General features: G+C 42.5%; 3 protein-coding genes and 1 long non-coding RNA gene across 4 annotated transcripts; 1 reads left to right on the top strand and 3 right to left on the bottom strand.

Moving 5' to 3' along the window:
- Window positions 1–22676: 22676 nt before the first annotated feature.
- LOC306711782 lies at window positions 22677–34589 on the bottom strand. The gene is made up of 3 exons (XR_013767528.1): window positions 34453–34589; window positions 33303–33424; window positions 22677–32477 (listed from the first exon to the last, which is right to left on the bottom strand). It is a non-coding gene; the product is annotated as an uncharacterized lncRNA (long non-coding RNA).
- A 40350-nt stretch (window positions 34590–74939) lies between these two features.
- ddx1 (DEAD (Asp-Glu-Ala-Asp) box helicase 1) lies at window positions 74940–81028 on the bottom strand. The gene is made up of 26 exons (XM_079180805.1): window positions 80990–81028; window positions 80818–80869; window positions 80645–80708; window positions 80528–80557; window positions 80316–80412; window positions 80117–80164; window positions 79936–80019; window positions 79699–79782; window positions 79515–79591; window positions 79318–79390; window positions 79132–79208; window positions 78937–79051; window positions 78573–78711; window positions 78277–78337; window positions 78062–78160; window positions 77821–77910; window positions 77453–77641; window positions 77267–77318; window positions 76948–77094; window positions 76759–76850; window positions 76602–76674; window positions 76412–76484; window positions 76167–76209; window positions 75984–76079; window positions 75761–75881; window positions 74940–75604 (listed from the first exon to the last, which is right to left on the bottom strand). Exons 1-26 carry the CDS (start codon window positions 81003–81005, stop codon window positions 75474–75476), a joined length of 2223 nt encoding a protein of 740 aa, XP_079036931.1. The 5' UTR covers window positions 81006–81028; the 3' UTR covers window positions 74940–75473.
- Window positions 81029–81347: 319 nt separating this feature from the next.
- On the top strand, window positions 81348–213447 carry nbas (NBAS subunit of NRZ tethering complex; the record flags this gene model as incomplete). The annotated part of the gene is made up of 53 exons (XM_079180714.1): window positions 81348–81440; window positions 81823–81874; window positions 82529–82565; window positions 84558–84635; window positions 85244–85291; window positions 86375–86418; window positions 89687–89820; window positions 91143–91276; window positions 92783–92881; window positions 94638–94776; window positions 94870–94935; window positions 95057–95185; window positions 95655–95718; window positions 96220–96413; window positions 98061–98336; window positions 102567–102692; window positions 102995–103146; window positions 103317–103460; window positions 108928–109006; window positions 110888–110992; window positions 111380–111516; window positions 114512–114598; window positions 115759–115912; window positions 119612–119797; window positions 121164–121337; window positions 121694–121827; window positions 124197–124259; window positions 126136–126258; window positions 126356–126458; window positions 126668–126745; window positions 126892–127046; window positions 130639–130751; window positions 132949–133062; window positions 135779–135892; window positions 137723–137880; window positions 138315–138398; window positions 140064–140240; window positions 140873–140986; window positions 142108–142231; window positions 146586–146662; window positions 147404–147541; window positions 157145–157368; window positions 157553–157663; window positions 163969–164219; window positions 167882–168222; window positions 170349–170576; window positions 173338–173528; window positions 176327–176416; window positions 177839–178022; window positions 196858–196997; window positions 201834–201981; window positions 203815–203949; window positions 213172–213447. 53 exons carry the CDS (start codon window positions 81348–81350, stop codon window positions 213445–213447), a joined length of 7119 nt encoding a protein of 2372 aa, XP_079036840.1.
- A 34816-nt stretch (window positions 213448–248263) lies between these two features.
- On the bottom strand, window positions 248264–250504 carry lratd1 (LRAT domain containing 1). Its single transcript, XM_079179908.1, has 2 exons — window positions 250365–250504; window positions 248264–249886 (listed from the first exon to the last, which is right to left on the bottom strand). Exon 2 carries the CDS (start codon window positions 249847–249849, stop codon window positions 249061–249063), a length of 789 nt encoding a protein of 262 aa, XP_079036034.1. The 5' UTR covers window positions 249850–249886; window positions 250365–250504; the 3' UTR covers window positions 248264–249060.
- Window positions 250505–266960: the final 16456 nt, after the last annotated feature.

The following is a 266960-nucleotide window of genomic DNA, read 5'->3' as shown; positions in this document are numbered from 1 at the left end:
CCCCTTTCACTTACACGGTTAGGCACTTTAAGACTTTTACTATGAAGAGACAACCACTTGCCGTCAGTGCTCTGGCTGTTAATTGATGATTTGACTGGCCAGTCAGACTGGTCAAAGCCATATTACTGTTAAACCTGTGTGTTTCATTCACACTCATTACTGGGACAAACACGTGTACTCAAAGGTCTAAAGTCAAAGTTGTACGATATTTTTAGATTGAAGCCTATTTAGAGTACCATGTAATTCTATTGAACCTACTTTCCATCGTTTCCTTTTTTCCATATCTGGCCCATGTGATGAGTGAATCCCTCTGAGATGTAGTTATCTGTAGTGAATTTCATCTCCCTGGTTCATAAGCTTAGCAGTGGAAAGTGTTTGCTGCCCCCAAAGGAAGAAAGCTGCTGGTGTGGAGCACCGCCAACAGCCCACTTTGAGTATTACATCTACAAGTTAACTGTCATAACCTCACTGACCCTGATACTTTTATTGGTTGAGTTGGGAATATATGACAATCAGAAAGTTGGTGTTCAATACTCTTGAAGCAATTGTGAGCAAATACAAAAACAACTAGAAAATGCATTGTTTGCAGAAAATGTGTTGGAATGCTGAAAGCTTAAATAATTTGCAGAGCACTGGTGAAAACAGAAATGTGAAACTACCTGTCTGAAAAATGTTTAAGGCCAAAAGCACTGCACTGCTGAAAAACTGTCTAGTACAAATGTATAACTGGTAGAGTTGGAAGTTAAACCGCATTATCTAAAAGGAGCTAAAAGCTGAATTACAATGCAGGAAAAATCTGGAAACGATTTTACTGTCAAAGTAATAGTAGTAAAGGTAGTAGTAGTAGTGCTAGTAGTAGTAGTTGGAAAGTTGGACCTTCAGGCTGCTGTTGCCAAATGTGTAAATCTGTTGGATTCCATAGTAATGTGTCTGCAACCAGGACAAGATTAGCTACATTTTGTCCAAAAATGATGGATGAAGAGTGAAAATTGTGGGATTGGTGGCAAATTAAAAAGGTTTTTTCAACAAGATTCTGGAGCTCCTCTACACTAGTGATAACCTCACGTGCTCAGAGCTGTGAAGTCAGCAAAGGTCTAAAAAGACGATCAAAAGTTGAATAAAGATTCGAAGAAAAAAAATAGTTAAATACCAAACCAAGCAAATAATCTATCTATATGGTACACGTTCATAGTGGTTGAAAAGACCGCACAGAGGTAGAGGATGCTTTCAAAATTGTTTATAAAATGTACTTGAACAGAAATCCTTCTGCAGAGTATATCACATTATGACCAAATCAATGACAGATTTACATCACAGCTTCAAGAAAATGACGGCTTTAGTATTTTACATAAATCTACAGAGGCTTTTTCCATTTGAAAAAACAAAACAAAAACATAATAGAAATAAATGACGATGCAGGTATGGGGTCAGAAAAGTCACTACTACCATATAACGTGGTAGAACAAGTAAAGAAAAATAATCTGTTATCCATTGAGTAAAGTTCAGTGTCAAAATACCCTCATACAAATTCCAAATGACCAGGGCTCACCACAGAGGAAAAGGAAAGACCAAAAAAGCTTAAATGTCCAAGTGTGGAACAAAACCAACATTTTAAAGCAAAGCTTCAAGTCATGAATACTGAAACATTTTAGTCAGATCCATCTTTTTGAGGAAGTTTTACCAGTGAACATTTGAAAAGTATGCATTCCTGCAGAAATGAAAAAAGTCATCTACATTCTCCCCCAACAAAATATACATTTTCATAGCAATGAAGGCAGCAAACAGCATCTGTTTAGTGTAAAACAATCTTCTCTCATGTCAACTCTAATATAGAACATTAAGGAACTCGTTCCTGTTAGATGCCCACTTCACTTTTGTGAACTCCATAACTGTGTTAGTCAACTGGCACATTTTCTTGCTCTTCTTTGATCAACGGGCTCTCATTGTCCTGACCTGTGGTTCCCATCGAGTATCCCAGAAACCCTCCTGCTTCAAGTGGGACTAAATACGTAACCTCAGTGTCCCATTCGGTTTTTATGGTACTCGCAGTATTTGGACAAACAGCAGATCCGTGCGGTTCAGCCAACAAACACGGATATTCTTTTCTCGAATTAGACAATGAGACTCTTCCAAGGGGTCCTGTCGGTTCACCTGGGACTATGTACTCAACTTCGGCAATGTGTGACTCTGTTTTGACATCATCATAAAGTGGATAACATTGTTTCTTCGTGTCTGGTTCTGGATTCATGTTGCCATAACGTGGATCATATTTCTCCTCTTCCATCTGTAGGTTTCCCTGAAAAGGACTGCCACAACCTTTATCCACTAGATCCTTCCCCGGATCTGTTGGAAACTCAGGGTCCTTATGGAACAGAGTTTTCTCGTTCATTTTGGCACCATCATGAAAATGCACATGACGTTCATTTGGATGGTATCTCGCTTGTGGCACAAGATTACTCTGGTTTGTTTTCTTGCCAGGCGCTTCGCTGGAATACCAGTTAAGTTTCTTTTCAGCAAACACAAACGGCAGTTTGAAGACCGTGTCTGGTTCTGGATTCATGTTGCCATAACGTGGATCATATTTATCCTCTTCGATCTGTAGGTTTCCCTGAAGAGGACTGCCACAACCTACATCCACTAGATCGTTCCCTGGATCTGTTGGAAACACAGGGTCCTTATGGAACAGAGTTTTCTCGTTCATTTTGGCACCATCGCGAAAATGCACATGATGTTCATCTGGATGGTATCTCGCTTGTTGCACAAAATGACCCTGGTTCGTTTTCTTGCCAGAAGCTTCGCTGGAATACCAGTCACGTTTCTTTTTAGAAAACACAAACGGCAGTTTGAAGACCTTGTCTGGCTCGTTTCGATATTTACGATACTCCTTGACCATGGAGTTGATTTCAGATGCTGTAGTTATTGAAAATTCCCAGCTCCTGTGATGTTGTGAGCTAATATCAAAGTTATAGTCAAGGATGTCATAAACAATGTGTGGCACATAGCATCCTATTTTGGAGGTTGCAAATTTATGTATCTCAAACACTACAGCTCTCGTCAATTGCTCCAAGTCCAGCTTTTCTTTCTCTCTTGATTTAGATGTCACGTCTAGATCCAAACCCATCTCTATGCAAATAGGAAAACAGCCTACCGACACTTCACTCCGATACATTTTCTTTGGTTTTTTTACGACACTTGCCAGTGTGTCTATTTCCACTTTTGTTTGCAGTGCCAGCTTTCTTCTTTTGATACTTTCCATCACTTGACTGCTAGGTAATGTTTGAATGACAAATACTTTATTGTGCCAGGTGAGAAAGCCATCTTCTTGTTTCATCCAATTGTTGTACGGCAATACGGTACTTACTTCTTGCCCCTGCATGCCAGTGTTGAAGTTGTGTTGAAGGATATCATTAATGGTGTTGTGTTTTGTTCCACACAATCTTCCGGCAAAACAAGCCAGTTCCCCCATAACCCCATTTGTCAATACATGCGGGTCAAGCTTGTCTTTTGGTTGGTCTTTGTCCACACACAGGTTCAAACCTATTTCCTTGCAGAGAGGGTAGCTGTCCATTATCATCTCCTCTATTGCTGAAAGGGTAGAGGACGGATCCTTTTCTGGTTCTTGTGCAGTGCCGTTTCCATCAGCAGAGCCTGCATCAGTCATGGTACGTGGACGAGGATGATGCATGTGACCAGAGTGAGAGTCATCATGACGACGCTCACGATTTCTGACTTGATCGCATTTGGGGCAATATATTCCTCTCAAATGGCTTGGTTCTAGTCTGCAATTTTGGTCAGGGAGTTCAAACTGCCTTTTCATTTGACAAACACCCCTTTCTTGTAATAATGTCTTACTTTTAATTTTCGTCATTGTTGTGTTTGTAAAGGCACTGCGACACAGCTCATTGTTGAAATCAAGATGGAAATTATACTCCAGTATCTCTGTGATGAAATGCCTTTGGGCTGATAGTAGGGCTGTGGCAAATGTGTGAAGTTCAACCATGATGCCATTGGTTAGCAATTTGGGATCAAGATTCTGTTTTACTCTAGATCCTACATCAAAATCAATGCCTAATTTCTTGCATCTGGAGAAGGGATAAAGTGGACAATGTTCTTCATGTGGTCTTGAGAGGATTTTCGGAATATGATAGGCCCGCATTTGCCACAGCTGTAATTTCAGCTTGTTTTGGTGTTCTATGTCAAGGGTACTGCCTACGTCTTGATTTATGATGACAGCCTGGGAAGAACCAGCACTAGCTGCATCAAAATTTGGGTTGTTCTGGGAATCCAGTTTCATGTTTGTTGAGCTTTGCTTCTTGTAGCATAAAAAGCCTGAAAATATTATAGGCTGTGTAGCATTCCTTTTCTCCGATATAGTAGGAATTCGTGCAACAATACTTCTGGCATGGTCAGAATCTCCACGTTGCAAATCGAGATCAAAATTGTGTTTTAGGACGTCAACACAAATCTGCTCAAATGTTCCACACAACTTTTCTGCTAAGTTTGTTACTTCAGTCATTGCTCCATAGGTCAGTTTGTTGATATCCAGTTTCTTATTTGGTCGAGTATTGTTCACATGTAGTTTGAGACCAATTTCCTTGCAGAAGGGATAAAGATCCACACTCTCCTGTGAAATATGTCCTTTAGTGTCAGCCTGTGAATGAGGAGGAAACCCACAGGCGACATCACACTCCTCCATCTTCGATATGCTGATGAGTTCAGCGTTGGCACTGCCCACACTCTGAGTTGCCACACTTAGTGATGGTATGGGACCATGAAGTTCAAAGACCTCTTTTGAGAACTTGACTGCATCTTCACAATCTTTCAGTTGTCTTACTCTATTCATAATTTCACTTGTGAAAATATTTCTCTGGTGTTCACTCTTTAGGCTGATGTCAAAGTTGTACTCAAGAATCTCCATGATGAAATTCTGTTGGGATGAATTCATTGCTAGTGCAAATTTAGCAATTTCAAGCAGAATAGAATCAGGAAGAGAGTCAACACTGAAGTTTTGCTTTGGACCAAATCCAATGTTGAATTGAAGGCCAAACTTCTTGGACATAGTGAATGGACCGAACTCTGTTGCAGAGAGGATTTGTTTTACACGGTTAGCACGCATCTTCCACATATTGTTCTCTGTTCCTATTTCCTCTTCTTCCATGTCATATTCAGTTGGTACATCATTTGGAAACTGTGTTTGCTCTTCATCTTCACAAAGCCCTCTCTCATCAGGCTGGCTTGCAAACTGTGGGTTCAGATTTGAGTTTACAGTTGGTAAACTAGATGAGATGTCTGAGCTCAGAGAACGTTTTGGGATTTGTAAGTTATCTTCATTGCCAGAGTGTTCTGAGTCTGTGAGTTCTTCTGAGTCTAGATTAGACTCTCCTAGAGAACAAGTGTAGTAGCCCTCTGCTGCAATTTCTTCTCGTTCCATGTCACACACAGATGTGTTCATTAGCTTCAAGTCCAATTTTTCGTTCTCTCCTGGTTTCAAACTATTTTTCGTGAAAATGGGAAAGCAGTTTCCTTTACTTGGAGGATTTGTCGTAGGAGTTTTCTCCTTTGATTGCAGTGCCAGCTTTCTTTTTTTTACAGTTTCCTTCAATTCACTTCCATGCATAGCAACTTCCCGTTTCAGTTTACTTACATGTCCAGGAGGTCTGTGAGACAAACGTTGAATAACGAATACTTCATTGAGCCAGGAGAGCAAGCAATCACAGTTTTTCGACACTAAGCAGAAAAGCAATGCAGGATTTACATCTCGAACTTGCATGCCAATGTTGAAGTTGTGTTGAAGGATATCATTAATGATCTTATATTTCATTCCACACAATTTTTTGGCAAAACTAGCCAATTCCCCCATAACCCCGTGTGTCAATGCATGCGTGTCAAGCTTTTCTTTTGGTTGGTCTTTGTCCACACACAGGTTCAAACCTATTTCCTTGCAGAGAGGGTAGCTGTCCATTATCATCTCCTCTATTGCTGAGAAGGTAGAGGACGGATCCTTTAGTGGTTCTTGTGCAGTGTAGTTTCCATCAGCAGAGCCTGCATCAGTCATGGTACGTGGACGAGGATGATGCATGTGATCAGAGTCAGAGTTATCCTGACGATGCTTATGATTTCTGACTTGATAGCATTTGGGGCAATATATCCCTCTCAGATGGGCTGGTTCTGGTCTGCAATTTTGGTCAGGGAGTTCAAACTGCTTTTTCCTTTTCGTTGAACGAACACTTTTTTGTACCAACTTCATACTTTTCATTTTCATCATTGTTGTGTTTGTAAAGGCACTGCGACACAGCTCAGTGTTGAAATTCAGATGGAAATTATACTCTAGTATCTCTGTGATGAAATGCTTTTGGGCTGATATTAGGGCTGTGGCAAATGTACCAATTTCAACCATGATGCCATTGGTTAGCAATTTGAGATCAAGATTCTGTTTTACTCCAGATCCTACATCAAAATCAATGCCTAATTTCTTGCATCTGGAGTAAGAATAAAGTGGACAGTGTTCTTCATGTGGTATTGAGAGAATTTGCTGAACACTGTTGGCCCGCAATTGCCACAGCTTTGATTCAAACTCATTTTGGTCTTCTATGTCAGGGGAACTGTTAACATCTTGGACTATGATTGCAGCCTGAGGTGAATCAGCACTAGTTGCATCAGAGTTTGGGTTGTCCTGGGAATCCAGTTTCACGTTTGTTGAGGAGTCATTTATTGAGCAACTGATGTTCTTGAACTTTTTAAAATACGTTGTTAGTTTCCTTTGTTCCAACATAGCAGGAATTCGTGCAACAATACTTCTGGCATGGTCAGAATCTCCACGTTGCAAATCGAGATCAAAATTGTGTTTTAGAACGTCAACACAAATCTGCTCAAATGTTCCACACAACTTTTCTGCAAAGTTTGTCACTTCAGTCATTGCTCCATAGGTCAGTTTGTTGATATCCAGTTTCTTATTTGGTCGAGTATTGTTCACATGTAGTTTCAGACTAATGTCCTTGCAGAAGGGATAAAGATCCACACTCTCCTGTGAAACATGTTCTTTAGTGTCAGCCTGTGAATGAGGAGGAAACCCGCAAGCGACATCAAACTCCTCCATCTTCGATATGCTGCTGAGTTCAGCGTTGGCACTGCCCACACTCTGAGTTGCCACACTTAGTGATGGTATGGGACCATGAAGTTCAAAGACCTCTTTTGAGAACTTGACTGCATCTTCACAATCTTTCAGTTGTCTTACTCCATTCATAATTTCACTTGTGAAAATATTTCTCTGGTGTTCACTCTCCAGGCTGATGTCAAAGTTGTACTCAAGAATCTCCATGATGAAATTCTGTTGGGATGAATTCATTGCTAGGGCAAATTTAGCAATTTCAAGCAGAATATAATCAGGAAGAGAGTCAACACTGAAGTTTTGCTTTGGACCAAATCCAACGTTGAATTCAAGGCCAAACTTCTTGGACATAGTGAATGGACCGAACTCTGTTGCAGAGAGGATTTGTTTTACACGGTTAGCACGCTTCTTCCACATGTTGTTCTCTGTTCCCATTTCCTCTCCTTCCATGTCATATTCATTTGGTTCATCTTTTGGAAACTGTGTTTGCTCTTCACCTCCACCAAGCCCTCTCGCATCAGGCTGGCTTGCAAGCCGTGGGTACAGATTTGAGTTTACAGTTGGTAAACTAGATGAGGTGTCTGAGCTCAAAGAACATTTTGGGATTCGTAAGTTATCTTCATTGCCAGAGTTTTCCGAGTCTGTGAGATCATCGGAGTCTAGATCAGACTCTCCTAGAGGACAAGTGTAGTAGTTCTTTGGATTTGTCTTAGGCGTTTTCTCCTGTGTTTGCAGTGCCAGCTTTCTTTTTTTGATAGTTTCCTTCAATTCACTTCTATGCATGGCAGCCCGTTTCAGTTTACTTACATTTCTATATCGTTTCTTAGACAAATGTTGAATAACAAATACTTCATTGAGCCAGGAGAGCAAGCAATCACCGTTTCTCGTCACTCTGCTGAACTGCAATGCAGGATTTACATCTCGACCTTGCATGCCAATGTTGAAGTTGTGTTGAAGGATATCATTAATGATCTTATATTTCATTCCACACAATCTCTTGGCAAAACTACCCACTTCCCCCACAACCCCGTGTGTCAATACATGTGCGTCAAGCTTTTCTTTTGGTTGGTCTTTGTCCACACACAGGTCCAAACCTATTTCCTTGCAGAGAGGGTAGCGGTCCATTATCATCTTCTCTATTGCTGAGAAGGTAGAGGACGGATCCTTTAGTGGTTCTTGTGCAGTGTAGTTTCCATCAGCAGAGCCTGCATCAGTCATGGTACGTGGACCAGGATGATGCATGTGATCAGAGTCAGAGTCATCCTGACGATGCTCATGATTTCTGACTTGATAGCATTTGGGGCAATATATCACTCTCACATGGCTTGGTTCTGGTCTGCAATTTTGGTCAGGGAGTTCAAACTGCTTTTTCTTTTGAGAAACAGTTTTTTTTAGCAATTTCTTACTTCTCATGTACGCCATTATTGAGTTTGTAAAGGCACTGCGACACAGCTCATTGTTGAAATTCAGATGGAAATTATACTCAAGTATCTCTGTGATGAAATGACTTTGGGCTGATAGTAGGTCTGTGGCAAATGTGAGAAGTTCAACCATGATGCCATTGGTTAGCAATTTAGGATCAAGATTCTGTTTTACTCCAGATCCTACATCGAAATTGATGCCTAATTTCTTGCATCTGGAGTAAGAATAAAGTGGACAGTGTTCTTCATGTGGTATTGAGAGAATTTGCTGAACACTGTTGGCCCGCAATTGCCACAGCTTTGATTCAAACTCATTTTGGTGTTCTATGTCAGGGGAACTGTTAACATCTTGGTCTATGATTGCAGCCTGAGGTGAATCAGCACTAGTTGCATCAGAGTTTGGGTTGTCCTGGGAATCCAGTTTCACGTTTGTTGAGGAGTCATTTATTGAGCAACTGATGTTCTTGAACTTTTTAAAATACGTTGTTAGTTTCCTTTCTTCCAACATAGCAGGAATCCGTGCAACAATACTTCTGGCATGGTCAGAATCTCCACGTTGCAAATCAAGATCCAAATTGTGTTTTAGGACGTCAACACACATCTGCTCAAATGTTCCACACAACTTTTCTGCAAAGTTTGTCACTTCAGTCATTGCTCCATAGGTCAGTTTGTTGATATCCAGTTTCTTATTTGGTCGAGTATTGTTCACATGTAGTTTCAGACTAATTTCCTTGCAGAAGGGATAAAGATCCACACTCTCCTGTGAAATATGTTCTTTAGTGTCAGCCTGTGAATGAGGAGGAAACCCGCAGGCGACATCACACTCCTCCGTCCTTGATATGCTGCCGAGTTCAGCGTTGGCACTGCCCACACTCTGAGTTGCCACACTTAGTGATGGTATGGGACCATGAAGTTCAAAGACCTCTTTTGAGAACTTGACTGCATCTTCACAATCTTTCAGTTGTCTTACTCTATTCATAATTTCACTTGTGAAAATATATCTCTGGTATTCACTCTCCAGGCTGATGTCAAAGTTGTACTCAAGAATCTCCATGATGAAATTCTGTTGGGATGAATTCATTGCTAGGGCAAATTTAGCAATTTCAAGCAGAATATAATCTGGAAGAGAGTCAACACTGAAGTTTCGCTTTGGACCAAATCCAACGTTGAATTGAAGGCCAAACTTCTTGGACATAGTGAATGGACCGAACTCTAATGCAGAGAGGATTTGTTTTACACGGTTAGCACGCATCTTCCACATGTTGTTGTCTGTTCCTATTTCCTCTTCTTCCATGTCACTTTCGTTTGGTGCATCTTTTGGAAACTGTGTTTGCTCCTCACCTCCACCAAGCCCTCTCTCATCAGGCTGGCTTACAAACCGTGGGTACAGATTTGAGTTTGCAGTTGGTAAACTAGATGAGGTGTCTGAGCTCAGAGGAATTCTCTGGAATCGTAAGTTATCTTCATAGCCAGAGTTTTCTGAGTCTGTGAGTTCTTCTGAGGCTACATAAGACTCTCGTAGAGGACAAGTGTAGTAGCTCTCTGGATTTGGTTTAGGCGTTTTCCCCTGTGTTTGCAGTGCCAGATTTCCTTTTTTGATACTTTCCTTCAATTCAGTTCTATGCATGGCAGCACCTTTCATATAACTTACATTAGACAAACGTTGAATAACAAATACTTCATTGAGCCAGGAGAGCAAGCAATCACTGTGTCTCGTCACTCCGCGGAACTGCAGTGCAGGATTTACATCTCGACCTTGCATGCCAATGTTGAAGTTGTGTTGAAGGATATCATTAATGATCTTGTATTTCATTCCACACAATCTTCTGGCAAAACAACCCACTACCTTCATAATCCCATTTGTCAATACATGCGGTTCCAGCTTTTCTTTTGGTTGGTCTTTGTCCACACACAGGTTCAAACCTATTTCCTTGCAGAGAGGGTAGCTGTCCATTATCATCTCCTCTATTGCTGAGAAGGTAGAGGACGGATCCTTTGCTGGTTCTTGTGCAGTGCCGTTTCCATCAGCAGAGCCTGCATCAGTCATGGTACGTGGACGAGGATGATGCATGTGACCAGAGTCAGAATCATCCTGACGATGCTTATGATTTCTAACTTGATCACATTTGGGGCAATATATTGCTCTCAAATATCTTGGTTCTGGTGTGCAATTTGGGTCAGGGAGTTTAAACTGCTTTTTCATTTGACGAACACCACTTTCTTTTCCCAATTTCTTATTTTTCATCATTATTGAGTTTGTAAAGGCATTGCGACACAGCTCATTGTCGAAATTCAGATGGAAATTAAACTCCAGTATCTCTGTGATGAAATTACTTTGGGCTGATAGTAGGGCTGTGGCAAATGTGAGAAGTTCAATCATGATGCCATTGGTTAGCAATTTGGGATCAAGATTCTGTTTTACTCCAGATCCTACATCGAAATCAATGCCTAATTTCTTGCATCTGGAGTAAGAATAAAGTGGACAGTGTTCTTCATGTGGTCTTGAGAGGATTTGCTGAACACTGTTGGCCCGCAATTGCCACAGCTTTGATTCAAACTCATTTTGGTCTTCTATGTCAGGGGAAGAGTTAACATCTTGGACTATGATTGCAGCCTGAGGTGAATCAGCACTAGTTGCATCTGAGTTTGGGTTGTTCTGGGAATCCAGTTTCACGTTTGTTGAGGAGTCATTTATTGAGCAGCTGATGTTCTTGAACTTTTTAAAATACGTTGTTAGTTTCCTTTCTTCCAACATAGCAGGAATCCGTGCAACAATACTTCTGGCATGGTCAGAAGCTCCACGTTGCAAATCAAGATCCAAATTGTGTTTTAGGACGTCAACACAAATCTGCTCAAATGTTCCACACAACCTTTCTGCTAAGTTTGTCACTTCAGTCATTGCTCCATAGGTCAGTTTGTTGATATCCAGTTTCTCATTTGGTCGAGTATTGTTCACATGTAGTTTGAGACCAATTTCCTTGCAGAAGGGATAAAGATCCACACTCTCCTGTGAAATATGTTCTTTAGTGTCAGCCTGTGAATGAGGAGGAAACCCGCAAGCGACATCACACTCCTCCATCCTCGATATGCTGCCGAGTTCAGCGTTGGCACTGCCCACACTCTGAGTTGCCACACTTATTGATGATATTGGACCATGAAGTTCAAAGACCTCTTTTGAGAACTTGACTGCATCTTCACAATCTTTCAGTTGTCTTACTCTATTCATAATTTCACTTGTGAAAATATTTCTCTGGTGTTCACTCTCCAGGCTGATGTCAAAGTTGTACTCAAGAATCTCCATGATGAAATTCTGTTGGGATGAATTCATTGCTAGTCCAAATTTAGCAATTTCAAGCAGAATAGAATCAGTAAGAGAGTCAACACTGAAGTTTCGCTTTGGACCAAATCCAACATTGAATTCAAGGCCAAACTTCTTGGACATAGTGAATGGACCGAACTCTGTTGCAGAGAGGATTTGTTTTACACGGTTAGCACGCTTCTTCCACATGTTGTTCTCTGTTCCCATTTCCTCTTCTTCCATGTCACTTTCGTTTGGTGCATCTTTTGGAGACTGTGTTTGCCCTTCATCTTCACAAAGCCTTCTCTCATCAGGTTGACATGTCATTGACTTGGAATTTGCGTCTACAGTTGGTAAACTAGCTGAGAAGTCTGAGGTTGTGAGGAAAGGTGCACGAACACCCAGACAACTTGCTTCTGATTCTCTAGAGATGTCTGAGCTCAGAAAACAACTTTTGGGGTTTTGTAAGTGATCTTGATTGCCACAGTTTTCCGAGTCTGTGAGTTCGTCTGAGTCTAGATCAGACTCTTCTAGAGGACAAGTGTAGCAGTCCTCTTCTGCCATGTGCTCTTGTTCCATGTCACACGCAGATTTGTTCATCAGCTTCAAGTCCAGTTTTTCTTTCTGTCCTTGTGTCAAACTAATTTCAGTGAAAGTGGGAAAGCGGTGTCCTTTACTTTGAGAATTTGTCTTTGCCGTTTTCTTCTGTGTTTGCAGTGCCAGCTTTCCTTTTTTGAAAGTTTCCTTTAATTTACTCCCATGTCCAGGTTGTTTGCGAAGATATGGTTGAATAACGAATACTTCATTGAGCCAGGCGAGCAAGACATCATTTTGTCTCATCACTCTGTGGATAGGCAATGTATGATTTATTTCTTGACACTGCATGTCAATGTTAAAGTTGTGTTGAAGGATATCACTAATGATCTTGTATTTCATTCCACACAATTTTCTGGCATAACGAGCCACTTCCTCCACAACGCCGTTTGTCAATACATGCGCGTCAAGCTTTTCTTTTGGTTGGTCTTTGTCCACACACAGGTTCAAACCTATTTCCTTGCAGAGAGGGTAGCTATCCATTATCATCTCCTCCAATGCTGAGAAGGTAGAGGACGGATCCTTTGCTGGTTCTTGTGCAGTGCCGTTTCCATCAGCATAGCTTGCATCAGCCATGGTACGTGGACGAGGACGATGCACGTGACCAGAGTCAGAGTCATCCTGACAAAGCTTATGATTTCTGACTTGATAACATTTGGGGCAATATTTCATTCTCAAATGGCTTGGTTTTGGTATGCACCGTGTGTTAGGGAGTTCAAACCGCTTTTTCCTTCGAGGAATTCTGTTTTTTGTTGACATATTCATTGTTTTAATTTGGTCCATTGTTGTGTTTGTAAAGGCACTGCGATTCAGCTCATTGTTGAAATCCAGATGAAAATTATACTCCAGTATCTCTGTGATGAAATAGTTTCGGGCTGATAGTAGAGCTGTTGCAAAAGTGTGAAGTTCAACCATGATGCCATTGGTTAGCAATTTGGGATCAAGATTCTGTTTTACTCCAGATCCTACATCGAAATCAATGCCTAATTTCTTGCATCTGGAGTAAGAATAAAGTGGACAGTGTTCTTCATGTGGATTTGAGAGGATTTCCTGAATATTATTCTTCCTCAATTGCCACAGCTTTAACGTCAGCTTGTTTTGGTGTTCTATGTCAGGGGAACTGTTAACTTCTTGATTTATGACGGCAGCCTGGGAAGAACCAGCACCACATGCATCTGAATGTGTGTTGTCCTGGGAATCCTGTTTCATCTTTAACGCTGAGAAATTTGTCATGCCCATTATTTTCGTGTTACCCATTGCATTGGTTGATAGATTCTTTCTCTCCAATATAACAGGAATTCGTGCAACAATACTTCTGGCATGGTCAGAATCTCCTCGTTGCAAATCAAGATCCAAATTGTGTTTTAAGACGTCAACACAAATCTGCTCAAATGTTCCACACAACGTTTCTGCAAAGTTTGTCACTTCAGTCATTGCTCCATAGGTCAGTTTGTTGATGTCCAGTTTCTTATTTGGTCGAGTATTGTTCACATGTAGTTTCAGACTAATGTCCTTGCAGAAGGGATAAAGATCCACACTCTCCTGTGAAATATGTTCTTTAGTGTCAGCCTGTGAATGAGGAGGAAACCCGCAGGCGACCTCACACTCCTCCATCTTCGATATGCTGATGAGTTCAGCGTTGGCATTGCCCACACTCCGAGTTGCCACACTTAGTGATGGTATGGGACCATGAAGTTCAAAGACCTCTTTTGAGAACTTGACTGCATCTTCACAATCTTTCAGTTGTCTTACTCTATTCATAATTTCACATGTGAAAATATGTCTCTGGTATTCACTCTCCAGGCTGATGTCAAAGTTGTACTCAAGAATGTCCATGATGAAATTCTGTTGGGATGAATTCATTGCTAGGGCAAATTTAGCAATTTCAAGCAGAATAGAATCAAGAAGAGAGTCAACACTGAAATTTCGCTTTGGACCAAATCCAACATTGAATTCAAGGCCAAACTTCTTGGACTTAGTGAATGGACCGAACTCTAATGCAGAGAGGATTTGTTTTACACGGTTAGCACGCATCTTCCACATGTTGTTCTCTGTTCCCATTTCCTCTTCTTCCATGTCACATTCGCTTGGTGCATTTTGTGGAGACTGTGTTTGCTCTTCACGTCCACCAAGCCGTCTTTCATCAGATAGACAAGCCATTGATTTGACATTTGCATTTACGGTTGGTAAACTAGCTGAGATGTCAGCGGTGGTGAGGAAAGGCGCACAAACACCCAGACAACTTGCTTCTGATTCTCTAGAGATGTCTGAGCTCAGAGAACAACTTTTGGGGTTTTGTAAGTGATCTTGACTGCCAGTATTTGTGACTTTGCCTGAGTCTAGATCACACTCTCCTAGAGAACAAGTGTGGTAGTTCTCCGTTTCCATTTCTTCCTGTTCTCTGTCACATTCATTGCCAATGTAGGAGTCCAGATCAAACTCTGATAGAGGACAAGTTTGACAATGATCTCCCTCTGCCGTTCGAGTGGTACACAATTCAGTGTGATGAGAGATTATGTTTGTCTCCATGTCTTTAGACTGTCCTCTTGTGTGTGTCCTTTCACCTGTTGTTAACAGAGCACTCTTTTCCTGTTTACTTTTGAAACCAGACTGCCTTCTTTTTGTCACTTCCTCAAACAGAGTCTGCTGGACTTCCATACTGGACAGTGCGGAGCCTCTGGATCCTTTGAAGGGGTTTGTCTGGAAGGAAAACGGTTCACTTTTAAACTCCATGCTGATCCCACTACCAGTGGTGAGAAGTCCATCTCTTCTCTTTAGTAGGTGTAATATCCTGAACCAAATTTGATTTTTTTCCTGTTGACTCTTGAGATCAAGTTCAAAATTGTGCTCCAGCACACCCAGAACAATAAGCTTGTAGGATGCAGTCAGTATTTTGGTGAAGTGTACCAATTCTAACATCACGTCCTTTGTCAACAAACCTGGATCTAGACTTTGTTTTGACCCAACATCAAGGTTCAGACCAATTTCTTCACAATGAGGAAACTTAGGGAGAGGAGCATCCTCTTTCAGTTCTTCTGCTGACATTTCTCCTGAACACTGAAATTCATCCTTATCATCACTGTCTTCACCGTGTGCTCCTTCCATCTCTTCCAAGAGACTCTCCGTCTTCATGTATTCTTTGGATGCTGCTTGTGAACATCTGTATTCATCTCCATGTTCACTACCAGCAGTATCATCCATCTTGACAACAGAACTTTCTGTCTTACCCTCTGCCGATGCCATGTTCAGTCCATTGCTGCTTTTGTGTTCTGGCTTTGATGATGTGTCAAAGAGAGTAAAAACTTCTTTTGTATCTGTAGGAGGTTTCCTGATCAGGTCTTTGACTTTGTGCAGAATTTGAGCAGTAAAATCAGTCAGTTGTTGCTCATTTTTCAACCCAAGATCAAAATTTTTCTCCAGAATGTTAGTGATAAAATGCCCTTTACTCTTGTTCACCGTTTTAGCAAAGTCACAGACCTCAAGTATGACACCATTTGTCACTAATTGTAAGTCCATTTTTCTCTGTGTGTTGGATGTTACATTAAAATCTAATCCTATTCTATTGCTGTGATGGAATGGTTCTAGACGCCTTGAACGTTCCTTTCCACGCATAATGCGCCACTGCCATACTTTGTTGGAATCCATCTTTTTGTGGTCTTCCAGACTGCAGGTGTCCACGTTGTCCATTACAATGATCTATTCTTCTTTGTCGTCCATGTCATTATTTCCTGTATTTAGTTCATGAGGAAAAAAAGGATACATGATCAACAGTATATCTTAGCCTGGAGTCATACACAATATAAATATATTCATAAATATCAGACATTTTACACTTACAGGTTCTCAAATGTGAGGATTTGCACTTTTTTCACCATCTTGTTGTGAACTTAATACATTTCGATTTTGGAAAAAACACAAGTCATCACGTTGAGCCTCTGGTTACTTGTGATAGGCATCAGGCAATAACATTGCCATTTTATTGGCTAAACGGTTGATCATTCTATCTAAACACTAAAACACTAAAGACCGAAAAAAGTTGCAATAAAGTGACAAGTAGCCTATATCTTTAGAGATGAGGTGAAGGGATTTATCAAGCAGCAATATGCAGGGACTACAGCTAAAGTTAACAGAGGTTGCATTGAGTTTAAATATGATGCAGGGGCCAGGGCCTGTCTAAAAGTGCCCCCGCCTCAGAAGCCCCTCGTCCCCCACCACAATGATGACTTGCTCCATCCTGAATAGAGGAAGATTAACAGGCTTTTCAAGAGACAAAAGCTCTGCAAAGCAGCCGCACCAGACTCTGTCTAATCACCTGTTTCTGATTTTGACATCTTTAAAAACATCTTTGTGTTTTCGTGCGATTGTGGCCGACCTCTCCCATCCTGGACACAAACTTTCGTTATTTGCTGGAGTTATTTGGTTCAGTGTAATAAAGAAAAAGCGGCGATTTTGTAAAAGGGAATTCTGACTCTCGCCTGGACACTACATGTTAATATTAGAGTAAAGTCTCCCTATCCTTCAAAGTGAGTTACATTAACCACATCTTTTGTATTATAATCTTTGTACAATGCAATTACGATCTGTTCTCTAGTGATGTCAGCTTGCTACATACCTTGTAAGACAAGATTTAGCTTAGCAAGGAGTTCCTCCAATATGTCTTGCCCACACTGCATATCTGCATCTTAGTTGGACATCCCCCAATCAGCGTTGGGACGGCAGTGGTACCCTGAATGAAAAAATGTTGAAAAGTTTGCATTAAAAATCTCACTCTGTAAAAGTACACAATTATTAGCATGAACATATCCTTTAAGTTTCTAAAATAAAAGTACTGCACTGCTGAAAACCCTTCTAGTAGAAATGTCTAACTGGCAGACTTGGAAGCTAAACTGTCTTATCTAAAGAAGCTAAGAGCTGAAGTGAGTGAGAGAGAGAGAAAAAAACGTTCAAATATCAAAATGTTCAGCTCTTTCTATGCCATGTCTCTTCATATTTCTAATCTTTAAACTTTTTGAATTATTAAGCTTTTTGCTATTCTTTTTTTAATGAAATCTTCAAATCCTCTTAAACTTCCAAATCCTTCTTATTCTTCATACTTTCAGCTACAGACACCATTTCAACTTTAAAATACTGAGAAAATCCTAAGCTATTATTGTATGTTATAATCTTTTATACTTTTTGAACTGTCCCATTTTAACTTTTATGATTTTTTCAGTCCTTTTGTGACTTTATAATGGTTGTGTATTGCGCAGCTTAGAGTGCGTGACGTCACCGCTAGAGTGAAAAGCAGCTTGAGATTCTTGTGAAAAAAAGATTTGTCTTTTGCCACTGACTCCACAATTTTCACTCGTCATGTATATTTTTTTTATTTTAAAATAGCTAATCTTGTCCTTGTCGTAGACAAGTGACTGTGGAATCCCACAGATTTACACATTTGGCAAAAAATCACTTAATTGAGAGGAAAACCAACTTTCTGCTCCATAGAGACCAATGTTAAATTTTGCTAGTATTACTACTACTACAACTTTTGCTGTTGCTACTACTACTGCTATTACTGCTACCATTAATAGTATTACTACCACTACTGCTATTACTACCACTACTACTATTACTTATACTACAACTGCTACTACTACTCATGCTGCTACCAGTACTAATACAGCTATTAGTACGACTGCTACTAGTACTACTACTACTGCTATTACTGCTACTTCAAATACTGCCATTACTATTACTACTACTGTTATATTAAATACTACGACCACTACTACAGCTATTACTACAACTACTGATACTACTACTTCTAATTACTAATACTTCTACTACTACAACTACTGCTACAACTAGTACTTATTCCAATGCTACTAATACTTCTACAAGTAGTACTTATTCTAATGCTACTAATACTGCTACTAAAACTTCTACTACAACTACAAATATCACTACTGCTGACATTTTTTTAAGCTACAGAAACCGTTCAAATATCAAAATGTTCAGCTTTCAGGAGAGGTGTGATATGACTTTTGCATGCTCCCCCGGGAGAATTGCATTAAATATGAGCTTTAAAATGTAGCATTCTGGTGTACTCTGAGGAGAAAAGTAAGTGGTAAGACAATATTTAATTTAAGCAAAAAACTAATTTATTATTCAGTGATTAGTATTTCAGCTGTAGTTGAACAGCTGGTTAGTTAGCTTTCTTTTTTTCAATCAATATTATTATTCAGTGTGGCTTTGTAGCACAAAGGCAGTAAACTGCCTGTGCCAAAGCACACTGTATATAATCCTTCGGCCTTAGTCTTTATTTATTCGCCAGCAGTCAGCAGACACTCAGATCTCCGTAGTCAACTCAGCAGACACTTACAGTTTAGTGCACCTATATGCTGATGTAACCAGAATAATAATTTAATCTGGATCTTAATTATTATGTTTTGGAACTATGTTACTGTCCCTTTAAATGAGGTCGACAGGTGGTCAGATAGCCGTTTTTTCCTCTGTACACAGAAGAGTGCTAGGAGAGTCAATCCTATCCTTAATAAACGATCTTTGTTTCTCCATACACAGAGATCGATAGAAGTGATAATCCGTTTATTAGAGGATCTTTGTTTTTTCCGTCTGTGCTTTAGTATAGTAGAAGTTGTGAGGAGGGAAAAGATTAGTTAGATTCTTATAAAACGTTGCTTCGTGTAATTCGGGGTGGATATTTCTTATCTGTGTAGCAGTCAAACAAGTGACATATTAACCAATCTCCTCATTGAACCTAGATTAGATTTGATAATTCCCCTAATTTCTGTGTATTCTGCACTGTCTCTAAAGCGACAGCTGCAGGGGGGTTACACTGAAATTCACGGTAAACTCATTAAAACGACACAGATCGGGAGCGAGCGAAGGACTTTGAAAGTTAGCGGAAAGATTAACGTGAGACAACATCCGGTTTCTTCAGACTAACATCCTGTTTTCAGAATAAGATGCCAACAAAGTATGAATTATATTCACATTAAGTATAAAACATGCTATCTGCATCTCGTGAGTTAAAGGGAAAATACACCTACATTGTGCGTAAAGTGTCTTTATTCTTTGATCGCTGGGTAACCATCATCACCTCAGAGTTACAGCATTATATTGATGAACAGTATAGCTGCATTCACATGCTCTGACTGTCATGAAGACAGACATTTTTGCTGAAATGTGCTGAAACATGTTATTCCTGTTGCACAGCAGTGGAACACGTTTCACATACAGTCAGCACACTGAGCACAGATAGTGCAAGAAATATAACTGCTACTGTGTAAAGGGAATACTGCTGTTAAAAAGCACCTTATTTGTTTAAAGTGTGCAAACCAAATGTGCAATACACTACTTTTGAATTCATTATTGAACTTTGCCATAACAATGCGATTAATCACAAAAAATCCATGCGATTAATCGAGGTTAAAATGTTAATTGTTGCCCAGCACTACTAATAATTGCATAAAGGAGGAAAGCACTTTATTTATAGCCTATTAAGTGCTGCAGAATAGATTTTTTTTGTCTTTTTTATGTTGATTAAATTACTCCGAAAATATAATTATAAAGGCCATAACTGATCCAACACAAAGTGACACAGTATTCTTCTTATTTCTGGAAACATTGGAACAAATGTCTGTATGTTTTTAACAACGAGTAACTTTTTTTAACTGCAATGATTACACCGGTATCTTGGTGTCCTCGTATTGTATATATTGTTGTTGTATTTGTGTTTTTTTTGCTGTATGGACTCATGGGTCTGAAATAAATAAAAGTTGAATATACATCATATTTTTTGTCGTTTTCATGGTAACGTGATATGTTGCAGCAAAGTGCTGTCCCATTTCTATCTACACCATCTCAAGCCCTCACAGTCACTCACACTCAACCACTTACCGGGTGACGTCAGTAAGTCCTTGGGGGTTCAGGGTTTGGGTGGGACATTGGCCAAATCCCAATGTCCCCCCTAAACCCTTGAACCCTGAACCCGAATGGGACAGGACTTTGCTGCAACATATCATTTTACCATGAAAACGACAACAAATATGATGTATAATTGTGTGTATTTATTTTATACTTTGTACTCCCTGATTTGAACATCTTCCAGGATCTTTACTCACAAGATGAGAAGTAATTTCATTTAATCTATTTACTCGTTTTTGTCAGCTTCAATGACAAAATCTAATATTTGATGAATAAATAAATACATATTCTCTGATTTCATGTTTATTTTTTGTTCCATCTTTAACCCTTAAAATTTCTGTGTAAATGTAATACTCCAGACTGAACACACGTGAGCCGTCCTCTTTGTTTACTCTTTTTTTTTTTGCGTCTCCATGCGTCCACTGGTTACCCCGTGTTTAACGTCACATTGCAATGATTTGTGGGTAATTCCCTTGGGCTAAGTCAGCATACCATGCTTGACTTACGGAAAGGGTTCATAAAGGGCTCAAAATGTCTGCCAGAGAGCCCTCAAACAGTCGATGATCACGGACTTCGCGGGAGCGCGCCTCAAAGTCCGTGAGTCCGTAATGGGGGGCCATTGGGACTGGGCCACTGATAGCAGACCACCTCAGAGAACATCAGGAAATTCTTATGTAGAATTTCAGAATAAAAGCCCAATCAAATCTCATTCTTGAGCCAACTTCCGTTGAATTTCTCACGTTAAACGGAACTCACCGGAAATTCTGTTGTTTTGAAGTCAGTTCTTACACGCTACTACCGTAATGCCTCGTACACCCGCGTACCGCAAAACAACGTGCGTGATGGCTTGACTGTTTTTCGAGGTGGAGGCCGGATTGACCGCAGTGAAAAAACGTAATGAGGTGAAACATGCAACCCCCCCGTATTCCGGTTCAGTCCACGCGGTCACTCTTTAACGTTAAACCGGAACATCGGATCTGGTTGCAGGTTGTTGTCCTCCTAAATCGCAATAATGACTAACGTTAAAAGTCGACAAAGTTCCGCATGCAGTGGCCGTTAGCCTTAACCCAGCAAGTCTGAACTGTAACATTACGGAACATAAACTTTAACGGAGGGAAATACGGTGTAGACATCTTAACGCTGATTGACCAAGACTCGACACGTTATTGCGAAGATCACCACATCACCATTTCTCCTCGTCTCACTCCAATCTGAGAAACGCTGGCTGGCCAGTTGACACCCCCTCCCCTCCAAAACATGGGTTTCAACATGTGATTTATTCAACGTAACAAAACACCGACATTCTGTACAGCGACAACGCGGGAAATACACAAGGAGGCTCCACTATGATTTCACTACTCAACGGTGTTACTCTTTCGATCGTATATATTTCAAATACGAAAATAATCATTGCTTGGTACACACAAAATTGAGGGGGAAAGAAACAACTCCAGCAGCCATGATACAGTTTTGAGAAAAGCGCAACCATGATCGAAATAAACGAGTGAAACGTACCAAATGTAGGCTGAACAATCGCCGGATCTTCTTCTTCTTCCTTGTTAAGTACTCGCACTACTCCCATGTGATATCTTCATGTATAAAGTAAGGCTTCACATCTCTCAACTGAAGAAGAAACATTGGGAAGAATGGGTACAGATCCTTCACAGGAAGTGACGAAAGACGATCTGCGCAGGGATTTCAAAATAAAAGCGTCTAAAAACTGAGCGTCAGTGATTAAAACGGGATTTTTACAGAAATACAACAGAAATATAGAAATACTTTAGCAGTGTCTTTTTCCCACCAAAACAGTTTTATATAGCACTTTATATATCGATTAAAACAAATCATCAAAAAAACGTCTGTCTTATATTAAATAACCATTTCACAAACTTAAATTCTTAAAACACAAAATCAGGGGTATTCAATTAAAACTCAGAGGTTCATTTACTAAAATGTCCTCCCAGAAAGGGTCCAAACCTATATCTAAATTGTGTCTTCCTATAGCACTCTATTAAATAAAACAAAAAACGACAATAGCCCTGCATGGGAGCTCCTCTACACTCTAGTGATTACATTACATTATAGTCATTTAGCAGACGCTTTTATCCAAAGTAACTTACAATAAGTGTTAATAGTGGTAACCTCACGTGCTCTGAGCTGCGCAATACACACCCATTATAAAGTCAGAAAAGGTCTAAACAGATGATCAAAAGTTGAATAAAGATTCAAAGAAGAAAATAGTTGCACCAAGCAAACAATATTGAGCCACAAATCTATCTATATGGTACACGTTCATAGTTGAAAAGACCGCACAGAGGTAGACAGGTAGACAAAATTGTTTTTATAAAAAATGTACTTGAACAGAACTCCTTCTGTATCCTTTCTGTAGACAGATTTACATCACAGCTTCAAGAAATTTACAGTTTTAGTAATTTACATAAATCTACAGAGGCTTTTTGCATTTGAAAAAACAAAACAAAAACATAATAGAAATAAATGACGATGCAGTTATGGGGTCAGAAAAGGCACTAGTACCATATAACGTGGTAGAACAAGTAAAGAAAAATATCCATTGAGTAAAGTTCAGTGTCAAAATACCCTCATACAAATTCCAAATGCCCAAGGCTCACCACAGAGGAAAAGGAAAGACCAAAAAAGCTTAAACGTCCAAGTGTGGCAAAAAACCAACAATTTAAAACAAAGCTTCAAGCCATGAATACTGAAACATTTTAGTCAGATCCATCTTTTTGAGGAATGTTTACCAGTGAACATTTCAAAAGTATGCATTCCTCCAGAAATGAAATAAGTCATCATCGACATTCTCCCCAAACAAAATATACATTTTCATAGCAATGAAGGCAGCAAACAGCATCTGTTTAGTGTAAACAAACCTCTCTCATGTCAACTCTAATATTAAAACATTAAGGAGCTCGTTCCTGTTAGATGCCCACTTCATTTTTGTGAACTCCATAACTGTGTTAGTCAACTGGCACATTTTCTTGCTCTTCTTTGATCAATGGGCTCTCATTGTCCTGACCTGTGGTTCCCATTGTGTATCCAAGGCACCCTGCTGCTTCAACTGGGACTAAATACACAGCCTCAGTGTCCCATTCAGTTTTTATGGTACTCACAGTGTTTGGAGATACAGCAGATCCGTGTGGTTCAGCCAGCAAACACTGAAGATTCTCATTTTATGATTTGAGAAAAGTATATTCAAGGGCTCCTGTCGGTTCACCTGGAACTATGTACTTGTCTTCGGCAGTTTGTGACTCTGTTTTAACATCAACATAAAGTGGATAACGTTGTTTCTCCGTGTCTGGTTCTGGATTCATGTTGCCATAATGTGGATCATATTTCTCCTCTTTTATCTGTAAGTTTCCCTGAAGAGGACTGCCACAACCTACATCCACTAGATTGTTCCCCGGATCTGTTGGGAGCTCAGGGTCCTCATGGAACAGAGCTTTCTCTGTAATTTTGGCACCATCGAGAAAATGCACACAACGTTCATCTGAATGGTATCTCGCTTGTAGCACAACATTACCCTGGTTTGTTTTCTTGCCAGGTGCTTCGCTGGAATACAATTCACGTTTCTTGTCAGCAAAGACAAACGGCAGTTTGAAGACCTTGTCTGGGTCTTTTCGATATTTACGATACTCCTTGACCATGGAGTTGACTTTGGATACAGTAGCTATTGTAAATTCCCAGCTCCTGTGATGTTGTGAGCTAATATCAAAGTTATAGTCAAGGATGTCATACACAATGTGTGGCAAATAGCATCCTGTTTTCGTGACTGCAAATTGATATATCTCAAACACTACAGCTCTCGTCAATTGCTCCAAGTCCAGTTTTTCTTTCTCTCTTGATTTAGATGTCACGTCTAGATCCAAACCCATCTCTATGCAAATGGGATAACGGCCTACCGATACTTCACTACGATCAATGTTCTCTGTTTTTTTTAAGACACTTGCCAGCGTGTCTATTTTCACTTTTGTTTGCAGTGCCAGCTTTCTTTTTTTGATACTTTCCATCACTTCACTTCCATGCAAAGCCGCTGTGGGTTTCTCTTTACTTACAATTTTAGATTGACTGCTAGGTAATGGTTGAATGATGAATACTTTATTGAGCCAGGTGAGAAAGCCATCTTCTTGTTTCATCCGTCTGTTGAACGGCCATACGTTACTTACTTCTTGCCCCTGCATGCCAGTGTTGAAGTTGTGTTGAAGGATATCATTAAGGATCTTGTGTTTTGTTCCACACAATTGTTTGGCAAAACAAGCCACTTCCCCCATAACCCCGTGTGTCAATACATGTGCGTCAAGCTTTTCTTTTGGTTGGTCTTCGTCCACACACAGGTTCAAACCTAATTCTTTGCAGAGAGGGTAGCTGTCCATTATCATCTCCTCTATTGCTGAGAAGGTAGAGGACGAATCCTTTGCTGGTTCTTGTGCAGTGCAGTTCCCATCAGCAGAGCCTGCATCAGTCATGGTACGTGGACGAGGATGATGCATGTGACCAGAGTCAGAGTCATCATGACGATGCTTATGATTTCTGACTTGATCGCATTTAGGGCAATATATCGCTCTCACATGGCATGGTTCTGGTCTGCAATTTGGGTCAGGGAGTTCAAACTGCCTTTTCATTTGACGAACACCACCTTTTTTAGCCATTTTCCCCATTGTTGTGTTTGTAAAGGCACTACGACACAGCTCATTGTTGAAATTCAGATGGAAATTATACTCCAGTATCTCTGTGACGAAATGCCTTTGGGCTGATAGTAGGTCTGTGGCAAATGTACCAATTTCAACCATGATGCCATTGGTTAGCAATTTGGGATCAAGATTCTGTTTTACTCCAGATCCTACATCGAAATCGATGCCTAATTTTTTGCATCTGGAGTAAGAATAAAGTGGACAGTGTTCTTCATGAGGTATTGAGAGGATTTGCTGAACACGATTGGCCCGCAATTGCCACAGCTTTAATTCAAACTCATTTTGGTGTTCTATGTCAGGGGAAGAGTTAACATCTTGATGTATGATTGCAGCCTGAGGTGAATCAGCACTAGCTGCATCTGAATTTGGGTTGTTAAGGGAATCCAGTTTCACATTTGTTGAGGAGTTCCTTATTGAGCAATTGATATTCTTGAACTTTTTCAAATATGTTGTTAATTTCCTTTCTTCCAACATAGCAGGAATTCGTGCAACAATACTTCTGGCATGGTCAGAATCTCCTCGTTGCAAATCAAGATCCAAATTGTGTTTTAGGACGTCAACACAAATCTGCTCAAATGTTCCACACAACTTTTCTGCAAAGTTTGTCACTTCAGTCATTGCTCCATAGGTCAGTTTGTTGATATCCAGTTTCTTATTTGGTCGAGTATTGTTCACATGTAGTTTCAGACTAATTTCCTTGCAGAAGGGATAAAGATCCACAATCTCCTGTGAAACATGTTCTTTAGTGTCAGCCTGTGAATGAGGAGGAAACCCGCAGGCGACATCACACTCCTCCATCCTCGATATGCTGAGTTCAGCGTTGGCACTGCCCACACTCTGAGTTGCCACACTTAGTGATGGTATGGGACCATGAAGTTCAAAGACCTCTTTTGAGAACTTGACTGCATCTTCACAATCTTTCAGTTGTCTTACTCTATTCATAATTTCACTTGTGAAAATATGTCTCTGGTATTCACTCTCCAGGCTGATGTCAAAGTTGTACTCAAGAATCTCCATGATGAAATTCTGTTGGGATGAATTCATTGCTAGTGCAAATTTAGCAATTTCAAGCAGAACAGAATAAAGAAGAGAGTCAACACTGAAGTGTTGCTTTGGACCAAATCCAATGTTGAATTCAAGGCCAAACGTCTTGGACCTATTGAATGGACCAAACTCTAATGCAGAGAGGATTTGTTTTACACGGTTAGCACGCATCTTCCACATGTTGTTCTCTGTTCCCATTTCCTCTTCTTCCATGTCACTTTCGTTTGGTGCAATTTTTGGAGTCTGTGTTTGCTTTTCACCTCCACCAAGCCCTCTCTCATCAGACTGGCTTGCAAACCGTGGGTTCAGATTTGAGTTTACAGTTGGTAAACTAGATGAGGTTTCTGAGCTAAGAGGACGTTTTGGGATTCGTAAGTTATCTTCATTGCCAGAGTGTTCTGAGTCTGTGAGTTCTTCTGAGTCTAGATCAGACTCTCCTAGAGGACACGTGTAGTTGTTCTTTGGATTTGTCTGAGGCGTTTTCTCCTGTGTTTGCAGTGCCAGCTTCCTTTTTTTGATAGTTTCCTTCGATTCACTTCTATGCATGGCAGCCCGTTTCATTTGACTTACATTTGACAAACGTTGAATAACGAATACTTCATTGAGCCAGGAGAGCGAAATATCACTGTGTCTCGTCACTCCGTGGAACTGTAATGCAGGATTTACATCTTGACCTTGCATGCCAATGTTGAAGTTGTGTTGAAGGATATCATTAATGAGCTGATATTTTATTCCACACAGTCTTTTGGCAAAACTACCCACTTCCCCCATAGTCCAGTGTGTCAATACATGCGGGTCAAGCTTATCTTTTGGTTGGTCTTTGTCCACAAACAGGTTTAAACCTATTTCCTTACAGCGAGGGTAGCTGTCCATTATCATCTCCCCTATTGCTGAGAAGGTAAAGGACGGATCCTTTGCTGGTTCTTGTGCAGTGCAGTTTCCATCAGCAGAGCCTGCATCAGTCATGGTACGTGGATGAGGATGATGCATGTGATCAGAGTCAGAGTCATCCTGACGATGCTCATGATTTCTGACTTGATTGCATTTGGGGCAATATATCATTCTCACATGGCTTGGGTCTGGTCTGCAATTTGGGTCAGGGAGTTCAAACTGCCTTTTCATTTGAGGAACACCATATTTTTTTCGCAATTTCTTACTATTTATTTTCCCCATTGTTGTGTTTGTAAAGGCACTGCGACACAGCTCATTGTTGAAATTCAGATGGAAATTATACTCCAGTATCTCTGTGACGAAATGCTTTTGGGCTGATAGTAGGTCTGTGGCAAATGTACCAATTTCAACCATGATGCCATTGGTTAGCAATTTGGGATCAAGATTCTGTTTTACTCCAGATCCTACATCGAAATCGATGCCTAATTTCTTGCATCTGGAGTAAGAATAAAGTGGACAATGTTCTTCATGAGGTATTGAGAGGATTTGCTGAACACGATATGCCCGCAATTGCCACAGCTTTAATTCAAACTCATTTTGGTGTTCTATGTCAGGGGAAGAGTTAACATCTTGGTCTATGATTGCAGCCTGAGGTGAATCAGCACTAGCTGCATCTGAATTTGGGTTGTTCTGGGAATCCAGTTCAATTTTTGTTGAGGAGTCATTTATTGAGCAATTGATTTTCTTGAACTCTTTTAAATATATTGTTAGTTTCCTTTGTTCCAATATAGTAGGAATTCGTGCAACAATACTTCTGGCATGGTCAGAATCTCCTCGTTGCAAATCAAGATCCAAATTGTGTTTTAGGATGTCAACACAAATCTGCTCAAATGTTCCACACAACCTCTCTGCAAAGTTTGTCACTTCAGTCATTGCTCCATAGGTCAGTTTGTTTATATCCAGTTTCTTATTTGGTCGAGTATTGTTCACATGTAGTTTCAGACTAATTTCCTTGCAGGAGGGATAAAGATCCACACTCTCCTGTGAAATATGTTCTTTAGTGTCAGCCTGTGAATGAGGAGGAAACCCACAGGCGACATCACACTCCTCCATCCTCGATATGCTGATGAGTTCAGCGTTGGCACTGCCCACACTCTGAGTTGCCATAATTAGTGATGGTATGGGACCATGAAGTTCAAAGACCTCTTTTGAGAACTTGACTGCATCTTCACAATCTTTCAGTTGTCTTACTATATTCATAATTTCACATGTGAAAATATTTCTCTGGTGTTCACTCTCCAGGCTGATGTCAAAGTTGTACTCAAGAATCTCCATGATGAAATTCTGTTGGGATGAATTCATTGCTAGGGCAAATTTAGCAATTTCAAGCAGAATAGAATCAAGAAGAGAGTCAACACTGAAGTGTTGCTTTGGACCAAATCCAATGTTGAATTCAAGGCCAAATGTCTTGGACCTATTGAATGGACCAAACTCTAATGCAGAGAGGATTTGTTTTACACAGTTAGCACGCATCTTCCACATGTTGTTCTCTGTTCCCATTTCCTCTTCTTCCATGTCACTTTCGTTTGGTGCAATTTTTGGAGTCTGTGTTTGCTCTTCACCTCCACCAAGCCCTCTCTCATCAGGCTGGCTTGCAAACCGTGGGTTCAGATTTGAGTTTACAGTTGGTAAACTAGATGAGGTGTCTGAGCTAAGAGGACGTTTTGGGATTCGTAAGTTATCTTCATTGCCAGAGTGTTCTGAGTCTGTGAGTTCTTCTGAGTCTAGATCAGACTCTCCTAGAGGACACGTGTAGTTGTTCTTTGGATTTGTCTGAGGCGTTTTCTCCTGTGTTTGCAGTGCCAGCTTCCTTTTTTTGATAGTTTCCTTCGATTCACTTCTATGCATGGCAGCCCGTTTCATTTGACTTACATTTGACAAACGTTGAATAACGAATACTTCATTGAGCCAGGAGAGCGAGATATCACTGTGTCTCGTCACTCCGTGGAACTGTAATGCAGGATTTACATCTTGACCTTGCATGCCAATGTTGAAGTTGTGTTGAAGGATATCATTAATGAGCTGATATTTTATTCCACACAGTCTTTTGGCAAAACTACCCACTTCCCCCATAGTCCAGTGCCTCAATACATGCGGGTCAAGCTTGTCTTTTGGTTGGTCTTTGTCCACAAACAGGTTTAAACCTATTTCCTTACAGCGAGGGTAGCTGTCCATTATCATCTCCCCTATTGCTGAGAAGGTAAAGGACGGATCCTTTGCTGGTTCTTGTGCAGTGCCGTTTCCATCAGCAGAGCCTGCATCAGTCATGGTACGTGGATGAGGATGATGCATGTGATCAGAGTCAGAGTCATCCTGACGATGCTCATGATTTCTGACTTGATCGCATTTGGGGCAATATATCATTCTCACATGGCTTGGGTCTGGTCTGCAATTTGGGTCAGGGAGTTCAAACTGCCTTTTCATTTGACGAACACCATATTTTTTTCCCAATTTCTTACTATTTATTTTCCCCATTGTTGTGTTTGTAAAGGCACTGCGACACAGCTCATTGTTGAAATTCAGATGGAAATTATACTCCAGTATCTCTGTGACGAAATGCTTTTGGGCTGATAGTAGGTCTGTGGCAAATGTACCAATTTCAACCATGATGCCATTGGTTAGCAATTTGGGATCAAGATTCTGTTTTACTCCAGATCCTACATCGAAATTGATGCCTAATTTCTTGCATCTGGAGTAAGAATAAAGTGGACAGTGTTCTTCATGTGGTCTTGAGAGGATTTGCTGAACACGATATGCCCGCAATTGCCACAGCTGTAATTCAAACTCATTTTGGTCTTCTATGTCAGGGGAAGAGTTAACATCTTGGACTATGATTGCAGCCTGAGGTGAATCAGCACTAGCTGCATCTGAATTTGGGTTGTTCTGGGAATCCAGTTTCACGTTTGTTGAGGAGTCATTTATTGAGCAATTGATTTTCTTGAACTCTTTTGAATATATTGTTAGTTTCTTTTGTTCCAATATAGCAGGAATTCGTGCAACAATACTTCTGGCATGGTCAGAATCTCCTCGTTGCAAATCAAGATCCAAATTGTGTTTGAGGATGTCAACACAAATCTGCTCAAATGTTCCACACAACCTTTCTGCAAAGTTTGTCACTTCAGTCATTGCTCCATAGGTCAGTTTGTTGATATCCAGTTTCTTATTTGGTCGAGTATTGTTCACATGTAGTTTCAGACTAATTGCCTTGCAGAAGGGATAAAGATCCACACTCTCCTGTGAAATATGTTCTTTAGTGTCAGCCTGTGAATGAGGAGGAAACCCGCAGGCGACATCACACTCCTCCATCCTCGATATGCTGCTGAGTTCAGCGTTGGCACTGCCCACACTCTGAGTTGCCATACTTATTGATGGTATGGGACCATGAAGTTCAAAGACCTCTTTTGAGAACTTGACTGCATCTTCACAATCTTTCAGTTGTCTTACTCTATTCATAATTTCACTTGTGAAAATATGTCTCTGGTGTTCACTCTCCAGGCTGATGTCAAAGTTGTACTCAAGAATCTCCATGATGAAATTCTGTTGGGATGAATTCATTGCTAGGGCAAATTTAGCAATTTCAAGCAGAATAGAATCAAGAAGAGAGTCAACACTGAAGTGTTGCTTTGGACCAAATCCAACGTTGAATTCAAGGCCAAACGTCTTGGACCTATTGAATGGACCAAACTCTAATGCAGAGAGGATTTGTTTTACACGGTTAGCGCGCATCTTCCACATGTTGTTCTCTGTTCCCATTTCCTCTTCTTCCATGTCACATTCGTTTGGTGCATTTTGTGGAGACTGTGTTTGCTCTTCACCTCCACCAAGCCCTCTTTCATCAGATAGACAAGCCATTGATTTGACATTTGCATTTACGGTTGGTAAACTAGCTGAGATGTCAGCGGTGGTGAGGAAAGGCGCACAAACACCCAGACAACTAGCTTCTGATTTTCTGGAGATGTCTGAGCTCAGAGAACAACTTTTGGGGTTTTGTAAGTGATCTTGATTGCCAGTGTTTGTGACTTTGTCTGAGTCTAGATCAGACTCTCCTAGAGAACAAGTGTGGTAGTTCTCCGTTCCCATTTCCTCCTTTTCTCGGTCACATTCATAGCCAGTGTAGGAGTCTAGATCAAACTCTGATAGAGGACAAGTTTGACAATGATCTCCTTCTGACGTTTGATTTGTACACAATTCAGTGTGATGAGAGATTATGTTTGTCTCCATGTCTTTAGACTGTCCTCTTTTGTTCCTCTTGTTTGACCTTTCACTTGTTGTTAACAGAGCCCTCTTTTCCTGTTTACTTTTGAAACCAGGCTGCCTTCTTTTTGTCACTTCCTTAAACAGAGTCTGCTGGACTTCCATACTGGACAGTGTTGAGCCTCTGGATCCTTTGAAGGGGTTTGTCTGGAAGGAAAACGGCTCACTTTTAAACTCCATGCTGATCCCACTACCAGTGGTGAGAAGTCCATCTCTTCTCTTTAGTAGGTGTAATATCCTGAACCAAATTTGATTTTTTTCCTGTTGACTCTTGAGATCAAGTTCAAAATTGTGCTCCAGCACACCCAGAACAATAAGCTTGTAGGATGCAGTCAGTATTTTGGTGAAGTGTACCAATTCTAACATCACGTCCTTTGTCAACAAACCTGGATCTAGACTTTGTTTTGACCCAACATCAAGGTTCAGACCAATTGCTTCACAATGAGGAAACTTAGGGAGAGGAACATCCTCCTTCAGTTCTTCTGCTGACATTTCTCCTGAACACTGAAATTCATCCTTATCATCACTGTCTTCACCGTGTGCTCCTTCCATCTCTTCCAAGAGACTCTCCGTCTTCATGTATTCTTTGGATGCTGCTTGTGAACATCTGTATTCATCTCCATGTTCACCATCAGCAGTATCATCCATCTCGACAACAGAACTTTCAGTCTTACCCTCTGCAGTTGCCATGTTCAGTCCATTGCTGCTTTTGTGTTCTGGCTGCGATGACGTGTCAAAGAGAGTAAAAACTTCTTTTGTATCTGTAGGAGGTTTCCTGATCAGGTCTTTGACTTTGTGCAGAATTTGAGCAGTAAAATCAGTCAGTTGTTGCTCATCTTTCAATCCAAGATCAAAATTTTTCTCCAGAATGTTAGTGATAAAATGCCCTTTACTCTTGTTCACCGTTTTAGCAAAGTCACAGACCTCAAGTATGACACCATTTGTCACTAAATGTAAGTCCATTTTTCTCTGTGTGTTGGATGTTACATTAAAATCCAATCCTATTCTATTGCTGTGATGGAATGATTCTAGACGCCTTGAATGTTCCTTTCCACACATAATGCGCCACTGCCATACTTTGTTGGAATCCATCTTTTTGTGGTCTTCCAGACTGCAGGTGTCCCCGTTGTCCATTACAATGATCTATTCTTTTTTGTCGTCCATGTCATTATTTCCTGTATTTAGTTCATGAAGAAAAAAAGGATACATGATCAACAGTATATCTTAGCCTGGAGTCATACACAATTTAAATGTATTCATAAATATCAGACATTTTACACTTACAGGTTCTCAAATGTGAGGATTTGCACTTTTGTCACCATCTTGTTGTGAACTTAATACATTTGGGTTTTGGACTGCTGATCAAAAAACATAAATCATCACGTTGAGTCTCTGGTTACTTGTGATAGGCATCAGGCAATATCATTGACATTTTCCAGGCTAAACGGTTGATCATTCTATCTAAACACTAAAATACTCAAGGCCGAAAAAAGTTGCAATAAAGTGACGAGCATTTCTTTAAAGATGAGGTGAAGGGATAAAGTTAATAGAGGTTGCATTGAGTTTCAATATGATGCAAGGGCCGGAGCCTTGGCCTGTCCAAAACCGGAAGATTAACAGGCTTTTATGTGACAGAAGCTCTGCAAAGTAGCCGGACCAGACTGTCTAATCAGCTGTCTCTTGTGTTGACATTTCAAAACCTCTTTGTGTTTTTGTGCGACTGTGGCCAGCATCCTGGACACAAACTTGTGTTATTTGCTGGAGTTATTTGGTTCAGTGTAAAAAAGAAAAACTGGCGACCTTCTCTATGATAGTGTGGTGGAATCTCTGTGTAAAAAGGAATTCTGACTCTCGCCTCACCCCATTGACACTACATGTTAATATTAGAGTAAAGTCTCCCTATCCTTTAAAGTGAGTTACATTAACCACATCTTTTGAATTATAATCTTTGTACAATGCAATTACGATCTGTTCTATAGTGATTTCAGCTTGCTACATACCTCGTAAGACGGGATTTAGCTTAGCAAGGAGTTCCTCCAACATGTCTTGCCCACACTGCATATCTGCATCTTAGTTGGACATCCCCCAATCAGTGATGGGACGGCGGTGGTACAGTGGTACCCTGAATGAAACAATTTGGAAAAGTTTGTTAACTCATGCCCTCCAAAAATAGACACAACAGCAGAGTATAACAGCGGTGCAAGAAGTATTCAGATATAGTAATACTACAGTGTAGAAATACTCCATTACAAGTTATTAAGGTCCTGCATTAAAAATCTTATGAGGTAAAAGTATAAGCATGAACATATTCTTTAAGTTTCTAAAATAAAAAGTACTCAATCTGCAGAAAGGCCCATTTCAGAATATCATATAACTGAATTATAATTATAATTATTATTATGACTAATTAAGAAACGTTACAGTAAACAGTGATTAAGAACAACACTCCTGCCTCCTTTTCCAGGAGTCTGATTGCTAAAATATGGATATCATGAGAGAGATAAGACTCTGCCGAACGCGGTGATTTTGTTTTTAGGTTTGTTGTGTCAAAAATGTGAGCTACAGAGCAAAATAGAAAACTGGTACCGTCTGCTTTCTTTGACACATTTATCGTCAGAATTAACATGAAGCTCAGACTGAGGCTTTTTAGTTTAGATACGTAATGCTCTTACTAATACTGAGAAGACTACTACTACTAATACTACTCCTATTTAGCTTCTTTAGATAATGCAGTTTAGCTTCCAACTCTGCATTTCAAATAGGTTTTTTATCAGTGTAGTTCAATATTTTTGGGTTTTAACATTTTTAAGACAGTTTCAAATTGTTTCACATGACACCTCTTCATAATAAACGCCATTACCTGCTCCAAAATATGTGTTTCAACTTTCCTCTCCAGACCCTGAGAGTAGAGTTTTTTAACGTTACTAAACACCGACATTCTGTACAGCGACAACGCGGGAAAAACACAAGGAGGCTCCACTATGATTTCACGACTCAAAGGTGTTGCTCTTTCGATCGTATATATTTCAAAGACGAAAATAATCATTGTTTGGTACACACAACATTAGGGCGGAAATAAACAGCCCCAGCAGCCATGATGCAATTTTGAGAAAAGCCCAACCATGATCGAAATAGACGAGTGAAACGTACCAAATGTAGGCTGAACAATCACCGGATCTTCTTCTTCCTTGTTAAGTACTCGCACTACTCCCATATGATGTCTTCATGTATAAAGTAAGGCTTCACATCTCTCAACTAAAGACGAAACATTGGGAAGAATCGGTTCCGGAACCTTAACAGGAAGTGAAGAAGGACCATCTGCGCAGGGATTTCAAAATAAAAGTGTCTAAAAACTGAGCGTCAGTGATTAAAACGGGATTTTTACAGAAATACAACAGAAATATAGAAATACTTTAGTGTGTCTAGAGTGAGGGAGGGAGAGACAGACAGACGTTTCCCTCACTTGGCTCCTTTCCTTGCGTCTTAGTCCCTCCCACCAGGGATGCATGGAGAGACGCAAGGAAACCATGCGATGAGAGAGGAAACGAGGAAATATGCTTTCAGAGACATGAGACATCCTTTCCTCAGTTGCGTCACGTGAAGCGACGTCTGTTTCTGATGACGGAGGATCAGCTGATCACATCTGGATCAGCTGTCAGTCGGCTTTAACAGCTGGAGAGACTTTTGAGAAGTTTGTGTCTGTTCACATGATCACTGTACTTAATAATAGTAACTAATAAAGACACACTGTAATGATGACTGTAGAGGTGTGGACTGGAAATGGACGTCTCCATAGAGTTTACTGGACTTTACTGGACTTAATGCTTCTCCCCTTTTCAATGTGTTTCAGTGAGTCAAAGTCATTATCTTGTTGGATGTTTACTCCTGAAAGACATTTAAAAACAAAACATTGGCGATTTCCCATTTAATATTTATTTTGGATAGCTGGAGAGATGGTAAATCCTTCTTTTCTATGTCTGTGGAGTACCATTCTGTCATGTTTATCTTGCCTAGAACATTTGAGAGGTTTCTGTACATCCTACCTCCCCTGCACACGCTTTAAAAAATAGTAGGCGGCCACTGAGTGTATATCTGATTTTGTATGCATGTGATGGACTCAGTTTATATATTTAACCTTGCTTTATTTTAAGTGTGGAATCAAATAAACTAAATTAAAAAATACTTGCTGTATAGACTTTTACTATGAAGGGACAACCACTTGCTGTCAGTGCTCTGGCTGTTAATTGATGATTTGACTGGCCAGTCAGACTGGTCAAAGCCATATTACTGTTAAACCTGTGTGTTTCATTCGCACTCATTACTGAGACAAACACGTGTACTTAAAGGCCTAAAGTCAAAGTTGTACAATATTTTTAGATTGAAGCCTATTTAGAGTACCATGTAATTCTATTCAACCTACTTTCCATCGTTTCCTTTTTTCCATATCTGGCCCATGTGATGAGTGAATCCCTCTGAGATGTAGTTATCTGTAGTGAATTTCATCTCCCCGGTTCATAAGCTTAGCAGTGGAAAGTGTTTGCTGCCCCCAAAGGAAGAAAGCTGCTGGTGTGGAGCACCGCCAACAGCCCACTTTCAGTATTACATCTACAAGCTAACTGTCATAACTTTACTGACCCTGATACTTTTATTGGTTGAGTTGGGGATATATGACAATCAGAAAGTTGGTGTTCAATACTCTTGAAGCAATTGTGAGCAAATACAAACACAACTAGAAAATGCATTGCCTGCAGAAAATGTGTTGGAATGCTGAAAGCTTAAATAATTTGCAGAGCACTGGTGAAAACACAGAAATGTGAAACTACCTGTCTGAAAAATGTTGAAGGCCAAAAGCACTGCACTGCTGAAAAACTGTCTAGTACAAATGTATAACTGGTAGAGTTGGAAGTTAAACCACATTATCTAAAAGGAGCTAAAAGCTGAATTACAATGCAGGAAAAATCTGGAAACGATTTTACTGTCAACGTAATAGTAGTAAAGGTAGTAGTAGTATTGCTAGTATTAGCAGTAGTAGTTGGATAGTTGGACTTTCAGGCTGCTGTTGCCAAATGTGTAAATCTGTTGGATTCCATAGTAATATGTCTGCGACCAGGACAAGATTAGCTACATTTTGTCCAAAAATGGTGGCTGAAGAGTGAAAATTGTGGGATTGGTGGCAAATTTGAAATGTTTTTTTTTTTCACAAGATTCCAGAGCTCCTCTATACTCTAGTGATAACCTCACGTGCTCTGAGCTGTGAAGTCAGAAAAGGTCTAAAAAGACGATCAAAAGTTGAATAGAGATTCGAAGAAAAAAATAATCATGAGCCACAAATCTATCTATATGGTCCACGTTCATAGTGGTTGAAAAGACCGCACAGAGGTAGACAGGATGCTTTCAAAATTGTTTATAAAATGTACTTGAACAGAAATTCTTCTGTATCCTTTCTGTAGAGTATATCACATTATGACCAAATCAATGACATATTTACATTACAACTTCAAGAAAATGACATTTGATGATGTTGATGTTTTAGCATTTTACATAAATCTACAGAGGCTTTTTCCATTTGAAAAAACAAAACAAAAACATAATAGAAATAAATGACGATGCAGGTATGGGGTCAGAAAAGGCACTAGTACCATATAACGTGGTAGAACGAGTAAAGAAAAATAATCTGTTATCCATTGAGGAAATTGATCCATCTTTTTGAGGAATGTTTACCAGTGAACATTTCAAAAGTATGCATTCCTCCAGAAATGAAATAAGTCATCATCTACATTCTCCCCAAACAAAATATACATTTTCATAGCAATGAAGGCAGCAAACAGCATCTGTTTAGTGTAAAACAAACCTCTCACTTGTGTCAACTCTAATATAGAACATTAAGGAACATGTTCCTGTTAGATGCCCACTTCACTTTTGTGAACTCCATAACTGTGTTAGTCAACTGGGACATTTTCTTGCTCTTCTTTGATCAACGGGCTCTCATTGTCCTGACCTGTGGTTCCCATCGAGTATCCCAGGCACCCTGCTGCTTCAACTGGGACTAAATACACAACCTCGGTGTCCCATTCAGTTTTTATGGTACTCGCAGTGTTTGGAGATACAGCAGATCTGTGTGGTTCAGCCAGCAAACACTGAAGATTCTCATTGTCTGATTTGAGAAAAGTATTTTCAAGGGCTCCTGTCGGTTCACCTGGGACTAAGTACTCAACTTCGGCAATGTGTGACTCTGTTTTGACATCATCATAAAGTGGACAACATTGTTTCTCCGTGTCTGGTTCTGGATTCATGTTGCCATACCGTGGATCATATTTCTCCTCTTCTATCTGTAGGTTTCCCTGGAGAGGACTGCCACAAACTACATCCACTAGATCCTTCCCCGGATCTGTTGGAAACACAGGGTCCTTATGGAACAGAGTTTTCTCGTTCATTTTGGCACCATCGCGAAAATGCACATGACGTTCATCTGAAGGGTATCTCGCTTGTCGCACAAAATTACCCTGGTTCGTTTTTTTGCCAGGCACTTTCCTGGAATACAAGTTATGTTTCTTTTTAGCAAACACAAACGGCAGTTTGAAGACCTTGTCTGGGTCTTTTCGATATTTACGATACTCCTTGTACATGGAATTGATTTCGGATGCAGTAGCTATTGTAAATTCCCAGCTCCTGTGATGTTGTGAGCTAATATCAAAGTTATAGTCAAGGATGTCATACACAATGCGTGGCACATAGCATCCTATTTTGGAGGTTGCAAATTTATAAATCTCAAACACTACAGCTCTCGTCAATTGCTCCAAGTCCAGTTTTTCTTTCTCTTTTGATTTAGATGTCACGTCTAGATCCAAACCCATCTCTATGCAAATGGGATAACTGCGTACCGATACTTGACTCTGATCAATTTTCTCTGTTTTTTTTACGACACTTGCCAGTGTGTCTATTCTCACTTTTGTTTGCAGTGCCAGCTTTCTTTTTTTGATACTTTCCATAAATTCACCTTCATGCAAAGCCGCTGTCTGTTTCTCTTTACTTACAATTTTAGATTGAGTGCTAGGTAATGGTTGAATGACAAATACTTCATTGAGCCAGGAGAGCAAGCAATCACTGTGTCTCGTCACTCCGCGGAACTGCAGTGCAGGATTTACATCTCGACCTTGCATGCCAATGTTGAAGTTGTGTTGAAGGATATCATTAATGATCTTGTGTTTTCTTCCACACAATCTTTTGGCAAAACTACCCACTTCCCCCATAACACCGTTTGTCACATGCGGGTCAAGCTTTTCTTTTGGTTGGTCTTCGTCCACACACAGGTTCAAACCTATTTCCTTGCAGAGAGGGTAGCTGTCCATTATCATCTCCTCTATTGCTGAGAAGGTAGAGGACGGATCATTTGCTGGTTCTTGTGCAGTGCAGTTTCCATCAGCAGAGCCTGCATCAGTCATGGTATGAGGACGAGAATAATGCATGTGACCAGAGTCAGAGTAATCCTGACGATGCTTATGATTTCTGACTTGATAGCAGTTGGGGCAATATATTGCTCTCAAATGTCTTGGTTCTGGTGTGCAATTTGGGTCAGGGAGTTTAAACTGCCTTTTCATTCGACGATCACTTTTGATTAGCAATTGCTTACTGTTCGGCAATATTGTGTTTGTAAAGGCACTGCGACACAGCTCATTGTTGAAATTCAGATGGAAATTATACTCCAGTATCTCTGTGACGAAATGCTTTTGGGCTGATAATAGGGTTGTGGCAAATGTGAGAAGTTCAACCATGATGCCATTGGTTAGCAAATTGGGATCAAGGTTCTGTTTTACTCCAGATCCTACATCGAAATCGATGCCTAATTTCTTGCATCTGGAGAAAGAATAAAGTGGACAGTGTTCTTCATGAGGTATTGAGAGGATTTGCTGAACACGATTGGCCCGCAATTGCCACAGCTTTAATTCAAACTCATTTTGGTGTTCTATGTCAGGGGAAGAGTTAACATCTTGGACTATGATTGCAGCCTGAGGTGAATCAGCACTAGCTGCATTTGAATTTGGGTTGTTCTGGGAATCCAGTTTCACGTTTGTTGAGGAGTCATTTATTGAGCAACTGATGTTCTTGAACTTTTTAAAATATGTTGTTAGTTTCCTTTCTTCCAACATAGCAGGAATTCGTGCAACAATACTTCTGGCATGGTCAGAATCTCCACGTTGCAAATCAAGATCCAAATTGTGTTTTAGGACGTCAACACACATCTGCTCAAATGTTCCACACAACCTCTCTGCAAAGTTTGTCACTTCAGTCATTGCTCCATAGGTCAGTTTGTTGATATCCAGTTTCTTATTTGGTCGAGTATTGTTCACATGTAGTTTCAGACCAATTTCCTTGCAGAAGGGATAAAGATCCACAATCTCCTGTGAAATATGTTCTTTAGTGTCAGCCTGTGAATGAGGAGGAAACCCGCAGGCGACATCACACTCCTCCATCCTCGATATGCTGCTGAGTTCAGCGTTGGCACTGCCCACACTCTGAGTTGCCATACTTATTGATGGTATGGGACCATGAAGTTCAAAGACCTCTTTTGAGAACTTGACTGCATCTTCACAATCTTTCAGTTGTCTTACTCTATTCATAATTTCACTTGTGAAAATATTTCTCTGGTGTTCACTCTTTAGGCTGATGTCAAAGTTGTACTCAAGAATCTCCATGATGAAATTATGTTGGGATGAATTCATTGCTAGGGCAAATTTAGCAATTTCAAGCAGAATATTATATGTCAAAGCCTCAACACTGAAGTGTTGCTTTGGACCAAATCCAATGTTGAATTGAAGGCCAATCTTCTTGGACCAATTGAATGGACCAAACTCTAATGCAGAGAGGATTTGTTTTACACGGTTAGCACGCATCTTCCACATGTTGTTCTCTGTTCCCATTTCTTCTTCTTCCATGTCACTTTCGTTTGGTGCATCTTTTGGAAACTGTGTTTGCTCTTCACCTCCACCAAGCCCTCTCTCATCAGGCTGGCTTGCAAACTGTGGGTTCAGATTTGAGTTTACAGTTGGTAAACTAGATGAGGTGTCTGAGCTCAGAGAACGTTTTGGGATTCGTAAGTTATCTTCACTGTCAGAGTTTTCTGAGTCTGTGAGTTCGTCTGAGTCTAGATCAGACTCTCGTAGAGGACACGTGTAGTAGTTCTTTGGATTTGTCTTAGGCGTTTTCTTCTGTGTTTGCAGTGCCAGCTGTCTTTTTTTGATAGTTTCCTTCAATTCACTTCTATGCATGGCAGCCCGTTTCATTTTATTTACATTTCTATATCGTTTCGTATACAAACGTCGAATAACAAATACTTCATTGAGCCAGGAGAGCAAGCAATCACTGCGTCTCGTCGCTCCGTGGAATTGACATGCAGGATTTACATCTCGCTCTTGCATGACAATGTTGAAGTTGTGTTGAAGGATATCATTAATGATCTTGTGTTTTGTTCCACACAATCTCTTGGCAAAACTACCCACTTCCCCCACAACCCTGTGTGTCAATACATGCGGGTCAAGCTTTTCTTTTGGTTGGTTTTTGTCCACACACAGGTTCAAACCTTTTTCCTTACAGAGAGGGTAGCTGTCCATTATCATCTCCTCTATTGCTGAGAAGGTAGAGGACGGATCCTTTGCTGGTTCTTGTGCAGTGCCGTTTCCATCAGCAGAGCCTGCATCAGTCATGGTACGTGGACGAGGATGATGCATGTGAACAGAGTCAGAGTCATCCTGACGATGCTTATGATTTGTGACTGGATCGCATTTGGGGCAATATATCGTTCGCAAATGGTTTGGTTCTGGTCTGCAATTTTGGTCAGGGAGTTCAAACTGCTTTTTCCATTTTATTTGAGGAACACCACTTACTTTTAACAATTTCTTTTTTTTCATTTTCATCATTGTTGTGTTTGTAAAGGCACTGCGACACAGCTCATTGTTGAAATTCAGATGGAAATTATACTCCAGTATCTCTGTGACGAAATGCTTTTGGGCTGATAGTAGGGCTGTGGCAAATGTAGCCAGTTCAACCATGATGCCATTGGTTAGCAATTTGGGATCAAGGTTCTGTTTTACTCCAGATTCTACATCAAAATCGATGCCTAATTTCTTGCATCTGGAGTAAGAATAAAGTGGACAATGTTCTTCATGTGGTCTTGAGAGGATTTTCTGAATATGATTGGCCCGCAATTGCCACAGCTTTAGTTCGAGCTCATTTTGGTGTTCTATGTCAGGGGAACTGTTAACATCTTGGTCTATGATTGCAGCCTGAGGTGAATCAGCACTAGCTGCATCTGAATTTGGGTTGTTCTGGGAATCCAGTTTCACGTTTGTTGAGGAGTCATTTATTGAGCTATTGATTTTCTTGAACCCTTTTAAATATGTTGTTAGTTTCCTTTCTTCCAACATAGCAGGAATTCGTGCAACAATACTTCTGGCATGGTCAGAATCTCCACGTTGCAAATCGAGATCCAAATTGTGTTTTAGGACGTCAACACAAATCTGCTCAAATGTTCCACACAACCTTTCTGCAAAGTTTGTCACTTCAGTCATTGCTCCATAGGTCAGTTTGTTGATATCCAGTTTCTTATTTGGTCGGGTATTGTTCACATGTAGTTTCAGACTAATTTCCTTGCAGAAGGGATAAAGATCCACACTCTCCTGTGAAATATGTTCTTTAGTGTCAGCCTGTGAATGAGGAGGAAACCCACAGGCGACATCACACTCCTCCATCCTCGATATGCTGCTGAGTTCAGCGTTTGCACTGCCCACACTCTGAGTTGCCGTACTTAGTGATGGTATGGGACCATGAAGTTCAAAGACCTCTTTTGAGAACTTGACTGCATCTTCACAATCTTTCAGTTGTCTTACTCTATTCATAATTTCACTTGTGAAAATATTTCTCTGGTGTTCACTCTCCAGGCTGATGTCAAAGTTGTACTCAAGAATCTCCATGATGAAATTCTGTTGGGATGAATTCATTGCTAGGGCAAATTTAGCAATTTCAAGCAGAATAGTATTTGTCAAAGCATCAACACTGAAGTTTTGCTTTGGACCAAATCCAATGTTGAATTGAAGGCCAAACTTCTTGGAACTAGCGAATAGACAGAACTCTGTTGCAGAGAGGATTTGTTTTACACGGTTAGCACGCATCTTCCACATGTTGTTCTCTGTTCCCATTTCCTCTCCTTCCATGTCATATTCAGTTGGTGCATCTTTTGGAAACTGTGTTTGCTCCTCAACTTCACCAAGCCCTCTCTCATCAGGCTGGCTTGCAAAGTGTGGATTGAGATTAGAGTTTACAGTTGGTAAACTAGATGAGGTTTCTGAGCTCAGAGGACAACGTTTTGGGATTCGTAAGTTATCTACATTGCCACAGTTTTCTGAGTCTGTGAGTTCGTCTGAGTCTAGATCAGACTCCCCTAGAGGACAAGTGTAGTAGTTTTTTGGATTCGTCTTAGGCGTTTTCTCCTGTGTTTGCAGTGCCAGCTTTCTTTTTTTTATAGTTTCCTTCAAATCACTTCCATGCATGGCAGCTGCCCGTTTCAGTTTACTTACACGTCCAGGTAGTCTGTGAGACAAACGTTGAATAACGAATACTTCATTGAGCCAGGAGAGCAAGCAATCACTTTGTTTCATCACTCTGTGGAACTGCAATGCAGGATTTACATCTCTCCCCTGCATGTCAATGTTGAAGTTGTGTTGAAGGATGTCATTAATGATCTTGTGTTTTGTTGCACACAATCTTTTGGCAAAACTAGCCACTTCCCCCATAACCCCGTGTGTCAATACATGTGCGTCAAGCTTTTCTTTTGGTTGGTCTTCGTCCACACACAGGTCCAAACCTATTTCCTTGCAGAGAGGGTAGCTGTCCATTATCATCTCCTCTATTGCTGAGATGGTAGAGGACGGATCCTTTGCTGGTTCTTGTGCAGTGCCGTTTCCATCAGCAGAGCCTGCGTCAGTCATGGTACGTGGACGAGGATGATGCATGTGATCAGAGTCAGAGTCATCCTGACGATGCTTATGATTTCTGACTTGATCACATTTAGGACAAAATGTCACTCTCACATGGCTTGGTTCTGGTCTACAATTTGGGCGAGGGAGTTCAAACTGCCTTGTCATTTGAGGAACACCACTTTTTTTTAACAATTTCTTACTTTTCATTTTCGCCATAGTTGTCTTTGTAAAGGCACTGCGACACAGCTCATTGTTGAAATTCAGATGAAAATTATACTCCAGTATCTCTGTGATGAAATGCTTTTGGGCTGATAGTAGGGCTGTGGCAAATGTACCCAGTTCAATCATGATGCCATTGGTTAGCAATTTGGGATCAAGATTCTGTTTTACTCCAGATCCTACATCGAAATCGATGCCTAATTTCTTGCACCTGGAGTAAGAATAAAGTGGACAGTGTTCTTCATGTGGTCTTGAGAGGATTTGCTGAACACTATTGGCCCGCAATTGCCACAGCTTTAAGTCAAACTCGTTTTGGTGTTCTATGTCAGGGGAAGAGTTAACATCTTGGTCTATGATTGCAGCCTGAGGTGAATCAGCACTAGCTGCATCTGAATTTGGGTTGTTCTGGGAATCCAGTTTCACATTTGTTGAGCAGTAATTTATTGAGTAATTGATTTTCTTGTGGCCTTTTATATATGTTGTTAGTTTCCTTTGTTCCAATATAGCAGGAATTCGTGCAACAATACTTCTGGCATGGTCAGAATCTCCACGTTGCAAATCAAGATCCAAATTGTGTTTTAGGATGTCAACACAAATCTGCTCAAATGTTCCACACAACTTTTCTGCAAAGTTTGTCACTTCAGTCATTGCTCCATAGGTCAGTTTGTTGATATCCATTTTCTTATTTGGTCGAGTATTGTTCACATGTAGTTTGAGACTAATTTCCTTGCAGAAGGGATAAAGATCCACACTCTCCTGTGAAATATGTTCTTTAGTGTCAGCCTGTGAATGAGGAGGAAACCCACAGCCAACATCACACTCCTCCATCCTCGATATGCTGCTGAGTTCAGCGTTGGCACTGCCCACACTCTGAGTTGCCACACTTATGGATGGTATGGGACCATGAAGTTCAAAGACCTCTTTTGAGAACTTGACTGCATCTTCACAATCTTTCAGTTGTCTTACTCTATTCATAATTTCACTTGTGAAAATATGTCTCTGGTATTCACTCTCCAGGCTGATGTCAAAGTTGTACTCAAGAATCTCCATGATGAAATTCTGTTGGGATGAATTCATTGCTAGGGCAAATTTAGCAATTTCAAGCAGAATAGTATATGTCAAAGCGTCAACACTGAAGTTTTGCTTTGGACCAAATCCAATGTTGAATTCAAGGCCAAACGTCTTGGACATAGTGAATGGACCGAACTCTAATGCAGAGAGGATTTGTTTTACACGGTTGGCACGCATCTTCCACATGTTGTTCTCTGTTCCCATTTCCTCTTCTTCCATGTCATATTCAGTTGGTCCATCTTTTGGAAACTGTGTTTGCTCTTCATCTTCACCAAACCCTCTCTCATCAGGCTGGCTTGCAAACTGTGGGTTCATATTTGAGTTTACAGTTGGTAAACTAGATGAGGTGTCTGAGCTCAGAGAACGCTTTGGGATTCGTAAGTTATCTTCATTACCACAGTTTTCAGAGTCTGTGAGTTCGTCCGAGTCTAGATTTGACTCTCCAAGAGGACAAGTGGCGTAGTTCTCTCCTGCCATGTCCTCTTGTTCCATGTCACACACAGATTTGGTCATTAGCTTCAAGTCCAGTTTTTCTTTCTCTCCTGGTGTCAAACTATTTTCTGTGAAAATGGGAAAGCGGTGTCCTTTACTTGGAGGATTTGTCTTTGCCGTTTTCTCCTGTGTTTGCAGTGCCAGCTTTCTTTTTTTGATAGTTTCCTTCAATTCACTCCCATGTTCAGGTTGTTTGCGAGGATATGGTTGAATATCAAATACTTCATTGAGCCAGGTGAGCAAGACATGATTTTGTCTCATCACTCTGTAGAAAGGCAATGTAGGATTTATTTCTTGACACTGCAAATCAATGTTAAAGTTGTGTTGAAGGATATCACTAATGATCTTATATTTCATTCCACACAATTTTTTGCCATAATGAGCCACTTCCTCCATAACTCCTTTTGTCAATACATGCGGGTCAAGCTTTTCTTTTGGTTGGTGTTTGTCCACACACAGGTCCAAACCTATTTCCTTACAGAGAGGGTAGCTATCCATTATCATCTCCTCCAATGCTGAGAAGGTAGAGGACGGATCCTTTGCTGGTTCTTGTGCAGTGCAGTTTCCATCAGCAGAGCCTGCATCAGTCATGGTACGTGGACGAGGATGATGCATGTGACCAACGCCAGAGTCATCCTGACGATGCTTATGATTTCTGACTTGATAACATTTGGGGCAATATATCACTCTCAAATGGCTTGGTTCTGGTATGCACCTTGTGTCAGGGAGTTCAAACTGCTTTTTCCTTCGAGGAATTCTGCTTTTTGTTCTCATTTTCATTTTTCTAATTCGGTCCATAGTTGTCTCTGTAAAGGCACTGCGATTCAGCTCATTGTTGAAATCCAAATGAAAATTATACTCTAGTATTTCTGTGATGAAATGCTTTTGGGCTGATAGTAGGGCTGTTGCAAAAGTGTGAAGTTCAACCATGATGCCATTGGTTAGCAATTTGGGATCAAGATTCTGTTTTACTCCAGATCCTACATCAAAATCAATGCCTAATTTCTTGCATCTGGAGTAAGAATAAAGTGGGCAATGTTCTTCATGAGGTATTGAGAGGATTTGCTGAATATGATTCTCCCTCAATTGCCACAGCTTTAATGTCAGCTCGTATTGGTGTTCTATGTCAGGGGAACTGTTAACTTCTTGATTTATGACGGCAGCCTGGGAAGAACCAGCACCACATGCATCTGAATTTGAGTTGTCCTGGGAATCCTGTTTCATCTTTAATGCTGAGGAATTTGTCATGCTCATTATTTTCTTGTGACCCATTGCATTGGTTGATAGATTCTTTCTCTCCAATATAGCAGGAATTCGTGCAACAATACTTCTGGCATGGTCAGATTCTCCACGTTGCAAATCAAGATCCAAATTGTGTTTTAGGACGTCAACACAAATCTGCTCAAATGTTCCACACAACTTTTCTGCAAAGTTTGTCACTTCAGTCATTGCTCCATAGGTTAGTTTGTTGATATCCATTTTCTTATTTGGTCGAGTATTGTTCACATGTAGTTTGAGACTAATTTCCTTGCAGAAGGGATAAAGATCCACACTCTCCTGTGAAATATGTTCTTTAGTGTCAGCCTGTGAATGAGGAGGAAACCCACAGGCGACATCACACTCCTCCATCCTCGATATGCTGCTGAGTTCAGCGTTTGCACTGCCCACACTCTGAGTTGCCGTACTTAGTGATGGTATGGGACCATGAAGTTCAAAGACCTCTTTTGAGAACTTGACTGCATCTTCACAATCTTTCAGTTGTCTTACTCTATTCATAATTTCACTTGTGAAAATATGTCTCTGGTGTTCACTCTCCAGGCTGATGTCAAAGTTGTACTCAAGAATCTCCATGATGAAATTCTGTTGGGATGAATTCATTGCTAGGGCAAATTTAGCAATTTCAAGCAGAACAGAATCAGTCAAAGCGTCAACACTGAAGTTTTGCTTTGGACCAAATCCAACGTTGAATTCAAGGCCAAACTTCTTGGAAATAGTGAACAGACTGAACTCTGTTGCAGAGAGGATTTGTTTTACACGGTTAGCACGCATCTTCCACATGTTGTTCTCTGTTCCCATTTCCTCTTCTTCCATGTCATATTCAGTTGGTCCATCTTTTGGAAACTGTGTTTGCTCTTCACCTCCACAGAGCCCTCTTTCATCAGGCTGGCTTGCAAACTGTGGGTTCAGATTTGAGTTTACAGTTGGTAAACTAGATGAGGTGTCTGAGCTCAAAGAACATTTTGGGATTCGTAAGTTATCTTCATTGCCAGAGTTTTCCGAGTCTGTGAGTTCAGCTGAGTCTAGATCAGACTCTCCTAAAGGACAAGTGTAGTAGCTCACCCTTCCCATTTCTTCCTGTTCTCTGTCACATTCATTGCCAGTGTAGGAGTCTAGATCAAACTCTGATAGAGGACAAGTTTGACAAAGTTCTCCCTCTGCCGTTCGAGTGGTACACAATTCAGTGTGATGAGAGATTTTGTTTGACTCCATGTCTTTAGACTGTCCTCTTTTGTTCCTCTTGTTTGCCCTTTCACCTGTTGTTAACAGAGCACTCTTTTCCCGTTTACTTTTCAAACCAGACTGCCTTCTTTTTGTCACTTCCTTAAACAGAGTCTGCTGGACGTCCATACTGGACAGTGCGGAGCCTCTGGATCCTTTGAAGGGGTTTGTCTGGAAGGAAAACGGCTCACTTTTAAACTCCATGCTGATCCCACTACCAGTGGTGAGAAGTCCATCTCTTCTCTTTAGTAGGTGTAATATCCTGAACCAAATTTGATTTTTTTCCTGTTGACTCTTGAGATCAAGTTCAAAATTGTGCTCCAGCACACCCAGAACAATAAGCTTGTAGGATGAAGTCAGTATTTTGGTGAAGTGTACCAATTCTAACATCGCACCCTTTGTCAACAAACCTGGATCTAGACTTTGTTTTGACCCAACATCAAGGTTCAGACCAATTTCTTCAAAATGAGGAAACTTAGGGAGAGGAACATCCTCCTTCAGTTCTTCTGCTGACATTTCTCCTGAACACTTAAATTCATCCTTATCATCACTGTCTTCACCGTGTGCTCCTTCCATCTCTTCCAAGAGACTCTCCGTCTTCATGTATTCTTTGGATGCTGCTTGTGAACATGTGTATTCATCTCCATGTTCACCATCAGCAGTATCATCCATCCCGACCACAGAACTTTCAGTCTTACCCTCTGCAGTTGCCATGTCCAGTCCATTGCTGCTTTTGTGTTCTGGCTTTGATGATGTGTCAAAGAGAGTAAAAACTTCTTTTGTATCTGTAGGAGGATTCCTGATCAGGTCTTTGACTTTGTGCAGAATTTGAGCAGTAAAATCAGTCAGTTGTTGCTCATCTTTCAATCCAAGATCAAAATTTTTCTCCAGAATGTTAGTGATAAAATGCCCTTTACTCTTGTTCACCGTTTTAGCAAAGTCACAGACCTCAAGTATGACACCATTTGTCACTAAATGTAAGTCCATTTTTCTCTGTGTGTTGGATGTTACATTAAAATCTAATCCTATTCTATTGCTGTGATGGAATGATTCTAGACGCCTTGAATGTTCGTTTCCACGCATAATGCGCCACTGCCATACTTTGTTGGAATCCATCTTTTTGTGGTCTTCCAGACTGCAGGTGTCCCCGTTGTCCATTACAATGATCTATTCTTCTTTGTCGTCCATGTCTTTCTTTCCTGTATTTAGTTCATGAGGAAAAAAAGGATACATGATTAACAGTATATCTTAGCCTGGAGATATACTCAATTTAAATGTATTCATAAATATCAGACATTTTACACTTACAGGTTCTCAAACGTGAGGATTTGCTCTTTTGTTACCATCTTGTTGTGAACTTAATATATTTGGGTTTTGGACTGCTGATCAAAAAACACAAGTTATAACTTTGAGTCTGCAATAAAGTGATGAGCATTTCTTTAGAGATGAGGTGAAGGGATATATCAAGCAGAAACATGCAGGGGCTACAGCTAAAGTTAACAGAGGTTGCATTTAAATATGATGCAGGGGCCGGAGCCTGGGCCTGTCCAAAACCGGGAGATTAACAGGATTTTAAGTGACAGAAGCTCTGCAAAGCAGCCGGACCAGACTGTCTAATCAGCTGTCTCTGGTGTTGACATCTTTAAAAACATATTTGTGTTTTCGTGCGATTGTGGCCGACCTCTCCCATCCTGGACACAAACTTGCGTTATTTGCTGGAGTTATTTGGTTTTGTGTAAAAAAGAAAAAGCGGCGACTGTGTAAAAGGGAATTCTGACTCTCGCCTCACCCCATGGACACTACATGTAAATATTAGAGTAAAGTCTCCCTATCCTTCAAAGTGAGTTACATTAACTACATCTATTGGATTATAATCTTTGTACAATGCAATTACGATCTGTTCTATAGTGATTTCAGCTTGCTACATACCTCGTAAGACGGGATTAACTTAGCAAGGAGTTCCTCCAACATGTCTTGCCCACACGGCATATCTGCATCTTAGTTGGACATCCCCCAATCAGCGATGGGACGGCGGTGGTACAGTGGTACCCTGAATGAAACAATTTGGAAAAGTTTGTTAACTCATGCCCTCCAAAAATAGACACAACAGCAGAGTATAACAGCGGTGCAAGAAGTATTCAGATATAGTAATACTACAGTGTAGAAATACTCTGTTACAAGTTAAGGTCCTACATTAAAAATCTCATGACGTTACGTTTTTTCCTCCTAAATCATGGTATTAGGTTCTTAGATTGAGAACAAACAACACCTTAAGTAGAAAATCCAAATTTTCTGTGTAATTGTAGTGATTAACACTAGATTGTTGGATTTTTGTGCAATGATGTGGCCGACCGTGGCTCACTGGGTAGAGAGGATCTTCCAGTTACCGCAAGGTCGGCGGTTCGATCCTTGGTTTCTACGTGTCCTGTGTCGAAGTGTCCCTGAGCAAGACACTGAACCCCTAACTGCTCCCCGGACGCTTGTCATGGGCAGCCCACTGCTCCCTATTTTCAGGGATGGGTCAAATGCAGAGAACAAATTTCCCCACTGGGGGACAAATAAGAGATCTTTTAATAATAATAATATATAAGGTTATTTATTTAGCATCTGTAAATAAATATATTTATTGAGAAAGCCTAATCTACTTGAGGTCAACATTTTTTCAGTAAGAGCACTGAATGTGTCCATCGATTAACGATTGTGAAGCATCAGAAAACGTATTAAAAGAAAAGCACAATTGTCACCGATGGAAACTTGCAGTGTTGCTTTTCCTCCGTGTGTAGCCTGTTTATGTAGCTGTGATGTTTGGACTGTTGGTTCAGTTTTAAAATTTCTTAAAGTCACGGTTGTATGATTTAGAAATGACGCCATCTTCACATATATTTATTTATATAAATGTTTAAATAAATATGACATCCAAGAACTAAAATATGCCCAATCTTATATCCTCAATTATAATAATAACATAGTTAAATATATAAAAAGACATCCAAACTTAAAGACCAGCAATTTTTGGGTGAAGTGTCTTGCTCAAGGACACATCGACATGCGCCTGGCGGAGCCGGGGATCGAACTGCCGATCCCTCTGATTGAAGGACGGCCCTGCGCTCCACTTAGCCACAGTCGCCCAAGATCAGTTCTAGACTATGGCTGTGTGGCATATAGGTCGGCGTCTAAAACCTTGTTGGGAAAACTGGATGTAATACAAGCATCAAGAATATGTAGTGGGGTCTTTAAACCAACATCTGTGCCGGCATTGCAGCTAGAAATGGGGGGAAATGCCATTGGAGTTGAGAAGAATCCAGATCATGACGACACATTGGGTCAGTTTACAAGGACATAACAACCATCCAACAATAAGTGCAATTGAGCCATGCTGGGAACATGAAAAAGGCCAACAAAGAGCTTTGGTTGGGTTGGGAAGAAGAAGGCTAGTGAATTAAGTTTACTGGATAGGAGTTATTCTCCAGCTGTTCTGCCAGCTATTCCTCTTTGGTTACTGCCACAGCCTGAAATTGATCTTGGCCTCCTTGAACCGATGAGAGATGAACGTGGGGGAAACTGTAAGATCTTCAAGTCATACATCAGTTACCACAATCAAGTACAGATGTATGGTCTTATCAGTTCCCTTTATGTTATTGGAAAGCATAATAATGGCAAAATGTGAATTTTGTGAAGAAGAAGAAACTGGGGACCATGTTTTACTGTCCTGTCAGAGGTACAAGTCAGCGAGAGAAGTTTTGAAAAAAGGTCTAAGAGAGATTGGAGAGGAGAATATCATTATTGTACTAAAGAAAAGCTTTAGTGACAAATGTTGGAAACTTTTTCTGGAATATTTAGAGTGAACCAGATTAATGAATAGAGTTTGAGAAAAGAAAAATATTATTTTTTATTTTTTCTATATATATATATTATAGACATATCGTTAATTATTTACATACATACATATATGTATATACAACGTTTGGTTGTCGTATTAGAGTCCTTAGTCCACCCTCCAGATTAGTGGGTGGCGGTAATGCACCCGAAAGCTGTTTGCAAACCGCCATAAAAAGCAAAAGAAGAAGAAGAAGCATCAGCAGCAGCAGCAGCAGCAGCAGGCGGCTGAAAACGGTCCGATTTGAACGCAGTTTTTTGTCAACGCCCCTTTCTACGTCGCCTGCTCTCGTCTTCCTCCCTCAAAATGTGATTTTTTCAACGTAACAAAACACCGACATTCTGTACTGGGGGGGGAGAAACAGCTCCAGCAGCCATGATACAGTTTTAGGAAAAGCACAACCATGATCGAAATAAACGAGTGAAACGTACCAAATGTAGGCTGAACAACCGCCAGATCTTCTTCTTCCTTGTTAAGTACTCGCACTACTCCCATGTGATGTCTTCATGTATAAAGTAAGGCTTCACATCTCTCAACTAAAGACGACACATTAGGAAGAATCGGTCCGGGGAACCTTCACAGGAAGTGACGAAAGACGATCTGCGCAGGGATTTCAAAATAAAAGTGTCTAAAACCTGCTCGTCAGTGATTAAAACGGGATTATTACAGAAATACAACAGAAATATAGAAATACTTTAGCGGTGTCTTTTTCCCACCAAAACAGTTTTATACAGCATTTTATATATCCATTAAAACAAATCATCAAAAGCATGGCTGTTTTATATTAAATAACTATTTTACAAACTTAAATTCTTAAAACACAAAATCAGGGGTATTCAATTGGAACTCAAAGTTTTTACTAAAATGTCCTCCCAAACCTATATCTAAATTGTGTCTTCCTTATAGCGCTCTATTAAATAAAACAAAAAAACGACGTACATTTTCACATCATTTCAATAATATGTGTAAGTGTTCTAGGAGAAGCCTGGAGAGTTTCAGTTAAAGGGACTTAGGTTGATGAATCCCCGATTTTTAGGCTTTTGTCGTAGTTCCTTTGGTGTCTTAGCCTTGACCTCCTTATATTTTCATCCACAGCTACTTTGAATTGTTTTAAGTGCTGAACAACATCATAAGTAGGCGCATCAGGGGAAAAAATCTTCCATTTCAGAATCTTGTCCATCAGACTTATCAGTTTCCTTCCAATTTGCAGCTCTGCTGGAGTTACCCCTGTAGTCTCTTGAACAGCAGAGTTTATGGCAAATCTGAACTCAGGAAGGTATTGATCCCATTTACCATGATTGTTATCCACACCCTGAAATGAACTGAACTGAACGGAACTGAAATGAACTGCCATATATTCCCTTAGCTTTGGAACGGAACTACAACCCCCCAACCCAACACACACACACACACACACACACTCATGCCACTCACACCTTATCACTTGCACATAAACTATTGACATTCACCTGGAGTCCTCATTTAATTTTGATTACTCAATGAACATTTGATTTCTATATTTGAACCCGGACACGTGGTTTATTTGATTTAATTAACTTTTTTTGTGTTTAATTCTGTATTTGAAAAGAAACTATCCGTTTTGATTTGATTTATGATGTGTGCGTAAAATACACTTGACTACAATGAAACGCATTAATTGGTTGAGTTTTGCTTACGCTGCATTTTGTAGCCGGGTTAGTTCTCTCTCTAACTGTTCGCAGTGATATTATTTTATTAAATTGACGGGGTAGAATTTCTATTACTCTCCCGCCTGGAGCCCAATGTGTACTTTGAATAGTTGTGAGAAAAACCTACGCTACAGTGTGTTTGTCAGGTCTCTGTGTGCGTGTCAGTGTGTGTCAAACTGCACTAATTAGCTCATCATCACCCGTGTGCCTGCCAGCATCAAAGTTTGCCACAGCGATGTAACTTCAAAGAGACTACACAGTTGCACCAGATTTACACAGAGTTAAAACTGAGGAGCACCCGTCAAGATACTTTTTAAAACTCAAAAAACATAGCTCCTATTGCTTCGATATCAGACCTTGAGAGGAAGGACGACTTGATGAACAGATAATGTGACAATTGTGTCTGTAGTGTGCAAGATCTACAGACAAAATTTTCTGTGCAAGATCTTTTTAGAGTCAGAATTAACATGGGTCTCTATGGAGCAGATAGTTGGACTTTCAGGCTGCTGTTGTCAAATGTGTAAGTCTGTTGGATTCCAGAGCAATGTGTCTGCGACCAGGACAAGATTAGCTACATTTGGTCCAAAAATGATGGATGAAGAGTGAAAATTGTGGGATTGGTGGCAAATTTAAAATGTCTTTTTCACAAGATTCTGGAGGTCCTCTACACTCTAGTGATAACCTTAAGTGCTCTGAGCTGCGCAATACACACCCATTATGAAGTCAGAAAAGGTCTAAACAAATGATCAAAAGTTGAATAAAGATTCAAAGAAAAAAATTGTTTGAATGCAGCTGAAACTGCATTCCAACAAAATGTTAAATACCAAACCAAGCAAATAATCATGAGCCACAAATCTATCTATATGGTACACGTTCATAGTAGATGAAAAGACAGAGGTAGACAGGATGCTTTCAAAATTGTTTTTTTAAAATGTTCTTGAACAGAAATCCTTCTGTATCCTTTCTGTAGACAGATTTACATCACAGCTTCAAGAAAATTACAGTTTTAGTATTTTACATATATCTACAGAGGTTTTTTCCATTTGAAAAAACAAACCAAAAACATAATAGAATTAAATGACGATGCAGGTATGGGGTCAGAAAAGGCACTACTACCATATGACGTGGTAGAACAAGTAAAGAAAAATGATCTGTTATCCATTGAGTAAAGTTCAGTGTCAAAATACTCTCATACAAATTCCAAATGACCAGGGCTCACCACAGAGGAAAAGGAAAGACCAAAAAAGCTTAAATGTCCAAGTTTGGCACAAATCAAACATTTTAAAACAAAGCTGCAAGCCATGAATACTGAAACATTTTAGTCAGATCCATCTTTTTGAGGAATGTTTACCAGTGAACATTTCAAAAGTATGCATTCCTGCAGAACTGAAATAAGTCATCATCTACATTCTCCCCAAACAAAATATACATTTTCATAGCAATGAAGGCAGCAAACAGCATCTGTTTAGTGTAAACAAACCTCTCTTGTGTCAACTCTAATATAGAACATTAAGGAACTCGTTCCTGTTAGATGCCCACCATTTTTGTGAACTCCATAACTGTGTTAGTCAACTGGCACATTTTCTTGCTCTTCTTTGATCAATGGGCTCTCATTGTCCTGACCTGTGGTTCCCATTGTGTATCCAAGGCACCCTGCTGCTTCAACTGGGACTAAATACACAGCCTCAGTGTCCCATTCAGTTTTTATGGTACTCGCAGTGTTTGGACATACAGCAGATCCGTGTGGTTCAGCCAGCAAACACTGAAGATTCTCATTTTCTGATTTGAGAAAAGTATATTCAAGGAGTCCTGTCGGTTCACCTGGGACTAAGTACTCAACTTCGGCAATGTGTGACTCTGTTTTGACATCATCATAAAGTGGACAACATTGTTTCTCCGTGTCTGGTTCTGGATTCATGTTGCCATACCGTGGATCATATTTCTCCTCTTTTATCTGAAAGTTTCCCTGAAGAGGACTGCCACAACCTACATCCACTAGATCGTTCCCCGGATCTGTTGGGAACTCAGGGTCCTCATGGAACAGAGCTTTCTCTGTAATTTTGGCACCATCAAGAAAATGCACACGACCTTCATCTGAATGGTATCTCGCTTGTCGTACAAAATTACCCTGGTTCGTTTTCTTGCCAGGCGCTTCGCTGGAATACCATTCACGTTTCTTTTCAGCAAACACAAATGGCAGTTGGAAGACCTTGTCTGGGTCATTTCGATATTTACGATACTCCTTGTACATGGAATTGATTTCGGATGCAGTAGCTATTGTAAATTCCCAGCTCCTCTGATGTTGTGAGCTAATATCAAAGTTATAGTCAAGGATGTCATACACAATGTGTGGTAAATAGTATCTACTTTTCATGACTGCAAATTGATATATCTCAAACACTACAGCTCTCGTCAATTGCTCCAAGTCCAGCTTTTCTTTCTCTCTTGATTTAGATGTCACGTCTAGATCCAAACCCATCTCTATGCAAATGGTATAACGGCCTACCGATACTTCACTCCGATCAATTTTCTTTGTTTTTTTTACAACACTTGCCAGCGTGTCTATTTTCACTTTTGTTTGTCGTGCCAGCTTTCTTTTTTTGATACTTTCCATCACTTCACTTCCATGCAAAGAAGCTGTCGGTTTCTCTTCACTTACAATTTTAGATTGACTGCTAGGTAATGGTTGAATGACAAATACTTTATTGTGCCAGGTGAGAAAGCCATCTTCTTGTTTAATCTGTCTGTTGTACGGCCATACGTTACTTACTTCTTGCCCCTGCATGCCAGTGTTGAAGTTGTGTTGAAGGATATCATTAATGATCTTGTGTTTTGTTCCACACAATCTTCTGGCAAAACTTGCCAGTTCACCCATAATCCAGTATGTCAATACATGGAGGTCAAGATTTTCTTTTGGTCGGTCTTTGTCCACACACAGGTTGAAACCTATTTCCTTACAGAGAGGGTAGCTGTCCATTATCATCTCCTCTGTTGCTGAGAAGGTAGAGGACGGATCCGTTGCTGGTTCTTGTGCAGTGTAGTTTCCATCAGCAGAGCCTGCATCAGTCATGGTACGTGGACGAGGATGATGCATGTGACCAGAGTCAGAGTCATCCTGACGATGCTTATGATTTCTAACTTGATCGCATTTGGGGCAATATATCACTCTCAAATGGCTTGGTTCTGGTTTGTCTTAGGCGTTATCTTCATTGTCAGAGTTTTCTGAGTCTGTGAATTTGTCTGAATCTAGATCAGACTCTCGTAGAGGACAAGTGTAGTCGTCCTCTGGTGCCATTTCTTCTTGTTCCATGTCACACACAGATTTGGTCATTAGCTTCAAGTCCAGTTTTTCTTTCTGTCTTGGTGTCAAACCATTTTCCGTGAAAATGCGAAGGAGTTTTCTTTTTCTTGGAGGATTTGTCTTAGGTCTTTTCTCCTGTGTTTGCAGTGCCAGCTTTCTTTTTTTGATAGTTTCCTTCAATTCACTTCTCGGCATGGCAGCCCATTTCAGTTTACTTACATTTCTATATCGTTTCTTAGACAAAGGTTGAATAACGAATACTTCATTGAGCCAGGAGAGCAAGACATCATTTTGTCTCATCACTCTGTGGAAAGGCAATGCAGGATTTATTTCTTGACACTGCATGTCAATGGTGAAGTTGTGTTGAAGGATATCATGAAAGATCTTGTGTTTTATTCCACACAATTTTTGGGCAAAATTACCCACTTCCCCCATAACCCCATTTGTCAATACATGGGGCTCAAGCTTTTCTTTTGGTTGGTCTTTGTCCACACACAGGTCCAAACCTATTTCCTTGCAGAGAGGGTAGCTGTCCATTATCATCTCCTCTGTTGCTGAGAAGGTAGAGGACGGATCCGTTGCTGGTTCTTGTGCAGTGTAGTTTCCATCAGCAGAGCCTGCATCAGTCATGGTACGTGGACGAGGATGATGCATGTGATCAGAGTCAGAGTCATCATGACGATGCTCATGATTTCTAACTTGATCACATTTGGGGCAATATATCACTCTCACATGGCTTGGTCCTGGTCTGCATTTTGGGTCAGGGAGTTTAAACTGCCTTTTCATTTGACGAACACCACATTTTGGCATCAATTTCTTACCTCTCATGTTCGTCATAGTTGTATTTGTAAAGGCACTGCGACACAGCTCATTGTTGAAATCCAGATGAAAATTATACTCCAGTATCTCTGTGACGAAATGCCTTTGGGCTGATAGTAGGTCTGTGGCAAATGTACCAATTTCAACCATGATGCCATTGGTTAGCAATTTGGGATCAAGATTCTGTTTTACTCCAGATCCTACATCGAAATCAATGCCTAATTTCTTGCATCTGGAGTAAGAATAAAGTGGACAGTGTTCTTCATGTGGTATTGAGAGGATTTGCTGAATATGATTGGCCCGCAATTGCCACAGCTTTAATTCAAACTCATTTTGGTGTTCTATGTCAGGGGAAGAGTTAACATCTTGGACTATGATTGCAGCCTGAGGTGAATCAGCACTAGCTGCATCTGAATTTGGGTTGTTCTGGGAATCCAGTTTCACGTTCGTTGAGGAGTCATTTATTGAGCAACTGATGTTCTTGTGGGCTTTTAAATATGCTGTTAGTTTCTTTTGTTCCAATATAGCAGGAATTCGTGCAACAATACTTCTGGCATGGTCAGAATCTCCAAGTTGCAAATCGAGATCCAAATTGTGTTTTAGGATGTCAACACAAATCTGCTCAAATGTTCCACACAACATTTCTGCAAAGTTTGTCACTTCAGTCATCGCTGCATAGGTCAGTTTGTTGATATCCAGTTTTTTATTTGGTCGGGTATTGTTCACATGTAGTTTGAGACTAATTTCCTTGCAGAAGGGATAAAGATCCACACTCTCCTGTGAAATATGTTCTTTAGTGTCAGCCTGTGAATGAGGAGGAAACCCACAGGCGACATCACACTCCTCCATCCTCGATATGCTGCTGAGTTCAGCGTTGACACTGCCCACACTCTGAGTTGCCATACTTATTGATGGTATGGGACCATGAAGTTCAAAGACCTCTTTTGAGAACATGACTGCATCTTCACGATCTTTCAGTTGTCTTACTCTATTCATAATTTCACTTGTGAAAATATTTCTATGGTGTTCACTCTCCAGGCTGATGTCAAAGTTGTACTCAAGAATCTCCATGATGAAATTATGTTGGGATGAATTCATTGCTAGGGCAAATTTAGCAATTTCAAGCAGAATAGAATCAGGAAGAGAGTCAACACTGAAGTTTTGCTTTGGACCAAATCCAACGTTGAATTCAAGGCCAAACTTCTTGGACCTATTGAATGGACCAAACTCTGTTGCAGAGAGGATTTGTTTTACACGGTTAGCACGCATCTTCCACATGTTGTTCTCTGTTCCCATTTCCTCTTCTTCCATGTCATATTCAGTTGGTGCATCTAAAAAACTAGATGAGGAGTCTGAGCTCAGAGGACATTTTGGGATTTGTAAGTTATCTTCATTGTCAGAGTTTTCTGAGTCTGTGAATTTCTCTGAGTCTAGATCAGACTCTCGTAGAGGACAAGTGTAGTCGTCCTCTGGTCCCATCTCCTCTTCTTCCATGTCGTATTCGTTTGGTGTATTTTTTGGAGTCTGTGTTTGCTCTTCACCTCCACCAAGCCCTCTCTCATCAGGCTGGCTTGCAAACCGTGGGTTCAGATTTGAGTTTACAGTTGGTAAACTAGATGAGGTGTCTGAGCTCAAAGGACAACGTTTTGGGATTCGTAAGTTATCTTCATTGCCAGAGTTTTCCGAGTCTGTGAGTTTGTCTGAGTCTAGATCAGACTCTCTTAGAGGACAAGTGTAGTAGTCCTCTGTTCTCATTTCCTCCTGTTCTCTGTCACATTCATTGCCAGTGTAGGACTCCAGATCAAACTCTGATAGAGGACAAGTTTGACAATGATCTCCCTCTGCCGTTTGAGTGGTACACAATTCAGTGTGATGAGAGATTATGTTTGTCTCCATGTCTATAGACTGTCCTCTTTTGTTTGCCCTTTCACCTGTTAACAGAGCACTCTTTTCCCGTTTACTTTTGAAACCAGACTGCCTTCTTTTTGTCACTTCCTTAAACAGAGTCTGCTGGACGTCCATACTGGACAGTGCTGAGCAGGTGTCCCCGTTGTCCATTACAATGATCTATTCTTCTTTGTTGTCCATGTCTTTCTTTCCTGTATTTAGTTCGTGAGGAAAAAAAGGATACATGATTAACAGTATAACTTAGCCTGGAGTCATACACATTTTACACTTACAGGTTCTCAAATGTGAGGATTTGCTCTTTTGTTACCATCTTGTTGTGAACTTAATACATTTGGGTTTTGGACTGCTGATCAAAAAACACAAGTCATAACTTTGAGTCTGCAATAAAGTGATGAGCATTTCTTTAGAGATGAGGTGAAGGGATATATCAAGCAGAAACATGCAGGGGCTACAGCTAAAGTTAACAGAGGTTGCATTGAGTTTAAATATGATGCAGGGGCCGAAGCCTGGGCCTGTCCAAACCAATGCTGGGAACATGAAAAAGGCCAACAAAGAGCTTTGGTTGGGTTGGGAAGAAGAAGGCTAGTGAATTAAGTTTACTGGATAGGAGTTATTCTCCAGCTGTTCTGCCAGCTATTCCTCTTTGGTTACTGCCACAGCCTGAAATTGATCTTGGCCTCCTTGAACCGATGAGAGATGAACGTGGGGGAAACTGTAAGATCTTCAAGTCATACATCAGTTACCACAATCAAGTACAGATGTATGGTCTTATCAGTTCCCTTTATGTTATTGGAAAGCATAATAATGGCAAAATGTGAATTTTGTGAAGAAGAAGAAACTGGGGACCATGTTTTACTGTCCTGTCAGAGGTACAAGTCAGCGAGAGAAGTTTTGAAAAAAGGTCTAAGAGAGATTGGAGAGGAGAATATCATTATTGTACTAAAGAAAAGCTTTAGTGACAAATGTTGGAAACTTTTTCTGGAATATTTAGAGTGAACCAGATTAATGAATAGAGTTTGAGAAAAGAAAAATATTATTTTTTCTATATATATATATTATATACATATCGTTAATTATTTACATACATACATATATGTATATACAACGTTTGGTTGTCGTATTAGAGTCCTTAGTCCACCCTCCAGATTAGTGGGTGGCGGTAATGCACCCGAAAGCTGTTTGCAAACCGCCATAAAAAGCAAAAGAAGAAGAAGAAGCATCATCAGCAGCAGCAGCAGCAGCAGCAGGCGGCTGAAAACGGTCCGATTTGAACGCAGTTTTTTGTCAACGCCCCTTTCTACGTCGCCTGCTCTCGTCTTCCTCCCTCAAAATGTGATTTTTTCAACGTAACAAAACACCGACATTCTGTACTGGGGGGGGAGAAACAGCTCCAGCAGCCATGATACAGTTTTAGGAAAAGCACAACCATGATCGAAATAAACGAGTGAAACGTACCAAATGTAGGCTGAACAACCGCCAGATCTTCTTCTTCCTTGTTAAGTACTCGCACTACTCCCATGTGATGTCTTCATGTATAAAGTAAGGCTTCACATCTCTCAACTAAAGACGACACATTAGGAAGAATCGGTCCGGGGAACCTTCACAGGAAGTGACGAAAGACGATCTGCGCAGGGATTTCAAAATAAAAGTGTCTAAAACCTGCTCGTCAGTGATTAAAACGGGATTATTACAGAAATACAACAGAAATATAGAAATAGTTTAGCGGTCTTTTTTCCACCAAAACAGTTTTATACAGCATTTTATATATCAGTTAAAACAAATCATCAAAAGCATGGCTGTTTTATATTAAATAACTATTTTACAAACTTAAATTCTTAAAACACAAAATCAGGGGTATTCAATTAGAACTCAAAGTTTTTACTAAAATGTCCTCCCAAACCTATATCTAAATTGTGTCTTCCTTATAGCTCTCTATTAAATAAAAGAAAAAAACGACGTACATTTTCACATCATTTCAATAATATGTGTAAGTGTTCTAGGAGAAGCCTGGAGAGTTTCAGTTAAAGGGACTTAGGTTGATGAATCCCCGATGTTTAGGTTTTTGTCGTAGTTCCTTTGGTGTCTTAGCCTTGACCTCCTTATATTTTCATCCACAGCTACTTTGAATTGTTTTAAGTGCTGAACAACATCATAAGTAGGCGCATCAGGGGAAAAAATCATCCATTTCAGAATCTTGTCCATCAGACTTATCAGTTTCCTGCCAATTTGCAGCTCTGCTGGAGTTACCCCTGTAGTCTCTTGAACAGCAGAGTTTATGGCAAATCTGAACTCAGGAAGGTATTGATCCCATTTACCATGATTGTTATCCACACCCTGAAATGAACTGAACTGAACGGAACTGAAATGAACTGCCATATATTCCCTTAGCTTTGGAACGGAACTACAACCCCCCAACCCAACACACACACACACACACTCATGCCACTCACACCTTATCACTTGCACATAAACTATTGACATTCACCTGGAGTCCTCATTTAATTTTGATTACTCAATGAACATTTGATTTCTATATTTGAACTCGGACACGTGGTTTATTTGATTTAATTAACTTTTTTTGTGTTTAATTCTGTATTTGAAAAGAAACTATCTGTTTTGATTTGATTTATGATGTGTGCGTAAAATACACTTGACTACAATGAAACGCATTAATTGGTTGAGTTTTGCTTACGTTGCATTTTGTAGCCGGGTAAGCAGGCTAGTCGGGTTAGTTCTCTCTCTAACTGTTCGCAGTGATATTATTTTATTAAATTGACGGAGTAGAATTTCTATTATTCTCCCGCCTGGAGCCCAATGTGTACTTTGAATAGTTGTGAGAAAAACCTACGCTACAGTGTGTTTGTCAGGTGTTTGTCAGTGTGTGTCACAAGATTCTGGAGCTCCTCTACACTCTAGCAATAACCTCACATGCTCTGAGCTGCGCAATATACACCCATTATAAAGTCAGAAAAGGTCTAAACAGATGATCAAAAGTTGAATAATGATTCTAAGAAAAAATTGTTTGAATGCAGCTGAATCTGCATTCCAACAAAATGTTAAATACCAAACCAAGCAAATAATCATGAGCCACAAATCTATCTATATGGTACACGTTCATAGTAGATGAAAAGACAGAGGTAGACAGGATGCTTTCAAAATAGTTTTTTTTAAATACTCTTGAACAGAAATCCTTCTGTATCCTTTCTGTAGACAGATTTACATCACAGCTTCAAGAAAATGACAGTTTTAGTATTTTACATATATCTACAGAGGTTTTTTCCATTTGAAAAAACAAACCAAAAACATAATAGAATTAAATGACGATGCAGGTATGGGGTCAGAAAAGGCACTAGTACCATATGACGTGGTAGAACAGGTAAAGAAAAATAATCTGTTATCCATTAAGTAAAGTTCAGTGTCAAAATACTCTCATACAAATTCCAAATGACCAAGGCTCACCACAGAGGAAAAGGAAAGACCAAAAAAGCTTAAACGTCCAAGTTTGGTACAAAAACATTTTAAAACAAAGCTTCAAGCCATGAATACTGAAACATTTTAGTCAGATCCATCTTTTTGAGGAATGTTTAACAGTGAACATTTCAAAAGTATGCATTCCTGCAGAACTGAAATAAGTCATCTACATTCTCCCCCAACAAGATATACATTTTCATAGCAATGAAGGCAGCAAACAGCATCTGTTTAGTGTAAACAAACCTCTCTCATGTCAACTCTAATATAGAACATTAAGGAACTCGTTCCTGTTAGATGCCCACTTCATTTTTGTGAACTCCATAACTGTGTTAGTCAACTGGCACATCTTCTTGCTCTTCTTTGATCAATGGGGGCAGATTTTCTTGCTCTTCTTTGATCAATGGGGGCAGATTTTCTTGCTCTTCTTTGATCAATGGGGGCAGATTTTCTTGCTCTTCTTTGATCAATGGGGGCAGATTTTCTTGCTCTTCTTTGATCAATGGGTTCTCATTACCCTGACCTGTGGTTCTCATTGAGTATCCCAGGAACCCTGCTGCTTCAACTGGGACTAAATACACAACCTCAGTGTCCGATTCAGTTTTTATGGTACTCACAGTGTTTGGAGATACAGCAGATCTGTGTGGTTCAGCCAGCAAATACTGAAGAGTCTCATTTTCTGATTTGAGAAAAGTATATCCAAGGGGTCCTGTCAGATCACCTGGGACTATGTACTCAACTTCGGCAATGTGTGACTCTGTTTTGACATCATCATGAAGTGGATAACATTGTTTCTCCGTGTCTGGTTCTGGACTCATATTGCCATAACATGATTCATATTTCTCCTCTTTTATCTGTAGGTTTCCCTGAAGAGGACTGCCACAACCTTTATCCACTAGATCGTTCCCAGGATCTGTTGGGAACTCAGGGTCCTCATGGAACAGAGTTCTCTCGGTAATTTTGGCACCATCAAGAAAATGCACACGACCTTCAACTGAATGGTATCTCGCTTGTCGCACATAATGACCCTGGTTCATTTTCTTGCCAAGCACTTCGCTGGAATACCCGTCACGTTTCTTTTCAGCAAACACAAATGGCAGTTGGAAGACCTTGTCTGGGTCATTTCGATATTTACGATACTCCTTGTACATGGAATTGATTTCGGATGCAGTAGTTATTGAAAATTCCCAGCTCCTGTGATGTTGTGAGCTAATATCAAAGTTATAGTCAAGGATGTCATACACAATGTGTGGCAAATAGGATCCTGTTTTCGTGATTGCAAATTTATAAATCTCAAACACTACAGCTCTCGTCAATTGCTCCAAGTCCAGTTTTTCTTTCTCTCTTGATTTAGATGTGACGTCTAGATCCAAACCCATCTCTATGCAAATGGGATAACTGCGTACCGATACTTGACTCCGAACAATTTTCTTTGTTTTTTTTACGACACTTGCCAGTTTCTTTATTTTCACTTTTGTTTGCAGTGCCAGCTTTCTTTTTTTGATACTTTCCATCACTTGACTGCTAGGTAATGTTTGAATGACAAATACTTTATTGTGCCAGGTGAGAAAGCCATCTTCTTGTTTCATCCAATTGTTGTACGGCAATACGGTACTTACTTCTTGCCCCTGCATGCCAGTGTTGAAGTTGTGTTGAAGGATATCATTAATGGTGTTGTGTTTTGTTCCACACAATCTTCCAGCAAAACAAGCCAGTTCCCCCATAACCCCATTTGTCAATACATGCGGGTCAAGCTTTTCTTTTGGTTGGTCTTTGTCCACACACAGGTTCAAACCTATTTCCTTGCAGAGAGGGTAGCTGTCCATTATCATCTCCACTATTGCTGAGAGGGTAGAGGACGGATCCTTTGCTGGTTCTTGTGCAGTGCAGTTTCCATCAGCAGAACCTGCATCAGTCATGGTACGTGGACGAGGATGATGCATGTGACCAGAGTCAGAGTCATCATGACGATGCTCACGATTTCTAACTTGTTCGCATTTGGGGCAATATATCCCTCTCACATGGCATGGTTCTGGTCTGCAATTTTGGTCAGGGAGTTCAAACTGCCTTTTCATTTGAGGAACACCACTTTTTTGTAAAAATGTCTTACTTTTCAGTTTCGATATTGTTGTGTATGTAAAGGCACTGCGACACAGCTCATTGTTGAACTCAAGATGGAAATTATACTCCAGTATCTCTGTGATGAAATGCCTTTGGGCTGATAGTAGGTCTGTGGCAAATGTGTGAAGTTCAACCATGATGCCAATGGTTAGCAATTTTGGATCAAGATTCTGTTTTACTCCAGATCCTACATCAAAATCAATGCCTAATTTCTTGCATCTGGAGAAGGAAAAAAGTGGACAGTGTTCTTCATGTGGTCTTGAGAGGATTTTCTGAACATGATTGGCCCGCAATTGCCACAACTGTAATTTGAGCTTGTTTCGGTGTTCTATGTCAAGGGTACTGCCTACGTCTTGATTTATGATGGCAGCCTGGGAAGAACCAGCACTAGCTACATCAGAATTTGGGTTGTTCTGGGAATCCGGTTTCACGTTTGTTGAGCTTTGCTTCTTGTAGCATAAAAAGCCTGAAAAAGTTATAGGCTGTGTAGCATTCCTTTTCTCCGGTATGGAAGGAATTTGTGCAACAATACTTCTGGCATGGTCAGAATCTCCACGTTGCAAATCAAGATCCAAATTGTGTTTTAGGATGTCAACACAAATCTGCTCAAATGTTCCACACAACTTTTCTGCTAAGTTTGTCACTTCAGTCATCGCTCCATAGGTTAGTTTGTTCATATCCATTTTCTTATTTGGGCGAGTATTGTTCACATGTAGTTTGAGACTAATTTCCTTGCAGAAGGGATAAAGATCCACACACTCTTGTGAAATATGTTCTTTAGTGTCAGCCTGTGAATGAGGAGGAAACCCACAGGCGACATCACACTCCTCCATCCTCGATATGCTGCTGAGTTCAGCGTTGGCACTGCTCACACTCTGAGTTGCCATACTTATTGATGGTATGGGACCATGAAGTTCAAAGACCTCTTTTGAGAACTTGACTGCATCTTCACAATCTTTCAGTTGTCTTACTCTATTCATAATTTCACTTGTGAAAATATTTCTCTGGTGTTCACTCTTTAGGCTGATGTCAAAGTTGTACTCAAGAATCTCCATGATGAAATTCTGTTGGGATGAATTCATTGCTAGGGCAAATTTAGCAATTTCAAGCAGAATAGAATCAGGAAGAGAGTCAACACTGAAGTTTTGCTTTGGACCAAATCCAACGTTGAATTGAAGGCCAAACGTCTTGGACCTATTGAATGGACCGAACTCTGTTGCAGAGAGGATTTGTTTTACACGGTTAGCACGCATCTTCCACATATTGTTCTCTGTTCCCATTTCCTCTTCTTCCATGTCATGTTCAGTTGGTGCATTCAAAAAACTAGATGAGGAGTCTGAGCTCAGAGGACGTTTTGAGATTCGTAAGTTATCTTCATTGTCAGAGTTTTCTGAGTCTGTGAATTTGTCTGAGTCTAGATCAGACTCTCTTAGAGGACAAGTGTAGTCGTCCTCTGGTGCCATTTCTTCTTGTTCCATGTCACACACAGATTTGGTCATTAGCTTCAAGTCCAGTTTTTCTTTCTGTCCTTGTGTCAAACTGTTTTCCGTGAAAATGCGTAAGCGTTTTCTTGGAGGATTTGTCTTAGGTCTTTTGTCCTGTGTTGGCAGTGCCAGCTTTCTTTTTTTGATAGTTTTCTTCAAATCACTTCCATGCATGGTAGCTGCCCGTTTCAGTTTACTTACATGTCCAGGTTGTCTGTGAGACAAACGTTGAATAACGAATACTTCATTGAGCCAGGAGAGCAAGACATGATTTTGTCTCATCACTCTGTAGAAAGGCAATGCAGGATTTATTTCTTGACACTGCATGTCAATGTTGAAGTTGTGTTGAAGAATATCATGAAGGATCTTGTGTTTTATTCCACACAATGTTTTGGCAAAATTACCCACTTCCCCCATAACCCCGTTTGTCAATACATGCGGGTCAAGCTTTTCTTTTGGTTGGTCTTTGTCCACACACAGGTTCAAACCTATTTCCTTGCAGAGAGGGTAGCTGTCCATTATCATCTCCTCTATTGCTGAGAAGGTAGAGGACGGATCCGTTGCTGGTTCTTGTGCAGTGCCGTTTCCATCAGCAGAGCCTGCATCAGTCATGGTACGTGGACGAGGATGATGCATGTGACCAGAGTCAGAGTCATACTGACGATGCTTTTGATTTCTGACTTGATCGCATTTGGGGCAATATATCACTCTCACATGGCTTGGTTCTGGTCTGCAATTTGGGTCAGGGAGTTTAAACTGCCTTTCCATTTGACGAACACCACATTTTGGTATCAATTTCTTACATCTCATGTTCGTTATTATTGTCTTTGTAAAGGCACTGCGACACAGCTCATTGTTGAAATTCAGGTGAAAGTTATACTCCAGTATCTCTGTGATGAAATGCCTTTGGGCTGATAGTAGGGCTGTGGCAAATGTACCCAGTTCAACCATGATGCCATTGGTTAGCAATTTGGGATCAAGATTCTGTTTTACTCCAGATCCTACATCGAAATCGATGCCAAATTTCTTGCACCTGGAGTAAGAATAAAGTGGACAATGTTCTTCATGTGGTCTTGAGAGGATTTGCTGAACACGATTGGCCCGCAATTGCCGCAGCTTTAATTCAAACTCATTTTGGTGTTCTATGTCAGGGGAAGAGTTAACATCTTGGACCATGATTGCAGCCTGAGGTGAATCAGCACTAGCTGCATCTGAATTTGGGTTGTTCTGGGAATCCAGTTTCACGTTTGTTGAGGAGTCATTTATTGAGCAACTGATGTTCTTGTGGCCTTTTAAATATGCTTTTAGTTTCTTTTGTTCCAATATAGCAGGAATTCGTGCAACAATACTTCTGGCATGGTCAGAATCTCCACGTTGCAAATCGAGATCGAAATTGTGTTTTAGGATGTCAACACAAATCTGCTCAAATGTTCCACACAACTTTTCTGCAAAGTTTGTCACTTCAGTCATTGCTCCATAGGTCAGTTTGTTGATATCCATTTTCTTATTTGTTCGAGTATCATTCACATCTAGTTTGAGACTAATTTCCTTGCAGAAGGGATAAAGATCCACACTCTCCTGTGAAATATGTTCTTTAGTGTCAGCCTGTGAATGAGGAGGAAACCCACAGGCGACATCACACTCCTCCATCCTCGATATGTTGCTGAGTTCAGCGTTGGCACTGCCCACACTCTGAGTTGCCGTACTTAGTGATGGTATGGGACCATGAAGTTCAAAGACCTCTTTTGAGAACTTGACTGCATCTTCACAATCTTTCAGTTGTCTTACTCTATTCATAATTTCACTTGTGAAAATATTTCTCTGGTGTTCACTCTCCAGGCTTATGTCAAAGTTGTACTCAAGAATCTCCATGATGAAATTCTGTTGGGATGAATTCATTGCTAGGGCAAATTTAGCAATTTCAAGCAGAATATAATCAGTCAAAGCGTCAACACTGAAGTTTTGCTTTGGACCAAATCCAACGTTGAATTCAAGGCCAAACTTCTTGGACATAGTGAATGGACCGAACTCTGTTGCAGAGAGGATTTGTTTAACACGGTTAGCACGCATCTTCCACATGTTCTCTGTTCCCAATTCCTCTTCTTCCATGTCACATTTGTTTGGTGTATTTTTTGGAGTCTGAGTTTGCTTTTCACCTCCACCAAGCCCCCTTTTATAAGGCTGGCTTGCAAACCCTGGTTTCATTTTTGAGTTTACAGTTGGTAAACTAGATGAGGTGTTTGAGCTCAGAGAACGTTTTCGGATTCGTAAGTTATCTTCATTGCCAGAGTTTTCCGAGTCTGTGAGTTCAGCTGAGTCTAGATCAGACTCTCCGAGAGGACAAGTGTAGTAGTTCTTTGGATTTGTCTTAGACGTTTTCTTCCTTGTTTGCAGTGCCAGCTTTCTTTTTTTGATAGTTTCCTTCAATTCACTTCTATGCATGACAGCCTGTTTACCTACATTAGACAAACGTTGAATAACGAATACTTCATTGAGCCAGGAGAGCAAGATATCACTGTGTCTCGCCACTCCGCAGAACTGCAATGCAGGATTTACATCTCGACCTTCAATGCCAATGTTGAAGTTGTGTTGAAGGATATCATTAATGAGCTGATATTTTATTCCACACAATCTTTTGGCAAAACTAGCCACTTCCCCCATAGTCCAGTGTGTCAATACATGCGGGTCAAGCTTTTCTTTTGGTTGGTCTTTGTCCACACACAGGTTCAAACCTATTTCCTTGCAGAGAGGGTAGCTGTCCATTATCATCTCCTCTATTGCTGAGAAGGTAGAGGACGGATCCTTTGCTGGTTCTTGTGCAATGTAGTTTCCATCAGCAGAGCCTGCATCAGTCATGGTACGTGGACGAGGATGATGCATGTGATCAGAGTCAGAGTAATCCTGACAATGCTTATGATTTGTGACTTGATAGCATTTAGGGCAATATATCCCTCTCAAATGGCTTGGTTCTGGTCTGCAATTTGGGTCAGGGAGTTTAAACTGCTTTTTCTTTTGACGAACACTTCTTTTTACAAATGTCTTACTTTTCATTTTCACCATAGTTGTCTTTGTAAAGGTACTGCGACACAGCTCATTGTTGAAATTCAGATGAAAATTATACTCCAGTATCTCTGTGACGAAATGCTTTTGGGCTGATAGTAGGGCTGTGGCAAATGTAACAAGTTCAACCATGATGCCATTGGTTAGCAATTTGGGATCAAGATTCTGTTTTACTCCAGATCCTACATCGAAATCGATGCCTAATTTCTTGCATCTGGAGTAAGAATAAAGTGGACAGTGTTCTTCATGTGGTCTTGAGAGCATTTTCTGAATACGATTGGCCCGCAATTGCCACAGCTTTAATTCAAACTCATTTTGGTGTTCTATGTCAGGGGAAGAGTTAACATCTTGGACTATGATTGCAGCCTGAGGTGAATCAGCACTAGCTGCATCTGAATTTGGGTTGTTCAGGGAATCCAGTTTCATGTTTGTTGAAGAGTCATTTATTGAGCAACTGATGTTCTTGTGGCCTTTTAAATATGTTGTCAGTTTCCTTTGTTCCAATATAGCAGGAATTCGTGCAACAATACTTCTGGCATGGTCAGAATCTCCACGTTGCAAATCGAGATCCAGATTGTGTTTTAGGATGTCAACACAAATCTGCTCAAATGTTCCACACAACTTTTCTGCAAAGTTTGTCACTTCAGTCATTGCTCCATAGGTCAGTTTGTTGATATCCATTTTCTTATTTGGTCGAGTGTTGTTCACATGTAGTTTCAGACTAATGTCCTTGCAGAAGGGATAAAGATCCACACTCTCCTGTGAAATATGTTCTTTAGTGTCAGCCTGTGAATGAGGAGGAAACCCGCAGGTGACCTCACACTCCTCCATCTTCGATATGCTGCTGAGTTCAGCGTTGGCACTGCCCACACTCTGAGTTGCCATACTTAGTGATGGTATGGGACCATGAAGTTCAAAGACCTCTTTTGAGAACTTGACTGCATCTTCACAATCTTTCAGTTGTCTTACTCTATTCATAATTTCACTTGTGAAAATATTTCTCTGGTGTTCACTCTCCAGGCTGATGTCAAAGTTGTACTCAAGAATCTCCATGATGAAATTCTGTTGGGATGAATTCATTGCTAGGGCAAATTTAGCAATTTCAAGCAGAATATAATCAGTCAAAGCGTCAACACTGAAGTTTTGCTTTGGACCAAATCCAATGTTGAATTCAAGGCCAAACTTCTTCGACTTATTGAATGGACCAAACTCTGTTGCAGAGAGGATTTGTTTTACACGGTTAGCACGCATCTTCCACATGTTGTTCTCTGTTCCCATTTCCTCTTCTTCCATGTCACTTTCGTTTGGTGCATCTTTTGGAGTCTGTGTTTGCTCTTCACCTCCACCAAGCCCTCTCTCATCAGGCTGGCTTGCAAACTGTGGGTTCAGATTTGAGTTTACAGTTGGTAAACTAGATGAGGTGTCTAAGCTCAAAGAACATTTTGAGATTCGTAAGTTATCTTCATTGCCAGAGTTTTCCGAGTCTGTGAGTTCAGCTGAGTCTAGATCAGACTCTCCTAAAGGACAAGTGTAGTAGCTCACCGTTCCCATTTCCTCCTGTTCTCTGTCACATTCATTGCCAGTGTAGGAGTCTAGATCAAACTCTGATAGAGGACACGTTTGACAATGATCTCCCTCTGCCGTTCGAGTGGTACACAATTCAGTGTGATGAGAGATTATGTTTGACTCCATGTCTTTAGACTGTCCTCTTTTGTTTGCCCTTTCACCTGTTGTTAACAGAGCCCTCTTTTCCCGTTTACTTTTGAAACCAGACTGCCTTCTTTTTGTCACTTCCTCAAACAGAGTCTGCTGGACGTCCATACTGGACAGTGCGGAGCCTCTGGATCCTTTGAAGGGGTTTGTCTGGAAGGAAAACGGCTCACTTTTAAACTCCATGCTGATCCCACTACCAGTGGTGAGAAGTCCATCTCTTCTCTTTAGTAGGTGTAATATCCTGAACCAAATTAGATTTTTTTCCTGTTGACTCTTGAGATCAAGTTCAAAATTGTGCTCCAGCACACCCAGAACAATAAGCTTGTAGGATGCAGTCAGTATTTTGGTGAAGTGTACCAATTCTAACATCACACCCGTTGTCAACAAACCTGGATCTAGACTTTGTTTTGACCCAACATCAAGGTTCAGACCAATTGCTTCACAATGAGGAAACTTAGGGAGAGGAGCATCCTCTTTCAGTTCTTCTGCTGACACTTCTCCTGAACACCTAAATTCATCCTTATCATCACTGTCTTCACCGTGTGCTCCTTCCATCTCTTCCAAGAGACTCTCCGTCTTCATGTATTCTTTGGATGCTGCTTGTGAACATCTGTATTCATCTCCATGTTCACCATCAGCAGTATCATCCATCTCGATCACAGAACTTTCAGTCTTACCCTCTGCCGATGACATGTTCAGTCCATTGCTGCTTTTGTGTTCTGGCTTTGATGATGTGTCAAAGAGAGTAAAAACTTCTTTTGTATCTGTAGGAGGTTTCCTGATCAGGTCTTTGACTTTGTGCAGAATTTGAGCAGTAAAATCAGTCAGTTGTTGCTCATCTTTCAATCCAAGATCAAATTTTTTCTCCAGAATGTTAGTAATAAAATGCCCTTTACTCTTGTTTACCATTTTAGCAAAGTCACAGACCTCAAGTATGACACCATTTGTCACTAAATGTAAGTCCATTGTTTTCTGTGTGTTGGATGTTACATTAAAATCCAATCCTATTCTATTGCTGTGATTGAATGGTTCTAGACGCCTTGAATGTTCCTTTCCACACATAATGCGCCACTGCCATACTTTGTTGGAATCCATCTTTTTTTGGTCTTCCAGACTGCAGGTGTCCCCGTTGTCCATGTCTTTCTTTCCTGTATTTAGTTCATGAGGGAAAAAAAGGATACATGATCAACAGTATATCTTAGCCTGGAGTCATACACAATTTAAATGTATTCATAAATATCAGACATTTTACACTTACAGGTTCTCAAATGTGAGGATTTGCACTTTTTTCACCATCTTGTTGTGAACTTAATACATTTGGGTTTTGGACTGCTGATCAAAAAACATAAATCATCACGTTGAGTCTCTGGTTACTTGTGATAGGCATTCGGTAATATCATTGACATTTTCCTGGCTAAACGGTTGATCATTCTATCCAAACACCAAAATACTAAAGACCGAAAAAAGTTGCATTAAAGTGATGAGCATTTCTTTAGAGATGAGGTGAAGGGATTTCTCAAGCAGAAACATGCAGGGGCTACAGCTAAAGTTAACAGAGGTTGCATTGAGTTTCAATATGATGCAGGGGCCGGAGCCTGGGCCTGTCCAAAACCGGGAGATTAACAGGCTTTTAAGTGACAGAAGCTCTGCAAAGCAGCCGGACCAGACTGTCTAATCAGCTGTCTCTGGTGTTGACATCTTTAAAAACATCTTTGTGTTTTTGTGCGACTGTGGCCGACCTCTCCCATTCTGGACACAAGTTATTCGTTATTTGGTTCAGTGTAAAAAATAAAAAATGGCGACCTTCTTTACGATAGTGTTGTGGAATCTCTGTGAAAAAGGGAATTCTGGCTCATCTCACGCCATGGACTCTGTATGTTAATAATATTCTCCCTATCCTTCAAATTGAGTTACATTAACCACATCAATTGGATTATAATCTTTGTACAATGCAATTACGATCTGTTCTATAGTGATTTCAGCTTGCTACATACCTCGTAAGACAGGATTTAGCTTAGCAAGGAGTTCCTCCAACAGGTCTAGCCCACACTGCATATCTGCATCTTAGTTGGACATCCCCCAATCAGCGATGGGACGGCAGTGGTACCCTGAATGAAACAATTTTGAAAAAGTTTGTTAGCTCAGCCGCGCAACACTCGCATACCTCCAGAAATAGAACAGAGTTGTGTCTATTATATATATTTTGTGTGTTTAAAGTCATCATTTATAAAATGTATACTTATTCATTCACTCATTTAGTTACATTGATGTATGTATCTATTTGATTATGTTTTTTATATATTAATACATTTATCTATGATTTACAGACTTATTGAATGAATGTGACATGTCCTCTCATTGTTAACCGGAACGCACCGGAACTTCTCTTATTTTGAAGTCAATTCTTGCACGCTACTACCGTAATGCCTAGTACATACGCGTACCGCAAAACAACGTGCGGGCTGGCTTGACCATGTTTTCTCCTCCTAAATCGCGATAATGACGAACGTTAAAAGTCGACAAAGTTCCGCGTGCAGTGGACGTTAGCCTTAACCCAGCAAGTCTGAACTTTAACGGAGGGAAATACGGTGTAGACATCTTAACACTCACATAAAAGATGTTTTATTGTGAAGATCACCACGTCACCTTTTCGTCTCAGTCCAATCTGAGAAACGCTGGCTGGCCAATTGATCCCCACCACCACCACCACCACCACTACCACTACCACTACCACTACGACTACGACTACGACTACGACTACTACTACTACGACTACTACTACTACTACTACTACTACTACTGCTTAAGCTTATAGCTTCTTAAGATAATGCAGTTTAGCTTCCAACTCTGCCAATTATACATTTTAAATAGTTTTTTCATCAGCGTAGTTCAATATCTTTGGGCTTTAACATTGTTAAGACAGTTTCACAGTCCTAATAAACGCCATTTCTGCTCCATAACATGGGTTTTAACTGTCCTCTCCAGACCCTGAGGGTAGTCTTCCTCCCTCAAAATGTGATTTATTTAAGGTAACAAAACACCGACATTCTGTACAGCGACAACGCGGGAAAAACACAAGGAGGCTCCACTATGATTTCATGACTCAGCGGTGTTGCTCTTTCGATCGTGTATATTTCAAATACGAAAATAATCATTGTTTAGGACACACAACATTATTGGACACATAAACAGCCATTATACAGTTTTGAGAAAAGCCCAACCATTATCGAAACAAACGAGTGAAACGTACCACATGTAGGCTGAACAATCGCCGGATCTTCTTCTTCCTTCTTAAGTACTCGCACTACTCCCATGTGATGTCTTCATGTATAAATAAGGCTTCACATCTCTCAACTGAAGAAACAACATTGGGAAGAATCGATCCCGGAACCTCCACAGGAAGTGACGAAAGACCATCTGTGCCAGGATTTCAAAATAAAAGTGTCTAAAAACTGCGCGTCAGCGATTAAAACGGGACTTTTACAGAGATGCAACAGAAATATAGAAATACTTTTTTCCCACCAAAAACTGTTTCATATAGCACTTTATACATCCATTAAAACAAATCATCAAAAGCACAGCTGTTTTATATTAAACAACCATTTTAGAAACACAAAATCAGGGGTATTCAATTTAGAGGTTCATTTTCTACAATTTCCTCCCAGAACGGGTCCAAACCTATATCTAAATTGTGTCTTCCTAGAGCACTCTATTAAATAAAACAAAAAACGACAAACATTTTCACATCATTTCAACAATATTTGTCAATTTGGAAACTACGATACTGTTAAAATAAAGACGCAATTCACTTGTATGGCACTTATGGAAAACAAATAGCTATATCTTTACTAATTAGTTTGCGCAAAATGAAATAAAGGTTCACAATTCAATGAAATGTGGTCAGAAAAAACAATAAACAATGCATTGTTAATATTATTTGCGGGTTTATTCTCATTATTTATCAGACATGATACACAGGTCCAGATCTACTGGAATATAACCGTCACTCACAGTCCTCCATTTGGTGAAGCCCACACTAAATTAATGAATTCAACAGAAGAGGCATTCCTAATTATTGTAGATATTTCCTTCCTTCGTAGAAAATGAACTCAAACTGAGCAGGCTATTTATTTCAGAAAGCACCCAGACACACACTTTTTAGCCAATTACTCCATAAGGAAACTTAAATATGTCATTCAACCATACCAAATCAGAAAACAAAACAACAAATTAGGTCTGAATTAGCGTTATCATTAGACACCAAGGACAAGTTGGCATTTTGACACCTTACAATATACATTTTATGTACAGTAAATCATTTATGAGTTATGTTTATATGTTTGTCTGGGTGGAAAAAAAGACCCTTGAGAGAAAACTGCACACTGCTGCTTGGTTGCATAAAGACTTAAAGCAACGTGAAAATCGATGAATTTGTCTTTATTCTCTACGTATCAGTGCTGTGCTAGTTGGAGCTTCTGTTCAGAAGGCTCTGAAAAGCTGGTTCGGCATGTAACCCAGGTGGAGGAAGGAAGACTGGGCTTCTCTCTCGAGGGTCGCCAGCTCCTGGACCGTCGGGGCCAGAGCATCCACGTGGCCCTTGTAGTTACCACCTTGGCAAGAGCAACAGGTTTGGTGGTCAAGCAGTGAGTACAACACACGATAACTATAGATATTTTGAATAGTGTACTGGAAGATTGTTTACTATTCACAAAGCCAGTGTGGCCACAACATGCTCGTACACAGGGGTCCTTGTAGAGCACACATACCTCCCAAAGCCTTGCGCTGACCATAGGTGACCTTTCCATCGAAATCATCAAGGGGTACTTTGATGTCTGGCTCACACTGGGTGATGGTGCACTTTAGATGCTCCTCAACATCTGACAGGAGCTGTAGTGAGAGGCAAGGGAATAAATAAAGGACACAAGAAGAACTGAAAGTTCCATGATTGGTATTATGTTGATTTAAGTTCGTGTCCGCGTCTTTGTTCACCTCTTTCTCGTTGTACCAGATGGTGCAACCTCCGTCCTCCTTCAGCCGGGTGTTGTAGCAGCCTCTGCCTCGGTTCGCGCAAACGTGGTACCACACCTGCACAAATAGAAACATTTTATTTGACCTATTTTTGTAAAAATAATCCAAATGAATTAGCAGCATATTTTCTATAATCCAGCCAACCTTCTCCTTCTCCATTGCAACCAAGGAGATGGCCAGTCCCATTCTGCGAGTTAAAAGGAAATTAGATTTTTTTAAGTCAATCATATAATCCTGTCTTTTCCGTTGAATCATAATGCGATGAGACATTTTAAGATATATTCTGTAACAGTTGCAATCTAGATGAATTAGATTTTACAAACATATTCATGTGGTGAAATTTCCCACAGCACACAAACTCTGTCATTTTCATGAACGTTCATGTTTACCTCTCGGCTCTTCCAACTCTTCCAATACGATGGACGTAGTTCTGCTTCTCGTCCGGCAGGGTGACGTTAATCACTGCAGAGAAAAAGATGGAGAGAGTGGACTTGTATATACAACATACAGCAAAGCAATCTTTTGTAAAGAACACTGTATTTAATGTAGGAATGTAAGTTGTAAATTTAATATATTCACCATAAGGAACTCCGTGGACGTCGATTCCTCTGGCAGCTACGTCTGTGCAGACCAAGAGCCTCACTTCTTTTTTCTGAGAACACAAGAAGATCTTTAAAACATTGCTAGACTGGTTGTAATCCGAGAAGGGGTAGTTAAACAGCTGATGTACTTTTACCTTGAAGCGCTCCAAGTTAGTTTTCCTCTCGTTCGGCTTACGATCCCCATGCAGACAGACACAGGAGAGCTGGTGGTTTTTACTGTCTGGACCTAAAAAAAAGAAAAGACACCAATTATACTTTGTCATGGAGTCAAACATGGATTACGTCACCATTATTTAGAACGCGTGTCCGGTGATGCCTCCTACCTCCTCCTTGCTGAATGAAGTACTGCTCCATGTTGTCACAGTCGATCTTGGTGCGGCAGAAGATGATGGCCTGGTCCATCTTGTGCTCTTTGATGGCCCTCACCGTGTACTCGCCCTTCAGCATCTTGATGGCTTCCGACCACATTTCTAAAAAACGCACACGTACACTTTTTTTTTTTGTTTCTCAATCACGACTCCTGAAAGGAAAGGACTAAAACGATATCCGTGTGATGTCATTCATGTGATGAACGTTGACGCACGGGACCGTGTTAAACACATCACACTAGAGGGACGGCCTGTGCTTCCTTTCTGCTCTCACCTGCGGAATTGGCTCCTGGTCTGGTGTTATCTTTGGCATGGACTTCATCGGTCTATCCAACACAAATCGAAAGGAGAAAAGCTTTGTCAGCACATTATTCTAAACGGTGAGAAACAACAACGTACGAGCTTAAAAAAAAAAAAGTGTTGAATCTTGAATGTCTCTGGGCCAACACGAGGGACTCACCCGGACGTGGTTCTTGCCGAGCTGCTCCCAGAGGCGATCCTTCTTCGGATTTACAGGCACCACCACGTGGTGGACACTCTCGGGGACAGAGTCCTCCCCCTTCAGGTCCACCCAGGTGGGAAAGTGCATGATACGCTCAGACAGCTTCTTCACGTCAAACGAGTGCAGCGTGGCTGAACACACGATCACCTGGAAGAGAAGACCTCAACTGAGGCACAAGGACAGAACTGCCATAGTTCAAATGGACTTCCCCCCCCAGAATTACAGCAATAAAACACATTTTATCTTTGCACCACGACTGCTTTGACTTTCATCTGAGGGTGTTGTTTAGCGCCTACATTTTATTCATCATCACACACGCATTTTACCTGCAGTCTTTTGCCGTCAGAAGTGACCTGAGGGATTTGGTTATGGATCCTGTTGATAAAGTCTGTGTAGCCTGCGGACAGTAGGCCGTCCTGAGTGACACAGAGAACAGAGACCGATGGTGAGGGACTTCAGGGACTGTTATAGAAAGCAACCATTCACGACAGTATTCGTACTTTGTAGGACCGGGAAAATTCAATACTTTTGATGTAACAGGAAATACTCTTGATGTGTTGTACGTACACACTCATCCAGGACCAGGAAGCGGACTTGGGCCAGACTGAGCTTCCCAGTAGATATGAGGTCGTCCAGTCTTCCTGGTGTTCCCACCACAATGTCAATCTAATTGTAAGATCACACACAAAACATGGAAAAGTAAAGAGGTCAGTTAGTTAAAACTGTTTCAACTCCGTTTTTAAATATCAAATGTTTGTTTGGAGGCAGTACACGTCACCTACCCCCTGTTCCAGAGCAGCCAGCTGGTCTTTGGCAGCCACGCCACCAATCACCAGCAGGTTCCTGTAGGGACAAATATACCCACGTCAACGATGAAGCCCTGGCTCCATCTTCTGGTATAAAACAAGAATTACAAAAGGCAAACGCAGCATGCAATGACTTCACTAAATGCTTCAGGATGGATTTTGATGTGGCTCTGTGTTTTTAAAAAGTACCTACACGTGCATTTTCTGCACAATTCACAGTTTCCCTGATATTCGTGCCGACCAACGTGGACACCAGCTGTGTGGAGTCGTACCTGAGTTTGGGGTTGTCCACGTGTTTCCCACACTGCTTGACATTGTTGAGGGTTTGTTCGGCCAATTCTTTCGACGGCTCCAGGATCAGTGCTTTGGGGGCGTTGGAGGATGCCTTCGCCTGACTCACTTTAGCACTGCCTGCACCAACACAGAGCGAAGACAGTTATTACACATCGGAATACACCAGTGAGACCGTCGTAGTGGTGATCGATGAATAGGTGTGTCAGCAACGGTAACAATGTAACTTTAGTAGCTTGGAAAATATTGTGAAAAGAACTAAAGCATTACCTGGACTAACATCAAATTATCTATATATATGGTTTGTTTTCTTGCTGCACTTGAAATGAGGTTGCATCCACACACCTGCTTGAGAAGATTTGACTGTGTGGCCCTCTGAGGCCTGGTCCAAGGCAACGAAGCCACTCCTCGGGGCATTTTTAAAGTCTTCTCCCCCAAAGTTGAACTTCAGCTCTGCATTCTGGCCAACAGATCAGGAAAAGAGCCATTTGTACGGTGCAAATCTGACACCCGTTTGTTTGTTTTGTACCATTATTTTACCTTGAGCACACAGGAGGCAAAGAAGGGCTGAGTCTGCACATTTTGTGGGATCTCAAAAGCCACACCCAGGTCATTGCCTGAAAGAAGAACACAGAGAGATGGGGGACAAGAAACATGAGTAATGTTGCCATTTAACACCGAGCCCAGATGTTTTACAAAATCGTGACAGTGAGAGTGAGACAGCACCATTTTTAGAGAAGGAAATCTGGCCCTTGTCTAGGTCCAAGTAGCATCCAATAGTGTCATGCATGGTAAACTCCTGCAAAGAAAAAACATGTTTGAAAATGAGCCTCACATTTGTTTACATATATATATATATATATATATATATATATATATATATATATATATATATATATAAATATTGCCTGATTAAGTGTCACCTCTCCATAGCTGTCAAACTGCTTGTTGTTGGATTTCTTCCCAGTCCCACCAAAACCAAAACCGTACTTATCAGTTCCTGGAAAGAAAAGAAAAGAGTTTGTGAGATTTGGGTCATTTTTCTCTTCGTTCGACCATTTATGTTCTATCTACAGCATGGAGATTGTGAAGTGGAGAGGAGCGTACCCAAGTCCAGGGCGGCCTGACTGGTGGACCAGCCAATGCGACACAAACCCTGGTCATGGCAGGTCACCTCATAGTAGTACTTCCCTGGACACAGAAAGACAAATAAACAATTGCAAAGACATAAAATGATCCTGCCTTTGCAAATTCTATCCAAAGAAATATCTGGCTCCCTGTGAGAAGCACGTATGTTGTCTTGAAATCCTTATTTGTGTTGAGGTACTTGTGTGCATTACACACCTTTGGTGACCCCTTTAGTAGAGCGACAGCCGTGCCACTCTTTAAACTCCCTGCTCTGGCAGCACATACCATCTGAACCAATCGCTGTAGAGGCAACAAAACACCAAAAAGTGATAATGAGAAGAGGTGACAAAGAACAAAGCTGGAATGTGGCATTACATGCTTATCTTTATCCTCTTACCAAAAGCGGCACTGCGGTCGTAAGGATTCATCTGCCAATTGTTGAAAACTGAACAAAACAATACAGAGTAGGTTAACAATCTGCAGAGCACAAACCACTGCTTTTATAATAGTTTGTGTTATTAGACCAGAGCTCTGTACAATGTTATGAACACGTTTTAGCCGGACTATCAAACACACAGATATTAAAGTGGGCTCACTAGCTCCTCCAGTCTTGATGGAGGCTCTGCCCTTCTTGCCCTCCTGCTGATCCTTCAGGGTCTCATACACGACCTGGATCACTGGGATACTGAAGGCCTGTGGACGACAAGGATTACTCTTATTCTTTTAATATGTCACTTGGCCTGATGCGGTTGATGCAAACTGCAGAGGTACAGCAGCATTTCAAACTGAGTGGCTGTCAAGTACTTACCCCTGTTTTACCGCTACCAGTCTCTGCTGCCTAAAAAAATAAAACAGAAATAGCTTTAAAACATGTTGTGCACAAACTTGCTGTCTGCGACAACCAGGAAGAAAAAGGTAAACCTACCATGAGTACATCTCCTCCACCAAGAATCAGGGGAATAGACTCTGCCTGGATGTCAGTAGGTAGCCTGAAATCCAAAGGTTGGAATACATCAGTTCAGTGTCAACTGTAACAGCAATATGGACATACTTGACAATATGGACATGGCTTCGTCTGAGGTTTGTAGAGAGACTTACAGCCAGCCCAGCTCCTCCACAGCCTGCGCGATTTCAGGCATAACGCCCAATTCTGTTGGACAAAATACATATTTCATGAAGTTCGTACGTCCACGTAGCTTTTTAAAAGCTGTTTGGAGTTGAAGTGAAATACGAATGCGACGTCAACATGATGAAGTTGATATATTCTTACCAGAAAACGCTGCCATTGTTGCTGCTGCGAGTGCAATTTCACCGGATGTACCGTGTTCAGAATCGTCGGCTCGGTGCAACTCGTTTAGTGGACTAACCCGACAGCCGAGCAGCCAAATGTCATTGGTTCCGGTTAGTGAACTAGTTCGTAAAATAGGTTAAATATGTTACTACACGCATTGCTTTTTTGGGCAAAAATATATTTCTGTTAATATCATGTACAGGGTCGCTACAATACAATAGTAGGCAAAGTCAAGCTCTTGAGTGGGTAAGGCACATTTTCCAAACGCGGTTTCCTTGATGTATTTTGTCCAGTGCTACTCGCCGTAGATTTTTTTTGACAGCCTGTTCAAGTAAACATGGCTGAAGAAAGTCTGATTGAAGGCGAAGATGAAAACATTTTATACGACTTACTTGTCATTACTGAATGGCCGCCAGAAACGGACACTCAGGTCAGTCAGACTTCCATTCCTGCACGTTTTCCGTTCAGTGTGTAGGTCTTTGGTTGAACATTTATTTGTAGAAATGCCCAACTCTATCTCCAATCAGCTGCAAGGGGTCAGCCGCTCAAAAGCCACGTAGCACACACACACTGCTACATCTCTAGCTAAGTCCTCATCTCACATTGACATTCAGTGTAGTAGCATGTTTCGTCGCGAATTATTGTGCTATTAGGACGTTAGGAAGTTTCGTCTGCAAGGCAACATTCATATTTTGCTCCATTTAGCTAGCTATATCCCCAAAGTACGAGGCTGTCGTGCATTCATTAACGTCAACAGATACTTCATGATAACCACGACTAGAAGCTCACATGTCACTTTCTAACCTCTGCAGCTGCGAGGCAGCAAGGAGCACAACACCTCACTTATTGCAAAAGCAGTGACGGGTAAGTTCGGTTGTTTTTTTTGTTGCCTAACGTTAGTTGTGATGCCCTGCATGTCGGAAGGAGGGGGGGGCTTTACTTGATCACAGAGTATATATATTCAGCACGTGGACGTGAGTTGACGTAGCACTCCAACCTTTACGTACAGTGTAGGATTGGTACCCAGCAGGGGTGCCAGTTGCTGGAAAGTAGAGCAGCATTTCTGTAGGAGTAACTGTGTTTTTGACCTGTTTTGTGAGTTTTGGAGGATAAACAACATCTACATGTCTACCCAAATCTGTAATAAAGATCTCATCAAAGACTGCTCAGTCTGCAACATATCGAATGATGTAATGCATGATATATCAGATACGTACGTTCGCTTGGTTAAGGTTATATTTGCACAATTGTTATGATACCAGAGTGTCTTTATAGCAAAGAAAACAACACATCCTACGGTAGGAGGTGCCACAATCATTGATGAACATCATCATCGGTCCTGGAAGGTTCTATAGTTGTGTATGGTTAGACGCTCTTTGCCTGGTTCGGGATTAGAGAGACTGATTTCCAGGTCCTATGTGTTCTGATCATAATTTAGGATTTGACAAGATACGAGGATTAATAAAATACGTGATAGTATCGTTATTATTTTTACTAACTGTGATGTATTTCTTACAGGGCCATTCCGCTTGATCTTGCACTACTTGTGGTACAGGTAAGTTCATCACTATTGTGCCGGCAGGTATCTCTGTCGGTGTTTTTGTAATAGGTTGACATGCCGCATGAAGCTGTGATTTATGATCGATCTGCTGGATAATGGATACAGTGCACACTATGACAGCAGTACTAACGCTGAGCAACTTAGGAAATACAAGAGATCCAACTCTTTTAAATTGTGACATTCTAAATAATCACATTTAACCTTGTTCAATTCAATTGGAGTCATATTTGCGAGTTCAATACATTGATAAAAAGGAGCCTAAGCTGTAATCAAGAAAACACAATAAACAATAAAAACAAAATTAAATAGATTTTGTCCTGAAATGTACACCGTTTGTACAGTATGTGTGACCGTATCAAGAAAAATGAAGGGAAACCACTTTTAAAAGCATATTAGTTGAGGTTTTTTGGCCATACAGAGTTCACAACTTTAATATTATTTATTATTCATGAAGTGGTATTTGATGTATGAAGTATTCGTATATGATGTATGACATGTTACATCATATGAGGGCACTGATTATTCACATTTTATCTTTTATTTGGATGTCTTGAATTCTTCACTAACTCAGATTCAAAGTTTATTTGTAACCATTTGCTACGGACGTGAGTAGGACGACCCTGCCAGGCATACTTGATCTGTACTTCCTGAAATCTACTGCACACACGTCTGAGACACACAAACCTGTACTCAAGATGTATATTAGCTTCACCCTGCTCTTACTGCCCATCCTGTTGAGAGATGGCTGGATGTGGCCTGCAGTAGGTTCTGTAATGCTGCAGCACCGAGGTCTGCTTATCTTCTCAGCAGGTGGAGCCATCAATAACCTCGTTAAATATTTAGGAACTCCTCCAGCCGCGCACGTCTCTTAGCTCTCCTTTGCTTCTTGTGGAGTAGAAAGGAACAGGGATTTTATTAGAAACGGACCAAGCAGACTGCCCTCACATTCTGTGACATTTTCACGTTCAACAGAAGCTTCTGGCAATTCTGCAGAAGTTCAAAATCTGAATAGCGAAAAAATACAAAAATTCAATGATAATGAACTTTAAAAAAAGTAAGATAGTTAGTTAATTTACCAAATGGACAATTGAACAACACATTCAAACAATCCAATAACACGATGGCAGTTGGTAAACTCTCTCAAGACCCCATTTGTTTGACAGATCATTAAGTGTACATTCAATTATCACCAAATTAAATAAATAAATTAAATTGATTTCATGGCCATTACATTTTTAATTGAATACAATTCTAATGCAATGTTGTTTAATTTGAAATAGGTATAATTGTGTTTGATTGAAGCTAGTTTTTAATTTATTTAAAATGTAATTTAATTATAATTTAATACAATTTAAATTGGATTTTAATGAAATATAATTTAGTTTCAATGTAATGTATTTTTTATTAATTGTTTTACGCAACCTAAACTTTAAAAAATTTGATTTGATGCAACAATAATTTAAATCTCCCTCCCTCCCTCTTTAAGTGTAACTGAATTGAATTTAGTTTAATTTAATTATGTCTTTGATTTAGCTTAATTGTTTTATGTAATTTAATTGATGTAGTTTAATTTAAATTATTTTATTTTTAATTTGAACTGAATTGTATTTAATTATTATTTTCTTTAAATTTAATTTAAATGTAATTTAATTACATTTTTCTAAACTAATCTAGCTCCTGTTCATACTTGTGTCGATGAATACCGATATTGTATCTTACATTCGCTGACACAGACTGGTCACAGTGACTGTAGGTTCTGAAAAGACGCTGACGTGTCCTCAACATTCTGCGTTCCCTCTGCTTCTCCCATCTCTGGAGATCTCTGTCACTCAGTTCAAGTTGCTCTGTGAAACGTTGTTGATAGGAAAGTAAACTTTCCTTCAGCCTCATTTAGATGGACTGCTAGTCAGTCACGACACACAGTTGATACCGTGAAGCAGTTTATAATGTGTTCATCTTCTGTTTGTCTGATTCTGTAAACCTCAGCCCCTCCAGCTCCTCTCTACCTCCTGGTCTGGTCCGCCTGGCCAACAAGCAGATCAACTGGCAGCTGGTGCTCGCAAGGTGCTGCATCCCCCCCCCCCCACACACACACACACTCAAATACCTGCTACTTTGTTGCTGACGTGCACTAAGCCTTCCTCTCCTCTGGTTTCCTCTCCCCTGTGCGTAGCCCCTCGACCAGTCATTTAATTGTTCTCATTACAGCAGACAAACCAAATAGAAAGGCTGCTTTTTAATTGGCTATCGATCCCACGATGTAAGACGGCGTTAAGCGCGGTCAAACGATGCTGCGAATGTCCATTAATTTGATGTGCTTGATCCTTCCATTTCGTTTCTGTCTCCCCTTGAATTTTTCTACCTCGTTTAATTCCCTTTGAAACTATCTCCGCTCTGTTTAATGCTCACGATTATTATTGTTTCTCTTCACTTTAAGCCATCCAACATGGACCCTTATTCAAGTCTTAATCTCCCATCCAAGCCGGCCCGCTATAGACACACGCTCTAATTTTTCCTAAATCACCCCAGATGATCTTCATTTCATCCGCCACTTTTTAAAATATCAGTCATAATGACATTTTACCCCTCTCCCCCTCTGCTCCCTTTGTCTCCTCTCTCGTTTCTTTCCTCCTCTTGCTCATTCCTCACCCTTCTCTCGTTTCTCTCCACAGTAATGGCAAACTGCTGGCCGTGGTTCAGGACCAGTGTGTGGAGATTAGGTAATTATTGAACTCTCGCTATTTGAGGCACTCTGTCTGTGTTTGCAGAGTGATAGAGAGCCTTTTTAATTAATGTGGTGGTTTATCACGTCTCCCTTTTATAAAAGAGCTGCGGTCTCCGCTTGTATCTAAAGAATGAACATTTTGTTTTCAAGCATCAATACAATCAGTAACAATACAATCAGTCATAGTAAAATTATTTCAATTATGCACATATTTTGTGGCAATACCAGTGCTGCCTCAATGTTTTCATTTGTTCTGTGTGTGTGTGTGTGTGTGTGTGTGTGTGTGTGTGTGTGTGTGGGTGGGATATAGGAAGAGACCAAAGCACACACACACACATGAGTATGTTTGTGCTCATTTTGAGTGGTCGTAATTATTTTCAGACACAAATCCAATTTCCCCCCCTTTGCACAGAGAAAATGTGCTCACTCAGCAGTGCGCTCCATTGACACAAAGCAATGCTTTTAAATGGAGCAAAATTGAAATGAAGATCAATAGCAATGAAGCAAGTATGCAAATACGTCCTCGCTCTCCAGAGGCTGACGAGAGGCAAGTTCAACCGACGTGGAGCTTTGGCCCCCAAAAAAAAGGCCTTGTTGACTCTGTGTAATTGGACGTAATGTTCATGCACGTGCCGCCACCTAAACCCAGAGCGTGTCTTATTCATTGGTCTCTTTCACTACACTACAGAACTGTGTTGCCCCGCTGTAATCGAAGGCAATCTCCTCTCTCCTCTCGCCGCCTCAGCTTGATACCGGGGGTTTCTCCCGTGTCCTTTCTTTGCACCACTGTTGTTTAATCACAGCGTGTTTTATGGCCCTCGTTTTATGGCATTTGTTGGTGCGAGTGGGTGTTAAGTCAGCTCAAGGCCTGATCCATCGAGCTCTGTTAAAGAGTCTGTCTGCTGCCTACTCTCAAGGCCCTTAGCGTGATCCATTGAGCTACTTCAGTTGGCAGGCGATCAGTGGCGATTACAACCTACCTTATAACCCGGTCATATAAGGCAAACGGCGTGTATGGTTGCACCCCCGGGTGCAGTGTACTGCTTTTCCTTTCACCTCTCCTGTGTTTGCTCCTCAGGTCTGTGAGAGATGACTTTGGCTCAGTGATCGGCAAGTGCCAGGGTAAGATCCTCTCCTCACACGCTGTAGTCCATGACATGTTTTTAACCTGTGGTCTTCTTTTACCGCCGCTGCAGTTTTCTGTGTTTGCACATCTACTTTGAGTTTGTTTCAAAGAGAACTAACGACCACGGTGGCTAATGGGAACGTGTGTGAGAGGGACTGTGAGCAGCAACACAGATAATCACCTTCTCGTAGTGGCTGATAAAAAATACATCGCCTCCATTGTTTGATTAGCTGGTAAAATGGCCGGCGACGGTGGTTTTAATTGCTCTAAACTGGAGAGGCCCAAACTTTCTCCCAAGTTTAGACATTTTTAAATGCATAATACAGGAAAATAAGGACACACACCGAGATGTTTGACGCCTTTCTAATTGAAATTAAAGCTGCACTAATCTGCTGAGCATTTAAGAATCTTTCAGCTCATTGTTTTGGTTTTAATCGTTTGGTTCGCTCTCGCCTTTTTCATCAATCCTGTCCAGCCAAAAGCTGAGATACACCAGCACCAAACGCTAGACAGCCAACGTTAGTGAATAGCTGGTCAACACAGTGGCACGTTTAGCAGCTAATGAGCCAGATGTTTCCTGCAGGTGTTGGTGGAGCCCAAAACAGAGCTCAAAGGAGCGTGACAGTAAGACTTACATTCATCGGGTAGACCGAAACATGACTCCAGATGATTGATAATGTTGCTCTGTGACATGAATATGTACATTTTAGGTGACATGCTAACCAAATGTTGTGTTAGCAGCTTGTTGTGCTGCCCCCAGGTTGCCAAACACATTGGTTTGAATATGTCCAACAGATGCACCACTTTGGAGCCACTGTGTGTAGAATTTATACATTTACACATTTCTTTACACCTCATAGTGGCAAGAACAACAAAAAAAACACACTTTGGCAGACAGCAATGCAACAACCAATGTCCCACAGATCCAACCAGGAGGACACAAGATGAATTGGCTGAAAACAACAACTGCAGCAACTTTCACCACCTTGTTTCATATGTCTACTGTAAAAAAACAACAAAAGCCATCAGTCATTTGAAAGAAGCTATTATCTCACAGTCTACATATAGTGGGTCACTTTAAAGACAAACAACCCCAAAAACAATGGTGTTTTCTTTTTCAATTTCAGTTTTTTCATTCACATCTTCTGCACACACACACACACACACACACACACACACACACACACACACACACACACACACACACACACACTGCTCTACTCGCACTACTCATATCTCCTCCACTTCTTGCTTTGTTCCTTTTCCTTTTCTCTCATTTTTCTCATTTTCACCGTCTTGTCTGTCTTTGTCACACTATATCTGTTGTACGTTTTTTTTTCTTTCCCCGGCTCGCCATCATTGCGGTTCGTCGTTCTAATGGCTCATAGTGTGGATAACAGTAGCCCCTGGGCCCGTGTAAACCCAGCCTCCCTCCCTCCTTTTCATTCCATTTCATCTCTCTGTTTCATTTTACTTTTACTTCATTTCATTTCACGGAGATTTGTCCTAATGGATTTCGCTGTGATCCTGCCTTTAATGGCATTTGCTTTTAATGGAGGAGCGTGTGTGTGTGTGTGTGTGTGTGTGTGTGTGTGTGTGTGTGTGTGTGTGTGTGTGTGTGTGTGTGTGTGTGTGTGTGTGTGTGTGTGTGTGTGTGTGTGTGTGTGTGTGTGTGTGTGTGTGTGTGTGTGTGTGTGTTAAATGCGTTTTTGTGCGTATGCATCCCCGTGCGTGAGCGCGTTCGGTTTATCCACACCTGTGTATCACTCTCTGTCTCTGTCTCCCTCCCCCCGCCTCACTGTCTGCTCCTGTTACAGTGCCGTTGTCTCCCACCCCCGTACATAATTCATAAGTGTTGAGCTCTGATGCCTCCGTGAGGCTTTAGATGGAAGGCTTCTGTCCGGACAGTAGCATCCAATTTTCCAGCTCTCCAAAAAAAAGCCATCTATGTGGAAATGGAGCCCTAGAACAACATACTGTATACAATTCATAATGGGAGCGAGATAGGAAGGGAAGGCAGCGTGAGAGTGAAATGAAAAAAAAAAAAGGAGAATGAAAATAGGAAGCAAAAGAACAAGAAGAGAGCAGAGGAGGCGCTTGGTACCTCTGACTCTCATAAGTGCTCCATGTTTTTGTCTGCTCCTCCTCAGCAGAGAGTCTCCAAGGTGTGTTAAATCGCCTCCTTCCTGAGGTGCTCTCTGATACTTAGGCCTTAAAATTTGGGGAGCTATTATTTCTCTCAGTGGGTGCCGGATTCATTGTTTTTCTCTCTCTCTCTCTCTCATTCTCTCCCCTCTCTATGCCTGCCTCCCCTCCCACTCCCCCCCCCCTCCTTTGTTCTTAATTTAAAATTCTAGTCATACAATATCCGACGCCTCCATTCGTTTGCTGTATTGCCCACCAGGGGTTGCGGCAGCGTTCCTCAGCCAAGAAATTCAATACAATAAACGCCGATAGCGCCGTTATGTGATATCAACAAAAACACAACTTCCTTTTCATAACTTTATTGCTTAGCAGACACGGCACCCGTGGTGGCGTATTATGTCTCGCACTGTTCTCCGCTGCAGATGTCTGTGCTGAAGGTTGTGTCAAGTTCTACTTAAATGTTCTAATGGGCTCAGCAGTCTCATACCCAATGCACGGAGACCGTGCACACAAAGTCATACCCTGATTCCCCTCATAGCGCTTAATGTTTCGGGATATTCGCCGGTATTCAAAACAGATTCGGAATCAGAGACCTGCCCGAGCTCTTCCATCAGAGGGAAAGTATGACAGAGAAGCCTTGAGAAAGTGCCAGCAGACAGAGATGTGCTTAATCACAGCGATATGGTTACAGTCACAGCACTGCTGAGTCAGCAGATGGGTAAAACAGTAGCCTATACTTCAATAAAAGCTGGATTTATGATCTCTGTTCTCCTCCCCCATCCTCTCTGCCTCTCCACCTTTCATCCATCCTCTCATCGCAGGCGCGTCTTTGAGAGACAATTATTGAGACGCATTACTCCTGCTATCCCTCATAGATGAATTGGATAGGTCCTTAGACACATTGTGTTGATGCATGGGATCAGCTTTATCCTCCTCCTCCCATCTGTGTTCGTCGCCGGAGCACCGGGGGGGATTATTCGCAGAGAGTTTTCCCTCATCTGGTTTAACAAGAAATCCTCGGCTCCCCTGAATCTCTTGTCACTCTTTCTTTGTTTGTGTGTGTGTGTGTGTGTGTGAGAGAGCTTTCAAGTCTTCTTTCCCTTTTTCATCCGCCCGCAGTGCCAAAGGACCCGAACCCCCAGTGGCGGAGGGTGGCGTGGAGCCACGACTGCACCCTGCTAGCCTACGCCGACAGCACTGGCACCGTGCGCCTGTTCGACCTCATGGGCAGCGAACTCTTCGTCATCCCGCCGGTAACCGTGCCAGTCCCTCCTCTTTGACGTCAGCATCCCCCCCCTCCCCCCCGCCCCTCTTCCCCCCTTCAAGCTGTCTTTCATGTCTGAAACGTTTAGTTTTTTTTCTTGTGCATGCATTGACACTAATAACAAGTGACCAGGCGTAGCATTATGGAAGCTCTGCACAGATGATTAACTCAGCCTCTATATGTTGTGTGTCATATGAATTATTAATGTCTAAACTTTGCAGTACTGTACAGCTTGATTCGGTATGGTTTTTTAAATTAAATCATCGGATTTAATTTAAGCTTCTTAACCTTAACTAAGTGCCAATATGCTCCGGCAGAGATGGCTGTATTTGTATCTTTACAGTGACACAGTTCCGAGGACTCAGACATCCATAAGCTCGGCTTGGAGACTTGTTGGGCCATGTTCTCTTCTTTCAGTGGAGCATACGTTTACCGGGCTCTTTGAGCTGTCAGACTCCCCCCTGTGCTCTCTTTGTCTGTCATGCCTGCTTTCTCCCTTCACCGTCTGAAGCTTTCTCCCGTCTCTCTCTCTCTCTCTCTTTTCTTCTCCTCTCTGTGCTCATAGTGTCCCACTCTTTCCCCCTTCATCTTCATCACCTCCTCTCTTTAATTTTTCACACGCTCCCTCGATCGTTCTCTCCTTCCCTGCCTCGAGCGTCTCTCTCATCCTTCCATGTCTGCCCCCTCAGCAGCTCTCCTCGCTCCACTGTTCCCCCCCCCACCCTCACTTTAATGCCCTCTGTGTGCTACATGCTATCGCTCCTCCATTTCTACCCATCATTCGTCCCGTATCCTCTATCCGCCCCGTCAGAGACGATGAGCGCAGACACTCGTTCCTTCTACCCTGAGACTATCCAAGTCGACGATCTTCATCCCTTTAGTGCAACTCTGCTTTGTCATAATCAGTATGTGTGTCTGCGCACTTACACCCCCACCTCCCTTCCCCCGGCTCGCTGTGCTGTTCCTTTTGTTTGTCACTGTTAAGTGCACACACCGGTGACTCGCTGCTATTTCTGGAGGAGAGAGAAAATTTTCAATCTGACAGAAAGTATGCATGTATAAAAGAAATTTCAATTTGCTTCTCTACCTTCCCTCATCTCTCTTTCACTTTCGGTCTCTTATCTTTTGTTCACCTCCCTCCCTGTCCCAGCACTTTCTTCCTTAATCTTATTTTCTGTCTTATTTTCTGTTCTTTAACTATTGCCGTGTCTGTGTTGTTTGTCATTGTAAAAACTTGGCGGGGGCCACAGACTGATAGATAATTCTACACTTTTCTACTTCTCTTGATTTCATCTCCCCGTCTTGTACCAGGCGGTGAGTTTTCCCGGGGATTTCAGTTGTGCAGTGGCGGGCCTGATCTTCCTGGAGTACACAGCCAGCGCCCAGTGGTCCGCCGAGCTGCTCGTTATCACATGCGGCGGCGGACTCAAGAGTTACCTCGTCAGGTGAGTGAGAAAACTGCTTCAGCAACACACTTAAGTTCTCAAAGCACCTTCTGGTTTCCGGCGCGAACCTCTCGAAATCTGAAACATAATGGTCTGCAGCCACTACAACTTCAACTCTGTCAGTATTTCAGCCATTTTAAACATTTAAAACTGCACTTGAATCTATTATTTTCTAGCTGTCCCATTTCTGGAGATTTGCTAAGCTTCTTTATTATCATTTGATTTAAATGCACTGTACACTCTAACCTTTATAGGACATTGCACCCTATCTGTGGTCAGAGTTAATGCTCTATGCTTGTCTATATGGAAGCTTTGGGGCAGAGTGATACCTCTCTTTGCAAACCATTTCCCCTGCTTGCCAATCCAAATGCACATTTGGGATTATTTGATTAATGACATCTGACTCTCTCCAGCTTTTGTGCGCGCGAACCTGCAAGAGTCCGCGTGTGCGTTTTCCTCATGGCTGCCCCGCAACTTCCCTTCTCAATTTAGCATTATTTAATACGGCATTAATTCCAGAGATTTCCCATTTCACTCAGTATGATTGCTGCTGTCATAGCAAGCCTCGGTGCACTGACACTCCAACACACGGGGACAAGATTGCACATTGAATTTCGGTCAGACGACGTCCTGCGCACACAACTTCCCTTCAGTTCTGTGTGCACAGCGGTGTTTGCAGAGAAGGGGGGGGGGGGGGCGGGGGGGGGGGGCGGCTTTACTTTCCTATTACAGCCAGATAAATGGTGTTAGCTGCCTTTGAATGCATCAGGTGTCACTGTGTGTGCACGTGTGTGTGTGTGTGTGTGTGTGTGTGTGTGTGTGTGTGTGTGTCAGGAGGTAATTAAGATGTGCGAGACATTTGCTCCAGATTCACTCTGGAAGTGCTGGCTTGTTTTTAAACGTTCATTTTCAGAATGGATCTCATTCTCATGCCCTCCTCTTCATACGACTGCATTCCAATATTGTCGCTCAAACACTTTGAATTAGAATTTCAGAATTATAGCTCAGCCTTGACAGTAAGTCATTTCTCTTTTTTACTCTCTCTCTTGCTGTGCGTGCGTGCGTGCGTGTGTGTGTGTGTGTGTGCTCACTCATAAACACAAACACTTTGCTGTGGCATAAACACCTGAACGTCTGGAGGAAGTTGAACTGTTTTGTGCTCTTTCTCTCCCCCTCTTTCCTTTCCTTTACCTCCCTTTCCCCCTTCTCCCTGCACATTCTACATTGCACTGCGTCACACGTTCCCCCAATGAGATGTGCCCGCACAAATTGCACGGCATCTCATCGAGCACCAATCTAATTTAGATTGCCCACTTAAATTAGATTATATATTTTGCCATGTCTCATTTTAATTGCAGCTGGGATTTAAATTGCTCTGTCATCTTCCCCGAAACAGCTTTGTCGCACCATTAACATTTGGCATATGAGTGTTGATGCTTTGATTGTTTATGTGCCGGAGTGTAATTATAGGTGACTCGTCCTGTGACTGTGTTCTCCCTCTCTCAGTGTGGGAACCAATCAGAACTTCCACGAGAACCACAGCTTCAGTTTCTCCGTTTACTACTCCCACGGCATCACCTCGGCTATTTACCACCCTGGCCACCGGTAAGTTAGCTCCAACACCCTATCAACTGTAAGTGCTTGTTGAACATAGTGAGATATTTTTTAAAAATTAGCATTTTTTTACCAGCATTTGACTTTGAATCCATCAGTGGCAGCATAATTACTGCCTGTAGCATTCGCTTGACACCCTCGGTGATTTTATTTTCTCTTGTGGCCTCCACAGTTCGAGCCTGCTTCTATTACAACAGTGTTTCATCAAGTGTTGTTCATGCATTTGTATTCAAACATCTACAGACGCCCTAATAAATGCTTTGAATCCATTTTAAACCCACGGCAGAGGATGCTACATGACGCCTTGTCCATCTTAAATATTTGGATTTAAAAGTAGCCATGTAATTTCAAACGCTTTCATCATTTGACACCTCGGGGGCAATTCGAGTAAACACCAGCAAGTCTTCGATATGCTCGTAAATATGTATGATATTGATCACTCTGCTAGAATTTACTGTGAATCTTACCGTGAAATAAAGTCGCTTTGCAGACAGGTTGTACATTTAAAACACATATTAAGAAGAGCAACGCATAAATATCAGTTGACGACACCAGAAAAAGGACATTCTTGCACAGGCACAAGATGCTATATTATGGAATGGGGCCAATTGGCTTCCTCAGGACTAAATGAACCACTAACTTTAATGCAGAACCTGCAGCAGTTGAATATAGCAGTCTAGGGTGTCCTTGGCCCTCCCCACCATGTGGCATTCAAAGGTTTCGGTTAATTATGTCTGACTCACACCGGCGTGACCTTACTGTTTCTCACCACGCTCCGCGAGTCTGCACAAACCAGATTTAGTTTGGCCCGGTGCAGCTTGGTTTGGCAGCCTGATGGATTTTGGCAGCTACTGTCAAGTGTTTGCCAACTGATAGATGAGATGAAACTTTAATGATCCCGGTGTGAAAACTGGGTCAGCCACAGAAAGAATAGGATAGAGCAAAAAAAGGCAAGGTGAGAAAAATAATTACAACAGCTGAACATGCATGCATGTATAATGATGAAGATGAAACATGTTCAGCTTCAAGGAGACACTATGGAAGTGTTAACTTGTGGCAGTTTAAAATGAAGCGGTGCAAAGATGAGATTACAAATACTATGTTTCCAGATGTGCAGTTAGGCATTGTGATCTCTTCATTATTAGGATTACAGAGGTAATATCATGCATGTGAAGAATATACAGATGTGCATCGGGGATGCAAGAAGTAGTCCAACATCTGTCTTAATGAAACCTTTTACAGCAGTAAACAGAAAAAGTGGCTTGTATCAGATATGAGCTACTATGTTGATGCCTCATTTATCTCACCATTAGTTTATATGCTCACTCTCAGCTCTTGTCCCTTTCTAAATGTCCAACCTGTCTGCACCAGGGGGCAGTGTTGAGCTGGACAGCTCCATCCACACCTCTCCCCTGAGCTCCTGACCATTGTCGCGTCTGTTCTGTTTCACCGCAAAGAGAGACCCACAAATCACTGTTGTCTGTGTCTTCAAACCATTGATTCCAGCCAGACTTTTACCTCTGTTAGATAACTTTTTTTTTTTAAACCTGCTACTTTAAAAAGTGGCTCTTCAGTAGTGGGAAAACTAACGGATACCTTGGCTTAAACCCAGGCTGAAGGATGACCCAGCAGTGACCATCTTAATTCGCTGTCCTTGTAATGCAATGCAAATTGATTTGTCTGGGGCACAATACAGGAGGTGCTTATCATGAGTGTGTGTGTGTGTGTGTGTGTGCTTGTTTGTCAGATTGCTGCTGGTGGGAGGCTGTGAGTCGGGGGATGACTGTACGTCCAAGGCCTCTTGCTATGGGATCACAGCCTGGAGGGCTCTGTCTGGCTCGCCACACTACAAGCAGGTCACCAGCTATGCGGACGACGTCAGCGCGGTGAGGAGACTACACACATGCACAAGTTCTTCATGTACGCACGCACACACACACACACACTAATTATTGTAATTTCCTGTCTGTGTCTGTTAGAATCAGAAGAGAGGTTTCTTCAAGATCCCAAGCTTCCGACTGTTTTCCAGACAGGGAGATGAAAAGGTATCGCAGCTCTCGTCTTTCCGTCTTCCTCGATAAGAATTAAAAGCTTAATGAGAAGAATCTCGCCAACATATGTGTGTGTGTGTGTGTGTGTGTGTGTGTGCACATTTATGATGTACAGGACGGTGTATTCCGCATGAGCCTGAGCCCCGACGGCACCCTGCTGGCTGTCATCCACTTCTCTGGTCGCCTGTCTCTCTGGGACGTCCCATCACTGAAACAGAGGGCGACATGGAGCCAGGACCAACAGGTACACCTCTAAGCTGCTTGTGCGTGCATGCGTGCATGATTTTTCATATGCTGAATAAACCTGTGTGCATATCAGTTGTGTGTGCTGGTATTGTTTTGTGCATTAAATGCTTGACTGAATGTATTAATGTAATATCTTTCTGGCCCAAGTATGTGTGTGTGCCCGTGCCCATTAGACATAAAGTGAGGTAGCTTAGAGAGAACTTATATTTGCTGAATGTTTTGCCAATTTATGCGGCGGGTGTGTATGTTGTTCTTCGTCGCCTGGTCTGAGCCGGCAGATCCACTGTCTGTGTGTGTGTGTGTGTGTGTGTGTGTGTGTGTGTGTGTGTGTGTGTGTGTGTGTGTGTGTGTGTGTGTGTGTGTGTGTTCTGTAAGTGTAAACAGGGTTAGCAGATTAATTTCTCCCCCCGCTTCTTCTTTTTCTTCCCTTCCTCTTTGGTCCTTTCATCCTTCGGTCCTCCCCGCAGCCAGGATTTGAGGAGATCAACCCAGAGTGGAAGACATCGCTGGAGAGAAGGAAGAAAATAAAAGGTAGTTTGGCCCCGAAGGGCTAAAGAGAACCGGCTTTGTTGCTCACACAGCGGTGCACACTGGATACAATTCAATGATCTTTTGACACGTCTTATTCTCTGAATTATACGGTTATTTACACATACAACCGTATAGTGTCTGCCGAGGCCAGAAAATATTTCCCTCCCTCACAGTGTCCGTGCTTGGGATTGTGGGTATTTGTGCTTGTATGGATGTCTGTGTGTATGCCTTTTTTTTTATGCAGCTTTACAGTCTTTTGTTTGACAGTTTGGGGCCAGTTGTGACAGCAGTGACAGCTTGTGTAGGCAATAATCTGTGTGCGTCTTCATCTAATGCATGACGCGTGATGAATATGTCCACATGTGTAAATATGTCTTAGAGAAGGAAGCCGATTCCAAAAAGTTAACGGGTGGGGAAAATAGAAAGTTTCAACACAAATCCCGATCAACTTTGGGTCTACCGTCATCTGTAAACTGTAATTCTCTCTGTTACCTGTCCCAGATAAGGAGCAGCACTACCCGCTGGAGGATGTGAGCTGGTGGAGTGACATCGTGTTGATTCTCGCCCGCTGCTCCGGCTCCGTCACCGTGTCGTCCGTCAGGACGCTGCGCAACCTGCTGGGGAAGTCCTGCGAATGGTTCGAGCCCTCGCCTCGAGTCACCGCGGCACACGACGGGGGCTTCCTCAGCCTGGAGGTGAATGTCAAGGCGGCGGTGTGCATGCGTGGTCAAGTAAACCGATTAGCCATAGAAGAGCCGTGTGAGACCCATGGTCGGCATCTTTTTAGCGCTCGTCACCCTCATAGACAGACACATCACAGATCTGGCCAGGTCACCCGTCTAACATTTGAAAGTCAGTTCTTTTGTTTTAATTGTTAAAGATATAAAAAGTGATTTTTGAGTCTGTTGTACAGTAAAATCAATGTGCATTGATTTGTGATCCTTTTGTACTTCCAGCAGATGGGAATCCCCAAAGGACAGTCTTTTTTTCGTTCACACAAATACAAATTTGATCCTTTATGACTACATCAGTTTGAGAATGTCGCTGTGTAACGTGTGTGTGTGTGTGTGTGTGTGTGTGTGTGTGTGTGTGTGTGTGTGTGTGTGTGTGTGTGTGTGTAAATCGGTTAACAGTGTGTGATGAAATATCTCTTTATTCCCCAACAAAGACCCTGATATCACATCACCCTCCACTTTTATTCCAGTCCTCCCCTTTTCTTTTTTTTTTCTCTGATTGCATAAAGAAAGAGAGAGAAAAAGGAAGATATTTCTTTACCAGCCAGCTGCCAACTTTTTGGAAATGTTTCATCAGCCTGCTCCGGCATGGAGAGAAAGAGGGGAGGGGGGGAGGGGAGGGGAGGGGAGGGGGGGGATGGGTGCCCTGTATCTGAAGCTGAGGGTTTGCGCGTGTTGAAAATACCTTGAGCATGGGGCTTGTGCTACGTGCACGCCTCCACAGACGTGGAATAATGTGACCTTGCGTGTTCAAGATGATAACAAGTGCATCATCTGGAGTAGTGTATTAGCGCGGCACTATTTAAACAGCCTCGGCTCCTCATTGATTAAAGGCGCTTAATGCTTCACAGGTGCTCAATGTTTTGTAAGCCCCGGCCGGGAGCCCCTCTGCTGGAGGCTAGCACTTCTCCCTCATGAGCTGAAAACCCAGAAGTGCATCTCGACAGAATAGGAGGACTTGGGGCGTTGGGATTGAAAAATGGGGCAAATAATATTTCCCCCTACTGAGGCAATAAACTGGAGAACAGGACAAGACAAGTTGGAGAAAGTACTCTGGACAGCTTGGATTTAGATTCGTTTTATCGAGCAGCTTGACCTTCTGCTGTTTTGTGTTGTAGACAGCGTGCTGATCTGGCATGAGGGTGTTCAATTTATTGTGTTGACCAGCTTAAGCACAGCTGTATGTGAACTGTGCTGCATTGCATTCCACGCTTAATTTTTCATTCTTCACTTCCTGCTGGCAAAGAAGTGTCTCGCTCTCAGCATCGGAAAGTCGTTCTGGGGCGAAGGCTGTAAATCTCTGACAGTCTCAGTCTCGATCATCAGGAATGGGAGTTCTTCTGTTTCGCAGCCCTCACTTTATGATTTGGGCCAACACGGCAGATGTATTTTTATGTATCGAGACAACTGGGGCTTTATGATGACATCCGAGGCATATGTTTGCAGTATAACTCAAAGTTATGTTTAAATCACTTGTGTATTTGTTGCAACTCTTGTTCATCAATCCTCTTGTGCGCCATCATTTTTTGAATTCTTCTGCTTCCATCCTTGTTAAAGTTTACTACCGGCCCATTCTTAACACTGCATTTTTTTTTCAACTGTCCACAGTGTGAGGTGAAGCTGGCCCAGAAGCGCGGCCGCCTGGAGAGCAACCTGAGCGGCGGGGCCGGTGAGGACGAGGAGGGGGACGACGGCGGAGACTCTGACTCGGACGAAGAGGCCTCGGCCAAAGCCCGCTACTTTGGCTACATCAAGCAGGGCCTGTATTATGTGACGGAGATGGAGCGGTTCGCCCCGCCACGCAAGCGGCCCCGCACCGTAATCAAGAACTACCGCCTGGTCAGCCTGAGGTCAACAACACCGGAGGAACTGTACCAGAGGAAGGTAGGCTTGTCAGTGAGAGACCTGCTGATGTGTTAATTAGCTCTCTTTCAGCACTAAACTTGTTCATCTCGTTGATTGTAAGGGCTTTGAATTTTGGCTCCAGGATGTGCTCCACCGGTAAAAGTGCCCCTCTCGACATTGCTTTTTTGATTACAACTTAATTGGTAAGAGGGGATGCGGATAACTTCGTCGGTGTATTTTAGAAGACTTTCTTCCATGCCTCAATCCATGTTGTCACATTTTGTCGTTTGAAAGAGCGAATTTTTGAAAGTGCTGTCTCAGATAAAGGGAGAATAATGAGCCCCCTGCGGTTTAACATCGGCGATGTTGTTGCACAGCTTTCTGCAAAAAATTGTCTAACCTTTTTGAGGACAAGCATGATTCGGGAGAACTCTATTAAATGTTTGGATGTCTTTAGTTTTTGGACTTTACTTGAGGCACAGCCTGAGGGATGACGGTCGGTCGGTGGGTCCACCGCTTCGGTCCAGACTGAAATATCTCAACAGCTATGTGATGAACTGCCATGAGATTTTGAACAAACATTCATGCTCACACTGCCCTTGGTGATCCTCTGACGATTGGATGGACTTTCATGAAATTTGGTGCATTCATGTTCCCCACAGGATGAATTTTGTCACTTTGGTTACTTTTCATCCAGCGCCATCATCAGGTCAAATTTTTTTTTTTTTTTGGAATGACAAATGACTCTGCGGAACTAATGACATTCCCATTATCCTTAGTAGCTCTACTTTGTGTGTGTGAAGCGCTAATTAGCAAATGTTAGCACGGTAGCATTTGCTGAGCCCAATTAGAGCCACACAGAGCCGCTAGCATTAGTCTTTGAGATTTTAATGAATAGCCAGTTGGTTGGTCGAGGTGCTCAGTGACTCTGTGGAGAAGTCACATCACGGTATTCACATTTCGTAACTTTTACACAATCGTTGTGACCCGTCTGGGAAGGTTTTGGTTGCAGTGGGTCCAATAGGAGTGTTCAGAACGAGGTAGCTTATCTCATTCAGAGAGTCACATTTCTGTTACTGTTTACTTATTCATTGGGGCAAACACAACAACATCGCATGTGCTTAGGCGAGAAAAGCTTTAGTCGGTGCTCCTGCCTTCATGTTTGGATCTGAATTTTCTTTTAGCTCAGCAATCTAAACAGCAAGTCCAGAGCTGACGTGCAGTTCTCTGCCTCACACAGTGTTATGAATTCATTTTGGCAAAGAAATTGATATTGCCTATTTAATATTTCAAAGATACTCCATTCCTAATTAAACCAGCCCCTTTTGTAAGGCCTTTATCATAAGCAAAGTAATACACGAGCCACATGCGCCTCACTGTAATGCCATTAATCATTTTCTGAGATCGGTCGTCAATTGTCTTCAATGGTGGGTATCGCACTCGCCATGAAAGTCTTTGTTTCTTTTTGCTGCTTAATTTAGCAGCAACCGAAGGACGTCACATGAATCTGTGTGGTCACTGACTGAATTATAACGGGCTGATCTGCGAAATTGGTTTCTGACTAAATAAACCCCGCGCCAGCTCAGTGAAGTGCTATTGTTTTGTTGGATCAGCTCCAGAGTGCCGCTGATGAGAAATGAAAACCAGGCAAGATGTTCAGTCTGCTTTAAGGCTATTTCTCAGTCCCAGGGGTTCCTCTGAAATGCTAATTGCCGCATTAGAAATATGGCTTGTTGTTGCTACTCGCTACAAATTGCTGCAAAGACAACAACATGCTCTGTCATAAAGCACAGTATCGGCTCCCAACGGTCCCAAGTTTTAGCACGGTCCATCAGTCATTTTTATGACCCGTCATCGACTTCCTTCTTCATCATTGTCATCATCATTAGATGCCATTAGTCATCGCCGTCAATCCTACCAGTGGAGGGTTACAAAGTAATATATCATTATTATCTCTTTGTAACACTTGGTACGCGGCACAGCACTTCCCCAGCTGCTGCTCTCCTGGTGGAAAGGTTTTTTTTATTTTTAATTATTCACATGTACCACATGTAGGCGTGTGAGTGTCGGGGAGGAGGGGGGTATGTACGTCTGTGCATGTGTGTGCATGCATATTTGATTTATTGTGTGTTTATTGCACTTCACGCTCACTCACAGAAATGCGAATGACCCGATCTCCCCTCAGAGATCCACCTCAGTCGAGGTTTGTGGTCCCGCCGCCTGTGAATTGACCAGCTCAAGTGATTTCGTGGGTGATTTCCTCAAGTCGGCGTCTTCATGTGTTTAGGAGTGTGATGATGCGTTTGGGGGCGTAACCCTGCCTGCACGAGTAGCACACTGGCAGGGCTGCTAACCGTTTTATTAGCCGAATCCAGAGAGAGAAGGAAGCCGTTTTTGATGTCCTCCTACGAGAGGTTTAACTGTGTGGGGTTCTTACTGCCCTCAAGGAACCACAGTCTGGCTAATGTGTTGCTTTGTACTCCTACACACAGAAAAGAGATGGATCCTGTGTGTGTGTGTGTCAAGTCAGTGCGCTTGCACACAATGAGTGGGCCTGCATAAACTGAGGTGTTATGATGTTGTTGGATCAAATCATTCTGTGAGACATTGATATGACACAAAACCTATTTGAGCATTATTGTATGGTAACATCTAAGGCAGGCCAATTTAATAATATTAATTATAGTTATAATGATGATGACAACAGCAACTACTGATGCTGCTGCCAAAGAAAAATATACGGTAACAAGACTAGCAGCCTATGCTATGCTATGCTAGCAACCCTGTTCAGCCGATCTGATCGTATATCGACAGTTGAAGGGATGATGGATGATTGTTTTTGCCTCCGGCAATATTAAGGCGATTTTGAAACCAGGTCTACTATCACAGCTGAGATGTAATAGAAATAATCTCTGAAAGCTGTGCCCCAGTTAATCAGCGATGAGGGAATTTTTAATCCTTAATTACAAACCAGTTTGCCGCCTTTTTTCTTTTCATGGATCTGACACCTTCGCTCTGTGCGCCATAAGAGTAAGTAACCTTATTGATAAGCCTTGGATTCTAATGTTAACGATACGATAATAGTGTTAAACAGAACATGACGCTGTGATATAGGCACACAGCCTTTTTAAAAATGAGCCGTTGTTTGAATAGAGGAGACATTGCTAATAAATGTTTTTTTAATTAAATATTTTAAATAAAATCTATAAATTATATTGCTTTCAAAAAGCTTAAAGGTTCGCAGAGTCCCACCGTTGCCCCCTGTTGATCATATTTACTGTCGGCCATCTTGAGTTTCCACGATTGAACGATATAAAAATGGAAACGATCGCCCCACCGTACGGCTTACATGCTGAACTAAGATGGTGAATATTTTTCAGTCCTAATACTGACGGCAATACCCGGGCTTTAGGTGTTGATCGATACCAGTGTGGAAGGCTTGACTTAAAATATAATAATAATAATAATGAATAATAATAAATTATACAGCGGGAACTGAGGTGGTACTGACGCTGTGTGTGATATTAAGTTCCAGTATCTGGCTCCTGATTCTTCCTCTGGGTTTTCTCCCACTGTCCTTTTTGATTTTCTTTCATCAAATATTCCGCTCCCCAGAGCTATTCTCCTGATCCCTCAGTAGCAGAGCTGTGTCACATTGCACACTGCTACACAGATTGAAATCTGCGCGTCAGAGCTGTTCCCAGTCAGTGTTTAAGTATTCGGATTGCGTACTCAGGATTTCGGAAGTGCCGTAGCTTGTTTGTGCTCAGGTTTATTCAAAAACGTAGCTTCTTTGTCTTTGAGTGTGATGGAAAATTGGGCCGTGGACTTTAGCCTCTATATTTGTTTTATATGTCATATGGTTTTAATTAATTTAAAACATTTTATTCATTCAATCCTGTGTCGATAAAGATTGAATCAGTCATATACCCTTGGGATAATATAAAACATGAAGTACCACACTGAATATAAAAGGAATTAAACTGATGCTGTTAGGTTATTCAACCCAACCTAAACTTTACATCGAAAAATGAACTGTTTCTTAATTAAAGTTGTGTCTGATCAAAGCCTGCACTTCAAATGGATTATTTTCTTCATTTCACAAATAAATGTTCATCTGCTCGTCTTTTCTGATAGTACACATTTGTTGTAGTGCGATTTGTTCCACGGTGTGAAGAAAGCGTGTAAATATATATATATATATATATATATATATATATATATCTCGCCCTCATAATGTGTTCGGGTGCGTTTTTGTCTATCCCACAGATTGACAATGAGGAGTACGGTGAAGCCCTGTCTCTTGCTCAGGCGTATAACCTGGATTCTGACCTGGTCTACCAGAGGCAGTGGAGGAAGAGTACCGTCAGCGTCGCCTCAATACAAGATTATCTGGTAAGAGACGGAATAAATAAGATGGATAGATGTCAGGAAAGGAGGAGGGATGGAGAAGAAGAATGATTGTATCAGATTGTTGGCGTTTATCACAGTATATTAGCCGTCTGGTAAGAAACACACCGTATGTGTGTTGGCGAGTAGGGGTACTGCACACAGCCCCCTGACTCTATTTCACGCATCATTTTTACCAATTTGTTGCAAATTGTCACACCCTTCCTGTAATTCTGTATCTCACTTCAACCCATCATTTTCTTCTGAACTCATTCCCTCTCCTTCCATTCCCCCACATCCCACCCCAGAGCAAGATCTGCAAGCGCTCATGGGTGCTGCACGAGTGCGCGGAGCGGGTCCCAGAGAACGTCGACGCGACCAAGGAGCTGCTGCAGTACGGCCTGAAGGGAACCGACCTCGAGGCCCTCATAGCCATAGGAAACAGGGAAGATGGGGGCAGGTGGGGCGTCCACGAACACATGAACACAAAGCCTTGAGCCAAAATAGTGCAGTATGAATGTCAATCGATTGTTTTTGTTTGTTTCTGAGGTTCATTCTGCATGCCTTAAATTGTTTTATCCAAATGTACTTTGTAGCTACAGTATGTGTCATTTCCTTGCCATCGCCCAGGTTCATCATGCCAGGTGACGTCGACCTCGATGACGTTCCCTACGAAGACATCCTGTCAGGCGACGAGGAGCTGGAGCTGGAGGTGAAGAAGGAGCGGGAGAGCAGGAAGAGAGGAGAGCTGTTGGCCAGGGTCGACTTCAGCAGGTACACAGACGAGACTGTTGGTTAGTCAGCGCAGTTCTTCAGCCAGACAGCAGATGAAAACAGAAAGTCGCAGCAGGCAGAAACGCTGCCAGTGGTCTGAGTTTCTAGAGACCGGAGTATTTATTTCAACGAAATTAACAAGGCTGGCTAGTGGTTACAGAGACCATCCTTCAGCTGGAGGACCCAAGCTTGGCTGGCAAGCATCTTCCTTACTGAAGTGAAACCGAAGTCATTATTTCATACATATAATCCTTTTAAAGGTACGGTGCACTCTTTTTTTTTTTTTTTTTTTAGGCATTCTAGCAGCATGGCTTTTATAGAAGGCAATGTTGGTCACAACATTTTGTAAAGACATTCATGGAGAATGAAGCATGCTGACCTTCCTGATCCCCTAACGTTTCCTCTAATGCCACAAGGCGGTTGACGTTTTCCATGTGAAATATCGTGACTAACTAACTATATGATGGATTGCCACGACATTTTCTACTAATATTCAAAATCCCTATTATTATTTCCTACGTCACTCATATCTATACAATGCACTATAGTGTAAAACATGAACTCATTAATATTCACGATGCTTTATAACAATAATCACAACAAATCGTTGACAGCAGTCAAGTTCATAAAAAGATTGCAAGGAGTGAATCGCACGCCCAACTTCACTGCCAAGCGAATAGCGTTTAGATGCTCTTGTGCTAATTCAGTGTCATTGTAATTTGCATAAATTGGGAGCAAAACGGGGCCCCTTTCTATGCAAATGAGCCTCAATACAAAAACAGACCAATTCACAAAGATTGGCACTAATCGGAGCCTTCAGAGAGTTGGTGGTGACTGAAGCGCGTTCATAAGGGCTGTTTCACAGTCTGAAGGTGTGCATTTGAAAACAGACTGGGATATTTAAATCCCAAATATGGTTTCTCTCTGTCGGTCAGGAACCTGTAGCTCGCGGTCATCATTTATTTTATGGGCCGTGTTGGCGCTGTCGCACCATTTGCGCAATTTTTTTGTGTCAATCGGACGTCAAGACGCGGCAGATAGATGTCGCAAGTGACGCGCAGTTCATGGCGCTATCGGTAGTCTCGTCACAACACCGGTGGAGGCCGTTTGTATTATTTTCTACTAAACCTTTCAGACTGCACCACCAGAATTCAATGCCAGCTTCCGACTCTTAGAAACAGTTGTTGGGTGGGAGGTGGAATCCCACCGAGGGAAACCTGACGCTGCCCCGAGTCAGTCGCCTGTTCCACAGGTTGTCCCCTGCTGTTTGGAGAGCTCAAATTAAAATCATTATTATTCACGGCGTGAACTATAATGAAGGGGGTTGCGGCCGGTTTGTTGAAAATAAGAGAAATTGTTGTGACGGTGTAGACGAGGACGCAATGAGGAAATGGGCGAGAGGTCCGCCAAATTGACCACAGATTGTTTGATTGGGTCACACACCGGAGAGAGGGGATCATAGAGGCAGGGACATTAATGAGGATCAGGAGAGCGGGAGGGAGGGAGGGAGCGTTGGTGAAGATTAGTGGGTAATCTGCTGGAGGTAATTTATGCCTTTGTTGTTGAGTGCCCAGGGAAAGACTAATGAAAAACCCTTTAGTGATCACTAATCACCTCTCTCACACACACACACACACACACACTTACATGCAAATAAGCATACCCATGTATCACCAAACACTCTTAAGCTTAATTTGATTTCATACACGTGTTACACTCTTCTGTTGTCAACACAAAGCAATACGCTGCAATGAATGACGCACATTCACAACGCACACACACACACCCACTGCCAGCTAGCGTTGTGCATACAGGTATTTAAGCTTCAGCAGCCGGGTTTGTGCCGTTTCCATTGTTGTCCTCACCTCAGATACTTAACCAGTGAGCCTCGGGTCGGTATTTGAATGAGGAAGAGCAGAAACACGGTAATATCTCCCCCTCAGCTCCCCGGCTAACGTTTTGTGTCTGTTTGGCTCATTGTTCAATAAAACTGTTTCGCTTTATTGCGGACCTGTAGTGCGTGGTAGATGGAGGAGATGCAGGGGGAAGAAAAAGATAGAAGTGGGAGTAAAAAAGAAAGAAAAAAAAAAGATAATTTCCAAACATAAAAAAAAAAGCCATTGCATTAAATCGTCATTGAATTGCCCTCTTTAAATATGTGGTTTTTTCTACTCTCTCTATTTTAAGTCATAGTGTCTGCCGGGCAGCTAATACTGTCTATACAGTCTAAACTGTCTAATACAGCTAATAGTGTCCCCAAAATGTGTTTATATATATATATATGTACACATACATATGCATATATGTGTGTTTGAGGCCTGCGGCCGAGGTCTGACACGGATAATAATTCTCTTAATTTCTTTTTAACTACACCACCATTACAGAGATGGCTCGGTATCGATCACAGCTGCTCTGTGGGAGATGCTCTTGTGTGTAGATAAGGACTGTACTTAACCACTGACTGTCACACAGACCTCATGTTTTAAGGGCCTCTGTGTGTGTGTGTGTGTGTCTATCACAATGAAATAAAGTGTGATTATTCTTAACTCCTGGGTTAAAAAAACGAAAGGCTTTTGAAAGTCACTGGTAAAGATCGCCATTGACATTTCTTGTCACATTTTCAATAATCAGACTCAAGCCCACTCAATCGATTTCTGCTATAATATATAAGATGATGGAAGGTTTTCATTTCCCTCTCAGCAAGCACACATTTAGTTTGAAGGACCCAATGAAACGATAGATGTTAATGCACCTCTCCAGCCTCTCATGTTACCCCTATAGGCAACGCATTCCGTTATCCGGAAATGTAATGTCGCATAAAATACAGACTTCCTCAGGTCTTGGTTATTGCTTCATATTCTTAACTGTCATGTTCCATTCTGTTTTGAAACAGTTCTGGCTGCATGCAGACAGCTTTATCTTCTAGCCCCTTTCTCGTCAGTCTGTGTGTGCATAATAAAGTATAATTCAGCATCCGCCAAGGGCCATTATATCTGCTGCTGCGACTCTCCGCATACGACAACAAGATGGACAATACTGCGGTAGTGGTGTATTTATACACGTGTGTGTGTGTGTGTGTGTGTGTGTGTGTGTGTGTGTGTGTGTGTGTGTGTGTGTGTGTGTGTGTGTGTGTGTGAGGGAGAGAGAGGGGAAAAGGTGTGAGGAGGAGAGTGCGCAGTCTGCTGCAAGGTGTTTATGTTCTTATCTGATCAGATTCAGACCTCAATCAGAAGCCTCATTTTCTCATTTGCTCCAGTATTGGTCGTGTGTGTGTACGCGTGCGCAGAGACACCAGTTCATGCTTTTTCCGTGGGATCCGTGTGCATGTGAAGACATGAGCTGAAGTGTTTTTGTCTGTTTATGCAGTCCAATTTTGTCCCTCACACTGTGTGATAATCGCTTTTATCACTCTCTGCATTTGTGCGTGTGTGTGTGTGTGTGTGTGTGTGTGTGTGTGTGTGTGTGTGTGTGTGTGTGTGTGTGTGTGTGTGTGTGTGTGTGTGTGTGTGTGTGTGTGTGTGTGTGTGAATGCAAGTGTGTTGGCCTGTTTATGCGGTTCAATCTCTGTCCAGAACAGTCATATCAAGGGTGTTTGTACAGAGATGGAGGGCGATGCCATCTGATTGTAATAACCTGCAGTCCTGATAGCCTCAGAATATATCACTCACACACACGCACACGCACACACACACACACCTTGAGGCAATCAGGGACCAGTCTCTTTACATTAGACAGCATGTGCGATGATGTGTAACAGTCTAAAGCGCAGTTTAAGCCGTGGACATTAAATCCTAAACCTCACAGCCCGACGTCTCTGTTCAGAGGTGTCGCAGTGTTTTCGTTCGCTCGTGGCCCGTCTCTTAACCGCGTTTCCCCCCCCCGAGTCAAGTGTTTATCCAAAGGGCAATTCAGGGAACCAATATAAACCTTTGCAAAGGCGCAGGCACTCTGCTACCCTTTTTTGGGCGCACAGCCAGGTTGCCCATTTGCATGTGTAACAGTGCGCTACATGCTGTTTATGCCGTACGTCAGTGGAATTCAGCAGCAGGACGAGCAATTTCGAAGAAGCAGACGTGGACCCGAATTGAATATTCAGCCAACTATAACCCGTCGGTGGCCATCCCCGCAATGCCACGCTGGTGTTCGTCTACGAAGTGCACAAAGAAAAAAAAAGAAGTTTAAGACCGTTTAATCAATGGCTGATGTTCAATCCCCGACTGGTAATTTGGATGAGAATCACATATACTTAGTTTCTTAGATACAGTGTCTGGCTAGCATGGCTAAAAAGTGCACTTGATTTGTACATATTTGATTTGTTTTGCAGTAAATTAAGAGGGTTATCAAAACTTGAGGATGAGAGATGTCTTGATAACATGTTTTTTTTTTAATGTTGGAATTTGATTGAGCCATCATTCAAACCCCCAAGAGGACAACAGGCAGGCTAAACTAGCTTTTTAACATTTCCTCTCATCTCTCCCTCCTCCATCTCCCCAATTTTTTTTTTTTTTTTTACTTTTGCTCTGAAGAGGCAGAGCAAAGCAATAATTACCACTGGTACGAGTGCTAAGCCGCCACTCTTTGATGTGCCGGAGAGAGAGAGAGAGAGAGTATGTTGAGCCAGTGTTAATCTCTGTTAGTCTGTGTAGACGAACCCCGATAAGGCCTGATAGCGCCCTCTGTAATGAGGGATTAGGGATTAAGACGGCAGTGGAGGGGTCAGCTCTCCTGTGGTCACACTGCGGTTGATCTGGGACAAGTTTTTAAGGGAGCTTTGGGCACTTCTCCACATGCTGCTTCCTTGTGGATTGCACTTGGAGAGCGTGTGTGTGTGTGTGTGTGTGTGTGTGTGTGTGTGTGTGTGTGTGTGTGTGTGTGTGTGTGTGTGTGTGTGTGTGAATAAGTGGTGGAAATGGCTTTATTTTTACCCGACCGCTCGCGGTAGCTTTCAGCCTTTTGCGGCTCCTTTCCCTCGGGCATACCTTGGGTGATGGAATTGGAGGTAGATGCTTTATAACCCAGTGCCTTGGTGTTTGTGGTCATCCAATTTATTTATGGTCGTGATTAAACGACATTGAAAATGGATTTGATTCTCACAGGGCAATCACTCACCTCATTGACAAACGGCGTCCCATACATAACAACCGAAGGGTTCTTGTGGTCATAAGGAGTTGATTTGTTGCCCTTAAAAAATGATTAGGTCTAGAGGGCACTATGTGGTATTGTAGTCACCAGTCCCAAGCATTGTTATGTAGGTCCCTGCGGGTGTTCCCGTATCAGGTCAATTTACAGTTAATTTAAAGCTACAGTGCGTGCTAGTGCAGTGTACGGGACTACGCTTGGAGGTTGACAACGAAACACTATTCAGATCCTGTAATTTGAGTTTTCAACGTACCGCTTTTGGACGTTACGGGAATGTTGACGTGATTGTCACGGGCATGTTGTTGATTTTATGTGTGCCCATGCTTAGGCTGACTCTGGAGCAGAAGGAGCTGTGTCGGAGCCGACTGAAACTACTCTCCTACCTGGACCGTCTGGAAACATACGAGGTAACAACAACCCCCCCCCAGGAAATCCTCTTCTTACACTACATGAAGTCAGTCTGAGATATCACAGTTTGCCACAGTTAAAAAGACTTAATTAAGGCTGTAAATATTATTCTTTTTAATGTGGACTAATCTTCTGATTATTCCTCTTGTTTCATTGTTTGTCTATGAAATGTCAGCAAATGGTGAAAAATGTCACAGTCTCAGAGAACAAAACGCTTTATCTTCGTAGAAGAAAAGCACAAAATGTTCACATTTGAGAAGGAGGCAGTAAAGTTTAGCAATTCAAGAAATACTCAAACAACGAATGAGCTAAATAGCTTTAATTGTCTGTTGTCTGTTTAATTAATCATCTACTTATTTAATAACCAAAATCAACCATCACATAGGCAAATGTAAAAGTCAGTAGTTAAACACCCTGTTGTCTACACTTCAGTGTCTTCCCTGAGACCGTTGAGCCGAGACTACACTGCAGTTACACATGTAAACGGAAGAGATGAGCCTTAAAGCAGGTTTATGTTCATATCCCTCCTGTGTAAACGCAGTGTTGGACCACAAACATCTCGGCCTCGCAAGGATCAATTGGTATAGAAAGTAATGAATAAGATCAGCCTTCAACACACCAGTGACGTGAGATAGTAAATAATACATTAACACGTTTTGCAGAAGACACAAACTCTACGTTAATGCTTTTGTTAAACGTTCTTCATCGCTCTGTTGTTTTCCCATCGGCACCCTAATGCGTTCTCCTTTCACCCCACCAAAGCACGGAGGCTTTCCTCATCTGCCTTTTTATTAACACTCTCTCTTAACCCCACTAATCTCTTTGGAAATATTAAAATGTTAGGGAAGATATTTACGTGAGGGGCATTTGAAGTATGCAAATAAAATAATGACGGTAGCTATCCCAGAGATAAATCTGATATGAGAAAACCCAGTTTTACTCTGATCGTGATCGTCCTTCAGTGTAAAAGCATAGAGGGCAGCATGGATAGTTGAACTTTGACACTTGCAACCACTTAACCCTTGAGATTCACGATGATTAATGTGAAGACGAACGCCCTTTTCATCCACAATAAATCTCAGACGAACAGGGCCGTACTTTTAGAGGAGAGCTGAGGTTGTACCCTGCTACATATTCAACTCAGACAGAATGACGTCTCTCTTTTTATTCGGACATTGTCATGGTAACTGCAGTACTCGTCTGATTCCTTTTGCCCCGATCCATTTTCTCTGGCTGTCTATGAATATGATATTAAGGTTTTTATCATCCCGACTTGGGCCGGCTCAGTCTGCATACGGCCCATTCAAAGGCTATCCCTCAGACACACACACACACACACACACACACACATCCTGGCATAGAGGAGGCTACAGAGATTTTATACACACACCGACACACATGCATCCCTATCAGCCAAAGGCCAGCACAAGAAATGTTCCCTTCTGATGCGTGCGTGTGTGCACACTTCACACTCTCATACCTTCCTCAGATGGTTTCAACCAAAAGGACACGACAGCCGTGCGCTAGAAAGTTAAATAGCATCTCTGTTGACTTTGTCTTGGCGCATTCATCTGCATTCACTTCCTCTACCCGCTCTTTGTTTTTCCCCGTTTCATCTTCAGTGCGACTTTCCCAACACTCAATTTGCTTCACAAATGTCTTTTTATGAACCGCAGTTGTATTCCTCAATTCCTCTGGTCTTTTCTCTCTCTCGCTCTCGCTCTCTTTCTCTCTCTCTCTCACACTCTCTCTTTCTCACACTCTCTCTCTCACACTCTCTCTCTCACTCTCTCTCTCTCACTCTCTCTCGTTCACTCTCTCGTTCTCTCTCTCTCTTTCTCACTCATTCACTCTCTCTCTCTCTCTCTCTTTCTCTACAGGACATTCTTGGCGGTCCTCACGCAGCGGAGCAGAAATATGACGCAGAGTTCTTCAAGAAGTTCCGCAGTCAAAATATCGTTTTATCAGCAAGAAACTACGCCAGGGTAACATAAGGCTATTTTTGCCAATAATCTCACTTAATTTGGTTGTTTTAGATGTCTGCATCTCCACTGGCATACAAGGAGATATACGCTCACAGAACGAATGCAACAGTCCTGCAATAAATGCTAACTTTACTCGTCGTGATAGAAGGATTTATTGCAGGATTGTTGGATCAGACTGCTTTAGTTTGAGCTAGATTTAACTAATGAACTAGCACCTGTGTGTGTTTCTTTGTATTTTCTACCGAAGGGTTTTTTCTTCTACAGTTGATCACATTTAGAATGTACTGCTTTACAGTACTGTAATCACGTAATACGCAATTATTTTGTAGAATTTAAAATGGATTTCATGAAAGGTTTCAGTTGATGGATCATTTTTTTTGCCGACAGGAGAGCAACGTGCAGGCGCTGGACATCCTGTTCACGTACCACGGCGCCGAGCTCCTCCAGCATCGGCTCGCCATCCTTCACAACTTCCCAGAAACCACCTCTCCACACGAGTACACCATCCTGCTGCCTGAAGCCCGGTGAGACGCACACAAATGCACACGCGAGTCATCAAGGTCTACATTAGTTAAAATATTAAATGTGTTAATGCCGACTGTGCAACAAATGATGAAGATTACCTGACCTTAAAAACAAAAAATCATACATTTTGTCCAGTTAGTCAAAGCAAGTGTAAAGTGCGGCCTTCCTGCCTTTCTGTTGGCGAGGGTGCAATTTAAGTGAGACTTTCCAATTCAATCCTGTGGAAGTAAAGAAGATGACTAGATGTTATTCAAATTGCACCCTGTGTGTTTTTACCGATAGGAGGCTGAGGATTTATGTTTTAATTCCAAAGAAACTACTTCAGTCTTGTCTATTCCGATGGAATAATATTGTAATTTACACTGCGGAACAAAAACAATCCATTGAGATGTACTGATGAGGCTAAACATGTATGAAAATACTTGCTTTTGATATTTAATTAATGCCAAAGGGCAGTTTAAAAAGACCATTTAAGTAACATGTAAACATTATTTCGAAATTAGCCCAACTGAATAACTCTTTACTCGTGTCTCTTTCCTAATTCCCTTTTTTAAAAACAATTCACTTTGCAAACACAGACGCCGCGGTGTAAAAACACGTACGTTACCTCAGGGAAACGCGCCCCCTCTGATGTCTGAAAATCAACATTCGCACCTTTCTGGAATACACAAGTGGCACGCATCACCACATTTCAAATTAGGATCACCTAAATCTGGAATCACACCTCTGTGGGAGCGTTGCACTCGGAGGTCTTTCTCTCTCTCTCTCTCTCTCTCTCACCGTCACACAGCAGGAACCCTTCTTCCATTACACCGAGTGTACGCACATCGCTTAAGGGCTGAGCTGCAAGCACAGCAATGACATAAAAGGAGAGAGACACTTCTAAATTTATATGAAAACAACATTTTATACTTTTAAAATGATACGAAACATGTGGCTTTGGTTTTGTTCTAGTTTTTCATTTTTCACTTTGGGAGAGGAGGAGAGGATATGTGAGGCGGAGATGATGGAGGAGCGCTTCATTCCTCACCCCTTTATGGTTCACTAATAGAGGTGACAGACTGGGTTTACTGATGAGTGCAGCCGGCCATCCATTTTTGCCTTTTTGTTTCCTCTAACTTGTCATTTCCATTTTACTCGTCTCCCTTGGCCTTTTCCCGTTCCTCCATTTTCGACTATTCCTCCATTCTCTGTGCCAGTATTTAAGTTATTCATACACCACGTATACATTTGTATAAAGAAACACATGAATACAAGGCCAAAGTCCCCTCCAGCTTAAAAGAAACATATAAATGTATTAGAATTTTTGTTCTTACGGCTTCAACACACACACACACACACACACACAGGACCATCGCGCTCTTTCATTAGCCGTGTCTGAGTTTGTATGGAGGTCAGGTGGCTGTGGCTCTGCAGTGAGCATCCATCATGGCTCTGCCGCTGTGGGGCAGTTTCCTATTTCCCCCAGCCTGTGAGCACCAACTGCTCCTCCCAACAGCGCGTCGCTCCTCCACTGCAGCAGACGGACACCATCTGTTTGGAGCTCACTCGCTATATACTGAAGTCTTGCGTCACCGAAAGGGGGAAAATATGTATTTCTCCTGTATTATTGATCAGGTCTGCAAATGGGGACGTGCGTGGAAGAATGCAGAACAGTGATATTTGGTTGAACACTTTGCCCCCGAGCTTGAAAACCAAAGCACCGGCTCCAGCTTTGCTTTGCATCTCCGTTTTTCTCCTCCCCGCCCCGCCTCCTCGCCTCTCTCAGGCTGACGTGAAGTAGATCAGGGGAGCGAGTGCGGAATAATTCATTCCCCTCATCGATATCCGAGCTCTCACACCAATATTTACTCTCCACCCTCTAACCCGGCTGTCTTTAATGAGGAAAGAGGACCAGGGAGTCGGGGAACGACAGGGAGAAAGAAAAAAAGAAAGAGGTTCGCTTTCTGGGGGGCATTTTAGAGGAATGACCCAAGACTTCTCGATCTCTGTCGACTCTGCGTTAAAACTCCAATCGGAATGGATTGTTGGTAAAAAAAAAAATCTTCCCACTTTTGTGCGTTGACATAAATCACACCCGCTACTCGGACACATCCTATGTATTTCCGTGATTGGATAGAATTTATGGTCGTGTTTAAAAAAAACTGCAGCAGCGCTCGTGCACTCGGCCTGTAACTGCACCAAAGCTATAGATGATTTGTAGCTAGCACTATCTCCTTGGGTTTTACAGCCACAGTACATATTTTTCTGTCTACAGAAAAATAGATAACAAGAAGAAAAGCATTAATCCGAGAATAAGATATAAAACGGCTTCCTTTCACCCCCCCTTCCCCCCCCCCCCCCCAGTGTCCCAGAATGAGTGCATGCATCCGTGTGTCTGTTTCTAAGTGTCTGAGTCTTGTCAGCACTGACACGCGAGGTTACAGAGTCATTCTTCACTTTGGTTTCTTCTCTTGTGTGTTCCCCATTTATCTTCCTCAGACCTGTCATACTCAAGGAGACCAGGAAGAAGCAAAGCGGAGTTCCAACGCGGCATTTAGAAAATAAAAGTCCTGGCTATTTACAACCCAGGCACGACTCAGACTCTTTCCGAAAGTTCTTTGAATTGTTTATTGCTGTGCTTTTGTTTTGCTATTTTCTCATCGGTTCTTTCCTTATTATGGTCTGCTGTTTCCATTTCCCATAAGTTGCTACCTGTCACCAGAGTTTTCCTGTAATTTATGACCATGTTTAGTTTGAGACAGTAAATGTCTTTGCTGATTTACCAGCTGCCATTACAGGTGGGAGGGTAGGTGTGTTTTGTTTTTTTGGACTCCTGGCTAGTCATTGGTCTTTGTTCTGACATTTGTTCTTGAGTGTGCTTTTCCCTAAAACGGACCCTTCTTCTTCTGATTTAGGATCTCTCTCCTCCTCTCTTCCTCTATATCTCGCTGTGTCTTTGCCTCTTTCCCTCTTTTTGACTTATTGGTCCGTTCTCTTTTCTTTTACTCTCAGCATGGATGACGGCGGTGATTTGGTGTTGATTCCGTGGGACGAGCAGAGACACCGAGAGATGGACTGGTGCGAGGCAGAGGAGTGCAGGTAAAACGGTCAACATCACTTTGACATTGTCGCATCGTCCTCTAGGTGTTCTGAGAAACCAATACTTTGAATCAACTGATAGGATTGTAAAATCTCTCCATACCCACGAAAACAAAGGCTCTGGGAGCGTAGAATTGTTAAAATTCATGTTCCATACAGGCCAGATGCTTGTGCTGGCGTCATTATGTGAAACAAAACATGACATCCTATCATCTAAATGTGAAACAGAACCATAACAAGCTCATACCAAATCTTGTTGCGCTGCCAATTTATGCCATTTGCTCGCTGCATTTGGGAGGCCACCGTCATTTACAATTTCATTTAGCGAGCTCTTTTTTTATTGCTCTTTTGTGTCGAGTCATAACACCAGTTGGCTATTGTGGTGTGCTTGGATTGCTGGGTGAAAGTTTCATACTGTGATTGTGTGATGCCAGCAACGTTTAAGACTGTGTTTACGACTGCGTTTACGACTTTGTTTACGACGCCCACACTTCCCTTTTTTTTTGCCATATTATATCCTCAGTTTTTGTTATTTTTCTCTCTTCTGTTCATGTTTCTTCTCTGGAACCTTATATCCTCCTGAAAGGATATGGGTTGTGATTTCTTTTATTTATTTATTATTCTCTCAATTCCCACGAGAAGACCAAAAAGTCATCGCTGTGTTACTTTGCCTCTCAATACTCCGTGCCTGCCCTATCCGGTTGGCTCACCACCCAAAGCCCATTGGCTGCCACTGAACCAGGAAGTCTTTATTAACAGATTATCAATATGTTACTTTGATTCCTAAAATGTATTTACAGCAGCGGGACAGTAGTTGTTGATTGTTTAATGTTATGCACCACCCGCCATGACAAATTCCTTGTATGTGCAACATACATCGGCAATAAACGGTTTCTGATTCAGATTTCTGATAGAAATAAAGTACAGTGTTCATGGTAGTGAAAAAACATGTCAACCAGTGCAGCAGTTTGTGTGTTATGTAGGTTTTTCCCTAAAACAAAGCTCTATCGGTCTTTTGGCTACATAGACTATATTAATTTTGTTTTTTTAAAAACAGGAAAATATACGATAGATATTCCCTTAAATTATCAGTTTTCCGCCGTTATCTACTGTCTCTACTTTCCTAAAATTCCCTTTCATCTATCTCCTCTCTTCCTCAGAGCAATGCTGGACCAGAACTTGTCTGATGACGACAGTTTCCTGTACGAGGGCGCTCCAGAGCGGCTGAGGTTCCGCACAGCCGCGCCGTCCATCGAGCTGCTGACCGACTGGTACCAGAGCAGAGCGAAGGACATCGACTCCTGCTCCAGACAGGTATCAACTCTCAACGTCAATGCAGGTTCCCGGTCATAGCTAAGAAAAAAAAATACAAAAAAATAAGCAGGGACTGTATTTCTACAGCTTCAAAGCATCAGACTGCTGATTGCCACAAAGGCGCTTCACTCACAGAGGTTCATGGCCACTTACCATTAAGGTGACTCATTTCCACGCCCTGCTGAGGTTGCTTTTCAGGTTCCCTCTTCTTGATTTGAACTTACAGCGCGACAGCAGCTCAAAGGAATTATTAGACATCTGGCACTTGTGATAATTGCCGTTGCACATTGCCCTCTCACATAATTGGGGCAGAAATATGTGACAAGCTTGGATTCGGGGCTGCAGAAGAGACGTTGCCAACCGCCATCAGTCAAGGTCACTTTGATCCTATCTGTGACAGTCATTATCACATTTGCCATATGGAATTCTAATGAGTTTGCAAAGCTTCTGTCGTCTGCGTTCTGTTGCTGCAACTGAAAAAATAGGACTTGATAGGACTTGTTTAGTGGAGTAATGGGATGTAACCGCTGGAGCTGCCCACTCTCTCCACCCACCCCATCCACATGGCAGCTCCGTCCCCTCTGCAGCTCCTTCACAGTGATGGATCAAGGTTGTCACGGCGCTCCCTTTGTCTTTGTGAGTGGACTAACTGGGGTGCAGTCATATCTTTCCCCCTCATTTCTCCATTTCATCCTTTTCACTGGGTTGTGAGGAGGGCGGAGGAGAATGGAATTTGGGAGTCCGTTGCTCACTTTTTGAAGACAACGGGGGGGGGAATCGGGCCTTTCATCATCCCCTCATAGAGACTGATTGTGTCGTGGTTCATCTCTCAGAATCACACCAGCTCCCTTTCATTTCCTCACTCGTTCCTTTTTAATTTGACCTCATCTCCCTTTTCTCTCTCGCACATTACTCCAGGAGCCTCTTGAGAACGTCCCAAACTCTCACGCCTCTCGCTTCGCGCTCGCATAGATGCAACAGAGGGAGACAGTTGGAACAGCTCTGCTGCCGTTTGCGGAGTGTTTTTTCCCTCCTTCCTGTCGTCCTTACTTTTTCCATCTCATTTGTTCTCTCTTGTTTGCGACCCCCCTCCCCCCCCCCGCCCATCCCTCATCTGGCCGTGTTTATGCTTGGAAGAGCGTTCTAATGGAGGAAAATGGGGTTTGATTAAAAGGAGCCACATCAGAGGGAGCTGGAGTGTTTTCAAACCAGCCACAGAGCGACAGGAAGCGAGGCGCTGAATGGGAAGATTGACACGATGATTGAGAGAGAGAGAGAGAGAGAGAGAGAGATGGGTTTGAAAAAGCAGAGAATGGAAGCACAACCAAAAGAAAGGGGGGAGAAAAGAGATAAATGCTGGGCCAATGCGTCATCTCGTGTTATGTTTGAGTGTATTACAAACGCAAAAATAGGGGAGGACAGGACGGCGAGGTAAAAGGGGAAAGCAATCTCATGGAAAGAGCTGTCTGTGGGAAGGAAAATGACCTGTTAAAAGGGGGTGAAAGGGTATAAATAAAGGATATAAAAGACAAGTGTTTTATTGAAACACAATGACACAAAATGACAGGGTGGCTCTGTGGAAAGCAGACAGAGACAGGAGACGGAGAAGGCAAAGAGGGCCAGACTCTGAGTTCAAATGGAGGCCAGTCGTGGTGACTGTTACAGAGTTCTTGCGAGAGGTGGGAAGAGCGAGAAGAGGAGAAAATGATGTTTGAAAGAAAAGGGCCGATATAGGACGGGCAGGAGAGAGAGACAAAGGAGGACAAAATTGAGTTGGGAAATGAAACTGAGGAGTCGGGGAAATCTGATGTGGTTTGGAGAGGGAGACGGCACAGAGAGAGTGAGACAGAGGACGCAAGTTGCGTGTTGTGAGACTGATGAGGGGCGGGCCTGGAGACGAGGTTGTAATTAAAAAGTGTGATATTTTAACATTTTTGAACCGTCTGTGGTTAGCTGGGAGTCTCTCTCTGGAGAGCAGAGGGAGGGAGAGGGAACAGGGAGGATCTTTACTCACAGTTAGATCAATAGACTTCTCTCTCTTGTTGTATCTAATTGCTCAGGCCCTGACTCCAGGTGATTTGGGTTCTCTCTCTCTCCCTCAATGCATCTGTGCCTTTTTACAAATGAAGGTGCGCAATTATTTATTCAGCAAGAAATGTGTTGAAATGAACCAAAGATGACAAGGCTGCAGACCGCACGTGTGCATGTGCTCGTGCACAAAGCAAGATGCTGCTCTAACCGCTGTGCTAAAGGGCTTCCCTTCTCTAAAAGGTGGAGAGAAAGCAATCATCACTACAGGGCCCAGCGGCATCTGCTATTGATTGGCCAGCATCCACAGGTGGCCGGCGAATCGATTGGCCGGCCAGAGTATAGGTGGTCGGATATCGACCGGTTGCTTTTCTGGATGGAATTTTATCGACCACAGTAGCAGGAAGCCCAAATCTTCCCCGTTTTATTGTCCAAAGACTAATGATTGGATATTAGCAATGACTAATATTATTTTGTTTCCGATTGGTTGGGATGTTGTTGCTTTTGTTCCCAGTTCAGTGACCTCAGCAACAGTTTTTCAATGACACGGCAGCTTGCTTGAAAGCGTATCTTTATTCACCCGATGCACACGTGACTCTGACCGGGTTAACTGGAATGTAACGAGGCGGGAAGATGGATAGCGACAAGATACAAGCACCTGTAAAATAGAAATACAGTTTTGGAGTTTTATTTCATCATCTTGCAGGACCGCTCTGAAGATAATAGTGAATGGAACATTTGGTCAACAAGGGACCACCAGAGTACAGGGTGGCACACTGCACACATTGAGAGTTAGCTGTTACGGAGCTAGAGATAGGCAAGCGGTCAGTCCACCACTTTGGTCCAGACTGAAAAAGGTGACCAACTATTGGATGAATTGCCATAAAGTTTTGTACAGACGTACATCTTCCCCAGAGGATGAATCCTGCTGACTTTGGTGATCTGACCTTAAATGTCTAGTGTGAAGGATTTGGCGGCATCCAATACTGAAAACCTCTACCGTGTACTCTCAGTAAAACATACTTATTAAAAACATATATTACATTTCTGCCAATAGAGTCCCCTAACTGTTACACACTGTACCTTCTTAAAGTTGACCTTTTTTTTATTTTATCTTAGCGAAATGTCCTTTCTAAATTCGAGCCAGATTTCCAATGTGCCCTGAGGATGAATTACTTTAACGATTCCCGGACCTTTAATCCACCAGTCTTCATATATCAAGTGCAATATCTCTACATCTGTACATTCTGATCCAGACGTTCATGTTCTTCAGCCAACTGGATTTCCAAGCCTTTCTCTGTGTACATTCATGGTCTCTGCGAACTCTTATGATCCCCTTGACTTTTCATCTAGCGCCACAATCACGTCACCATTTCAATTTATCCAGTTAATTGCTTTATCTATCGTATACCAGTTTGCTGAACCGCTAGCGTTGCCGTTGGCTCTTGCTTGTCACATAAAACCACTCAGCGTAACAGTAAGTACATGATAGCGTGGTGTTATCTCCTTAATAGATAACAATAACAATTAATAAGATAAAGCCACCGTATGAGAAAATAAGGATGTAGATGCTGCACACTAACTGTTTACACAGAGCTTTTTTGGTCAAGTTGCTTTTTGCTTCCCCCCCCACTTCTCCCTTATTTTTTTGCATTTCTTTGTCTCGACCAGGTGGACTGCGCCCTGTCGCTGGTGCGTCTGGCGAAGGAGCGTGAGATCCCCGGGCTGGAGCTCCTGTGCGATGACCTGGTCACCATGGAAACACTCGTGTACGAGTCGTCATGTGAATTGAGTTTGACACTTAAAGATTTGCAGCAGCTGAGAGACATCGACAAGCTCCACCTGCTCATGAAAAATGTAAGTGGCCTGATTTACATTTCACATTTTCATTAGAAGGATGATTTTTTTGACGTTGTGTCATAAAAGTAATGATTTGAAGTCTGATTCAATAGTTTTCACCAGGTTAGACATATTGATGTGGGCATAAGAGATAAAGTATAAAATATAAACTGTCCATCTCTACACGACCGAAACAGGATGGTCATGGAGAGGTGTCACTGTCATCATTACGGTCTTTTTGCATTTTCACAATTATTTTAAACACATTTCTTCAAAAGTATTTTCACAGTTTTTACTAAATATTGCTCTTCGTTATATGTGCATTTCCCAACATGCGGCCTCGTCTAGCTCACAGTGTGTGGGTTGTTCATTGTCAGCAAAAAAAGAGAATAAAATAAGAATAATCCATTTCACGTCCCATATTGAAGTAGCTGCAATCCTTTACTGTAGCTTTAAAGAACATGATGTGTACTAAATGAACCTTAAAAAGGCAACAAATCGATAGAAAACGCGCATAATTTGAAAATGTATTTAATAACCATCTCACTGTAAATCAGTTGTTTTAACTTCTGAAGTCCCTGACATTGAACAGTACAAACTCTGCATCCAGCAGCAGCGAGAGAGCCATGAAAACCGGTGTGTAGTAGGTACTACAGTTACAAGTCCCCTTGGAGTACATAATATGAGCTGTCCTCTAAATTGTAGCTAATAACTGCCAGCTTTAGCCTGTGAGGACCACTGCCAGTAGGATCTTCCATACAGGCAGGCAGCCAGCAAATGTTGTTGACTGCGCTAACACATGCTGTTTGACTGGTACTCCCTTTGGGCGCTTGTGTGTGTGTGCGTGACTTTGAGTGTTTACCAAAATCTGCCTAGATTAAATGTCCCGCGTTTGCCTGCGCCTGATGTCTTTCTTTATCAGAGACACGATGCGGCAAAGCAAAATGTTTTTGCGCGTGGGTGTGCAAGTTAGCATTTACCATCAGACTGTTTTTCCTGTGGATTCTCTCTTCTCCGTGTATCCTGAGTCAGAGCTGTCACCAGGTGGGTGCGGGGTCCTGCACGAACCTGACACGCATCTGCATCAAATCACAGCACAGCCCACGTGCTGTAGCGTTTACAGTTCAAGTTCAGGTTTAATTGCATAGCACCGTTTGATGGAAATGCAGTCTTAGGTACTTAAGCGCTGTTCATACATAAATCTACGTATGAACTAGACAATGAAGGAAGAAATACATAACAGGAACTAGCATCGAACTTCTGGCTAACTTTACACTTGTAATATAGTTATAGCTCACTAGTACAAGCGCAACTAACACTGTTGGCTTGAATGTTGATGATAAAGAGGCTCTATTACGTCTATATAATGTCTTTCCGTCAACAGTCCAGCAACGAGCGCTACGTGAAAGACGCCTTCCAGTGGATGGTGCCGTTCCTGCACCGATGTGAGGGGCAGAAAGAGGGCGCTGCTCAGTCTCTGCTCGGAGAGTACCTGGTCAGCCTGGCCCAGCGAGACCTCACCCTGCCCCTCGTCATCTTCCAGCACTCCAAACCTGATGTAAGTATCCCAACGCACACACACACAAACACACACAAGTGTCGAGGGGGGCGTCACACTTGGGTAACCATGACACACACACACACACGCTGCGTCTCTGGCTGTTTGTGCCATGTCAGGGCCAGTGCCGTATCCCTGCGCTATAAATGTTATATTTATGACCCCATAAGGGCACAGCCAAGGACATGTCTCCTGGCTATTAGAAAACATGCACCGCACACACACACACACACAAACAGTCAAAGGGAAGAAAATACTCAAATTGATACAGTGCCCCAGTGTGTATGTTCAGAAAAGCTACAGGGTCGGTCATGCCTCGATACACACATAATGACCTCTCCTCTCCGCTCCTCCAGTGCCAGCAAAAGATCATCGGGGACCCGGACCAGCTGATGGCGGTCGCCCTGGAGTGCATCTACAGCTGCGAGAGAGATGACCAGCTCAGCCTCTGTTATGACATCCTGGAGTGTTTGCCGCAGAGGGGCTACGGGTCAGACACACCGACGCACACTCTCTCATGGAGCCATGCATGTTTACACATCTGCACACACACTCAAAACTGATGTATCTATTGTAAACCATGCTGTGTAACGAAGGTGAAGCAGTCCCCGATTGCCTCACACACAACGATACATCGGTTCAACCCCTCCCACCTCTTTCCTTTCCTTCCACCTTCCCGCCTTTCTCCTAGGACCCATCAATAAAGCTAACTACCACCTGTGTTTCTGCCTCCCTCCCTTTGCACCTTTTCTTTTCCACCTCTTTCATGCTTAACTCTGACTCCAAATAGCGATCAGTTAGCCTAGCTACAGTCTATACAGTATTTCCTACCTCGTACTAGAATTTTCTCCACCCCCCCCTTCCCCCGTACTCTTCTGGAGCACATTTATTTGATATGGCAAGAGGGCCCGTCCTTTAAGTCTCCCACGAGGCTGTGTGAGTATGCGGTGCATTTGAAGGAAAATGAGCGATACAGCAGCGAAAGACTGAAAGGTAGAAAGCCCAAAAGAGAGAATTGTTGAGGAAATGGTCCTGTAGAGTGTCTAAGTACTTTTAATGAATTAAAATGTCTCATTCCTGGATAGATTAGCCCTCCTGTGTGCACCTCAATTGGAAAATTGAATCACTACTTAGGAGTGCTTCGTTCTTGTCTTTACAGCGATACAGCAACCATACTTTTCACCACTAGCGTCTTCTTAGCCCTTTTCAACGGGGCTCACTTTGTGCTGTGCTGCTGGTCTGTGCTGTGCTTTTATGCTTTTCCACTGCACACTCGCAGCAGGGGATAACTGCAATGCAACAAGATATTACGGTTCGGCTTGGGAGCAGGGGCCACTCTCAACCAAGCTGTGTTGTTGTAGTAAACAAGTTTAAGACCAAAGGAGCTTTGGTGTCTTGGTGCTAATTATTTGAACACTAAACATACTTTCCAGTTTTTATACATATGTATTTAGATTTTTTTTTCAAACTCAATGAATACAGTACATTACAAAATCTTTTTATAAATATATATATATTATTTATATGGAAATTGCAGCATCATGTCCTTCCAGAAACAATGTCCCAGTCTAAATAATCCACTGATTTCATCAGAACAACTTTTTACCAAAGAAATAGACCATATGAGACCCATTCTGGTCTGCTTCATGCGCTTTTTTAGAGTTCGGACGGATAAAGAGCTTCTAGGTGACACATTTGGAAGAGGAGGCAGACATGGGAGCAGAGGTGGACGTGCGATACAATCTGAAAGGAGGTGCAATCTGTTTCACTGAACACGTTCATCACAGTTTCGGATGCATCCTGTGTAGTTCAGCCGGTCACTCCACCAAAAAGGCACCAAGATCAAAGTGTTCGGCGCTATTAGGACGTATTCTCTTAAATAAAAAAAATGCAGATTAGCAAGTGAGCGTATTAACTGCTCAAAATATGGTTTTACTGTACAATTATTTGAGTGTATATAATATCCTACATGTTTCTCTCTAAAGCGACACGTTTCATACGAAGCATTTCACTTTGCTAGGCAGGCTTCCTTTCTGCAGTGTTTGGATTAGCAATACTGCCAGCCTCTACTGTATATGCAATGCCTTCAACTTCACATTTCTCCCAGGAGGGATTTCTCTGACTTACTAATCTCCAAAATTGCCGCCCCAGCGTAGAATATTACAGATTTGCTCGGAGAGAAACCATGACTTAGTAGTTTCAACCCAATTTTCTGACTTTATTTTTTTGTGAGACAGTTTAATTAGGTCTGCTCAGAAGAATGTGATGTGCATTCACCCTGAGAGAGTGGGAAATGCGGAAATGGGCAGGGGGATTAGGTGGTGAGGGAGGGAGAGAAATAGAATGAGGGAGAAAGGGATATTAAAACAGGGGAAGAGCGGGAGGTGGAGCAGCAGAAGAGAAATGCGTTGAGAGGTCAAGATGTGTGCCCGTGTGAATACAGAGAGATGGTGTGCTCACAAAAAAAATTACGCACCCACTCGCTCACTGACACACACACACACACACACTTACACACACACACACAGAAGGTTGTTTCATCAGGGTCAGTACTCTAGTGGGGGACAGGCCAGCCTGACCCAGAATCCTCTGCCTCAAGGCAAAGCATCATGGGGTTTTATTTTTAGTGGGGAATCGGTACAACCTCACAGTGGCAGGCCACACACACACCCACCCACACATACAGTACACTGTACTAGTTTAAATACCCACACAGGCATACACTTATAAACTGTGCACACACTTTATTTTGCAAAAGAAATGTTCTACTTTTTACTTTCTCTCTTTTTTTTTTTTGATGACTTGAACACAAAATAACTGGTGCTTTTCTTTGTGCATGTGTGCTTTATCATCCCACAGACCAGACACGGGCGTCACCGCGTCCCTCCACGATCAGGTGGACAGACTTGAGAAGCATCTCAGGTATACGTCAACACACTGGCTCCGTCTTTCAGCCGTCGTCCCCTCTTCCTCATTCGTCTTCTCCCGTCCACCCAGTTCAGCCGGGCCGTGCGGATCAGAGCTTTATTTACAATCATTAGCTAGTTTCAGGAGCCGGAATATTGGGCATTTTCTTGCCTTTTCCGGTTCTCTTAACAGTTTTAATTGAACATCTTTGGGTTCTGGACTCATGGTTGAACAAAACAAGAGTTCGCTCCGGCTCTTGGTCCGTACATCACTGCTGTATCTGTATCTGTTTGCGAAGCATTCAAAGTGTTGCGGAGGAGCCCATCACTTTGTTGATTAGTGCTGCATTGCTTGGGAAATGTTCACTTTGTAGCAATGCTTATTACTTTCCTCCCCTATTATGGGCTTGATGGGAAAACGCCAACAAGGAGAGGAGACATGGATGTGCAGTCAACACACACACACACGCACACACTCGATATCAAAGCACCTCTGTCTGTCTCATGGTATTCAAACAGCCTCAGGCATTTTCTCTGTTACAGGTTAAAATCACCTACACGTCGATCCCTCTCTCTCTTATTCTCTCTCTCTCTCTCTCTCCTCCACCCCTCCCCTTCAGGATGAACTTCCAAACATAGAGAAGTTATGAGGAGGAAGGAAGGAGGATAAGGATGAAGGCAGGAGGAGGGTGGGAGCCTGAAGGGAATGCGAATATAGATGATGAGGATGAGGAGGAGGAAGCAGCAACAGGAAAGCCCGTGTTGGCCTTTGCAGACAAATATCCACACATATTTACACGCAGGCACACACAACCATAGAAAAACGCACCTGGGGGATTCTGGAAAGTGTGTTCATGTATATTTTTTGTGCTGAAGCATTGACACACACACACACACACACACACACACACACACACACACACACACACACACACACACACACACACACACACACACACACACACACACACACACACACACACACACACACACACACACACACACACACACACACACACACACACACACACACACACACACACACACACACACACACACACACACACACACTCTTACCCAGATGAATCAGGCAGTAAATGCGAAGTGTCTGCTCATTGAGCGCCTCCAGAATAAAAGCTGTTTTCGGCTGCTGCCACTACCACTTGCTGGCACATTAATATGTGCACAGGGAACATGCAGACACTCCCCCACACACGTTCACACTCGAGCGAACACACACACACACACACACACACACACACACACGCATGTTAATATCAAGGCTTGTTGTCTCGCTCTATCTTTTGCTCACGTACCCACACAGTCACCTGTTTACTATGGTAATGAGTTGCAGCAGAGAGCGAACATCTGTAGCAGCCCGACCCTGTTGAGACTGGGGGGTGCCATGCTAATCCCACACCAACACACACACATGCACACACTCTCTCCCTTGGTCATATGTTACTGCCAGCATTCAAATGCCCCTAGACAAACACCCGCTTACAAAGAGGTGCTGTCTTGTTTGCTTGCAGTTCATCATGTTGCTCTTCAGTCTTCTAATCTGCACCGGGGCTTGCACATGACTGTCTGCTGCCAAAATAATGAACAGCTTAGAGCGTACACATCTTCTATCTTTCTCATCTGTACTCTCCCTTCAATTTGTCATCAAATATTTTTTTACCCCGGTTTCTTCTGGCATTTCCTACCGTGATACCTGCCGCTGCCAATCATCCCGTCTTCTGCTTCCACTGAGAGAACGTGTCGATTAATGTGACTCGTTTTTGTCTGATTTTATTGCACGTTTTCCCTAGTTTCGAAGATGATGTTAGTGGTTGCCTGCTCTTGTGACATCAGCGACTATAAATGCGCGTCTCTGTGCTTATACGTCTTAGTGTGGTGGAGGTTCTGGAGAAACACGGTCTGCAGAAGCCCATTTCATATGTGAGGAACAGCCAGAACAGTGAAGAGGAAGCGCACCAGCTGATGGTCAAACTGTGCCGCCACACTGGTCGCAAGTATGGACTTGGAAAGACTCAACACAAGACACTTTAAAATCACAAATGTCTGTCAAGGTGCCTTGACCATACCTAACATTTACATGCATGTGTCCAGAATTCCTCCAGTGAGTGAGACGGTGTGGAGAGGTCTAATGCAGGACCTGCTTGACATGCAGCAGAACGTCTACACCTGTCTAAAACCGGAGACATGTCACCAGGTACAAACTGAATTGCTTTGTAAAAAGAGCGAAAGCTGTATTTTACGGTGACAAAGTGCACATTTCGCTCCTGGAATGACACTTTGGTCCATAATTGACACGTTGAGCGGTGTGTTTCCGCCAGAACCACTGAATTGAGACTTCTACTGTGCTCCATTAAACGTCATCTCTCCCTGCATAATACCCCCTCTCCTCCCTGACTGCTGCAGGTCTTTGTTGAGTCCCTGCTGTGTTCCAGCCGTGTGGAGAACGTACGCCTGGCAGGGCAGCTCATGCACTGCTCCAAGGTATATTAAACATGACTCGCAACTCCACTTCACTTTCACACTGCACATTCTGTGTCTTTATATATATATTTAAATATATTAAACCACCCGTAATGAATTCTAATGCTGCTTTCATTGATCTCTAAATGTTCTATTCATGTTTCCAGGTCAGCCAGGATGTTCCTGTCAGTTTGTCTTTCCGGGGTAAAGGTTACGCTCTGAAGGTGGCCTACGACAACAGCCTGGAATTAGTGTTGGCTGCTGCTAGAGAGTACTTCAACTCATCCACAACGCTGACAGACCCCTGCATGGGCCTGGCCAGGTGAGGGGGAACATGACGAGTTTTTCTACTTATGAGGACCGGTTTGATTTAGATTTAGAGCTTAACTTCACACACATTTAGTTTGTAATGTCTTAAGAAGGGGAAGTTAATTTAATTTCGAACCAACTTTGTGTTTCTATGCTATCTGAGATGTTGACCTCGCTTGTTGTTGATGTCGGAGAAACATCATTTTTTTCCTGTTCTTTTTTTTGTGCTTGCACGGCGGACTGGGAAAAAACAATAGCGGCTGCTTTTATTTCATTTCTTATTGGATGTTGCGTAAAGTTTATAAATACCGTTTTTGAGTGGTAGTGCATTTATGTCAGTTGCTGGTTTCAGATCTCAGAGGGGGGGCTCGCTGGGTGCCAAACCTTACCGTCTGCTCCTAGTGGGGAAGTGGGACAGTAATTGGGTCGTCATTCATTTATAGTAACTCAGGCAGAGGCCCCCCTCCACACATTTGGACATCATCATCCATTGTAGCAGTCCCACTGGGTGTGCGCGTGAATCTGTGTGTGTTTTGCTGCTTGTGAATTTGAGACATGAGACAGAACGTAGCGTCTGAACTTGTGCATGTCGCTCTAAAATTAATAGTCTCTACAGACTGGCTGCCTGTGTCCGTTAGACTAAAATAACTGCTCCACAGACACACATTTTTATCCTGTGTACTAAATACCAAAGACACACACACACATGTTTGGACAGGTACACAAACCACACCTGCCAGTGTCCTGAAAGGATGCGGTCAGTTGCACCAGGCGAGAGTTTACTCAAGGACAAAAAAAAGATCCCTCTTAAAATAAGATGGGAAACTCCTCCAACTACAAAGGTGATCCTGTAGTATCACTCAGGACAGACAGAAGAGAGGCACACTCACGCAGAGATGCTCACATGCACTCGGGCAAAGAAAGAAGTACAAACACAGTATCAACAAGTCCTTAAAAATCTGGGAAAATAAGGTTTCATATATCGTTTCAGGCTGCACGAATCAATATTTCTACAAGAATAAGGGATCAAAGGATTTGGCAGACAAAGTTAGCAACTAGTGGGTGAACACAGCGAAACGTTTAGTGGCTAAAGAGCCGGATATCGTCCTCAAGAGTTGGTGGAGACCAAAAACGGAGCTAAAAGGAGAGTCAATATTTGACTTTCATCCAACTCTAAATGAATGCTAATGTTGTTCTGTGTCTGCTGAATGTATAATATGTTGCTGCAAAAACAGCAATATGTTACTGTTTTTGTGTACAGCTGCTTTCGCTGACCCTCGCGTTCTCTCAATTTGATTCCTGAAATATATTATTGCTCTTTCCAATAACCTCAAATAGTAGTTTTATTCTGGTACTTTTTCAGTTGATCCCAGGAAGGTTGACCTCCATGCAACACGTCGTTATCAGAACTGGATAAGGTCAATGCAACGCGCAAGCAAACATGTTTTATTTTCATCATTCATATTTGTTTCAACTTAGCTTTTAGCCTCTAAATCTTTGTTGTTTAAACTTCAGCCCCAGAGTCAATGACTTTCACTTGTATTCTAGATGTATGTGAAAGTCAAAATGTCTTGGGTATTCAAGAAAAAATGGAAAGATGTCCAGTGATTAATTTGGTTGCAGGTTGTCTCTCTTATATTAGAGAAAAACGTGAGAGCTGGAGCGTCAGTCCGCTGCTGCTCGATGTGCTGGTCCACACAGTTTGGTGGTCTCGGCTGTGGTGTTCCATTGATAACTGCTACACAAATGTTAACCGGTGTTCTCGCGTGTGTCTGTCGAACAGGAAGTAGTTATCTGCAAATTTCAGAATACATGCCGCAAAGCACAATCATCACTCTTGAAACCAAAATAGAATTTTTAATTTTTTTCCCCCACCATCGTCTCTTCTAAGGCGGTCTCCGCACACAAACAACCACACACACAGGCCTGCAGACACTTCACAGCATGAGTACATAATCAACATGGCCTCTTTCTGTCTCTCATTCGCCCATACACAGCCATGCTTTTTTTCCTGCTCTCGTTTGCCAGGACAAACCTCTTGTTCCTGGCAAGAACACCAGCCATGCTCAAAGAGTGGGAAGCTGCTGAGTGTTTTGCCGAGTGTGTGCATGTGTGTGTGTGTGTGTGTGTGCGTACTCTAATCTGTGAACAATATCGATTCAACCTGTTTTGAAGATGTGTGTTCGGGATTGCTTTGATTACGCTGATAGGGATCCTGAGATGCCTCTTCGTCTGTGTTCGGTGTCTTTGTTCAAACACTGCGAGCGTTAAAGGAAACTGGTGTTCCTTTGTCGAATACACACTCCAAGGACAAGCTTCCTCCTCTGTACTTAACTGACACTGACGTCAGAGCTCCTTTCTAAGCTCTTGTGTTATGTGGGATTTATTTTTTTGTAAATTAATCATTCCAGTTTTTTTTTGATTTTCTCTCTCAAGCTTTGCAGTATTTTGCTTTTGCTGTATAATTGCTTGATGAAAAACCAAAAAATGAGAACATGTTCTCGCATCTCAAGCCGGCACCACACACACACACACACACACACACTCAGTGTACTGGTACATATGCTAAGTGATGTGCTACGTAATCCTATTAAAGGTAATGAGTGTGGATTGGTTTAGAAGAGTAAAACTCTGTTTGTAGATCCGTCAAATGAGTCTAGACTTTGTAAATAAATCCATTGGAGCAGTCTCACCATGTTTCTGATTACGATGTTGAAACTTCACAAACTTCAGATTTAATAAGCTTTTTTTTTTTGCTACAACTTTGAAAGTGTAAAAGTTATTTATTTATTTTCTTTCATTTAGTTTCAGTTTTCAGTGTTTTGGTTTTTCAGAAATGTTTACTTTTAGTTTCTATGTATTTTTAGTTTTACAGGAGTTTGTTGGGGTTTGGTATAATGACATACAAAATACATTCTTTAGTTGGATCTCCAGTAGCTGCCACTAAGGTAGCGGATACTGGGGTACATAGTTCTACTGTTAATGTGTTTTTAGGAGTCTTGCCTTACTGGGTGCTCCAGTGATCATCATGGGTAACTCCTCTTTACATCAAAGGTCTCTACTGCATCTGCTCTGGGGTTTTTTTGTTTCACTAGATAACCTGCTAGCCTGCCTGTTAGTGTGACTCTGTTAATCTCTCACATAATTTATTTTTGAGTACCAACAACTTGGTTGTTCGCTATAACTGAAGTTCCTAAAGAAACTCATTAGATTGCTCTACTGTGAGCCATGAGAGACGACGATGCATTCGCTCTGCCTCACACTGAACGGACCGAGCAGTGTCAGCCTTGCAGCTTCATTCGGAGATATTTGGAGCGTAGACAGATTTTTTTGGCTGCACCCGACCAGACTGCTGAGCAGTAATCAAGGTCAGATAACACTAGTAAACAAAGGGGATATAATGCGTTAATTAGGAGCTGGGAGGCAGATTTGTTACCTTCGGACTGAGCTTTCAGCCTTTGAGTGGTATCAATCGTCGAACTTCTGCTTTAAACTTACCACACTGTCCTGCATACGAGTCTGAATTTCAGGATCCTGCGAGGTCATCTGGTTGGCACAGATTCATACAGCTGATTGGTAGTCATGTGTCCCTGTTTCTTCGCCAGGTCGTGTCTCCAGCTGATCACAGACTGTCCTCCGACCATCCAGGAGGAGCTGGACCTCATCAGCGCCCTCGGCCAACTGGAAGACTTCAGCGCCAGCATCCTGCCCCTGCAAGGTACCGCACAAGTGTTGTCTATGCAGTATCTATATTCATTCAAGTGCTGTTTGTTGAAAGTCAGGCATGAAGAGGATGTAAGGACGCCGTCCCCCACCGCCCTCACCCACGTACCATCCAACCTGTCTCTCTCCCTGCTGTCAGTCCCTTCCTCCCTCTATATATCACTTCTTCTTGCCACTGTATCTAAATATACGGTTATTTATGGATCAACTCTTGTGCAAACAACATCTGCCTGATGGCCTAATTAGGATTAAAGTGCTCGGTCTCGTCGTGTGCGCTCTCTCCTACGCTCACATACGTCATTTTTTATATTTGCGCTCCATCTGTAAACCTGACCAATCAGTATTCACCTCATCGCTCTTCATTTCTCTCTTTTCTGGCGCCACATAAGTTCCCTATCGCAGCAGTTTCCAGGCATGGCTCCCTGTTAAAGGAAACTGTGGAGCCAGAATGATTCCAGCTTGGCTCCTCATCGCCTCACCTCTGAACCGAGGTGTTGTTTGCCTCCGAGGCCTGCGCTGTCTTCCCCCTTTTGCCCTCATCAAACTGAGCTGCCAGCATAAAACCACTGTGACAGAGAGAACCGTAAACCGCCAGCTCTCTCGCTCTCTCCTGCTTTCTCCCCTTTTCTCTCTTTCTGCGTCACGCATTCCTTGGTTTTTGTTTCTTTCTCCCCACTCCCTGCTGTCTGCTTGCATTATTTTGTCACCGCCCACTCATCCTTACCTGAGAGACTAAGTGAGAACAGGAGGGAGTTTAGGAAGAAAGTACAGTACGAGAAGGAAAACTGCGACAAAGGACAGAAACATAGAAAGAAAAAGAGGTGCTGTAAAGCTCTCCAATTACTAACTGTTTGTGTTGTATGGGTTTTGTGTCAGTGACCAGCTCCATGGCTCTGTATTGCCTGCAGTGCCCTCATGCAGTTTTATGGACTGACTCAAAGACACACAATACACACAAAACTACACGTTGTATTTATTTTTCTCTCAAGTAAAAGCCTTATCCCTTGAAGTTTGCTCACTCACAGATTAACATGCACCGGTATAAAGTGAAAGCATAGGTAATCCATTTTGGGCTGTCTCCTGCAGCACCCAAACATCGCCTCAGGCGATGCTTCTTACGCAACACCCTCCCCAGAATTCCCTCTGGGCCTCGCCCAAAGTGATGCCGAGCCATAAAGATCCTCAGCAGGGTGCAGGGAAAGCTCAGAGGCCTGTGGAGGCACCAAACAAGCTATTTCTCAGGTTTTCAGAAACAAAAAACATGAAAATGGATTTTTGGTAGTTGTTGTATCTTGAATTCAAATTATGAAAAAGTTTAAAAGTTCACTACAATCCTGTTGAACTGATTATGCACCACGTTAACGGACAAATCAAATGCAAATCTTCCTGCAGTAGTTTATAACATGTCTATATGTTTGGACTCATATAGACACAGTGGAGTTTAAACAAAGTCATGGACGCCACAGTTATACAACAAATGCTGGTACTTTTTACAGGATAACAGGAATCAAGGGACTGTGGTTGACAAGATATTTATTGTGTCAAATTATTTAACAAAGTACTCTGATATTTGCTTCAAAGTAGAACCGGACCACTGTATCGCCAGGGAGATTATACAATATCTGCAATCTTGCCTATCATAGATATATTGGCAGACATCGTGATACATTTATAGGCAAAAAGAAATTGCCGTAAATGATTGTTTTCTTGTACGGGATTCAACCGTGATATGTTTTTTGTTGTGTATATACTTTTGTTAATATCCTCCAGGGCTGCAACTAACAATTATTTTCATCCTCATTTAATCTAATGATTGTTTTCTTGAGTAATTGGTCTATAAAATGTCAGCAAATAGCAAAAAATGACAAAGTTCCTCTGAGTCCAAGGTCTCGTCTGTGACGGCATTTCTCTTCCATCGTGTGATCGTGCAAACAAACGAACAAAAAAAGAAAAAAAAGAAACCACAACAACAACACTCATCATCATCATTACCAGCCAGTTTATCATTAGGCTGGGGGATTTACTCGATACAGCATTTTATAATTTTGCAGACATCACGACAGCAGCTGCATCTATCATTTGCAACGACATTGTTTGTATCGTCAGCTGCAACTTTTCCCAGATTGAATACACTAATTAGCTAAATATGTCTTGCACCCCTCCCCCCTCTGCCTTCCTTCTCTCCCTCCCAGTGCGCCTGCGATCGGACCGGCTGTCTCTCGTAGAAGAATGCATCGCCCACTGCTCCACGGCTTACAAGCAGTCCAATACTCTGCTGAATCTGGCCTTGCTTCTCAGAGTGGCAGGTACCTACAGACGCGCACACACACACACATGTACCACTAATCACATCATCTTTCATCGGGCGTATGAGGGAAACGTTCCAGGAACGTTCACTGATTTAGGCTCTTTCTCTGGTGGCAGTGTCATGATGAAGCTCATGAGATTAAGTGAGAAAGGACCGCCCACGCGAGGCACTGAGACGTACCCCAGCATGCGTGGGTACTTTCAGCGAGCACACTGACAGCTCTCACACTAGAGGGAAATTCAGCTTCATGAGCGGCGTTACAGCTTGCAAGCAAAAATCCATACTTAAACACACCCTCGCTAAAGGAGCAAGCTCGTATTTTTCCCCCAGAGACATCACTTTGTGCGCTCTCTGAACCGCTTTTTCTGCACCTAAGTCGGGGGCAGGTTCAGCTCTAGGCCATTAATTCAATTCTGTACACCAGGATGTGTAAGGATATGTGTACAGGATAGATGTTGTTTCTGAATGGCAGCACATTCACAAATGCCACATCAAATGTATTTTCTGTTTACTGCTCCTCAAAGCTGATAATGTTTACAGACGCTGTAGTCATGAGTGGTGAGAAAACTGCATCATCTGCGTAGAAAAGAAATGTGGAGCTCTTGTGTTTGTTGTACCTGAAACAACATGCAACAGATGTAAAAATGTAGCATTTAGGGGGATTTATTGGCAGAAATGGAATTTGATATTAATAAATAGGTTTTCTATAGTGTATAATCACCTGAAAATAACAATTGTTTTGCTTTTTTTTACCTTAAAATGAGGCCACCCTGTTTCTACAGTAGCGCAGAACAGACAACAAACACTGGCTCTAGTGTCCCTTACGTGCTTGGCACACGGAAGACAATTTTAGTTGGTTGCAATCTGGACATGGCTCTTTTATCAACATCCTACAGACTCAGAAACCTCGCTAGGGAAGCCACTGACGATCCTTGTTTAGTCTTGGTAAACAGACTAAAGTTCTTTAACTCAAGGTCTCTCTCTCTATCCCTTCATATTTACTTCCTTTAGAAGTTACTATAAGCACAAGCTCTGCACCAGAAAAGTGTTTACATCAGTCTGCTTGTGCTATTTCCAAATGGGATTCTCCATTTAGTTTATTTACTTACGTTTTTGTGCAAGCTTTCATATCTCCCATTTGGGATCACTGCAAGCACACACTGCAGCTGGCTGATGAGTCAACACATGAAACATGTTGGCTGTGTTTTGGTTGAGTAATATATATTTGGACCCCTCCAACCACCCACAGCCGCCTCTGAACACCACCACATGAAATTGACGGGAAAGTTAAAGATGTCATCCCGCTGCCTCTCTTCCTCCAGAATGACATGAACACATCGCTGTATCTCTGTCTTTCTCTCATTATATCTCCATGTTTGTTTTATCTGTCTGTTCCTCAAGAATATAAGCCAGACTCCTCTGCGTCTGTCTGTCGCTCCGTGTGTGTGTGTGTGTTGCTCCCCCCCCCCCCCTCTCTTCCGTCCTCCGGCTCTTAACTCGAAGCTCGTTCTGTCTTCTCTCTCTGAGGCCTGTCACCAGCTAAAGGAAACCTGCGTGCTGGCCTTGTGGCATTTTTGTGTCTGTGCTGCTCACATTCAGTCAGCAGGCAGCAGCTCTCCCTGTGTGGTTCAGGAAAAAAAAAAAAAAAAAAAAAAAAAGGGCAGAGGGAGATGAGAAGAGGAATAAACAAATTTTTAAATAAATAAATGCAGGGGGGGGGCTTTTGAAGGGCGCATCGCTCCGGGGCTCTGTGGTGAATATTTAATGCAGGTATCACCAGCGCACCGGTTAAAAGCCCTTTGGGTTTGGTTCCCGCCTCGGTCTACAGAAATGCTGCGTAAATCATCCTCTCTTATGGGACAGAGCTGAGAGGGAAAAATAAGTTGTTTTTGTCCGAATGGATCAATAATTATCTTATTGAATTAAATTGTGCTGACTCGGAAAGGATCCTGGTGATCCAGCGCAAAGCTTCTGGAGACGGTTTTGTTGTCGCAGCTTATTGAATTGAGTATTTTCCAATTTGTTATTTTTGTGAAATTTCTCACCTTTTCACCCCCGCCTTTTGATTGGCCCCGTGAACGACTTCAATTGGATTTTTCAAGATGCCTGATTTAGATCGGCTTGAAATAAAAGCCAGAGCATGTCTTGATAAAAGCTTTTGGTCTGAAAGAAAACACACACGCACACACGCACACAGATCAATCTAGCGCCATCGTATTTCTTCATCTCCGACCGCGTTCTTTGATCTGCAGCATGCAGGTTTGTTCAGAAGTCGGGCCTCTGCCTGTGCCTCTTCTCATCGCCCCGTCCTCTCCCTTTTGTTTACTGAACTCAGACCGAGATCAAAGACTGTCCTGAGCCGCCACGTGAATGTTAACACCACAACCAATACCGCCATCGCTAAAATATCAAACTGAGATTCATTCCTTTTTAGCGAGACAGCGAGATGGTACTTTCTAGAATAGTTGGCTCTCTCTTTGAGACGAACGGACGAAGCAATGAGCTCATTTACGGTAGACAGATTCATATGTAGTCTCAGGGTCAGCTAATGCAGTTAGAGGCCCTTATGTTGCAACCTTGAGCCTCTGTGTGTGTGTGTGTGCGTGTGTGTGTGTGTGTGTGTGTGTGTGTGTGTGTGTGAGTGTGGTCAAAAGGAGATTTAATAAAGAGGGATATAAATTATGTTTTAAATGGATATCTGTCTGTGAATCTAGGTGATGACAAGGATGCGCGAAAAGGCCAAGTGCTGACCCTGCTGGCAGAGCAAGCTCTCCAGTGTCTGGACTTCAAGGCCTCCTACATCCACTGTCAGGACCTCATGGCCACAGGTACGTAGCCGGCATTGGAAAATGAGCGACACATAGGTAACAGAAGTATCACTGAAGTGCACTGAAGCCCGTAGGAAAGTTAAATGTGAACCTCCCTCATGCCGGTCTGCATTTCCCCTCATTTGCTCCAAACAAAAACATGAGCACAAAGCTCATGTCAGTCCAAACTTGACAAGTACATTGTTCCTGTATCTAATGCAAATCATGGTCAAACCTGCAAACATGGAAAAGATCCAGGTTTCTAGAAATAGAGACCGCAAGTAACTTTTACTTGCAACCAGCAAATCGACCAGTATAAGACACCAAAATACATGTCGCTGGGTGCGTTCATCTTTAAGTAAGGGGAAAACCATGGCTGATGTAGACTGTGGTCCGTGTTGTGTGTTTGGGCTCTTTGCGTTGGTGCCTCTGATGGTTTGTCTTCTGGTCTCAAACGCTTTAAGAATCACTCCCTTTGGGCTTCTCCCATCCTTCCTCGGATGGCCCCAAATCGAGGCTGAGTGACTTTGTGTCCGTTCAACAGCAACTATGACGGAGACATGACAATAACATCCCTATCGAGACCGCCCGCTCCTCAGAGTTTCCCCGAAGGGATTCAAAGTGGTCGCTGCGATAATGGTATTTTGTCTGACCCCGTTTCGTGTTACGCCACACAAGAATCAAAGCGGATAGAATTTGGTCGAGTCTTTCCCTCAGTGCTGAGTAAATGGTAGATAGAGCGCGGATGAGAAAAAGGTGTCTGGTAGAAAGAGAAGGTGTGATCAGATAAGCACCGGTGTTCTCTGCGAACGCAGTGGGAGTAATTGAATCTGTTTGTAGGAATGAAGTCAGGCCGGCGTGTTGCTTCTTGACTGTGATGAAGCCGGAACAAATGTAGCGCAGTTATTACAATGCGTGTTTCCAGACTTAAATGTGCTGTAGGAAGGTTGCACTTTAGTGTGTCATCATTATCTCAGCATTATATCCTTTCCATCAACAAAGTCGTACCGTTTGTGCGTGCCCTACCTCTTTATGCCTTGCTCTTCTGTCTGATAGGATTCAGGGTAGTTTAGCAGAGATAGGAGGACACTGATAGAAAATGAAAACCACTTCTGCTCAGCTATTTAGTGATGCAATTTGTGTGTTTGCACAGAGCGATGCAGGAACGAGTGCTATTACGCAGAAATGAATTAGCGCTTTTTTGCTCTTCGGGTTCCCTCGTCTCGAAGTTGATGAGTTTTTTAAATGGGTTTTTGGTTAAATGTCTGAAATAAGGTTAACAGAAGCTAGTTTCTAACGTTTTGTCCTATGATACAACACATCTCCGTACAGTAAATATCCCACGTCTTTTAAAAAGTGGCTAAATGAGACCAGAAAAAGTTGTCACGCCGACTAGTCCGCCCTCACGGCCTCGTTGTGTTTACTCGCGGCTCATGCAACCGTGGGTTAGGTTGTTTCCTAACCTGAGCTTTTTACTTCACTTCAATCTTTACAAAAATTATAATTTGTAAAGATTATCTCACAGGACACAACTTGTAAGTATCATAAACTTCTGTTTGCCACAGAGCTCATTGTGTGCAATAAAACAAAATCCCGTTGGATTTCTGTCGAGCAAACCAGCGCGACGCTAACTTCCAGGTTTGGCCGACAAAACTACGTAATCCCTGCAGCACTCTGAATGTGAATTTGATCTCCTGCATCGTCATAGTTTTATAGATTATTTTATTGCAGGTGCTGTTATATCCTGCACTCATTCACTTAAATTCAAACTTTTTTTCCTTCCCTCCTTTCTTACCCTGACTTCACCTCCCCTCCCCCTTCCTTGTTTGGCTCCATCTGTTCGTCCTCCAGGTTACGGTCCAGCGTGGGATGTGTGCAGTCTGCTGGGTCAGTGTGAGGGCTACGGAGAGCTGGAGGCCCGACAGGAGCTTTTAGCCTTCTCTCTCACTCACTGCCCCCCCGACAGCATCCACAGCCTGCTGGCTGCCTCCAGTGACCTGCAAACTCAGGTCACTCTTTACCTTTAATCATAGTTTCACCAATGTGGCTTTTTTATGAAAAACAATGTGCAGTCTTTCTTTATTCTTTAAAACTACAGCTGATATTTTGTACCAATAGTCCATATCTAAAAATATGAATGACATGTAATTTGACGGACCCAGTCGACCATGATTATTAACAGTACTAAAATTGTAATAACAACCTCTTGCATGACAAACTCACGTCCGATCTGAACAGAAGTTACATTTAAAATGAGTTCAATTCTGGTAATTTTTTCGTCTAAGAAACGCTGTAAAAACTTCCTTGTTTCACCATTTAGCCTTTCAATCATACCAATTACACCCACATTTCAATTAATCCCTGTGTCCAATGAGGTTGCTCCGCTGAAATAGCAGGTTGTCATCTTCGGATTTCCGTCTTCATCCCCATTTCTGTCCTCCAGGTTTTGTACCAGGCAGTTAACTATCAAATGGAGCCTGTTATTACTGAGAGTGGACGAGAGGCCGACGAGACCGACTCTGTCAAGGTTTGTGTGTTATTCTCCATATGGTTTCCTTTCTGTATGTCTTTGTCTCCGAGATGTAGCCGCCTCTTCTGCGTTGGGTGTGTGTGCTTTTGTTCGGTTAGTGTGTTTTCCGATTGCTTCATATTTGATGAGGTGTAAATCTAGTGTTAAGGTTGCTCAGCTCGCTTGGTTTATTTATGCCTCCCCTTCTCTTCCCCTTCAGCACCGCCAGCTTTATGATGCCTTGAGTGGGTGTTAATGTTTCATGACTTGCATTGCATCCCTTTTGTGTGGGGACGGGTGCTCATTTGAAACTGTCTGTTGTCATTTTATTGTTGTATTGATGTCCCTACCCGTCACTCGTGTATATTTAAGCCTTGGATGTGTGTGTCTGCGTGTGTGCACTCTAGAGGTGCTTTTTTTTTTTTGTGTGTTCTTTTTAAACAAACATCTTCCGCGTATGTGTGTTTGGGTTCTTTTCATTGCCCGACACTCAATCCCCTGCTAAATAAAGTATTGATGAAAGGCACTAAACGATTTGGCCTCGGCCCACTGGCTCTCGAAATTTGGTTTTAAAATCCTTTTCAATTATGTGGAAACCAACATAGCGTGAAAACCGGTGGCGCGCTTTCAAAAATACCCCAAGAATTCTATTCACAGTACAATGTACCATTCATTTGTTGATTCTTGTTTGTTGAAAAAAAAATTATTAAAACATAATTAGATATGAAAATTTACACCATTCTCATGCCTGTCCGTCAAATATGGAGCTAAATATTGACAAAAATAACAAATCGCTATTATATGGGGTTGCCAGGAAGTGCGGCGCATTTGCACCATACATGGGTGAATTGCAGTTTTGACACTTTGGTTCCTGTTGGTTGTCCTTTAACCACAAGGTTGGCGGTATGATATATATATATATATATATAGGACCTTTATAATAAAGATTTTATTACCTTTAGTCAGCCAGGCTTGCTGTTTTTCCCCTGCTTCCACCCTTTATGCTAAGCTAAGCTATATAGCTGCTGGCTTTAGATATAAGATATATGAGTGGTATCTATTTCATCTAACTCGAGGCTGGAGAGCAAATAAGTGAGTAAGTAAACTTTATTTATATGGCACTTTTCAAAAACAGCACTTCCAAAGAGCTTCACAGATAATAAAAGAATGCATAATAGTACACAGCATGAAAACACAGACACAGTTTATAAATTACAAACAGACACTCGACAATAAAAGCAAAAATAAAACCGTAAAAAAAAACAAATAAACCAAAAGGAATTGCAAGCAACAAACTTAAATAACTGACTTTCTGGAATAATCATATTTCCCATAATGTTGGACTTTTGCTTTAAGAAACAAGCAAATTGTGTTTGTGTCAAGGAATGAATCACTGGATGGAAGTATTTGATTCATGTGTCTAATCCTAGTCACAAGAGGTAAAAAGATCTTTGTGTAATGAATCTGCCGCACACTGCCGTAGCACTACACAACATAAAGCATTACTGTGAGACTTTTAGCACATTTTACTCACAAGAACTCACTGAATGTCTCCCGAGCAGGGCTGGGAGGGCTCAACGGTGCATATTGTAATTCCTCAAGCAGCGAAGCCTCTCTACTATACTGAGTGACACACTGGAATAACGTGGCCCTCGTGTTTTCTGTTCCCTTGCTCGGCCCCAGGCCTGCGCTGCCTCTGTGGGCTCCTCCGCGGGGACAGCGGGGGACCTGCTGCACAGGACCACAGCTAAGACCATGAAAGTGCTGACCACTACCAGACTGACCACCAAGGCTGTGCTGACCGCAGTCAGCGACCACCGCTGGTGGAAGGACTCGCTCAACTACCTCCGGCCGCTGCATGTGAGCACACTTTCTTGTTTTTTAATTGATCTGCGGTGAAGCTGAAGGCAAGTTTTCAATAAAGGGCCTAATGAGTTAACTAACAAACTAACTTGTGGATCTAAGCGTGCGTGGTTTTGTGTGTCGTATTGACTTATGTGTGTTTATGTATGCGTAGAGAACAGTGTGCTGTGGAAGGCATATTCAAGCAGCCAAGAATACCAGGGCAATGACTGCAGATGCGTTCGCTTTATGCCTGTTTGTAACTCCATTAGTTCCTGCAGCTGCACAGCATGTGTGTGTTCGTGAAAATGCACATATGCCCCTGCCTCCGTATCGCAAATACTCTCGCTCGCAGACTTCACAGGCTTCATCCTAAAAACAACCAATCAAGAGCTCATCGCCCTGCATAATTAATCGGCCCGCATGTTGAATATTTCAATATGTGGCGGTTTTGCCGGCGGCTGTACCGGCTCGGCGGTCGACCAGGGCTGAGATTGATGGCGATTTTGGGGAGGGCGGCTCGTGGTTACACGTTTCTAAGTAAAGAGAAGAAGAAGAAAAAGAAAGAGGATGTGAGCTGTGGGACAGAGAGCGATGACAGTGCTGTGGGCATGTTGTGAAAGTTTAATGATGTTTTGATGGCTCCTCAGGGTCACGACGCAGGAGCCACTAGTCAGGAAGGGGCGTGCGGGAACTCCAACCTGCAGCGGCAAGGCTGTAGCCCCTTTTATCAGGAACTCATTGATGAGCCCTGCGTGGACCTGGTGAGTGGCTGAAGACCAGAGCTCATGGCTCATTATTTTCTTCTTCTTCCTTCCGCTTCCCTGTTGTCCTTATTTCTCCTTTTATTTGTTTTTTACCTGAGGCCACCTACTTATATTACAGCAAAAATGCTTGACATTTAATCAGATTTCTTTTTCTCCTATGACTTATAAAGCCCTTCAAAAACAACGTTGAAACAAAATGGATAGCAATTTCAGACTAAGTAGTGTTAATGCCAAAAGCATAATAGTACTTAACGGGGAAAGAATATTAAACCAAAGAATAATAGTAAGATGTGTAGACGTGGTACGAAGAATTCTAACCATAACAGAAGAAGTACTGTGTGTATTAGATGGAGGGCTGAGAGATGAATACCATAATACTCTAAAAGAGAAGGACGTCAACGGACGGAGCTTTGGAAGGAGAAAAGGGAGAAAAGTAAGAAAAGGAGTAGTTTGACCTTTATGCCTAGAAAATGGTCGCCCTGGGCTATGACTGGGCTTTTTATTCAGAGACACAAATCATGTGGATAGCTTAAAGAGTGGACGCGAGGGGAAACAGAACGCCGATACATCTCTCCTCATGGCATTTTAATAGGCCTCTCCAAATCCCTTCCTACGCTCCATCTCCAGCGCTCATCCATCTTCCATCATCCGTCTACCAATAATGGCTCCCCGCGTCCGTCTGAATCGGCTGATCAATGGGATTGGTTTTTACCTCAACAGTTACAATGGAGGACGTGGTTCGAGGGGCGGGAGAGGCTGATTGAGAGAGAAGGAGAGACGAGCGCAACAAGTCAGGAAGATGGATTTAGTGAGAGCGCCGGAGATGGACAGGAGACGTCGTGCGTTTGAGGGATAGCTCTGAGGCTAGCGAGAGCGCAAATTTCATTCCTATCCCTTTAAAAGACACTTGAGAAATAACTTGTACAAGAGTCCTATGAATGAATTATCTAAATTATTTAGTATTGAAGTTCATTTGTTTACTCCATCTCTCATCCGTCACCTCAATCACATCTCTGTGCTCTGATCTGTTCTCCCGAGTGTTGGGATTCACTCAGTACAGTGATGAGTACACGGTGTTTATTCATCACTCCCTTTCTCTTCTTCGTTCTGTCTCTTAGAGTCAAGATGTGTATTCGTCCTACAAGGACGTGCCTCAGGAAAACTTTGCTGAGGTTTTACTGAGGACCGGCAAACTGGCGGAGGCCAACACGGAAGGGAAAACCCTGTTTCCTGCTACGGAGGGTGAGCATGCAGAAACATATGACACACACACACACACACACAGATACTTGCATTTTAATCCGGGTCGGTCGTCATTTTATGCTCAGTTTGAGTTGTTCCGCGGCTCCGATTTCCCGCATTGCTGCTCTTAGAAAATCTGTTAAAGACTAAATTGTTTTTAAATAACATTGGAGCAGTGTTTTCACACGTTATAACCACGGAGTCTGTGCTTTGATAGAAATATAGCTGAACTTCGCTGCAGAGCAGACAGACCATATTGTCTGCATCTTCCAGCCATCTGCGACTCCATATTTCTTTTTTCTTTTTTGTGTTCTTTCTCTTCATAGACGAATTGAGCCGTGTTTGCTTCACGTACTAACGTACTGCATGCTGCAAACTTAATCTGTATGTACTACACACTGCTTACTATATTAATGATTAAGTACGTCATGCATTACAAGCAACCTGTACACACTGAAGTACATTCAAGCTTCCATTATGTAATAATTGTTTATCACAAATGTAAATCAACATTACCTCTTCCACTCAATTTAATATTTTCCAGTATTACTTTAAATGATTAAAACTTTTAGTGCTAAATATGTTTTCTACAGTACATTATGTCTCTATTATATAGACCTCTTGCACTTTTCCTCTTTGTCTTTGGCCTTAACGTCACCTCCCATCGTCCGTAACTATTCGGTTCATTATCTAAGACGTCTGCCTCGCGGTCAGCCATTGGACAGTCTGAAGAGACGCAATGCATTTTGGGGCGGTTGAGTATGTTCAGTAAGCTCACGTCTCATACGTAGGGAGAACGCACTACGTTCTCAATTTTACGTCATTTTAAGTATGTTAGTATGCAATTTCGAACACAGTCTTGCGCGATGCAGGGCTGCCTTTCTCTCTCCGACGCGGCCATCTTGTTTCAATTCACTTTATTGCATTTTTTTTTTACTGTAGTTGGAATTTTTGTGACCATTTGACAGATTTGTCCACGTCTTGCATCAGAATGCCCGTGAGCTTTTCCTGAATTTAATTGTCTTTAAGTTCACAGATTAAAAAAAAAAAGAGAAGAAAACGTGTAGAAAGTGCTTTGTAAGTGTTTGGACAGATTGAGTGAGTGTTGTGTAACTTGAGCTGCTCCTTAGTGCTCCGTCTTAGTGAAGCTGTGGTCCCCCCCCCCCCCCCCTTCACCCTTCCCGCTCTTCTCCTCATCCGTCTAGCCATGGAGACCGTATGTGGTGGACAAGGGGACAACATGGCAAGAATAGCTTCACATTGATTAATTAATGTATGCCCTTGCGTCCCGCAGCAAGAGTAAATAATGACACGTCACCCGCTGCGATATCGGAGAGATAGTATCAAGTCAAGACATCAAGGCCACGCTGCGTGATGGATCACAGCTGCTCGCCAAAATCAATGCCACAACGAAAATAAAGAGCATATGTGTGTGTGTGTGCGCGCGTGTGTGCGTGCGTACGTGTGTGTTTGAATACTAATATGCGGACACTAAAGGATGCGAGAAACACACTTTGACCATGGAGCGCTAATGCGTCGAGATGCACACTCACACATTCCACCAAATCCAAGCTCTCTCTGCTGGTGTCATTCAAATTAATATCACTCTTCTTAAAAAGTCACCTTGCCCGCGGAGCTGCCACCGAGCAGCGACGTGTCGAGAAAGAGAAAAGGCCGCGTGGACGGCGCCGCGTCCGATAACAACCTTCGATTAATGAGTCGCGTATCGGCCCCCGCCGCACCGGCCATCCTTAAAAACAGACCGGGAGATGGCCTTTAAGAATATAAATATATAGATGTTTCACCCGGCCCAGATAAGGTGGAGGTAATTAATGATGACACCAGTGGAAAGTGACTCAATGGGATTGAACTGAGTAAGGTGCAGGACGCGGGAAGCGGCGGGAGTCACACACACACACACACACACACACACACACACACACACACACACACAGCAGAGGAGTGCTGCCATTGGCCCCGCATATTGACCAGGCCATAATCACCTGTTTTTCACACTGCATGCACAGGTAACATAGTAATAAGTCACTGCCTCACCATACCGCTAACAATGTATCTGATTTTGCTGACACAGGAGCAGCAGTAGTATGTGTGTGTGTGTGCATGCATGAGTGGACGTATGCACACACACACACACACACACACACACACACACACACACACACACACACACACACACACACACACACACACAGACACATATACACACATATACACACACTGTGTCTGTTTTCCTCTCCTTCCTTTCTCTTCCTCACAAGCAGAAATACTGTATGCTTTTAAGTCTGGGTTATCTATTCTGTGTGTGTGTGTGTGTGTTTACCCCTCTGGTAATTCCTGTCCCGATGGTATCGGTGGCTTTAGAGAGGCGTGTAATCAGCCCACTCTGAGGTGTAGCTCATTGAAACCCTGGGGGGAAGGAGGAGGGTGGGCACTCTGCTTAAGAGAGCTGTTATGGCTCTTTAAGCTGGCGTATCAGTCCGCCCCCGGCTCTCACATGCACACACTGAACCTCCAACCGTATATGTCAGGTAATGGCCTGTGTGCGCACATATGAATATTTGTGTGCATTCTGTTCGGCAGTATGCGTCTCCCCCCCCTGTGACCCCGCCTTTCTCCCAGTGTCCATGCTCCACTTTTCTCCTCTCTGTCCCATTTTGTCTCATGCTCTTATCACCAACACAGGCTTTTTGTTCTCCCTGGGTCTGAGACTACAAAGTGAATCCGTCTGCCTCTGCTTCTCTCTGCTCTGTCCCCCCCCCCCCCTTGTTTCCTCACAGACAGTGAGTGTGTGAGTGCGATTGTGCATCCTTGTGTTTTGCCTGTTGTGGCCTCGAGGCAAGCTGTGGACAAAAGTCCATCCCCGTGCCCAAAGCCCCATCGAGACTCCAAATCCCATCAGCCCTTAGGGACTCCAAAAACATGGGTCGTGTCCCAATTCTATATTACATACTAACTTAGAGCAGTTTTTCAGTATGTGTTATGCCTTATTCGCATATTACATGGGGAGAGGCCGTCTGTGATCTTAAACCTGTGCGAATCTGTAGTTTGTCAAGTAAAAACACAGAGGTTGTCTGATAATATCCCGTAAAAAAATCGGCATCTTGGTGATTTAGGGTCCTTTTTTTTTCTGCCTCTTTCCTGCATTTGTAATTAAATGATGCTACACAGCATGGAGGCCTATACGCACCTGAGCAAGAGGTCTTTGTGAGTATTATATCCGCCTAAATAATAAAATAGTGTTATAGTATTAAACATAAATATCATAGAGTATAATGTTTTTAATATAAGCGGATGTTACGCAAAGCCTTGACATCATACCTGGAGGATAATGTCAGTAAATTCGATTAAAATGCTTTTATCCCGAGCGAATGCGCCGCAGAAAACAGAGACGTGGGGTGGCGATTTCTAAATCACATTAAGTCCCTCGGTGATACTGGTCCCCTGCAAATAGGGCTTTACATCAAGTGTACTTGATTGTTTGAGCTCGTTGTGAGCGTGTTGATGCATGACCATATCCCACAATGCAATGCACAAAGTAAATGGAAGTGCAGTTCACAGCTGCAGAACATTAAAGCTCATTGCATATGAGAGTGACGTTCGGATGATTGTTAAAAACAGTTTTTGTTCTCTTTGTGAGGCACAATGCTTAGCAGTGCTTAGCATAATTGACAGTGGTATTCCAAAGTTTTCGTGTCCATTTTTCTGTTTGTACAAAACAGTCACGTACATGAATTTAAGTACACTAGTACGACAGTACTACCAGATCAATGGAGTCAAAACCAGTTAAAGAACGATATTTTAGGATTCTTATGATCAAACTTCGCAGTCAATATGCACAGACTAATTTGGCATTCAGGCAGGGGATTCAACTTTTAAAGTGCACTCAGATGACGTTTGGACTCATCTGGAGAGCACTTATTAGAAGTGGGCATGTACCGACTCTTTGAATAATGAAAACTCGCTCTGCAGGAAACCGTCCACGCGCACGCATGCACGCATGCACAACCAGCCAACATTTGTACACAGCATATGCAAACACGCTGTGCCCACAATAGCCCAGCGAGAAGATGGACAGAATCCCAGAACACGGGGGATTTTTAATGACGCTTCTTGACTCTGTGTTTTCCCCCCTTTTCTTCTCATCACCCTCTATTTTTACCGTCCCGCTCTTTTGTCTGGCCCACAGAGAGGTGTGTTCTGACAGCCATTGTCGTCTGTATTCAACAAACGTGGGATGAAACTCGTCCAAGAGGGGAGGGTTGGTTGTTAATCCTCAGTGCTTTAGTTAAAGTCTTTTCTCTCTCTCTCTCTCAATCCCTCCATCCTTTTGCAGTTTTGCTGCAGCTGGCCAACGATGCATTTCCCAGGGACATGATGCTGGCTCTGTCCTACTTACTGGCCCTGCCTCAGGTAGGTGGACACACAGGCACACGCACACACGGAGAGCTTTATTTTAGGCACATACAAAAAAGACTCTGATGATATAAGTGTGACTGTATTTTAGTGAGACTCTGGCTGAGGGAGTCTATATTCCTTACCCTTCTAGATGAGCTATTGTGTTACACAGTTTGCATCATCAGTGTGTCAAATCAAAGTCGCACTTAAAAGGCACCGGCGTAACGCTGCTGAGTGACATTTACCAGTAGCAGTTCATCAGAAGCATGACATTCGTCACACAACGCCCGTCGTATCTCACGTAGCTTCATGTCTCCCTCTAGTCAATCAGCATTCACACATACTATAAACACTATGTGGCCCTTGTCCATCTTGTCCCAGCTGTCAGAGGAGCACTACATGTCTTTTGAGAGCTGGGAAAGGGAAATGTAAGACGGAGAAACACCACTGCAGTAGATTGTGTTCAAGTGGAGGGAGTGAGATCCCCTCATGAGTCTCAACACACATCTCCAGTGAAACACTAAGCTGCTGGAGTGTTACATAGATATTTCTTGGAGAGTTTAACTCCAGACTGACGCTACTGACAAAACTGACTGTGAGTTCTGCATGGTGTGACACGATGAGCACAGAGTCTATTGGGCCACTGAATTTTGGACTTTTATTTTGAACTGCTTTTGGACATTATTATTAGTTCAGTGGAATTTCCCACCACTTGCATACTTTCTTATTCATATGTTTCCATCCGTCCATATGCAGGTACTGGATGCCAACAGGTGTTTTGAGAAACAGTGTCGTTCTGCCCTGTCGCTCCAGCTGGCTGCCTACTACTACTCCCTGCAGATCTATTCTCTCCTCATACCTTGCTTCAAGGACAAGAACCACACTCTCTACCAGGTTAGCATGGAATACCAATGATGTGTGTGGGTGGTTGTGTGAATGGAGGTATTGGGTATAATGCAGAGGTGGGAGGGGACACAGTCTCCATGATGCTTGATAGAAAGTTCTGTGCATTAGGTGCTTTTCTTGGCCCAAAATGCTGCGATTTGCCCGAATACAAATTCACTTTAAGCATGACCAAAAGAAGATGAAAAAGAAAGACGCACAATAACATACAGGAAACAAACAGAGATGAAACAAAATCCAAAAGTTTTAAAGCCGGGGCTTTCAGAGCAGACGCTAAAGATCGATTTGTTTTGAGCAGATGGGTTTTGAAGAATTTCCTGGAAACCCGAGAGGCTCAGTGCGGTTTTCGCTTTTTAGTCGGAGCGTTTCACAGCCAGGGACCACCACAGACAAAACGCTGTGTCACCCAGCGTTCAGATCTGTTGCAGGGTTACTGGAGGAACTCCTACCAGGCGTAGTAAGCCTGGTAGGAGATTATGTGCGTGCATCTGTCTGTCTTTCCATGGCTAATCTCACATGCTACTGGACCCATCAGCCTAATAATCTTTGCGCTCATTCATGACTGTACGCTCAAGGACCTCTCGTAGTTGCTGTGATTCATACTTTTTTGATAAATATATCATCGACTGCTTTATACCGTCATTGACTACAGTGTGCCCGCGAATACACACTGCAGCTCCTCAACACCCGAGATGCTCCCGTGTTCCCGTCTCTTGCTTCCCTGCTGCTGGGCAAAAGTGAAGGTGGAGTCTGTGGGATTACAAACCGGTCTCTGGATAGAGCCAAAGTGAGCAGCACAATCTGCTCCAGGTCGCGGTTTCACCCATGACACGCAGCTGAGACGCAAGCCCGCACAGAGCCGATGGCTGACTGACAAACATGGCAATAACACTGAGATGAGGGCGACACTGGGGTACTATCGTTGAGGAGGATATTAAGTTAATGGAGGATACAGTGCCAAAACCTAATTTTGAACTGTTTTAAGTAATTATGGAACAAGCAGTCATGTCCAGCTTTGTGGAATTATAAATGAGTGTGTCGTCTGTGTAGCACTGAACCCCCAGCCCATACACACCCACCCAAAAGAAATGTTTATCAAGTCGATTAAGCAGCAATCCCAATTCTACCAATCACTTTACATCTCTTCATGTCTTACATGATGTGAAACTTGTTATTTTATAACTAACTTATTTCAGCTAAGCTAACATGTCCAATGATCCAAATACACAAGTTTAGACCCTCATCTATTATACTCAAATGTTTTTCTTTCAAGTAGCATTAAGGTTGGCCAAGTCATCAATCAGTACATACACTTACTCTACTTTTCATTTTGTTTCAGCTCATTTTGACATATTTGGTATTCTTGGAAACTTTGGGATCTCCAGTAGAATTCAAAATACCGGTGTTTGGAATCGAAGAAATCTGAGTCATTGTAAGCAATTCTGATTTCATCTCAGTGCGTTGCAATTACATTTACATTTTTTAGCTCAAACAGCATTCGGCTTCATGGAAAGAGAGGATTGTTCGTGGCGAAGTGGGAATACAAAAGGCTTCCCACTAATTTAACAGGCAAAAAGCATCATAATGGAACAAACTGGGAAATAACTATAATCATCCTTTTACTCATCAGCATAGTAATCCACTTACTTATGCTTTAATCCAAAACCACCCCTGGAATATGTGTCGATATGCTTCTGTTTGTTTGCGTTGATTTATGTGTAAATTGATTTTATTTCCCCAGATGTCTTAATTATAGCAGCCAGACATATTTGCATAATTCACTGTCTTTCAGACTCTTTGGATTACATGAAATTTCCCCGTGTGCAAATTGCAAATCAAATGTATTTTTCGGATATGGTGGCCCGTTAATGCAACGATGTAAGCCTTAAAGGAGCCACAACAGGTCACAACAGGTCACAATGCTGTACGTTACACAAGTCACAAAGTGAGAAAAGACAATATGCAAGCAAGAAAAGAGCAAGAGATCCGAACATACAAGTGGGAAGAAGAGGAGAGTGGTGGCGGGGGTGATAAGGTGTAGAATAAAAGAAGAAATGGTTCTGACCTTTTCCTTGAGTGGTCTGTGGCTCTCATGGGCTTTAGCCTAGGTGGAGGAAGTGGAGGTAAAATGTTGAAATAATAAAACGGAAGAGGGAGAGAGGCCAGCAGAAGAAGTGGATAAGTGTATCCCAGTTGACATTCAAGGTCAGAACTGTGCACAAAAACACGCGCTCTCACACACGCACACACACTCGCACATCAACAAGTTCTACTCAACGCCACATGCTCATCCCCACACACTCGCACTCACATGCTCCCTGCAACCTAATGGCAGTAATCACTCCACAACCTCCTGCTTAAAGTGAAGTTCAAGTCCATTAACTTAAAAATATATACCGCTTTCCCTCCTCTGCTCTACACTTTGGCAGTACCTTCACTTTTAGCTCATTTTTTTTTTTTTTGTCCTTTGAGTTTTTTTCCCTCTTTAACGCTTGTTATCGTTGTGTTCCAGGTCTTGCCTTCACTCCGCTCTTATTGATGCGGTCGTGGCAACTTTTAGAGGGAAGAAAAACCTTTCAACCCTTTTACCCTCGTTTCATTCTCCTCATCCACCATCGTTTTCTCCCCCAGTGTGTGCTCCTTATGTTTCCTTTCTGTTTCCTTATTTGTTTTGTCTCTGTCAGCTAAATGAATTGCTTTGTTGGCATGACAGTTCTGCTTTTTTACGTGTCTTCACAGGCTTCTTTCTGCTATCGTTCCTCCTCCTACACTCTCCAGATTATTTCCCCCTCCATAGACGTGTCTCGCTCTTGTCAAATCTCGGGCCTCGTCGTCTACAATACTATCTTGACTCTGCATATTTAATACAATTCTCTTGTGCTTTCTTGAGCTCTCTCGCTTTCTCTTATCTTTTAAGGGCACACGTTGCATGGCGTGTGATACGTTATTGCAGATATGTATGACAGCGTGCCCATATCAAAGTGTCTCGCACGTGCTTGCTTTGCAAGTTAGGGTTCGGGGGAGAATAACATGTTACATACACGGGCATGTCTTTTTTATTCGTTTTCTATATGTAGAATTGTTTGTGTGCATGCGTTTGTTGGTGTGTAGTGTGTACGTGTAACTGCAGGCTAACATATTTGTGTGCGTTGTGGTGTGTCAAGCTGTCCCTAAGTGTTTCCCACTCTCCACTTGAGGAGCAGCAGCGCTGCCTCTATAGCTCTCACGCTTTTTCGGTTCTCTTGTCGCTATCACATAATTTCATACCCAAGCAATAAGACGCCAAACACTCAAGACACCGAAGCCATTCAGTTGCAAATAGGAACACAACTCTCTGAGGGTTTTAAAAGCATCAATCAACGTTCCCTCGCTCTTCTGTAGAAATAACGTTTTTTGGAGCTGATGCTGCCTGCAAAGAAAACATTGAAACCTAAGGTCAATTTCATTAAAAAACACACGCATACAGGACATACTTATTCATAAATGTCACGTATAATAAACATCAGCACCCATTGTGAAAATGTATGCTGCTCCCGTCTCCTGACTCGTACAGTAATATGTACCTTTAGGAATGATTTACCAATGCATCAATCATTGTTGTTGACATGTTGTTTACCTTATCTATTCAGCACATACACGCTCACAAACATTAGTTATTTTTGACATTTATGCTAATAAACATATGACCATAAATTTACAACATGCAGTAACAGTGACTATAAAGAAACAAGACCATGAAGGTTTGCAGCAGATACCACAGTTTGATTTTGAGGAATCCTTTGGAACTGACAGGTGTGAGTTTTTTTCTTTACTGTAGTTATACTGATGCATCCCAGTTAAATTGACAACAATATATTGATATTAAAAATGCATTGTGCTTTGCTTTATTGATCCCTGTGGAGACTTGGTCCTACTGTACTCTAACTATTTAGCAGCCACAGCGCAGCTCATGGACCAATTCAAGTCGGTCTCACAGTCTCAGGAGTAACATAGAGAACCAAACATACATGTATTGAGACTGTGTGAAGGAAAACACAGGGCGAGCATGCCCAACAACAAAACAGGACCTAGAACCTCATTGAAGGATAATTAAGCCTCTTTTAAGATTTGGTCTTGTTTTTGAATTATTTGTCCATCATTAGTTTTTTTCCAATCAGAAATAATAACACAATGATCACAGTTAATCACTGATATCTGGGTATCCAAACATACATGTAAGAGAAAACACAACTACTGGCCAAACTGCATTTTCAGCATGCTTGATGGAATCAAACACACACATTTCATGTGTAATGAGGGCATTATTTCTGACATTCTCATTTGATTTTACCTCCAAATTGGATAATCGTGGAAAAGACATTACATTGCGACTATTTTTTTGTTGTTGTAAATTTGCCACGTTCCCAGACTGAGTAATCCTTCGGTGAGTATGTTGTCAAAACCAATAAAAACCACGATTATGAAAATGAACCGATTTGTAACAAATTGAAAGTGATCCTTTCATTTAAGACCCTGTCATTCTTTTTACTCTACCTCTCTTCCTACTTCACCTCAATCCCTTAAATGCTTTTTGTAATATAATTTCAAATATTAACCCAGTACATTTACCAAAATTGGTGATTTAACTTGAGGCTGATTTAGTCACATTTAGCGTTTTTTTATTCAGACTGTGGAAAAATAAGCCAGTGGTCCCCGCGTCACTCGAATATCTCTCAGCTCTCACAATATTACATTAATAGTTAAGTCCTTAGGTCTGTGATGCTTGTTTGCCCATGTGCATTATTTAATTTTGCAGCTATTTAGTCAGCTACTGTAGTCGGCCCTACTCCATGTTCCCAGGGTTGTTATTGTAAGACATTACTAAGACCTATCTTTGCAATTCAAATTGCAAAATCACGAAGCAAAATGGAAGTTTCAAATGTAATTTCAATGGTTAAAAAAACAAAACATGTATACATGCATCAATGTCTAAAGTCTGGAACATAGGAGCTTGGGAACATAGATAGGCGCCTCGGGTTACAGAGCAGTACAACAAACAGCTTTTTGCCTCTTGGAGATCCTGTAGCCCACTATTGACTTTCAGGTCTAACTGATGATTACGGCTCCCAGGCATTCCGGAGCAGCACCGGGCTCAACGTCACGGATGCTAGGTTTCCATTATTCCCCGAGGCATAATGAGCTGATTTCCTCTTGCTCGCACCGGAAGTTTTCATTATTCCGACTAAAGTGCTCGTTTGCGACATTGAGGCGCTCTTTACCGTGATTGTTCTGCGGGTGGTATTTACACAGTATTGCACAATAGCCCATACTTATGGACGTGTTAGTCTGTTTACCTGTACTTGTCGGTGTTTCAATGTGCGAGCCTGTGTGTGTGTGTGTGTGTGTCACAGAATGCTGGCGCTTAGCATAGTTGTAGCTGTGAATGTGCCGAGTAAATAGATCGACATTTTTCACTCAACCATTTATCTTCACCTGCAGTCGTCATTCTCTCACTGAGTATTGATCACTTGCACTCTTGGTGCACACAAGCAGAGGCGCATTTAAAGCATGTACAACCGGGCTATTGACACACACACACACACACACACACACACACACACACACACACACACACACACACACACACACACACACACACACACAGCGTGACTGTAGAGTACATCGTGCAGAAAAACTGCTTAGCTCTTTGAACATCTCATCCGGATGTTTCCCTTTGTAATAAAAGCCCACCGAATCGGAATACTTTATTAAGTATATCAATTTGTTTTTTGATTCTACCTGAAGGAAATCTAAACACTGTGTTTTTTCAGACTGGAAAAATAAAGCACACACTTTTAGTAAAGCACTCAGCAGACAGTTCGTTTTAGGAGCAAAAGATGAAAGTGTTTCCCTAATAGCATCGAGATCACATGATAAAACGGCACTTTGCTTACATCTAGTGACATTTCACATTGCCTGTGTCCACCGCAGATGCTTTTATTTATTTTTTTTTAATTCAAGGCCGCAACGGGATTCAAACTGCCGGGTGCGGGGACCCGACCTTGGATGTGCCGGAACGACTGCGCCGTTGTTGAATTGATTGGAATAATGAGTTAGACCGAATCACTGGCCCATCATAGAAAAGCACGGCAAACTCGAACGACTTTGCTTTCCTCTACTTGTACAAATTGAGCTCTTGTACCACAATCATTAGCGGCCTATATTTTACCCACGGGAGCTCTGTGGAGCAGAAGAGCTCCAGAAACAGCATATTAGACAAATATGAACTCTCAATGCACTGTTGCAGTTGAATGGGAAGGTTTGAGACGATGTGTAGTCTCTAAACCTTTTGATTGTGCTAAGTTGTTCCTCCGGTCCGTGTCTTTGCAGTCTACTTGGCAGGCTTTGTGATCAGTCCCCTTCATGGTGTATTATGACCCACAGTGCAGCAGAGCTTGTTCACGGAGTGATCAGCCCTCTACAACAGCCTGCCTAATAATGTGCACATACTGTGCTGTATGAATTAGTGCTAATGAGGCCACTGACTGTATCGCTAAGTGTTAGGCATGATATAAACGTAACTCATTAGGATCGTTAAATCGCTAACACGCTAGATGGGGAATTCATGTAACCTCTACGCGTTCCTTACCACTCGAAGAGGCAATGTGTTTAAAACTGTAAGGGGCATTGATGATGTGATGGTAACACAAACACAGAATAATATACTGAGAATGTAACACAGTTTAACCCTTAAACACTTAAATCCCCCCTCATTTGAAAGCAAATGGACCGTTTTGATTGTAACACTCTTGCAATTAATATGAATTTATTCTGCTAGCGCGGCTATAAATCTTTCACCCTGTTATTATTTTAGCTGCCACGATTTTACCTGGATTTATTACAACACGGTGTTCTGTTTGAAAAAGTACAACAATGCCTGAAATGAGGAGAGTCTAATCTGTCAATACATATAAAACATAATGTATCTTTTGATAGTGTTAGCAGTCTATAAAAGATTTACATATTGTTAGCAATCACAGTGGGTGGTGAAAGGGAAACCAACACTGGTTATGTAATATTAAGATTTAGTTGATTACTATGATAACATTGACGAACTCAAAGAGTTGCTATAATAACATTTTATTTCAAATGTTGAACCAGGCAGCATTTGGAAAAGGCAAAAGGAGACGACATGGGTGCAGGGTTGCGACTGAAACGAGAGAAATGAGAGAGCAAGCGTGGATGAAAAGATTTGAGGCCCGAGACATAGAATTTTTTTTTTTTTTTTTTTTACACCGTTCCCGCTTAAGGCGGCATTGCAGGAAGGAGGGGAGCGGGGAGAGAAGAGCCCGTGGCAGCGGTGGAACGGCTAAAAGGGGAGTTGGAGAGAGCTGGCTTCCTCCCAGCTGTGCAACATCACACGCTACCTTATGCAATTATACCTGACATACAGTTTATACATCCCTCCCTCAGAAGACAGACTATAAATGGCTTTTTAAGATACTTTGAAATTAAATCAGCAAGTAATTATATAAGATGAAGAGAAAATGAGGAGTGCGAGTGTTGTCTTTGCTTAATTTGAAGACTAAATGGGATCGCAAAGAAATTTCGAAAGAGGAAGGATCTCAGGGATTCGTCAGCGATGGGGAGGGGAGGGGAGAGCCATGTTTGGAGAGGTTCTGGAAGATTTAGTCCAGCTAGCTGAAAGGACAAAGTGTTGTAGATGATTGACAGACGGGGTGAGAGAGAGACAGCAAATAGAGTTTCGTCATGAAAGACTTATTTCAATAAAGTTCTTCAAACATCGGCCTGTCCATCACAGTTCCAGCAGACTTTCTTCTCTCTCCCTATGTTCTCCTTTGTGTGTCATTCTTCCTCGTCTGAATTTTTTAAAATGATACCGGCATTAACAAATACCACCCTACTTTTCCTCCCCTCCCCTCCCTCCCCTCCATTACTCTCCATGCTCCAATCTCCTGGCTTATTTCCTCCCCCTCTGACTCTCTACACTTTTAATATTCTGCTCTTTCTAACTCTTCTCCTCGCTCTCTCTCTCTCTCCCTCCTGTCCTGCTTTTGAACTGCCACCAGGACTGCCTGCCGAAGCCACATCTAAAGACCCACATATACACACATGCTGAGAGCAGGAAGAGATAGACACACACACACACACCTCTGTTTACACATTTCCAGAAGCCATAATTACGTTATGCAAATAAAATCAACAAATAAACCATCTCATCCTGCTGGGCAACAACATATAAGATGCCAAAAACTAAATTCCGGAGCTCATTTAATTAGAACAGAGGTGATGGGAGAGATACAACATTCGCCTACCGCTCCCTGCGCACGACATTCTCAATCATAAATGTGTGGCCACCGTCAAATTCCCCATAGGCCTGAATCCCGGTAGCAATTATGGCTCCTGGTACATTTACCTATATTTTCCAGGCGCGTAGGAAAAAAGGCATATATTAAGTTGTCTGATTTAAATGGGGTGACTCAGTCAATGTCTTCCTGGAAGCAACATTTTAGAAGTTATAGAAGTAAAGCCAGGATACATTTGTCTTCCCCTACCTTTTTGCTGCCTATTTTTTTAAATTACAGCCATTTTTGAAAATGGCTTCATTAGTTTGCCACTGCAAAGCAGCAAAAGACCTGTGAAGTTTCAGAAACCACGCAGCGCAGGTTGTTTGAGCCCCAGCGTGTCACGTAGTTTAATGAGGAGCCTTCAGGGCAGTTTATTTATGGCTCGTACAGTGTGGTGCACTTCCTGTATCTGTCTATGAGTAAGAAACTGCATTTGAAAGCTAATAAAGGTAAGAAACAAAAAAGATGACCTGTTGTTCTCTGTACTGGATGTTCAGTTAAATTATATACAGGGAGTAACAAACAGGACCAGGAAAAGATAACTCTATAACGCTCGTGTGTGTGTTGTGTAAAATAAACATGAATACCATATTTCAATCGCATCACCACATCATTTCCATTGTTTTGTCAAGAGGCGGAAAGATTTAGCTTGATTTAGTCATGCTGTCTTTGACATTTCTTATTTGTGTGTTTGGATTTTGGGAATATTATACTATTGCTTTAATTAGTCAAAGGTTAAAGCATATATATATTTTGATATATATATATATATATATATATATATATATATATATATATAAAAATCAGTAATCTCAGCAAGTCTCCTTTCAGCCCATTTTTTGTTTGAAATGTTTAAAGTGGGCGTTCCTCTAAATTGAAGAAGAGGACAGAGTACTTGAGACCAAACCCGATATATTCTTTACAAAATAATTCAACATTTAGCATGTTTAACATTATGTAAAACATCTTCTTAATTATATATAAAAAATCATGCTGGCAGGCATGGTAAAGATTTTATTGTATATGTTAATACTCTACAAAGGACCAGGGATTTGCAAGTCCAGTTTTGATGTGCTTTTATTCAGAGGACAGTGTAATACATTATAGTAATTCTCAGGATTACTAAACTGGGCTTTTAGCACAAATGCCCGCTTCGTATGCTATTACCCTGTGAGGCAACCAGCGTGAAATAACACATTCAGCCGCATTTTGTGAGTAAACATGAGATTTATTCCCCCTTTCATAGGCTGACCCAAAGGAGCTCATTCGATTGGTCACGCAGCATGTGTCTGCCTATTCGGATTGGCCGGAGGAGCAACAGAAGTTGATCGGCCAGCTGCATGTGTACAACGAGCGTCTGAGGGACTTTACCCAGGCCCAGGTGTTGCAGGGGCTCGGCCGCGGAGTGGACGTCCAGCGCTTCAGCTCCGACGCCGACTACAAGAAGGAGACCATCCTCGGCCTCACAGAGTAAGTAGGGAGTGGGCTTAAAGGAATATACCGTCTTTGCCTTGTTTCTCTGACTGAATGACTGAACTTTTGAGTAAATAATCTGACATGAAAAACAAACCCACTCGTATGACATATGAGTGGGAGCTTCTGCTTCAATGCGATGAAATCTGATCATAGTTTTCTCCTCTCTACATGTGATTAGGACACTGCAGGACGACGTGTACAGCATCGCTCTGTCTCTGGCAAAGCGCTACAGTGTTCCTCTGTGGGAGGTCTACATGACTCACCTCGAGTTCCTCTTTACAGACAGCGGGTACATGCACACACACACACACACACACAAATAAAAACACCCTCACATAACCTTTCCCTGAGCATCTCATCAGTTTGAAATATTTAGTCAGTCAATACGCACTAGAAATGCTCCTAAATGCATTTGTTTTTTGATAAAGTAACGCACACTGCTTGTGTGTACTTCTGTATTCTCGTGTCTTATTGAGTTTAGTATGTGCACATGTCCTTGTCCTCTATTTAGAAGTCTGAGAAGTGCTGTGTAAAAAAAGTGAATTTAAGTAGCAACACAGCCTCTGGGTTACGACAAACCCCGCCTCCATAAAAAGCCTACTCAAAGCACCCCCAGGGTAAATCAAACATGTTGTGAATATGTGTTCGTATGTGAGTGCTTGTGTTTTAGAGGGAGAGAGGACGCGAGTGTGTCAGAGTCTATTTCCATAATCTATTTGCTCTCTGACTTTATAGCTAGGGAACTGACTAGCTCTGCACCTTTCCTTGTTTTAATATAATGCCTTTTCAGCAGATGTGTGTGTGTGTGTGTGTGTGTGTTCGAGTGTGTGTGCGTGTTTGTGCGCACACGTGTGTGCATCTGTGATAAATATCCCCCTGTCGCATTCTGATATAAGGGAAATGGTTTATGGACTCCACTTAACGATAAATTACAACCTATTCCTCCTTCAGACCCGACCACAGCTGCTGTGTGTGTGAGTTTCGAGCAAAATCTCAAGATCATGACAAATGCCTGAAGAATATTCATACTATAATCTCGACGAGAGGCATCTGCAATACGCGTATTGATTTAACGGATGGATGGACACAGGGACGGATATAAATAGAGCAGACGATGAGATGCACACAGACAGAAGCAGAGGTGTGAGATGGAATTTAAACTTTTATTGATCCCTGTAGGGAGATGCGTTCGTTCACTCATTCTGTTTAGTAGCAGCAGCAGCAGCCAGCCAGCCACAGTACAGTGCTCCGGGATCAAGTCCAGCTCTGACGCTGGTGCTTGGAGAAAGGGAAATAACACAAGTCAAGAGACACTTTTGTCCAAAGAGGCTTACAATAAGTGCATTCGCACTCAAAAGAACTACATGTCATGAGAGATTGGGAGTGCAACCTTCTTAAATAAGCAGCTAAGTGAGGCTGTGGAGAAAGATGTGCAGTGACCGTGAAATCCTGACTTCAGTGGGGGAGTTCTTTCCACTATTTGGGTCAGAACAGAGAAGAGCTTTGACCGAGAGGAGCGAAACCACAAGGTGCTCCGAGCGACGGGGACAGCCAAACATCCAGAGGGTGGAGCAGGCCGGAAGGAAGAGTTTGACCATGGTTTGGAGGAAGGAAGGAGTACCGATGGCAGACGCAGGCGCTCCATCGAGACGGGAGTTGCAGTAGTCGTTAGTTGAACACCTCGTGGGCTGCTTCCCGAATCCTCCTGATGTTATACAAGACTACTCCACGAGTGCAGGCTGAGAAAACCGAAATAATGATCCAAAATCGTAATCTAACCTTAGCGTTTATGAACAATCTACATTGATTCATTATGTTTCTTTTGATGAGGGCGATCAAACATTACTCTATTTCAGAGGATTAAAGGTATTTCATTTACTTTTGGCATTCGACTCAAAGGCATCACAGTAATATTGTTGGTAATTAAAGCGACAAGCAGCGATGAACGAGCCCTTGCACTCAGTACAGTAGGGTAAATTGTTTTGAAAAAAAAGTCCTGATGCCACTGTAAAGATCTGCACAAATAAGCACATATAGTAATAATGAAACGGTCAACGGGTTGACAAATGGAAAAATGCATAAATGTACTTCAGGTCAAATGAGTAGAAAGAGCCGCTGAGCAGTCATCGCTAAGTGTTACAAAATGCAGGCTGTAGAGAAAGGTCATTAGGCAGAGAAATACCCACTGAATCAGTGTGAGCGGGGAGGGAGGGGGAGGAGGAGGAGGAGGAGGGTGGGGGGGGGGGGCAGATGGATGGAGGAAGAAGAGATGGATGATAGAGCCAGAGTGTCCCTGAGACAGTCCTATTAACAGAATAAACGCTTGAGAGGAATCAATGCCCTGCTAAACGCCGTTGCCTCCGCATGTAGGGCTTTGTAGATGTGCGTGGGGAGTCTTTAGGAACATGAAGTTCTATTGACATTTTAATGACAGCCTTTAGGTCATGACAATTGCTTTTCCAAAAACAGAAAATGGTGTCGACTTTTTACTCGGTAGTAACCGGCCAATTGCGTTGAACTCTCTGTTTTGCGATGCCCTCTTTCCTGTGCGCTGAAAATGAACTCTGCGTCTTGTAAGACGTTTACCACCACAGCGTGTGCCTAACATCACAGAGGATTTGTCTTCCTGTCAGGATTCGGGTTGATGAATAAGCTGAGTAAATGAAACTTTAATCACTTCAGTTAGGGGCTCACAAATACCGTGTTCCACGTCGGCTCACAATCAGCTGATCCAAACAAACGTCACACATTTCGAACAACAAGCTCCTCATTTCAGCTGCTGCCTGCCGCCAGCAGCTGCTGACCGCTCGTGCTGCTTTTATTGCAGATCAGCGTTTGCCCGTTGATGAGAAATAAACAGTCTTTTGTGGCACCTTCCCGTCTGACTCATCCTGAAGAGGTGGTTTTCCTTTGAGCCTAATGAGGAATCCTCAGAGACGGAGAGAGGACTTGAATTCTGTACAAGCTCCTTCTCAGCTTCCCATCAGCTGGTGAAAACAAGTTCAAATTACGTCAGACACGGGCAGTGTTACACACCATGCAGTCACAACTTGTTGGCTTCCCCAGGTGGTAAAAATAGTACGATTGAATAGTGACATTTTGCCAGTCGTGCTCCTTTAGTCGAGAGTGTCCTGGATCAATATAAAGCACCACAAGAAGGCAAAGTATTGACTCTCTGTTATTCCTGTGATGCCAGAATCCAATATACTGTTTGCAAAGACCCCTCAATTAACCTAAGCCATTTCCTTTTCATAAAATCCACCAATTAATTTGAACCTTACTTCTCCTTTGCTCTCTGTCTAAACCAGTCACTTTAACCGTACATGCAAATTATATCAATACTTATTAAAGAACACTGTGAACTGCAGTCGCCCCTGTCGCAGCAAAGCTCCCCGTCTTCCCCTCGTCACCGAGGGTTTCACCTTTTAATCTTAATGGAGTTCTTCCTTTGCCTTTTAGCAAAACGTAAATTATGAGCAAGTGAATGATCATTTCTACAACTGAGGCTCTTCTTATCGGCGTATGCGTGAGGAAGTTGACATGCCACCGGCTGTCTAGCGGTCACCCGAGTAATAACACACCGTGTTGTTTGCGTCGTACTGTTGTAGACGTACAACATTTGATTATCTCAAATATTTCTCCCAAATGAAGTCACTGCAAGCAGGCATCTTGCCGTGTGTTCATGTGAGTGTGCTCAGCATGCCGATGAGCATTCCAGCCTAGAATTATAAAAAAAAAAGCGTGAATGAGGACCGTGCTGCTGCTGCTGCTGCTGCTGCTGCTGCTACACACGGGTTAGGAACAGTCCTGTACGTTCTTATGCTCGGCTGCGGTTGGTTCCTGATGCCCACTGTCGGGATTGTCGATGTGCTGACCTCAAATGCTCTACAAGGTTTGAGCCTGGAGCGTGACTGTCGGCATGCTTCTTGGAGAAGCGGGGAAAGCCGGAGCTGGACTCAAGAATACGGCAGCGTATGGTTTAGTACTGACTGGACTCGGTGGAACAAAACGGTACAATATTTCTGACTGCATTGAGGCGGGGTCTATGCATGGCTTTGCGTGGGTCCGGACCACTCCACTCCACTCCACCGAGTTGACTGAACTGATTGAAACAAGTTGACAATTGTGTCTGATACCAGGCAACTGCATGGCACATGGGCCATTGAGTTTGACAGTTGAAACAAAGCAGTCAGTCCATTAATGCCATCAGTTCCTCATGTAACCCGCTGCTTTTAACTGCCATAAACCACTTTGTATATGCTTGTTTTTGGTAATTATGTTTCTTATAAAAATCCATTTGATCTTGCCTTAAATTGAACACATTTTAGCCGTGCTAGCAGCTTGGCTCTAGGTTGGTTTGTCCACCAGTTTGCTCTATTTAAATGTGACTATTAACATTCTGATCGGCACTAAGCCACCATACAATACCTGATAATCTGTAATATTTAGTCAGTTCCATGTAGGCTCTACTGTGTGACTCTTTCCTCAGGATCAAGTGTGTGTGTGTGTGTGTGTGTGTTTGCAGATGGTGTGTGAAGTATCTGTGTATTGTTGTGTGTGCGCAAATGTGTGATGAGCAAAACTGAATCACAAACACACTTTTATAACCCCCTGCTGGACAGTCATTTGTACACATTAGCAGCGCAGATCACACAAACTAAAATACAGTTTGCATAAATTCAAAACAACATATGCTGAATAATTATCAGTACACAGCCAAAGCCCCCATAGAGTCTGTCTGATTACCACGGCAGTTAAATAAGCTCCTGAATTTAAGAATATAAGCAGCCTGATTTTCTTTAGACGTGGCAGAAGAGACAAGAAACAGAATATGGTAATGCGAGATGGGGAAGGAGAGACGGATGAGAGAGAATGAGGAATACTCCGCCGTATTAAATCGGTTCCTTTTTCCGCCGTGGCTTTTGAAAAAACGAACAAGAAAAGATTGTAATGAGAAGCTCCTGGTTTTTTACAGCCACATGAGCACAACAGAGATAGAGTGGAGGAGCAGTGCGGTGCACAGAGAGAGAAACACGAGCGAGCGAGCGGCAGGAAACTCATCAGTGGGACAGAGAGACGCTGAAAGTTACAGAGGAGGAGAGAGGAGGCGCTAAGCACTTTGTCACTGGACAGAGAAGAAAGGCAAAGGTGAGATGACGACCTGGCTTTGAAGAAACACAGTTAACACCCTCTGCCAAAGCAATCCGCCATTCACAGCTGTGTGTGTGTGTGTGTGTGTGTGTGTGTGTGTGTGTGTGTGTGTGTGTGTGTGTGTGTCTGCCTGTGTGCGCTTGCCAAGGAGAACTTTTACCACCACTCAAACGGTCCTACCGGGACAAGTTGTCGCCATTGTTCTCATGTCTTGGTGCTCTCAGTCACTTTGGTGCTAATGTGATTAAATAATGAAACATCAGACTCTGATTGTGTGCTGTTGGGAGAGAGAGAGAGAGAGAGAGAGAGAGAGAGAGAGAGAGAGAGAGGAGCAGTGACTGAGAGAGTCTTTACTTAAGAGTTAGTTCTTCTAGTTGACGCCGGTCTTATTAGAGCCCCTGTTGTGAGGACGATTAGTGTTATTTACATTATTGAGCTTATTGTCTGCTGCCGCTGTTTTTTCATTAGCGAAAGCCTCCCAGGGAGCTCTGATGGAGAGCCTTAAGGAACCCCATTGTCCTCTTTGATGTCGTCCCATTCTAACGGATAGACAGACTTGCAGTCACACAAACACACTCAACGACAGCCACTGATTGCTCAGAGCCCCTCGGTGACAACCAGCAACCAGCGACCAGCTCTCCTCTTGCCCTTTTTCATTCTTTGCATCTTCTCTCGTTTAACCTTTGTTTTTCGGTTCTGTGTTTTTTTTTCCTTTCCGATTCTCCTCTCCCCGGTGTTTTGATTGTGTTCTTCTCACTTGTCCTCTCATTCTTCAGACCACCTGCTGATGTTAACTTTTCATGTTTTTGAAAAAGCAAAGCAAGTTGTGTGCAGCTTGAACAAATCCCTAATAACACACAGAAGATGTTTTCCGCTCGCTGAGTATTTCCACATCCCATTCTTCCTCTCTCTTTTCTCTCTCCGTCTTCCTCATTTCTTTTCTCCTCTATTCTCGGTGGTAATCTATGAAATCCTCATCTTTTTTTTTTCGAGGGACTGTGTCTTTGGTGATAAGCCTTCAGATCAGTGCTGTTTCTATACTACCAAATACTTTACAGTGCTGGTTGTCTTCCTCCTTTGATGATTTCTTTTGTCGGTGTTGCTCATATCTTTTTCCGGCACGGTGGTTATCTCTGCTTATGTGAACAACTTGGATCTTAATTAGTTTGTTGTTTTTCAAACAAACCGCTGTTTGTGATGCCAGAAACTTGCTGCTAAGTGTTTTACATCCTGTGTACATAACGGATCATTTCCATAGAGAAGACGTCTCTCACACAGCAGGTGTTTACAACAGCAAACGTAAAAGCTTTGAACTTAAGATAGGCTGTATTATTGTTGTGCATATCCCTGTGAAAACTTCATGGTTTGGAAACAATCAAATCTTCTCATGGCTTTATTCTCTTTTCATTTCTCCCCCCCCCATCACTCTACCTCCATATCCAGTCTTTCCACCAAGGATATTGAATCCCGGAGCGAGACCCTCGGCCTCTTTGACACTTTGAAGTGCGACCCTGAGGCCTTTTACAGCCACATGACCAAGTATGTTCTGCCCACTGTGGAGGGAAGCGACCAGGGCCGGCTGCTCTACTACTACACCTTACTAGACGCTGCCGGCTGTGAGCCTTACGTCACCACCACCATCAAGCCGGACTCCCATGTCAAACTGCTCAAGAAGCTTCGAGCTGTTGCCAACGGTAAGAACGTTACCGTAAAAAGGTGGTTTACAGGAAGAACAAAAGGCAGCGTGTTGTTCTCGTGAAAACGGAACCCCTTCAATCAATGGATGCAGTTTGAAACTAACACCTGATTAAGTCTATTCTTTCTAATGATATGGGTAACTACCAATCCTGCCGCGATGTATTCATCCACACTTTGCTCATGCAATCGTCTATGCAGCAGCTTTCTATCATAAAGAAAGGAATTGATTTGCTTTTGCTCAACAATGGCACTGCTTAGAAAATCAGTCAACGAAAGCACCCATTTGCCAAACAAGTAATGCTGTTTAAGAGAGAAAATAGGCACATATAAAAAAAAAAAAGAAAGCCATGGGTTACTGCACCGATATCATTAGTGGAAGATCAGCTGGAAGCCTTTAATGTCAAGAAATCTAGTCGAGTGCTGAAGGCTTGAACAAAATCCCTCTCGGCATGATCGATGACTCACATACAGATGTTGACGTTCCTTCTAGCCGCTAGATAACCTCATGTCACTGATTGTCAACCTTTTTGGCACCAATCCTAATATCACTCTGAAAAGGGGACGAATCAAATACATGATGACAGCCCCGATGACATTCTACTTTTATCTCTACGTCATCTTCTCCTTACTCTGTTCCTCTTTTTCTCTGCCAGCTCTTCATGTGAGTTTCCAAAATAGAAAAAGCAACGGGATTGACACAAACAAAACCTTTCGCACTTTTGTGTAAACGAAAAAGTCCACCTCTGTATTATATGTCGATCTACCTAACAGCCCAAGTTCCCGAAACAGCGACGGCGTCGCAGCGAGATGCTGTTTCCACTTAGATGTCCGTGGCAGCAGCTCCAAGGACACCATGTCCAGGTTGTAGCGTGTCACCGGTTCAGCGGTCCGGCTAGAGTGCACAAACTTTGCTGTGTGTACGGGGTGGAGGTGGTGTCACCTGTCGATGGAGTTCAGTAAAGGTCGCCCGGGTGTCAGCTGCGCTTTCACGCCTCGCTTCCTCCCTCAGCCCCAGATAACGCCGCAGCTTTTACCGGTGACACATGTCTGTGTTTAACACACAAACACACACAGACACGCTCACCTTTGAGTCATCCACACCGACACTTTGTTGCATTTCTGCATGAAATAAGAAAAAGGGTACTTTACTTTAAGCTCACACTGCTACTGCTTCATTTCAGTTTCACTCACACACAGCTACCGTATCATATCTCTACAATAGAAACTGATTGTTTAGTGTTGCTCTTGTTGATTTGGAATTACTAGTAGTTTTTGTTTTTTTTAAACAATGGTTCTTGGATTTCAAAAGCAACACAAAAGCAGATTTCTAAATAACTAAAACTGTTAAATTAAATACTTGACAAAAAGTACTGAGTATCTTCTCGTTTTATTAGACTTTTTCTTTTAGACATAAAGTAGAATTATACAGGAAAAAACAATGAATATTTCCAGCTATTTAAACGCATGCACACTATACAGAGTAATCATACTAAGATAATAATAGTTAGATTTAACTCCACTAGGGATTGTTTGACTAGTTAGTGTTTTTGTGTGTTTTTTATTGCAATTTCGACAACATGATGGCATGATATCTCAATATATGGTTTCATCACGATACGATCTCGTTGAAAGACAATAAATTATCACATCGAATTATTGCCCAGCCCTAGATGGGTGCGCATAACATCAGAGCCCTAAATGGAATGCAGTAATCACTAATTAATAACATCAATAATGGCCTTTCCTTCTTTGACAAGTCAACTGTCTGCTGTGAAACGGGTCTTATAGCAGCTGGAAGTTAAGAGACAAAAAAGGAAATGGAACGTCTTTTGCTCTTACTGGAGCTCCAGACACACGGCTTCAAAATGAGGAGAAATCCCAAGGTCGACAGGGCTGCAATGCCTAGTAGCCGTTGCTAAGCTCCTATTGGACTGTCGCTGTTCAGGATGAGGGGCTTAGCCAACTGTAAATTGAACAACTGCAGCAAAAGTTAGACCACCAGATACACATTAGCACTCACACATGTATACTGTACGTACATGCATGAGCAATACTTATGCGCTGGCACATATGTAACACATACAAACTAGCACTGTCTGTGTCTCTCTCTCTCACACACACACACATGTTCACATTCACACTTTGTAGCAAAATTGACACACAGGCTGTTGCCGTGTCTCCCCGGCCACCAACTTTCTACTAACTCCAACTCTAAGACACACACACACACATATACACACACACACACACACAAACACACACACACACACACTCAAAAGTGACTCATTTGCATTCCTAAACGGACTTAAAAGGCATCCAGACCATGTAGAGACAGGTAGTGTGTGTCCAATATTCATCACGGTTTCAGACACAGTACCAGGTGCCGAGGAAGAGGATGAAATGTTGCTTGGAGTGTGGAAGAGGCGGAGGCAGAAAGAGTAGAAGAGTGGGTGGGGCAGGGGAGAGACAGAGACAGAGAGAGAGAGTGTACATGTGTAAGTGCATGTAACTCTTATCTGCGGTTTAAGTGTCTGTCTGGGCCTGTCTGAAAGTATTGTGTGTGTGTTTACACTCCGTTTCGTGTGTGTGTGCGTGTGTGTGTGTGTGTGTGAGGGATTCCGAGCAGCATTGACGGAGCCCTCCCCACAGACAGTCCAGTGTTAAATATTTAAAGCCCAGACAGGCTGTGGTGTTGCCACAGTAATGTGTCTGTCTGATAGCGCTTGAGACCAAGAGCACGCCACTTGCTCTCTCTCTCTGACACACACACACACACACACAAACACACACACAAACACAGAGTACTGCAGTGGTAGGAGATATGGTGCCTTCAGACGGATCCACAAACCTTTGCATGCGGACGCAAGCAGACAGCACCCCTTTTCACACACTATCTTTGTTGTTTAAATGAACCTTTTACTCTCTTCTGTGCATTTCTGTGGCGTAATGGAACATTTCACAACATCTGCATATCAAATCACTGTAATTATCCTGCAAGTGCTGCATGGTTTGCACATGTCGCATGTGAATGCAGCAGAAAAACTGCCACTTTCGTGACGTGTTGGGCGTGCCGTAGTAATTTGAATGCTAATTCTTCCCCCACAATGCAGCTGTTTTGCTTTGCCTCGTCAAGTAAATGCAGATGTGCTAACGCTGTGTGCACAATGCCTCAAAATGCCTTTTATGTTTTTAACGTTGCTGTATTTCTAAGAGTAGCAGTAAAGAAAAAAGAGAATCAGTGTGAAATATTCAACATCACCATCTGTTTTTTTTTGCAACCAGAAGTGACACAAGAGTGTGGAGTTAGGTACAACCAGATGCTGAATATTTCATTTTGAGGCAACCAAAACGGTTACTTTCATGAACTGAATGGGTTGAACTTTTTAGACGTGAACACGAACAACTAAATCAAGTGCGATGTAAGGTCATTTTCTCATAGACTTCTATACAATCTAACTTTGTTTTGCAACCAGAAGAGTCTCTGCTTGCTGGCTATTAGAAAGAATGCAAGTTTAAGGCGGTTTCGCATTGGCTTCACTTTCAGGAGGTTGCCACCTGGTAGAAAGACAATGAGGGAGTCTCCAAGTGTACTGAAAAAAATGTGGTATACGAATGTATAGTACAGACGTGTTTCTAAATAATATACCCTCTCCTGCAGGTTTGAACTACCGGAAGCTGACTGATGAATCGTTGGATCCGCTTTTGACTCTACAACCAGTTCTGACCAGTCAGAACGTACTGTCTATCTCCAAACTTGCTAATCGGCTGCCTGTGCCTGGTGGTGGAGGGACCACAGTGTCCCCCAGTGCAGTCCACGCAGCGTGGCTGCAGAAGCTCTTTTGGAAAGGAGACCCCCAGTTGCTGAAGAGACCCCCTCAGAGCGACCAAGACTACCTCCATGCGTACGACACCTGCAGCAAATACCTGGACAGGCTTGTCCCTGCTGACGCTGTCCACTTCCTGGATACCATCACCTTCTCACCTGATGCAGCCGAACATGTAAGCCATAATTCGGTCAAACAATGGGGATGCTTGTGTTTTTTTTAAAGGTGCAAAATTCAGGGCATGTGAGGCTAGTGACTCCGAGTCTCTGTGTGTGTTACCAACTGGCTAGCTAATGGCCGCCACTCTGCACTGCGCTCGTAGCGGTCAAAGCTTATACCGCCATCCCAACCAACGGCATTGACGCAAAGGCGTAGCGCCCACACTCCAGTTACCCTTCAGGTTAACACTGTGTGGTCTGTGGGCACTGTTACCATTGTTTGCACTGTTAGCGTTCTTCTTCTAGCTTCTAGCCACCGGCTCAGCCGTTTCCATGTTGAGAGCCGTATGGAGGCAATCCCTCAATCATATGCTCTGAATTTGGAATTTAGCACCGTTGCGTTTTTTGCCCCCCCCTGAAATCCAGCCATCTCTTTCATATGAATCACTGTACGCCAGGCAGAAAAGAGGAAACATTATATGACACAGTACAGTGTGAAGGAGGTTCAGACAGGAACTAGTGTAAGTTTTGGCAGATTTAGAATTGCAGCACAGAAGGTAGTTGGTTCCCGGCAGCCCACCCAGACAGGATTCATCCAACTGTCATCTTCCTCACTTTGTAATCTTCATCGTCCGCCCAGTCGTCTCTCATGCCCCTCGGCTACATTTTTGGAGCGTCATAAGCCCTTTTTAATTTCAAATACGTTATTCTGTTCACATCCACACTTTGCCACCTCAAAGCACATATACCAGTCATGATTTATAAAATAAATTATGAAATAGCACAAGAAATTTCAGCCACATAATTACAGCACTCTGAAAAAATTGTCTTGCAGGGGAAAGTGTCTCAGCGCACTCAATAGTAGCCCACTGCTTTTTTTCTTTGTCATACTGGCACACTGCCACCCCCTCCCCTCCCCAGACCTTTCTTCTCTGTCACTTTTGTCTTATACACCCTCTCTTTCCCAGACACTCAGAGAGAGCTAATTGATCCCACTCTACTTCAGAGCCAATTAAACTCCAATTCCCACCAGGCACTATTTTCCCACTGTGCTTTTTAACATGCAGATTAACCTTCAGAAACCCACTGTCTGCTCCTTCTTCCCTCACCTTCCTCCTCCTTTCCTTTTTTCTCTCCCTTTTGAACCCTCAAAGGACAGTCTTTACCCCTCTCACTGTTCGGAATGCATCTGACCTTTCACACCCCCATTGCCCCCCCCCACACAATGGATTGATCCGTTTCCTACAAGGCCAAAGGGTGAGATGGATGGCTGGGACGTATCTCACCTATATTTTGAGGGGAAATACAGCGTTGGCATTTTCCCCTCTCTTTGTATTGATCTGAGATAGCCTCTTTAGTGGAAGCTCTACCTCCTGCCTGTTTTCAAACCTCGCCCAAGGCTTTGACTGAAGTTGGTTGTGAGTTCTTATATCTAATTCTATCCCCACTCACACGTAAAACAAAAGACTATGTACGCACACAAATGCTTATACACACTTACACCCCCCCCCCCCCCCCCCCCACCCCCCACCCCCCACCCTGAAAATAAATTGTGCAGGTTTGTCAGGAAACTCCATTTGAGTGATCATCCTGTCCTGGCAGAGAGAAGTGTTGTCAGTCTCAGTCATGTTATCTAGCAAAGGCAGAGGCATGAGTTGCATGTGTCTGAGTGTGTGGCTGAGGTAGGTGGAAATGTGAAGTTGGAGGATTTTTAAGTGTCTTCCTGGTGTGAGTGTGAGTGTGTGTGTGTGTGTGTGTGTGTGTGGGGCTTGTCATCCATGGATGAGAGTAAAACCTCCTACAGCCAAAGGCCCTCTCTTTTCTCCATGAATGGCTAACTTGCTCCCACTGAATAGAATCACTCACACCAGGCTGGCAGCTATGATATCTCTCTGGCACACGGACACACTCCTCACACACATGCTACCCAAATTCCTCGTGGTGTTTTGGTGCATATATATTGGGCCATACCTGCCCCTCGTCAACATGGTAAGTTTGAAATGAATACACTTAACTTGTGCACCTCTCTTTCCCTCTCTTCCCTCAATTTGACCCACACCTTCACCCCAATTTGCTTTCCTTATCCCCTCCGTCCCTCCTCCTCCTTATTCTGTTCCTTCCGTCCATCCTATTCCATCTCCAGCTGAGCATCCAGGCGAGGTCGGAGGTGATAAAGCGAGCCACCAAAGCCCTGCGCCAGCTGGGCGAGAAGAGCAGGAAGAGAGGAGGCGAGGGTACCGGGGAGCAGGAAGGGTCGTCGCACCCAGCAGGGATGACTTTTGATGAGGCTCTGACACACCTGCGGCAATCGCTGGCCCACCTGGACACCCTGAGCCATGCCTTCATTCTGTCACTCAAAGACAGCCAGCAGGTAGGCCCCATCTGCCAGACACTTCATATGTTAAAGAGGGAGAAGAGAAGACGTCTTGCTGTGCATTTGTGGCAAATGATGGGTTAAAAGTAGTGTGGACATAGACACACCAATCGTTTGCTGCAGTGATTCATCGGTGCGCTTTAGCAAACTATGTCGAGTGATCAGTTCAGGACTTAGATAGTCTTTGTAAATCCGATGCAGCTAAATCTGGTGGCTTTGTGCAGGAAACTCATAGAAATTTCATCAAAAGAACACTGAACATGGCAAGAAAAATAGACCTCGCTTCATCAGTGGGTTAAACGAGATGATATACTGTTCTTCATTTTTGAAGCGTAATACGCATGCCATATTAGAAAATCTAGAAACGTTCTGACACACTGTGACATACATCTACGAGGGACATAATATGGTTCGTTTGTGTGTCTTTCATCTTGTTGATAATAGCAATTCTACGAAATCCTTTTCATCAAGTCACTCATTCACTTCCTTTAAGACACATTTACACACACTTGAACACTCGCATCCTATTCCCCTTGCCTGGTCACGGGGTCACCTTTAGTTGGATATACAGACTGCGTATGTGTGTGTTTGTGTTAGTGTGTGTATGTGTGTTGTATATTCCTGGGTTGGTTCTGCTCGACTAAGATCTTCCCGGCCTCACTGGGACCAGTCAAGGATATATATTAATGTAAACCTGCGGGGCTGCCGTTTGAAACGAGCCCTGACATATGGCCGCATGTACAGTGTTCACACCACGCTGTATGTCATTAAGCAAAGTCACGCTGACTTGCCCCACTGTCACCTCCCTGTAGCTCTGTGTGTGTGTGTGTGTGTGTGTGTGTGTGTGTGTGTGTGTGTGGGGCCAGAGAGGGGGATCTTGTGATTTGAGTAGCTGAGTGTTGCTATGCGACCATGAGACACCCAAGAAAACTGATCATTTCTGACCCCCACACTGTGCAAGTTTACGATATTTAGCCAATGATTCATCGGTGCTTGAAAGCGTTTACCCTCCATAATGGTGAAGAAGATACAGGCATTACAATGATAAAGTCACACACACACACCTGTACAATGTTTCCTTCTACAAGCGCAGGAAGCGATTATATCCTTAGAGATGGATACAAAGGATATAAGTACCAGGAAAGGGCAGATCGGTAGAGAAAGATAGAGAGAAGGAGCTGTGTAGGCTCCGTTTGGCTACACTGTGGTCATTTATCAAGTGTACGTGACCAGCTGCCGGGGATAATAGTGGATCGTAGAGGAATCTACCACAGAGCCTTGACCCGCCATGAAGACAGACGGCAAATTACACACACTGCAGATATTGTGTCGAAGTAAGTACAGATCTGTATTACAACCTGCTCAAGTCCCTTTGATATTATAGACAATGAATCAAATACTGCAGAGTGTAAAACCCATGAACTCTGGTGATTAGCCTTCTCAGTGCTGTAGCAGGCAAAATTATCATCATTTTTAGAAATAATGATCTTTTAGGGCATTTTTTTTAACCTTGATAGCAACGGTAGATAGACGAGAGAGGGATGGGAAATAACACGCAACAAGGATCCTCCACTGGATGCAAACTGGGGACATTGAGGTTTTTGTTTGGCACCAAAATTGCCACCAATAACAGTTGCTGTTTGGAGTTTGGTCTTCCATCTTGTAACTCTCAGTTAAACCGGCCTCACACCTGCCACTTGTGTCCTTAATCGCTCTCTGTCAGCATCCCTAAACGTGTGCTAATAAGGGAGGATTGGAGTATTGAGAGCTTAGTTTTATCGTGGAGCTCTGTCTTCCACCACACCCATATGTCCTTAACTGGCACTGAAACAGTACTTCCTCTAAGCCTGTACTGAAAGATCTATATTTTTTCCAAGAGACGACCAATGGTCGCAAGCTTGACTCCCAAACTGTATCACACTCGGCTTCTGAACATTGTCTAAAAAAGCTCATCGGTATTCAGCTATAGGCTTTGATAACCTTCCTATGAATATAATATAAATGAATATGTGACGTCCCTAGATCATGAATATCGTATGAATATTACAAACAGGAGAGGGGACAAGGGGCACCCTCGTCTGAGTCCAATGCCAACGGTGATTGTGCTTTGACTTGATGCCAAGAATGTCAATGTCTCGCTCAGAGTGCAACAGGGAATCAAGGAAAGCTCTCCCTCTGTGACTGTTTTTCCCAAACACTCGTGCTTTCAGATTGTTTTCTAAAAGTTTGCCATCTTGTGGTACTCGAGAAACCAAAAATGACACGGCAACATCTGTCCTTGTTTGTTGTCTCTCCCCTGGCAGACAACAGCGCTGTGCATCTAAGCATATTCTTTTGGTTGCTGCAATGACGAGCACCAACCAGACCACAGCTCCTTGTAGCTGCCGTTAAATAGGATCTGCTCTGACTCCATGTACTATAGTACGACATGTACTGACATGTTGACTCAAAGATGAGAGTTCTGCCTATAGAGGAATACAATATATTATGAATATATAAGGAAAAAAAGATGCATTTATGCTGAAAATATTTTAAGACAAGGAAATATCTTTTTGATGGTCACTTCCTGTCTCTGTTTTTCTTCTGCCATCTCACATTACTATGTACTCGTGTCTGTTTTTCTTTTCTAAATGTCTGTTTGACAAGGCTGTGAACTCGTACATTGTGAACTTTGCTTTCCATTATCACGTATTTTCCCTGATAGGTCAAACATGTCTGCACTCTCTCACACCCTCGTTTTTGTTTGTCTTTATTCCAGAAGTACAGTCAACTTTATGATTTGTCCCGATCCGAGAGGTCAAAGGTACTTGAGCTGGCAGTCAACATGGCAACTGATGGACAGCCTCTGCAGCGCATTGGAGAGCTTCTTTGTGTGGCGGTTGGACCCGTAGACCTGTCTGTGAAAACGGTGCTTCATGACGCGATGGAGCGAGTGGTGGCCGCACTCAGGTAACATCTCTCTCCTCCTGTCAGTGCAATTTACAAAACACCTGCCCGTTGAGAACACAGACGGTGACACAGAGAAGCAGGACGAAATACAGTTCTTCGCTTTCTTGCCGAGAGTTAGATGAGAAAATCGGTAACGTCACGTCTGTGACCTAACTGTGGAGCTGGAGCCGGGAGATTAGCTTAGTTTAGCATAGCTTAGCATAAAGAGTGGAAGCAAGGGTAAAATGCTGGCCTGGCTTGCTCGACTACAGTTGAATAATAAACCCACCAGCACCTCTAAATTGCAAGAAATAATTGTTTAAACAACAATATCCATACAGAAATATAAGAAGTTGCACGGCTGGAACATCAACATAATTAAATGTATGTGTCTAGGTGTCATATGTTTGACTACATTTCCTTCATACACTTTCCTATAGAGTGAAGCTTACTTAATGCCTCACTACCAAATTCCTCACCATCATCCAGATAAAATCACAACATCTCACAACACTGTTCCCTTCTTCTTTTTTTGTGGGCGTCTCTGGTGTTTGCTCTGGGTTATAAATCATGAGCGGTGTTGCACACTCGTAGGCCCCCTGCTAGCCGCGAGTTGTTCAGAAAACGGTTAATAATAGGACGGCACTGAGAAAATTACCCCGCTGTAGGCTTGTGCACTGTGTGCTACCAAAGATAACGCACACTGTGACTCTCTTTCACATTCACTGGTGCGCCTTGTCAAACAACATAATCATCTACATGCAGCACTTTCATACCTGTCTGGCGTGATTTCAAACATATGTATGCAAATGTATATGTATTTTTTAAATAAATCCGATTAAGAAAAATATCTTTATCCACCGCAAAAGCGGGCGTTATGATGTATATTCTAAAATATTGAAGGCCACCCGAACACACCACCTACTACCTGATCTCTGTTGGCTGTTATCTAAAAGATATTCTGTATGTTGGTCCACTTTGGGCTCTGCATGTTGGCAGGGAAAACACTGTCATAACAAATGCCTAAAGTGTTGAATTGATTTTACAGTAGCTGCCTGTGGGAGTTGGACTCACAGCATTTTGTTGGTGTCTTCTTGCTCACTGCATTGAAAAGGAAGGGAGCAATGATTCAGGCCGACATGTCTCGGCCCTGCAAGAGTTCAGGGCAGTGGAAAGCACTTGGATATTGTAGGACTTAACATCCAAAAACTACGAAGTGTAACTAACGCTGCATAGGCTTAAATGAAAGGTTTATCTTCAGAGTTTTTTATGTTTTTCCTTAATGCTCATAGAACCTTGTGCGCTAACACTGACGGACCATTGCGCACGGTTTTACTGACAGGGCCCGATATGTTATCGGGCCATCTGATTGGCTTGATTAATGAGTGCCAATCGCCTTGATTATATTGCTGCCTCATTTCCCGCTTCTTTATGGCTGCTCAATGGCGCATGGTGCAGATAGATGGCACCTGCATTTACACACTCGCACGCACACACACACACACACACTCGCACCAGATGATTCTCGTGCGCGGGCCCAGACACTCACACATTTGTAGTTCATCAGACGTGTGCACCGTCCCTGATGAACGAAACACTGTTTTTGCACGCACACGCTTTTCTCCTTTCTCTGAGTCATTATCTTCTCATAATTAATGCAGCCTGATACAGCTGTTCCCCTCCAGATCTCACTCCGCTCCTGCACCAACACACACGTATAGTACACGCACACACACTCAGTCTGTGTGTGTGTGTGTGTGTGTGTGTGTGTGTGTGTGTGTGTTCTGTGTGTTAGGTGCAAGATGCACGCACAGCCTTATGTATTCACCAGAGGCACTCTTTCCCTTGAACGTGTCACAATATCCCTTTATGCATTCAAGTATGACTGCATGTGTGTGTGTGTGTGTGTGTGTGTATGCGCGTGCGTGTGCGTGTCCGTTGTTGCAGGGCTTTCTCAAAGCATTGTGTTTGGCAGGTATGAATGAGCCGGTCTTGTTTTTGGCTCTCCCGAAGCCTTCAGTCTGGCGCAGCAGGCATACCTGAGTCTCACACTAATGGCCATCTTTTGTATCTGTCATAACTAGTCTGTGTTTGTGTGTCTTTGAAGAGAAAATGTTCGTAAGTAGTAAAATGCAATAAAGGAAATGCTGCATCGTCGTTTCACCTTTTGCCAGATCATTTGTATGTCGTGTGCATAAATGTGTATTGTGTGTGTGTGTGTGTGTGCGTGCACGTGGGGGCCTTGGTGCTTTTGTGTATAGTGTACGTACATTAGCACGACTGCAAAGCAGAGTAGAGTCGAGGGAAATCACCCTTTTTTTTTTCCTTTCTGTCTTTGTGAAAAATAGCCCTACTCTTGCGACAAACAGTGTGTACAGACACACACACACTGCAGCAGAACCCACAGCCACACCACAGAAGGATCACAGATTACCTTTTTAAGCTCAGCTACTAGTATGTGCCATTAAATCTCATTTACACCTTATTTGAAAGTACCTCTTTAATCAACGTGAAATGATTAAAGTATTAATATGCCGGTGAATTTCACCAACATGCTCTGTGAGCTTGAAACGATGGAGAAGAGTTTAAATGTTTTTCTGTTGCTTCATGTCTCTAGGACTTAATAAATTCATGATGGTTAATTTTTACAAAGCTGTGTTTGCATGAAACATTTACTTGCTGCCAGACACGTTTTTAACCAACACTGTGCCGGAGAAGGAAGCTTTTGATCATTTTCTTTCCCTCAGTTCCCTCTTTATTGTGGTCATTTGGAAATGCATCTTAATGAGACGATTGTGGTGATGTGGTTTGTTTTTCAGTGGAGACCCAGACGCCCTGACAAATTACCCACAACCCCTCAGTGTCCTGGAGGCCATGGTGACCGCTGTGCACAATAATGTCCAGCGTGGGTAGGTTATCTATATCTTCTCTCACCCACACACACTTTTGTCATACATTAAATTAATCAAACATGTTTCTCTTCCTGTGTCAGTCTCTCTTTATTCTCTCTCAGCTTCTGTTCAAGGCCTGAAATGAACACCTGCTGAGTGTCAAATGCCAGTAAATTGCCGGTTGATTCAACTGGCAAACCAGTTAAATCAACAAGAGGCAGCGGCCAACATGCCTGCTAGCTTTATTTTTGAGATGACAACATTTAGACAGCACCTGCCACAGCCTGGTAACCACCGGCCAACCAAATGAAAGTAAAACAGATCTGTGACAAAATGACTCATCATTATCAGTGTAGTTTCAAAGTGATTTCCTCTGAGCTTCTTTTTCCTTTGTCTGGATCAGGAACTAGGAATTACATTTACTATCTATGAACCTTTAGATTACTTTCTCTATTCATGATTTTGTCTATAAATGTTGGAAAATGCCCATCACAGTCTCCTAAAGCCCATGGTGACCTTTTCAATATCATTATTTAATGATCCAAGAGACAAAGAACAGCAGAAAATCCTAACATTTGAGAAGCTGAAACCAGGGAATTTTTTTAGCGTTTGAAAATAAATACAATTACTTAAACGATTTATCGATTATCAAAAAAGTTGTAGATTATTTTTTGCCAAACCACCAATTGATTGATTAAGAGATGTTTGCTAGCTAGAACAACAGTGTCAACGCGTTACAAAAGCAACACTTCTAGCAGTAAAAAAAGTAATGTAAAGTGTTTATTGTGTTCATTTTTCCGGCCGTTCACACCTCTCCACTTCCGCCAGTGCGCCACTAGAAAAAGACTCCTACTGAAAGCAGGAGATTTTAATACAAAGTGCTCGGTTAACCACTGCATGTGAATGCATGAATAGGCCTGGAACCGCGCTACACAGCAGCTCTTGGACGAGGCGATGATATTCACCGCATTGTTGTCTCAGACGGATCGCAACATGCACCACATCCTCGGCTGTCAGATTGAGCGGTGATGAGATCCTCCACACAGAGTATGAGGGCAATTATCCTCCGGTTGGTAAAAAAAACAAAACAATGTCAGGCGAAAAGATAGTAGCCCAAAGAGATAATATAAAGCAAAGAGGCGATGCTACTCTGAAGCGCTCTCCGGCACCCTGCCAGCGCCTTTTTGTGCCAGAGAAGAAACAAAAAATATGGACACACGCCTCCTTATAATAACGACCACTGAATCTGTAATGAACTGCAATAAACGTGAGCTTGAACAAGTTCATGAGAATAAACTTAGACACTCTTAACCACTTAATAACTTCAGTTTAGTTGTTTTTTTTAGAAGAACCTCTACACTTTACCTCTCTATCTCTGTCACTTTATCTCTGCCTCACTCAGCCTGTCTGACTGCTGTCCTCCCCGCCGTCCTCTCTCAGTGACAGCGCGGTGACTTCCGATGACCTCCTGGTTTGGCTGCATCCATTCTGCGGCGACGCGGCGCTCCCCGTTCGGCCTCGCATCGACGTGCTGCAGATCCTGGAGAGTAACTTCAGCCTCCGAGACAGCGACGTTCGTCTCCTGCTGCTCTACAGGACTCAGGCTGTTCTCAAAGACAGAGAGGTAACGAGCTACTCACACAATGCACGCTGCCGTGACTCATCAGCCCTCTCGCTAACAGACTGCGACTTTGAGAGGTGTTGAGTATACTTACTCAAAGTTACTTGAGAGACAACTTTACAACACTGGTACTTGATGTGGAGGAGGCTACAGATGTCAGGGTATTTTATTTTTCTTACTTTTCTTTTCTCCAAGGTCATAACATCAAACGCTGGGCCGTACGTTTTGAAAAGATGCTCGATATAGAGGGTAGAGGGAAGACATAGGTGGAGAGAGAACCGGGTAGTGAATATTTTTAAGAGGATGGATAACTTACTCACTCACCCATCTTGAAACATACAAGTGTTGACATATACGTTCCCATTATGTAACATTATGGGCTTTGAGCTATGAAAGAGAGGATGTGCTGCTGAAGGCATAGCTAAGATGTAGTTGAGGTTTGTTTCAAAGAAATTATATTTATATATCGTATTATTATATAGTATTATTCGCCAATGCCTTTAAATACATTTTTAAAGGTATTTCATTTGTCACAGTTGACCTTTGCAAACAGTATATTCACATAATCAGTAAAGATTAGACAAACGTGTGATTTTGAAAATCTGATTCAATGGCAGTTGTGCATCTTAATTTGAGTATGTGTGTGTGTTTCATAAGAAATCTCTCTTTGGGTTTATAGCTGTATATAATGTAATTCTACTGTAGTGGTACTCTTCTTCAGGAGGTTGTTCATATTGTAGGTGCTCTGATCTGTGATCTTTCAGTCTCACTAATTGAGAAAAACATTTTTGTTTGTCTATATAAATGTAAAACCGATATATATATTTGGGGTAGTGTTTAATAGATAAATATACTGAAAGTGGGGCTCTGCCTCCACCCCCCCCCACTCCAGCCCCTGTTTCCTGACAGACTAATTAATGGCCCGAGCTGGTCAATTAATGTGTAAATGTATGCACGCAGCCGTGGGCCATTGTCAGCGCAGGTAGACAGGTGTGTGGGCCCGGACTCTTTAACTAATTGGGTGCACTCCCGACATTTGGCAAGCTCTCACGAAACACACACACACACACAGGCGGGCGCACACGTGTGCTCTTAAGAGAGAGAGTGTACATCCAAAGGGATCAGTTATTAATTAATCTTGTTAAAGATGAATCAACCTCATCTGAAATTAGTCTCTTGCTCTTACAGCGAGACTGGTTTCAGATGAAGTGCCACTTTCTCTTGTTTCTCCCCGAGGCAGCCAAAAGGTCTTACAATGTGTGAACAGGCTTTTTGTAGCCAAATGTCTCATTTCATTTTGATTAGTCTCATTTTTTGGTATTTGCAAAGATTTTCCACGGCCACATGTGTGCTGAAACACAAATTCAAAGCCTTTTTTTTTGCTTCCTAATTGGAAGCGAAACTTGTCACCGCCGGCTGTAACCCTGCTGAAAGTGGCGCTACAGTAATCATGTTGGCTGGGCCGGTACGACCCGCAAGCGGTGCTGGCACTGCTGTTGGTGGCCCGAGGCCATGCCGGAGACGCGGTGGTGCCCCGGTCTGACCTCGTCACGTCGGGTTGGAAGCAGAAAGAGAGAGGGAAGAAGTGGACGGAGATGAGGAGAGAGTGGTGGTGAAGTCAGATGTTGACAGAGACAACAACGTGGGAGGGAAGGAAAGGATGCACTGGCTACCTGAGAAAGAGACACACACACACACACACACACACACACACACATAAACCGTTGTATCCGTCTTTTACTGCATACTTATGAAGGCTGAAGCACACCCAAAATCATCACTACTACCTCAAAAGCCTAACTAGCACCTGACAAGACCTCTGCGATCCTGAAAAACAATGGATTTTCGTTGCTCGACCTTTGTAGCATCAGTCAGCATCTTACCTGCTCTTGAACCTATAACTTCATTAACTAGGTTAGGCAGATGATGGTGCACATGACTTATGATACGCTTCACACCTCATAAGCAGTCTTTCCTCCCATGCAGCACACACACACACACACACGTGTACGCACACTCATGCACAAACAGACCGCCTGCTGTGATATCCATGACAACCGGGCTGTCAAGCGACAGTTTGTGAGTGAAATGGAAACCAGAAGTATGTTTAAGTTTCTCTCATCTATTCTTCTCCGCTGCTGTCCGTTTGTTGTTCTGACAAAGGCGTCTGATTAGCGCCGTCGTCTGCGATCAAAGGCAGACACACACACACACTCACACTCACAGGTGTACTCTCAAATGTACAGAAGTTTCCATGTGTTAAGATGCGTACGTATACAAACACACACGCAGAGGCTGAATATGCCGACTGTCTGAATGTCGTAATTCAGATATAACTGAAGAAACGTTTTGATCTTAGAAATGAATCTCTCTCTCGCTCTCTCCTCTCTCCTCTCTCCTCTCTCCCTCCCCCCTCTCTCCTTATGTGTCTGATGTGCACGTGTAGAAGTCCTCTCTTTGTATTCCTTCCTGGCTCTCTTTCCTCAATATCAACAATACTAAAATACCATTAATGAATCAAAAGATTCATATTTCACAAGTCATTCATTTTGAATTTTATTATTTATATTTGTGGCCAATTAAGAGAGAAAGGAAACTAATACTTTAAAAGTTGTTTTTTTGGAAAGAGTAATAATAAGAAGGGGCATAACATTTACATTGATTAATTAGAAAGCAACGAAGAGGGGCTGAAACTACAGGTTGTCTTTTGTTTTAAGTTTTTAATGGATCGAGTCATTTTTCAGCATCAAAATTGGTGTCATTTATCTTTTTTAATATGCTACAAATCAGCCTGGTTAATTGTCATTGATAAATTACAGACATTATGCCAGACTTGCATTATATTGAGTTTTTTTTGTTCTTGAAAACGGGGAAAAGATTGATGTAGACATGTGGATATTACTTAAATTACAAAAAGGGAATTAAATGTGGGTCTTGAAATTGCAGAACATGAATACTAACTAAGGGGGGAAATAGTATTCGCGGGTACAAATAATAATGTTCGGGTGGTTTTGGTCTGCTTCGACTGTTGACCCCCTGGTAGAGAGAACAAGCAGGAAGAAAATTAGATCTTTGGCAAAAAATGATATGACGACGACTAACTACTAATGTGGATATTAACACTAGCTCAGGCTGGGACTCTGGCTGGAGAACTTCCAGGCAGTTGGCAGCTTGTCAGACCAAAATGAACTGCAGCAAACAAGGTCACGGTCTCTGTGCTAAGCTAAGCTAATCAGCTGATGCCGGCTGTAGCTTCATATTTTCCGCACAGGTACGAGAGTGGTACTCATGTTCTTATTTAACTCTCTACAAAAAGTTGATAAGAATATTTCCAAAATATCAAACTATTTCTTTAAATTTGAAGTGAATTACCGTATAAACTGTAAGCTCGGAGTTGCCATTATATTTATATATATATACTTTGTCTACTAGGTCACAGCTTGGTGCAGTATGGACTGTATGTAAAAAATGCGCTAAATATGTCTGTCCCTGATTGTTGCTGTTAATAAACTGTCTGATAAGCTGCCAGCAGGCTCTCACATCCCTGACAACACGGCTCGCAGCCGCGTCTGATGCCTGTGCATCAGTATCACCAGGGACTAATTTAAACCACCATATGTAAACCTGCAGATTTCTGAGCCACCGGGGAGGAGGACACGACACTGACACAGTTTAAGCTCATATAGCAAACGTCCGCAAACGGTTGCCTCTGGCTTCACAAAGCAGCGTTATCATTCATTCATATGGAGTCATGTCTCTGGCTACATGACAAATGCAAGTCCATCATTTACTCACCTCTTTCGCTCGTTGCTGCTAAATTCTCCACTACGTGCAAAGGTAGTTGCTGTCTTTGTCCGTCTGCTGTTTTTGTGCTGCAGGAAGCAAAGTGAGCTGAAAGATCTGTACAGCTGAGGTGAACTGCAGAGTAGGCAAGCGACCCCTTTCACATAACTCCTAAAGAATATATGTTTTAGCTTTAAGTACCGTCTTACTACACATCCATCCACCCCACGACCTAAAAAAAACCTTTGAGAGGCTATCAGGGGGGCTGGAGCCAACGCCATCTGATTGAGGCAGGTCACACTGTGGACAGGTCGCCAGTCAATCACAGGGCATGATTTTACTTGTGTTAAGTATTTTCCGATATCTCACATACGTAACTTACATAGGCATTATGTGTATTTTCAAATCGCGGTACAGTATCTCTGATAATCACAGTTGATTTAGTTCAAAGATCGTCGGCTCTCTCTTTGTTTGCCAGTCTCCTGATAACCCGCTTGCCGGTGTTTCTAGGCTGCATTGTGTATTCATACAGATCTGATTCACTTCCTGTGTAATCCTCCATCCTTGCCTCATTGCCTTGTGCGCACACCTCTTTGACAGCACCTCGAGAAATCCTCAGATCCTCACAGTCTGTTAGGATCTGAAAAGTCTTGTGTTCCTTTCACACTGGCTGTCCAAGCCTCCTCGTCCCTCCTGCCTGCCTGCACCTGCTTGTCTGCATGTTTCTGTCCATGCATCCTCATCCATATACGGTGGCATTTTTGTATAATACACCCCAACAGACAAACATGCGTGCATTCCAGCAAGCCCAGCCCCGTGAAAGGACCAGACAAATGTTACTATGACGGATGCTGTTTCGCCCGGTGCTGTCCAGACTGGGTCAGGCCGGGCCGTGTCAGTGAAAAGGCCACTGGATGATTCAAAGCCGCTGCCTCACACACACACACACACACACACACACACACACACAGCGATGATGGATCAGAGGGAAACCAGAGAAAAGGGATTAGAGTAAGGAGGGAAATAATGATGGATCATAAACGTGCACACAGAGAGAAGGATTTCGAGATGATATTGAAACGGAAAAAGAGAACAAGAGGCCATTTACCATTCCGATACATCATCCTTCCTCCCTCCCTCCAGCAGCATCCCAACACACTACTCAGGCGCAGACACACACAGAGACGCATAAAAAGGGAGGAATTAATGAGCCCAATAGAAATGCTGACATTTAGGTAGTGAGGAGAGGGGGGATATGGAGGGAGGGTGTAGGACGTGAAGCCAGGGATAGATTTTGTGCCTTCATTTTGAATGATTAGTCATAACAGCAGGGCAACCAAATGTCACCACTGTCAACATTGGGGGGTCTTTTTTTTTGTCTGGGTGTCCAGCATTTGGCCTTTATTTTACTAATAACAGCATACTTAGGGTCATTTGTTTATGGCGTTTCACAACGACAGAGGTGACTACCACTACTTCTACCGCACGTGTACATACATGCTGGTTAATGTAAAGCCCACTTCTGCTGAATCCTTGATGTTTTAGTGTGAAGATAGTAAGTATCATGCTGAATCCCTATGGCAGTGCTGGCATTAATGCCCACATCAGGGTAGTAACACACACACACACACACACACACATATAACTACACACACATCCGGGAGCACGGACATCGCATCAAGGTCTTCACACCTGTGTGCACTCCAAATGTTGCGGGGCATAAGGGAAGGTTGTGAGGGAAATCAGCCGTGTGTGTGTGTGTGTGTGTGTATGAAAGAAAAGTCATCATCTAAGCTCATCAACAGTGATAGCTGATGCTACATGCCCCTTTCCCCCCGTCGTCAGTATCATGGATCATTTGCCGTGACACCCTGTTTTGGTGCTGTGCTGTTTGGCCTTGCGGAGCGTCGTCTATCTAACATGGATGAGCGGAGCGGTGCAGGCTGTGTAGCTGCACTCTGTCTGCTACACAGCCTGCAGATCCCACACCCCGGCCGAGCTCCTACCTCACTTTTACTGAGGCACGTTTTAGTTTGTTTTCGTTTCACCTTTTTAAAATGTCCTGTGCTTTTCCCCCCCCCCCCTGCCTCCTGCGATTCCCTGGAAATGTTGCTGATGGTTTGATTTGATCAAGGCTGAGATTTTGAGTTTGACAAACGCATCCCAGTTATTATCAGAGGTATGGACTTTTTTCCATTTTAGATTCTTATTTCAGATCAACGTCTCTGCTTTTGGACAGACGGGCTTTGGTTTCATGCAAAGTTACGAGGGATAGAGGACTGTTTTTCAATCCATTCCACCCTTGATTCTCTTTCTCCTGTTTGTCTTTTCTGTTGAAAAAAAAGGATGCTGACTCATTTTGCATGCACCAATTAAGCAGAAAATTGCAGAATTCCACCATTTCTGGACCTGATGTGATAGGGGTGGAGCGTTTGCATGCATGCACACAACGAAAGCCAGACTGTGTACTGGTGTACGGTCCACATAGACATAGTTGTGTCGTACATGAGGTAGTACTAGCCTAAAGAACTATTTTTATGAGCATATATGTGTGTGTACTGTATGTCGATGCCTGTGTGAGCTCCCCTCCTGCCGAACTGTAACGAATCCACTCCACCTGTCGTGTATTTCAGTAGTAAGTTCACAGTTTGAAGTATGGAAACCCACAGTGAAAAGATAAGCCTCAGCCCTGACACGCGTCCAAGAATCAAAATGGAAGAAGACAGAAGGAGAGCTCCACAGTAGCTACACTAGTTTCATCATATGACAGGAATACAAGCAGAAACATAGGTGTTGTCGGTTGATGGAACAATGTGTTTTGTCTGCAGCTGATCCTTGTCGGACTCAAATATTACATATTGACAAACGGGTGGATGGACCGTCTCGCTCCAGTGTTTAAAAGTTGAAAAAGTTGTCGGAGAAGTTTTGGATTCGTCCCACCAGGGATTGTCTGGGAGGAAAAAAAAAAAAGAAAAAAAGATGGAGCTTAGCCGAGGTGAAGGCCAGGTGGAGAGGAGAGGCCGGACGGAGAAGCTGAGAGACATTTGTTTGATGAAAGTGAATGAGCCTGCTCTGGAGGGAGAGGGCTGTACAAGAAGAGAGAGAGAGAGAGAGAGAGTAGAGTCTGTTTCCAAGTTGATAAATAATAAATGTGATGGGGTTGAGGAAGCTATCTAATGGCCACCCTCTAATGCAACAGGTCATGGGGTCATCGCTGAGCCCCAGCTATAATTCCACGTGTTTTGGACGGCGTTTATCTCGCCCCCTCCTCAGCCCCGAAAACTTTATTTATGCTCCTTTTTTTTATTTTATTTGTTTTAACCTCTTGAGCCAGGAGAGAGGGGAGAGCACAACACTTTGTCATCTCGGTGGGATAGTTGATGGTGCAGTCAGAAACCACCAGACAGGGGGCAGTTCTGTAAAGTAAACAAGAAAAGGAGGGCATGTGGAGAGGGAGACGGACGAGGAGAAGCACGGAGAAAAGAGCCCGAGGACAGTTGGAAGTGATGGGAGAGAGGGCAGCACAGAGCCAGATGAGAGGGAGGGAGAACGACGGTACAATCTGAGTGGGGCCACTCATGCACCATTATCTGTTTTGGCAAGCTCTCTGCTGCTCTGTAGCACCCGGTAAAGGCTTCGCTTCAACGGGTGTGATTCAGCCTGAGCGTATGTGTGTGTGTGTGTGTGTGTGTGTGTGTGTGTGAGTGCACCCGCGCTTAAACGTCCTCTCACGTTTACTCAGGAAACAGTGTGAGTAATTCCGCTGATCTTAAGTAATTGCATGTGTTTGTGTGTCAAGCAGTGTGCTACATCATTTTGCATCTTCCCTTCCCCTTGGCCTTTGTCCCGGCTTGAATATTCATCATAGCCTATAGCATGCATGATTAAGGAGAGGCTGGAGTCGTGGCACAAAATATTCAAATATACTGTAAACGCTGCTTCTGCTTATGCGCCCGACATTGATGTCTGGGCGCTGGGGCGTCATGTCAAGCAGGTGTGTGTGTCGAGCTAGGAGCTCGTTGTTTCCATCCCAACCTTGATCTGCTCTTCCTTTCTAACCACTCCCCTCCTGTATTTTGTCTTGTGAGCTCCCCCTTGCCTCTTATCTTCCTCGTCTTCCTCTCCTGAGGCGTGTACCATTATGTATACTCAGGTGTCATGTTATACAACGTGGAGCTACTCAGAGAGAGAGAGAGAGAGAGAGCAAGAAAAAGCATAACAAATAGGGGGAGAGTTTTGGAGAAGCTGTATTTGTTTGTCATTGCACTCCCCTTGTCATGTCATACTTTGCATGCACACGATTGTGTGTGTGTGTGTGTGTATGCATTTGTTTGTTCTCTACGGGCGTGCCTGTCTTTATCTTTTGCGCTTGTGTTTCCTCTGCATGTTTTATGTGTTTCACTTTCAAGCCGTAATAAACTCCCCAGCCCCCCACAGGCCCCGAGGCTTTGCCCTTTTGCTGTTTGCTTCTCTTTGCTCTCATTTTGTCTGAAACCTGCACTCTCTTATCATCCCCCCCCCCTCGCTCACTCTCTCCCTCGCTCTGCCCTGCCTCTCTCTCTCTCTCTCTCTCTCTCTTCCTTCCCTTGTGAAGTGTGCGACCTCTGCAACTTTATTCTGCCCGTCGCTGGAGACGTTAGCCAGAGCGGGTCAATGAATATTGATGAGCTCGTTCGGAGCGCTCGCGGTAAAGGCCAGACACGGAGATCTCTGGATCCCAGGGCTCCACACCAGCACTCCCAGTCCGATACACTGACGTGCCCACATCCCGTGTTTCCCCCTCTCCCGTCCCTCCCTCTCCTTCTCAGGTCAAGGACTGAGATAATTGCCAAGTCACAGAGAAGATTATCAGGCAGGTTTGTTGATGGGGGCAAAAGTTCACCCGTGTTGTATTAACGGCTCGTACGGATTCAGGAAGAAAGAATGCATCTTTGACTTGACTCAGAAGGGCTAAGAATCTCATCAGCTACGTTACCTTGTTCGGGTTGCCAGGTGCAGTGTCGCTTGTAATGCAGATCTTTTTAAATAGACCGGGTTCCTCAAGTTTAATAAACTCTCAGCAAGTTTTAATCAAAGATAAAGCCTGTGCTTCTTTATTGTTTTTTTTTTTGTTAGTAACCTACTTTGTGATTAATGGAAGCAATCAATAACAGTCATGGTGTTAAGACTTTGCAGCGCCAGGGTTACGCTGTTTTTTTAATGCTTGAATTAAGTTTCTTTCTTGACTGACGTGCTGCCCTCCAAAGCAAAAAATGCAGTAACTACATATTTTGTCAAAAGTCAGACCAATGTTAAAAGATTAAAGCGTAAATGTTCATTTGATTATTTATCAAAAATCTCATTGTGTATATATTTTGTGAAAACACCAATAGTCAATCCTATTGTATCCCTTATTATACTTATTTAGATATAAAAACACACATCTAGCTAAAGAGAGAAACCCTTAATTATAAGCTAATATAATACGAGCCATGTGTGAATAATCCGCTCTGCAAAAGTAGATTTGTCTTTTAGTAAGTGCAGGTTCTATGGCAAGGATTTAGGGGTAAAATAATCATCCTAAAAGTGACGAAATGAATAAACGAAATAATGATTAATTAATTAATCAACACATCTCTATCAACATAGCTTACCAGGTCGCTGGATAACTGTTAACCCTTATGTTCTGTCTTTTGGTTGCAGTATACATATAAATAAGGAAACCTTGATGAAATATTGACATCAATTGGTTACTTTGCTGGCAGGAGGGAGGAAGGATGGGTCCAGTAGTCCCGAGCCGTCTCAAAGATTGCTGTTGGCGTTTGGGTAAAAGAAAAACAATCCAGCATAAAAAAAAATCAATTTCTCCTGTGGAGCTGACGATCACAACGTTTTAACATCAAGCAATGTACGACAAATTGTTAAACCGCCAGAAAACAGTCACCTGAAGATGAATATGGCAATCTGACACCCTTAAATGATGAAGTTGACCCTGGAGCATTGTCCACGCCGTGACATTTAATAGAACGCGCTATCCTCCATTTATCCCGCTAATCCGATAGAAAGGTGGGAGTGATGGCGCTCACCATCATGATTGGCAGCGGTAATAAGATGTGACGAGTGAGAGCCATGACAGCCAGTGACGGTCGCACCGATCATTAACCTGTCTACCGCAGTGTTAAGCACAGAGGTGATGATTGGTTTACCACATGCTTTAACAAGTCAGCCACAGGGTCGGCTCCTGGCGCTGATGTAAGACATGACGTGTGTGTGTGTGTGTGTGTGTGTGTGTGTGTGTGTGTGTGTGTGTGTGTGTGTGTGTGTGTGTGTGTGTGTGTGTGTGTGTGTGTGTGTGTGTGTGTGTGTGTGTGTGTGTGTGTGTGTGGGGCGGGATATGATAACTGGTGTGTAAGTTGTTCTGAGTTGTACTGACCCTGTGAGTGTGTGTGTGGTGCTTGTTGATATGCATTCCTGTGTCATTTCTGCTTGGAAAGGTGGTAATATAAGAGTCCTTTTCCATTACTTTGGTGTTTCATATCAATTGCATCCCATTACTGGGTTGTTCTGAAGCAATCAATGCTGGATTGAACACTCCCGTCGGCTTCCAGTTTTCATCTAAATGTCCTTGCACACAGGACTTTGGTGACTTTTTCTCTTGCACCACCATGAGGTTGACATTTTGGGGTTTTATTGAAAGGTTTTGACAGCTGAAGAGCAGCAGGGGGCGTCGCATGTGGTTGCAACAAGAAAGTCTGATTGTATAGTAGTCTATGAGAAAATGACCCGACTTTTAACTTGTTTTATTACCTCAGTAAACATTGTACACATGAGTTTATGGTCTCAATCGCTAGTTTCAAGTGTTCTTCAATACAACATGATGTTCCTTTTAGTAAATGATGGTTCCATTTAGACTGAAATAGAGAATAAAGCAGAGTATGCTTCAGGGTGTGGCTACCTTGTGACTGATAGCTCACTACCACAGTGGTGTCCGGTTCTGGGAGAGTTGTTTTTTCAGTGTTTTTCCAGTAAAAATGTCTTATTCAGCGTCTCATTTCTCTTCTGGTAGCAAAAAAAACAACATGACTATGGCCGAAAGCCGAACTGGAAGGCTTCCAAACCGTAGTTTTTTATGTATTGTGATGAAATAATTTAGCATGCACAGTACATACACACTTTAGCCAGTAGCCATCTACAACCTGGTCTATATTCCATCAGTGCAATCCATTGGCTCTTCCAGCCACAGGATGATCGGTCAGCACAGACGGAGAGGCTGAGCTCTGACTGTGATCTCCTCCCTGAACTGAACCTCTGATGAGAGTTATTGATGTTAAAACTTTGAACAAACTAAGTGCTTGACCAACTGGTTGTTGTGTCTCAACAAGTGCCGTGAGTTATTCCTGAGACATCCCCTGCAGAGTGAGTGATTGAGCCGTTTTGTCTTCAACATGTCCGCACAAGAAATAACTCAGGTTTTTAATCCAATGTGGTGTTTTGATTAATTATAGAAAAGCGCACATACAATGTGTGAGGCTGATCGGTCAATCACTGTAATCTCCTGCGCCGTGATTGACGGGCTCTCAATCATCTTGACTGTCATTTATTTAGTCACTCTGTTGGCTCACGTATTGAATATATCGTTTTCGCTGGTTGAAATAGTCACCGTCTCTTTCTCTGTGGGTTTAATGTGAGAAAGCCGCTTTAATGTCTCAGCAGTGGATGTCAATAATTTAGTGGCGTGGGGCCACATCCTCTATTAACAACTGTGGGAAACCCTGGGCGTTGTGTGTTGTACCAAAGGGCCAATTTCCCTTCTGCTGGCATATTCACAGACCAGTCGAAAGCAAGATTTCATTATGGGCTCTGTGGCTTTAGGACACCCACTGCCCCTTCAAAAACCCCGTACAAGACTGCTGTGTTAAACTGACCAAATTAGCCGTTTCATTCGCATGTGAAAAGGTCTGGTTTGAGATCAATTAAAACATAGATTTTTTTACCCTTTATAACAAAGCAAATGGTCTTCGTTTTAGTTATTTTAAGTCCCTTTTTAGTTTATTCTGTTGAGGTATCCACCATGAATGTCCGAGACACACTACACCTTAAGAAGCTATCTCCCTATTTGCTATTAAAATAATTGATGCACCATTTGATTAATCGATTTATTGAAATGATGGATTAGACAAATGCGTGCAAAAAGGGGAAACCGTAGTTTTGCTGCTTATTGCAGATGAACTCTGATGCTATCTAACACCTCTCTGCCTGAGGAGTGAGAGGCCAGGCCCCACGTGGCGTTAAGGCAGCGTCTTGTGGTTTGAGCATCGGGTCTTCGTGGCGCATTATAATTTTACACCTAACGAGCATATAGGGAACATGGCCCCTGTGGCCGCTAGAAAAAGAGGAAATCGCATCTCAAGGTGTTATTTGTATTTTATGCGAGTTGTCTTATTTCTCTTTTTATTTTTCTAAACTTTCTGTAAAAAAACAAATGAAACTGTATATTTTTGGGAGGTGCGTTCGTTACCTAGGTCAGAGGTTATCGAACAAGCCGTCTTCCAGCGCTTCACTCGCACCGGGAGGGGGGGGGGGGATTGGTTACGCAGCTAGGCCGTACACCTTTTCAATTCCATAACACAAACTATTGCTGAATGCTTATAGTTCCTGTGTCGCTGAATATCTTGTATCGGGGGGAAAAAGCTACTGTACCAGACACAGCAAATAAAAAAAAACCTCGCATACTGTTGCATATGTTGCATGTGTGTCAGTGATGAAAAGCATCAAAACAGAATTCAATTCAATTTAATATTCAATTCTTATGCAGTGATGCATGTAGTTTATTTTAGAATAATGAAAAGTGAAAAGAATTACCATATCTCTCTCAACAAATTGGCAATTTTCTTTATTTGTTTTTACCTCAGACACTGAACCCAAGTCCGTCTAATCAGTTCTGGAGGAGGGCTCTCGTTACAAGTGGGCTGAAGTTTGCCAAGCAGGCCCCTAATTTGCTCACACTGACTGACACTTTGATCCCAGTTTTCTCGATCTTGATTGCATGATGCTGCAGTTCCCCAGGGGGCAAACCAAATTGGTGCTCGCACAAAAATAACTCTTCAGGACTGCAGATACACACATAATACTTCGTGTTGTATTATATATGTCAGTGTATATGAATAACATAACAAATTGGGGCTTTAATAGTCCTTTTTAAAAGGCGCATGCAGTATATTAGCAGCCATTCATCACTCTAAAAGGCAGGACAATCACGTTTGCCAAGACAAGACAACAAAGGACAAACAGCCAGTTCATCAAGACATGGAATGAAACCCACTGTTTCAGACAGACAGAGCGTTCGTTGACCAAAAAGTGACCTCATGATGAGGTGAAAGCACCGGTGGTATATTGACAACATGTAGCAGACTGTCAGTCAGCACCTTTCACCGCAGCGGTAATTACTCAGTGCAGTTCTGCAGGGGCTTCACCTTGAACATCTGTATATTCTGCTCTTTAACCTACACTGTAGCCTTTCAGGTGGGTGTTGACGTTAAACTGAAATCCTCCATGAAATGTCCAAAATAGCTTAAAACACGTTTGTAGACCTTCTATAGACCATAAATATGCACATTAGCGCTTAGTTAGCGTCTTCTCTCCAGATAGATATACGTCAAATATTGGTTCGAGCCTCACATTGCTGGATTCACATCTGTAATGTTCATTGGTGAAGATTCAGTGCAGAGCAGACCAGGCATTTTATAATTACCCCGTGTGTGTCTAAAATTATCTACGGTATTGACATCAAGTGTCACCTGAGCGTTGAAAGCAGTTCACATTTAAAAGACTACAGTAGAGCACTTTGATGTTGGAATATTTATTTGGTGAGAGTTTATTCCTCTAGGAAACACGGTGACATATGGAGGAAGTTATTTCACGGGAGTTTATTGAAGCTCTGTTTCAGTGGCATTCAGCCCGTTGTGTTTGATTGTTTGCATGGTCCTTATTGTGTGTGTGTGTGTGTGTGTGTGTGTGTGAGTGTGTGTGTGTGTGTGTGTGTGTGTGTGTGTGTGTGTGTGTGTGTGTGTGTGTGTGTGTGTGTGTGTGTGTGTGTGTGTGTGTGTGTGTGTGTGTGTGTGTGTGTGTGTGTGTGTTTCATGCCAGTCATTCTCAGGAGGAATACACACACACACACACACACACACACACACACACACACACACACACACACACACACACACACACTACTGCAGTCTTTCTTTACTTCATCTCCATTTTTATCCTTCGGAGAACTGTGTGTGTGTGTGTTTTCACCCACGTGGCTTCTGACAGCTTTCTGCTCTGCCTATCGATTTGCCCCAAAGCGGCTCCCATCTCTCTGACACACACATACACTCCCCCCCCCCCCCCCCCCCCCTTCCACACACACACACACACACGCACACACACACACACACACACACACACCCTCTGTTTTTTTTTATCATATGCTGATAGCAGGGTTAGACTGCATTGCAGTTTTTAATCAGTGGAGGGACACCCTGTCTGACTACACAAGCTTTTTTGGGACAAACTACAGCTCACTCTGTAATTGCTGTTCGTCCTATAGAAACGCGTATGTGACCGCGTTCTTGTATAACTTTATAAAACTTTACAAGTGATGGTTTTTTTTAGTCAGTCAGTCTTCTTAGTTTTGGAAAGTCACTACACACACATGCACTGATGTTTTCTTTTTTTTTTACTGTGTTGAAAAGTAAACGGTTGTCATCAAAGTAATAATTCAGCTGCTGGTAACAGCAATAGTTGTCAAGATTCATTTACTCCAGCCTCCCCTTCTGCTTACTTCATTTCCCGCTTACTTCATTTCCATGTTTACTTTCGTGCATAATTTTGCTAAAAGCACGGCTACTTCCAGTCACAGTAGGCGAGCATGTCGCGTGTGGTCGGCATAATTTTAACAGTGCTGTTTCCTGTGCCAGCGGGGAGAAAAAAATAGTGTTTTTGAAGCAGGCAGTGAGAGCTAGCAGCTTTTTGTTCCTGTTCACTTTCATGCCTGTGTGCATGTGCTGTTCTCTGTCGCACAGTGTTGTTCATATTATCGTTTTGTTTGTTGACCCCTCGGTATCAGTGGTTGAAACTGGCTTACATGAATCGCTGTGTTGACAGGAATTGTGTGTGTGTGTGTGTGTGTGTGTGTGTGTGTGTGTGTGTGTGTGTGTGTGTGTGTGTGTGTGTGTGTGTGTGTGTGTGTGTGTGTGTGTGTGTGTGTGTGTGTGTGTGTGTGTGTGGAGAAGTGTGTGTAATCATCTGCTTTTTCACTTTCTTTGTTTCTTTATCCTTATTTTTTTCGCTCTTTTTTTTCCCCTCCCGTTTGGAATGGCTTCATATCAGTAAATTAATAATTTGTTCATAATTAGTCCAAGAAATGTAAATAATAAGACCAGTAATTATGCCCATTATTATGAGCATAATTATGAGGAGTAAGGAGTAATTCTTACTCCTGTTACTAAATAGTAATAACAGTAGTGGTGGACCATTCGTTAAGCCCCACGCCCGTAGTTACTGGTGCTGTGTCAAGTGTTCCGTTCTTGTAGTTTTACAACAATAACGATAACTGTGGCATATTTACAACTTTGAAATTCAAGTTTCAGAAGTAGATTAAAGCGACCATCGATTTTACTGGCTGAAACTATCCCTGAGGGATTTATTATCAGATATAGCTCCTGTAGCTAGCCAAATAAGCTAACGTTAGCTCAGTGGACACAGTGGATGGGATACAGCAGTTCTGAACAGAGCTGTTTTTTGTAATGTAACCAACAGTATAACCCCACAAACTAATGCAGCTGGTTAATGATATGCTCCCTGGCCTTGAAAGTAACAGTCACTACTGTAGGGAGTTAGCTGGTGAGTCGGACATGCTAACGGTTGCAGCTGCCATCAGAGTAAATACACACACAACATGTAGAGAAATCTAAAGCTTGTTGTGGCCAGTTACATGATGTACTAACCTTTGATTGGACAGTTGCTATTTTGGAGGAGATGTTTAAACCGCCAAATGGGGAAGTGGTAATGGGCCAAAAAAGACAAATATATCGTTCACAAATATACTGTGCAGTTAGCATTTATCCTGCTGTCTACTACCGTAACTGATCTTTGGATGGACAGATGGATAGTGACGATAGGAACCGAGTTTGCAAGTGTTTGAACAAGGCTCGATGGATGCAAAAGGGAAGAATATATGATGACTGATTGACTGAGAGGCCGTGTGTCGGATCTAATTTGCCAGCACTTCTCCTCCTAGTGTTACGGCATTGGCTGACATGTCTCGTCCCTCCCTCCTCCCTCCTCTCTCTGCCCTCCTGCCCTTCCGCACCATGTTGTTTGTACAACACCACAGAGGAAATGTTTTAATCACTGGGCATAATTAATTACCATCCTTCCTTGTTAAGAAAATAAAAGCCTCACATCCACATACTAATTGGCAGCTATTTATTTGCGGCCTCCTGTAGGTGAGTGTTGATTAGTAAGTGCAAGAGAGGATGTAGGTGTGTATTTCTTTCTGAAAAGAGTGCATATTTGCCTGAATGCAATTTGCAATGTGTGTTGAATGGAGAACTTGCAATCCAAATATAATCAAGGAATCCCAAGGTCTTGCATCCCCTTAAATTTTCGAAAAAATGAAGAAATGCGGCCATATAAGTTTATAAAATGCTTGAATAGCTAGAGAGTGTTCAGTATTCAGTGTTCATAACACAGCAAGGCAATAACAATGATGAACAGGCTTTGGGTTGCAGTTTGCATTCAGTGATGGATTTGAGAGCTTTAGATTACACTGAGGGCTTTGTACAGGTAGTTAAGATTCCATTTCTGTTTCCCAAATGACCTCCATTTCCAGAGGGTCCTGAGCTTCAGCTCTCCTCATTTAGTGCTCCATCCCCCATCGTAAGGCGCTTCACTACACCGCTGTGTGCGTGGATCCGCTGTGCTGCTGCCTATTTGCATACGCATTTACTTGTAAGTTAGAGGTTTAACTCCACGGATGTCTCAAAATCAGTAAGAGTATCAGTACTTTATTAAGCAAATCAGCCAATGTGAGTTCTGCTTAATGACCAGTCAACCATCACATTGGTCCGTTGTAACACAATCACATGAGCAAGTGGATTATGTGGAGCCCCGTTATCAGCAAAAAGGAAGTAAAGGTGATTATTTTTCTGCTCCATTTTGATTATTTAACTTGCAATATTATTTAAAATATAGGCTGGTGCAGGTTTTTGAAAACTGGAAAAAAACAACTAACTTAGTAACTTTCTATTTTATTTTCTTAGTTGCCACTGTCACTTTTTGAACTCATTTTTGGAAATTGATGAATCTGGGAATCTTTGTTATGGCCATCCAAGGACCCCTGTGCATCATATGTAAAATAGCTTGTATGGTTAAGCAATATGATGCATATTAGCTGAATTTATGGCCAGTGGACTTTTTGTAGCTTTAAATCACCACAATAAGTGCCTTTCATATTTTATATTTCTCATCAACATTCAAGCAGACACGTCTGTGTGCCTCCAGTAGTTGCCAGAGAACTAGCAATATGTGTCTTTATCCACTATTGACTGCACAATGATCTACAGCGTAAAGCGACTCACCTGCAGCACTCCGCTGTGGCTTTTCAACAAATGTCTCTCGGGTACATTTAGAAGTGTAACGTTTTGTAGATGCGACATGCAGTGAGGAGGCCACAGGAGCTCCAATCCACAGAATGTTTGCAGCATTGACAGCATGACAGATTTTTATTTATGTGACAGCGAAAGGTTTCCTTATAATTTAGATGGCAATATTGCATCATGCTTTAGAATTACCGTGGTCCTCTTTGGCGTCTTAATGCAGCTATTCATCCTCTCTAAGGAAAAGTGTTTTACTGCATTTCATTCAATTATTTTCAATGGGACAGCTTCATTTGCTAACCCAAAATATGAGTAATTTGGAGCTACAGTAGATCTCACCAGCACTGATGGAAGTGCACAGATGGTTTCTGTACTAACCCAGCTTCATTGCAAAACTGCCATACTAAAGATTTAGAAAAGAGGCGTGTGTTAACAGGTTCATTCACAGTTGCTAGTGTCTTAAAATGTTTAAATGACACTATGTATAGACCTTTATACTGATGAAATATCGCCAGGCTTTACATGGATATCCAGTGTTATAAATTTGATCCCACCACTGAGGCTGAAACTATGTTTTATGAGTCTGGCTGCGAGTGATGTATGTGTTGTGGTGTGCGTGCGTGTGTGTGTGTGTGTGTGTGTGTGTGTGTGACGGAGCCTGTCTTTGCAGCAGCCACGCTTTGGCAGGTTGTAGTTTTCCCCTCAGAAATCAGCCGCTCTCTGAACTGTTAAATCACACTAGCAGCCAACCTCTGAGAAGAAAATTAATTACTTTCCCGCCGCCTCCTCCTCCTCCTCAGTTTTTCCACATTAACCCTCCCTCATTCCTTCTCACTCTTTCACTCTCCTCCTCATAATGGTATGGAATAAGTTTGGCCACAGGTGACGTATTTTTAAACGAACAGTGAAATGTGCCATTACGCATGAAGCCTCGTTCCTTCCCTTTTCAACGCCTCGTTTGAAGCTTGCTTTGATGCTCGTCTAGATTGAGGGTTTGTGATTGCGCAGTTCATTTGGGCTCCAGTTTTGGCAGGATGCCTTTCCCACAAAACTCTACTACAATCATTAGGTTGTCAAGTTTTGCCATCCCAATCGAGAGCTTCGTTTGAAATCAATGAAAGCCGCTCTCCTGTTTCTGTGGCGCTTGTTTCGGAAAATAATCTAGTGGAAGTGTCCAAGATAACAAATCACTGAAATCCACTTCCTGCTGCCATCTATCAACATTGTTATCCGCAACATTGCACGTGTAGCAGAATTTGAAAGAAACAGATGGTTCCTCTAGTTACTCGACACTCTTCATTTCCCTAATGTCTGCTCAATGAACTGGTGTTATGTTATAATCAAGAGCCTCACAGCACGCCTTTTGCCTTTTTGAGTTTTCAAATTGATTTGCCTTTCTCACCTCCCGTCTTTCTCGCCACCTTTCCTCTCAGGTTGAGATAGAAGATGTGGAGGATGAGGAGAAGAGATACGCCCTCTTCCTGGAGCTGCTGGAAGCTGCACAAAAGTGGGAGGACTTTCAGCTGCTCTCGCTCCTCCTTCAAGCTTGGCCACCCATGATGAAAGAGGAAGTGTAAGACAAATTATTTTTATCTTTTTTTTTTCATTGCCCTTTGGTCAAAGCAATGGTTTGACATTTTGGGAGATGATAAAAATAGAGCGCTTACTGCCGGGGGCTGGTTAGCCTAGCTTAGCATTTAGACAAATAAACAAAGGGAAACGTCTGGCATGGGTCTGTCCAAAGGTCTAATCTGTACAAAAGAACGCTAAAAATGACTAGTTGTTCTAGACTACCTCTTACTTTTGAGTAAGAGGTAGTCTTAGTTTTCAGCCTTGTTTTTCTGAATTAATGCTAAGCTAATCAGCTGCTGGCTGTAGCCTTATATTTAACGTATGGACATGAGTGCTATTAATCTTCTCATCTAAATGTCAAATCTATTCCTGTAATCGTCTCTAATACAGTTATTCCTTCCTTATGAGTTGTCGCTATCCCGCGTATATGGTTCATGAATATCATTTGCACATTCTTACATACAGAGTTAAAGAAAACCATTCTCGCCTCACTTAATTCTCTCTCTTTTAACATCGTCTCTCAATGCGATGCCTCGCAGCATCTTCAGTAAGTTAAAATGTAAAATTAGACCTTTTTCACCAGTTGCTCAGTGAGAGTGTTTTGTTTCTTAACAGTCACTTAGAACAGCGTTTATACTGTCGCTTGTTCGTTAACGAAACCGGCGACATACGAAGACATTGACATAATAACGGGCGACGTCTGTGCAATGTGTTCTCATTTCCCAGAGAGCATGAAAGGAGAATACCGCCTCTAATCACTCAGGTCTACGTATTGCACATAGACCGGTTGGAAATGAAAACGGGCGTCTTCACAAAGCTTCAGGCTCTGGGCTTCTTGCACCAGCTGGCATCTTATGAGCCTCAGCCAGTGTTGGCTGTTTCTTCGATAAGTGCCTAATGATGTGATTGCTCTTCTCCTTCTCCATTGTTCTTGATTAAAAGCGAGTGGTACTCTGAAGTCCGCCGAGACAATACAGGGTTATGCTGTCGAGAGTTTATTCCTTCCAGCTCAATCGAAGCAGACCCTGTTTGAAACAGTTTCGATCAGCATTTTAAAGTAGATATCTTCTCTAGTAGTTTGAAACTCACAAAGCTGTTTATATGTGTGTGTGTGTGTGCATACGTGAGCTTTATGGACTCTGACATCTTTGTCACGTTCCTGCAGCGACTTCCCAACCTGCTTGTGATGTAACGGTGATTGGGTCAGGAGTGGCCAGAGGCAGACTTCCAGGATCAGGAATGTCAGCAACAATGGCGTCCTTCACCATGACGTAGACCGTGTCAAACTAGGCGAGAGAAGGCAACAAATCCTCGCATGCTAGTTAGTTTTCTGTTGGGGCCTTATGAAGTGTCATAAGCCCCTTTTTAACCAAATAGTTCCAGGAGGTTGTGGAAAGACTTTGCTGTTTGAGTCAATGCAAAAGAGACTTAGGACCTAAGACTTTGTGTTTGGCAAATGCTCTGTGTGTTCGCACCAGCATTGTTTCCTGTATGATTTGAAGCTGATATTTCTGGGGACAGCAGAAAGTTCTATCCCCCGGAACAGGAAGGAGGTAATGACATTAGACCACAGTTCCTCTGGTCAAAATGCAGGGAAAGCTCCTGAGTTCCTAAAATAGTTCCTGGGCCTTCCTGGGAAAAGGTCTTTCAGGTCACGCCATTTTCAGAATGGTCTTGCAACTCACGAGAAAGCTGCTTCGTGTGGAGGTGAAAACAAAACGACGGTTGGGCTGAAATTTATGATTATATTGTCTGTTAATCTGTTGATTCTTTTCTTGATTAATCAATTCGTTGTTTGGTCTATAACATCAGAGGGAAAATGGTGAAAAAGTTCAGAAAAGCCCAAGATGACATCCCTTAAATTACTTGTTTTGTCCACAACTGAAAAATAGCCGTGTAAGAAACAAAAAGAAAAGAATCGGGAGCTAAAATGCTTTTTAAATCCTCAGTGCATTAGTAATGTACTGCAGAGTTGACATTGAGTTTGTGTCTTTTTTAACTGAGAAGCGGCAGGAGGTTTGGGATTAGGTTCTGGACGACACAGCTGCTTCAAGTTCACCCACAGATTCCTCTGACTTTGTGAGCGCAGAACAGCTGTAGTCAAACCGTCACTGCTGGGAAAGTCGGCTTCAGTCACTTCTTTCAACTGTGGACTGAGCTGTTGTACTGTCATTCTGATTTAAATGCAAACATTATGCTGAGTACAAACTCAGCTTCTGATTACGGATTTTGTTTTTGGCTTGTCGCTTTAGTCTGCCTCATTTAAACCGCTTGAGTTAATTTGCTGCAACAGGCACTACGATGTAATCTGCCTCTTTGAAGATCAGGAGCCTGAAATTCAGGACCGATCTGTGTTTAGTGTGCATTTTATGTGTAATGGCCGCTGCATCCGGCAGTCATAATTTGGGACACAAAACTCAGAATAACTTAACCTTCAAATGTTCCGTTATGACTTGAGGGCCGCGTGACACACGGGTAACCTTAACTACGGGTCTGACTCAGCATTTAATCCTGGTTGGGATGGAAGTGTGTTTACTGCGCGTATCTGTGGAGAGGAAATTAGTTTCAGTAAGACTACAAGAGGCGGTTTTGGGAGCTATATTGAGTTGCATCTGAAAGGCTTATCCTTTTGTCTGTCCGCATAAACTGAGTCATGATTCAAAGCACGGAGGATGGAGGCTGGCTGTGACTCACACTGCACCCTGTGACAGATTTGGCGAGCACACAGACACTCGTCGTCGGATGCGGCAGAGCCTCCCCTGTGCCCCTGGTAAAGCACAGGAAGCAGCGGCGTGCCAAACAGCACAAGTGTTTGCTCCCATGGTCGCATCAGCCGAAGGTGAAGCAGCTTGTCAGGACAAGACACCCCCGGTAGCTGGATGGAGAGCTGCCTTTGATACCGACGGTCAAACACAGGAGCCCTGCTGTCCTCCCTGCTGTCTCCCTCTTTCTCATTTCAAAGCTCTTTCTATCACACACGCCATCTCCTTTTGCAGATATACACAGGCACACACACACACACACATCAGTGTCTCATTCCTCTAACAAGCTTTCTCAAGACACCCTTCAGCCGCCTAATCTGACATCAGGGTTCAAACGCTTTCGCTTCTTTCTTTAATTTCTCAGCATATCACTCATGATTTATCAGCTTGTTACCATCTACCCTTTATCATGTGAAAACACCCAGAGTGAAACGAAGCCCTTGTTCATATCAGACTCATCCTCTCATCTCCAATCACCTCCCTTTCCTTTCCTGACTGTTGGATATTTAATGTACTGCTTGTCACGTTAATCACATACATATAACTTTCAGCAGTGCTGGCCTATCGGCACCATTTTATCTTAACCTCTGGACACATATAAGCTCCTTTGCAGTGGTGCTTGTCTCTGATAGTTGAGTGATGAAGCTATTCTAACTACGGTTAAAGACCTGATACAGATATAATGAGGCCTTTGCATTTGGATGGATGGATAGAAACATAGATAGGTAGATATAGACAGACAGATAGGAGCCTAACGACATTTGTGTGTGTGTGTGTGTATGGGTAACTTTATTACACAGAAACCCTGACAATCTTAGGTTCGTCACTGGTCGTTTCACTGATAAAAAACAGTCTACCGACATTACTCGTGGTGACGGATTTAAACACAACAAAGCTCAGCAGCGTGGAACAACGCTTATTACAGCAGCAGCACTACAATTATGATTCACAGCACTGAACGGGACTCAGCGGTCCGTAGCGTACGCAATAACAGTCCAGTTAAACTTAAAACAAACGAGGTTACAGAAACACACTATGATCCATCTCTGCCCAGACAACAGCCTCTTACTCGTGATCGCTTCGTAGCGATTGGCGCATGTTTTCTTCGGACTTGTTCGATGACCGCGGACAGTAATGCGCTCCGTCGGCGGGTTAAGTGGCGTGCTCCGATAGATAGTTAAATTAGATTATTCATCCTTTTTATTTAACAACCACAACGTCCATAACCATTAATGTTAGTGAGCAGTTAGAGGGACTCGATTATAGCATCGACTCCAGGCCAGGCTAAAGATAATATTAATATAATTAATCATTTCAACAGGATCCATCCGTCAACCAAGATCTAATTAACAGATAATGAGTCGTTCTCCGGTTCCCATAGGTGTATTTTTTCCCCTCCTATGACTGATATTAATAAAGATCCACGAAGGTGGTATTGCCCTAATGTCGTTGGCATTTGCTGGCCTTGGTGGGAGCTAATCGGTTACTCTGGAGGCATTAGCAAAGGTCTTGAAGACCTCATAAAAGGAGCGTGTCAACAAAGTGACGCCTGTCAGTGCTGGCAGCTGGTCCCTCTGGTGTTCACAGAGAGAGCGAGAGAGAGAGAAAATGCAGCGTGTAGGTGTTTAATATTAACTGCAGGAGTAAAGTGGTCAAACATCTTTCCTCCTCGCTTACACGTCAACGTCAGAATTCATTAGATCGTCTGCAAACCCCTTGATAGTTCTGTCTGAGCTCATGTCAGCCCGTGATTTGACACTGTTATTCTTATGTGGCTGTTGTATTTATATTATTCATAATAACATACAGTAGTCGGCTGCTGTGACCCAATCGTTGTCTAAAAGGATTACAATCTGGAGTATTGGATTAACATTACAGGAGTTGTAGATGCTCTTTTTTTACCATATATTGTATTTTCCTGCCTTGTTCTGTTGTCCTGAACACGCTCACTAATACAGCTAATGTATTCACCAGTCTATGTTCCTCTCTTGCACGTTCAGCTCAGGAGCTCAGCAGAGGACTACGAAAGCAAACCCACTTCTCGTTCACCGGTCTGTCTTGCTCTCTGTTTCCAGGGCAGAGTCGGAGCGTAACCCCTGGGTGGTGCTGACCTCGGCACTGCTGACCCGCTGCCAGGCGTCAGAGGTCAAATTAGACCTGGGTCAGCAGGTCGTCACCATGGTGCGATCCATCTACGGCACCAAACACAAGCTTCCTGTGCAGGTAAACATCAAACACTTCATTGCTTTACTTTGACTCATTTCAGAGGGAATGACTGTACTTTTACGTCCACAAAATGTATCTTGACAGTAATAGCTGCTAGTTAGTTACAGCTAAACATTTAGTTTGATCAAATACAAATATATTTGGGGGGATTAAACTACATAAACAAAGATTTTCTGGTATAAAAGTCTGTTATCTATTGTTGAATGAGGTAACACGATGGCAATTGAGCCTATAGCCCATTGATGTAGGAACTGCAATATTTCTATATCCGTATTATGAAGTGAGTGTCTGTGGCGACATCCCCAGAAAGATATTATGTATTAAGTTACTATTTATGCAAACCAAATATTTCCCACTGCTGCAGCTTGACATTTAAAGATTTAACTGGCTGAGCACGAGTTTGCTTTTACTATGAAGTAGTCACAGGAAATGTGTTTGTCAGTGCGTCTACTAAACAAGACAACAGTCATTTTAGGCCTTTTTTTGAGAGCCGATGAGTTTAAAATATTGCGGGGAGTAATGTCACGAGAAGGAGTGTTTTGGTTCTCACTTTCCAGAAGTCACCGCTTGTGGTTTTTCTTTTCTAAAGTATTTTCTTTCCTGCAGATGTTGGTAAAAAAACAGTATTCAAAAGTAACAAATATCTCCATGCTTCATATTTTTTTGAAGAGAAACAAAACACGGAGAAAAAAAAGATTAGACGGAGATTTTTAGTAAAAACATTCTCTTGAGCCTCTCAGAGCATATTTAATTTTTCTAAGGTTAGTTATGATATTGTAGCTTTGTACATTGTATATTACTTGGTACTCTAAAGATGGCACTGTGTGGACTCGGGTCAGTAGAGACCCCCTAAGACATCCGAAAGATGTGTTGAAAACCAAAGACCAATAGTTTTGAAGAGCAGAGCGCCACTTTTCCCGGGTATGTCGCCACAGACACAAAGTTCATAATACTGCAAATGCAAAGGGCTTTTCATCCATTGCGTTGCCTCATTTGTCGATGGTGACTTAACTGACCTTTATTTAAATGAAAATCGTAAAGATTATTACTTCAAATCCAGTGAGGATAGTGAAAGCTTTGAACCAAAGAAAAAACCCGGCTTCAACACATTTCCGAATGAACATCTCACTGCAGTGCCACCATTTTACCCCGTATCTTAATACAGGAGCCTCAAGCTATTACGCATGTTAGCCACAGCAACATGTTAGCATCAGCTCAGTGCATTTTGCAATGTACTATAGGCGCTCTGCGCTCTTTGATATCTGACTGGCCCTAATGCTATTCATGCCCTGCTGAGCACCATGGAAGTGTTAAGCCTAATGCCATTCTGTACGTCTGGCTCCGGCTGACTGTGATATTAGTTTAGCGCTAAAGCTATTCAGTGTGAATGGGCTAGTGTCTGCCTGGCTGTCTAATATTAGTGTGGGAAGAGGGGTGGGAGGTGTAGAAGGAGGCCTTTTACTCTGTTCTGAACAGCTTTAATTTGAATCTGCTGGAATGAAACCGCCAGAGCATGGGGACGTCAGATTGCATTGTGATATCCATATATTACTGGATAGGACTCTGTGTGTATGTGTTTGTGTGTAGACCTTTTCAAAAGTATTATGTGCCTGCACGTCTGTACAGTATATGCACATCGATTAACCTTTACTGTTCCTTGCCTACTCTCTTCCCTCTGTCTCCTGCTCTCCTCTTTTGTTCTCCCTCACTCCTTTTTACTTTTACGTTTACGTTTTCATCCCACTTTTGCCTTTATCTCACCCCCGCCTCCATTCATCCATTCATCAACACATCTCTCCATTTAATCTCTCCCTCTCTCCCCCTCTCCAGTGTATCAGACATATAGCTACCCTGCTGCTCCAAGACCTCCAGAGCCTCCAGCAGCCTGCACTCAAGCTGATGGCTGAGAGTGGCGATGAGCAACTGCTGCCGCTGACTCTGGATCAGATCAACAGCATGAGCGCAGTAAGTGACATTTTACTAGTCTGCATGGTCCATATTCAAATTTCACAATTTCATTGTTTTTGGGATTATCGGTTATTTACTGAGTTTCTAAAGTATTGGGAAAAATGTACGTCACAACTCTGCGGAGGTCAAGATAATGTATTCAGATTCCTTGTCTGGTCCATTCAAAACCCAAATGTCATCGCGTTTCAGTGATTTAAAACAGCAAATAGCAGCAAATCTTCACATTTGAGTGGTTTTAAATGGCATTTTTTTATTGATAAATGGCTAAAATTATGGAATGGATCAATATTGTCATTAATGAATTATCTTTTAATCAAATAATCCTGTGGTTTGGGCCCTTAAAGACCCTTAAAGATTCTTGAAATGTTTCATTTAAAATATTTTTAGAGGTCTGAAGACAAATATCATTTATCTCACGAGTCAAAAAGACAAAAGAAGTAGAAAAGTCTAAAATGACAATGATCTTTTTGTGAAACAAGCATTTTTTTCTCATTAGTTTAATCATCTGCTGACCCCTCAAATGAGATCCAACGTCATCATCGTTTCTTATCTCTGTGTATCGGTTGTGTTCAGAAGGACACACACACACATTGTGAAACTTAAATTCTCGTGAGAGTTTGTATTTAAAGCAATAATATAACAATATTGATTGTACATTATAAACTGTGTTAAAAATGTATAAAACATAATAGAAAAGGTGGAATACAATAAAAAAAATACAGGCAAGAAAGGAGACTACTGATACAAATTTGAGGCTAAAATTATGAAACCATTTCCCCGAATGAAGTTCTCCAAAAGAACCTCAACATTCACATAAGCGCTCATTCGCTTGCTAACTGTCTAGTTGTGGGAATCCACGATCGGATAAGAGAGTAATAGTTTAAGACTGTGTGGGTCGGCCTCCACTGTTCCCCCATCAGATAAGCAGTTGTCACAAAGTAGGCCTCTCGGACCCGGCAGACCCTCTCTTTGTTCCTGCATCAGATAACAGGAAGCCACTCTGTTTAGTGACAGAGCCCCCTATTAAATGAAACGTTACAGCTCCTGTATATCGGTACACCTGAGCAACGCGCCGCTTTTATCCCGCAGAGAAAAGCGAGCGGGGCTGAAGGAGGCTGGGTGTTAAAGTTGGAAGGAGAAGAAGATGTGTGATTTTAGATGTGGGAAGAGGAAATCAGATGGAGGGGGGAAATGGGTGTTCAGAGCGAGGAATGAGATGAGAAGGGAAATTGCAAAGACGGAGCAAATGTATGAACATGTAAAGCAAGGGGGGGGGGGGTGGTTTAGTAGGGAAGACAGGAAAGAGAGAATAGAGTGAGACAGGTTGTGTGTCACACTGCTTTGAGAAATAATCTCGCCTCTGCCCCCTAAGAGCAGAACGAACAGGGCCATGTTCAGAGAAGCGCAGAACGGTGTTCATCTGAAGATAACATCAACAGAGACAGAGAGAAATTGTCTAACATCTAATGCATCAGATAATGTGTTGGGCTCGCAGCTAGCTCACTGTGGAGCTGCATGCATGTGGGTGTGTATTTTTCTTTTTTTCTGTGCGAGTGTCTGTTTGCTATTTGTTTTCTAGTACAGTATTTCTGATTGCCTCAATACGTTTTTAAAGGATCTGTTCACTCAAATTATATTTAAAAAAAAGGGGGTTCAGGATATATTAAATGTGTATTTAGGGAGGCTCCTGATATTGAAAGCTAAACAGTCCTGCTTTAAAACAACAACACATGGTTGGGTTGGTGAGGTCATGCTGCTTCAGGTACAATCATGACTGATGATTATATTTCATTAGACTATGATCCAGGAAGTCCCATTTTGAGTCATAGATCCGGTTAGTTTTAAGACTTATGAGACGGCAAAACACTGCACATGAGTTTATAACACTGTAATATAGGATTTTACAAACTATTTTATCTTTTTGTTGCGATCCTCGCAATATACCAGGAATGTGTGCTTGCATGAATTTGATTGACCACAACGGGCACCTTGCCAGATGACGTCACAACTGTTTTGCAGGATCACTCTGCATTGGAAACCCTGCTGATGTCGCTGGACTAGCCTCATTAGAAACGCTGAAGGTCCATCTGATACTTAGTCCGCTTCATAAGGTCGTATTGGTGGCAGCACCAGATCCAGTGTGTGACATCGATTCCTCCCTAACGGTGTCTGCACGTTGCATTAGAGCTCCCAAAACTTTACTGGACTGAAAATGTTTAAATTACCTCGACCGAATTGCACTGACCCTTTAACATGATGGAATAGTTCACTGCTTGTCTTCTAAACCTTTGTTTTGTTTTGTTCACACCTTTTTCACCAGGATGACCAAATTCAAGTTGATACGAGAGCACAACACCTTTTATCAGATCTACAAATTGCTGATCAGACGGTCTTATCAAGGGATCAGAAATGATTTATTTTTTTCGTTCAGCTTAGTCGATCAGAAATTCAGGTGAGAGCGCTGTGCTGTTAATTAACTGCTGTTATATTTTTAAATGACTTTCGGCGTTTCATTTGTTTTGTCACATTGTTTTCAGTTCCACATGCTCGTTAAAAACACATTTTATCACAGAAAACCATGTGGTTTTATTTACTTTCATGTCTACATTATCAAGCCTGAGGCTGATTTCGCCCCCAATGCATCATATATTTATCAACCGCAAACCGCATAAAACACGGTGCTCTTAATTAAGCACATGAAAATGACATGCCACTCTGAGTGAGTGACGGGCCTTATCTTCAGCACGTCCCCGACCGCTGTGTGTTCCCGGGCACTCTGCTCAGTATCTGATGTCATAGATTACAGCGCACATTGTTTTTCTCCAGTATCAACACATTTTCTTTTTTTTTTTCCATAAGAGACATGGCCCTGGATCCCGAGAAAAATAAAAAAAGATTCCTTATGAAGATTCGTTTTTTTAATTAAAACGGTGTTACAGAAAACCACTTGACACAAAACGTAAGGGAGAACAAGTTATTTATTTGGCTGTAGCCACTGTTCTTGCGTCGCTGCGGAGGAGACTACAGTGGACGTAGGAGGAGGAGGAGGGGGAGGAGGAGGAGGGGGAGGAGGAGAAAGAATGGAGCAGAGTATATGAATTGAAAGGGAGACAAAGAAGTAGTAGAAAGAGCAGGTAATGAAGAAGAGGTTCTATTGTTCTCAATGATGCAGGAGAATACCGCGCAGGCTTTTATTTCTTTTCACTTAGAACAGAAGCACATATCCTCTCTTCGCCGCTCGCTCGCACTATCTCCTTCGCTCTCTCTCCCCCGTTATTTCCTCCTTTCCTCTGCTTCCTTTTCTCACTCTACTCCTCCTAGTGAAGATGTATGGAAGCACGGAGGAGCAGAGTGGAACAGGGAGCCAGAGTTCAACACCAGGCTGACTAATAGAAGACAGAGACAAGGGGATGATAAGAGCTGTCCCAGCTGTCCAGAATGTTCTCGCACTCCTCTTGTCTCCTCACCTTCTTTTTTATCTTTGGCTCTTCCACTCGCTCCTTCTCTTCCCTCATCAGATTTACCGTTAATTAATCAACTGTTCAGTCACTAAAAAAAAAAGACAGAAAGATGTGTGTCTCTCGTGGCGTATGGAGAAAGCCCACAGACCGGTGCCACGCCACGGCTTCTCCAAAGAATCATACACCTTGTTCATCTGCCCAGTGAAGGAAAGACTCTACGTGTGTGTCTGTGTATGTACGTAAGTGTGTGATCGAGTGATTATGAATCTAATTGCTTGTTTAAGTGGGCTTGTTTACAGCTTTTGTGCCATATTGTACTTGTTAATCTTGCTGTGTTTGCTCACCGCGTGTTTGTGTTTGCTCATGTGCGTCACATCCCCACTTTTCTTTCTTTCTTTTTTTTTGGGCTTCACAGCCTCTTCGTCTGTCACTTTCAATCATGTCGCGCTGTAAGCAAGGACTGTTTGGCATTTGTGTGTGTGTGTGTGTGTGCACGCTCAGTTGCACCACTAAAGCCCGGGGACAGCGAGGACGGAGGGATGGGAAGCAGAGAACAGGATGAGAGGAGAAGGGAAGAAGATAGTTGTGTGTCGCTTGGCATTCCAAAGATGCTTTATGATTTAAATGATAAAAGAAGGCCTGGCCATACATTATGTATTAGGCATTGTACGTGTACGGTAATTCCAATTAAGCTCTCAGCCGGGTTTAGCTCAGGGAGATAGAAGGAGGAGGAGGCAGACGTATACAGGAAATGAGAGACGTGCAGAGCAAGAATAGAAAACAAGGGCGTTAAAAATTTACCAGACCAATCAGTCAATATTTAGCGTCCATTGTAGACGAGCGGGGGAGACAACCTTGGCTGTCTTTCACAGGGCAAGACAGCAAGAAACGAGAAGGTAATAACAAGAGCGAGAGGGGGGTTGGACATCTTATGGCTACAGTTTGATGTGTCAGGTCTCTTGTCATGCTGAGTGTTTGTTCATTCACTCACGGTGCACGCCGGCGGCATGTGAGAGCACACACACACACACACACAAACTCACGAGAGACAAGATGCCTCTTGTTTTCGCTTCACTAGAGAGAAAGTGTTGTTTGAACCTTTTAAAGGAGATTTGGGGGGCTTTTAACCTGACACACACCCGCACACACACCTTTACCACATAAAATACATACACCGCGGGACAGGTTTTCATGTTCTCCAAGCCGCTGACCTTTGAGGAAGAAAGGAAAGCATGATGGATGTATTCCCTGCGCAGTCAGATTCCGTTTACGATGAACTGTTTGTAAAGGCGAGGCCCGGACAGACCGCCGGGGGAAGTGGAAAAGTCAAAGCGAGAGAGAAGGGTGAGGAGGGAAGCCTCACAGGAGGGGGGGAGGCAGTACGGATGGATGTACAGGTGTGTCAGAGGTACAGTAGACCGGATCGTTAGCTGTAGTCGACTCGGGGGATGGCGTACTTGACAGTTGAACGCTGTGACTCCAGTTTGTGGTGCACTTCGGCTGAGGACGTCATCTTTAAATCATGATGTGGAAAATGTAACAAGAACCAATTCAAGTTTATATGAGACCAATTATACTTAAATGAGACCAAACTCTTCCCATATGTAGAACTAAGTAATAAAGTAATAGTTAGCTGTCAAGCTGGAGCCAGCAGCCGGTTAGCTTAGCATAAGCAGGGGGAACCGGCTAGCCTGGCTCTGGTGAAGCCACAGGTAATCATATATATATATATATATATATATATATACGCTTAAATAAATAAGATATATTCGTGTTAATTAGTGAGCTTTAGAGGTTTAGGTAGACTAACTTTGTTACCTTTGCTGTACCAGGCTAGCTAGGCTAGGTCTCTATGCTAAGATAAGCTAACTCTACCCTGGCTGTTGCATATTTAATGGTTAGATATTGGAGGGGTTTTGATCTCCTTCTCCCACGTTTCTCAAAGTGTCGAAATATTTCTTTAATTTGCAGAAAATCTGCAGAATGATAATTTGATATCTTCATAATTTGTCGAGATATGATTCCACTGAAAGTTTTTAAATGAATATTGAATTATCCCCCATCCCTACTATGCTTTTATTCACATCATTAAGAAGTCGAAATCAGTTATGAAATTGTCCATATTGTCCGAACTACATTTCTCAGTTGCTGCAGAATTAATAATTGTGACTTTAGTCGAGAATATAAAGGTAGAACAATGTTAGATTCAAGTCAGTCTGGATAGTAGTGATCATTTAAACTTACAGTACTGTAGGTGTGAACAGTGGACGAACAGCAGTGCCTGGAATGGGACACAGAGCTGTTCATGCTGTATAAAGGACATAAAGTTATCTGCTCCGCTCTGATATCAAGACCCCCCCCCATCCCCCCATCTTTCTGCTGCTCCTTCACATCTATTTTCAGCTCCACTGTCAATCCAACTGACTCTGAGACTCAAATCTGCTGTCTCTCTCTACACCGTCAGACAGTAATAGCCTGGAAGGTGTGTGTGTGTCTGTGTGTGTCTGTGTGTGTCTGTGTGTGTCTGTGTGTGTGTGTCAGTCAGTGTGCATAGAGGACCAGGCCTCAGGTCTTTTCTGTGCTCTCTGTTCTCCACATTGGACAAGGAAAGACAGAATGTGTGTATATTTAGTACTGGGTAGCCATGCTTTCTCACAGTATGTTCTTGTTCTCTAAATCTGTACACATCCCATGTTGCCCAAACTCACTGCGTGTGATTATATGTGTGTGTTTTCTGGTAGAGCTTTCCGACCAGTGGTCTCCATGTGTACAGTATGTGCCACGCAGAGCCGTGTGTACCCCAGAAGGTGATTTCAGTCATTAGCACACTATCAGGTCAAATCAAGTCTAATTAATTTGTGCCTCCTTTAATCACGGTAATAGCTTCAAAGGGCACAGCGGTTAACGAATATTTGCGATTCATTACATTTTTGGTCTTATTTGTAGCCGTGCTCGCGGCGCGGATCTCTCGGAAATATCTCCACAACTATTGGATGGATTGCAATGAAATGTTGTGCAGAGATTCATGTCTCCCTCAGGATTAATTGTTTGTAACAGAAGTGATCCTCTCACTTCATGTAGCACGACCAGCATGTGAATTTATTTTATTTGCCCAATGCTGTGTTCATGACCACATACTGTACAACAGCTTTACTTTGTGTTCAGTGTTGTGAGGTTAACGCGGTGACGTCGGTGAAAAGACGTGCGACAGGACAGACAACAAGACTTCTATTAAACAAATCCCTGGGTTAGCCAAACCTTTTTTTGAAGTAGGGCTGCAACTATTAATTATTTAAATGATTGATTAAGTAGATTTTCGAGCTTATTTTAACACGATCAACTGTTTTACAATGATATGAAATGCAGTAAATGGGCAATTCCTCACATTGAAACGGGAGGCATTTGTCCTTGATTAATCACTTGAACGATTAATCAATTTGCACGATATTTTGCTGTTCATAATCACTTTTTCATTCATCATTAATCGTTTTTTTAGCCACATTTGTAATACTACGGCCTGCCCTAACTGTCCGCCTGTAAACAAATGTGTCTCAAATTGTTGTTTTTTAAAGTCTACACTTATTTCTGGCTTATCCCTTCTCCGTGAAGCACTTTGAACCGCGCTAACCTGCATTAAAGGTGCTTTACAAATTAAGTCATATGCAAATACAGTTTGATTGATTGATCCAAATTTAAGCTGCCATACTTGCTGTGGCTGTGCACCCCAAATGTACCTTTTTACAGACATTTTGGTTTCACCTCTCAACACTTCATGTCACGTTCACAGGCGGTCTCGTCATCTAACCGTTGTATTTCTGGCCTTGTCTTACTTATTTCCTTGTGCTGTCACCGTGTTCTCAGATCTCAGGAAATACTTTGTGAGGAAAATGTTATCATACCCATTGAGAAAAACAAAACACCATAGCTCGAACAAACTAATCATCCTTTGCTCCTTTACCCGTGAAGTTTGAAATAGTCTTTGTAGGATATTGAGCTTCAAAGTAGGTCAATGTTGACTACAGCTCCAGAAATCTCATGTAGAACATTTGTTCTGGGCCTCTGCTGTGGCTCCCAAATCAAAAGTTTTGAAGTGTTAAGTTGTTTTGAAGTGCCTCTCTTTGACTCTAGTGTGCATTCAGCCCTCGGAAACAGTTGGTGCACTTAAAAATGAATGCATCTGATGCTTTCAGTGCATGTCTGCCTTTCTCCTGCTTTCTCCGTCACACGTTTCCCGTACTTCGCAGACCTCCCGTCTCTGTTGTCTATTCTTTCCCTTAATTCTCATTATAACCGGATGACCTCCTCGTCCACCTCTGTCTCAAGTTTCAAAAATGTCTCCGTCTGTCTTCTCTGTCGTGCCCCCTTTTCCCTCCCACAGTTTGTCATGATTTATCTGGTCCCATCTGTGAATGGAAGGCAGAAATTAAGTTATTAGTCATGCATGACATAGTCTATTTGTATGTCAACCCTCTGTCTCCCTTTGGAACCAAAGCAACCATGAACTTGTATTGTATTTAAATGGTGAATCACATCCGGAATATTTTCACAGAAACTATGAATTTTGGGGCCAAGTGATAATGTTCTTTTTTCGGATCTGCTCACATTACAACAAGGTAAAACGTATACGTGCGAGGAAAAAATATCTGTAACTCCACAAGGGGACGGTGTCATTGTCAATGACAACAGTTGAATGTATCAACTCTCGCGTGAGACGTTCAGGTTCACCGATACCCACCCTCGCTGGTGAAGTGAGCCTTTCTTTAACAGTTTTATGTTTTTAAACATAAATTGTCCTTCGAGGAGGGAGAAATGGAGCGAGGCCGCCTTTTAGAGGTGAGGGAGAGAAATTCATCCGTCTCTACTCCCCTTCTCTACTACAGAAGAGAAGACATGAGCTCCACATTCATAATTGATCTGCCTCAGCTCCAGAAATACCCTGACAGGGACTCGCTGTTGTCTGTGCACGCATGTGTGTGTGTGTGCGCAAGCGTGTATAGTTTTAGCAAGTGCAAGCTTAATAATAGAGGACAGCAAACAGGTGAGAAGATGCAGAGAAGATGGACTGACTCACTTTCCACCCCAGCACTCAGCCTGGCTTCTCTTTGGCCGGTGAGCCACTCACAGCAGGCCCAGCGGCATTTTAGCGGTTTTCATTTGCGTGAGTTTCATTGATGTAAAGAGGCGGAAGATGGGATTAAAACATTACGTAAAAGTTTGTTTGAGCCTGTGTGAACACGTGTTCAGAATTGTTTTGGTAACCGAGAATGTTCCTCTCAAAACTGCATAGAAAGGTTTTTTGTGTGTATGTGTGTGTGTGTGTGTGTGTGTGTGTGTGAGGGCACAGTGGTGAGCCACAGGGTCAACACAGCATTTGACCTAACACTCTGACCTCATCAAGTTTCTTCAGGCGTGTAACACTGTAATTACACACAGCCTGGACATACTGCTGCTGCAGCAGCAGGAAGCTGCACTACATTGTTTCTGCTGTGGCTGGTAAATCTCCAAATCTACCAGCCACGCTCCGTGTTTTAACAGCCAGTGAGTGTTTAAGGTAGGTCTGCTGAATGAGAGCCGCTTACCTGGCAGATGGACTGGTTGCATATTCGCCAAAATTGTGGCAGTTACTCTTGGCATCTTTTCACAGGGATGAAAAACAACAAAGGAAAACGAAATCACACTTTAAAAGGGAAGTTAGTTCCTCCTGACTCCATTACCGCATGTGTGTTTACACTTTCTCCCTCCTCTCGTTTTCCTGCAGGAGACGGCTTCCTCCTGCGACGCCGAACTCCTCTCATTGCTTCTGGACGCGGGGCTCCTGGTGGGCTGCGTCTCCTCGGCCCTGTACCCCCTGCTCAGCTCCCACATGCTGGCCCACCAGCAGGAGCGAGGCTGGGACGTCAACAAAGCAGCCGCCGAGCTGCTGGCGGCGGGCCACGGGCCCGAGGCCGGCTCCCTGCTGCTGGCTCACCGCGGGACCCACCAGGCCCAGTTCACCTTCAACTCTGCCTTGGCCGTCCTCAAGAAGTGGCTGTGAGGAGGAGGAGGAGGAGGAGGAGGAGGAGGAGGGGGGGGGGGGGGGGGGGGAAACAAGGTGTGAGGGAAAGAGCGCGACAGGGGAGGCAGCTTGGACAGGAGCCACTGACTCCAGTGATGAAGCAGATTTAGGGAAGCCAAGTGGGAAAGTGTTGAGAGAGGAGTGGAATTAGATTGGATTGAGATCGGAAGGAAATTAGCGTCAGAGTAAAAGTTCTATCAAATCTCTGCATTTTGTCCCGTAATTGGGTTCATCAACTGAAGGTACGTCAACAGTAGCAGCAGCAGCAGCAGCAGCAGCGTCTGCCTTGAAGAACGGATATCTTTAATACTGAAGCATCTGCTCAATTAGAAACACATACACACACATACATGAACACAGCGACACAGCCTCTGCTGTCTCTCCGTCATAACTCGAGGTTGATCGGAAAAGGCACTTCCTGCTTGCCTTTGTTTTTGTGTGTGTGTGTGTGTGTGTGTGTGTGTGTGTTGCTCTCTCCTATTGTGTGATGCAGTAATTGAGCAGTAGCAGGGAAGCAGTGGGTGGATATTAGCCTATTGTTCCGTGACAGGTTTGCCTCTTTGACGTCCCACCGTTAAACACCCTGCCTCTGCTCCATTGTTTTCCCCCTAATAATGTCTAATTAATTCCTCCTAAACAAATTAGCCCCGCAGCTGCCCTGCACTGTGTGTTCGTGTGTGTATGCGCATGTACAAATATATATACAAGCACCGACACCCCGCGGATATCACGTAGGGCTAATGATGATGAGGAATAAACATGTACATGTGTGTTTATGCACGCAGCGACGCTCTCAGCATGGTGTGTTTCTCTGTGTAAAATGCAGGTTTGATTGTGACCCACCTTTAAGATCTGAAATAAAGAAAAATACGACGACATGTTGAACATTTAAGTCTCTGCAATCTTTTCAAAAGACGTCTTTGGTGTGTGATGTTTTTTCTTCTTTGTTAAAGAAAAGATTTTTCAAAGACGACCGTGTTAACATTTCAGTTTTACTTTTACTGTATTTTGTTTAATAAAGATTTATGTTCCATCTCACAATAGATGCTTTCAAGATATTTTCATTTTCATTGTTCTAAGAAACTTACAGTCATAAGACCCCAAACATCCAGCGTGTATTCTTTTGCTTGCCCTGAAATGCACTTTTTGTTTTGTGATACAAAAATCATTTAGATAAAATGCTTTCAGTGGTCAGCACGCTCAGCGTCATAGGGGCTGGGGGCAACCAACTGCTTTCATCTACTGTGCTGTCAACAAAAGGTTTTCTCCCAATAACTGCAAACAGGCAAACTATTGTTTCGAGAAGTTAGCTGTAGGGGAAATCAAAGTGTCTGATTTATTTACTGAGTTACTAATCACAATGGTCACTCAACCCTCTTTTCTCAATCAATTTCTTATTCTGAGCGATACATTAACACATTTTTTTAGCCAAAGGTAGATATTTAGATTACTTCACGTGAGACATTAACGTTTCTGTTTGTTTGTTTTAATCTGGTGGAAAAAGATATAATTTACTTCCATGCATCAATCAAAAGGTGATGACGGGTGTTTCCAGGCCTTTGTCAAGCAAACAATTCGATCAAACCACACAAACAGCCCTGGGGAAGCAAGTTTACTGAGTTTTTTTGTGGGAAACATTTTCTGAACATTAACTTTGATTGTTGCTTATTTAGTCATACATGTTCAACGTTAAAGAGAAATACTTAAAGCAACTGAAAACGTGCTATCAAATTTTAAGAATTTCTTTATATCATTAAATATTGATGACTAAATAGACAACGTGGCAATAGTTTTTGGGCTTTAACCTATCTGTATGAGGAAAAAGTTGATTGCACAATGCCGTGGAAAACAAAATGTATATCTTGTGCAGTGTTGCCATAGGTAGCTAGCAGCACTAGCTCCAAAAGTTGCCAGATGACATCATACACTCATTTGCATATTGGTGACATTATCGCGCATTCATTTGCATCAGGCTTAGTTGTCGTGTCAGTCTCAGCTTGGGGAGAGACTGTCTGCACACGGAGCAAAAGGAGAGGGAGAGACACAGTGTTGTGGACTTTGATTACACTTTAACTCTTAAAAACTGACCGACTTCAAACCAGGGAAAAGAGCAGACAAAAACAATACAGGAAAAAAATGACCAAAGTTAAACAATAAATATGTTCACGTGTGACCATATCATTCAGAAGCTGACTGAGAAAACGTTTCAGGGCCTTTTAAGATGTGAAGCCGCACTAACGTCTGCAATGTGCTTCAAGTGAGTGATCCAGATGCAGCTTGTTGAAAAGTAGCGGAAACTGTTCTTGGTGACTACCTTCTGGAAATGTGGCATCAGTGGCTTCAAGGCCCATTTAAATCTGTTCAGGCAGTAATAAGCAGATCATGTTTCCATATTTGCTCATTAACTTTCTCCTGCTGTTCTTAATCCCTTAATTTAATGAATAAACTTCAGAATGATTTCAGCATGGCTTTTCTTAAAGACTTTTCCGCTGCATCCAAAAGACTAAATAGAAGTTAATTTCTTTTAATTCCCCCATGGTTACGTTTCTACTTAATACATTTTGTTAGTTTGCAATCCCCTTATCTTTTTGTTCCACAAGTGCACAGTGGCATTTGCCTGCCTAACCCCTCTGTCTTTTGCAATACTTCTAGGCTAGCCAAAATATAGTATTTTCCATATCCTGAAATATTCAACAGTAATTCACTTTGGCAGGAAACATTTAGAAAAGCTGCTGGAGTAGAGTAGCTCAATATCGGGCCAGAAATTGAATACAAGGCTGTGGCTCGGAGGTATTTACCCTGACAGCAACATTGCTGTGTTTCAGCCTCATATATAGGAGATGGGGAGGGGTGGGTGGGGTGGTCTATATATCAAACAAGAAAGTAAAGAATCTCCCCCCCACCTGTGGAGGAAAATGAGACAATGCTTTGTGTCAGTGACGGGCCACATGAAAATACAGCCAGGCAAGAAACTACCAGATTGGTTTAGTGTGGGCCTGGCTGCAAGGAAGTGTCAACATTATATCATAAGAGGAAATAATAGTGTAGAGATTAATGGGTCAATTTCACAGCCTTCCACTCCTTCACTCATAGCGCTGCCATTCAGTGCTATTCTAAGCCAGTGTCAGACACTGGTAGTTGTAAAGAAGAATGGGCTTTGCAGTCTTAAGAACATATACTTATGCTCATTCTCTTGTGTCAGACAAGTTCCGTCAACCTTGCAACATTTGAGTGAGATTGGTCTCAGGTAGTAATTGACCCTGGTGTGTTTGTGCCCTTCAGCTACAGCAGGAGTCCGTTTTTAGTCCCGGCCAGCATGAAATCAACTCTCTACGGTGTGTTAACAAGATTACGAGAAGCCTTACACTGTAATCACTCTGAACTGTTTAATCCTCCATTCATAAGGGTTGATCGAATCAGAGCCAGCGGGCGCCGACCTTTTTGGCTTTTAGCGTTGCGCCAAAGTGGTACATCTCAGATTACGTTTGAGCAAAACTACACAACAACAGGCACGCACGTAACTGCAGAAGAGGGAAATCTGACCCCTCCCAAATTGTCATCCATCGATGCAGGATTCAAGCTCCGACTTTTCTGTGTCTAATTACACTCGGTGGGGTGGAGGCAGAATTATTTGTGCTAAGCGTAAACAAAAGAAGAGCGTTTGTGTGTGTGTGTGTGTGTGTGTGTAGGTGTGTGTGTGTGTGTGTGTGTGTGTGTGTGTTCATACACAGTACAAGAGCGGAGGCAAAAAACGCACACAGGAAGCAGACTGATAAGATGTGGGTACAACAACTTTCGTTCAATTCATTTCAATAGGCTTTGTTGGCATGACGTTTGACATGTGTTGCCAAAGCACTCACTCACTCACTCACTCACTCACTCACTCACTCACTCACTCACTCACTCACTCACTCACTCACCCTCAAAGTCTGAGTGAGGGTTTTGCCCTTGAGGTCAGTAATTGAACATCTGTGTGCAAATAAAAAAAAGAAGGAAAATATGTGGAAATCTCTGGAGGAGGAGAGGGGAGGCTAGTAGAGCATTTCATAAACAAAAAGAGAGAAAAAAAAAAAAAAAAAAGGCAAGGCCAGAGCGGAAATAAGGACCAAGTTAGCTCTGCAGTATTTCTTGGCACACTATTTTGACCCGTCTTGATCAGCAGAGTTGACCGCCATAAACCCCCGGGGCCACTCTTGACACCTGAAATACCAAACAGCCTCCCAGTTGTGTCCACACAGCACTTGCATCTTATTTCCGCAGCATTCTTTTCAGCAAGGACACAAGGGGGAAAGATTCAATGTGAAAAGTCTGTCACTGGAAGCATTTTCTATTCTTCATTTACTTACTGAATTCATGCTTTTTCTTTTCCCACTGCTGTCCAACAACATTTCTTCTGCTCTCTTTAAAGCGGCGATCGATATTTGTTCGCGTTAACAAGGGGTCAAATGATAATGTCTTGAAAGGTGATGAACTGTCAGAGATGTATCCACCTTACCTCAGAGGGGCTTTTTTAGCATCTTTCAGCTTGTTGTTTTTGAATTTCCAGACTGCATCGTTACTGTCTCATCACTTTAACCACTCTCATAGTCATTCTTAACCGCAGCTAAAGTGACAAACATACTGTACAATACCTGCTCAGCAGCAAACGGCAGACAAAGTTAGCTAAAAGGAGGTTTAGTATTCGCCAGGTGTCTGCTGAATGTGTAGGCAACAGTTTGCTAACGCGTCCACAATATACACTTTATAAGCTGATTTCGCCATCACATCTGTCAGCCAATCATCTTGTTGCTATCAGCTGTCATTTCTGCGTCCGTGTCGTAAATCATTCATTCAAACGTGTAAGAGGTACGTTTTGGTGTGCTGAAATACAGATTGCCAAATCTTTCTTCAAAGTGGCCTTTCCCACTGTCATCATGAGCCCTATCGCCCTGTAAACATCTCATGAATATTAAAACCACCATGTGTTTCCCGCAGAAACGCCATCTATAGTTCCTGCATGATGTTCATGCTTTTGAGAACTGCTGAAAAGTTAATGCTGACAAAACCATGCTGAGTATTTAGGAGCACCTGTCTGTTTAGATCTCAGCCTTCAAGTTCCCTTTCAGCGTGCTCCACCATTTCAAACGTACCTGAAATACAATGTCTCTTCTTCTGACAGTCACCTGGATTTAGCATTTGAGTCAGTCCTCTTTACTAACACATTTCTCATTCACATAGAGCTAAACATGATCTACTCTCACACACACACACACACACACACACACACGGCATGGAAATACACAGGAATTCTCATCTTCACTGTTTTTCATTTCACTCTTGACATTGAACGTCACTGCTGCAGGAGCCATGGTGAAGATTGATAATGAAAATTGCATGGTTTGGTTTACGCCGGATTGCTTTCTAATGGATTGAACTATTGAGACAACCTTCCTCTCAAGAATTATTTTCTCCTTGTGTATCATTTCAAGCATTTCTGTCAATGTCTTTGGGTTTTTTTTGCTTATTTGCACAGATAGACTGCAGGCAACTGTGGGAAAACGTTGTCTACCTCCCATACTGCCGGGGTTTGGTAAATAAGGCGTCATAGCCCGTCAGGTGTCAGCATCATTTTTTTTGTTGTTATCTGTCAGACGAAGCTCTCGATGCAGGCAGTGTGAGCCATCATTGCAATCCACCCAGAAGGTGAGAGAGTAGAGGAGGGGGAGGGAGGCAGAGGAGAGAAAGGTTTTGTGTCCCCCCCCAGGGGGGGGGGGGCTGAATGAGACGGGATCTTACGAACTCTCTCCTCTGCAGAAAGGTTATCTCTTTGAAACAAGGCATTTAACTTGCGCCAACGAGTCCTCTGTGGAGTCTGCAGTGCGAGAGGAAGAGAGGAGAAAACATGAAAGCAGAGTAAAAAATAGTGTTTGCATTCCAGGAAACCCCTCACATGCTTTCTACCTTGTCAACAGACTGAATCCTGGGAAATCATTCACCCTCCAAGGCCATGTTTGTTTCCTTTACCTCTCTTGTTTTTCATCCATCCCGTCTTACCCATCTTTGACTCGTAGCCTTGCCCTCCACAGGGTGAATGTCTGTCTAGTACACTGAAATACAAACACACACATTCAAACAAAACCCTTCTAAAGGATGCTGTACAGAGAGTTATATAGTATTGAATGTAAAAAATGGAAGAATTAAGGAAGTGGGAGGTCAGATAAGCAAGCGAGATGGGAAGTGACTGAAGGTCAAACAAGACGAGGACTAAAGAGAGAAAGAGGAGTGATTAATAGAAGGTCTGAAGATAGCGCTGTGGGATTTAGATCACTTGAGAGGGCTTCAGAAAAACAGAATAACAGAGCGGGAGAGAACAAGGACATTGGCGCTGGCCTGCAAACTCGAGTAGCACTGCACTGAAAAAGATAACCGCTGAAAAGCTGCTTTTACTGAAATATATATTTAAAAAAATGTCCATTATTCATTTTCTTTCCCTTTGAAAAAAAGTAATTGCACTTTTATTAGAGGATTTACTATGTGTACTTATTGACCAAATCTAGCATATGAGGCTGAGTAGTAGGCTCATAATGTAGCATGAGGCTGGAGGTTTTTGTTTACATTCAGTGTTGCTCACCAAAAGCATTGTGTGGATCCAACCAACAGCAGGAATGTGCTTAAAATGACGTGGTGTTGATCTTTTTTTTGTTTTTTCGCTGTTGCCTCTGCGTCGTGCTTAGTCACGCACGACCAATTACAGGCGTGCATAGTTGCTGCTTAGTTCAGTAAGTTGACACTTGATGGCTCAAATGTTGCCTGAAGTTAACTTGGGTATTTTAATGTGAAGGAATTTTGTCAAACGGATTTTGGATGCGATGTGAGGCAAGATGTAGCCCACCAGTTGCTTCCTCACAACCCTTGAAACTGGATCCCAATGGATGCAAGTTGAGCGGGAAAGGGATGATGATATGAGCCGTGTTTAATACGAGCTTACTACTGAACCTAAAAGCACTTTCTCTGTGACCAATATTCAGAGTCTATGTGATAGCGTTATTCAAATCGCTGGAAACTCTTGACATCTCAAGTATCATATTTGACTTTGAATAGATTTCTCAACTTTTAGAATTTCTTAAAACAAGTGAAACATTTTGCCAGCAGCATGAGGTTCCTCTCAAAAGTTGAAACGTGGCAGAATGAGGCCGATCGCTGCACAGCTAAGAAGGAGAATGACACTTGATTCGCCAGAACTGATGGGATGATTTGATTTGCATCGGAGACACATGAATATAACTCCCACAGCTGGTGGAGAGTCTGATTGATTGTAACACTTAATAATAGATCAATACGGTCTTTTCTTTTTTCTTCGCTGTAATTCTATAGAAGCAGCTCTGCACTGCCTGCGTGATCACTACCATATGGGAATAATGATGGAATTAGAAGACGCCTTACTCTGAATTAGAGACGGGAGCGTGTGAGGTTATGACATCACACAAATGTCTCTGAGTTTTAGAAAAGTGTTGCTGTGAGCATGGCATGTTTCCATAACAGCTGCTTTATTACATTGAGGATGAAAAAAAAGAGGGTAGTGGGTTGTTTTTTCACATGTCGGCTTTAACGCCCGGTCCTCGTTTACAGGCGCACACGCATTCACATCCTCCAAGCTGTTACTGACTGCCATATGTTTCCCAAACTGTTTCCGAGAATGGAAGGGAGAGGGAGCTGACTCGAGACCTGGGACAGAGCAGTGAGATGTATATATTTTTTTCACAGATAGCGCTGTAAAAATGAGTGTGCTGTGTCTGTTTTTTTTTTTTTTTTTAGTGAACCCATCAAATGGAGGAGGAGAGGAGTGGATGGAGAGTGGGAGGGATGGCGCGAGGGAGAGGAGTTGAATATCTGGGTAATACTTCAGACTAAGTGGAGTAAAAGTTTCATCAACAGTGTGTGTGTGTGTGAGTGTGTGTAGGTGTGTGTTGGGGAGCATGCAGATACCTGTGTGTACACGTATGTTTCTGTGTGCGTACAATACACCCTTGTGTATGCGGAATATAAACTCTGTCTGTGTGTATTTGTGTGTATTCACCATGCATGTGTGTGTGTAGCATCTCTTCTCCTGCAATCAGTCGTTCATTGATGTCGGTCTCTTTGGCTGAATGAGGCAAATTGCCTGCTTTGCCAGCAACTTGCCTGAGTTTTTCTTTGAAAAGAGAAAAGGAGAGAAGGAAAATAGATATACAAGAGGAGAATGTTCAAGAAAAATTCAGAACATTTGACAGTGCTGTGGTAACTCGGCCACGGCATCTGCTGAGGAAGAGCATGTGATACAATAGAAAGCTCCAGTACCGCTACAAAATGGAAAGGAATGTTCAATCTCAAGATGTTGAACCCTTCACTCCCACTGTCACACTGTTACATCAGTCCTTACAAACTAATGATCTGCAGCCAAATCTTATTCAAAGATTGTCTCATTGATTTTAAATTCAAGTGTAGATCACAACATATGCAAAGATACCAAATATGTCAGGCTGAATTTGGGGGGGAGGGGATGTGTAAACATGCGTATTTGCACAAGACATTGAGCATTTCCAGTTGATGAAAGGAAAAACATGGAGCCTTGGGTTTGAACATTTCCCTCAGTGTAAACATCGTCTAGCTTCAGCGAAGAGTTAAAACCAGTTGGCACAGAATATGTGATGATGCTGTCAGATAGTGTGGAATAAAATGCTTTTCCAACTTAAAAGTCACTTGTAAAGGAAAATATAAAAGGAAAATTGGATTTTAAGAGACACCCACTTTTTTCTTTTTGTAAATGATGTTTATTCTCAAAAGCAGAGTACATAGTCATACATTGCACATGTCATTTTTCATTTTCTCCCCCCCCCCTCCCCCACCCAATTTCCCCCAACACAGAACAAATCAAATCGCACTGCCTCAGTTGTCAGAAAGCAAATTACAGTATTAATAACTTAAGTATAGACAAATGAAGTACATATGGTGTAGGAGGATAGTACAGACAAACAGAAACAAGTAATGAGTTTTGAATTGGAAATTATTGCTATTATTATTAATTCCCCTCCCCCTCCAAGGTCAGGGACGGGAGAAAGCAACAACAGCGACAAGATAAATAAATAGAACTGTCCAAGGCCAAAGAGATGGGTTATGAATCTAATGAGAGAGTCTTCAATTTATCAAAGTATTGTATGATCGAACCCCAAGTAGATTTGAATTTCTCAGGGTGTCCCCGCAGCGAGATTTTCTCCAATTTTAGAAAGAACACCAAGTCCTTTAACGACATGGAGGGGTTAGGAGGACGAGATGACTTCCAGTCCAAGAGGATTCTCCTTTGTGCCAAGAGGGTTGAGAAGGCAATTATGTTTTTTTGTTTATTCATTAAAGTTAAAGTGTGATCTTCATTCCCCTGAACACCAAAGATGCACATCCAGGCATTGGGTAAAATATTTAGATTAAGGGACTCTGATAGGACTTTGAATATTGCATCCCAGTAATTTGTCAGTTGGGGGGACATCACCCACTTTGATCCAGAAGAAATCCAAACGTTTGTGAATTATCTGTTCAAGTAAAACCCCATCACTCATAGTAAGAAGCTAAGTTAAGCTTAATGGAAGAAAATCATATCGTTTGCACACTTTCAAGTGTTTACTAGAGGAGCTTCTGGTTTGCTCCGAGCAAAACTTTTCCAAACAATCGGACGTAATGCCGGCAACGACGGGACCAACAGGTGTTTGTGTTTCTGAGGAATTCAAGCCAGAGGAGAATGAGGCAATCAGTTACTATGGTGATGGTGAAGGAGGAGGAGCAGCAGGAGGAGGAGCAGCAGGAGGAGGGGGGGGGGGGGGGGGCTGTTCTGCAGAACACTTTCGTTTGGAGAGTGTCACTTACAGGCTTTGATGATGATAAGGGTTGCTGCCGGGGTAAACAACATCAGAGCTTTAAAATACTGAGAGAATTGGGCACTCGAGAGGATCAGGTTGTGCTCGCTAACAGCTTTTTCTCTCCTCCTCTCTCTTTCTTACCCCCCCCCCCCCCCAACAACATCTGCCTGTCTGTCTTTATCTACACACACATAATAACGCTCACCCATCAACCCGGGCTACCTGCTTCTCCCTCAGCCTGGTGATGAATGGCACTCTGACACAGACTTCCATTCATGTGCAGGGTGGGCATTTGGTACCCAACATTTAAAAAAAATACCGTATGCACTTTTTTGTGTGTGCTTTTATGTGAGTGTGTGGCCCTGTGGTGAAGAGTTTACCGGATGCTCTTTTTTCGGAGCGTGTGACGTCCTCCGGGGCTCGTTAAGGCGTCACACAGTGAATGAATGTCACACCGCCACCGGATAGATGTCATCAAACATGCTCCAGCGAACGCTTCTCTCACTTTCACAGGGTGAGAGAGGGAGGTCAGGCGGGGGGGGGGGGGGGGGGGAGGACTGAAAACCAGCGAAGCAACAATCACAATGGCAGGCAGCGAAGCTTTCCAAGCCAATTGAAATGGCTGATAAAGAAAAAAGGGAAAATGTAGAAAGGGCGATGGAAAGAGAAGAGGCACAAAAAAAACCAACCAGATTACACTCCTGGTAAAAGCAGAGTGGGAGGATGATGATCCAGAGCAGGACGAGGAGAAGTGATGAATTAAGAAAGGAATACGGCGAGAAGTGCAATGGAGATGCGAGCAAAGTGACAAGGATGTGTGTGTGTGTGTGTGTGTGTGTGTGTGTGTGTGTGTGCTAGACAGAGAGAGAGAACAATGGGGGAGGGGGGGGGGGGGGGGGGGGGGGGGGGGAGATAAAAGCAGTGGAGGATGTTGAGCTGAAATCTTAACTAACAGAAGCGCTGGCACCACACTGAGAGGAAGAAGTGAAACCAGACACCAGGGCTTTGGGCTAATTAAGAAAAGAAAGAGAAGCTATAAGTGTGTTTGTTGTGCGCGGCTGTGTATGTGTGTGTGTGTGTGTGTGTGTGTGTGTCTTTGCCACTGTGTGCATGCCAATGTGGATATAACGCTGTGCATGTGTTTGGTTATGAGAACTTACCTTACTCTCCCTCCTCTCTTCCTCATCCTATTGATATGCGTCTTCCTATCCGCGGGTGTTTTCACCGGCTTAATTACCAAAAGATATCCATCTGTCAGTGAAATGAGCTTTAGGGATCAGGCAGCCACACAATATTGTCTCCTTGTTAGTTGGGTCATAGTGTTGATTACTATTCAACGTGACTGAACTGCAGTTAAGGATGCAGTAATATGCGATGACACTTTGTAAACCATGATCCATATGTTATCAGCGTGTTCTTGACATTACATTGAGATCCCCCTCACCTGTTAGCATTCCCTTTGGTTGTGATAACATTTATTTACCCACTTTATCTTGAGAAGTGATGGTTTGTGTTCTCTTTATAATGATAAGGGCAAAGCTGGAGGATTGTTCATGTCTTTAACTTGAGTGATCATCTGTTTGTGTTTCTTGCCCTTTCGGACGCCCCTCAAACAATACTGCCACGTGCCCAGATTTCAGTTGGTGAGCAAAATGACTGATAGGAAAACTAAGAAACTAGAAACAGAAACTCTCCTTTATCATATCGTTGTACTGATTCTCTGGTAAATAGAAATAGTGTAAACGAGCATCTTGACACTTCGTTGGTATTCAAATGTTTTGTATAACCATCCTATATAATAGGATTGCAGTCATCCTTGGATACTTGTGTGGTTTGATACCACAGCAAACAGTCCTTAAGAGAAATACAACGCAAGAGCAGCAGGTGTATCCGTTTACAGCTCAGCCAAACAAACTCACGTTGCTTAAGTACAGAAGTCTGTCAATAACAATTGCAAGTGCGATCTAATTTCATGCTGCGCTAAAGGCAAGATGCAAAAAACAAATAAATATATATGTATATGTATATTCAGCAGATGCTAAGACTACTTAGCTACATTTCCCATAGTGCAACTCAATTATATATTTTCATTTGACTCTGTCTGTCTGTTAAAATGTGTCGTCTGCAAGCAGCCTGAGCCCAGATACTCCTGATGACCTCACCGGGGCTGTTTTCTGTTTTATACTGAGCCTGATGTGTAAAACTGGAGGGGTTGCCCTTTAAGAGCGCAGCATCCATCAGCAGTCAGTGTAGGTTTAGCTGTGGGTGCTGTAGCTCCATCACTTCACAGCTTTTAGCCTGTTGTCTCTGCGGCCACCGGAGAGTTGCTGTTGACTCAGTTTTGCCGGTGTCCTCTCACCGCTCCTCATCTCTTCTTGAACACCTGCAGTCATCCTGTCAGCATTTCTGTGTCTGAGTCAGCGTCTGTGTCAGAGTCATGGGATATCATGACCGCTTGGGCTTTGCGTCCCTGACATCACTGTGTGTGCTTCATCTGTCCTCCCTCGGCTGACTGAACGTATTTTTTGCTGTGTCCTGAGCATGACTCGAGCCAGTTTGGTTGTCACATAGGAGTCACAGTCACTGTCATTTGAAGTCATTTGAAGCGACACTAATCTCCTCCCACCATCCTAATGTCTCGCAGACGTTGTTGACTTCTTCATGTGCTTCGCTTCTTGGAGGATTTACAAGCATAAACAAGTGGATTAAATGTCATTTTCTTGGAAGCAAAAATGTGTATGTGAGATTTTTGTCAAACTCTTTTGGGTTTTTGTCAGAACTTTCATGAAATAATCACGAATGTCTTTCCTAATGGTGCGGTTGTCACATAATCACACAGTTATTTTATCTCTTACATGAAGGTGAGGCTCATCATTTCCATTATTTTATCAGAATAAACACCCTTTTTCTTTTTCCTGCACACCTACACAGATTTTTTTGTTGCATTTTGTTCGTTTCACCAACTTTTCCACCTCAGCCAAGCTTCAGAACTTTTGACATTATATTAACACCGGGCTGTTAATCAGTGTTTTCCTGACTTCTCTGGTTGAAAGTTTCAAGTGTGCTGCACCACTGACTGTACCCAGCGGTGATGTCGCAGTGATGTCACTGGACACCTTGGAATAGACTTGCACAGGGAGTTAAGTTTCTTTCTAAAAGTTGGAGACATAAAGCAGATGCAAATATAAAATGCAATCCCAGTCTCTTTTAGAAGAAGAGAAATGATGCATACAGTTTGATGAAACCAGGTCACCCAGGTAACTAGACCTGTTAGTCTCCACAGCCCATCCATTAATAAATAAAATATAAGGTAACATTAATGATATTCTTCTGTGCGCTTATGAAATGACGTCTGTTAGTGCAACTCTGAAGAGAATACAAAATGCAAAGTGCAGCATTATGGTAAAAGTGTAGAAAAGCATTTTGCCTCATCATCATGTCCTATTTTACTTTCAAACAAATCCCCACGACTCAAGTTCTCTATTTTTATGTACTGTGAATCCCTTTGTCTCCATATTTCTCCCAGAAACTTATATTGATGTTGTAAATGAACTGCAACCCTGCGTTTTTATAGACACACGTATACCTTCTTTGACTAACTCTCTCGTCCCTCCGTCCCTCACTGCTCCCATTCATGGCAGCGCATTGAATTGTAACACATCCACCTACAAATCAATGCATGTTCACATTTCAAGCCGTAATCTCCACCAGCTGTCAATCAATGGGCTCAAACAGAAGCGGCCCGTCTGATTGGTGTGGGGCCGTGGCCTCGGTTCCACCGGGACCTGCAGCCAATCTAAGGCGGTTAGCCTCAAATCGTTCAAACAGGAGCGGATCAAAACTAAAATGTGCCAACCGTTCTCACAAGTCCACTCCAGTACCGGAGTGCAGAAAAATTAAAGCAATTGGAGAGATTGACTGTGGCTTGTTTTGGTTTCTTAGTGCAAATAGGGTGTTGATTTAGTTTGAAAAACACTAATTGACTTCAAGCAGATTAATTCAGGTCCCCAGTGAGTAATTAAGTTGATACTCGTGGCGGTCTGTGTACATGTTACTCATCCCCTCTAAAAGCCACATGTTTTCTTGAGGCAAAGCCTTTTCCAATACACCAATAGACAATGAAAAGCTCAGTAATGAATGACACACTTACCTGCAGAGCCACGTATTAGAGTGAAAGCCTCTTCTCTCTGTCTCTGTTTGCAAAGCACTAAAAGGCAGTGCATGGAGATTATTTGTCTGATTACAACCTGATTGAGCCCACGCCTCACTCTTCATACGCAACCAGCACTGAAATGGACCCAATAATATCAAAGTTTTCTCTCAATTTACTCAATCCATTTCATTGTCATAGCAACTAAATACAAAAACAACCCAGATTGTCTCATATGTTGTGCATCAATTTCACTGATTGGGGAAAATAAGAAGCAAAGGAGCACCGTAGGCAGACGCAGCAGTACACACAAAGTATTGTAATAGTACCTTCTTCTTTTGGGGACGCACCACTTGAGACCTTCTGCGTCCTTTTAATCTTTGAAACAAACACAAACTGTTTGGCCTCTACATCAAACGGGCCACAGCGTGCTTTTTGCCTCGGCGAGCCTTAACCGGTGTTGTCCTCTGACCAAGGTTGGCACATAGTGGAGCTCATAGTAAAGGACCTAACGAACCATTTTCATCCCTCAGTGAGAATGTACGAGCATTCCTGTGTCAAACCTTTTTGATCTCTGCAATAACCGAGGTGCTTTCAAATAGTGACCTATGTCACTGGTCCGTGGTTTTGTGACAATGTATTTTACGGCACCTTTAATATTCGTGTCCTTGTATCATTCTTCTTTATTGGGACATAAATAAATGGTTACAATGTGTGTGTGTGTGTGTGTGTGTGTACAGAGGGTTTTTTAGTAAATGTATTCTCAAGTCTTGTCTGGCTGAATAGATGATGACTGTAATCAAGGGTACCTTTCCATCACACCCAGCTCAAATGCTGCGATGACATTTTCAAAGGTGCATGACAGATGGAATATTAAAACGCCGTGTCACACCAACTCTTTTAATGGCTTGTCTTTGTGCCTTAAAAGCCGCTTGACATTTCCTGTCAGGGTCCCCGACTGTGTGGTTTGGCTTTTTTGGAAGTTTTGCAGGAGTTTAATCCATTGCTTTGGATTTTGTACATGCTTTATGTGCATTTGTTTCTCTCACTTCTGTGTAGTTATGGTAAAAAGCTCTCCCTGACTGAGACAGGTGCACATTATTGTTTTACTCTGAAGGTGAAAGAGATTATGTGATGAGTGAATAAACAATTGTTTTATTGGCTTACAGGGTGACAAAAGTAGTGTGTATGTGTGTGTGTGTGTGTGTGTGTGTGTGTACAATAGGTAGGTCAGCATCTCTCCATTACTCTATCAGCTTGTTGACTGAAATGGAGCAGGACAGCCCCTCAAAATACTTCGCACACACACACACACACTCCCTCAAACCTGCTGACCTGGTAAGATCAGTGGTAACAGCGTACCTGCCTTCAAAAACAAAAAAGAGAGTCCTTTGGGATTTGCGGGTAGGGAGTAACCACCTTGTCATGTCACACCATGCTGCCTTATCGCTCTTCCTTTGCTTCCTTTCTTTCCCTCTTATCCTCCGTCTTGATGCTTTCCCTCGCTGAGGCTCATCCAGGCGCCGGAGTAGTGCCTTGGAATCGATTGTCAGGAGACAAACACAATTAAAAATTGATTTGTGGCTCATTATTGACCACTGTGAATAATTAACCAAGGTGCCACAGCCGCACGTGTTTTTGCCCGTGGTCGTGTGTGTGTGTGTGTGTGTATGTACTGCATAGTCCGATATTGTTGAGACCATATGGTGCTTTATAGCAAGTTGCCTCCAGTTTTTATAAAATAGCCCACTCACATGCTGTTGTAAATCTTTAGGGTTGAATCAACTGTGCTGGTTTAGACGTATATAAACACTGACTTTCAATTAGCTGCTCATTGTTCAGTCTTGAAGCTGATGAGGTTCTGTTCAGTTTGATCGAAGTGTTAATGTCACAGTGTTTGTTTCACACCGTGCGTGTGAGGGAGTTCATTTAACACTGAAGGTTTAGCTATTTGGGATTTTTGAGATGTGACCCTGAAGATAGTGTGTGTGTGTGTGTGTGTGTGTGTATGTTTGTTGAGGGGGAATGTGTATAGGATGAAGTGCTTCGTCTATTAAATAATTACACAAAATACTGTATCTCTTCGACCTCATTTAGAGAGAACATGAATTTTGACACTTGGCTGCAGCAGTAGAACAAAAAAAAGCAGCTGACGGCCAAATTGTGATTTCACCACAGTGCATTTTTAACAACACGTTGCTGGCGGAATGTCTGACAAATTACAAGAGATGATGCATTTTGCTCGGACACATATTTATAAGCTTGTATATTTTGCACTTAAAGGCAGAATGAGTAGGATTTGAAACTGCAACCAACAAATCCCACTCATTCTGCCTCTGTTCTGCCTAAAGACAGACAGGAAACTTGATACACGTTTGAAGTTGTCAGCATTGTTTTAGGTTATTAAACTGTGACTGAGCTGTAGTTTCTGGTGTGAGGGTGTATGTATGCACATGGCCTTGAAGATATTTATACATTCAGTAATCATTCACCCAACAAAACACAAACAAGTTAATGTATTTTCCGGTTTGACATCTAAAAGATCACATTTGTGTAGTTAGTACGATACGTATGCATAATGTAGGAGAACTGAAACTTGCTGATTAGATAAAGACTGGTGTGCCAAATCCTGTGTTTTTATCATTCATCTAACAGCATGAATGATCAGAACATGCTTCAGTGTCTGCCTCTCTACAGCTGCATGTGTCTCATGTGCCACCTGTCATGTGCAGCTTGTACTTTACCTGAGTTTATCATATCTACCATGACTAGCCTACCACCTCTAATAAGTACTTCCAATGCTCCAGTAGCTTCTGTTATTGCAGGAGAAGAACAAGCCGTGCAATGTTTTAACCAGGCACATTTCTCATCCGTCTTTATGGACCTCTCATACACAATATAATCCTTTATATGTAGCCCTGCATTCAAGGTATTTTCTTTCTGCTCATGCTTCCATACTTTTACTGAGGTGTTATTAGTCAAATTAGTATTTGTTAAAACATCCTATATGCAGATTTTGATTCATGATTTGCTTATGGTGATGAACGGTGGGTGCCTGAACTGGAAATGGTGTTGAAATAGTTCTAAAAGGGCGATGGAAGAAATGACAGGATGTGGCGCACTTAGCTTGAGATAGGCGGGAGAGCGTGGGAGCTGTGAATTAAAGACAGCCTGCATACACCCACAAAGAAAAGCTCTAATTAGCCCGTGTGGGCGTTGTATAGGTGTGCAGCTGGGTAATGTTTTCTTTTACAAACGAAAATTGAATTGAATTTTTATATACTCAGGGGTTTGGCTGCTTCAGCCTGATACTTGGTCTGGTATGACCAGCAGTTTATGCTCGTAAGTGTTAGATTAAATACAATACTGAGTCAGGTCAATAACCGTGTGTCTCTTCTCTACACTAGCATTCACGACTACACTGTGATTGGCAGTTGGTGGCCACAGCTGTTCAGCAAAAGTTACCGTGGCTCGCTCAAGCAAAAGATTGCCTTGATGGTTGAACAAAACCAACTTTCATTAATGGTAGAAAGCACGACATGAAGCAAGTCTTAAATATGTAATTTCAATAAAAGATCAGTGTGGAGTGGACAGTAAGTCTTCCTCGTGCAGCGTCTTTGTCGGCTAAAAAGAAAACCTGGAACGTATATTTTATACACAATATAATTCCAGCCAAGTCCGTTCAGGATATGGATAAAGCTATCTCACGCTCCCTGCTTCTCGCCTTGCTTTAAACAAACCAGGACTTCATCCAGCCACCTCACCTCGCTGTCACTTCTGACATTTTCCAAATTTAAGCACCCACCTCCTCACAATTACCCATCATTGTGTTGTCATTGCCTCCGCCATCCTATTATGTACAAATGGGGGAGAGGGTTTGACAGTTTGTCAGGCCAGAAAAGATAAGATGGCCATTTAGCAGGCGTTTGCCCTCCTATCGTCTGTCTAGATTTAATTATACTGTTAGCTCTCCTCCCAACTAAGGCTGAAAGTCACGATGTCAGGAGAGCAGAGACTACATGTAAATGTGATCTGCTTTACCGGCAAGTCTACCGTGTTGGAGCTTCAGGGAGATTCATGCACTGCAACCTTGCATTTTTAAACTTTAAATGATTAACCACGTGTTTTTTTCAGTATTGTGCAGAATTAAAAGCACCCCATCATATTTAGACCTTGGGTTTATAATGAATAAACCAAATCACAAGAGCAGTTCTGTCTGTTGTAGGGGAAGCACCGCTGCAGATACTGCAAATGCAGCGTTCCCATCAGGACAGTTCACTCTGTAAAACATGCACTGCAGTCATTGCCGGAGGCAAAAGAGGAGTGACTCTTGTAAAATGTGATGATACAATGTCAGTAGGGGTGTCGTATAATGAGTAGAGAGACTACCCTTGAAAGCCAAGGACCTGAGTTCTGGTGTCCTTGAGCAAATCACTAAATCCTGACTGTAAAGAGAATTAACCTTGAGGTGGTTAATATCCTTGATCGTGTTTGGAGCATCCTTTTCAATCAAGAGAAAACACGAAGAACGATCGCACTGAGAGAGCCTGTGAATGATCTGGGGATAAACACGCTTATTATTTTCTTGAACTGCGAAGGAAATAAGATGTAAATTCAGAAATTGAGTTGTCCGCTCCTTTTAACAGCGGAGATGAACTTTGTGTACATTGGCTTTTTTATCAGTTTCTGGTTGTTGCCCTTTCCCTCCTTTCTCCTCTTTTCTTGTATCTATTGTTTCATTTGACACGATCTATTGTTGCATTTGCTCGTTTGGGCCTCGCTCCCTTTTCTTTCCCTATCAGTTGTTTGCCAGGCGGTGAGTCTGTGAAAGCTGTCTGATTTATAGCAGAGAAGAGAGCCATGCTGGACAGGAGTCTTCCCCTGGGTATTCACTAAATGTGTGTGTGTGTGTTGGTGAAAGAGAGTCAGGGAGACAGAGGGTCAGTGTGTGTCAGCATATGTAAGTTAAGAGGAAAAGTCAATCCGTCTTATATCTATCGCCAAAAACAGGAATGTGTTTGTGTCTCAATTATTTATTTTCATGTGTTTCTTTTAGCATGGCCACATGCTTTTAAGCCAGTCACATTTTCTGGCTTGTTGTCTATTTAGCTTAGAGTGACCACCAAAACCCTTCAGTGAACGTTTATGCATACGTAGATGCACTTACATACTCACCATAGGCGTTTTTTCATCAAAATGGGGGACAATTATTTCAGTGCTAAGCACCCTACCGAGCGCTCTTTCAACACCATGGACAGAGCTTCAGCAGACGAAAAATTACGTTATGTTCCCCCAAATCCACCAACACATTTGGAAACTATTACCCCTTGAAACACACGGATTGCATTGGTGGGATATAATGATTGTCAGATTGTTTTAATTGTAGTGAAAACCGAATATTTGTCGGGACTCGGGACACCCAGCTTGAAACCGGGACAATCCCAAACAAACTGAGATGTCTAGTCACCATATCATGGCTACCTTTTTACACGTTTTGTGATGGCATGTGTCGATATGTAAATGTAAAAAATCTGTTTGAACTAATTCGAACCAACATGTGGTTGTTTTGAATGCAAACCACACAGCCTAATCCTAAACTAGTTAACAACTGTGCTAGCTAACGTTCGTGACGAGCTAACGTTCCTGACGAGCTAACGTTCCTGACGAGCTAACGTGATGATAAAGCCATCTATGGTGATATATCTATCTTTCGTGTTCAATTTAAACCGTTTCTGAAAGACATGTCTCACTTTATTAGGTATCATGATTCAGCACAGATTGTTGCCATTATTCGTTAGCAGAGAGAAGAACAATTGCCTTAACGGACTGTGCTTTTTTAAGGAATAATTCCTGTTGGAGTAGGCTACAAGGCACAGCCTGCTGTGAATTATGAATGTGAACATGTTATTATAAATTAAATATTTAATCTAATCATTTAAAGTGGCAGCCCTGTGGGTAACTCAAAATCCATTCTTTTAAATCACTTTTTCAGAGCCAACAAAACAGAAAAGTAAGAAATAAAAAAGAGAAAAAGAAGGAGAGACAGACAAGGTGACGAATAAAAGGCGATATATGTCTCGGTCATCACTCATTATCTACAGTAGATGCATGTGGGTGTCTCTGTCTGCAGGTTACTTTATTTATGTTTAATTGTGTCTGTTTATGCAAGTACTTGCATGTGAAATGTATATAAATCTGTATGTCTCCACTGTCTGCCTACCGTCTCGTTGTCTCACTGTGATTTTAAGTGTGGATGTCTGCAGCAAACCCGTGTTGAGATGTGAAGTGAAGAATAACAAGTTGATGCTGTTTGAATTGTCTACGACAAACTGACTTACTTGAAATGCAATATTATATTTTAAATTGAAAATATTTGTCTCTGACTATTGTACATATCTTTTCTCAGATAAGGTCCCATTGGGGACAACAGAAGGGGAGGGACTTTGCCTCTTCATGATGAATAAGGCGAGAGACAATAAAATGAAATTGGGGGTTATATCAATATTGGTAAGGGTTTATAAGATCTTTATAAGATAGTTCATTCTATTAGAGCACAGCACAGGCAGACGCACAAGAGGAAAGTCTGGCCATGGTTAGGAGTTAATCAACCTGTTAATTGCCCCTCCGTGACAGGTCGATGTTTTTGTTTTTATCTCTTGCTCTCCTTCCTTCATCCTCTCTTCCTCTAAGATCCTGCTGTGGTAAAAATCGGACCCAATCAGTCATTCGCAGAAGCAATTAACTGCAATTGGCTGGGGCTGGATGGGAATTGTGCTCAATCACAGTGTGTGTGTGTGTGTGTGTCGGTGTGTGCGAGTGTGTGAGCTCTAGTGACTTTCTGTGACTCATTGTTTTCGACAACATTCATTCAGGAAAAGCTAGCTGTGTGGGCTCAGCTTTTAGTAGCTCTTTGTGACCTGAGTAGACGCTCAGGTCACAAAGTCTGAGAGTGGATTATTAATGTGAGTTACTTCCACAGTTTCTTTGAGCTAATTATAAGTTAATTCGTTCTTTAGGTGGAAAATGCCACTTTAGACTAATGTTATTTTGACAACCACAAAAATATTGTAAATCTCAGATAACATTCTAACACACCAAAGGGATAAACACTTAGTTGATTAGTCTCAGGTGTTTAATAAAGGTTGAACCCATAAATGTATATCAGGGCTAAATAACATGCACATTTTCTCTGCAGGGTGATACGATGTCTGTTTCTTGTAATTGCCTTCCAACATGATCTCTGGACCACAATTCCAGGGGAAACCCTTATCAGTTGGACACTGTTGGTGTAATTTCATTGCAAAACAAATTAATTATTCTAAAGGTATTGGAGGTTGAACACTGCTGTAGGACTCATTGGGATTTAGAATAGATTAAAGAAAAAAACAGTACAATTAGTCTCCCTGCCTTTTTCTTGACATCTGATTTAATTGTTAAAGTGTATTTAAAGGCCAACTGAGTCTTATTAAAGGAGACAGACATACACACGTACACCGACATGTGTGAGAGTGTTAGCAGATGAGTGGGAGTTGGGGAATGTGAACATGGTCTGGCAGCAGCAACTTGTTATCGCCTGCCTGTTGTGTTCATGTTTTCACAGCGATTTCAACGCGGTTTGTGTGTTCTTTAGCTTCACTCTTTAGTTCGACTCTGGACTCTGAAAGCATGTCTCCGTTTCCTTTTTGTTGATGTCGTTGTGTATAGTCATATTTGCCTGTGCATGGAGTTGACCTCAGGTTGTAGATAATGAAAAAGGAAACATTTTTTTTATGTTAGCTACATAGAATATATTACATTAAAAGAAAAAAGAAAAATGTGGACGATAGCCAGTTACTGTTGAAAAGCACTTCTGGGAAGTGGATGGGATTTTTTTGTGCTGAATCGTGGTTTTGCACAAAAATGCCACAGTGTGTGTGCATATGAGTGTGTTACTCATCAGCTTTATTGTTACACCCTGCTTTATATATATGTGTGTGTGTGTGTGTGTGTGTGTGTGTGTGTGTGTATGTGTGTGTGTTTGTGTGTGTGTGTGTGCACACGCGTCCTTTGCCCTTCATTGGGAATTCAGAGCAGCTCTATTTTTGTGCCTCACATTTCTCATCAATATTTTACTCCCTCTCCTCCTCTTCTCCCCTCTTTCCCTCACTCCCTCTATCTTTCTTGGGCAACAAAATAAGGTTTTATCTATGCTCCACCACACACTATTGAAGGGCTGCCTGGCTGGGATCCCGTTGGGACGATATGAGTTGCATCTGGTGCTATAAAGAAACTGCCACAGCCAGATGGTTGCAAACAATCCTTTCGCTATTTGTCTTCAACCTTTATTTACCCACAGTAGGTTGACAGAATCCAACACATGCTCGCACACTTTTCAGCTATATCCACAGAGGGGTTGTCCGGTACAACAGCTCTCTTTGACACAGGGTCATTTGGATAATCCACCGGACCAGCTGCGGTCAAGGGCAGAGCAGTCGATGATAGCTCTTGGATATAGTTTTGTCCAATTCCTCCAATGGGAATGTCAAATCCCCCCCCCCCCCTGCTGAGTCAATCAGGTGCCCCATCAGCACAAATGACACCCAGCAGACAGAGGGAGACACAGGGAGGGTTAAGAGAGCAGAGACCCCATGTAGCGCTACATAATAGCAGCTTACCCCCCATTGTGATGACCCACGGCAGACGGCACAAATATAGCTGAAGATCCAAACGCTTAACCTTTGACTGGACATGTCTGCAGTCGGCACTCTTTCAGTTTATTTCTCAGTTTGGGTCCATTTCAGCTTCCTTCAAGGGCAAGCCGAAGCTGTGACCGAGAGGCGGTCTGTTTGAAAGGCTATATTTTACAGGTTCTTAAATTCCTAATAATTTCCTTGCAAGGTTCTTAATTTGGCACTAATTATAGGTCAAATAGAAACGGTGTTCAAATGATACACAGCCAGTTATTTCCAAGACCTAGAGTCTAGTCAGTGCACAGCAGGGCAGCAAACGTTGCACAAATCGGCACTTTTTGACGACAGGCAAGCATACGATTCACCATAAGGAGTACATGTATATGAAGGGGAAAAAAAGTCTGGTTATGAATTAATGATGAGTGAATATGCACTTGGGTTTCTGAACAGTCTCAGAACTTCATTTTCCCTTTAATTAGCACCAAATTACATTGTCCATGACAAATCTTTGAAATAAAATGTTCCCTTCTGATTGCACAAGGTGATTAGCTGCTGCTGGATTGATTCACAGGTCTATTCGCTGCATGATTTTTTATATTTGGGCTTGGGGAGGTGAACTCTGCAGTAGTAATTCATGTGCCTCAGACCAGACCTCTGGTTTGCCGTCTCATACTTTACACACATGAATATTAAAAACATAAGAAACACCACCCAGAGAGATTGTAAGGATCGCTTTCATAAACGTGGTTCATCATTTCAGCTACACAGACGACATGACTCATATCACAGTATTATTTGTTGAAATAATGAGATTGAATAATGACACCATATTCCAAAATCAGTGTTTCAGTTTCATGAATTAATCAACTCACTAAACCCAAAAGTTGGGCCCCTGCATCCCTAAATTATAAGGACATGTGGAGCACTTTCTAGTTATATGCTGGGGTTACAGTACATATTAAAGTAAGTAAGAGGTTGCACTTTGTATTTCTAATCATTTCATTTTAATTACTAAAACATTTCTAGCATTTTTTTGCTTTATCAATTGCTGTCAGTTTTAATGTGAAAAACACTCACGTCATATTTTGAGTCCATTAGGAAAAAAAACGGTGGCAGGCGCTCTAATTTGCAGGAGCCAGCTGACACCCAAGGGAGCTAAATCACGCTGGCTAATTAACTATCAGGCCACTTTTGAATATTCGGCTGTGCTCCAGCCATGTGTGTCTGTGTTTGTGTTTTTCTTTTCTTTTGTGTATCAGAATAAAGGTGTGATTATAGAGGACATTAGCCCCTCTGCCTGCCTTTATTAGGCCACACATGAAGGGCTTTATTTCATCAGAGCTGACACCCTCCCTAGGAGTCATTTCTTTTTGCAATTTTCTGCTCGGTTTCATGTTCCATTACCGGCAGATTATGCTTTTTTTCTATCTTGCACATACGCTCATTTATGGATGAGCTCACGCACAAACACATTTGCAGAACTTACACACACACACACACACACACCTACACACACACACACACAGAGCTGCACACACATATTGTGAATGCTCATGATCCCGTGCACTATTGTTATTGGACCACCGGTTGCTGAATGGTGAATGGGAGAGCTTGAATAGTGGAGAGGACAGTAGTTAAACCAGTACTGAATTGCTTTCTTTACTATCAAAGTAAAATCAATCTATATATATGATTTAAATGCTCTCTGTTAAAGTAAAGGTGTGTTTTTAATCCCTATTTCATCCTTATTTCTCTCTGCGAGTTTACTTATGTGCACGTGTGTAGCATGTGTCTAGAGAAATTGACAGAAATCTCAGTAGGATATTACACAGTTATATTTAGGCTTTCATGGTGTTGATTGAATGCACAGATTCGATATTTGACGACCCCGCGGTGAAAACAGTTGTATGTCTTCTGTAGTTCTGGAGGAGCTTTGCCAAGTCTGAGAAAGAAATATTATTGATGTCATCATTTTTTTTACATTTTAAAAGCCTGCTTCATGAACTGGGGGCATGGAGTTTGGCAGCCGTGGGTGTTTACTAAAGAAGGACGGTCTAATGAAACTCCTGGATGGATCGCCATGAACATTCATGGTCCCCAGATGATGTATCCAAATGACTTTAGAGATCATCCGGTTTTAGCGCTGGCGCCACCATAAGGGTGATTTATTTGGTTTTGAGTGAAATTTTATGAACAACTGTTGGATGGAATGCCATAAAATTTGATTTTCAGACATTCATGATCCACAAGGGTAAAATGGAATCACTGCAGTGATTCCTTAAATTTTCATCCAGCACAATACACACATGGCCATGACCAAGAACATATTATAACATAACTTCAGTGATTATGTGTTGGGCTCTGAGTGCTGCCAAAACATCGGTGACTTTCACTCAACTGTACCTGAACATACCCTGCAGCTCGTGTTATAGTCTTGTTAAAATCTGTCTTATACCCAGTCCCTCAACTTTATTACATGACATGGCAACTGTGATATGTGGTGGCTGTGCTTGATTATGCAGAATAGTTGTTGCTGTCAGTGATTTTCATGATGCTAAATCCGGATAAATTACCGTTTTTTTGTTCTCCTTTGGCAGATAAAACATCAGATTGCCTTCTTTTGTCTTTCACAATGTTTAACTCTGTGTGGTGTTGAGTGGAATCTGCCTTCGGTGCTGTTGGGTGTTATCATAATACACTTTTCCATGACGTTGTTTACGAACAGCTATTTTCATCAAACTGTTCTTTGTTATAAAATGAAAAATAGCATTTGACCTTGGTGAATCTCCATCGGTGTATCGTCCTCCGTTTTCCTTTGTGTTCCCTGTGTGTGCCTGCTCATGAACAGAAGCAGTGAATGTGTTGATTCAGCCTGCACTTTCAGCATTATTTTCCATGGTTTACAGCAAACCTGTCTTGAATATGCCAACTGAAAATATTGTTTCTTAAATCATTCTTGCGACAAAAAAAAATCAGCAAATAACAAATTACAGTTTGTTGCAAAGTCGATTTCTTTCCCCCACATAGTGCTTATGCTGTGCATTTTCATTTCTAACAGTGTGGGTGTCTTTTCCTGCATTGCCTGCCAAAAAATGTGATGTTGATTCTCCAGCTATATTAAAGAAATGCATGTATTCAAGACATATGATGTTATTTGGAGGCATGCAGACAGACAGAGGAGGATACGGAGCCAAAGAGAGAGAAGCGCCTGCACTTTCAGTCCATTTAGTCCGGTGTGAGGCTGGACGAGAATAGAAACCCGACATGGGTCACTGAGACATGAGTGGGAGAGACTGAAGAGTACAGGAGGAGACGAGAAGTGAAAGCGTTGAGATGTGTGGAGGAACCCAAAAACAAATACCAGAAAAGGCAGCAATTTGTGAGCGTTTACATGTGACGCGCCACTGAAGGCATCATTGTGTGTTTCTCGGTAATCGTCTGTGTCATCAGTGTAAATATGAGGGAGGACGCAATTGTTTCAAAATAGTAACCACTTCAAGGCTGGGTGAGTTTAAGTGTTTCTGTCTGTGTGTGTTGGCAGATGTACCATCATTAATTGTATGTTAGCACTCATTAAGTCCTTAGGAAATCAGTGCTGTGTGTGTGTGTGTGTGTGTGTGTGTGTGTGTGTGTGTGTCTCTGTGTCTGTCTGATGAATTAATTTGGCTCAATTGAACATCAACACTAATTGACAAGTGTCAGCGGTGTTATTGACAAGCAATCTATGATTCATTCTCCACCCTCTCATCTGCTGCTCAGTGATGAGCATGACCGACTTAGATGGTGTTTATTTCATCCAAGAGATTTTTTAAATTATTGTGTATTTACAGTGGAGTAAATTAAGACGTAGCATTATACCTCAGCCTATCAAAGGTGGAACTGTTACACTCTGGTGGAGGATTAGAAGGTAGTCTCATGACCAAAACTCTTTGGGCAAGTTGACCCTGAAGACACGATGAGTACAGTGTGTATCAAAGACAGATTGTGATTTCCATTAAAATGCTGGATGTGATTATGTACTTCTCCTACTTTCTTTCACAATATCACCGCTCTGTCTATGCATATGGCAGGGTGATGAAGTGAACATCTACAATATGTTCTTGATTAAGATATGACAGAATATCTTATCATCAACATCGGCATGTTTGCATGCTTTTTTATCCATGTCGTCGCTTTAACGTTTATAAGACAGTTATGATCTGTATGTCACCAAAAGGTTTGGTGCAAGGATGAGCATGTATTAATGAAGGCAGAGTCATCTTCTGGTTAATTTCATTAGATAAAATATAAACTTGATTACATATTAATCCCCCATTTTCTTCCCCCACCCTTCCACCCATGGCCGGATTAACCTGTTGTGGAACTGTGGGGCAAAAATGACATGCCAGGCCCCCGTGATCCCGCCCGCTCATCCTTTTCTGTGAGATGTATCCATTTCTTTTCTATTTGCACACTACATGGACACAGGTTTGCTTAGAGGTCTTGCAGCATACAGGTATTGAAGACAACTGTAATATTTAAAAATGAAATATTGATTTCATGTTTATAATACACATATACTATTTGGTAAGTAATCCAACTCCTATTAAATCATAGCGTATATATTTTTTGTGTATCCAGTTATGATTACACATTCCCTCCACCTTCCGACTCGTATTTTGAGTGTAATTAATTTCCCCAAATAGAGACAAAATGCACAAAAAACTGACTGATTTGACTATTTAGATATTTTCTATACATATTACGATAATACCGTTATCAGGAATTATTTTCCCCAATTAATCGTGTCGTGAAGATCTGATACCGTGACAGCCCTTACGTTAACAGGTGTGCTGTTATGATAATTTAATGAAACATGTTTGCAAAATGCTTATTAAAACTAGACCTTTACTCAGAGCCCCTCTTTAAGACTTCCAGATTGGGCAATAAAGCCTGACCGAATATAGAGCTGTGCAGTCTATCATCAAAATATTGTGATATTATTTTTATTGCCCAACCCTAGCACACAATTTTTGCTGTATTGAGCTGGCAGTAAGCCGTGGTCATAAATATGCAAACACACGCTGCAGGCCTGGATGAGCTTCATGCTTATTCACCAACCTCTCACCTCTTAAATAGCCTTAGCAGGCCACACACTGACTGTCAAATGACCACATGCTTGTGTTCTTGCTGCACTCTTAAATTGAGTATCCAGGGAGACAGAGATTACCAACATCCTCTGCAGCGTGAGACTGAAAGAGAGAGGCAAAAATCAAGGGTCTCACTTCAAACTCTCCCTGTGAAAAATAATTCACTGAGGGCATTATTCAACAGCCTGCAATTGTAAAAGATGCAAGAGAAAATTCCGGGTGCAAAGAGTAACGTTATGAAATGGTAAAATATGAACCTTTACTGGGAAAAACACTCTGGAGTCTTACAAATGTTAAGAGAATGACATTTAGCGGCGGGTTATTCAGAGCACGGCAGGCAGGAAGGTTGCAAAATGACCATAATGACATTTACAGTAACCTTTTCCTGTGACTTTTTAAAAAAAGGGTTAAAACCACAGAGACGGAAAGATTGGGCTATGTTAGGTCCTTCCCATTAATCAAACTGTGATTGCGCTGGGCCACAGCCTGGGGGCAATTTCTCTTCTGACTCATTAAGAAGTGGGGAGGAGGTAGACGGGGCCACACACATAAAGCAGTCAGGGTGGACTGATGGGTACAATATTTGTCCTTTAACCAGTCGACCCAGGGTTCAACCCTCTGATAGAGTGCCTTGAACAGCCGTTCTCACTCCCACTGCGTCAAATACTGCGGCTTGGTCTGGGCTCCTCTGCGTCTGACAACCACGTCTGTTCAAACACACCCGCATCCTTAATTAATACATGCTCAGAGCAACTAACGTTCTATAAAGAGCGAGGAAGTCCACACAGATCGGATGGGAGGGGGGGGGGGGTCATCCGATTTATGTGTACAGATTGTGAAGCCCTCAAGGGCAAATTTGTGATTTTGGGCTTGACAAAATAAAATAAATTGAATTGAATTGAATGAAATCGGTCAAGCAAACACAGGACTTTCAACCAGGAGGCCGCTACTCATTTACTAAAAGTTGACATTGAGATTTTGTCACGCGAGTTGTTAGTCACCTGAGTTGTTAGTGTCGATAGTCTCGTGACTCATATGTCACTCCTTGGGGAAGACGTACGTTTATTTTTGAATAAGAGTCGCGTATATCGACACGTCGTCCCTGAAGCCTCCAAAATGGACGCTGGAGGGCTACGCAGAGCTGCACGGTAAGAAGCTCACAGCACTGGCCAAGCTGCAGTATTTGAACCAATTAGGGTGAGATGGGGGTGTGTTGCGTTGCCTTTGAGCCACACAGTAAAGCAACTTGTCGTCATTAATAAAATGAATTCAAAAACGTATTCTTTTGCTAGGAATGTTTTCTTGGAAATTTTGCCTGCATGAATATTTGATCATAGCCAAATTGCTGATTATTATGTAAAAATGTGTTTTGGAAACTATGCACATTAATTATGTTGAAAAAGCTGTTTAAATGGAGCTGATTTAAGAGAAAGGCGGCTGCTTTGAGAAACACTGCTTATGAAAGACCTATGAGCAAATGTGATTAAACATTCATAAAATGTGGAAACGAGACCGATACTGCTGTCTGAAAATGTCATCTAATGTTTCATCAAAAAATTAAATTTTACCATTCAAATACAAATCCTAATCTGCAGAGTAAACAAAAAAGTATTCTAAAGCTGTAAAATCCAAGGAATGAAAGATACTTCTAAATCAAATGCTGCTGACATTTGGCAGTCACTGTCTCTTGACAGAGGTGGAGAGGCTGGGACGGGCAGCGCGCTGTGGCAGAGCACATATCCTGAGGCCATTCAGTCCCTAAACTCAGTGAAGCACAGTCAAATGTTGGAGCAGCTGCCCTCAGAATAGAACATCTATGGGCTGTAGAACATTTTTACTGTTTTATCACCTAAAAGTGTTGCTTTTCTTGCCACGGAACCTTAAAGATTTGACTAAAAAACAATAACGCGTTCTGTGCTAATAACATAGACTTCATAAAGCGGTGGTTGCAAGAGTTGCTTCAACACAAGTCCCCTAAAGATTAATCAGTGGAGTCACCCAACCACAGTAATGGATAGTCACTAAGTGCATTTACTGATGCACTTTAGGGAACATTTTAGGTATACCTGTACTTCCCTTTTATCCTACTTAATACTTCTACTACTCCACTACATTTCAGAGGGAAATATTGTACTTCTTTTTACTCCTTACAATGTTTTTTTCAACAGCTATAGTTACTTTTCAAAAACAGATTACAGATTAAGTATATTTAATTGCGAATACCTCTGTACTATTATGTAAGAACACTGTATTTGTAGTCTTAAAACATGTGGCATTTCCACTTTTATGTAAAGGATCTGAATACTTCTTCCACCACTGACCCTCCAAACATGTATGAAGTATATCCACACATGACAAGAATATCACTTTACTAAAGGAACAAAAAATATATATATATATATATATACATAGTTGCAGTGCAACACAAAGAGCCTCTTCAAATTAACTTTCACACATAAATCATGTTGTCCTAGTTTGTGCTTTGCCTCCAAGTTGTGGTACAACACTATGAATTTAGCATGCAGGTTTTGAATGAGCTCAGCTCTTAACCGACGACGGCCAGGTGCAGACAAACGATCTTGTTTGAACAGAGGTGTATATTTGCATGTCAGTTAGTACACCTGTTGTACCTGAAGCCGGGCGGGGCACACTACGTTTTTTTGCGTGCAGGTTGTTTCCGGTAGTGTGGGGATGTTTGTGTGCTCCAGTCAAACGCAAATTTAAATAGAACCACAACATGCCCCAATAAGAGCAGGGATTCCCCTTTCCTCTTGGGCTCTTCCCTTGTTCAGGGTAAGAAAACTTGAGATCCCACAAAGCAGGTTGACCAACACACACACACACACACACACACACACACACACACACACACACACACGAAGGTTTGCTACTTTGTCGGGTTAGGGTTAACAGGCTGGGTTAATAGGCTGTTATGACTTAAAAGTAAAGTTAAAATTTTTTTGGCATGGTAGACCGTCATGAGGTACAGGAGGCTGAATCTTACCTGATGATGGTCGACTGACTGAAATGTTGTAACTACTACATGAATACAAAAAATAAGTACGTAAAGTACTGTAGTAGTTACTGAAGGTGTCTGGCATTTGTAGTTTTTGGTACCGCACAACAAAGCCCTTGAAAAGACCAAAACGAACAGTGTTTAAGTCTGTCTCTCGTATACCAACTTACCCTGTCTGTGGCGCTCAGCCCCGAGACCATTAGTTCTCTCTAAAGTTGTGCACCATTAAAAACAGCTCGCAAATATAAACTTTTATTTAAAACGTAGGCTAAATAGTTTCCTAAAACAGCTGGGCAATGTAGTTTTTAACAAACGTTACTCAAACAGGAATCAATAGTACATTTGTCGAGGACTAATTGCAGCTGCAGGTTTGGTGCTCCAGTGAGTATTTACAGCACTAGGACGGTGTTTGTGGTATTGAGTCAACATAAACTACAATGCCCATGTTCATCATGATAAACTAACATGTCAGCCAGTGGCTCAATTATGTGTTTTTAATAGTTTTTGTTCAACAAACTAAGTATTCAGTATTGGTTTGGGTCTTTTCATGGGATCTTTTGATTAAAATAAAAATAATAGAATATTGCCAGACTTATAATTTAAGGCTTTATCGTTTGCAAGAACTTTGTTTAAGTTATCTGACTGATAACAAACTGATGACGGACTCAGATACCAGCTCAAAGAATCACCGTCCATGTGAGTCTTTGTGTTTGTACCAACCTATTACAGGTCGAGACAGTCTTGCACAAAGACAATGCTTTGAGGGCATTGATATGCCAGTTTGCCGTGTAATTCAAATTACAAATGTGTTGCAGCGTGTAATCAGTTTGAAATGTCAGAATGTAGGTCTTGGTTCAAACATGGAAATACTGCTTGTGATGTATGCACACACATTTTTACAACAGATGTTGAGAGGAAACCACTGTTAGCAACGATTTAACAGCGTGTAACCCATTTGCTGCTGCCTCATTTACATCTCCAGCTGTGCAGTCGTTGTTGTTGAATAAAGCGGCCATGCTAAAGAGTGGCAGAATAGGAAGACAAGACATTCAAGCCCACTGGGAGTCCAGGTCAGTGTCTGGATTAGAGGGAGATCCTCTTAAAGGCATCGCGCAGACAGCATATTCTGTCTTGTTGCCTCCTCCCCACATCTCCTCTGAGACCACTCATTTAGCTATAGCAGCGGGTTAGCGGGGATCTGGTTTGTCCAGATTCAAAGACACACGCTGAAGACAAACGCAAGTGTGCGTCGAATACATCCATACCACTGCACAAAGGAACAATAGCCGGTCCCCAGGGAGTTGGTGTGCGAGGGGGAGAGAGAGAGAGAGAAAGAGATTTGGTTGTCATATGTTTGTCTTACATGAGTAGCTGTTAAGGGTAACAATTAGCTTTAAGCTGTGGAGGGGTTGCACAGGCACACACACACACACACACACACACACACACACACACACACACACACACACACACACACACACACACACACACACACACACATAGACACACAAGACCTCAGTGGATGTACAGTATGATAGTGGCTGGAGTTGCCCTAGTAACAGCGTTTACTTTCACACTGTCGCTGATGGATGCAAAGATACAGACCTTCATGAATATACATGCACACAGCATATTGTCAACACTATCTATGTTATGTACTGTATATAGTACCAAAGTTGTGTCATATATACATGTATATACATATATATATATAGATATAGCTTTGGTACTTTGGTCTCACACTTTTACACTTTTACACACGCAAACACACACACACACCCACACACACAGGCACACACACACATGGTAGCCTATAGTAAATAGAGCTAAAACTGATGCACACATACACATACTGTAATGTCATGTCAAATGGCAGAAGCTTCTCCTCAAGTTAACAATGTGGTGCGCATTATCTGCCTGGGAGCCCACACACACACACACACACCAGTAAATCTTTCTCCGAGGCCTATTAGTCACAGACCACAAACACACATACAAACTCTAACACCGGCTGCCCTAGTACCCTGTTTTTTAAAGTCACAGGGGGATGTCTGACGCACACACACACACACACACACACACACACACACACACACACACACACACACACACACACACACACACACACACACACACACACACACACACCCACCATCACACACACACACACACCATCACACACACACACACAGACACACACACAATAACCCACCTGGGGAAACTACAGTTACACTTAGAGCCTTTTAGAAATGTATAGAAGCAGACAGAATAATCATCAGAGGGTGAAGGAGAAGAAAACAAGGAGATAAAACAATGGTAAATTTATGTTTTTGTAAATCCAACCCGAATGGATGTTCGTTAGCAAGAATGACATGTTTAGAGGATTCTAATGTGTTTAAATTCTTACTAAAGTGCCTATTTCAAATCTGAAACATCTGTGTTTACACTTCTGCAAACGTGATTTCTGTTTTTGCCAATTTTCAAATTAAAAGCGTGTATCGAAACAGAATATTTGATGTAAGTGTGGTTTTGCTGTGGTGGCAGTACGAGGAATGGAATAGAAAATGCAGATTTGTGGCCTTGGTGAAACAATGAGAAACATAAGTGAGGAGAGTAAAGCAATACAGAGCAAGGGTGGAGAAATACCAGCCAACAGAAGAATTAGAGGAGAAGGGAGCTAACAAGAGAAAGACGTGTGTCAATATAATCACAGCAAAGCTGATAGAATTAAGTATTTGGGTCAATAGCTTGAGAATATCTTCTCAAGGCAAATTTACAAGATTCACAGGCTTATTAGTCTGTATTTTGACATGAAACATGTCTGAGGGCTGAGATTGCAACATCTGTCGCTGGAGAAGACCTGGGTCTGATTGAACAAATATCACCTCCACGAAACCAAATCAGACCCTTACCGAGACAAACACACACACTGCATGCATGCTGGTTTCTAAAACGCTCCCTCTCTCCCACACAAACACGCACATATATAAACTCTTTGTCTGCCATTCCAGCTGCAGCCCGGTTATTTATGACCACATTGTGACTAAAATCCAGAGAACCCTATAGGTGAGGATTCAGGACTGAAACAGGCAAGCTCTTTAGCTTCAACATTACATTGTGAAATCCTCTGAAGCTCATGTACACATTCAACGGCCAATCACAGGTGTAGCAGGCTGCCAGGCAGAACAAAGACACGCGTTGCAGCGGAACCTTTCCATAAATCCACTCTCTAGTCCTTACAGACGCAATTAAGCAAGAGTAAGGAGACATGAGAAGTTAGGCCGTGGTGATTAATCCCACCTTCACCGATACAACAGCAGGTCACAGGAGGAAGGGGAGGCACCGTCTGACTCTCAGAGCAGAGGAGTCAAAACATCAATCCAGAGATAAAGCCACTGCAGACTAATACAACAAAGGTGCCAAAGCAACACAATGTGTTTCCTCACGATAAGCATTATTTGAAAGACATCTTGTCCACAATGCAGTTGTGAAATATGATGTCAGAACATGTGTAGTGTGGTAATGCGATTGAAAGAAAGGAAGAACATATAATCTGGAGATCAACACGTCGGTGAATGTATAAATACCAGCAGGAAAAAAACAACACAAGGAAAAATAGCCTTTGGCCTAATACTGTATGTTCGCATTGACACACAGCTGCCTAGATACGGTAGCTCCCGGATCCAATATAGCTTTTTCATAAAGCCTTTATGGGTTTGATGCAGATGACCATTTTACTGCCTCCAAATACTGTGGAGATATATGAAGCCCATTTGGCTGGAGGCAGGTCAGGAAGCACTAGAGTATAAATAATTCACCCTTCCCTCTGTGTGCATGTGTGTGAGAGTGAGAGATCATGCGTTTGTGTGTCAGTAATTATATGTGACCAAACAACACCTGCCAGACCAAGTGCTTATTTTCATATTTCAACCTCCATTTATTTGAACCAAAAAAGAGATCAGGGTTAAATCCACTAAACTTAAATACAAAAATAAGGGACTCAAATTGAAATCAATATATTAATACAATTTACACATACATCCAGTGCTGTGGAGCAGGATGGCAGCATTGTGAGAATGACAATACTCTTGTTATGGCAAAAGGGGAGCTTGAACAAGCCAACTGCTTTGTTTAGGCAACTGCGTAGCCATCTGGGACTGTCAGAGGTCTATGATTTAGTGGATCTGTGTTACGTTCAGTCCCGGTCTTAAAGCTAACAGTAAAAAAATAGAAGGGAGACTTTTAGAGAGCCATCCCAGATCCTATCTTTCATCTTCCCCCCCCATCTCTCACCGTCTGGTCTGCCGCAGCACGCGCCCATACGCGGAGAGGGGGCCAATTCCATTATCCCGAGAAATTAAACAGAAAACCAAACCGCGCCGTGTGCGCTATGTGCGGTCTTTAAAGGTGATTTTTGCTGTTTGGGGAAATGGATTTAGCAGAAATCGTATGTCCCACTCAGCACGAATTCTTATCTGAAGGGGCGTTGTCTGTTTACATGGCCGCTGTCTCTCAGTTTTCAACACTCTGCAATTTGATGGAAATTCCACTGAGCGCCTGCGGTCCAGACGCAGCGCGGAGCGCATCCGTGGTAAACAGTCCAAAACCAACAGGTCCTTGCTTGTGTGTGCGTCTGTGTGCTTGTGTGCGTGTGTGCCAGTACGTTTGCGTGTGCGCAAAACTGTGCGTCCGTGCGCAGCGGGGAGGAGGGGGAAGGGGGGCAGAGGGGGTTCGAGGAGAGGATATCAAACGGAATCCCTGATCACTCCTTGCCCCCGTTAACCAGAGACAGCTCTTTGAGAATTCCACTGGCGTCCACTCGCCGCCTCTCCCGGATCATGTCCTCCAAGCTGCGAAAGACCAGAGTGTGCACCCCGCTGCCGGACAGATGCACTTTGAGGAAATACTGCTGCTCCGCCGAGTGTGCCTCTCCCCCAGCTTTGAACTCCCGTTTCCCAAAGCGGCACCAAGCGGCGAAACTTTCCGCGTTGGTCCAGCATATCTCCTCGCTGCTCAGGCCCAGGTGTCCCACTGCGTTCTGCATCACTAGGTCAGGAGGAAGCGGTCGGTACCGGTACCGATTGTTGACTATCCTCCCGTGGCGACCGTTGCTGATCTCAAGCAGGCTGTCCTTGCGGATCTCGCCCTTGTGCAGATGAATGACCTGGTCGTCCTGGTCGTAGATGGCCCAGTGGGGGGCTTGCGCTGTGGCCACCAGCTCCAGCAGGTCCCCCGGTTTGCACATAGTCAGCAAAGTTTTGACTGAGTACACATTCAAGTCCTCGTTCTCCTGCAGCTTGGAGAAGATGCATTCCTGGGAGCAGAAGGCTGAGTACTCCACCTCGCTGACCGAGAAGGGTCCCTCCTCTGCCGGGCTGTGTTCCTTGGTGAAGCTGCAGTCGGACGGAGTGCGGTCGTCCACCTCCTCCTCTTCGTCAGAGAAGAAGTAGGCGACCCCGACCCGAAGCTCGTCCTTCTCCAGCCCGGACGGATCCCCCGTGGGCAGCTCGCTGTAGTTGAGGTGGGTGATCCGATCCAGTTGATTTCCCATCAATGACCTGGCAAGGCAGAGGCATGGACTGCGGTGTCTGTGAAGGAGAGGGGGAGAAAGACGGAGAGAGTGATAGAGAGAGGGGCTTTCAATAGCGTAAAATATAGCTTTCATGGAACAAAACACATTATGCTTGAACGCATGGCTGCATTTAAACCCCTCTGCTCAATAGATAAGAGAGTATAAGAACGCACTCAACACTTCTCAGCAGTCCCCCGTATTGAGGGGCAAGAGCTCTCTCGTGTTATTGAGCCGAAAGAGAACACTAACACAATCAATGATCCAATGCCCCTTGCTCCCTTCACACCCATTAGTCAATCATTAATTCCAGTGGAATGTAAATGAGTCCGCGGTTCCCATGCAGAAAACATAGGTAAGAAAAAAAGGGAGGAAAAAATAGTATGAGGTTTGCAGCTGCTAAACAGTGAGGAAGGAGAAAGCACTGTGATAAAAGGCGAACCCTGTGTCTTTACGCACGGCGCAACATGAGGAGAAACTGGAGAAAAAGAGGATACCTGTGCGCTCCCCGGGCAAATGGTTAAATATCCGTATGGTCCATTAGTACAGAGGGCTGCACGGTCCCCTGCTCTCCTTCTCTTTCTTCTCCTTCCCTCTTTCTTCACACACTTTTCTCTCACTCTTCGCACCGCGCACCGGGCGCTCCGGCAGTCGTGCCTGCTAGTACTTCACTTCTTTCAGCACCAGATCCATTTAAGTACCAAGGAGAGCTCCGCCTCAGCCGGCTCGCTCCGCCCTCAGTGGGTTTTACTGGAGCGAAGTCACGGGTCCATTACCACCCAGCCAATGGGTACCTTGGAGGCGTGTGCCAGTCAATCACAGGAGCCAATCGGGTGCGCGCAGAGCGGCTGGCGGCGATAGGCGGCTGTTACCGTGGCATGGTTTTTGTTGTCAGAGAGCTGTGGAATTCTCTACATGAGTCCGTGCAGGCGGGTTTTCAAGGCAACAGTCAGCAGTGATAACAGCCTGCATATCTCAAGGCGGGCATATGAGAGAAGCTCGAGTTTTTATTGCGCTCTGATGTGCTATAAACATTTCTACTATCTCCAAAATACTCCAAATGTGCACCCTTATCACATGCGCACTGTTGCTGTATGACATGATAAATGTGTTCCCACCTTCCAGAATGCCAGAGCAGGATCTGTCCTGCAGCTCCCATGTGTAACTTGTAAATTATTTCCACATGCTTCACTAGCTTCACTGCTGCATCACTTGTTCTCTCTGTGTGTGTGTGTGTGTGTGTGTGTGTGTGTGTGTGTGTGTGTGTGTGTGTGTGTGTGTTGTGGAGACGATAAAGGGAGGGGCTGGAGGCAGGTGTGTGTTGGTGTACTATAGGAAGAAAACAAAGGAGTCTACAGGGAGTTTAATACTCACTCTATAATATTTTACTTTGCATTGATGTTGTGTCTTGTGTCTGAACAACACATGACGGAAATTAAAATGCATATTGAATTTCAGGCTCACTTTTGCATAATATTGTGAACCTCTACATATTGTGCTTGGAAGCTAAATCTGAGTACACTCATATCATCCACACTCCTTTGTCACGTGTCTTTTCATCACTGCCCGCAGCAGATAGCCATCTCGCGGTTTATGTCGACCCCTCTATGAGGTGAATGTTCTGTCTACCTCCACATTGGAAATCTTTTTTTTCTTCTTTTTTTCGGCAGCATCCGGAGAGCTCCTCAGAGTATCTTTATCTTTTTCCTCTCCCAGATGGCTGGAGATAGCAGCCCTCCAGTTGCTGACATAGAACGGTCCCTGTTCTTTGTTTCCACTGGTGACAGGCAGAGCGGATGGGTGGCTTTTTCACTGGGTGAGATATGATTGTGCAAATTTTCACCCTCTTCCACACACACCTACACACCTACACACACACACACACACACACACACACACACACACACACACACACACACACACACACACACATACACAGACACACACAGACACAAACAGTAATCCATGCAACCGTGGGTTTGTCCCTCTATGTATTTACACCTCCTTGTGAGAGCAGGAGTATGTGTATCTGATTGATTGCCTTATATTTGTTTGTACAGTCCTGCAAGAGTGGTATAAGTTTGTGATGTAGTACTCACCTTTGTGTATGTGTGTGTGTGTGTGTGTGTGTGTGTGTGTGTCCATGTACTTAAAGTCAGACAGGCAGAGAAAAGTAGTACCAGTAGTACCCTGGCTCCCACACACACATGAGGTGTCATGAGACTGTCAGCAATGGCTTTGGCTGCAGCACCTGCGGGCATGTGGTCCTGCCACCTATAATCTACAATGAGCAGAAATGAGTTTCCTTTGTAGAGGCCGCCTTTCCTGGACACACACATATTGTATTTTCTCTCTCCTTCTTTCGTTTTCTTTTTCTCTCTCTCTCTTTCACACACGCACACCTAATCATATATGCAGCTGGTGTAATAATAAGGCAGTACTGGAATAACTACTGAGACAGGGTGATATTTCACAACCCCAATAATTGGATACGTCTCTATTCCCTAATTACTAACTAAATCATATACGCTGCAGTGCCATACCATGCAGATGAAACAGACTGACACACACACACACACACATTCAGATGTCCGCAAATGTATGCTTAAGTGTATTCAAACTTCAATGTGTCCATCTGTGTCACTTATTGACTCACACACACACAAACACACACACACACACACACACACACACACACATGCCAGCCACAAAACTCTTTTTTTCTCTCTGTCTCTAGTGCAAGCCGACATTTTATACAACACCATGATGTGTGTTGCACTGCACCCCTGCATGCAATCACACTTTTGCTGACAATGTACATTTATCGACAGTTAGACTGAAAAATATCTCCACGCATCATAAAGGGTTTGTCTTGTGAGAAGAAACAGCACTCCATGAGGTCATAAACCTTTGAGGCACAAGATGGGTATGCGTTTGCGTTAAAGCTGATATCAGCACATAGAAATGGACACCATGTCATGTCAACATTTTAAAGACCTGTATCACCTGTATATCACTTTGTGTGCTGGTGGTATTTCAGCGTTCTACTCTCCAAATCACCAAATCATTAAAAGAGTGTATAAAAACCAAGGTAGCACAAAATAAAATGTCCAGTACGCTGCTTCTCTTTGGCAATATTGATCCCTGTGGGTAAGATCTTCTTCTTGCTTGAGCCTTTCCAGGGGGTCAGGATGTAGGTACAGAACACAGAGCAAAGGTCAGTTAAAAAAATGTTCATCATAATTGCTATTGGTGTACAGCACAAACCAATCAATTCCCTGTTGTACGGCGTACAACTGATATTTGGTAAGTTTGAGTGCAAAAGGTGTGCTTTTGGTGGTGGTTGAGCAGTGAGGTGGTGCACCAATCAAATCTCCTGCAATTCATTCCTTCTCTTTAGAAGCAGTGCACTGGAGAAGATCCACCGCAAAAAGGAAGAAACTGACTATTATTTCATGGGAATGAATTTATGGCTCAGGAAGTTCCTAAAAAACAATTTATGGACTCAAAAAAAATCCCGCTCAATCGTCGCTTATAAAGAAGTGTGTGGGGAGTGTTTGTATCTGCGGAAACCTTGCCATCTGTCTGTATTTTCTTATTTATTTCTTATTTTGCTGTGTTTAATCTGGACGTATAGCCACTGGGTGTGTAGCCCCCACATATGTGCATGCACGCATCCAAGAGGAAGCTAATGGAGCACACAGAACTGGAAGTAAAACGCGAATAAAGCGAGGCGAAACCCCAAGTGGACATAGCTAGTTCCAAAACAAGAATGAATCTGGGGTTGGCTTTCACTTTTGCCACCGCATGTGACGCTGCAGGTGGTCCACTGTGCTGTGTCCTGGCAACCGCCGCCAGGAGACGTGCGCTTCTGGTGTCGTTGATTCGTGGGGCTGGAGGGGGCCAACTTTGAATGTTGTGTTTACAAGCAGTAAGCCACAACTCCCGCATAGTATGCTTTTAAATTAAATTGGTGAGCTTGGTGCCATGGTTGCGGGAGAGCCGTTGACCTGCGTAAGAAACAGTTCTGTGATATATGAAGTGAAGAGCCAAAACAGAACAGGAAGCAGAAAAGCCAAGCCAACAATTACTCTACAATTACCTCCTCAGTCTGTGTGTCACGGTACATAATAACACTTATGTAAATGCCAGATGACAATTATTCACACCAGTGCCACATGTGTATATAGTTGGAACCCTTATAATGAATTTTTGCCCAATGGTTATCGTATCAGAATTAAACTTGCCGGCATATATTGGCAGTGACGGAACCCCAGACGTTGTTTGGCAACGGTTTCAGCTGTAATGTGATATAAATGAAAGAACACATCTGCAAAACAAAATATCTAATTGGTGTTGTTTTGGGGCATGTGTGTTAAATAAAAAATACCCATCGCTTGAGTCGGGAAACACTGTGTTAAAGCAATTATACCCTCCAGCACGGATTCTGTTTGCGACTGTGATTGTAGGTGCTTGGGTGCTGCAGATGGTAGCCATCTACATCATCGTCATATCTAAAATCACAGTGAAGACTTTGCTTTGGGGTGTTATTTCTGGAACAGAGCATGGTCTTTATCATACTGGGAAAGAGAAGCAATGCAACTCAGCGTGTTTGCGTGGTTAAACCACATAATAAGCAATTATAGTATACAAACCTGCACTGGCACAATTCAAAAGAACGCAAATTATGTTTTTAAATGTATTTTTCTTTTTAACCACGGTGCTGTTTTGCTGACAAAAATGGATTGCTCCATATGCACATTCACACCTGAAGTGCTTTATGCAGGAACTCCTCAGCAGGGTGAATGCTTCATCACCACGGGGACTTGATCCTGGTTCCATTGTCTGAGGAGCAATGGACTGTTCGCTTCACATTTTTAAGTGCATGGGGCTCTGCTCAGAGCTATTGTCATTTAAAGGTGCAATGTGTAATGCCTGGGCACTTGCTCCAAATAAGTAGGGGGCAGCATTTCACCCTTACTTCCAGGTCTGTCTAATCTAAATGAACAGTCATGAGTTATTTAAAAAAAAAAGCAAACTACTAACCAATAGGAGGGCAAGAATACGCAAAACAACCAAACTGCTGAAACTCTGGGAGCCGGTGCTATCTTAAATTCTTCGCATGTGGCGTCGGGCCTATAGTTTATGTCAGCCATCTGTATGTCTTTGCTAATAACCGGGGGCTGTGCGGTCCGTGCACGCTGTGATAGTTTGCTGACTGGACTAGATTCAAAGTGGCAGAAGCGAGACAATGACCTGCACCTTTGTCTCGCAGCACGGCTGAGTGGCGCCACTCTCTCTGTCAACAAACCTCTTTTAGATTTTCATAAGATATTGAATAGGGGCCCAAAGTGCTGTACTGCATAAATAATCAGATAAATGGCAAAAGTCCTAGTGAGAATCAATTAGGCTGTCTCATCATATTAATCATGCCATAAATGATGTTTGCCATCATGTCAGAGCGTCATCTGTTTTTACTGACAAGCAGAGAGAGACATCTCGAGATGGTGGATGTTGCTACAAGTGATAATGGCAACAATTTGCTTCATGTCTGCATAAAGAAACCAAGCATGCTTGCCGTTATTTGCTGTTTTGGAACAATATACCTGTAATAAAGATGTTCTGTAATGTCTAAACAGTTTAGGCTTTTGCTGGCTCAAAGACCCTGGTTCACATCCAGGCAGTCACATATGGCATCAAGCTGTCCCTAGACGTCGCGCAATTCAACAAGGGAAGCAATTGCCATAGTTTGCTCACAAAACACTCCTTTTGCCAACATGAAGGATTGAATTGGCAAAAGTCTTTCTGTGTACCACCAGTTCCAAAAGTCTCCCTCCATGTGTCTCCTAATACAGACGGTCCTCCCTTTGTGAAGCGAAACAACTTCATCTGTTGTACGGTTTGCCTTTGCACAACAATGTCCCTCTAAAGAATGGAGGCGAAAGTGTTTGTGATCGTTGTAATTGAGTTACATTTAAAGTTTAGTCATTTTGTTCCGATTATATTGGGTTTTATCTATGTTTAGACTTTGATATTATTCAAAGCTGATCAAATCTTCTCATTCTTCAATAAAAAAAGGATTTGCAATATTTGCAATCTTTTCATCAACTGTGACAGACATGTGTTTATAAAGGTAATATAAGAAAATGTCACCCAAATCCTTTTTTCTCTGACACTATATTTCCATCTTGTGTGTGTGTGTGTGTGTGTGTGTGTGGACAGGTTGTGTGTGTGTTTGTGTGTGTCTCATGTGTTTTGTTCCAACTCCATCTGTCTCCCACTGAAAAGCAGGTCTTCCGCCGGGTCTTATCAGCTCTCCTCAGACTGCGGACTGTGACTCATTCAGGGGGCCCTCATCTGACACATCTGAAGCCCATCGATGTGGCCGTGAATGTTAACTTCTGCAAATTCAACTCCTCTGCATCTCCAACTTATTGCTGCTACAGTCGCTTTGCTCTGAAAAGACCTGTACCTTTCACAGACCTGTGTGTGTGTGTGTGTGTGCGAGCAGTAAAAGGCCGATATGCTGAATTCTAGCTTTCGATACTGAACTGACAGAACAGAATTATAGCTCAGTGTGATGCTACATAGTTAACAAAATCATAGTGTCCAATATGCTGAGTTGACGGAAGGTCGTTGCTCAATGAACTGTGCAGTGGCGTAAATCAAAACCAAACATAGTTTATTGGGCGCTGTAAGTGTAACTTTTAATCTTTAATGTGTTTCACTCCCGTCTGTGCCAAAAATATTATTTGGCATTTTGCTCCAGACGAGTTAGCAAGCTCTAAACATTAAAACTAACAGCATCGTAACATCTGGTTGTTGCACGTTAAGTTGTCAGAATCGACTCTTTCAACAGCGGACTCAAGTTCTAGAGAATTGCGACAGAATCACAGCCGTTTCAGAGCAACACCTGTTTCAGTTTAACAAGTTAACGTGGTGACTTTCAGCCGAATGCAGCAGTTGCTGGTAGTGAACTCACGTATGGTGGGCGTAGACACCAACGCGTCCTGTTAGTGTCACTATACGAGCCACCGCAGACGCATGCGGCTTCAAGCTAATAAATGTGTTGACTACCACCGGACTATTAACAAACATTCGTGTTTGTAGCGCCCATTTTAAAACCCAATAAAGTCAACACCCTTTGTGTGAGTCTTTGTCATGGTATTTGACGTTCTGTGCATGACTGCAGTTGGAAGCATCTAGTGACTGAAACGTTTCTGCTGGTGTAATATTGCGAGCTAAGTTTCACCACCAAATAATACACCAACATGTATACATCTTGCCACTAAATATTGGGCCATTTGCTGATGTATTCTACCTGTGACGACCCTTCTCCTATCATGCACTGGGTGCCCCGTTGTGTTTCCTGTGTTGCAGGTGCTGATTGGAGGCTCGTCAGCCGGATGAGCAGCACCTGTGCCGGTGTGGCTGGGGCCTAACAAATACCCTTTTCAGTTGGCAGCAGGGAGCCAAAGGAAGATGGTTGTTGACGGGCTCACGACAGTTGGTGCTGTCGTGGTGTAATCTGCTGTGAACATTGTGCTACTTGTTTTTGGCGAGACAAATAAATTGTTTCTTTTTTGGCCGCCAGCTCGTTGTCGCCCTGTTCTTGTTTCAGTCTCTGAGCCGGGCTGTGACACATAGCACACAGATCTGGAAAGTCAATTCATTTTGGTTACTTTGGCAATCTTTGGTGTTTGGTGCCTTGGTGGTGCCCTTGCACACTGCTGCTCTTCCATTGCCGAACTGTGTGCAAACACTTACGTACGTCATCATTGTTTACAGACTGTAATAGGGTCTATTCTGCTGCTCCAAGCTGTACTACTACACTGAATATTATATATATACTGAAACGTTCTTCAGCTGGTAGACAGTCTCACTGTAATGTAGCAGCAGCAAGAGGAAAGTAATCAAGTCAGTGGACTGACTGTAATATATAGTGAGTGGAATTATAAAGTTTGCTAACATCAGCCACCACATTTCTTCAGATTTGACATGGTCATAGTCAGGGTCCATCCTGAACAGGATTATTTGTAAAATGTCTAACCTCTGAAGGAAAACATTTATTCATTTAATTTAATAGAGTGTTGTATTAGAGTGTGGAACATTTTGAGCAGAAATCCATTGCGCTTCTCAGCAAATATATTATACAAACGTTTTTTTTTTTTAAAATGCTGTCATATATTCAACAAGACTTATTTGATATATGATTTGTATCATGTAGTAAATCACTGCTGTAATGTGAGTCTATCTTCGTCCGATATGGTAGCAGCATGAATAGACGCGCATTAAAATCCACGCAGCGGCTGGCTTAACCACAGTGTTTCACACAGCGCTGCTGCTGCTGTGCTGTCCTGCTGTGTCTTGCTTCTCCGTGCCATGTCCCCAAAAAGTGTCTCAACATCATGGAGTGTGAATGTGATTGTGAATAAAAAAGGTGAAACGTTTTTGTGAGGTGTTAAAGAATAAGGCCAAAGACAGTTTTGTAAATTGAAAACAATGGCCATATGGCCCAGGCCTGCACACTTCCTCGTTTCTTTGCCTTCCGCTCTTCCCCTCCTCCCCTTTATCTCCCTCTGGTTGGTGTAGTCTATTGGTATGCAGGGTGATGTTGGCTGGTGTTTGCAGGGAAAGGATAAAACGGTAATCAGTGCCAATGAAGCAGCTCTTGTCCCAGAGAGCAAATGTGCCAACATCAGCAACACCACCAGACCATGTGTGTCAGCGTGTAGGTGTATGTGTGTGTGCGTGTGTGTGTGTGTGTGTGTGTGTCTTTGTGCTTGTGTTTGTGTGACAGAAAGGGAGCAGTATCAAAGAGGTCAGACAGAGGTCCTTGTCTTGACTGCTTTTTCTCTTTTGCACAGTGATATGATCACAGCCATCTAAACACAACGATTGGCTTCCCTATTTCTTCAGGGTCCGGTCTTCGTCTTGACAAACACTGAATTTATTGGGAGGAAGAATTGTTGTTTCCATAGATGTTATGCTCACTAGATATAAATATTATACTTGTACAAGCTTGGACACACTGGCCCTATCAGCAAGGTGATGCAAGTGATGGAAAATACCACCAGGTGCATGTTGTTGTTGTTGTTTGCTTATTATCGGAGAGGTAAGAAATGGAATACACGAAAAACTTCTGGGTGTGTTGCACAACCCAAGATAACCTAATAAGAACAAATATCTTCACATTCAGTCGATTGAACCTCTTTGTCAGGGACAAAAACCTGAACCTGAACAATGAACATCTGGTGCCAAAGTGCCGATGAGCACAACACTAAACTATCAGATACCTCCGCAGACCAGTTCACTGTGGTTGACTGAAATCGCAGATTCCAGCTGGCAGCTGACTAAATAAAGGAGAGAATATTTAACACTTTGAGATCAGTGGCCTTAACTTTGATTATTCTCCTCTGCTGTTTAAACCAAAGTACATTCCTCCTCCTGTCTTCTAAGCACATTCGCACATTAGCATGTGTTCCCGCCTAATTTATGTCATCTCTGTCAATAAACTTGTTTGATTTAAACCGTTAACTGAATATTTGGCTGAGTGAAAAGTGTTGACTGATGGGACCGCGCCAGATGGCGGATGATAGACACGTTCCTGTTGTGACTCTCAAACCGAACATATTGTTTCTCTAATCATGTTCATGTTCCTCCTTCGTCTTTCTACCTTGTTCATCATAGCCGAGGGGTCGTGTCAGGATCTGTGGGCAAGAGTGAAAGAGGTCAAACCCGGAAACTTTAGGTAAAATATTTCCCTGTTTCAATATCACGTCATTCATTCATTCACGGATGGTTTTATTTTGTTACCTGCCTGTCTTTTGGACTTCATGCCTGTAAGTCCTTGAATTGCTCCTGCTGCCTCCTCATCTGTGTCCGTGTTCGGGGTCCTTCTCCTGCTACAGTACCTGCACTCCAAACCGTCACAAAAACATGCTTGTTTGTAACAGTGAATATTCGGGAGAGGAAATTATTGTTGGTCTGGTCAGTGATTTTATAGTTGCAAATGTATTGCATCTGATATGATTCAATATAGTAGCAATACGTTTGCTGTGATAGCAACAATGCAGAGCCAAGTCCTTGTGATGTTCTAAGTTCAGACTCATGATAACAACAGCAAATAAGTACGAGCCAATCACTGCAACAGGGCCGGATTTTTAGGCATTTCATATCTGACCACTCGTACACTTGACTGCAACATTCAGGGTGCATTTGTGTGATATTTCTCTGGACCTTTATTTTGCCAACTGATTAGTTTTCCCTTTAGTATTTCCTACGTTCTTTCAACTCCGCTCTGCTAGAACTGTGAAAATTGCACAGCAGCAAAAATGAACCCAAGATAGGGACACAATTATAGCAAGATATGAAAAAGGAACCACAGTAGAACTGGAAGTGTTAGACATTTTCCCAGTTTCAGTAGGATTTACTACTTTTTGTGGTTTAGCTGTAGCAACAAAAAGCACACATGCATCCCCTTAAGGGTGTTATGTTTCAAATGAAATGTTCAAATTAATTGTTATTGTGTAAATAGGTATAAGTCATAGAAGTCTTTTTGAGAGTAATTCATTCATGAATTGAATTTACAAATGGGGCTTTGATTGCCAAAAGATGGATGATACTAGTGTCTTATTTTGTGATGGCATGCAGCCAGGATTTTAGTGAAGTGTCTTTATTGAATGCACAAACAAGCTGTGTTCTCACCTCCACGCGGTTGCTTTTTTTTGTTTTTATTGACTTGCCCTGAATTTAGCTGTTAGGACAGGCACGGTGGTGGAGGGCGTTCAGTCATTAACAGGCACCACAGTGCAAATTTGTGTGCCTTGCGCTTCCCACCTGCTTGGAACATGCCTGCGGTGCACAGCACATGGCCGATGGTTTATAGAATAACTCTGTAGATTATGCTGTTATCATGGATTTATCAAGGAATAAGAAGTCCTTAATGCCTGTTTAGGCATCATGAATGGCTTGTGGTTGTCCCAATGGGCAGCTGTCTATACCGCTGCTTCTGTGTTGCTTTTCTTGAATGAAGTGTTCCTTGCAATGCCACATTTCTCCTTGGACCACCGCACCAGGGTAAGCAAAAGCCTTTATCGCCCGCCAAGTTCATTTAATTTAAGGTGGCGTGTATTTACTTGTGCCGATTCTGCACCTCCTGCACAAGGACATCGAATCCCCCCCGGGAGAAGCTTTTGTGGCAGCTGTGCTGAAGACTGTTCTCATCAGGAAATGCAGAGTGCACAGCTTTTGCAGAGGAGTGAAGGCGGTGATGATAAGATTGGTCATGACTGATGCCAGCCACCTCCCAAGCTTAGTGATAACGTATTTTCCCAAATTCCAGCCCCTTGCAAGCCTGTGCTGCAGTTGTATGCCTCTGGACTGAGGAAAAGAAAGAAAGTTGCCAGAGCTTGATACTTAAAGTTGTATTTGTTTAAGACCCTGCTGTGTTTTCTATTAATTACTGCTGCCGTATCCAACCATCTGAGTTGTTACCAGCTTGCAACAGGTTTGACCTCTGAGGTCTGGCTTCAAAAAGGTTCGTGTTGAGTTTCTTTCAGAGTGTGCCCTTACGAATGAATGTTCTCCTCCATGTGACTGTGTGTGTGTGTGTGTGTGGATTCAGCATGTGACTGCCTGCTGTGTGGCCTGTTCCCTTGTCTGACACGCCAGCCTAATCTGCTATCAAACAGCCTTGCAGACCTTTGCCTCGTACAATGACTGCCTAGCCCTGATTGGTGTGTTTCTGTGGGTGTGTGGAAGACAATAAGGCTTGATGTAGGGGGTTCAAATCAGGGGCAAGGTAGTACATTCTTGTTAAGGATTGCAGGGCCATGAGACTGTACACATACTGTATGTGCACATCCAGGTGGGGGATTACTTATATTATACTTATAGTTGCGATGGTTACGATGCAATCTTTGCCCTAAAGCCCCCGATTGGCTCACGGTGCCTTCAGTCCTAATCATGCAGTTCGGCTCATGTTCGTATATGCCATTTCATTTGCATCCAATTATTGTTTCTTATATACATGTTTTCTCTCACAACTGTCTAATTGAAAACTTGGATCCAATCTGCAAGAGGAAATGACAAAGGAGCATTGTGTAGGATGAGCGATACGGTTGCTTGCATTAGCTGATTCATTCATGCTTTACCTTCAGCGGTGACTATTAATGTCCCGTCATATTCATACAGGGGAACAGCACGGCCATTAAAAACCTTCTCTCTGACAATTCTCCCCATTATGGACCACACCAGCAGGAAGTGTCACAGTTTATCCATTACTCCCTCTTGGAATTTTGTTGGCAAGTCTACCGTCAGTTAGCAAGGTCACGATAGCCATATTGCTAACGGGGCAGATTGCCAAACCATTTCTTTTTTGTGGAGCAGTTTTTTTTTTTCGGCTAACAAGCTATGTTGGCTTCCTCCATTGGACAGAAATGCAGCCTCATAAAAATTCAACAGTATAAAAAAAAATTCACATTTACTTCCCTTTTATAAGTAAATAGACTGATTGCGGCGATTCCATTGACATGAATTGATTTTGTAAATGCTGGTGTAACTGAGCCTTTTTCTCTGCTGATATGCTCATGTCGGTGCTTGCTGCAGCTTCCTCCACCACCGCAACCCTGTCACGATGTGCTAAACTTGTGGAACATTTACTGAGATTTATTCTTCATGTAGGCTATATATGCGTTTGTTAAAGGTTTTTGTTTTTTTCATTGAGAGCTCCCTCAAAGAACTGGTCAGCTTCTTGTCACAAATGTGTCTCTGGCTATTGTTGTTAACCATTTGTACAGAGCGGCTTAAAAACACGGCGGACTCGTGTTCTCTCATCTTTCAATCCCACACGAATTAGGAAGTGTGTAAGGATGATGGAGACGGGGGTTTGATCATGTCGTCCAGCAGCAGAGGGGACTCTTCCAACTGTGGCAGCGCTTCAGTGCCCTTTAATGCTACTTAAGAGGTTTGGATTGCCCATTGTTCTCTGTGGGAGGGTTTTGTTAGTTCTGGTTTGGCTCAGACAGAAACTCAGAACACTTAAGCTCATCCTCAGATAATGACTCCTCGCATCCTCTGTACTTTGTCTTTGGTCCTTTCTTCTCCCTCTCACCCGCAGAATCGCAGAACAAACAAACAACACAGACCACAGCTCTCCCCTCATTTAACCTCCGGAGGCTCTAGATCCCGCTCACGCTCGTAAAACCTCATAGCAGCACAAACTCCTGTTTATTTAGGAATAATCAGGCATTCACACCAATTACCGCTCCTTAAACACACCACAAAAATGTATGATTTACATCGTTTTACTTGTGTTGGTTACAATGACGTGAGTTAATCCACGTTTTGCTTGGGCGATTTTTTTGTATTGGTCAGTTGCTTTATAATTCTTTTCACATTTTGTCTTTGCTTTATGGTTTCAACACAAAGGAAACTATAACAATTACGGTAATACCAATTATAGTGTCATCTTTAGAGTTTGGTATTTCAAATAATGAATTTTAATTCGTACAGCTGCTCTTTTGCTTCAAACTGTATTTCTGCGAATGAAAAAGGGAGAAGGAGCTCGACAGTCTCCTAAAAGGACTTTCTAACATGGACAAGAAGACCACACTTCTTTTAGAGTAAAATGTGAATTCAACAACCTTCAATTTACATAATGCCAGAAATGATCTGAAAAGGATTGTGGTTGCACCTCACGAGTAGAGAAGGTTGTGAAATGTAAGGCAGAGAAGCGACCCTCTATCGGGGAGCTGGGGGTAAAAATGGATGCTCAGTCAGTTGGAGGTCAGACATCAGTCATATTTTTTATTTTAAGTTATTTCTTTCTGTACCAGACACCGGTAGAATAGGAGAGTCCTGCTTCCCACTCTCCCCAGGTTATAACGCTGAAGGCTGAAGGCAAACACACATGACACATGCCTACGCACACACACACACACAACGCACATCGCTCAGAGTCTCCTCTGATTTCCCAAATCATCCTCTGGCTTTACCGGTATCTGTTCATGTGAGCGTATGTGACTGTAATATTTTTCCTCCATGATTTCCTCTCGTTCCTGTCAGTCTCTCCTCTGTTACTTCCTTCTCCCTCGTTCTCCTTTGCTCCCCTCATCCCACCTGAGTACAGCCATCTCTCTCTCGTCCTCTCCTCACCGACTGTCTCTTTGGATCCCCTCCACCTTTCTCTTGTTGCGTCCTCACTTTTTACAAGCACTATTTCACACATCTCCTTCCCCTTTCTTGTCTCTTTTCTTTCTCTTTCTGCCTGCTTCTTGGTTGTAAATGCTTCCTCTGCCCTTTCTGACATTTCTAGCCAGTAATCTCAGGATATACCATGTGCTTTGAATCTAAAAAAGGCCTGTCATTTTCTGCAGCTTTGAGAGCTTCAGCCTGACTCTTGCCTGACTCTTTCTCCAACAGCTTCCCATGTCCATTTCCTACCCCACTCATGCTCTCTCTGAATATACTTTTCAAAAAATAGCCAGCAGTATCCTTCAATTTCTCTATACTTTTCTTTTTCCTTCATTCCGTCTTTCTACTCCCTCCAATCCGTCCTCCCCTCTCTTCCTCTCACTGTGTGAAGGAGCCTTTGTTAAATGTGTGAAAGGAGCAGGGGGAGAACTTGGCAGAATAAGAATTCAATCAGTGAATGCTACCAAATAAGCACAAAAGGTGAATGCCGGCTTAACCAGACAATAAAGCCACGAGTGTTCTGAAAGACAGTAGCTTCTTTTTCCAAATATCTCTATAGTTTGAGGTGATGGTCTTATGCACATTCATTGTGGAAACATTAGCCGTCCTTGTACACAAACAGCAGGCATTTGGAATTAACCCTTTCATGTGAGTTCTGAACAATATCTGCTAAGCCAAAGGTTAACCCGAAATCTCATGGGTAAAATGTTTTGCTGCGGTAAACAAAATACAAAAATACAGTGCAACTTATTGTTGTCTCTTCTCATTCACACCGACAGCTACAGCTTGTTGTCATGAGCAGGAGTGCTGCAAAGAAAAGAACAGTTTAAAAGTATAATAACAGAAATAATAAATAATCAGATAAGGTAATACAAACCCACCCAAATCAATTTGAGTATTTATGGACTTTTTTTTTTTTTACAATAAAGCGAGTTGGTGTCTTTAAACCCCAAGATATTAATTTCAAAGTTTTGCAAATGGCAAAGGTTGTTTTTTTTCTCACTAACTCGCATATATTTGTGGGCAACGGTAACACTGTTGCTGCAGGTCTGGGTAACAAAAAATCAACTTCTATTTAAGGGTGAGTTCAAAAACGTGTGAGAGCACACTTGGATAATAACTACCCATGAATGTGATATAAAAATACAATAGTTTGAGCTGTAATTATGGGAAATGTATGTCACGTCAGTCCTGAGTATTACCTATATCTACTGTATACATTTTACACAAGTACAAAGTACTCCATGACACGTCTTGTTTTAAAGCTACCAGCAAATCCAACCGCAAGTGTGTTGAATCAATACATTCTCTAACTTGCACTTTCAATTTATTGCCATACAGAATGAACAGATTAGCTTTTTTTTTCTCATGTTGTCTTATCTCTAATGACCTGTCATGAGGCCCGACTGAAAAATACAGGCTGTGTCAAATAACGCAGCTTGGTCAGCGCTCCCCAGCTTGTGAAACTGACCCTCATTAAGCATGTTTATGCGAGGCACTCGCCTGCAGCGTTATAGCCACAGCAAATTACAAAATATACAGTAAAGGGTGCGTTAGGCCACACAGGGTGAGCGGGAGGGGAATGGGTGACCTCTGTTTGCGTTAAACCTAAGTGAGTGGTTTTGTTGCCTTAACCTAACTTCCTGTGAAGCTGTAAGTTCATTTTGAGAAGAAACTATGCATGAAACAAGCCAATATCGACACGCTGTCACTGGTATTTGCAAAACCGATGCTAGAGAGGTACGTAGAGCACTATAGCTTAAAATGTATACCACTGACCAAGCTGCATTAGTGTGAGAATGTGCTGGTAGGCTCCACTAGCCAGCAGCCTCCACTTCACACACCGGTTATCATGTGCAATGAAAACTATAGTGATGAATGCTGTTGTCTTGTCTTCTATTCACATTCCAGCTGGGCTGAATTTCTTATGCAAGTCAAAGATGGATCATTGACAGCGTTATTCTGCATATACCTCATGAATATGTTTAAGGGATAGTGTGTGCATGTAAGGGATTGTGTGAGCCTGGCTGCATCTGCCATCCTTAATACCTTTTGCTTTGTGGCTGTTTGTTTAGTTTGCTTTACCTGTGTGAGTCTGTTTGAATTTCTGTACAGGGATGCTTTTTTTACCAGTGACTTTACGCACACACACACCGCAGCATCCTTTTTTCTTCTCCCTGTGATATTTCCTTGCCGTGTGGTGCCTGTCATACATTTTGCTGTTGTGCTGTCAGTTCAGCCAGTCTGTGGCTTATGCTACTGTATGCATATGCAATTTCATTACTGATGCTCCCCACCGACAGAAAGATCAGCTCTGTATGGGTCTCTGCTTGTTTTAAATATCCCAGGAGATATTGTCTTTTGTGGTGGTTGTGGTGCAGTGTGTGTGTGTGTGTGTGTGCGTGCAGCAGCATTCTCCGAGCAGATGCCTTTTTTTTGTGCATACATCTGTGTTTGTACGTGTATAGTTTTAGTGTAATGGTTGCATTCATGGTTTGCTTTGATTATATTATGTGTTTTTGTGAAATATGAATGATGATGTATTTTCCTCTAGTGACACCACCAGGTTGACATTTGTAGTTTTGCATAAAGTGTCGTCCCCTCAGGATGAATTGTAATTACACAAATTCAGGACTTTCTAGAAACGGTCTCGTCGTTTAGGTTCTCATCGTTAACTTGAAATGCCGTCAATATGTCGCTTGGATAAATCCTTTACTAATGGTTGATCATATTAAATAAGAGTGCACATTTCTTTTTTTGAGAACTTATGTGCTCAGGAAAGCATGGCTAATGCATTTTGTGTGTCCATTTGAGCCGAGCATGACAGGGAGGCAACGATGAGGGACAGTCCTAATCTCTCCCTACACAGACAGGTCGTCTCTTGTCAGACAGCCAAG

Source organism: Pholis gunnellus (assembly GCF_910591455.1).
Source record: "Pholis gunnellus genome assembly, chromosome: 19".
In the NCBI taxonomy this organism is placed as follows: domain Eukaryota; kingdom Metazoa; phylum Chordata; class Actinopteri; order Perciformes; family Pholidae; genus Pholis; species Pholis gunnellus.
This window is presented reverse-complemented; position numbering and strand designations above follow the sequence as displayed.

What these genes read in the sequence shown, in the direction of transcription:
- ddx1 (XM_079180805.1), bottom strand. An exon ending in TTGCCTCCTGTGTGCTCAAG is followed by an intron (nt 79,052 to 79,131) that starts GTAAAATAATGG and finishes TCTGTTGGCCAG; the next exon opens with AATGCAGAGCTGAAGTTCAA. An exon ending in AGTCAAATCTTCTCAAGCAG is followed by an intron (nt 78,712 to 78,936) that starts GTGTGTGGATGC and finishes GTGTTGGTGCAG; the next exon opens with GCAGTGCTAAAGTGAGTCAG.
- lratd1 (XM_079179908.1), bottom strand. Translation starts at nt 249,849, where the DNA reads ATGGGAAATCAACTGGATCGGATCACCCACCTCAACTACAGCGAGCTG.